This window comes from Colossoma macropomum, unplaced genomic scaffold (genome assembly GCF_904425465.1).
Source record: "Colossoma macropomum unplaced genomic scaffold, Colossoma_macropomum, whole genome shotgun sequence".
NCBI lineage: Eukaryota > Metazoa > Chordata > Actinopteri > Characiformes > Serrasalmidae > Colossoma > Colossoma macropomum.
Genome location: NW_023494790.1, coordinates 26,556,878 through 26,845,235, shown reverse-complemented (window position 1 = coordinate 26,845,235; position 288,358 = coordinate 26,556,878). Strand labels below are relative to the sequence as shown.

The following is a 288,358-nucleotide window of genomic DNA, read 5'->3' as shown; positions in this document are numbered from 1 at the left end:
ACAGGTGCATTTTGTAGTTCTACAATTACATACTATAATTTTATTTTTCTATGACTATTTTGTTAACCCTCATTCATCCCATTCTTCAGTGGTCAGGAGCCCCACAGGACCACCACAGAGTAGTCATGCGAGGGCCCACAGGATGCTGTTTACTGAATATTTTTGGTTGGTGAACTATTCTCAGTCCAGCAGTGAGGTGTTTAAAAACTCCAGCAGCACTGCTGTTTCCACTCAGACCTGTGCAACACACACTAACACACCACCACCAGCTCAGTGTCACTGCAGTGCTGAGAATAATCCACCACCCAAATAATACCTTTTCTATGGTGGTCCCGTGGGGTGGTCCTGGTCATTGCAGAACAGGGTAAATGGGCTAACAAAGTATGCAGAGAAACAGATGGACTACAGTCTGTAAATGTACAACTACAATGTGCACCTATATGGTAAGTGGAGCTGATAAAATGGACAATGAGTGTAGAAACAAGGTGGTGTACTTAATGTAGTGGCTGGTACAAATGTATTAATGTAAATATACTCTTAAAGGTACAACATGGTCCTTAAGGTTTTATAGGTACAATTCATTCACTTTTAAGACAAAAGGTTTGTTCTTTTGTTTGTACCTTTTCATAACTCAACTTTTTAAAAGTAGAAAAGTAAAATAAAAAGTCAGTACACACTGAAGTCATACACTGATAGTGTGTATGAAGTCAACGCAACTTAAAAAATCTAACTACCATGAAATATGTCCTTAATAAGTTCCCAAACACCCCAGTGACAACATTTGTACCCTGACAGATATGGTTATTTCTGAGAATGTGTCTTACTGAGAGTTAATGATGGAATAGATCAGCTTTGCTCTGCCTCATCCCTGCCATATGAGAGGGGAAAGGGTGGCTATAAATGACTCATGACTGAAAAATGCCTGTCTCTCTCAGTGTCACTCATTCCTTCCTATCAGCAGTGGTGTCATGTCCAGATGGTAGCTTGCAGAGGACTGTTTTTACTTATCGAGTTATGGTCAAAATCTCCTCAGCTGTACCTCACAATCAGGCTGTGGTCAGCGAATGAGCTCTAGTTTTCATATCAGAAAAGCGGACAAATCATAGTTTAATGCCTGCCTAATTTAAAACACGCCAAGCACATTAGTCCTTATGAGACGTCTTGAAACAGGAGTTCTCAGTTTTGACATGGCATGCTGGGGCGTTTCAAAACCAAACAAAAAAGTATCATAGCAACAGCACTTTCTCTTCAAAACATGCTTATTACGTTTTAATATGACATAATTGGCAGTAAACAGGGCAAAGTTATTTTGATTTGCCCATGTAGCTGCTGTTGACAGAGGTCTGAAGCCAGAGATGGGTATACAGTATGACAGAAAAGCTCACCCACTCCCACCTTTCATCACCCAGATGGGCACCACAGCTGATTTTGATCATGACACAGTGTTCTGGATTATACACACATATGACGACACACTTCTCTGTCCTGAACTTTAATAAGTCTCTCAAGCATTACCTCACTGCTCAGCCCATAGGCGGACTGCTCTAATGCTGCTTTTCCTGTGTCTCAAAGTACCAATCTGCTGGCCACAGCACTAGTTAGCGCAAATCACATTAATATTAACTGACCACCTCTGGCCAATTATGTGTTTGTAAACAGACTACTGGAGTTCATTTGGTCACATTGTCTTCTCATGCACAAGCCAATATTTCTGAAGCGCTCATAATACAGAAGTTTGTAATTGTGTGATACGATGATTTTTAATGGACAAGTGAATTTCAGTTTACATTAACCCCTTAAATGGCCAGGGCCCACCAGCAGGCCCAGAGTTTTAATTACACACTTCTATAAACTCAGCCAGTTTGCACTGAAGTCCCTGTACTTGCTGAGCAATAAGCCTTAGTATGTAATAAGCCTGGGATTTTAGGAGGTTAATGTTCATTGTGAGTGAAAATCTGTCCTCAAGAACGTCGAACAATTATGAATTTTTAGGAAACAATTCAATGCATTATGAAATCTCAAATTTCACCAAGGTTCAACTCAGTTTAATTATTTTAGTGTTGTTCAGGATTTCATGTTTGAAAATAAACTGAATACACAAATGTGACTGGAGGAATTATGTACACATTAGTGGAATATATCAATAAGCCAAAATATGATCTCCTGGCTAATATGCTGTTAGTTCTCCATGTACCGCCAAAACAGCTCTGACCCACTGAGGCATGGACTTTACAAGACCTCTGAAAGTGCCCTGTGGTATCTGGCACCAAGATATTAGCAGCAGATCCTTAAGTCCTGTAAGTTGCGAGGTGGAGCAGACGCTGATCGGACTTGTCGTTCCAGCACATCCCACAGATACCCAGTAAGACTGAGATCTTGGAGGCCAGAGCAACACTTTGAACTCTTTGTCATGTTCCTCAAACCATTCCATGTGTTCAGAGTGGCAGGGTGAATTAACCTGCTGAAAGAGGAGAAAAGAACGCCATTGCCATTTTGAGGTGTACCTGGTCTGCAATGGTGTTTAAATAGGTGGCACATGCCAAACCGACTTTGGCCAAACCGACTCCCTCCATCTGCTTCTCTTCTTTCCACAGTGTATCCTGGTGCCATAAAACTGGTCTTCCACCTTCTTCCATTGGTCCAAGGTTCAGTTCTGATACTCAAATGCCCATTGTACGTGCTTTCAGTAGTTGATTGGGCCATATGCAGCAGTGTGCAATACATTATGTGCTGTGACACATTCCTCCTGTAAGCATGTTGTAACCCCGTCTTCCAGCCATAATAATTTGGCCCTTGTCCAAGTTGCTCAGATCTTCTCTTCTGTCCATTTCTCCTGCGTCCAACACGTCATCTATGAGAACTGACTGTTTGCTAAACGTCTAATATCCCAGACCTTGACATGTGGCATTGATATGAGATAATCACTGTTATTCACGTCATCTGTGAGAGGTCATAGTGTTTACACTAAGCATTGTTTTAACCTTTGAAATTTGGCAAATTGCCAGACAATGAGTGCACATTTTATTTTATTTTAATTCTGTTCATAATCAATTCTAACCTTCCAAATTTGATGCAGTTGACTTGACCATTTGAAAAATAACAACTGACATCCCGCTCAGCCAATCATGACTGTCTCTACTTGCTTGGGAAAAACTCTTGACAAAACTCTTCAGTGGAAATTTGAAGTATGAATGACGATGGAAGCAAATGAGAATTATTATACTAATAGATGTTAAAAAAGTATTACCAAGGAAAAACTGAATTCAAACACATGTTATCCTGATTATTTGGAGGGTGGTGCTGTTATTATTTCGTTCCTGAAACTGAACATTAATCTATGTGGTGGACCACACTCAGGCAGACTTATGTTGCCTAAACTAAGCTAAACATGATCTAGGTTACTAGATTTGCCAAAAATCATTTAATATAATGTCTAACATTATATAATGTTACAGAATAATGTTAAGCTTAAAGTTAGCAAATCTTACTTGTCTGACTGCTTGATAAATCAGTTAAATTAAACAGGACTCTACAGTGTTCACATTTACGGTTAAAACATTCTGTGTATAGATAAATATTGATGCACACCATCATTTCTATCGTTCTATAAAGGTTTGCTAAAAAAACTAATATAAAAAATGATAAGTCATCCTCAGCATTTAACATTGACCAGCTTCAGCGTTAACTGTTGCATTAGCTCATCTGAGGGGGCAGCTTTCTTGTCTTAAATCTCCTCCTGATTAGAAACAAAAACCTGCTGCTTCAGTGTCCAATCACTAAAATATTTCCATGTTTGATTAATGTAAATATGGTTTTCTGAATCCTTTTTTGACTTACATTTTCAATTCCCAAACATATGTCTCCAAACATATGCTCCTCCATGGTTTTAAGTGTTCCTCTGTGTACTTTCACATTTTCTTTTGTGCTGCTGAGCTTCTTAGTCTGTTTGCACAAGAATTTATGGATGCAACCACATAGCCTGAGATGAAAGTTGGACAAAAAAAGCAAGGCAGAATTTTAGAAATCTGCCAACTGTCACCTTTAAATAAATACATCACAACGTTTCAGTTCATTTTTCCACCTTATTTCCTACATTGCTGTGTGGGTGAAATGAGTAGATGGTAGTTCTGTTTCTATAAAGAAAGATCAGCCTACCTATAAGTGCTCCACACAACAGCTCCACTGACAAAGCATTTCATTGCCTATCTCCATATATCTTTGCCGTAGGACTGTTTCTGAATGCCCTCATCCCAAGCTTTCACTTTCTCTAAACCTGAATATCATTGAGTCACACGGTGCCCAGTTCAATTATGCGCCAGATGGAAGCTGTTTTGATTTGAAGTATGTTGGTTACTGTGATTAATCAGACAGTCTATTGTGACCCTCTTTAAACAACAAAAAGCAATCAGTAAAAATGCGGGGGAAATTGTTTCCTAGCCGTGTGGCTTGGTGCACGGCCCAAGAAGGGGTTAGCAGATATCTCTGAAATCTCTACAACTCAGAAGAGTTTTGACCTCACGATCAGTTTGGCTTTCTAGGCTTATCAGATAAAACGCACCCTCTGGGACATTGCGTGTATGGTAACTAGTGTGCTTATAATATTTAAAAGAAAACCACTAGGGACACACTGCAAGGAAAAAAAAACTCTCAAAAGTGTACATTATGTTATGTAGCACAATACATAGACAAAACAGGTCATGTCTAGCAAGCACACAAATAAATGTTAAGTAATTATCATGTAATTACTTTGCCAATGTTATAGAAATGCAAAAATAGTTTGGCAATAATTATACCTGGAATTTACAGGTATAACATAATTAAAATAATTAAAATAAAACCACACAGGACCTATGTAATTAAAAGTAAATACTTTGCCCTTGGAACCTGTAATTAGTGCTATGGGCAGAGAGTGTAATAATAATGTGTAATTGCTTTTTACTGCATCAAACATACTTGAACACTAAAGGGCATAATGAGGGCATGTAATGAGTGCTTGCTGTTACAGTGTGCTGACCATATCAGTGACCAACAATAGCGTAATTTGTTTTATCTTGTTTATTTTTGTAATTGATTTCATTCTTCCACATGAATTCCATGTAATTACCCTGCTTATTATATATTTTTTTTTTTCGTATATCATGAGTGCACAGTATTTATTTTTAGTAAGGTTTAAATTGAAGACTACTTACACGGGACTTCATAACACGTGTAAACATTGAAAGTGTATTTGAAAAGCAACACTTGATTAGTAATGAACAGCTTATGTCAGTATTTGATGTTTTATAGCCTCTGCCTTTTAATTTCCATTATTTGGGAATGATGATTCATAAGAGTGTTATAAATAAACCTTGTCTATCACTTCAGTTTAAGGGCCCTTTTGGCAACACAATGTAATTTACTAAGGAAAACATTTGTTTCTTTGTGAATACTGAGCTGTTCATGAATACTCCAATGCTTGTGTATGTGTCATGACCCTATGCGGGTAGTTAGCTTGATACATAAATATTTGGTCTTTTATTGACAGTGATGTGGTGAAGATGGTTCAGATGTTGGGAAGTTGCTTGTTGACACTCATCAAGCAATAACTTGACATTTCACACTTATGGTATGAAACTGACTACAAAGCACTGTTAAATACAGGTAGGGTACAACCTGTATATGAATCTAGTCTCAATACAAATGCAAACTCTACCATCACATGTGATAATCATTTTTAATCCAATAGTGTGCAACTAAGAAAGACTTTCAGTAGTAAATGTTAGCATAATGCACACACTGTACAGCTGAGTGTATATGTTTGTTGGATGGTGGCCAAAGGGTAGCAGTGTTTTTACTCTCAGGCCTTTTACTTTTTTATTCCATTCTTATGAATAGTCAGAGATGTAAAAGAGCTCTGTGTCTGACATGCCTTCCTCCACAGGCTCTAGCTGTTCTCTTTATTTAATAGGCACTAGAGAGCTTGAGTGGCCTTTGTGTTCATTTCACATTTTCCCTCCGTTGTATTGAAGAAGTCCGCCAAGTTCACGTTTTTGAGCGGGGAGGAAGGAAAGGAGGGCAAACAGCCCATTTTACACCCCCGTGGAGAAGCACCACAGCAGGCTAATTCTAGCAACAGATGGCCCAGAGCCCATCTATCAGATAGAGAATATTCTGCACTCCTGTGGAGAACAGAGGAGAAAAGAGTAATAGGATACTGTTCCTATTCCCCAAATTACAGTCAGCTCCAAAAACAATGGATGTACTTGATGTTAACTCCATTCTCATATGATATACTTGTAATTAAGTGTCATTTGTAATTCGAGCCAGTTGATTATGAAAAGTGCATCCTGTTTACATTTTTAGGAAGGTGTTTTATGGGGCTCCTCTGAGCACAGAGAGAGGCCAAATATTCCTCAGAGGGAAATTAATTGAGCATTAGGACAAAAGGAAAAAGATCTGAAACACACTTTACATGCAACTTTGCTGGGTCAACAAAAGCTCTTCCAGCATACACAAAAGAAAGTGAACATGTGTGAAGCTGCTTTCATATCTGGAGGAGAAATCTGGAATTTGTGGCTAATCAATAAAAGGCAGTCTGATGATAGCCAAGAATAATTCTCTTACAATTCCCTTCAATGGTGAATATTTACTGCTAATATTATTACAGTTAATTTATATTGTATGTATTTAGTTATATTGCTATAGTATATTACTACACAATTATTGTTTTAATACTTGCAGGTATGTGCAAAAATCTGGGCACCACAGGCCAAATGATCGTTGATTTTTGAAGTGAAAAGAAGTAAACACACCTCCTCTATTTTTGACTTTTTTTCTACAAATGTAAATGCACAGTTCCCTTATATTTGTTTAATTCTGAACATAGAAAAAAATAAAAATAAAATAAAATCGTAATTGGCCCTCACAGTCCCCTTTCTGGAACATGGAAAATCTGTGGTAGATCTTTAACATACTGTGCACACAAGACAGCTCAAGAATATCACAGAACTAGAAGCATTCTGAAAGGAAGGGTGGGTGAAAATTTATATGCTATTAATATCATTTGATGGCTGTTTATTATACTATCAAGTGTGAAGGCCAACCCCAGTGTAACTACCTGAAGTGAGGATACTGGTGCTGAGAACAGTGGCAGCATTTTCTCACTGTCTGTGTTACAGTCATGTCTCACCAGTGGAGGCACAGCCCTAAAATCAGCCTCATAGTCAGGACCCATAGAAGAATATGCAGAGACAGTTATTAGCCCATCAGTTCATTCAAATCTCCAGATGATGCAGATGATTGAAAGCACAGACTTGAAGAAATCTATTTGTCTGCTTACTCTGTTCTGGCCACCACTCCTGACTGAACACACTTTAATGGCCGTCATTCTGAACCATCCAATATGTTTTGGTGGCATTTACTGTATTTCAGATAGTAGGGTCAGCAGGACTGTTCCATTCATTAGAAAGACATTTTTTTTAGAAGGAAAAGGAAATAGATGGAGAGAGTTTTCCTGCTGGCATTCCCAGTAGAAACTTCCCTCCATCACTGAACACCTTGGAGAGATTTGCTTTAATTCTAGCAGATGCATGAGATGACTTGATTTAGCTCCTCTGATTCAAGCCATCAGGTTTTTAAATTAAACAGTGCAATTTTAGATTCTCTATATTTACAGTAAGACATACAGATATGAAAATATCATCATTTTGCCTTAGCATTAACCCTTAAACTGTAAGTGATATGTGTGTGGATCACATCACTACACAAACTGTATAAACATTATATACATATTAGTTTTGTTTATAAATTATACTACTGGAATTATATGTCTTCAAAAAATGGAACCCTTAAATTCCCAGGATCTGCCAGATCTGCACTTCTACTTCTCATTCCTCCCTAATTTAAGCATAACCTAAAAAGAACAATAGCTTAAGAATAAGTCAGTTTGCATTGCTTTCCACATGATTACTGAATAATAAGCATAGTTAGGAAATGTAAGGAGTTAATAACAGAATAATAAGCTTACTTTAAGGGTGAGGTTCTGCTTTGTTAAAAGACTATTAAAGATCTGGTAACAATTCATTATATTACACTGCTCTTGTAACATTTGTGCCCTTGTAATGGCTTTGTAATAAGCAAAGTGTTTTCTTTGCCATCCAAGGATCTCACAAAAGTCTTTGCCAGCAAAGTACAAAGGCATCTATATTTTTCCTGTCTTGCTTATTTATTGTCCAGCTTTCATGTCTATAAAACCACAGAAAGAACCATAGCCTGGACGATTCTGATCTTTGTTTGTATGGACAAATCATTGCATTTGAAGATCTTTTTAAGCTCCTTCATCCTTGTTCTGACAAGTGCTGATCTGAGTCATATTTCTCGAGTGCTGGATCCTCTGTTGTTATTAATTGATCCAAATGGAAAAAGCTGTCCACCATTTCTACATCTTCACCATCAACAGTAAAGTTAGCAGTCTTTCATGTGGTCATAACCTTAGTCTTCTTCGCATTGAGCTGAAGCCCCATCTTTTCACTCTGTTCTTTAACCTTCCTTAGTAGAGCCTTCATGTATTCCAGATTTCCTGCTATGAACGTTGCATCATCTGCATATCAAAGGTTATTGATGTTTTTCCATCAATCTTGAATACACAAATAAAAGTGTTTTGAAAAAACGCTTAGTTTACCCTAATTATTGCTTAATAAAGTTATATGTGTACCCAGTTAATTACAAGCTATTAGCTTAATAAGATGCATTACAATGGCATTGTAATGTCCGCCTACACTGAAGTGTTACTAAAGGTCCTTGCTGTGGTTCATACAGGGCAATATGCCTGAGCTTCATTTCTTTTTTTATTTAAATGAACAAGCACCCCAACTTGAAAATATCTGTTAAATATTTTAAGAAGAATTTGTCCATATATCCATTTGAAATTAATGTTTATGTTACTTTCGGATCTGTCAAAAATATACTAAAGCTAATTTGGTGCAGTTATCCCTCATATATACACATATACACATGGGCTGATGAATATTAAATATGTAGGAGTGAGTGAGTGAGTGAGTGCTAGAGCTGGAATCATCAGGGGAGGTATCAGAGCTCTACCTCACGTCCCCCACGGCCGTCTTGCTCAACTAGCCGCTTGGCTTTTCCGGGTGAGTGCAAGTGCTGAAATCTGTGAAGCATACAGCAGGTTCCCTTTGGCGTGAACGCCTGCATCTGGACTATAAACTCCTCAGCACCCCGCCCAGCAAGCCCACCAAATAACAAACAAAAGGAGCAATATCTAAATGAAAGCTTTCTGTGATCATACTCACTTATCACTTCACTAAAATCTGCTCTTAAACATGACGCCACATATCCTCACATCGCCTTGATTGGATTTTTCTTACCCATAAATGGACATGGAGAGTTGTGCCCCTAACATCTCCTCTGGTTGAAACCCCACCATCTAGATCCATGATTAGAGCTGTTTGATCCTGACTGATTAATTAAAAAAGAATGCTGTGAACTCAGGGTTGCTATGGTGATAAAGCAGTAACGGTGCAGCAGGTGTTGGCCTCTTTAGCAATACAGTGCATGGAGCCTGTACGTAGCTGTAGAGGTGGCTGCTCTCAACACACCCTCCAAACCTCAGCTCACATACCACACATTCTTTCTGACCACACAACTGGAAGGGCACAAATGTCTGGCAGGGGGAGCGCTTGACTATATCCTATTCTTAACAAAACAGCATCAAGCAAATTCTAAGAAAACTACATGCTATATGCCTCAGATCTTTTACCCACTCATCTTTGCCACTTGCTGGGCAGCATGCTGAACTAATCATCCTTAAGCAAACTAGGTTGTAAAACACTGGAGGTAAATACCTGCTCTTACTGGTTCATAACGGCTTGAAGCCACACAAGGTTAACCCCTTAAACTCCATGGTGATAAATGCAACACTAAAAAGGTGAACTGAATTTACATGATTGAAATGTTTGTTTTTCTCATTAAAAAGTATATTTCATCAAGACAATGTTGTCTTTTTAATCATATTTGCAAATCATTATGTTGATGTAATATATTTTGGTAACATTCTGCTGTAGGGTAGTGTTCATAAGGCTACATTACACCTACATAAGCCCTTCATGGCCACCGACATAAACCTACGTAAATATTTATTCCAAAAGGCCTCATTTGTTGAAAAGGTTGCATTTGCTAACTTTGTCCCAGCAACAGTTTCCAATATGATAATGAATTTGGAGCAAAGGAATGAATTAACACTTACAAAGGACAAAATAACTTAGAGCTCCAAGAGAGATTCTCTCTGCTTTAAACTAGTGAACCTGGTCATGCTTTACAAGACAAGTACAGCAAGAACGTCCCACTGATGCAAAGTGAAGTCCGCACAAATCATGTGTGTGAACCTGGTCTGGCTCAGGGAGGCAGTCGCCAGAGAGCCGGACAGCTTCATTGAGCCTCTCGTCCTGGGATTCATCAGGTCGTGTGACGGCTCGGCTGCGGGCCTGCTGCTCTGACAGCCTCTATAAGTCTATAAGTCTGCAGCACTGCAGCCCCCACTGCTGCAGCTTCATTACCCCGTGCAGGTGCCTCCAGCTCCAGCCACCGACTCCATCAGCCGCTCCTGATCTGACCAGACTATTACTGTAATATTCCCCAGAGTAGCTGCGCTCCAAACCCACTGATGTCATCCAGTGTGTCAGAATGCATTGTGTGATTAACTGAGAAAGGTGTTCAAGTGTGTTGACCTTAACAACAAATGGAAACAAAGGCCAAAAACAGAGATAAGACAAAGGTTCTTCTACACTGAACATTTGAGGCATAAGTGTTTGATAAAACTCGGCATGTTTATTATACATCTTCTGCTCCTATCCAAAAAATGAATTTGTACAATATTCACTGCAGGTGAATTCCCAGTGACAGGCTGGAGGCAGCACATAATCAACTCTTTTCACTTGCAACAAAAAGAATTGTGAAAAAAGAACGTCCAATACAAATATTTCACCTTCAATAACTGTGATTTTATAAAGCACCAACTGGCAAGAAACCAACTTTCAAGTTCGCACATGCTGAATAACATCAAAATATTTGTGGTCCATTTATTTCATGCCTGGCCCACACAGGTGTAGGAAAAGCAAAAGCGTAAGCTAACTTAAGGCAGATTAACTGAAGCCCCAGACCAGCACTCTTATTTCACCACTCAGACTCGTTGCTCGCACATTTCTTTCATAATGTGCTGGTTGGACACAGGTTGCTGGCAGCCCTGAGCATGTATGTCTGAAGTTTTGTCAGAGGAAGAACAGCCTCCAGTCAAAACAGACACATGATGTCTATGAGTTACAGCTATTCAGCTATTGAAAAGCAATGTTTTCACACAGAGATCCACCCAGGGGAACCAAATTGGTCTGTTCTGTTAAAAATCAATTGCTTTTCAAGCTTCTGGCAAATAAAATATGATCAGAACTTTTATGCATAGTACACAAAAGGCTCAGAGAAAATTGTAGACTGAAGCAATTGAAGGCTACTAACTATATAATGCAGGGAACTGATCTATTCATGCTCTGACTGCTAATGTGCTCTTTGGTAGCAACTGTTGATAGTTTAGACAAACTTTAGAACAGAGGTGAGAGACAGAGGGCCAAAGTCCAACACAGTTTGGTGATTTCCCTGCTCCAGCACATCAGCTAAACCTGATAATTAACCGATTAGTAAAATCAGGTGTGCCTGAGCAGGAAAATCACCCATCACTAAGCAAGAAAGGCCCTCCGGGACAGGAGTTCCCCACCCTTGTTTTAGAGAATGTCCCATTCACACAAAGAAACTGTAGTATATAAAGTACATGTACATATGAAGTATATGTACAATGTCTCCTAAAAAATGTCCATCTCCAAAGTCCTTAGAATTCCTGTTTCAACAGTACGCAAGCTAATTAAGAAGTTTACTGCTCATGAAACTGAAAACTTAAAAACTTACAGTGAACAATAACTTTTCACATATTGAAAAAATCAGCATCATTTAACCTTTAATTTAGCTATTTTTACAAAAACTGAATTATGTGCTACAGTTTCTGTTTATGCTACATGGGATTTTGACCAATGTTCTGTAAAGCTTCTTAATGCTGCGTTCACATGTTTGTATTGAAAAAAAGTCATTGCACACATCAGAGCGCTACATGAAGCCACGCAAACATTGGCATGGTGACTGTGGTGTTGGCAAAAATGGCTGATTATCAGAAAAGAGCTTTAGCAGTGTTATATTGTTTATTTAAGGTGGAAAAAGTCAAGAGGATGCTCTGTGTTTTTATTTTTGTTATACTTTTGGGTTCATCTGGAATTCAACAACGAGCCATTGGCGTCCATGTCTCCAATCAACATCCAGTTTATTTGATCGCTGTGGTCGATGGAAAAAGTTGGGAAAATTGAACTCCTGAAGGAAAATTAGACTTACCGCTGCGGTCTGCAGAATGTTTCCACTTGCGGTGGCAGAATTTTACGTCGCAGCTCCATTGAAAACAATGGAACATCCGGTTTGCCATCGTCCATCTACCACAAACATGTGAAAGCAACATTTGCCTTGCAACTGTAGCCCCAGTGAAAGATGATAAAACCTCAAGCAGGGGCCAATTTAAAGGTTGCATAATGCTTTTCTGACAATGCAAATAAAGTCGTGCAGTAACTGAAAACTTTCCCAACAATGTAGAAAAATTATTTGTCCACTCAACCTAAAAAAATATTTATTTGGAAGTTGAATTGGTTATTATTAAAGGCAAATGCAGTGGCTGTGAGCTTTGATGAGAGATCTCGAATCAAACTTTGATAAATTATTGCAAATAATGTGCTTAGGGGCCTAAGACTTCTGCACAGTCTAGCAAACAGGTAAATGCTTTTATTGAACAGACAGCAGGATGTAGAGCTGCCCGAACCATGGGGCCGAGCAGACATTTGATCCACCACATTTCAACATACTGGGCCTGCTGGACTATTGTGCTTAACTCTGCTGCCAGTACACTTATTCGCTCTCCCTTTTGCCTCCGTCTCTCTGGAACATCTTCCTAACTGACAGCATTGCTGTCACCTGCCCGGACCACCACGGGAGTGCCACTGTAAACACCGCTAAGTCACTGTGCTGCTCTGTCAGCAGGTCCATAAGCGCCTGGAGCACTTTTCCCTCCAGGGCCAGGCACAGCTGAATTGTGTGGAGTACAGCTTCCAGGTGCTTGTTGTAGTGCAGTAGGTGGATGTGTGCCGTCTGCCAGGTTCCAGCTGGGCTCCGCCGCCATGCTGTCTCTTTCGCTGTCGGCCATTGCCATGCTGTATCTTTCGCTGCCAAACCTCACCATGCTGCTTCCTTTGCCATCTTCTGCTGGTCTCTGTCTTGTTCGTTGTCCACCTTTGAGTTTGTTGAAGCACCACTGGGTGATGTTATTTACAGGCAAATGCTCTTTTATTGAACAGACAGCAAGGGAAAACTGCCAACCCAGTGCTACTCAATAACAGTGGGATAGCAGGTCACTTCTTGTCATAGGATTCCTCTTTGCGGTAGACACATAAACCCCCACTGTATCACCCACAGCTCAACAAAAACAACACATTTCAACTAGAACAATAACAACAACAATAATAACAGCGGCAACAGCACCTTATTCATGCCAGGAGTGTGTGCATCCTAAGAGCCTCTTTGCATGGCCATGGCTCCCGAGCTCCCAACAGCAGTGCAGTCCCTGGTGGACACCACAATACATATATTTAAAGGCTTCTTCTGACATTATAAGCAATGATATACTCTACAACTGTTTTGAAATCTAGACTAATCTGTGCCAACAGAGAGTACAGTGTTTATTTTGTTGCTTAGAGTGCATTAACACATGCTTTATTGAATAACCTCAAAGGACTATTGATAGGCTGAAAATGAGCTATCAAGAGAGAGCGTATTAAACTCACTTTAACTGCATTTCTCTGGCTACCTGTTTAATTTACGATGATATGTTTTTAAAGCTCTCTGTGGTCTGGCACCTATATACATTTCAGAGCACATGAAATATATTTAAAATCATGTGGTGAAATTTTTTCTAGGGCAAGACATAAACTTATACAGAATCTGTCTTTAATTTCATTCAAAATTTGTAATTCATTAACTTTTTCAGTCTTTTCACTTTCTTTCATGGCATACTGTCATTATATTTTACTGTCATGCTTAGACTCATAGTCACAGTTACTCATGTTTTCTTGTTACTTTTTAATCATGGTTTCCTTTTACTGATTAAATGAGTACATGTTTTCATTTTCTTTGTCTTGTTATGTTTTTCTTATTATTATGTTTATATGCTGTTTTTATGTTTTCTCTTTCTATGCTTTGTTAAATGTTTTTCTTTCTTGATCATGTTTGTACAGCACTTAGAAACGCGTGAAAATAAATAAAACAACATGTAAAGTCATTATTATTGGGTCATCCAATTTAATAGAAAATCACCATCCGGAATAAAGCTGTGGCAATTATCCCCTCCATAAAAGAGAAAAAATGAGAAACAGCAGAAGAGTCACCAACGCGTTGCTCTATGCAATACTCCTATGCTATGTGCTTAGACTGTTCTCTGTGTACAGCATTTCTTGCTTAAACCTTCCTTGTATTTCCAGTTTTGAGCCAAAGGAAAGAAAAGGTCGGTTTGATTTAAAAATGGGCCATGGTCCGAACATAGCATTCAAACCCATGAATAGTTTGAGGTTAAACTCTGATAAGAACAGTGTTCTAGTACCTTTGGATTTGGGCTGTTTTTAATAATGTTTTCCATGATGCACTGCTAAGGGACAAAGAACGCCTTGATGTCTACACGGATCAAGCATAACATTATGACCACCTCCTTGTTTCTACGCTCATTGTCCATTTTATCAGCTCCACTTACTATATAGGTGCACTTTGTAGTTCTACAATCACAGACTGTAGTCCATCTGTTTCTCTGCATACTTTGTTAGCCCCCTTTTACCCTGTTCTTCAGTGGTCAGGGCCCCCATGGACCCTTACAGAGCAGGTACTATTTGGGTGGTGGATCATTCTCAGCACAGCAGTAACACTGGCGTGGTGGTGGTGTGTTAGTGTGTGTTGTGCTGGTCTGAGTGGATCCGACACAGCAGTGCTGCTGGAGTTTTTAAACACATGTCCACTCACTGTCCGCTCTATTAGATACTCATACCTTGTTAGTCCACCATCTAGATGTAAAGTCAGAAACGATAGCTCATCTGCTGCTGCACAGTTTGTGTTGGTCATTCTCTAGTCCTTCATCAGTGCTCACAGGACGCTGTTCACAGGACGCTGCTCACAGGACGCTGTTGGCTGGATAATTTTGGTTGGTGGACTATTCTCAGTCCAGCCGTGACACTGAGATGTTTAAAAACTCCAGCAGCACTGCTGTGTCTGATCCACTTGTACCAGCGCAACACACACTAACACACCACCACCACACCAGTGTCACTGCAGTGCTGAGAATGATCCACCACCCAAATAGTACCTGCTCTGTGAGGGTCCATGGGGGTCCTGACCACCGAAGAACAGGGTAAAGGGGGCTAACAAAGTATGCAGAGAAACAGATGGACTACAGTCTGTGATTGTAGAACTACAAAGTGCACCTATATAGTAAGTGGAGCTGATAAAATGGACAATGAGCGTAGAAACAAGGAGGTGGTCATAATGTTATGCCTGATCGGTGTAATTATGCAATACTACCATAATATGTGCTTAAATTGAAGAGCTTAATTCCAAAATGCTGAATATGCACTTGTAAAGTGTATTTTTATTTCGTTTATGAAGGTGATTATAAGTCATAAAAAACCATTGATATTTCATGTACACTATATAGACAAAATTATCAGGACACACCTCCTAATTTTTGAGTTCAGATGTTTTAGCCACACCCACTGCTAACAGGTGTATAAAATTAAGCACATAGTCTTGCAGTCTCCATAGACAAAGACTGGCAGTAGAATGGGTCACACTGATGAGTTCAGTGACTTCAAAAGTGGAACTGTCATTGGATGCCACCTCTGCCACAACATAGTTTGTCCTGCTAGATCTGAATCTAATAATTTAATATGTAACACCGTTACACCTTCTAGCTAGGTGTAAATGTGCTAGCTGCAGCTTCTACCTAACTAGGAAGCTGTAAATAACAAGTAAGAGATTTTAGATGTATCCAGTATTATGAGTTCAATGACTGAGAAGACTGTATCACATTGAGAATTACATTATAATAAAATTAATATCCAGAAGTCACCACATTTATCAACAAAAAAGCAAAATAATTTAACCTGGCTTCCTTAGAATTCATACTTTATTAAACTCCAAGTAAAAAGTCGACAGAATATAACAGCATGATTATTTTTCTGCTAGGAATTCAATGAGGTCAATATGCCAAGGCAGCCATGTTACTTACTTCTTAAAAATAAAACCATAAATCTTTTTTTATGGCATCTGCACTGCATGTTTTTTTCTTTTTAATACTTTCTTGTCAAAAAGTTCTGAACCCAACTGCATACTGCAAGACACATTCTGATAAGCACACAGGTTTGTTTATAGAGAGGAATGTTCCTCCCCAGTCTGAACTGAGCCAGTTTGCTTTAACTCTGAACATTCCACAGCCCTTCATTTGTAAAAATGCACCTTTACATAGCGTTCCACAGTTTTCACAGAAAATGCTTCATATGTCTTATTAGACAATTTTGCTAAAGATGGCCCTGAATGATTTAACTGGACAAATGAGGTCACAGGATGACTCTCCACTGTGAAGATAAAGTGCATTAACAGAAAGTCATCTCAATACGTAGCGTGCTGCAATCTGCTCTCCACATCAGGAGACCTCACTCACACTCATAAATAATGCACTGGTTATAACGTCGCACCTACAAAGTGCATTTTCAGCTTATCACGAAGGCCAATTTTTTATCTGTGCTTCATTTGATGTAATTGCAAAGTGCTGTGATATCCATTAAGATTGGAGGTGCTTTGTGAGAAATACGGCTTCGTGTCTCAGAGGTGCTGATTGAGCAGACAGATGGTGCATAAATTAGGATGAAAAAAACATCAGCAGGTTGACCCTCGCAGACGAACGCTTAATCTGTAGCCAAGAGAGATTTTTATTTTCCTTGAAAGATCAGGAGAAAAAAAAGAAGGGAGAAAAAAGTCGAAAAAAAAAAAAAAACATCAAGTGAATCATTCTATTAAACCTGTGGTTGGCAGTCCTACATTTTGGAGTGCTTCTGCATCTGTTGCTAGATTTTCCAAAAGACTGCTCTGTTTTTCCTAGATGCTCACACGAAACATATTAAATCATTTAACCTCTGCTGTTTGGTTGAAGAAGATCATGTACTCCATGTACTGCTGGGTTATACTCCCTTAAAAACAACATAAAAATTTACATACTCTATCTTCATAATATCCGGTGGCCAAGGGAAGCAACATGATCAGAGATTTGAAGTGTTGTCCAAGCTGGCCTTTTCTTTTTCTCTTCCTCAATGACAAATACAGAGACCGTCCAGCCTGGATCACCTCCCAGAGCCTGTTCACACACTCTTTTCCTGAGCTGCCCGGGGGTAGCTAACACTTTGTGTGCAAGCTAGCATGTGTGTGTGCGCAACCTCTCTTCCTGAACACGCACCTGCACCTGTGCTTTTAGCGTGGTCACTGTTAACCCTATCCAGCGCTCTCTCCACTCTGCTTCTCTCTGTGGACTCTGAGCTTTTAACTGTTTTGCTCCATCTCTGGAGGGTCGATTATTTCAGGCTGCTCTCTCAGCTGTGTTTGTCGCTTGTCAGAACAGACCCGTTTTTATAGGCTCATTATGAGGGGGGTGACATATGGGGAGTGTGTTTTACTGCCACTGGCTGTCCTTTAAGTCCAGGGATCACCGCTTCCCACTGCGGAGGAAAAAAGTTAAGTGTCTGCCTTCTCTCACTCCAAATACTTACATGCTTGTAGCACAGATGGGACATGTGAATCTGCATGGAGAAATTGACATGTCCCAATTGTGCTTACCACCAAGACCATACCAAAATTATACCTAAGTCATACCAAAGTGATACCAAGGTCATACCAAGGCCTTACCAAAGTCTTACCAAAGTCATACCAAGACCTTACCAAGGTCATACCCAGGCCTTACTAAAGTTATACCAAAATCATATCAAAGCCATACCAAAGTAATTCCAAAGTCATATCAAGGCCATATAGAGCCCAAAGTTACCTTTTTTCCAAATTTCTCCCCAATTTAGTCATATCCAATTCTACCCACTAGTTAGGACTCCTCCAATCACACCACACCACCAGCGCCACAAGGACGAAGGCAAACACAAGCTTCATGTGAAATCAGCCACTACATCTTTTTTAACTGCCACTAACACAACGTCAATGGACAGCTGAACGCGCTTTGAGGAGAGCGCTTACCACCAGTTCTGTTATGTCATGCTGTCTAGCATCACGCTGAGTGATGGAGGGGATGGAGGGCCATCCTACCCGCCAAGCGAGAGTGAGGCCAATTATGCTCTCTTGGACTTCTTGCCAAAGATGGCTGTAGCATTACCAGGGATTAAATCTCCTGCTGATAGGGCCAACGCTTTGACAGTTGTGCCACTCAGGAGCCCCAACATTAAGGTTATTAAGTCCATACCAAATTGTTTTAGAACAAAATATTAAAATATTGGTCGATGTTTTAATAGATAGATAAGGCTTTGGCTATTGTTGAGGATGCAGAGCAGCAGCTATGTGTGTAGCTAAGAATGAGAACAGATTTCTCTGTAAAGAAGAGACACCCAGAACAGAAATCTGAGACTTGAGTCCATTGTATCTACATCAGTAACCCTGGGACCAATAGTTCTTGTGAAATTGGATCAACTACTGCTAAATGCTTTTGCATTTGAAAGATGATGATTCAAGGGCCAACAAATATGCACAATATGTTTTTCGGACTCTATTCTATGAAAGTATACATGTACTTGATTTCCTCAAGGACTTTTGGATCCACTACAGTTTCTGTGTGGAATTGAACAGAGTGAATCTGATTGGTAGATGCTCAAAAAGGCTTGACTGACAACAGTATGACTTTTCCTGTCACGTCTCTGTTCTTCTCTGATTTGCTATTCCAATTCAGAGATTCAACATAACACATGCACTGATGGAGCTGCTTTTACATTTATGTCCAGAGCATCCATTTTTGAGCACTGTGAGCTATTAGTAAGTACAATATATGTAGCCAGGAGACTGAAAGACTTTTGAGAGATTGCTCAGACTTCTGTACCCAAACCAAGAGAAGTCGTCTAATCCTGGCCTGCATCAGTCTCCTGCACGCCAATGAGTGACTGCATGTGAGTGCATGAGTTTGCCTTTTATTGGGGATTTGGTAGGAGGTAACCCTAACCTCTCAGCTTTGTGCTTTTGGGAATGATGGAAGTAAAGAAAGGAGAAGATGGGTAATGGAAGATTAGGACTGCAAAAAGAATAGGACTGCAAGTGCCCCATAAGGACACGCTCTTGGCTGTCTGATGTATGGTGATGTATGGTGCCAGATTGCTTCATTTAATGTCCTAATGGACCATGTACACAAGTCGTGTCTACTATGGTATAACTGCCACCCAGTCCACTCTGTAAAAGGCTCTATTTAAGAAACTCCTATGTTTACATGTAGGCCACATTGTAGGTATGGAAGCTTCTTGAGGCTTTTACCAGGCCTTTTATATGAACTTGAGAGTGAAGCAGGCAATGCTTTCAAGTAGTCAGAGCCCAAACAATAGGCCTTGTTTATGGATAAGGCTACATGTAACATTCAAATAAAGTGCAGAAAAGCCACTACCATAATATTAAGACACTAAAGACATTATAAGACAGTGATTGTATTTGGTAAGAGTTAAAGGGACAATCTGGATAAAACAAAAAATTTAACCATAGGTACATCTGTCATCAATATGCCTACCCAACTAGACCATGCAACTAGTTGTGGTTGCATGGTCAATACAGCAAAATTTTCTGGTTTGAACAATAGTGTTGGGGGTGATGTGACACAGGTAATCTTTTTTTCACAAAGCAGTGTTACACATTACAATTTAAATTCTTGTAATCACATTACACTTCCTGACTTCATAAGAATTTCAGTACTTGTTTCATTCATATGTCTCAAAAAAAACAATATTAATCATGCATGATTCATGCAATACATAATTTTCCTCTATATAGATTATTAAAGCCAGTCTTTGTATGTAAGTTGCTTGTGCGTGTGCTACCTGCAACAGCTGACTGTACGACATCGGTAGTTAACTCAGCAAACAATCTGTCAAAGCGTCTTCTCGGGCTATTATAAAACTGATACATAAAGATCCCTGTGCTGAAGAAAAGTAAGTCCCAGCCTCACCTAAGCAGGCCTGACTCGATTTTCATTAAGATGCAGCTGTTGAGACAGCTGTATGTGAACTGTTACTAGCTAGTTTCTAGGTCTGTGTCCGAAACTGTGCCTTATACACTATGTAGTGCACAATTTTGGGGTTCTGCTATTTTGTAGTGGTGTACGAAAACATTATGCAGAAGATGCAGTGCACTCAAACAATACCACAATGCACCGTGATAAGTAATGTACAAGCGATGTACCCTAGGGGATCGGGGATACCCATAATGCACTAGTTTGTTTGGTTTGAACGAGCTCAACTACAATGGCAGTGTCTCCACAGACCTCTCTTCAGACCTGTTACAAAAGTATGTAAGCTCTTCTCATGTGTGCAGTCAAACTCAGCAGTTATAGTGGACTGATAGCATGATCTTTATAGTGTTTATGTGACAGAATCTGATGTTGCACAGTAATGAGCAAACCTGTACGACGTTGTGTCTGAAATCGTTTACAACCATCATGAATTCTGTTCCCTTTAAAAGTGTTCTTTATGGTGATCCAGATTTTTGTAGGGCACAGTGATTAGGGGACCATTTTGGACATAGGTTTTCAAATAGCATCAGATGTTTATAATTAAAATCAAACATAACTAGCTGTCTTGTTCAAAGGCAGGGACAGTGACATGCCTTTTAAGGTGATGTTTACTGTGACTGCCAACATTTTTCTAAATAAATAGCTGAAAAGCACTACCGTGTTGTCATTTGGACAGCTGGCACACATTTGTACTGGTTTTAGAGAATAATGCAGAAGAAATAAACAATGAGATTACTTTTTCCAAGAAATAATCAGTAAAGTAATCCCATTACAGTTTAGAGAAGTAATTGGTAATTTGTAATAGATTATTTTATTTGAATAACTTCCCCCACGCTGTTGAATACTGGGAAAGCCCCTCTTGATGATGTATCTTTGAGGTGGAAGGAATTGTGAAAGACTACCAGCACTTTGAGACAGATACTTAGGGGTGGGCTGTTCGAATTAGTTTTTTCACTAGCTGACGTACAAGCTAATACAATTGAGGTAATGCAAGAAGACACTAGATGCCTAACATTACTGCTTGGAAACCAAATATTCACATAACTTATTCATGTCACTTTCTTAACTGTTTTCAAATCATCGCTACAATATAGAGCAGAGACCGAAATGACTCATCAGGTGAGAAAGATGACAAACTAAAAGGTAAACATCAGGTTTGCTCCTTCAGCTTGGAGTGCTGGCACCCTCCCCCACCACAGTTCCCTCACATGCATCGCGTCACATTTTCTAAACAAAAATACCTGCATTCTGATAGTACATATGAAGGGCTGAATTAGGCATCACAGAAAACTGACAAATTCTTATCATTCACATTTTATGTTTTATTTTTTCCCAATGTGTGATGTATTAACTTATTTTCACTCAAAAAATGAGCAAAACATGCCATTTGACCAGGAGTGCCTAAACTTTTCCATATGAATGTATAGATTTAACTTTAAATTTAAGCTGTTTTATACTAAAGGCCTTACCAGGATATTTTGTACTCCTCAAAATCACCATTTTATGCAGTATGTAGCATATTTCATATACATAAGTGTAAAAACAATTGAAATCCAGATAAAGAAAAGAACAAAAATTATACAGTTATATAATGATGTAAAGTTTTTTTTCTTCTTCTCATCGCATAGATTTGAAACACTATACATCATGAATAAACCATGGTATCACATTTTAGCCCCTAGCTCAAAAAGGAAAATATGATGTGGTATAAAATTCAGGGTGGTTTTATGTCAAGAAGATGACAACACAAATTTACTGCAGGCATCAAAGGCCTCTTCTAAGTTTCATGTCCAATGGAGCATTTTAATGTTTGGTTAAGAGAGCATGAGAATATGTGAAAGAGCGTGTATTTAACAATTCTCCTCTTGCCCTTTCCTGTTTTTTTTGGCCTGGTTTTAGATTTATTTTTCTTGATCTTTGCATAGGAAAGCTGCATATAATTAATCTGTTTGGGTCATTAATTGATTAAAATGAGACCTGGCATTGTTTTCCATTGCAGATGATGAATAACAAGCCACATATGATCAGATGAATGCTCTGTGCGCTGATGCCTTGAAACATGATACAAATAATAGAAAGGAGCTCGTGACAGAGGGCGAATTACAGAGGATGAGACACAGTGGAGAGGAAAGTGACAGAGCAGCTCAAAAATAAAAAAGAGGAGGCTCACAGACACGGAGAGATGAGTTACGAGCTTCTTAGGCCTATTGCGGCTTCGAGGCTGATGCTTACTGGCTGCTGGCTGCTTCCTTTAGCTTGGCAGAATGAATTTAACTTCTTTCCACCCTCTGCCTTTTATGTCTTTCCAAAGTCAAGTTTAACTAATTCATTAAAGCTCACTGGCTCCTCTGGGAGACAGCAAGGGTGAGCAAGTCTTTTAGAGGAACAGCTGATAAAAAGAACAGAGAAACTGCCTAGAAAAGCCAAAGCCAGGCTTGATAACTCATCAGACATAACAACATAATTGTTTTCATGCAAAATAGGTTACACTCCTAAATATAATATGCTAAAAGGATTCTTGGAGTGACGCCACAGAAGAACCATTTTTCATCCTCTAAAGAAGCTTTCAGTAAATGGTTCTTTAAAAAGCCACTGTTAGCCATTGAAGTAAGTATGTCCAAGCCGAGAATCATTTAGGGACCTTTTTAACAGTGTACAGGCTGGGTGGAGTGCAGCCTTACCTCTGGAAAATGTATTCTGGGACTGTCTAGAGGTGGATATTCAGTCTAAAAAGTATAGAACACCAATATCAAAGGGCTATAGCATGACTGGTTTGGAAGAATATTGTTAATAATATAAGCTGTGTCCATCCTGCTATAGCACAAAAATTAACCCAATTGTTGTCAAAAAATAGGAGGGATATGTCCTCACCATCCCTGAATTTGCACCAATGAGACAACCTGATAATGGACAACACTGTAAAAAAGCCCAGTTCACTTGAAATTTTAAGTCAACTTTCTGCAAAAGTTTAGTACTGCATCTTAAGTTAGGTTAAAAAAAAAAAAAAGGTGGGTTTTCTCTTTGCTCTTTCTCTGAGCATGGAGGGCTGTGGTGTCACCAGGACCCAGACTCATGATCTCCTGATAATTAAGCAGTTAGCCAGTGGTACTGCTCAGGAGGCACAATGCTGCATCCAAGAGAGGCCATAAAAAGCGAATTAACTCAGAACAGTGTGATCTGTGCTTAAATAGTTCCTCATGCTCAGACAGAGAGCATTGTCTGAGCTAAGTTAAAGAACAGTTAGCTGTGCAAATAAACATATTAACTAGAGCAAAGTTTTACATTTTAACTGTGTTATTAAGGATTTTGATATCTTGTCATTGTTTTTTCTGCCATTTCACAGCTTCAGAATGATGTTACCATCTTTCTGCTTGATCATCAGCTCAAATCTCAGCAATGCCTCAGCCCTCTGCAATCAGAGGTCTGAGATTAAGCCCTCATCCCCAACTCTCCAGCCCTCACTGTGTGATAGGTTTGTGATTGGTCATACATCTGACTTCAGAGTTTTTAAATTTTATTTTAACCAAACACGCAACAAAAAGAGAAGAAAAGCTCCCAGCAAACTTAATTTCTTATGCTGATAGTTGCTGGATGTATTATGAATTCTTCCATAACTTAAAAAAAAATATATATATAACAACAACAACAACAACAACAATAATAATAACAACAATAATAATAACAACAACAATAATAATAATAATAATAATGATGATGACAATGATGATGATAATAATAATAATAATAATACTTTATATTTATATACTTTATATTTATACACTTCATGCCAGCTCAAAGTGCTTTAATAAAGCTTAACAGTACTACAAGAAATTGCAAGTATTAATTTAGAATCATTAGAAAATGGCACAGATATTTTAATTAAAAGATATAATTTAAAAGATAAATACAATGAGACATAGGGTTTTAATTAAATGCTAAGTTGAAGAGAGATGTTTTTAGATGCTTCTTAAAAGTGAGCACTGAGCTTGACTGTCTAATAAAAGGTGGATTTGAGTTCCACAGTTTAGAAGCATAACAAATAAACAAGGCCTCTGTTTTCTGTATTTTTACAGAAAGTTTTTTGCAGAAGGTCAGTATCTGCAGATCTAAGATCACGTGCTGGAACATAAACAGACGGACAGTCTGTGATGTAAGCGGGTTCTAGGTCATTTACAGCCTTAAACACTAGCAGCAGAACTTTAAAATCTATCCTGAACGATACAGGCAGCCAGTGCAGCTCTTTTAAAATGGGAGTGATTTGATCTCTCTGTTTTGTTCTTGTTAGGATCTGCACTGCCGCATTTTGTATGAGTTGTAAAGGATGTATTGCTTTCTTAGGAAGTCCAGTAAGAAGAGCATTATAGTGATCAACTCTGCTTGTAACAAATGCATGGACAAGTTTCTCTGCATCGCTGTGAGATAGAAAAGGCTGAACTGTAGCAATATTTCTCAAATGATAGAAAGCTACTTTTGTGACTGCGTTTACATGCAGGATAAAACGTAGCTGAGAGTCTGAGATCACACCCAGGCTTTGTATTTCAGGTTCAGTCTTCCCACCTCTGGTTGTGGATCATATAATTTAAATCCAAAAACATGATGTCAGGGTAATTTAAAATTTGACAGCATAAAATATTATCATATGTGAAACAAGATATTTTCACTGCAGGAAAGACAAAAGACATGTCTCTGGCGCAACAGTAACTGCAGGCTATAACAACAGTGCCAAGTCACATATTTATGTATAGAAAACACTATAGATCCTATCAGGTTGGATAAATGTATGCATACATATATTTTATATTCAGATTCTTCACTCAAAAGGGGCCTGAAGAAAAGCACAATATGGAAATTCAGGTGGTGGTGGCTTGCATTCTTGTGACCATAATTCTAAAATGGTCAGCGTGACCAAAGACAGATGCATGATTTATTATAAACTACTGCTTCTACTTATGGCTCAAGCCCATGTAAAACATAAACAGCACATGGGTGTTAAATAAGGTTTTTACAGGCCTATAAAAGCATGGAGGGCTATTGTGGTCTACAGGATGATGAACACACATTTTCTAATGATAAATCTCTTTCGGCCTCAGTGTGGTCTAGAGAAAACCACAGCACATAATACTTTCTCTACCAAAATGACACAGCGGATTTATGAGGATGATTCTGAAGATAAACTTGGTGGAATTTGATATCTGTAGGGCATTCTTAATTTACCTAGAGGTGCATTTATTAAAATCAGCAACAGCAGATAGGGCTAGCAAAACAAAGCCAGACAAAACAACAAAATTGTACAAGACGTTCCGATTGTGAATTTAAATGTGAAAACATGGGTCAGTAATTATCACCAAATTTATACCATCCATAAACTGGTGATGCTAAGAACATCACAAGCGGCACCAGCTGGTTTATGAGAGATATCGAGGCATCTGAAGGCGGAGTGAGTGTGTGATGTTTTGTGTATGAGTGACATGCTCTGATTGTGAGTGACGCATCCGGCGGGGCGGCCTTCGTCAGATCTGAGATCAGCACGGCTTGACTGCCTTTGTTCCAGCCGAGCTCTGATTGGAACCATGGAGTGCCTTAATTGTGCACTTTTTAACTGCTTTCATGTGTTGCATGCAGCGAGAGCAGGTACAGAGCTAATCTAATAAAGGCAGAATAGAGCAGAGGAAGAGCCAGGCCAGGCTCGGGATGAGCAGGGCTGGGTCCATATGTGCGGATGAATCCACTTACAGACAGCTGCGTTTGCTGCTTCCTCTGGATCGCTCTGTGTCTGCACTCTGCCTTTCACAGTATCACTGCCTGCCAGAGCCTGTCAGCAGCGCACTCTTATATAGGGAAACACATGTACATTCTAAAATGACAATTCAGTACAACCATAAAATAGCAGAGGCTCCATTCAAATGTAGAATTTCTACTGGAACCAAAAGTTATTAACTTACTACATGTTTGTCCACAGAGCAGTGCGGTATGGCACGGTTACAAATCTGTGATCATCATTTCCACTGATAAGTGAACTGTACCATACGTGTGTAACTGCAATAAATTTGGTTACCTTTCCATTGTTTTACCATTCCAAGTGTGTTGAACTAGAAAATGTGGGTGAAGCTAGAAATAGTGCATTGTTTGGCCAAACACAGTCATCACAGAATCGTCACGTGTAGACACTCAAGTCAGATTACTGCCGTTTCTTACAGTAACCAGAATTACTCCAATAAAACTAAATACAGAATAAAAGGTAAATCAGGACTAGAAACTCCACTGTTGCTACTGTTGTGTGAGTAGGCTGTCACGATTACGCAACGAAAATCAATTCATTGATAAACAGGGAATCCGTATGTATAAATCCATGTTCAGCAGTCTGAACATTCTCCACAAGGGGGAGCTATTAGCACTAAAGTTACTTGTGTGAGCATTGCTGAAAGAGAGGAAACTCACACCAGCAGGATCTCACAAATGCAAATATGTTTGCAGTCACCATTTTCATCTATATGAACTTAAATTTTTTAATTCTTTCAAAATAATCACTAGGAGGACTAGAGTGGTACACAGCATTACCTTAGTGCAAAATAACCTTCTCGTAAATTCCACATTTTCATCTTCTTTATTTCTTACTGGCAAAAAAGCTGTTATTTTTAATGTGACAAATTCATGACAATCAAAATGCTACAAACTAATGCCAGCAAAGTAAGTTAAGTCAGCATTTCTCACTTACTCGAATATGTCCTCATCCACTGTAGGTAGCTTTTTCATTCTTGTCTTTTCGGTGCCACTTTCACTGCTGTCCATCATCGTATTATTAACAAAATAATGGAGACATCTGTAATGCAAAAAATGAACTCTGTAGGGTACAACCTTCAGTGTCAGCCAGTACAAGATTCACACCATCTCGCTTAATTTGATACATTAATCTCTCAAGGCTGATGTTCTTATTCGAATTTCCACTACACCTTAAATAGTGCAGCAGTTGCACACCAGCACCCATACAGGCATCTGATTGAAACTGCTACATCATTTAAGGTGGATAGAGAAATGATAATAACAAGCTAACTTCAGCTTCATTTAATCTCTATTCACTGTACAAGACTCTGTACTACTTGATGTGAGGGCCACTGATTTAACCCCTAAATAACTACAAATACATACAATTGAATGTAACATTTACAGTTTGACTGAGTGTTCATGTGCTTATCTGTGAATTCATACATAGCTCACAGTAACTGGCCAAAAATGCTTGCCACTGGGAATTTTTCTGACTCCTTCAATTACCAACTCTGGCATAGATTACTTGATTACAAATATAATAAATAGTCACAGCCCAGTTTTTGTTGTTTGTTAACACAAGATTCACATGGGAATTCATGTGAACATCACTCAACCTCCAGAAAACCCCACCTACTTTCACAGTTCTGCAATATTAAACAGGCACAGATACTTCACTGGCATATGGATAGTTCTGGGTTCAGATTACTAACCATACTGTGCTGTACCACACTGTCCAGAGGAAAAAAGCCTTAATAGATCTGTGTGTGAGCCCCCCTCACACACACATTTTTCAGTCTCATTACTTCATCTTATTTTCATAATACTTCATAATTAAGTAGCAGTCATTTCATGAATTTAACATCTAGAAAATATGCCTGAGATTTAAGGGGTAATATAAGGGGCACAAACAATAACAAACACATGCTGTCATTCTATACAAAAGCAAATATTCAGTGAGAAGTGTGAATTCTAAATGATTGATATTTGATCTATACAAATAGAAGAGGAGATATTTTATTATGATTTACTTATTACTGAAGTTGTTGTATTTTAAAGGAAATCCATGAAATTTCATGAAACTCTTTACATTTTTACCACATTTTTGTTTCTTGATGTCGTGCAGAGTTGAACCTGTCAATACAGAATGAAAATTAGGTATAAATTTAATTTCAATTTCAAATTTTAATTGTATTGTGTAACTCACTTTGTAATTGAATACATAATTATATAATTACATTTGAATAATGCAGCAAAGCAAAAGTAATAACTCATGACTTGTAAGGGTTAAGAGGTTAATAATTCCTATGAAAGTAAAGCCAATGGAAGGTTACACAGATGAATATCAGATGAGAATGAGGGATAGAATTTTTGGTCCATTGTCATCAATGACATGCCTGTAATTACTTTTAAGTAGAAGTGGTCCCAAAATCAGAGAAGACTCTTTAAAGAGGCCCAGAACTCCACTCTAAAGGCATGCGGAGTGATCACATGGATTTAAGAGAACATGATTGAGTCATTTCACTCTAAGCCCCTGTCTCAGTAGACGGGGTTTTTATTGAGACAGCGGGGCCTCCCCACAGCCCCTGAGCCAGCGGGACCAGTGGGGCAATGATTGAGTCCATCTCTGGGGTAGTGCAGGAATGCAGTGCTGGGCGATTAGCATGACCTGGGGCAAGGGGTGAGTGCCGGGTGAGTGCCAAGAGCACCCCATGAATCCAAAATTCCAGTGTGTGTGTATATGTGTATATGTGTGATGTATGTTGGCCCAGCAGGATCATAAAACCCCTTATCATAGCTTGATCTCAGAGTTCAGCATCACATGACCCCATCAAGAGGGTCACATGACCCTAGAGGTCAAGGCCAAATCAATAAACGCTGCCCGTCTGTCATCTCCCCTCATCCACCCTCTCTCTTTTCCACTCACTCACTCTTGCCTGTCTAAATAAGGGCATGTTGAGTCTATGCTTATTCAAGAATATTTACGACTGTGAATAAAGACCACTGAGGAAAGTATTCTTGGCAGCAGCCTTTATCTGATAAAAAGGGAGTGTAACCAGAATTCCTCAATAAGTTGTTTTCAACAGCGAAGGCGTAGGTTTATGCAGTGCCAGCGCCAGAGCAAGGCCACAGGAAGCCCCTTCAGTCAGTGCCTACTTAAGCATGCCACGCTATGTCTCACTTCACCTCTTCCTGGATTTGTCAGACCTTTTGTTTCGAAATCTGCTCCTCCTCACTTTCACGGGCCTTTCTCTTGGGTGCTGTGGTGTAGAGATGTGGTCAATGAATAAAATAGTGCAGCAGGCCAAAGGCCTTTAATGTGTGTGAGTATCAACGCAGCTCATCAATCTCCCAGCATTCCTGCCTGAGTGCCGTCGCTCAAGCAGCTCTTTGATGAGTGATGGATGAGTGGAGGTTGAGCAGCAGCCACTGGGTTCGCATTCCTCCAGCACTGCTTCCAACTGGCATGGCAACATCAGAGATTTCTCACCCAGCTAAGGCCTATCTATCTATCTCTATCTATCGCTCATCAGCTATCTACTTCTTTTATCCATTGCCACCTTTTTTAAATGCATTAATGAAAATGCACTAAAATGTACACACACAGTTGCAGAACATTACTACTACACAACCCAGCTATCTTGATCAGTCATGACATTTTGAGGTCATTTAGCATGTATTTTTGAAATGTACATACATTTTACAACCTAGATCAAACGACAGAAACTGTTAATTTAGATCGTATTACCTAGAATGTTTAACCTCCATTAATCTGAGCACTAATCAAATCCAGACATGAAACTTCCTTAGCACAAAACAAGTTTCTGTTACATAAATAACTGCGTAAGGAACCCTTCATTTATTTAATTTCCAGTCAAAGTTCAGCATGAGGAAAAACAACACTAATAAAAAATAAAGAAATAACTACTTCCAAAATGTTAACTTTGCAGGAAAAGGCAAAAGTTCCTTTAACTACAAGTCAATGTACAGTACAGTACAGTACAGTAACACAATAATTATGGACCATTTCTACTGGTCCATTCATCATGAAATTTTCACAGTGTTATGTGTTACAGTTACTGTGCTTAAATGAATAAATAAAAATGGAAAAATGTTTATAAACATCCACAACATGTTTAACAGAAAATTACACAACAAATAAATATAATGATATAATGAATTTTCAGTATTTAATGTATCTACACTCCTATCAATGCCTTTATTACAGCTTATGTTCAGTTTTTCAAAGAAATCTGCAGGGATATTTTTCCAGATTTAATTTTTCCGATCGAGAACACCAAGAGCTTCTTTGTTTGATTTGCAAGTTCTCTACTTTTTGGTCAGTTTTTTATCTTCTTCTGAGTAACATCTTCTTGTCAGTTACACCTACTTTCAGACTCATCGTGTTGAGTTGCCTTCTCAGAGTGGAAGGATGGACTGTTGTTTCAGATCTTGAGCTTGATTTTCTCCTCTCTCTCAAACATGAGAGCTTTAAATACTGTTCTGGAAACTCCATTTTTTCCCCACTTATTTTCCTTTGGGTTTTTCCCTCCTTATGCAAATATCCTTTTCCTTCCTTATGCAGACTATCCTGTATTTTATCTCCTCAGAAATATCTCCTAAAAATGATTAACTGTCGCTTTGACTAAAAATGAAAGAAATGAAGGGTGGTCTCTGACTTTTGCACAGTACTGTACTTTTTACATGGGCAGGAACAGTAGGCAAAGCTATACATTGGAATAAATAAATATATTTGTAAAGATCAGCTGTAAAGTTTTAGAATTGATATTTCCCATCATCAACTTTGAAAACATGGCTCAGCACAGCCCAGATGTCTCACAGGCACCAGTCTGTCTCAGTGTAATTTCCACTGATGCTAAAAGAACAGCTTGATTTTTCCCTTTTGTATGTAAGGGGGTAAAATAGCATAGTTTGAGAGTAGCATTACTGAGCCTGACATCAGTTGTCTGTAAACGATGAGCTTCTATGCCACCGCTTACGTAAATTAATCTCAAGCAGGAAGAATCCAGAGGCAGTGCCAAAGAACAACAACGGTTAGCGGGAAGCCATTTGGAGGCCTACTATGAAAACTCTTGTCCTGGCATTAACAGACCTGTCAGCTTCTACAAATCATAATGACAGAGAACCTCAATACAGTGCACTTTGCATTGCAAAATGTATTCACAGGATGAAATATGGCATAGTTCACTGCTTCCATGGACATTTAAACCTATGAAACCTCCAGAATGTGTTTCTCTCTCTTTGTCCACTGGGCACCAGGCTTAAATAAATTAAGCCCCAGCAGCTGCCAAAAGTGTAATTAATGTAGTGACCAGTGAAGTCTCTCTGAATGCTAACGCTCAGGAAATTGTGATGGTTCAACAACATTTCTAGGAAAGTCTCTCTGCAGCTCACTCCGGCCTTCATAAAATCTCTGTGAGAGGCAAAACTGCCCCAGAACACATAATCACCTCTGACAATAGGTACTGTTTTTAATTTGGACAAAACATTTTAAACATTTTTCTCATTACGTTTGGAAACAACTGAGAATAGAAATTAACCCACTTCCAGAACAGAGTCATAGGGTAATTATTCAATCATAACGAGGTCAGCACCGTGGGCTTACTCAGTAGACCGCAGTCCGCAAAGAGGTTACAGGATATATTGGCTCTTAAGGCTAGCATTAAGCACAGTTTGAACTGATTAACCTAGTGAACCTAGTTAAAAACATCTGACATGGGGCTGTTCTTATGCTATCTAAAGTAACAATGAGATACAAAAGGCCACAGCCCATTGATTTAATTAGTTCTGCAATTATACATGTACATTTTAATGCATGTGAGACATCTGGGACAGGGCTATTCTTGTATCAGAAGTAAAGGTGAGACACAAAATATTATATCTTAGTAATGTTCTTCATTTCTACATGTACATTTGAATGCATTTGCACTCAAAACTAGTTTAAAACATCTGAGACTGCTTTATTTTTTATTTTTTACAAAAACAATGAGATACAAAATCTCACAGACTAGTTGTGCTCTGCAGTTCCACATGTACATTTTACATCTATATCTATATCTTTATCTATATCATTATCTATATCTTGTGTAAAAGGTGATATTGTTCTATTGCTATCTATGTCTAATGCTATTTAGAGTAGTGATGACAAAATGCCCACCACTCTCCTAAGCTGACAGGAGACGTTGGAAGACTTGTGTGTTACACTGGCATGCACTACTGTCCAAACGCCAGAGACCACCCTTCATTTATTTATTTTTCAGTCAAAACATCCATTATGTACAAGTTATTTATCTTTCAGTAGATATTTTTGAGATGTTTAGATAAAAGATAATCCAGTTTCATAACAAAGGAAAAGGCAAAGGAAATTAATGAAAAAAATGGTTTGAGAGAGGAGAAAATCAAGCCTCACTCTTGCTTCAGACCTGAAAAAATCCACAGGTGTTTCTGTCCATCCTTCCACTGTGAGAAGGCAACTCAACACTATGAGTGTGAAAGGATGTGTAGCTGTCAAGAAACCCTTACTGAGAAAAAGAAACAGACAAAAAAATGAAAATCTCCAAATCAAACAAAGAAGCTGCTGGTGTTCTGAGAGCAATGGACTGACCACCCCGCAGTCCAGACCTCAACATCATTGAATGTGTTTGGGATTACTTGGATCATGAGAAGCAGAAAACACAACCAACTTCTAAAATTCCAAGACTTAACTGTGGAGGTGTGGCAAAAATATCCCTGCAGATTTCTTTGAAAAGCTGAAAGCAAGTCTCTCGAAACAGAAGTTATTTTTTGATATTATATTACTACATAGTTGTTGAAACTTCTGTGTAATTTTCTGCTATTTATCAAATAACTGAAAGGTGGTCTCTGATTTTGCACAGTACTATGCATGCTCCCCAGCTCCTGACAAGGGCAACCCCTGGTCAGAGTCAGGAATGTCACCATGGAGACCCATGTCATACGCAAAATAAAGTACAGAACGCAAATCATATCAACACATATTCAGTAATGCATTCAGGTTCTCCCTCCACCTGTGTGATTGATCCTATTGAGGAGCTCTAGTGTGCAGTAAGGTGCAGGGCCCTGGATGGAGGCTTGAGCTGCTCCCCTGGGAAGGTGCTGATTGGAGTGGCAACGCATGAATGGAGTGCAGTGGTGGGAACAGGACAGAGTGGAAGAGAGAGGAGCAAAGCATGTTACAGATGGTGCTTTCAGAGACAACTAGCCATGAATGGCAGCCAAAACAAGCCCATATGTTGCAGAGCACTCTCACTGGAAGCCTATTTAGTCAAGCAACTGTGATCATTTTTTCAACCATCCAGTGTTTTCGTTGGGGTACCTCCAGCTTCCTCTAATTGAGGACTTTTAGATTCTCCACAGCTATTAGCTGTATTGTCTGCAAATGGATCGCTATTGGTGGTCCCGCTACTCAAATGTATCCATGGCAAGCAACAATCCTGCTCTCTCAATTTCCTGTTGTGAAATGATTGCACTTCCAATGTGTTTCCTCATATTACTTAAAACAAAAAGACTTTCTGGCATTGTTTAGGCTTTCTAATTTGTCTCATGTTCTGTCTTAGCACGCTAAATGAGCTCAAATAAAATCCACAACTGCTTAGACAACATCTGCATGACATAAAGGAATGGCTAAAAAATTATAAGAACACAATGTATTTTGAAAAAATTCCTTTGTTCAAGAGTTGCAGTTTTAGTGCCAAAGTATTCAGAAGAAGAAGTGTTTTAAAATGGAAACCAAGTAAGGTCAAGTTTTTGTGCCACTGTTAAAACAAGATTAAGGACCAACTCCGCTTATTGTGTTCTTTAAATAAACAAAACTCGTTGACTAAGACAAATGTCTTTTTCTCTTCCAGTTTTTCCAATTAATGCAGGACGTTAAGCAAATCGGTTGAGACACAAAGCCACAACACTGAAGCAAAACTGCAATTTTAAGTCCACTTTTATCAGGTTTCAAAGCAAAACATTTATTATTGATGTGGAGAGATAGAGTCTCTTGAGCAACCATCACACTTGCATCAAAGTGGTGGGAACAAAATGTCACGAGTGTTAAGTCTGTCAGGGTTGCATGTGTAAGTGTGAGTGTTCGATATTTGCCCCCCTTATGCGGAATGTGAGATGCTTAATGAGGTGCCTGTTGAGTGGGCTTGTTGGAATGAGGTTTTAATTTCTTGAGCTCTTGCTCTCTCTCAGCGCAGACGGAGCTCAGGTCAAACCTGGAGGAGGCTGGCGGAGGCAGAGCGGTGCACCCTGGCAGGGGTTGCTGGGTGAGGGGCATTTTCTGAGCTCTATGGAATGCTGGGAAGAGCCCCCCCTTTCCTCTTGTGCGGTTCAACCTCAGCATCAGAAAGCTGCAATGCCCATCAGCACTTTATGCCAAATTATTAAGCGTGGGGCCCTGATTATCAATATACTCTTTTTAGTAATTAAATAAAGCATTACATTTTTATATTTGTATTGTCCCTGACATAAGAAAACTCCTCAGACCTTTTTTCTTGCTTTTAAGAAAGGCATTTGAAAATCATACCCATACATTAACGTATTAGAAATATTTTGTTTTCATAGGGGTAGCTGTCTTTTACATTGTGAACATTTCATGATGAATTGTCCAGATTACTAAGTATCAGATAACATTAACATATATAAAAATGAAGATTTTTCTATCTATCTATCTATCTATCTATCTATCTATCTATCTATCTATCTATCTATCTATCTTCATTTATCTATCTATCTATCTATCTATCTTCATTTATATATATATATATATATATATATATATATATATATATGTTGCTGTTGTCTGAAGAAAACCTTGTATCTCCATTTTTTTTTGTTTTTTTGTTTTTGACATAATTTGAAAATCTTTCTGTAAATTTCATAAACAATGGACCAAAAGAAATGGCCCAAAATTACTTATTACGTTATTTTTATATATATATATATGGCACAATTTTTATTTTATGCTTTATTTGTTCTACAAATGTTCAACTGGGCAAATAAACATAAAAATAATATAGATAATAACAAATAATCCGAAGAAAACCAGACTGTGTGACTATGTAACTAAACAGACAAGGAGAATATCAGATAAGCACAGGTGGAGTAAAAACTAAAAAGATTACTCTATTACCAAGTGTAGATAGTGCAGATCTGCCAAATGTGGACCCCCTCATGCACAACAAGACAGCTTTTCAGAAAACGTGTCTCAACGTCTTACGCTCTTAACTCTTTCTTTTCTAATGGAACAGGTACTTGTAAAACAGAAGCAGGGGTAGCGTTGGGTGAGTCATGACTCACAGCCTTGCCTATACAAAACAAAGGGACTTGATTTGTCAGTGAAAGAAATGCAAGAATTGCTTGCAGTGTTCATCAACCTTTATGGGAAAAATACATGGGCATGTACGTATTTTATTTATATGTGAGATAGACTTCAAATACACTGTTGGATTCCAAAATGTATTCCAAACACTAAAGCACGAAAAGAGACATTTTTTGCCCATTGTGATACATTTTCAAATGTTTTTGATAAATATACTTTACATACATTTATTTTCTGTATGAGAAGTAATACCTGGGAGAGGCTTGAATATCAGTTTTATTCCAGCATATGTGAAAGTAGGAGCATACTTTTCACTGAGAGCTGAACTTTATCTTCTAGTAATCCAAATATCTAACAGTGGTTTTAATGACAGATAAATCTTACAGGCTGCACTAAAACCCTTCTGTGATTTATTTCTTTGCCTCTGTAATAGCAAAGGCTGTTTGGCTATAGTCCACAGTGTAGTCACTATACAGTATGTACAGTGTAGTCACTGTTGTAAGAAAACTTAAGGGTGAATTCGACCAATTTTTCAAAATTTCTAAATAATTCAGTCTTTGAGATGTAAACAAAGTCATTCAGAGTGGTTTGATATGAAGTGGTTCACTGCAGAGAAACTTACAGACCATGATTTCTTTGCAGTGGTGCTAATAGAAATCAGAGGTCACAATGTCTACGACACAAATATAGCCATTTTATTTACTTTTTACTATATTTTATTTACAATGTAAAAGGCAGCTGGTGTTTCTAAATTGTGTAAAAAAACAGATTTATGCCGTTTAGACATGATAATATCTCTTAATAACATGATAATATGCACTTGGTACTCATGGTTAGATTTTGACTTTCACTGCTCTGGTAATAAAGCAAAAATATTTTCAGTTCATACTTGTGTGTCTCCCAGGAGACACTGGAGGTCAACTTGTTTGTGGCTTGTTCTGGGCACATGGAAAAACAAGAAGGTCTGATCCTGCACCCTTCCTGATTGATGGCATCAGACAAAGGTGTTTCCTCCCTAGGGGCAGACATGAGACACTGCAGAGAGAGAGAAAAAGAGAGAGAGCTCTGAAAAGAATGGCTGCCGCCACGTCTCCGTAACTGCACACGCACGGAGGACTGTCTGTTCCAAAAGGCAATGACCTTCTACAATACAGAATCGCTACAAAATGAGACATCAATAGGCTGAAAAGCGATACACGGCGAGAGGAAACGGCTGTGTGGCGTGGACGAGGCCTGTATAGTTCTGCTGAAGAGAATCGGCAAATAGAGTGAAGGAAGTTGTTGTTCACTGTCATTGTGAGGCCAACAATAGGAGACAGTAAACTCTGGGTGATGGAACAGAAAAGACACACCGAGCTGAGGATATAATTTTCTGTGTGCAAGTTCATTGTTCCTTAGAACCACCACGTTCTGGAGGCGGGCCCGGGCTGTGTCAAGTAACAGGTTGTTTGTAGGGGAGATCCTTGGTGATGCACACACAGAGTGGAGTGAGATAGAGCGAGAGATAGGGCCATTGGTGAAGGCCTTTCTTGTTTTTGTTTGATTTCGATTGCTTGCCTGGGTGGAGCAGGCTTAATCTATTCCGTTCTTTGACAATAGGCCTGTCAGGCAGCTATGATGCCTCAATAGACACAACTGCAAGAGAGCATTCACTGCACTGGAAACTATCCTACAACACCCAGAAACCAAAAGAGCATGGGCTTAAGCTCTCTCTCTCTCTCTCTCTTTCCCTCTCTCTCTCTCTCTCTCTCTCTCTCTCTTTCTCTTTGTCTCCCTCTCTCTTTTTCTTTCCCTCTGCTGCTCTCTCTCTCTCTCTCTCTCTCTCTCTCTCTCTCTTACTCTCTCTCTCTCTCTCTTTCTATCTTTCACTCTTTCATTCTCCATTTCTCTCTATATCTCTTTTCCTTCTCTGTCTCTCACTCGTTCTCTATTTCTCTCTCTTTTTTCTTTCTCTCTGACTCTCTCTCTTTCTTTTTCTATTTCTTTCTCGTTTTCTCTTCTCTCTCCTTCTCTTTGTCTCTCACTCTCTCTCTCTTCATTCTCTATTTTTTCTTTCTCTACCTTCTCTTTCACTCTCTCTTACATCTCTCTTTCAAATCAAATCAAATCAAATCAAATATGCTTTATTGGCATGACAGGATATAAGACCTATGTTGCCATAGCTGTAAATACATCTTAAATTGAATTATTATGGAAATATAAATTACTATGAAAAAAAAATGAATAGAAAATAAATAGGGAAAATAATAATAATAATAATAAATAAATATGGTAATACATATAAGTTTTACATATCTTTCTTCCCCCTTTCTATCTCTCTCTCTCTCTCTCTCTCTCTCTCTCTCTCTTATTCCTGCTCACCTCTATTTTCTTTTTTCTTGTCTCTTCTTTTTTCACCCTCTTTCTCATGTCTCTTACTTTCTTTCTTATTTTATTTCTCACCTTTTCTCTTTCTTTCTTGCCTTCTTGTTTTTTCTGTCTCTCCCTCTCTCTTAATCTTTCTCTTTCTTTCTCACTCTTGCTCTCTCTCTGTTACCCTGTCTGTCTCTCAATCTTTCTTTCTCTTCTCTTTCTTTCTGTGTCTCCCTTTTTTTTCACTTATCATTCCTTCTTTCTTTCCTCTGTTTTTCTTTCTTTTCTCTGTTTTTCTCTCTATCCCTCTCTCTTCGTGTCTCCCCTTTCTCTTTGTTTCTCTTTGTTTCTTTCTCCCTTCTTCTCTTGCTGTACCTCATTCTCTCATTCATTTTTCTCTCTTTTTAATCTCTCACTCTTGTTTTTCTCCTCATTCTTTCTTTTTCTCCCATTCTTCACTTCTTCTCTCTCTTTCTTTATATCTTTCTATCTTTTTTACTCTCTTGCTCCTCTTTATCATCTCTCTTTCTTTTCCTGCCTCTCCCCTCTCTCTCCTTTCCAAAACCAGAGAGGTGAATGTGAATCCATCACGTGTTCACGTGGCTCTGCGTATAGTAATGTGTACAGCACATGCATGCAGGTTCGTTCCATGGCACCTTATAAGTCAGGCTTGTGCGCTGGGGACTGTGGTCAACTGTAGCCAGAAAGGAAATAGGTTTAAGGTGGGGTCCTTCAACTAACCTTCTTCAAAATCTCCCATGACAGAAAAACTCCAGATCAGTGGGTTTGCTGTATGAATGCAAAGCTGAGTTTGACAGGCAGATAGATACACTCATGACTCATCTCTAAAGTCCATCTGCAAATGCCGACAAGTGATGAATCCTTATCACAGGGAGCAAAGATCTCACGACTGCGGAGCTGCTGCACAGCTGCTTTGTGGCCTACAGAAGGGTGAATATTCTCTCTCACTCTCTCTCTCCCCAACTCACTCACACCCACTCTCTCTCTCTCTCTCTCAGATTCTTGACATTGCTGAGCTTTTGGCCTCAGAAGCTCTTAAGGGAGCAGATTGCGAGGGAACACCATGAAGCTTTGCCTTGTTAGGTATTCTAGCGTGCAAAAACATTTTTTTTATTTATTTTCATTGCTATTACATATTCTCACTTCTAAAGCATCTTGTACAGTTTATGTAACAGTTCTATTTTATGACTTCCAAGATAAGCAAAACATAGCAGAGTGGGTACACAAATATTATTTATTAGCTATGCCTCATAAATACTTTTGCAGTTCCTCATGGACCAATATTGGCCAGTGTTAATAACTTTACTGAACCCAATGGAGACAAAATATAAAAGTCAGCGTTAAGCATTTAATCCAACACACTTGGATCATCCTGCATCTTTTGTTACCTGGGTAAGCAGCAACAACAAAGACTTCTGCTTGAGGTTCTTATTGCCTCTAGCAAAGGATTCACTTCAGAATAAGAGTATTCAGTTTTAGCGAAACAGAAGAAGTAACTAGTTAAATTTGATATACTGCATGTATTTGGGCCAGGATCAGATGCTATTTCCCTCTGGGGAACACAAACAGCAGAAAACAACACCTCTGGAGAAGGCAGTCTAAGTATATGGACTGAATCCAAATCAGCCCTGATTTATACAAGCAAGCCAATCTTATATTACACATGCACTGTACAAATTCAGTAGCTCCAAGGAGACCTGCAGCATGGCCAATACATGTCGATGTGAATTTAGATAAATTAAACTATGCACAAGGGTCATGTAATCATTTTCATACATCTGCTTGCATCATTAATTTGAAAGAAATGATGTATACAGTATACTGGTAGTTGACTTAATATAAACTACATTCATAAAGTAAAGGTTCTTCAGTGGTTCTTGGCTTGAACACATGGTTCTAGAAGAAAAACCCTTTCATTGATATAGAACTTCTTCATTATGCAGAGGTTCTTTAAACCCTAAATCATTCTGCAATTTTGCATATTGCATTTAAAGGTATGATTCAGTAAAAAACTAATTTACACAATTTTCCATTTACCTTAGATGTAGTTGACATGCTTGGTGTTGAAATGCCACTTTTTTTTGTTTAGCGCTAGAGCTATGAGGCTAATGTTGCTAACAAACCCTTAAAGTAAATAGACACCTAAATCTATTCTGTAAATACATCCCCAGAACTTCTCTCCACCCTCTCAAACTGAATCTAGATCTTCATTAAGGTCACACAATGTGGTTTAGGAAACAGTACGACTTACTGTGAGCAATAGTCATCAACAGCCATTTTAGACAACAAGAGTATTCTGCCAAATTCCGACTTCTTCACAGAATCCAACTACACATGCACATTCCCTATTTTTTAAACACATCTTCAATTTGAACATGAAAGATTATTATTTATAAAAAGAAACAACAAAAATTGCAAACATAACCTGTGACATCCATATTCCTGAATGATGTGCACATAAAACGGAGCAGAATGTATTATTTATGGATTCATTTGGGGTGTCTGTTGACCTCTAGTGTTCGTTAGCAATGTTAGCCTCGTAGCTCAAGCACTAAACTAAAGAAATGAAATATCGACAGCAAGCATGTCTTGGAGGATTAAGTGCATCTGGGGTAAGTAGAAAATTACATTTTTCACCAAACCATTCCTTTAATTATTTTCTGCAGGCCCCCTAGTGGCCATTTCACTAGCAGAATGAAAACTGACTCAGATATTTTGAAGTAATATTACTAAATAACATATTTGACTAGGAGACCTTTGGCTCTCTGTGTGTGAAATGCTGAGAATCTGTGTTGAGCTGTTAGTGAGCAAGGATAGCTGAAATTGGAGGGGTGAAAACAATTCACATCGCTCCATGAAAATGACTGCCCTAAGACAAAACAAACAGCACAACTGCAGCTTTTCTCATATAAAAATTGTGTACAACTGCCACAATTAAAAAGCATTTCAACACATTAAAAATGTTTTTCTAAATGTTAACATACTTGCTGACCTATGAAGATGGAAATCTTTATTGCTTCTGGTTTTCTAAATCATACACATTTCCATTTACTTACATTTCACCAATATTATTGAAGGAAAATGTGCATAAAAATTGAGGGACCTCCAAAACGGGGCAGGAAATGCATTTTATGGCTACTGTGAAAAGGGGTTAAAGAACCATACATTTAAATGTTCTTAAGAGAAGCAAAGATGATTCTTCTATGGCATCACTCCAAAAGAACCCTTTTTGGCAGCTTTATTTTAGACAGTGAAGGGTCAGATACCCACATTTGTATTGTTGCAACAGTTCGGGGAAAACACAGGCTAAGTCACTACAAACTGACCTCCTTCTATATTGAATTTCCCTTAGCAGCACTGAGTCTGTCTGGAGGAAGTGCATGAAAGAGTATACCACTGCTCCTTTATAGCCATCAACACAAAGCAAAGCCTATACTTTCAAAATATGTCATGAAACGGAAAGACACACCCAGGGTTCACCTGCACTCCATTCACACTGGAAAACAGAGAGAGTGGAAAGGATATCATTATGGATAGAAAAAGAAAGGGTTGGACAAATCCCTTTAACCTGCTATTAGAATATTATGTTGGTGGTCGTAGGGTTAAACCTTTAAAACACAACTCCTTGCATTTTGAAGGTTCTTCCGGCTGCATTTGCTACCCATAAACATTAAAGGATTTAAGCATTTTAAGTAATATCCAGGCCTTTTGAAACAGGCTCGGAAAATAAGAGCCAGAGAAATGAAAGCGAACAGCACGCCCTCTCCTCACCCTTAAATTAGCATGCTGTAAGTCAGAACAGAGAGGCCTGTGCTGAGTTAATTGTCTATGACTTGCTGTGCTTCCCCTCCAGAAAGCCTGTCTGATTGCAGTCGATATGCGCGGGTGTTGAGGAAAATCTGGCTAGCATTGTGACTAGTAGAGGCCCCAGGTAGCATTATTCATAAGCCTGGCCTACTAAAGCATGTCCTCACCCCGGCCCTCTAATACAGCGCTCAGCCTCGGGGAGAACACAGGCACAAATTACAAGGCCTTTATCACTTCAAACTCGGACCTGAGGGAACCAGTTGGCTAAAAAAAAAGAAACTTTAAGTAATATGGTGTGAGCCAAGTGAGAAAGACAGCCAAAGATCCATGGAAATAAAAGGATCAAAACTTGACAACACTGCGAGGAACAAAATCATTTCTTTTTTTTTTTTTGTCTTTAACAGTCATAGGAGAAACCTGTGACTGATTATGTTTGCCAGTTCAGACATATAGTTCTATACGATACTCTATGCTTGTTTATTTATTCCCCTTTCAAGGCCATAGCTGTGATTCTGACAGATGGCGATGTGCTAGCATGCAGTGCTAAGCATGCTCCAGGGTTATTAGAGTGAATGAAGTAAGAAGATGGCTAGCTGCCTTTCTAGCACACAAACACACTGTACAAAAGAAATGCGATACATAATCGTTATTAACTTTTGAACACATTTTCTTAATGTGACTAATCTGTAATAATCAGGGCTGAAACCAGGCTGTATGTCACTATGATTGTAGTCCTCTCATTCAAATACAGCATTTACTTGGCTTTCAAAGCAATACATTTGGCACCTACATCAGACTAGACTGTGCTTGCAGGAGAATGACCAGCAAATTAACAAAAGCAAAAGTAAAACAGAAAGCTCCAGTTCCCCTCAAGAGCTTCTACTATAACAATAATCCATGAGCTGTATGAACGAGTGGGAGAACCAGAGTGAAAGTGCTACAATCAAGGAGGAGTCAGAACTATAGACTGTATATCTTCTAAAAAGGGCTTTTTATTGTTGTTTATGTTGCTGTTGCTATAGCTTATATAAGTTATGTATATGTGTTTTGATGTGAGGGTGCAGGTATAGATGTGTGTTTGGTGTTAGGAGTTGGTTTACTGTGAGGGTGAGCCTATGGTTAGTGGTGACCGCTCCCATGCTTCTGTATGTTCCTTTCTGCCTGGTGTCCAATAAAGAGCACTTCTCAAAATCATGGCCTCCTCTGTGTCTCACTCCAATGCTACAGTAGTGTCAGAAGTGGGATAGCACACTCTGGTCTGGAAAAGAACTGTGAACCTAGCGAAAGACCATGACAATGGTGACAACAGTGCGAGGCTCCATGAGTAAGATGGCATGGCGAGGCTTGACGGCAGAGCGAGTGAGAAGTGAGAAGGGAGAAGGCCTGACAATGGGGACAGTGTGGGAAGGCTTGATGCCAAAGGCAGTAAGGCAAAGCATGACAGCTGATGAGAGGGAAGCGTGGAAGCACTGTGGTGAGCAGTGGAGTGGTTGGTGAGCTGGCATTGCGGAGAGAGAGGACACCACACTGGACTATGGCACAAGCCTGGGCTGGCAGCTAAATGGAAGCTGACCAGGAGGTTCAGCGGTGACCGTGGACTGTGGGTCGAATGCAGTGTGGACAACAGATAGCTCACTGTGCTTGCCATCATGGACTCGCAGATATCTCCACTGCGACCAGGCACGCTCATACACACCAAGACAGGCACATTAAATGGCTTGAAGGCAACCTACATCCAGCTCAGGTATGTCACCAGCGTCAACGGCACAGTGGGTGGTGGAGAAAGCAGATGGCGGGTGAAGTGCTGTTGTTGCTGCCCTGGTGTTTATTAAAGAGCACTTCTCGTTGTGGAATCATGGCCTCCTCTGTGTCTTACTCTACACTGATGTTACAACATATTTTGATAAAGCTGAGCGGTTCCAGCTTACCTTGCATGCCATTTCGCATCTGGTGTGAAATTAGCTTTAGTTTCAAGGAGGAAATAAGTAAATAAGACAAACATAATTAGCTGTCATTAACTGAACAAAGTAATGAGCTCAGTTGCCAATAACTATTTTAATTGTTTAGCGGCCCTAGTGTTAATGCTAAGCCACAGTTATTGCCGGTGACTACAAAAGCATGGTGTTATTAATTATTAATTATTTCTCATTCACTTTCAATCAATACCATGATTCACAGGTTTTTTGTTTTTTTTTGTAATTTGAATTTGATGAAAAGATATTGCTGTGCATACAGTCCTGTTGTGTGGAAACAAATACTTTATATTTTTCAATTTTTGTTAGTGTTTGCCGCTGAAGAAAGCAGATAAAAGTCAGCGGGCTCAAACTTCTTGATAGAAAATATAAACTGAATGTAAATATAACTATGTATTTAAAAATGCAATTACTAAAATTACTGCAAACACTGAAATAAAAACTTCTAAGGGGTTAAACACCTGCAGCGTTGAACTAGTCTCCTACTTAGTTACTTGCTGGCCTCCTACATTCACTCCAGGCATTTGTTTAAGACTGATAATTACACTGTGTATAGTTTAGTAAATATGCCCTCTCACACAGAGAGCAGAGAATTTGGGAAAGTAGAGTTCAGCCAGGAAAGATTAAATATGTCTCAAAGCATTTATTTACACAGTGCAAATAAACAAACAATATGGATTCAGAAATGTAAATACGGCCGCAGGCCAATCAGGGAATATTTCAGTGTCAGGTGGAGCAGCCTGGAGATGGAGGGATTGCAGAATGTGTGGAAGCAGGCAGAGGGCGATGGTGATGGAGCACAGCCTACTGCCTCAGCCTCTGCCTTGTGGTGATGGAGCAGCTTTGCCAATGCACTAAAGAGAACTGAGAAAAAGTGAAGGAATTTGAAAGAACAAACAAGTGTTAACTGGACCAAGCCATGAAATATTAAAGACATTATATCTGTTCTTTTTGGAGTGAGGTTGAGGCCTATGATAATTAAGTATGTATGAGTCTTATGCAAAGGTTTGATCACCTTCAGTCAAGTTATATGTTTTGAACATTTCACCAAATTAAATAAGTTAACACAACACTTACAGAAAACTAATTTAATTATAACATTTTCCTGCATATTTTCCCCCTGGACAATGCCACTGGGGTCGAAATGGGTGGTCAAGCAGCAAAGTCCTTATGGGTAAGTATGTTCACTTGGCAACCATCTTTGCAATGCCACTAGGCAGTTATTTCTGTCTTTCTGAATGAGAAGAGACCTAAAAACCTAGGAACTGAAGGTCAAATTACTGTTTCAAAAACACATTTGAAATCTCTGGTAACATTTGACCAGTAAGCTGACTGGCTCTTTTTCTTGAAGGGCAGGTCTTACAATGCTGAGTATTACGAGGTTTTCCATTCATATTTCAACCAATGACCTGTCTCCTACTTTATAACACCTCTGCAGCTACACTGTTAAATGCTAGCACTGGAAACTAAGCTACTTTTCATTTATATCCTTGTTGGCATTGGAGGCTAACATTAGCTTTACCAGAACAGCAATTCCAGCTCACTGATGCTGTGTTGAGAAAATGCAGCAAGGAGGCGTTTACAATTTGCATCCTTGTGCAAATTCATGAGCCTCTGTGTTCTTAATGAGAGTTTCCTTTGCATTTTAGCAGCATTATGACACCTTTCATTTGATATAGATGACTTTTTGGTGCTTTGTATTTTAAAGTTAGCTCAATCTACATATTAAGCTTTACGTTCATCTGGCCTACTTCTGGTTGTCTTTTGGGTGATTTATGGCACTGTTGGCTGTCTTCTGGGAAAGACATGGGAAATTATGGTGCCTTTGCAAGTTTCGGTTCAATTATGGCCTATAGATGGCCACCTTCTGGCTCACATTCAGCTGCAGGCATCTGGGCCATTTCAGGCAATTTGATTCTGGGCCAGATCCAGCAGCCAGATCTGGGCTGGAAAAACTGCCGGAATCACACTGGATCTGGACCAGAACTTATTTGCTAGGTGGGTTATCAATTTAGAGGAACATTTAAATATAGGAAATAATAAAACTTCAAACATAAAAAGTGTCATAACTATTGCACACATTGTATGTTTTTTCCCCCAATGTATTAATTCAGCAAAAACACAGTAGTTGTGCATTAAAATGTGCAGAAGTGTTCTCTGTAGAGGATGTGTACTTATTTCCACTTAGAAAATCAGCAAAAAAATCTGTAAACAAAATAAATTAGGAAATCACAACATCATCTTACACTGAAGTAGATGTTAATGATGTTAATGAACCAATCCTTAAAGAATATAACCTGAGACAGATTGTTTTGATTGTACTGCTTTCTTCGCTAATGTTTTAAGTCTCTCCATAAAATGGTTCCTGCAACTCACATGAACCCAGCTACTGCATCTTTTCAAATTTACACTAAAAACATCATTGGACAGCTCAACATGCTGGGAGAGGAACAACAACTGCCGAATCTATCTCTGCTAACAGACGCCTGAGTGATGAGTCATGGAAGGGCCAGCCTACCCACCCAGAAAGAGGGAAGCCAGTAGGTGTCTTTCACATTTCCAGGTTGCCACATGCAGTCAAACTTTAAGGTATTGAGTAATGCTACACCTAAAATAAAATACATACGTGAGTCTTCATCAGTTCCTGACTGAGCACACATTACACCCACAACAGTTCAGGCAATTTGGAAAGTAGTAGGTAATTAAAATAAATTGCGGTTCATCTCTGCAGCATGACTTGAAATAAAACATTATATAAATATGAAGTCTCTTCATAGTAATATGAATGAACAGATTGAATTTGTTTAATTCACTTGGACAAGGTCAAGATGCACAGTCATGGTCAGATATGAACAATGACTACACTATAAAAGCTTCAACAAGTGACCAATTGCAGATGTGAATACTGTGATTTACTTTAAAAAAGGGCCCATTATGCTCTCTTGGACTCCCAGCCACGGATGGCTGAGGCATCATCAGGGATCAATTCATAATCTCCCGATAATAATACATCCATATGGAGGATTCTTGGCCCACTCTTCTTTGCAGAAATGTTTTATTTTAACTACATTGGAGGGTTTTAAAGCATTAACTGCCGTCTTGCCACAGCATTTAAATGGGATTCAAGTCATGACTTTAACTTGAAAACCTTAATTTTATTTTTTTTGAGCAATTCAGAGGTGGACTTGCTTGTTTGCTGCATAACCCAACTGCGCTTGAGCTTTAGGTCACAAACTGATGGGCAGACATTCTTCTTCAGGATTTTCTGATAGGGAGCAGAATTCCTGGTTCCATCAATTAGGACAAGGTCTCCAGGTCCTGCAGAAGCAAAACAGCCCCAGACCATCACACTACCACCACCATGTTTGACTGCTGGTATGATGTTCTTATGGTAGAATGTGGTGTTAGTTTTATGCCAGATGTAATGGGACCCATGTCTTCCAAAAAGTTCAACCTCATCAGTCTACAGAATAGTACCCCAAAAGTCTTGAGGGTCATCTAGATGTTGCTTGGCAATTGCAAGACGAGCATTTGTGTTCTTTTTGGTCAGCAGTGGTTTGCACTTTTGTACTCCATTCCATTGATGCCAATTTTGCCCAGTTTCTTTCTTTTTGTGGAGTCTTGTACATTGACCATAACTGATGCAAGTGAGGCCTGCAATTCTTTAGATCATCTGGGTTCTTTTGTGACCTCCTGGATGAGTCATTAAAGCACTCTTGGTGAAATTTTGGCTGGCTGGCCACTCCTGGGAAGGTTCACCACACTTCCATGTTCTCTCTATTTGTGGAAAATGGCTCTTACTGTGGTACACTGGAGTCCCAGAGCCTTAGCCATGGCTTTGTAACCCTTGCCAGATTAGTAGATTTTAATGACTTTGTTTTGCATCTGCATTTGAATCTCTTTAGAACGTGGCATCATGTGCTGTTTTTTGAGAGCTTCTAGCCTGCTTCACATTGCCAGACAGGTTCTATTTTAGTTATGTTTAGACTCAACAGTCCTGGCAGTAATTATACCTGGGTGTGGCTCATGAAATTGAACCCAATAGTCAGTTAAATTTGGTTAGCTAGTTGATTTAGTAGCAAAGGGGGCAATTACTTGTTCACACAGGGCTAGGTAGGGCTGAAGTCACTAATTTTAAGGAGCGTTTTGTGTTTACTGGGATTATTTGTGTCCAATATTAAACATAGTCTGATGATCTGAAACAATTAAGTGTGACAAATATGCAAAAATAGAAGAAATTGGGAAGGGGCCCTTTTTTACAGCACTATACCATCAAAGAAAATTCACTCAAACCAAATTTTAGCTGCAGTGATTTCATTGGTTCTTAAACATGAAATGAAATATAACGCGTTTTACATTAGAACTTTATCTGTGTCTGCATCTCAGTTGGCAAGAAATCACTTCAAACGTTGGAAAACTGTTACATAAGGCAGAGATATCAAATGAAAGCATTTCAAATGATTAGATTTTCTCGCTGGGTGTCTATGCCCAGTATGAACATGTTTATAAGTGTGTTTTTCTTTATAAGAGTGTTTGAGGGTATTGGTCATGGACTTGGAGCAGTTCAAGACACTTTTGCTTTGTTCAAGCCGCTCTACCATATGACTACAGCCACCCCTGCTCAGCTGTCACATCAGACAAGCAGCCTGCCAGCCAAACCTCAAAAATTCAAATTAAAGAACCCTGTTCTCCCTCTTTCTCTCCTATACACACATGGTGACACTTGCAGAGGCCCATGTTCTGCGTTTCAGACAAGTTCTGTACCAGCATCTCCAGCCAGGGCACGAGGAAAAACAGAAGAAACAAAGCAATAAACAGGAAGTCCAGAACGTTGTGACCTTGATCTGGACACGCCAAGCACACTTTCATCTGTCAATCGCACAGAGTGAGTGAGCAGTTTACAGCAGGGCAGGGCTCCACATGCGTGTGATGTTTACAGAGTGTTCTATACACAAGTGTGAAATCTCACAGGAATTCAACTGCCTCATTTGTCAGGAAAGGCCAAAGAGCAAATATACATAAAGTCAGAGGCAGTCAGTAGAATTCAGAGGAAATTTCTGTTCTTTGTGAAAACACAAGAGAAACTAATGACTCTTAAAAATAAAGGTCTCAATCAAGGTTTTTTGGAGCAGTGTTGTAGCTAGTGGGGGGTCAAAAGTCTGACTGCTCATGAGAAAAAAGGTCCTCCGATGCCAACGAAAATGTTGCAAAATGTGATTTGTCTTGCATCCTTGTGCCTTTTTTCTTAAACAAATAAAAATGACTGCTAAAGCTTTCCTTACACTCTTAATGGCTTAACGGTTCTTTAATAAAGAAAATGGTTCTAAATAGAACCATGAACACTCAAAGAACCTATTGCATGATAAAAGTGTTCTTTGCATCATAAAAGGGTTCTTTAGATTGATGGAAAATTTGGATGAATGTGCTATACATAGTTCTATATAGAACCTTTTTGAAAAGGGTTCTATTTCACACCCAAAGGCGTTCTTCTATTGCTGCAAACTTGACATTGACAACCTTTCATGATGCAAAGAACCGTTTTATCATGCAAAGGGTTCTTTAAGTGTTCATGGTTCTACATAGAACCATTTTCTTTACTAAAGAACCCTTACTAGGAATTATAGGTCAGAAGGAAAAAAACACACTAAAATATGGCATGTGTGTGCACTGCTGTGAGTGACTCTGTCAAGCCTGAAATAATACTTAATAATAAAACATCTTTATGTATTATCATCACACACGCAGGTTAAAAAAGAAAGTCTGACTTGATATTTAGCTCTCAATAGCAAATTATACTGATGAAGGAATGATAAAAATACTAGATAGTTCACTTACATCCTCTGAACATGTCCTTCACCAAGTTTTGACTGAGTTCTCTTTGAATGCTCTTTCAACATGCTCACAATTGTCAGATTCATCCACTCGGGGAAGGGGCCTGAAGCACAACCGATGTTCCTCTGCACATTGCATGCCATTATACGTTTTCACCAAAGCAGTCTCCAAATCCACACTTCCATAGTTGAGTGTTTCTGCAGATTGTACTAGCTCCTAGTGTTGGCTACTGCTTGTACTTTAAGTAGTAAAACTGACTATGGTAAAGAAAATAAAGTGGAAAAATCAATGAGAGTATCGCTGTCTTCAGCCATCCACCCCAGGTGCTTTTACTGTAAAATCTGGTTAATTAGACTTGATCCACTGCTGTAATAATCTCAGTTAGGCAGTTAAATATGATTATCAGATCAGTAATCATGTGCTATATTAAAAAGTTTTCATTTTTTCTCTCTCTGGTTATGGAAGTTAAGCTAGCTGGTGGTTGTCAACCTTTCAACTATAGCAGTGTTTCAGGGACACTGGTGATTGGTTGATTCTTCAAAGAACCATTTTTGTAAATGAGATGTGAATGGGAACAACCTTTTTAAAATTTAAAGAACCTCCACATAATGAAATCTCCTATGTCAATTATATGTGGGTATATATATATATATATATATATATATATATATATATGGGTGTCATATACTACCACAGTGTGTCCTTACCATGTTTCTCTCTCAGTTTTAGCACAGGATTTTTAACTGTATGGTCCTTTTTAGTCTTATGAGTGAATGTTGATGTTTTGAGCACATGCTGAGGTGGTTTGCATCTTGCATCAACATGTGTGAAAAGCAAAATGGAAACAATGTATGTGTTGATGTATTTTTTTAACACAGGAAAGTAAACCTGGATCTCATCTGGTCGCCATGGGGACAACTTTTAATAGATGGTAAATGCAAAGTGTAAATTCCAAACAACTTGATAGCAAATTGAAGATAATCTAACTGCACCATATAAGTACATGACAGGACTTTTGGACTTTCCATTGATGATGCTAGAAGATTTATAGGACACACATAGGAGATGTTTATTTGTTTGTCCTCTACTCCAGAATCCAGCAGTCACAGAACTGTTCAGGGTGTTACTGGCAGAACAGGTTTTTTTATTCTGCTTCACTCATGTCTTTGGCTCTTCTGAACTGCATTGCTCACTTGGCATTTGAAGCCCAAATCTGGAAAGTGTGAAGCTGGCTGTGGTTGGAAGGTGCCGAGCCTGCCGGAGCCACATTCAGTACACAAACTTCGGGGAATGTTTGCAAATAAAGGGGTGTGCAGTCTGATCCTTATCAGCCTCAAGAAAATGAAGTAATTCAACAGATTGTTTGCTTTTTTTTCATTTTCATCTGATTAGTCTTTTTTTTCTAAGAGGAAATGGATTATTATTATTTTGGGCCAAATATTTAATGTTCCCATTATTTGAGCGCGGGTATAAACAAATGCGTCATGAGCAATTCATTGCATATACAATAACACACAGACATTTTCCCACAATGTGGCCAGGGCTGGCAGCAGGGCCTAAATCCTTCATGCTGCTCAGAGCTGTGTTCTGATCAGACTGGTGCAGACCTGAAGCCTGTGGCCCAAGATCGTGACTGTTAGAGCTAGGGCATCATTTCAAGCCTTAAATGGAAAAAAACTTGGTCAAAAACAAAGAAACAAACAAACAAGCAAAGCGTTATTATGGGTATATTAGTCCTAAGCTATCAGTGATTCACATCAATGTATTTCAGTACGTCTAGATTAGACACGGACATTTGAAGCTGCTAAAAGATATTCCATATGTTGTATTTGAAGATTATAAAACATTTAACATTTATTTTACCTTATGAATAGCATTTTTACAGTTACTCTTTCAGTAGAGATAGCATAGAGCTGCTGTTATTCTTTTCCATTCCTAACAACTGTCTGAAACCTAGTTAGACTATTGTTTGTGTTTATGGTCAGCGATGTATCTAAGACTTTTAGAAAGACCCTTCTTCTTATGAAATTTATCCACCCATTTAAATTCAAAACATGATTCATTGATTCCACTGTCATGTCCTAATTACTTTCATAGTTAACCTATTATGTAATCCTTGAGTTTAGCTCCTGACCAATGGGAAAGCCAGCTTAACTGTAATTATCTAGATACCACAGAAAAAAAAAAATCTAATTGGATAATTTACCATTTCAAGGTTTCTATCCAAAAATGAACAACAAAATAATGGTATTACTGCAGTATTGCAAAGTTTAAATACAACAATCATAATGATTACAGAGCCCTCCACAAATATTGACACCCCTGACTAATATGAGCAAAACAGGCTGCAAAAAAGCTCTTTGTTGCTTATCCTTTTAATCTTTCTTTCAAAATATTAACACAATTTTTTATGTTTATACCGATTTCCACTATCAGGGCAATTATTAAGAAACTAAAAGCCATTGGAGATAGGAATGTGCCAGAAAGAGGATGTAGGCCTATTGACCCATCTGAGGATCACAGAAAATTGCATAGATTAGTTAAGTTTTGGGGAGAATGTCTCCCAAACTAAAATCAGATGCCACCTATATAACCACAATTTGCTTATGAGGGTTGCCAGAAGAAAGCCTCTGCTGTCACAGATCAACAAAAAGCACTTTACTGAAGTGGAGTTTTCTATGATCAGATGATTCCAAAATAGAGCTTTCTGGCAAAATGTCATAGCCATGCAGAAAAGTGCATCATCCACACTGTGAAATATGATGGTGGATACGTAATGTTGTGAGGATGTTTTTCTTCCAAAGGCCCTGGACAACTTGTGTGGATTCATGGTATCATGGACTCAGAAATCAAAACTTGACTGCATTAGTCAGGAAGCTTAAACTGGGACATGGTTGGATCTTCCAGCAGGACAGTGATCCAAAGCACACCTCAAAATCAAAACAAAAATTATTCACCGACCACAAAATCAAGGTTGCCATGGCCATCCCAGTCCCTTGACCTAAACCTCATAGAAAACGTGGGTGATGAGCTGCAGAGGAGAGTCCACAAAAGATTCTATGGAGGAATGGTCTCTGGAGGCTACACAAAGTATTAAAAGAAGGAGTGCCAACGATTGTGGATTTGAGAAAAAAATATTTAGTTCATGAAAAGAATTGTCCATTTTATCATATAAGTGCACTGTGTAGTTCTACAATTATAGACCATACAGACTGTTTCTCTGCATACTTTGTTAGGCCCCATTTACCTTGTTCTTCAATGGTCAGGACCCCCACAGGACTACCACAGAGCAGGTGGTGGATCATTTTTAGCACTGCAGTTACACTGATGTGGTGGTGGTGTGTTAGTGTGTGTTGCACTGGTATGAGTGGATCAGACATAGCAGTGCTGCTAGAGTTTTTAAACACCTCAGTATCGCTGCTGGAGAATAGCCCAGCAACCAAAAATATCCAGCCAACAGCGTCCTGTGGGTAGTAACTACACTTTTTTGTTGATTTTATCAGCTCCACTTGCCATACAGGTGCACTTTGTAGTTCTACAACTACACACTGTAGTCCATATGTTTCTCTGCATATTTTGTTAGCCCCCCTTTATGATTTTTACCCTGTTCTTCAATGGTCAAAAACACCAGAGGATCACTACAGAGCAGGTATTATTTGGGTGGGGGATTGTTCTCAGGTTGGTACATTTTGAAAATTTAACAGTATTTACATACTACATCAAGCTCTTTTATGGCAAAAAAGTCCAGAAATCCAATTTTACATAAAATGGGCCCTTAAAGATATTTTGAACCAACATTTTAAAATAGTTTTTTGTGTATTGTCAGAGTGCAGGGGTAGGGGGACCTCCAAAGACATTTGTACCCAGGGGTCTCGTTAGACCATGATCCGTCTCTGGTACCCCTCTGTCTGAGGCAAATTTCTACATAAGTCTGTCTGTACCAGCAAGGCACAGACCAGCATAGCTCATTTAGCCTTAGTTGTGTAAAAAGTGTTATGAATGCAGGTCAGCCAAATCCAAAACTCAGCTGAGTTTAATATATCCTCCATCTCCATTCGAACAAAAGGGCATTATGTTTTACAGCATAACAGGGTAAGTTTAACTTGCACATTTCATTGCTAGTTGATTTTGATTAAATGCACTTTCCAATGTAAAATAGATGCTTTGCAAATAGGATTATCCTTAAAGGAATAAGTGAAGACGGATTTACACGGAAGGGACATATGATAGCACTTTGATTGCAACCTAATTCCAGTGCAGTTACTTCCACATACACAGGGGACATATGACATAAGCAGAAAACAGGAGATGAATGTTAATGCTTAGGGTTGATAGAAAAGTTGCCTCACATGGTGCAATTCATCATCACGCAACAAGCCCATATCACGACCGGTCAGAAAATGGCTCTTATTAACAGGTAATGAAAGTTCTTCGGCTTCTTGTGATTCATCATATCTAAGGTTCTTAAATCTGCGAACGGAAAAGGCAATGCATCACAGAGGAGCTGATCTGGGCTGTTTTAGGAAACCATTAGTGAAGGGGGCGATGGTGCTGATTGTGGCAGGCTCGTTTCCTCACTCTGACTCAGTAGGTTACTATTTACAGAACGCTGATAATCGTTCAGAGGCCCAAACGCCAGCCTGCAGATACATATCGTGAAATGACCCTGCTGGGCTGGCGTCCAGGCCCTTTTTTTGCCTTTAAAACTGCAGCAGGGAGCACAACACGCTCATGTACCCACAGAGGAAGAAAAGGTACACACACGCAAGGACAGACAAACGTGCACCAGTGCACGCACACACGCAGGAATGGACAGACACGGAGAGACACACCGGAGCTCATCAATCACACTTTCTCGAGGGGGTCTGTATGGCCGAGCTTAATGTCCATTGTGAAATCGTCTTACGTAGAGCTGCAATATTGGTTTACAGTCCCAAGGCCTCAGCTTGGCTTGGGGCTATGTTTAAATACTCCTCAGCAAATCAAAGCCATTTATAATGAAGTTGTGACATTTTCAGAGACAAGTCGGAAAAATGGAGAGAGAGAGAGAGGGGGGGGGGTGGAAGAAAGAAAGAGGCAAGAAGGGGAAAGAAGAAGAGGTGAAGAAAGAAAGAAAAGAGAACAAGAGGAAGAAATAGAACAAGAAAGACAGGTAGAGAGAGGATAAGTAAGAGAGAGAGGAAGAAAAGAGAGTGAGAGTAACATCAAGAGTGAGTGAGAGAGACTGGGAAGGAAAGAAAGAAAGAAAGAAAGAAAGAAAGAAAGAAAGAAAGAAAGAAAGAAAGAAAGAAAGAAAGAGCAAGTCAAAAAGAGAGCAAAAAGAAGAGAGAGAGAGAGAAAGAGAGACAGAGAGAGAGGAAGAAAGAGAGAATGAAAGAGAGAGAGAGAGTAGGAGATGCCAAATCTGAGAGAGGGAGAAAAAGGATAAGAAAGTGAAACAAAGAAGGATAGAAAGAGTAGATGAAAGAGAGTAAAAAAGAGAGAGATACAGTGATAAAAAGTGCAAGACAGAGGAAAGGAAGAAGAAAGACAAAAAGATAGGAAGACAGAGAGAAAAAGAGAGACAGAGAGAGAGGGAGAAAGGTTGTGCAGATGTGATTACTCTTTGCTTTTCACATTAGCATGGCCTCCCTGTGGCTGTCCATAGCCCTCCATCCATCAGCCGCCCGCTGCACTCACACAGGCCACTCAGGAGGGGCCCAGCTGACAGCCCGGCACCACGCAATTTCATCAGGGTCCAACTTTATCAGTAGTCCATGTTAGCATGCGGAAAAAAGGCTTTGGAACGCGATACGCAGACAATTCCCACGTTACACTGTCTATATGACGGAGATGGAGAAAATTGGTTATTGTTGCTTCCTCATGGTAGAACTTAAGATGATTTGTTGATTCACCAAGACAACGGTTAAAGCACCTGATTCCAATGAGCCGAGCGAATCCAAAGAGCATTACTGCATGAGTGTCCCTGAGATGTTCATCCAATCCTGAAATAAGCACCCTAACCCCAGTCCCCTCTAGCCTCCCCTCCTCAGAGCACCCCTATAAAGCTTACAGCGTAACTCCAACAGATGAAACACTCCACTTTAAGAGCACAGGGAGTGACTTGGACTCAGTGCTACATCTGCAATTGTCACATCTGCAAACCATAATAGAAAAGCAGTTTGACTTTTTTTCCCCCACAAATTCTGTATCTAATGAGGGTCGATCCATGTCTATTTGAATCCAGGAGGCCAGTGTAGGAGGCTGGACGAGGTTTGGAAACGAATGTTTCTATTCAAGAGCTGCTTTCCTGAATTGGTTCTCCCTAGTCGGCTTTTTTTTAAAGGAACATGAGAACATCACACTCCAAAACGTTTATGCCACATGAAACTGCATCACAGCCAAAGCCCACAAAATAACAGGCAATTTTAGCATAAATGTTAACAAGTCGTTTAGAAATACAAAGTGGCAAGTAACTCTCTTATCCACTTGTCAAACTCAATCACATCACGGCCCCCGCACCAAGAGAGGCCATTCTGCTCCAGACGCACAGCGAAAACATCAGCGCCTCCTCATCCGGCTGATAGACATGGGAGAGAACATGGCTTATTTACCTAAGCTTATTACTGCGTGTTCGGCCCATCACAGAAATCAGTGAGCGGGTTTGGACGCAATTAGTCAATCTGAAGTCTTTGTCTCGGATGGTAACTGCTGTGAGGCATTAGTTGAATTGAGACTGGCTCCTTCAAGGCTGAAATTCTTCTGTATGCGCCTCCACAGCCTGAGGGTCTGTCTCCTGCCCCGCTACTCCCATGTACCCCCACACATTCACTCACACTGACTCCAGTTTAAATGGCATGCTACAGGACAGCGAACACTGTCTGTCATGTTTTTGGGGGAAAGGGAGAAAGTGATGCATTAAATTTACTTGACTCAAATGTGTACATTTCAAATAAAATCCAGTACTGTTTGTTTTCGTTCATTTAAAACAGCCATTAAGGAGAAGTTATTCATTCAGGAAACATATGTATTTAAAACAGATGCCTCCAACACTACGTATAATATCAAATCTGTCTCCATTTAACTTGTCCATTTTTGCTTTTGTGCACTCTGCTGCAACTTTACCTCTTCCATCCTTCCAATCCTAAAACCAACTAGTTACTGCTGTGTCCTCCCAAAAGTGGTTCCCAAAGCTCTCACTGACATTATTAACCTTCACAGAGACACTTCAAAAATTCTACTACCCAAACACACCTCAGCTGCCTTGCAGATGTCTTTTGCATCTAAAATGGTTAAAGGAGACATTTCTGCAGAAATTAGATTTAAGATAGTCCACTTGCAAAAGGAAGAGTAAAGTCAAAGGAACATACGTTTAAAAAATCCTAGTTTCCAAAAATGCAAATGAAAAATGATTAAAAGATGTAGAGAAATTGCAAGACCTGGTTGACCACCAAACTACCACCATCTAATAAACAGTACTTGAATTTCAAGTACTGTTAATCAAGCTCCACTTATGTGTAGCTGTCAAGAAGCTGTTACTGAGAAAATGACAAAAAAGAAGAACATTTTCACTAGAACAAAAAAAAGTTTTATGGACTGGAGAGTTTGTAATGACTGAGAATGTGTAATTGGGATAACTTGTATTGTAGACAGCAGAAATGCAACCAAAGTCTAAGACTGAACTTTGGATATGTGAAAAAATATCCATGCAGATTTCTTTAAAAAGAATGAAAATGAATGGAAGCTGCAATAAAGGCAAAGCATGGGCAGACTACATACTGACAAAAATTAATATTATATTTTGATGCTTCTATGTAATTTGCTGTTTAATTGTCAGATGAGGGCAGAAATGTTCTTAACTTTTAATGAAGGTTAATGTAAAGAGGCTTTATTCCAAGTAATTATGGAGCATTTTTATTGGTCCATTTCTCAAACATTTTCACACATTATAAAGCACAGCTGCCATGTTGAAATGATGTAGAAAACTAAAAATGAATAAAAATTGAGATTTTTTTGTAAATAGCAATGAAATGATTTCTGCTTTTTATGACATAGAAAATGGACATCAATTTTTAGTTTAAAAATTATATAGTTTATATAGTTTAATTCTTAGTCTAAAATGAAATAAATGAAAGGTCTCTGGCTTTTGCACTGCCTTTTTGCACAGTAATGTATATTACGCATTACACAGTTATGTTTGGCAATAATCATACTGGTGCACTGTACATTATTCATGTGAAAATGAATCAAGCAAATACAATGAATCACTTTTATTAGCTTGAGCTATTATGACTCTTTGAGAAAATATTCACTGAGGTCATGAAGAACATTTCTCCTAACACAGCACAATGCTATGCTACAATTTCATCTTAGCTCAACAATGTTTTTTGGCATTGGCATACATATAAGTGAAAATGTCCCTTCTAATTGCCTCGTTTTGCATTTCTGCTGCTTGTTATTTCTTAATCAAAACTGCATGGCTCATTTGATTAACTAATTTGTCAATGACACAGAGAATATGAGCGTCCCACCAATAACCCAGAAACTGAGTGTTTGAAGGACATAGGCCAAACTCGGCTGGATCTGTGTCAGACCCCAGGGCATCAAGGCTTGGAACCTGATCATAGCTTCTACTGTAGTGACTGACCTGCAGTGTTCTTCAGGCACAGGCCTGCACAGTTAAACTTGCACCACTCCTCTGCATGCACTGTTGCCATTGGCGTTATCAGTGTGCAAGAATGTGCGACATTAGTCAGCTTCCCCTTCTCCATTCAGGCAAGCAGGGAACCCTCCATGGATTCATAGGCACTGAACCCTAATTGGAATAATGGCGGTGGTATATCTAAATGAGTGGAGCATAGCCATGAGGGCCGCTGTTTATGTCTGCGGCCCAGGGTAAATAGGCCTCCATTTATCACGGCTCGTGTTTGTTATAGAACGCAGCTCAGCAGCTGATCTTATCTGCTCATACTGGACCATTCAGCGTAACCCTGAGTGCTGGTACTCGCCGCAAAACAGCTAGTACAACATCCTCCATATATGTCATTCTTGTCACTGGCTGACCAGACAGAGTCTGTAGACTCCCTTTGGCTTACAAGTTCCCATGGGATTCACTCCGGGCTGCTAGAGGGGAGGGGTGGAAGTATTTCTAGCGTGAGTGATAAGTTCCTTTGAAATTTTACTGATGCTCATATACTGAGGTTTTAAATACATTTTGCACAATTATAACAGCGATTACAGACATTGGCCTGGGAGCCTCCATAGACTGCTATCAGCAGGAAATTTATGCACTACACGCCATGGAGTGTGCTACAACAGCTGAGGAACGGAGATCATACGCTGCATTTCTGGGCAAAGTTTACAAGTTCTTCGGCTTTTTGCTTTGGCTTGGAGAACAGTTTCCTTGCATCAGTTCCAAACAACTTGTATCAGACCTGCCTCTTTTTTTTGGAGAATGGAAATGAAATATAAGTGCACCAAGAAAACATCCTGGCTTATGAGCTGTATTTTTTGAGGCAGTTCTGGGAGCTGTCAGTGTGAAGCCCCGGCCATGCTGAAAGGCCTCTTCACTAAACCCCTATAAGCATGGTCTGTTTTACTGAGGGACCACATCCTCCAGCAGTTGAAGCCACTGACCTGGAGAGACCTTCAAGAGCGCCCTTACCACCCGCTGGTGGCATATCTCCAGAGCCACAGCCTAATACACAGCAGAGCATTCTGTAAAAGTGTGGGAACATAGAGACCCTCTTTGTTGGGGTCCCCATATCGCAGCATAGTGGCACACTGCCATTCAAAATGAAGTTTAGAAATTTTGTTGTTTTGTATACAATGATTATACAAATACCATGTAGGTTTAAAAGTTCAAAGTCATTTTTAGATGTTTTACTTAATATTTCAAGTTGGAAACAATAAGTAGTTATTACATTTTTAGCATTATTGACTTTGAGATTTAATAACTACTTAAAATAGATTGCTTTCTGTGTATTAATTCAGTAGTAATAATTAATAAATAAACATACAATTGCTCTGTGCGTCATCACATCACAGTGTAAAGTTCAGCTGGCTTCTCAAATACCAAGAAATAATTAAAAACTGACATAAATGAAGATAGAACACAGAAAAGATATTTTAACAGAAAATCAAATAAGCCTCAACAACTAAATATAATATTAAAAGTTAGTGTGTCCATTCTTTGCTTTTATTATAGCCTCCATTTTTTTAAGTTTTCAAACAAGTCTGAAGGGATATTTTTCCACACCTCCAGAGTTTATTCTTAGAAATGGGATGCATTTTCTGCTTCTCATAATCTAAGTAATCCCAAACACATTCAATGATGTTGAGCTACACATCCTTTCAGATTGATAGTGTTGAGTGGAAGGTTGGACAGAAACTCCTGTGTATCTGAAGCAAGAGCAGAGCTTGATTTTCTCCTTTTTCTGAAATATGGATTAAGAATCTGATGGTGACAGTTTTGGAGGTCTAACCAGTCTTGCATGGTTGTTAGGACTCCCATTTCCTCTACATGATTGAAGCATTTTTTAAAACCTTCAAATTTTTCCTTATTTTCTTCTAACTTTATTCTCAGAAACATCTATATGAGATAATATAATAAATATAATAATAACTTAATAATAAGGCCATATTGACTGGAAATTAAATGAAAGGTGGTCCCTGAGTTTACTGTCCTATCAAATCCACATATCTCCAATTTTTTCCACATCTTCTGAACACAGCAGTTTCTCCTTTTGTACATTTTGACATTATGTAATCATTTCAACCCAAATAAAAAAAAAAAATGGTCTAATATGACCTGTAAAATTGTCATTTTGGAGATTTTTCTGGAGAAATTTCTTACACCGTACTAATTATTTGAACATTATATGAAATTACACAGGAATAGCACATTCAAATTCTTTTCTACATATACCTGCTATGAAATATGTTTTATATTAATGGAAATATTGCTGTAAAATGTAAATTATTATAAACTTGTCACTAAATTTTTAGATGTTTTGTTTAAATTTACAATTATTTGTGGGGGCAATAAAAAGCTATTAAATGATACCTGGCATACTTATTTATTTGCAGCTTCAAGATTCAGTCACCACTCTGGACATTCATTTTCTTTTAACTTTGTTCTTGATGCTCTGCTGCTTTCTTGTTCATTTTACAATCACCTACAGCTAAAATGTCATGATTTTAAATATCATATTTTATTTTCATTAATATTATTTTTACAGCTTCTACGAGCTTCCCAGTAATTTAAAACTGTTACTACTAATTCCTACTGTTTGAAACTTGAGGAGTTATGTAAGATTAACATAGCAGAATGGTTTTATATTATTGGAAGTCTAGATTCCCAAGTATGGGATAGTGATTTTGGGAAAGTTTGGACAGTGATTCCAAACTTTTGATCAGCCTTTTCTGCCTGGGCGCTGAATATTTCATCAGAAGTACATTGACAACACATTGCATCATCACCATGGGAGGAAAACGACAGGAGTGGATGTCATGGGAAAACTGTGGAGGATCTCAAAGCGTTCTCAGCCTCCCTGATGACTGTTTGCAAGAGCAGGAGAGGAGAGAAAAAAAGCAGGGAGAGCAGTTTCTTTCTGATTCAACATGTGTCATCTCTCAAGAGTTAATGAAAACAAAGTTGAACGGTGTGATGGGGCGTGTTGACGGAGCCGGGGGCAGTTGTGTGTTAGACCTCATTAGCAAAGCTTCTCTCAGAGCTCTCAGAGCGATTCTCCCTCCTCCCTCCTTCCTCCTGCCTCCACACTCCCGCACTTCCTCCTGCCTGTTCTCTCCTCTCTATTGCCCTATTTGTTCACTATCCCCCCTACATACACATTGCTAAATCACTTCTCTGGAGCTTTCTCCAGGTGTTGCTCTCTGTGGCCTGGGCTGGTCCCCCTGCAGCCAGTGCAGGTCTCTCTCTCTCCCTCTCTCCCTCTCTCTCTCTCTCTCTCTCTCTCTCCTTCTCTCTCTCTCTCTCTCTCTCTCTCTCTCTGCACCCCAGCGGCCCTCTGCTCAGCCCTGAAGGTCTCTGGGACAGGCAGATTCGATTGAAACCATGTGAGATGAAGCAAGCTTTTGAAACGAGACCCACAATGACAAATCTGGGGGAAATGTATGCTCTGTGGTCACCACCCCAACATAAATAAAAAAATATGAATATATGAATACATAGAAGACCACATTTACATTCACTCAGATACTACACAAACATTTTCTTTTGCTCGTCACCTTTATGAGTGACCACACACATACAACATAATATATCATCCCTGTCATAATAAAACCTCATGTTTCTGAAATGGTAACTTTACAAGTGAAGGAAAAAGTATGTATTATTGTAACAACGTTTTATTCCAAGTGATTTTGGACTAGTTTTGGTTTGCACTGTGTTTGGTTGGACTGTTTCCTGTGAAACGATGACATTATGTGAAAGGTTGCTGGTGTTTTTTAATCTGTTTTTGAAATGTCAAGATTTTGATTTCTAAATAGTTGCTATGGAATTCCAGGTGCTTGCTAGGGTGTTCCCAGGTGGTTGGTGTGGTTGCTACAGTATCTCTAGGAGTTACTAGGTTGTTGCAGTGTGGTTGCTATGGTATGACAAGCGATTTCTAGGATGTTGCTATGATTTTGGAGATGATTGTTAGGGTATTGCACAGTGGTTACTTTGGTATAATTTATGACTGCTATTGGTTTGCTAAAGTGGTTGCTTTGGGATTCCAGGTAGTTGCTTTGTGGTTACCATTGTAATGGAGGTGATTGCTAGGGTATTGCAAAGTGGTTACTATGGCATTACTTATGTTTGCTATTGTGTTCCAAGTGGGTCCCAGGGCGTTGTTAGGTGGTTGCTATGGTATCTCAGGTGCTTGCTAGTGTACTTGAATCATGGTGACATAAGAGACTTTTTACACATACATTTTTTGAGCATTCTGCCAGTCATTCCTATGGAAAACAAATCCACTTGCTTTTTGGACAGCATATGTCCAATCAAAAGCTACACAATCTCACAATCAGACCAAATATTCTGGTGTTTGTTCAGTCTTGTTACACTGCAGTAGAGGTCAGCAGACAAATATTTGGCAAAAAATAAGAAGCAGAAACAAATTACCCATAGTGCAATAAATAATTACATGGAAAACAATGCAAACTTCAACAATGAGTTATTCTTATTTTATAGGAGTGAGGAAAGAGCGGGTCTGGACGTTTAGGAGGTTAATGCACTAGCTGAGGAACATAAAATTTTAAGTACTTTCAGACACTAAAAGTTTTCAAATCTGTCCTCAAGTGACCACTGCTTGGGGTGTAGGAGAGAGAAATTATTCACCATCTCAGCTCATGTCTGTGTGTATGTGACAGTTGCCCTGGTGCTAAGACTCTTATGAAACATGATGTAAAGTGATAGGTATTTGGTGAGCAGGTTCCACTAGAGTCGTCTGTGTATTTGTAATCACTGAAGACACAAAGACACAGAGTATTGCTCTTCCTCTCTCTCTCTCTCTCTCTCTCTCTCTCTCTCTCTCTCTCTCGGTTTCAGTGGGGGAAATCCATCAAAGCTCAGGATGACACAATAAGCCGTGAGATTCTTTGGTGGCTCTTTGAGCTGAACACACTCCTACGCATTCTCCCACAGTCACAAACACATGCTGTCATAGACACAGACACAAGTGCACCCCCCCCCCACACACACATACACACATGCACACATATACACAGAACTGTACAAAAGTCAAAGACCATCCTTCATTTATTCAATTTTTAATCAAAACATCTACTTACGGCAGTTTATTTCTTTTTTCAGGAGATATGTCAGAGCATGCTATATAAAACATCATCCACTTGCATAAAGGAAGGAAAGGGTCAAAGGAAAAATAAGTGGAAGACAGAACTTTTCAAAATGGAGTTCAATAAATGTATAACAGATATAGGCTGTGTCCCAAAACATGCACTTCTATACTTTACATACTACACTAATGAATGCATGGCTAATGATGGTGCACTATTTTACACACTATTTAGTGCTGCAGTATGTGGTTTGGGGCACAGCCATAGAGAAAATGGGAGTCCTAACAACCATGCAAGACTTGATAGACCACCAAAACAGTACTGTGATCCACAGGTCAGTTTCTGTCCATCCTTCCAGAAGGATGTGTAGCTGTCAAGAAGCTCTTACTGAGAAAACGAAACAGACAAAAAGAACAAAGTAAATCAAACAAAGAAGCTGCTGGAGTTCTCAGAACAATGGACGGATCACCCCAGAGTCAATAACTCAACATTATTGAATGCATTTAGGATTACTGGATCAAGAGAAGCAGACAAGGCAACCAACTTCTAGGACTGAACTTCAGTGGTGGAACAACATCCTTGCAGGTTACTTTGAACAACTGAAAGCAAGTCTTCTGCTGGACACACTAAATACTGAATCATTTGCTATTATATTTAGTTCTTGAGTCTTTTGCGTGATTTTCTGTTGTACTTAATTAATGAAGGGTCATCTCCGACTTTTCCACAGTACTGTACACATATGTACTCATGCATGTACAGGCCTCATACCCACAAGTGCTATATACACACACACACACATACACACACACACTCACCACCCAGGCTCTTTGTTTATTTGTTTTGGGTGTAACTCTGAAACCATGGTGCTGGGTCACACATCACTTCATCTTTAATTTCGAATGGCAGACAGACAGACGGATCCCACATCACGTTATTCTTCTCTCTCACTCTCTCTCTCTCTCTCTCTCTGATTATGCCGAGACAGATTCAGTTTGACTAATCACACTCTCCAGAAGCAGTGAGCTCAGCTGTTCCACTGCCGAGGCCAATTCTGCATCTCCAGTGCTCGGCCACCTCTCTCCTCCTCTTCCTCTGGATGAAGCACAGCTCAGCCCAGTTCTGTGTAAGCCAGCACTCCAGCTGGGACTGATCACACTTCTGTTTAACGCTGTCTGAACACCTCCTTATATTAAAATATCAGACAATTCAGGCTCAGTTTCATTAACTTCACTATATGCATACTGAGAAAACTGCAAGATGCGCTCATTATGTTGACATAATTCATTAAGCATATTCTCTTTGCAGTGCTTGTTCATGTCGACTCCTACTGGTTAACAGTAAACAGAAAAACATTTGACTTACCCTTGTGGGTTTAATTTGATCACAGAATTAAAAGAAGCATCCAAGAGAAAATTCACAGACTCTGCTATTAGGGATGAGCAATCTGGCAAAAATATAACCTCAGGGTCTTTCCACATTGTCACGATGTTCAATATGAGATCTGATATTTAGTTTTTTCTCCGGTTTGATAAGTTGGAACAGACAAAAACTAACCAGTAGTGTCAGAGTTAAAAACATAATATCAAAAAACTATGAATACAGTGATGTTTATGCAACATTTCACATTCTGCTCTGAACTGAAGTCGATTAAACAGGGCAAATTTTGCTCTCTTAGTAATGAAACATGCAGTTGGTCAGTGTTCTTTAAGTACTGACAATATCTATGATATGCTCAGAAAACCATATAGTAATGTGTTGTGACATAATTTATGAGCATGACAATAAATGGGCTCTCAAGTGGCGCAACTGTAAGGGTTGGCCCCATCATCAGGAGAGTGCAAGTTCGATCCCCAGTGATGTTACAGCCATCCATGTCCGGGAGTTCGAGAGAGCATAATTGGCCTCGTTTTCTTTAACCCTCACTCTATCCCCATCACGCTGACATAACAGAAGTAGCTGATGTAACAGAACTGGTATTTAGCGTGTTTCTCCAGGTTTTTTTGAGTGGAGATAACTGAGTATTTGTATTAATAATCAGTTGAATTACTTTAATTGCTGAAAAAAGATGGTTCTTTAAGGGTTCTTTAGTAAAGAAAATGGTTCTATATAGAACCATGAACACTCAAAGAACCCTATGCATGATTAAAGGGTTCTTGGCATGGTGAAAGCATTCTTCAAATTGATGGAGAATATTCTGAATGCTGCCATTTTGAAAAGGGATCTATATAGCACCATAAAGTGTTCTGCTATTGTTACAAGCTTAACAACATAACAATAGAAGAACTCTATTTGATGATATATAGAACTCTTTTCAAAATGGTACCAGGTGACCATCGTGTATGGACAAAGACTGCGATTTTTTTGCTCACAATATAGGAAAACATTACCACATTAATGAACAAACGACTCAAGCTGACAGTGACAGTCAGATAGCATGTCAATCAGATGAACTGACATGCTATTTGAAACGCAGCAACATGAAACCTGCAGACAGCTCTGTCTACAGACAATTATCAATAAGCTGTTACACTGAGCAAACACACTGAGAAACTTGTTACAACAGCTCTGCTAATGTGTGCCACACTATGCACTAAAACTAAAACCAGGCAGTGATGTACAAGTGTAGTAGACGTACAAGTGTGTAGATGGTCTCTCTACAGCCTATTTTACTAAGACAATGTAAAAAATTAACGTATTAACATTTATACCTCGCAATTTTATTCAGTCAAAGAGAGTAAAGTCAACATACAAACTTTAGTACTGCAAATTTAAACTTTTTTGCCTTTTTTGATAGCCTATGTATATCCACCCTCCTTCACTCTCAGCTTGACTTGTTTGTTCATTAGTGTTTCAGTGTACACTAGGCTTATGTCACATGGAATTAGGCAGTATCAGATGCTGATATTGGTGCATTTTTAGTAAATGAACAGGGTATCAGGCTGACACACAACATGAGTATCTGTATTGGTTCATCTGTAAGATTTGCTCTTGTGGCACTCCTGTGTGGCTTTGTTGTTTTTTTGTGTCATGTTTTATTCTTGCCGTATTGTTGTGAGTTGCTGTGTGGGTGGTGTTTGGTTGTTTGAGTGAAATAAAGGCTGTTGGTTTATTGTATTCTCTGCATCAGTGTCCATAATGAACTCACAGCCTGCCATAATATATTCACCAGTTGTTTTCCTTTGTATCCAAACAAGGTGTATAGATATGCTTCCATTTAACAGGTAAATACTATAACGAGTATTTGATTGTCTGTCTGTCATATTTAAAGGCTTCATGTAGGCCATGGAGTCATAGTCATGTGAGAATGCCAGTGAAGGGGCCAGCTCTAGTCTTTTTGGGGGCTGAAGCAGGATTTTTTGAACCCATCTAGCTAGCTGATGTGCTGTACAATTAAAGGCTAAGACGTAATAATGACTACCATAAGTAAATTACCACTACTGGCTAATTGACAATTATGTATTGCTGATAACCGGATGCTTCTTTTGGGGTTCTACAATTTAAATTGTGTACAATTTAAATTAGTGATAACCTTTGCATTCTGCATCTGGGGCTCTGTCTTCTGATACAGTATTTGTTGCTTACTCAGCTAACTTAAAGTTTAGTTGGATCTAACCAGAGGTGGGTAGAGTAGCCTAACTCCATACTTAAGGAAAAGTACTGATACTTGGGCAAAATAATAAACACTACCTGTTTCAGTAGAAGTATAAAGTTATGAGTTCAAACTACTTAAGTACTGGGTAACACTTTATAATAAGGGTACATGAAGTGGCAGTAATTAAGGCATTTACTAATGAATAACTAATCAGAAAGTAATCAGGAACAAATGAATGTCATATATTAACAACCACAAGACTAAATTACTAACACATGTACCAATGAATGAAGATGAAGGTAATAAAGGCTTTACTCAGTGCCTGAATTTATTAGGAATTCATGTGTTAATTAATGTTGTCACAAAACCCCCTGAGACACAGTGCTCTGGAATATTATGCCTATCAAAGTCATCTGTTTTTTTTATAGCTCCATCCACTCATCATCTTGTCCTTCTTCTTCATCGTGTTGTGTAAGCAGCCCTTGTATTTGCTTGATTCTATCTGTCAGGTCTTGAGTTTATTGTTTTTGATTTCTTATGTTACCTCGTCTGTTTCTACCCACCTAGTGACTGTTCAGTAAAATTAAAAGCTTACACTGATATTGTTTTGCAACTAGTCCTCATTTGTGACAGCTGCCATAGTTTTAATTCATCTTTCATGTCATTAATATGACATGTTTTAACTCCTGTATTGATACACAGTGCCTCATGAGGGAATAGTTTAGCCCACAGTTACCACTAAACTCAGAAATGAGTTAATTATTGGAGTGTCTTTCTCCTGGGGTCATAAGAATCCATAATTGTATGCACATTTTTGTGCTTTCCTGGATCTAGCACACCTGATTGAACTCAACTGCTAATTTACAAGCTCCTGTTGTGCTGGTTGAGGTGTGTCAGAGTGAGAAAAATACAACACTATGCAGAGTCAATTCTCAATTCACTATAAAGAAAGCAGTGATTACTAATAATCCATGATGAATTCATCATGTTTGTGCCCCCTAAAGTAAAGTGATGAACCAGTCACACTTTGTTACTCATTAAATACTGATTCTTCATGATGAATTCATGTTTGTGCCCCTGAAAGTGATGAGCGAATCACAATTTATTACTGATTATATACTAATTCTTCGTGATGAGGTCATGAGCTAATAAAATAGCAGAGGTTAATCATTTTATTTACCAAACTGACAGTCATTCTTACAATACAATATGGTTCATATGAAAACATGACATTGACGAAATTCACAGGAATAAAAAAAGCATATTTTATTATCATCTTATGGCTTCTATACTTCAATACACAGAGCTAGAGCACGTGAATATGTCACTGAAACATAGAAAATGAAGAGAAACCAATACATACTGGTTCTGTAGTTCCACAAACATCTGTAAAACAGACAGAACTGCTGGCTAATTAAAGTCACAAAGATATTCCTACTGCAGCGGTGTTTCCAAATAACTCACACAAGTTGAAGATCGAGTCTGTGACTCAGCTTTACTGAAAAACTCAGAACGGAGTACAAAAGAAAGGGGAGAATATGGCGCCAGGTTAGCGCTCGGCTAAGGGCAGTTAGCGCCCTCTCGCTGTCTCGGCTCAGTCTGTTTACTACTAGGCCCTGTGAAGCACTGCCGCCGCACACATAGCCCTTCACAATAAGAGTCCCTGTCAAAGGAGGAATAACAAATGAACCAAGCAGCATAAAATTAACATGTGATTTTAACCAGACAGAACAGACGCGCCTGACGCCACATATTACTACTACAATCACACGACGCTCGTGAGAAAGACAAACACCTTACTATTAAAACCAAAAAGGTTTATTGCAAATAACTAAGCACCAAACCAAATATTCAAGCTACTTTATAACGAATTTAGAAATAATAGTTCCTGCAAATCTGTTCTGTTTCACCACAGATAACAGCTGCATGTTTTACACCTTAGTCTAAAAAGAGGTGAGGCACGAACACACATACTAGCACTCACAACACTCAGACAACAATACCACATGTAAATATTATATCTGCGATGTAAATTACGTATATAATACAGTATGCATATGCATAACTCACCTTTAAAAGTAAGAAAAATGCGAAATATTGCAAAAAGGCGAAAAGAGAAATGTTTATTTTTTTATTATTTTAATTATTTTCATTCGCTTCTCTTAAACGTTGTACTAGAGATATTCACTCAAGACTCTATGACCGCTTGACATATAGCATTTAACGCAATTACTGCCATTTACTGGCGAAGTAAAATAGCAGTAATTTCCAGCTGCGGAAACAGTTGAAGTGTTACATTGCAAAATGCTGTGTTTCCATTAATAAAACCTTTAGATATAGCACATTTTAAAAAATAATAATATATGTATAATGGGAAACACATTTTCATTTTCTGAAGGTGGTATTTCTCAGAATAACTGTGGCCTATATTAAGATAATTCACAGTTTTAATTAAATCAAAAGCCTATTTTCAGTAAATAAACTAGTTTACAGTTTATTAAAAATACAACAGTTTATGTTTCTGTTGTAACAGTATGACATTGCAGTATGACATAGGTAATCATAAATTGCATGAATAGAATGAAACTAACAGAGCTTCTGGCAGTTCGCCAATGTGTACTAACATTCTTTTTGTATGCTTAATTAACACATGAATTCCTAATAAATTCAGGCACTGAATAAAGCCTTTATTACCTTCATCTTCATTCATTAGTACATGTGTTAGTAATTTAGTCTTGTGGTTGTTAATATATGACTTATTCATTTGTTCCTGATTAATGACTCATTACTTTCTGATTAGTTATTCATTAGTAAATGCCTTAATTACTGCCAGTTCATGTACCCTTATTATAAAGTGTTACCCAGTACTGAGTATTTAGGGAACATTGACACTCATCATATCTGATTTGCATCAAATCAAATTTCTAGTAAAACTGTTACTGCCCAGATAAACAGCCCTAAATAGGATTTTGGCGTAAGATCTTTCCACAGTATTGTATAGTTATGACTGGGGCTGGGGTAGATGTTTTGCTTTTTGGTGGCTCTCAGAGGCCAACTCAGAAATCTCAGGAGACCTGCTGTCAGGGACAGGTTGGAGATCATATCTGCTGCAGCATAATCAATTCATAGATCCACCGTTCAAGTGGTCCACACGAACAGCTGAACATGAGCTGCATTCTCGAGGCCTCTTTGAAGTGGTGAAGTATTGGTTAACCATGCTGTATAATGCGGCTGAGTTGTTATTCTTTTTAAACGCAGACCGCCGAGGGCTGCAGTGTTGGATCAACAGATTTCTTTATTGTTCCGAGTGGAGGAAAGTAAACAGTGGTTTGGACAGGAATTGGGAAGAATTGACATCTCCACTGATCTTTCATTCTCCATAGACTTTCAAGGGCATCCAGAGCAAGGCTGGGTATCAATATACACAATGGAAATGAACACAATGCTGCATTTTCCATGGAGTAATCCCCCAAAGTCCTTCTCAACTCTAGTTCTGAGAAAGATTCCAGGGCTATGCGTGTTTATCGTGGAAATAAACATTTAAACCCATAAATAGCATGTTGAGACATCACATGAAGAATGTTTGTTTTCAGGGTGTCTGACACTGTGTCTCCAAGAAAATAGCAAGTTGCCATTAAAGGCATCTCTAAGAGTGTCTCTTAGGCCATAAAGGCCTGATATTAGATGTATTCCCTTGTTCGTGTTAATCAGTGAAGTGATGAGGAGGGAGTATGGGGTGAAGAGGATTAAAAAGTACTTTTTCCATGTAAACAGCATGAACTGGAAGTCCGCAATTATGCCAGTGAAGATAGGGAGCTGAAAGAGATAGGAGCGGCACGATTTAGGCTGAGTTAGCCAATTCCCTGCAGAACGCTTTGAATGCACCTCCACACGCAGAGCACACGCACATCCGGAAAAGGAGCGAAACAGACCAAAATACAAACAGTGCCAAGTTAGCACTCTGCAAAAGTCATAGTTCATCTGAAAAAAAAATATATTTTCAAGCTACAGTGCTGTGAAAGTATTTGCCCTTTCCCAGTTTCTTCTATCTTTGCATATTTGTCACACTTGATGATGTTTCAGATCATCAGACTACTTTTAAAATTAGACAAAGATAACCCAAGTAAACACAAAATGCTGCTTTCAAATGATGATTTTATTTACTGAAGGAAAAATGCTGTTTAGCCCTACTTGGAAAAGGCTCTATTTGAAAACGTAATTGCCCTCTTTGCTACTAAATTAACCAGTTAACCAAATTCAGTTGACAATTGGGTTCAGTTTCACTAGCTACACCCAGACATCTCCATCTCTTAAATAGAATCTGTCGCAGAGCCATTATTCACCCATAGAGAGAATTAGGAACAGTGGTGAACCTTTCCAGTAGTGGCCAGCCTACCAAAATTTCACCAAAAGTGCATTAACGACTCATCTAGGAGGTCACAAAAAAACCCAGACGATCTAAGGAACCGCAGGCCTCACTTGGCTGAGTCAAGATGAATGTACATGATTCCACAATAAGAAAGACACTGAGCAAAAATGGCATCAATGGGAAAGTTCAAAAGTGCAAATCACTGCTGACCAAACAGAACACAAAGGCTCATCTGGCATTTGCCAAGAAACATCTAGATGATCCTCAAGACTTTTAAGATAATGTTCTATGGACTGATGAGTCAAAGGTTGAACTTTTTGGAAGACATGGGTGCCATGGCATCTGGCTCAAAGCAAAAACCACATTCTGCCATTAAGAACATCATACCAAGAGTCAAACATGGTGGTAGTAGTGCATAACAGGTTGAACCATGAATTCTGCTCTCTATCCAAAATCCTGATGTAGAATGTCCACCTGACAGTTCATGACCTAAAGCACAAGGGCAGCTGGGTTATGCAACAGGACAATGATCCAAAGCACATAAGCAAGTCCAGCTCTGAGTGGCCCAAAAGAAACAAAATTAAGGTTGTGAAGTGGTCAAGTCCTGACTTGAGTTCCTTTGAGATGCTGTAGCAAGACCTTTAATGGGCAGTTCAATGCTCGAAAAACTCTCCAATGTGTACATGATTTCCACATGAAAATACATTACATCAACACAGTTATTGCCACATATAAGCAAACTAAAACATAAAATTATGTTTATGTAATATACACAGACTGGTATATATGTATATTCATAAAGTACACCTTCTTGTATCTACACTCATTGTACATTTTATCAGCTTCACTTACAATATAAGCACACTTTTTTTGCTCTACAATTACAGACTGTAGTCCATCTGTTTTTCTGTGTACTTTATTAGCCCCCTTTTTCCTGTTCTTCAATGGTGAAGACCCCCACAGGACCACCGTAAAGTATTATTTACATGGGTCATCATTTTCAGCACTGCTATGACACTGATGTGGTGGTGGTGTGTTAGTGTGTGCTGCGCTGGTATGAGTGGATCAGATACAGCAGTGCTGGTTGAGGTTGATTTTACATCCACAGAGTGGACCCACAAGGTGGACCAATAAGGTAGCTGTGTCCACTACCCAAATAATACCTGCTCTGTGGAGGTCCTGTAGGGGCCCTGAACAGGGCAAAAGGGGTCTAAGACAGATTACAGTCTGTAATTCTAGAACTACAGAGTGCACAGTATAGTAAGTGGACTGATAAATTGGAAAAACATACAGGGTAGTTGTACTCAGTGAAGTGGTCAGTCAGTGCATTTAATTCATGGTCTACACATTTGAATGAAACAAATTCAATTTTTACTATCATTAATAAATACAAATAAACATTAATACAAAAATTTGTGAGTTTGTGTCAGTGTGTTAGTGTAACCATATTCAAACCTCTCCTCAAGGCAGCCTAGTACTTACAGCAGGGGTACCCGAATATTTTGTCTCATTTTGAAATGTTTTTGGTGGGCCGAGGGCCTAAATAAACAAATAAATAAATGAATGAGGTGGTAAGTTTTAAGTTGAGTTTTTAAAAAAGTGGTTATTACATTGCCCAACTCAAATCCAACTAAGGAAACTAAAGGGCAAAAATCTCTCAATAGATATGACCTTTTTTTTTTTTGAATGAAGGAGCTTATAGCTAAAAGCGCAAACAAATTAACAAAATTAGTCCAAACAAATTAACAAAATAAACTGATATCCCTTTTGAACTGAACTAGATAGAACCAAACCACAACATATCATTCACTTTACTGAAAACTTTGAATTCCTTTTCATTTTTGTTGTATTAACTTATGTTTATCATAATGTGCGACCTCAGCACTGAAGAAAGAGCAGTCCAAAAGAAAGTTAGCACCAGTGACAAATCCACTGTTCAGAAAGCTGTAGACAATAAGTACTGTCTGCCCTGAAGAAAAACTGTGAGGATTTTGTAGGCAATTTATTCCACGTGTATCTGAATGTTGAAGGAAGTGCCGAATGGTGCAAAGCATTGTATAATTGTTAGAGTGATTGCAGAACGAAGGCTTTATTTCATTAGCTAAAGGCTCAGACTGTTGCCAGCAGTGTTGTTGGTCTGGAATGGTCATTAGAGTCGCGCTGCAGAGCAGAAGGGTGCCATGCTGTTTTTTAAATATTTAGGCTTGCCTCTGAGGCGAATAATGCACTGTTTATTTAATAAATCATTTCTCCCAACAAACCCCAGAACAAACAGTCCAGTACAGACACAAATAGTGTGTGCGTGTGCGTGTGTTTGTGTGTGTAACTACTTAAACTTTAAGGGTCCATATGTGGGTCCACACTTCATTGCCTCACTCTCATAGCCTCAGAACACACATATTAATTTCTTAGTAGTTACTAAAATAAAAAATAAGTAGTTACTAATGTAATAAATGCAGATAGTTTAAAAAATCCTGCATGACTTAAATGTTGAAATAAATGAGTTCAGAGAGGTATAAAGTAATAAATAAAGTCATTCAGAGAGGTTTGATGTGAAAGAGTTCACTGTAGAGAAACTTATAGACTCATATTTCTTCACAGTGGTGGTGATAGGAACCAGGAGTCACAACGTCTACAAGGTGAACATAGTCCTTTATTTACTACACAAGACGACCAGTGAACCTACAGGTTTCTCCAGAGTTTTATATGTAATGTGGATAATAGTAAAATGATGGTAAATCTAAAAAAATAAATTGTCAATGGGGGCTATTTTGCCTTACAACACGCTACATGTACCTCTCCACCATAAATGTATTAAAAAAATATGTTTTAAACCAAAACCTTCTCAAAACTATCATACACAATATCTCATCAGGCAGCATATTCATTACCATTTCATGTAATAACTTTCTGTGAGGGATCTTTAGAAGCATTAAATCTCTTTAAGAGCATTTTCTTAAAATGCATAACATGATACATGATATCAAAATGCTCACCATTTCACGTGTCTCTGATGTCAACTGTATTAAAAATAAAGATTTTTGTGACGTGATGGGTCCTTAGTGCTTTCCTGAGTGCCCACTGGTCAGTCTCAACCAAAATGTAGATGGATACACAAATCTGCTAATTACACATGGTGAGAGGCAGATGGTATCTATACCCCTCTTCACAGCCTCATAACTCCAGATGTGAATCACATACAATCTCACAATAAGATGGAATAGAAAAGAACAGACTCTACATTCAGGAAATGTGAGAATCATATTTCTGCACTGTATTATCATATGAGAAGGGAAACATACACAGAAACATCAAATTTGACACAGGGGTGAGTTCATGGACCCCAGAGGGTTAAACTCTTCACTTACAATAGTTTGGTTTCTATCACCATCACTGTAAACAATTCTGACTCAATAAGTCTCTCTAGAACAGAGCACTTCACAACAAACCACTCTCGATAACTTGAGAGACAGAGTGAGAGTTGATGAGCTGAAAGAGAAAGATAGAGAGAGAGAAAAAGATGAACTAGAAAAGACTGAGTGAAACCAATAAAGAGAAAGACATGAGCTGAGAGGGAGAAAGAAATAAACATGTGAGAGAGAGTAAGGGAGGGAGAGAGAGAGAGAGAGAGAGAGAGAGAGAGAGAGAGAGAGAGAGAGAAAGTGAAAGGTGACCTGAAAGAAAGAGAAAGAGTGATAATGAACTGAAAGAGAGAAGAAATGAAAGACAGACAGAAAGAGGGAAACAGAGAAAGAGAACAAGAGACATAAACTGAGAGAAAGAGATCAGTTGAAAGAGTGAGAGCTGATGAGGTGAAAGAGAGGGAGAGAAAGAGAGGTCACCTGAAAGAGAGATACTGAGAGAGATGAACTGAGAGAGATTGGGTTGGGGGGGTAACAGAGAAAGAGAGATAAACAGAGAGAAAGAGATAAACTGAAAGGGACGATGAGAGCTGATGAACTGAGATAATGAACTAAAATAGGGAGAGAATGATAAACTCAGAGAGAGAAAGAGATAAACAAAGAGAAAGTGAGAGCTAATGAAGTAAGGGAGAGAGAGAGAAAGAGAGTGAGAGAGACAGAAAGAGAGCGAGAGAGTTTCTGTTGGCACTTTGCCTCTTTGCTGAATGGTGCCAGAGCGTCTTAATCTCTCTTCCTCCTGCACTCGCTCTCTTCTCTCGTCCCCTCCCTCGCTCAGGCCTGACCCAGTTCATCAAAGACAAAAGGAACACTCAAGCTGGGTGTGAAAGAAGACGCCGCTCTGCAATACACAGATTTGCAGGTGCTGAAAGCAGAAGAGTCCACAGCGTTAGCTGACAGTGCATGGCAGTGAGGAGCGCTATGAAAGTGGGCCATCTGCTGAATTCAGCACTTTGCTCTGCTGTTACTGCAACACAATAGACTTTCATGCTAAACGCCTCACACTCACTGGCTTGTTCTTAGTGACACTGACAGATTTAACTGCCCGTGCCGTGCCTGTGCATTTCATCAGCGGATAAATTACATCGCAACATAAACAGTGCTGGGGATGGAGGAACCACCTGTGGTTCAGTAATGGTGGAGTAAAAACGGGTCTGCATGGTAATGTAATCGAGGTGAAAACGCAGAGAGAGTGCGGTCATTCGCCCTGGACCAGCGCACTGAACCCTATTCAGGAAACAGACAAACACCTGTTTTAAAGTTTCACAGGCCAGAGGTTTCATTGCACATAAATAGCAATAATAGTTTATGGGATTCATCGTGGGTCGGGAAAAATATTCAAAAACGCAACAACCGCGTGGGAGGCTGATCTCTGAGGAAACAGCTTATGAAGAGTTAGTAATACACACTCAAAAAAGTAAAGATGCAGTGGACCTGACAAAGGACAAAAGAAAAAACACAGAGTGACCAGAAAGAGCCAGAAACATGTTTCTCCCTCTCTGAAATCATTTACTGGAAGTGATGGAGGACTTAGCTGGAGACTTTTAGGAAAATGTGTCTCGACTTAATGTATGACCCCTATGGAATGAATTCAGGGTAAAAGTACAAGGCAAGTGGTGAAGGTCTCAGAGAGGAACTGATAATCGCTCCCCTGCTCTTTCTCTTACTCGTAGGGCCAGTTTCCTGGACATGGATTAAGCCTAGTCTCAGGCTACTGCAATGCCAATAGTTTTTCACCATTAAAAATCCTATTTAGTCTAAGCTTAAAGCCCCTGTCTACTCATTATCATGGTTTTATTCCAACTATTATCTGTTTAATTTTTGTGATGTTTTTACTATGAATTGACAGAGAAACACTGATGATAGTCTTTTTTATTGAGAAATTTTTGAAATTACATTTTCTGTCATTTTCTTCAGTTCAGTTGAGTTGGGTGGGACTAAATTTGGCACAAGTGAGGTAAAATCTGCCAAAGTACCAGAGTTAGCAATATGTATATGTCAGCTCCTTGCGTTCCTCTCCCTTACATAAAGTGTCTGCTCTCCTGCTGCTCAGAATCCTGGAGAAAACTCACAGCAAGTAGGTTATTCAAGCATTTTTAAATTTGTTAATAGTGCTTGTAATGAGGGTTTATTCCTTCTACTTGCATTAGCCACCTGTTGCAGGATTCTACTATAAGCATTTATGTGAGTGTGATGGCCAGTGGTCCACCTTAGCCCTTACTGGTCAACAATGTCATACATAAAAGAATAAATATCTTGGGAATGTTGCAGGCAAGAGACTTATTTTTATTTTGCCTGGATGGGAAGCAATGTGCCATCGACAAGTCGGGAACACAGCCCCTGATTGGTCAACAGACTCAACCCAAAGCATCAGTGGGTGGCTAACAGCCATGCTAACAGCAATAACTTTTTTTCTAACACAGAGAAATGGATAAAGAATCACCAAAGACATTCAGGGTTGGATTTGTTATTATACATCTATTTTACAAAGCCTCCAAAAAGACAGTGCTGTTCCAGTCTGGATTACAAAGCTTCTGAAAGGGATGCAATCTCACCGGTGCCCTCATTGGAACGGCACAACGCTGCCCTTCTGGGAAAAAAGTAAGTCTCTATCATGAAGCATTCTCAAGATTCCTTCTTTTCTGTACGACGTCCTTATATGTCATATACGACGTCGTTGACCTGTATGGGGTAACTGTAGAAATAACAGTACAGGTTAGCTTAGTGTTACATTGTCTACCACCTAAAATCAAGGCTCACAGTGTTTACCTGCAACTGTTCTTTAGAGGCGTGGTGTACAATAAGGTACACAAGAAATTTCTCCTTGATGTCCTCAAATATGACATAATGGGAGCTAGTGTGACCTCCGTTTTAAAAGAACAGTCCAGCAGTTAACTAGCTTGCTATAGGTTAAGGATATAACATTAGTGCTGCTGAGAGTTCAAATATCACACAAGATATGTTTATAATCTACTCATCATAAGATGAAAGGCTGAGTTCCCAAATATTAGCTGCAAAATGTAATTAGATTTCAAATGTTGTTCTCAGCTTGTTCTCCATTTTGCACTTTTTACTTCCAGTTCAGAGGTGGTCAAAAAAAGCAAAGTGGTCTGTTTTCCTTGTAGGCAGGCTCTTGTTTTGTAAAAACAAACATGCATGGCTGAATCATATCAGTCCTTCATCAGTGGTCACAGGATGCTGCCCACAGGACACTGCTGGTTGGACATTTTTAGTTGGTGGACTATTCTCAGTGCAGCAGTGACACTGAGGTGTCAACTCCAGCAACACTGCTGTGTCTGATCCAGTCATACCAGCACAACATACACAAACACAGAGAATGATCCACCACCTAAATCACACCTGCTCTCTGGTGGTCCTGTGGTGGTCCTGACCACTGAAGAACAGGAGGGACTACAGTCTCCATTGTAGAACTACAAGGGGAAAGAGCCCTACAAGGGGAAAGAGCCCTGAACGTCTCTCAAGATGGTGGCTCAGCGACCTCTTATACCTTTGTGCGCCCCCCATCTGACCAAATGGACAGTGTGTGTAGAAACAAAGAGGTGTACCTAATGAAGCAGCCTGTCGGTGTATATGGAGTTGCTTGTAGAAAAATATTATAATGTTTTTTCACAATAAATGTGTACCGATCGTCACATGAATGTATTTAATATGTGAATGAGGGGACGGAGCCACTGAAATAAGTGCTGGTTTCTATCTTGGACTCGGATCCAGCTCGCTCAGGCACGAATTAACACTACCTGTATGTGGGACCTTACACTTACAACTAAAGAACTAATTCAATAGTTGCATAGTGATCACCAAAACTACAGCAGTTCCTGAATAATTCTTAAGATTAGTACCTGTAAAATTGCAGCATGCTTTTGTTATTGCCAATGATGACTGCAACTTCTAAGGGTTAAACTGGAAACGCACCCTTTCTCTCTTATTGTTTTACTGTTTCTGTGACACTGTTTCTCTGACACTGACAATCTCTCTCTTTCTCTCTCTCTCTCTCTCTCTCTCTCTCCCTCCTCTAACCCCATGACCAGGCCTCTAGAGAGTTATCCTCTTGCCCACATCTTGCTTGCCCCCAGCTCACAGCCAGAGCGGAACTGTGGGGCATCCGTCTGCCAGCTAATCGCCCCTAATTGTGCCCTAATAGAGAAAGCAATGGAAGGGCAGGAGAGAGAGAGAGAGAGAGAGAGAGAGAGAGAGAGAGAGTGGGGGAAGAAAACAAACAACAGCAATAGGAAGGGGAAAAGGGCAATTTCAGTTGAAAAATATTAATGTAATCAAGGCAAATTAGTGGCTTTGGGATAACATTCCTATGGCGCAGACTGTTTACTTTTAAGGAGCGCAGCAGAGAGTGCACAGGGCCGAGACACAGGGGAGTCTCGTCCATCACAGTGTTAGGAAGGCCTGAAACACACACACACACACAGGCTTGCACACACCCACACTAACACACCCTAAACAAACCGCTGACCGTCATCCTCCACATTAGAATCAGTACATTTAAAAATACACAACTTCACAGCGATAACGTAATCGATGAGTCTGGAAAAAGCTGGCAAAATGACAGAAGCAGACCGTTACACAACCAAGCCCTTTTCACAGTAAATACAACACTGAATGAGGGATGAGGAATGAGGGCTAAATGGATGAGAGAAAATGCAGGGGAGGCTGGAGAACTGAAGTATTTGGAAAGAAAAGGGAGATGAGATGGGTGTGATAGGATGTTAAAGATATATATATAGAGAGAGAGAGAGAGAGAGAGAGAGTGAGAGAGAGAGAGGCAATGAGAGAGAGAGAAAGGGCAGTTTAAGGTAAAATGTGAAGAAGAAGACTGGAGCTTTGGGTGCTTCATATGCGGGAGCTGTCAGTCAAGTGATAAACTATTGGGGACGTCCTGTTTTCTTTTGGCGGCAGAAGCTCAACCCTCCTTGTTGGACATGCTTGAGTGAGAGGAGGCTGACCTGAGGCAGTGCACTCACAGCAGCACACACACAGACAGACAGAGAGAGAGAGAGAGAGAGAGAGAGAGAGAGAGAGAGACAGAGAAAGAGAGAAAGACCTCTATCTAGGTATTTTTCCACTTTTTTCAATTACCTACAAATATATCAAGTACCAACTTCATATTATAATTATGTGTTTCTGCCAATAAAAAATACAGTATTAGAATACAAACAAATAATCATAAATACAGTAAACAGTAACAAGTAATTTAAACAGCAGTCAATATTTTATAATGTTTATTAGCCAGAAGAACACAGATTTCCAGATTTCTCCTCAATGCCCCCGTCACTGCATGGATCTGATAAATTCCACCATTAGCACACCTGATTTAATGCAATGAGGTACTGATGGAGCCAAACTAGGTATTGCAAATATTATTGGGTCGCCACAAAGAGAGGTTAAAAAAGAACACAAGAACACATTGACATGCATAAACTAACTACTTGATAAACCCTAAAGCCTATATTTCATTGAAAATGCTACAAAGACAACAAATCAAATGTTGAAACTGAGAAACTTTGTTTTTTTGAAAAGTTTATGTCCATTTTGAATTTGATGACAACAACACATTCCAAAAAAGTTGGGACGGGGGCATGTTTACCACTGTGTTTCATCACCTCTTCTTTTAACAACACTCTATAAGCGTTTGGGAACTGAGGAGACCAACTGCTGTAGTTTTTATTTTATAATGTGCCAAATGTTTTCAGTGGTGATGGGTCTGGACTGCAGCGAGGCCATTTTAGTACCTGGACTAGAGCAATGCTGTTGTAATACATACAGAATGTGGTTTGACCTTGTCTTACTCAAATAATCAAGGCCTTCCCTAAAAAAGATGTTGTCTGGATGGCAGCATATGTTGCCAAAATATGTATATATTGTTAAGCATTAATGGTGCCTTCACAGATGTGCCAGTCACCCATGCCATGTGCACTAATGCTCCCCTGTACCATCATGAATACTGGCTTTTGAACTGTGCACTGATAAGAAGCTGAGTGATTTGTCGGACCACAGGACACACTTCCCTTCAGCCCATTTTAAATGAGCTCAGGTCCAGAGAAGGTGGCAGCATTCCTGGATCCTGTTTATATATGCTTTCTTCTTTGTGTTTTAGAGTTTTAACTAGCATTTGTGGATGCAGCACCAAACTGTTTTCACAGACAAAGTTTTTCAGAAGTGTTTCTGAGCCCATGCAGTGATTTCCGCTACAGAATCATATCTGTTTTTAATTCAGTGCCATCTGAGGGCTCTTTTTATAACCAATCATGTTATTGACCTGTTGCCAATTAACAACCAGGTGTTTTTTCTAGCATTACACAACTTTACCAGCCTTTTGTTGCCTCTGTCCCAACTTTTTTGGAACGTGTTGCTGGCATCAAATTCAAAATGGGCATATATTTTATAATAATAATAAAATTTCTAAGTTTCAACATTTGATATGTTGTCTCTGAAGCATTTTCAATTAAATATAGGGTTTGTACATCATTGCATCATTGCATTTTGTTTTTATTTAGATTTTTCACAGCATCCCAAAATTTTGGAAATGGGGTTATATATATATATATATATATATATATATATATGTATGTATGTATGATTATTTGTTTGTATTCTAATGTTATATTGTTTTTTAATGGCAGAAACACATAATTATAATATGAATGTAGTACTTCATATATCCATAGGTAGTTAAAAAAGGGGAAAAAATACCTTTAAATAACTTGAACTTGACAAGAAATAATTGTATATATTTTTACATAATAAAAATATTTTGAAAACCTAGATGCCCCCAAACTCTAGATGGGCAGGTACATATATGTATTAATCATATCCACATACATATATGTACCTGCCCATCTAGAATTTGGGGGTATCTAGGTTTTCAAAATACTTTTACTATGTGACAAATATAGAAAGCTTTGTAAAGATGTTGTTATTTTCCTTTGTGAAAGCTGTAAAACTGCAGGAACTGACAAAATCCCTATCTTGAGAATAATTTGGAATTTTACTCATTTTATCCCCTTTGTTTTGATGTCAGCATTCCAACCTTTCAGTTGTTTTAACCACCCTTCTGACAAAATGCTTTTATCACTAGTTAAAAATATATTTATCAGTTTATTATTTGGGTAAAATCTGCACTTCACAGCAAGAAAGACTTTCAATAAACACAAAACTGAGTGCCAAATAGATCCAAAGTGTTAGTAAATAGTTGTTTTAGATCAGTCAAAACTTTGACAGGTATTTTCTCTTATTTAATTAAAAACAAACAGGGTGAAAACCAGGTGCTACATTTCAAAAGAAGTCTCATTGACAGGCACACTTCCGTCAGGCCGAAATATATAGTGTAGAACTGTATTAATATAATCACAGCATCTTCATGGCGTTATCATGTACGTATGTGGGCTGAGATACGCTATCATTTTGTCCCAATTGCTACAACATGCATTCTGACATGCACACACATCAATTCTCATTACACACACACTTACACTTTTACGTGCTCTCTTTGGGGCCTGTGTAACTAGTCTTCTATGCATTAGTCACGGCTGCGAGCTGATTTACGGATGTGTGTTTACTGAGGCTAACGTTTGAAACTGTACTCCTGTGTGAAGGAAAGAGTCTCGGAGGCACTGGAACAATGTGAGCGCTCTGGAAAAGATGGCCAAACATGTATGAAATGATGCTCAGGAGACAGCGGTGCATGAATGCAAGCAGGCCATGGCCTAACTGCACAGACTCCTTCCCACTGCACATAGACTGAACCCTACACAGCTCACACAGCTGATTCTCAATCTATTAGTAGATTAACATAGACTTTCAAATTATTACATTAAAGCGCAAAGTTCTCTCCCAATTTCTGTCAGCAGGATATTGTCACTGCCGGGACAAAACCTTTTGTACGTATTGCCATTTTGCCATTTTGTTATTTTTCCTTTTTTTATTTATTACTTTTCTTACTTTTTGTTTACATAAGTTGAAAATGCCAGCTGCTTTTTACATGTGTGACGATTTCATGACAAATGGTCCAAAATGACTGAAAATGAATATAATCTAAAGTCATGTTCAATTCCCACCTGCTGGCCAGGTCACCCCTTATCACTACCTAACTGGAAGAGAGAAGTCTAGCATGAGGTTTCTCAAAGACACATGCAAAAAGTAACTGTCAATTCTGTCACTTCAGCTAACACACATGTTGGCTAGCATTGTACTAATTGATGGGGGGAGAGGGAGGGCTGTCCTACCTACCCAAAGCGAATGAGGCCAGTTATGACTTTTGGCCTGACACGGATAGCTGTGGCATCACCAGGGATCAAAAGTGGTTACAAATAATGTCTCAAGAACATGTAACAGCTAACAAACCACTAAAAACATCTATCTATCTATCTATCTATCTATCTATATATATATATATATATATATATATATATATATATATATATATATATATATACATACATATATGCAGCTGGAACAAAACCTCACATTTTCAAATTATGCCACAAACTGAAAAATGACAAAAAATGGTTTTCATTTTTTATTCCCAGTATGTTAAAATACAGAAAATAAACAGTTATTGTGCATTAACATGTATCCTCAGTTGAGGATGTGTTAACTTATTTTCAGCAAATCAGCAAGATGCACAAACCTTTGCATGTGACTGTATATATTCAAATCTGCACGTGTAAAAGTGTTTTTTTAATGTACAATATGTGGATATAAATTGTGCTGAATTGTATTAAAAGTTTGTGACCAAACACTAAAACTAATCACTAATATGTGTTAATATACATGACCAATAAACTTCATCCTGATTCTGATTCTAAAATGAGGTTTTGCTAGAATGAAAATGTGAAGTGAAGTCATAGAGCATCCACCAGTGGCAAGCTGCAGTACTGCACCTGTGCTTTTATTACAGTGTGACAAACGAGTGACCAGGGACAAATTTGAACATGATTTCTGCTCTGGCCAACAGGTGCCAAAATCCCTGCCTTATATGAGGGGAACTGTCGGCTCCAGCATGAGCCCTGTGAATGCTGTGGAATGAGCACTCCTCTCAATATGGTGTGCTTCAGTGCAGTATAAATAAATATGATGTAATGTTATGGAGTCAAATAAAAAAGTGAGGGTCATTCATTGTCTATGAATAATGACAGAAATGACTTTGGCCAGTTTGGCTTCAATTGAAGACAGATGTTCTTGTGAAAACAGTTCTTGGGTGGTGTAATTTAGGTCGCCCTCAGACATGGGGGAGTATAAAAACAAGGTTTCAACACAGACACTACGACTGGGAGCATAACTGCGCTCTGTGTTACTGTGTTTTAAGCTTTTTAATCCATAAAGCTGACAATACAGTGAATAAATTGAATCCCAGATGGGCCTTGACTGTATTTCAGGAATATGAACCGTAATAGAATGGTCTAACAGATTACCAAAAAAAAAATAAAAAATCTCACAGACACATGACGAGTTCTAAAGTAGTTCTAAGGCTCAACACACATGGTTCAAGGTCACATTCAGTGCATGATAACATGACCAAATCATTGCTAATGACAACAACATGTCATCTGGCTAATGTGTGTCATTATTTAGTGATCTAAGGACGTCTTCTTATGGTGGCCTTCTCTGAAAGTACTCACACGCTTTGATAAAGACCAGATAGTGGCTAAAATGTTAACTTAGACATTTAATTTTGGAGAAAATTGTCCTTTTGACCCATATAGTTGATCAGCCAAAACATGTTTGGCGTTCAAAAGTTGTTTTGTAAAGGGGAATTCCACTGACATTTCAGAATTTCTGCATAATTCAATGGTTAAGAAGCAGTCAAAGTCATTTTCAGTGTTAGAATTAGAGTTGAGTTTAATGTTTAATTTCCAGAAAGTTTTCGCAATGATGGTAAAATTACAGTCATTTATTTTGTATGTGGTATTTTATTGTAATAATTCCAATAAAAAACCACATGCCACAGTAAAAACCACTGAAATAAACACACGTCTGTGAAATAAAGGTGATTATTTTGTTTTTGTACAATAATAGCAGTGTAAAATTCAGTATATGTGTGGTTGATATACATGCATTTAACTTTAAAAAAACCCCAAAAAAAACAGGTATTGACCATAAGATTTTACAGTACTTTGACAGTATAAATCCTTATTGTACAGTATAATTTTGGAATGAGACTTTGCTCTGAGACATATTTTTAGAACCCATTTAGGGTAAAGAGGTACATGCATTGTGCTGTAAGGCAAAGCATTGTGCTGTAAGGCAAATAGTCTCCAAAGAAGACTTATTTCTTTTCATATTTACCACTACTTTATCATCATCAGGAAACTTATAACTGGTCGTTTTAGATAAATAAAATGGATATATTTGCATTTTAGACAGTGTGACCCCTGGATGCTATCACAACTATGGTGAAGAAAATCCAGTGAGTTTCTCTACAATGAACCATTTTACATCAGGCCACTCTGAATGACTTTAACCATTGAATTATACAGAAATTTTTGAAATATTGAGGAAATTCAAGATTAATATTTGCAAACAAGTAATGAAAGCTCATGTACATAAATTATCATTGTGCAAACGGCATTTCTAAGTCATCACAGAGTTATCTCAAGTCTTTTAAGTCTAAAATAGACTTGCTTATGTGATTTCTGACATTATAAGACATACTGTTATCTGTAAAAATGGACCAAAGTATGAACAAAATTCAGGCTTTAAGTTGCCTGTTACTACTCCTTAGCCATGCATTCTACATTTGTATAGATAAAAGCATGTTAGAAACTGAAAAACAATGTTTGTATGCTTTTACTTAGTGGGGTATGAAACTCCCCTTTCTTGTTAGCTATGTTAGCCACATAGCTCCAATGCTAAACTAAAGAAACAAACCTCAGACACCAAACAAGTGGGACATTTTTTTTTGCTGAACTACTCCTTTACAGTCCTACATGTGCTTTCTTTAGTTAAACAGCTGTGTGGTAGGTGTCACATCATCCATCACATATTCCACACATTTATGATTTTGTTTGATTCCACCCTTCCTGAGGCGGTGCAGTGTATAGGAAATTGTGTCCGTATAGTAATAAATCATGCAGCATATGCATTCTTGATGCCTGAAGGGTGAACTCTGACGCCAAATCAAAACGTAGTGAAAACACTGCATTGCAAAAATGTAGACATATTATATGGAAAGCCACAAAGTGCTTATGTTTCAAGTGTTGATGCATCTGCACAATGTCTTCCAGTTTGTGTATAAGAGTGAAAAAAATGTGCAGAAAAAGGTTTGACCACCTGCTGCCAGTAGGTAATATTAGTTAATACAACACGTTAACATGTTGCACACACGAGGCACATTAAAGGTCAAATGTCTTTAAAACCTCAGGTGAAACGTTCAGGTGAAAAGGGCTGCTTAACTGTTAATTTTAGAATGAAGTCCTAAAACTAATGTGGCATAAACACATGAGGAACATTAAAGTACGCAATGGAAGTTCATGGAAGGGGAGGAATTTTAGGAGGAAAATGCTGTGCTTTCATTAATATCCAGCAGAGGGAGTCATTTCCATATTGATATCAGGGATGATTTCTGACTGGAGTTTAGGAGTCCAGCTGAGATGGTCAATAAAAAACACAATGCAGCAGGTAATATGAAATAATTGAAAATAATGATAATTCTGCACAGCAATCACACTGCTTGACTGATTTTCCTCTGCAAAGGCCAACAGTCCTAAAATTTTGGCACAAAACAATTGCTGGCCGATTGAAAGTTTACAGGAATCACATCAGGGTCCATTAATTCTCTGAAACTGTTTGGCATTGTAAATGAGTTCTTCTGTCCAAGTCAGTGGCACACATTCAAAAGGCTCTCAGACAGTGAAACATGAGCACCTGAGTGAGAGCTTGTGATCGTCTGGATATAGTGTATTATGTTTGACTAAGAAGTGATGGATATCTAGTTGAATACATGGTGGGACAGAGTACAGCCTTATACTGTTCTATGCTGGCTGCACATAGATGACCCCCCAACCCCCCCACACCCCACCACTCACATTCACACAGTGTTTGGCTTGGCTGTAGTGCTTGGGTAGGAGTATCTGTATTGTTTCATGTTTTCAGTGCTCTCCCATTATTCTGCCAGATAGTGTCCTTTTGCAAAGAGAGCGGTCAGGGAGCACTGAAGAGTTCAGCAGTATCACACTCACACTCACACTCACACTCACACACACACACTTGTTTTTAGATCTAACGCTATGAGGAGTGAGAGTGAGAGGCTGCAATTGGTAAGGAGTTATATGATCTATGATCTACATGATCTATATGATATATAAACCCTCACTGGACGTCAGAGATGAAAACTGGAAACTGCATTCTCCGTATGGAAATCATGAACCCTCTATTTACATAACAAAAATAATGTTATCAAATAATTAAAAGTGTTATTTTGTTCACTCAAATGTCTATAACAAAATTCACTGCTGTAAAGTAAAATCTTGAGGGTCAAATTTAGACAAAGAAGACAAATGCAAATTGATTGTGATTACATAAATAAATGCAATTAATCAATAGCAGCGGGGGACGTCTCTATGTTAGGAGCCGGTGGGGCCTGGTTCCACCAGATGTCACTGTGGAGCAGTGCATGACATGATCAATAATTCAGTATAACAGCTAATATATACATTTTTCTTCGTAAGTAACATTGTTGCACGTTTATTACATATGACAATGGTAGGGCTGTCTGATATATTCCGCATCTTCCTGTACCTGTTCTGCAAATGCCAGTAGCCTTCCTACTTCTCCTTGCAGTCTTGGTTTGGTGAACATGGGGCCGGCCAATCAGCGCTTGTCTAACCAAGTGAGCAATTAAAAAACACACATGTTCAACATACTTTCAATAATCAGCTGTGGGGCCCAATCACGTTGGCCCCATGCTGAGAGCAGCCAATAAAGTGAGCATTTAGTAAGCATCATTTACAGTATGGGCGTTGCTATGCAGCTAGCCACTGTTCCTCATCAGTTGCGGTAGCCACTCCTAATAGCAAGGCAATATAATGAGTCGAAAATATAATAAAAGTTAAATTTGGTACCCTGCCATCAGAGCAGAAATTAGACATTAAATGTTTGAGAGCACACCGGCCAGAGTATTTCAACATCATTCAGTCTGGAAAGGACAAAAACTGCTCAATCCAGAGTAATTCAAGAGAAAAACATGGCTAACTCTTCTGCTTTCCTTGCCTGCACTTGCTATGCTATCACTTGAATTCATTCATGGATTGGGGGACTTTGAGAGAAAGGTTTTGACAAGTTTGCCCAGGTGAAAGATCGTCGTGCATCTTTTCTTTTAGGGCAGTGAACATCACTGGTGCGTCATTCTGCATTATTACAGGCATGTTGCTCCTAATGCCCAGAAAGCGATGTGTTTCCCTGCTCTGATATGTTGTTTTGGATATGTAGTTGCGGACCATAATGATCATACTCTACTAGATAACTTTGGATTTGTAATGCAATGCTGTATAACAAGGTTTTGTCAGATCTAATGTTGTTATCATATCACTCATGTTCTCCACTTTTACTAACTCCTGCACCACGTTATGTTAATTTGTAAATTTGTGGTTTCATTTATGGAGTGCGTTTGTGTTTGGATCAGGTTTGTGCGTAGTTTCATTGTTATGCCCCACCAGGCTTTCTGTGGCAGAGATGCCACTTTTCAAAATTATTTGGAATGAAGTCTTGCCATATAAGCATACATTAGTAGTTAAAATGTATTCTATTTCCTTTAAGTTATTGCTTCTATATTGCGTTACAATGACGATATGTAACTACTTAGATGTACTAAGAATATTCTTAGCCTAACCCAGGCTACCTTAATCTGCTTAACCAAAAAAAAAATAAAACAAACAAACAAACAAACAAAAAAAACAGTTTTGCCCTTTCAGTTTTAAAAATGCAAAGTTAAGACCATTTTTTTGCTCCTTATTCTGTAGGTTCGCCTTGTCTTTGTCTGGTTTTCCTACATATTCAGGACATTTTTGACCTGAAAATGTATGAAAACATGCACGCACACACACACTGACGCACCCATACACACACTTTGAGCATCTGCTTGGAGGGTTTATATTCCCTCTGAAGTGTGCACTGAGCTGCATGTTCTAGTTTGGGTGTTTTGACTCCAGCAGCCTTACAGATCCTTCACTTCCAGGGTTCAGAAGTTTGACTGACCCACACTGCAGCAAAACTGAAGATCTGATTCTCCATTTCTCCTCATTCAGCATATAAAACACATGAAAGTCCTGTACACTCTGCGCCGAATCAAAGCCAAAGCTCAGGCAGTTACATTTGCGCTGACCTTCTATAAGACCTTTGCTGCAAGACCTCTCTCATAAAAACCTGCTTTTTTCCTGAAACATTACACATGAAACTCAACACGGTGCATGCCTGCCTTCTGTGGCCCTCTGTGAGTGATCCAGAGGGGTCTGGCTGGATCGTGCAGTTTCTCTCCCTCTCTCTCTCTCTTTATCTCTCTTCCTCTCTCTCTCTCTCTTAAAGCGAGCCAATCTCTTCTGCTGAATGTTTTCCCCAAACCGGTTCTGGTTCACCTCAGTCCAGTGTAACTCACATCTATAACCCATTTCATCAGCTCTGGGGTCAGCCAGGGAAAAACACTGGGCTCCATTCAGAAGGCTAGGACCCTTCAGAGTCATCCATAGTGTATGCCCCACAACTTCAGCAAGCATAAACAGAGAAAAGCCCACATCTAATCACAGGATTATTCCCACACTTTTACTTGTGGAATTCCCAAACACCACCCTAATGGTAGGTCCAATTGACAGCCTTGTGCAGAGCTTTTGGAAGAGCCTGGCACATTGTGGTGTGGAGAGGCAGCTGCACAGGCTGATTGAAAGGCTTCCGAGAATTCTCTGACCGTGCGAGTCTCCGTACAGGAGACGGCTAATGGCTTTAGCAGGACAGGTACACAAAGCTCCTGTGGCCAGACACCGGAGCTGCGCCGAGTTTACTGTTGACATCTGGAATGTCTTTCCTCCTTCGCTTTTTCCTTTTGATTGAGGAGTGAGTCACATCAGCGCCCGCTGCCGCCTCTTCCTCCTCAGCCTTCATCAACAGTGAAATCCTCCACAGCTCTCAGCCTCTTTATCCTTCTTCACAGCTTGCCTTGGTCTTTTAATTACACTGTTTTGTTTCGGTTTATTAATGTTCATATTCTGACACTGGCAAAAGCCATCAGAACATGACACTGGGGTGACTATAGGTTTACACATTATATGTATAGGGTCAGTGGTGAATAAGGCTTTCAAAATGATCAAATTTCAAAAAAATTCAGTGACTATTTATTTTGAGTGGTCCTTTTAGATGAAACAAAAACTCAACAGACTCTCTGTAACATGTCAAAAACATATGAGGGTTAGGATTAGGTTTTGGATTGAGGTTAAGGTTAGGGTTAGGATTAGGGCCAGGGGAGAGGGTTGGGTTTTGGGTAAGGTTGGGTAAGGTTGGGGTTGCGTAATGGATGTAACATACTAACAATACATCTACTTAATGACTTATTGACTTCAATGTATTCAGATGCTTCACAACTGCTACTTCACATGTTGTTGATGTGTTACTGATACTCTGTTAGGAGTTTATTAATCAACTACAAAGGACCACTCAAAATGAAGTGTTACTGAAATTCTTATTAAAAAAACATGACATTTTTGTAAGATCATCAATTTTACCATCCAGAAAATGTCAGGAGGCACAACCGCATATCAATAAAACCTTCTTTGTACTTGAACACCTTCATAAACCTTTGTCGTTGGAAAACTTCGTACAGTTTTCAATAAAAAAAAAAAAAATTATCACTATAGTGTCACATTTTCATTGTTTTTCTGAGGTCACACCACCTGACTTACTAAACTGAACCAGCCTATCCATGACTCAAAAATCAAAAATTTGTCAATATTTCTAAAAGAGTTACCCACCTTGGCAATGCACCATGAATTTTACTCGGGGTCTTCTTTATGATGCAGCATCTGCCCATTTTTACTTTTAGTTACTTTTAAAGCTTCTTCTTTATTTTGCAACTAATTACTTTATTTAGAAGTGCATTACCCTTATTAATAGTTTAATTAATCTGTGTATATGGTTGGATGGCCTCACCATTTGACATTTTTAGACTGTTTGAGGCACAAATATCTAAAATTTTCTTTTAAAGTGTTGATGTGCACATTACCTTTCATTTCTTGTTTGCGATATTATCCTTAGTTGCACCAATATTTCAAAAACTTTGTTCACTTAAAGGAGGCGTTGAAGGATAATGTGATATATTGCTGTTGTCGTAAGCAATTTTTGTCCATTTCTTTTGGTTCATTTATCATGATGACAGCAGCAATATGTTTTTATTAAATTAATTGATAGAAAAATATTGTACTTGGACACAGAACATGCAAGTCATGTCACAGGCTCATTTGCTAAATTCTAAAAGATATTTTAGGATGGTTTACTAAATGTTGTTAAAAATGATAAATGATTTAATTTCATTACCTGTAATAATATACTTTAGAATCATTTACATTTATCCTTCCAGACACATCTAAAAATCTTTTTAGATCTTTTTTTTACAGCTTCCTAGCTATGGTACTTATTAATTTACTACCTGTAAGGTTGTGCAGGATGAACATATTAGAATGATTTTAAATACATATCTGAAAAGAAGTTGTTTTCATATTATTGTTATTCCAATATATTATTATTCCAAACTTTTGAATGGGGATTCCAAATATTTGAGGCTTGGTGTAAAGCAGAATTTCTCTGTGGATTAACTGGAACTGCATGGAGTGAAAAAACGACCGGATTCTGTTGTCAGACTTTTTGATTTTTGCTGTTCGGCAATTAGTCCATTGTACTGTAACACCAGAGCAGGCCAGCTCCAGGCAGATGTGGCAGATGACTACAGGAACTTATTCATCTATGCAGAAAAACAAATTTGCAATGAACAGCAGATCACTTCTCTCATCTTCCAAACCAAACAGGAAGAGTAAAAGCCCCCGGAGCTCACTAAAACAATAGAGCAGGGCAATGAGCCCCCTCTGACCACAGTAATGACCGGATATTATTAATTATCACCCTGGAAACATGTGCAACTCTGAATTTTCAAGAAATTCAAGTTTGCATCGGGGGTGTCTTAATGACCATAATAGTGTAATAGCAGTACATGTGGTTTCAAAATGAGATGACAAGAAAAAGTGTAATTTGCTTCCTTCCAAAACTGACTAAGCCTTTGGCAGTATCCCGCGCCAATCTTTTAAAGCTCGCAGGCGGCTGAAGATGAAAAAGAAACTAAGAAATGATGGAATGGAAAATAAGCGGTCTTCCACAAAGACCCAAACATACCTGAGACAAAGTGATGGGTCATGAGGCTCCCAATGAACCTGATGGTGGAACAGTGCCAGCAGGCCTCTGGAGACACCTTCGTCCTCTGCAGATGTTCTTCTAAAAGAACAGGAAAACAGTGCAACCATGAATGATGCGCTTTAGAACGCAACAACAATTTACGATCCTTGTAAGACACACTGAACCAAGTCTACTGATTCAACAAACAGAGGGCTTACAGGCCTTAAACTGCATCCGTGCTGGGAAATGATATGTGGGGGAAACCATAGTGCAAATTTAGGAAGGAACAGGGAGGACATGTTCTCTCTCACTTCTTGAAATTATGCAGGATTTATTTTATCCCTGGATGATTGTCAAAAAAAGTACATAGCTAATATTACAAATAACATAATAACATTTTTCAGAATGAGTTTTCCATAATATTTCTAACACCAGTGATATTGCGCTGTCATTGCAAGCTACAAAAGCTACATGAATGAAGACTTGTACAATTAATTTTGGCTAAAAAAAGTCTCTGGCAGTGTGCAGCAGCAGTTAGCCAATCACCTAGCCTAACAGCTAACTTCAGTAGCTTTAATTGGTGTCCACATTAAGTGATTATTGTCTATCTATGTTATAAAGTGTTCACATTTGGAACCATTGCTTCTTAGTTCCGTTCAGTTACTTCAAGTAGATGCATCACTCTGTTTGGAATGACCAAGATACTAAACAGCTGTCAGATGTTTGCCATAATGACTCTTGTATTCAATCAGTTTTGTTAGTTAGTAATGCCATATGTTGTGACCCACGGTCATAAAGTTTCAGTCCTGCTTGAAGATCAGAAATTAAGCTGTTTTTCATCACTACTATAGCTTTACTATACAACTAAAACAGTAGCACTACTCTGTAAAGCCTGAAATAATAATTTAAAGGTCGAGTTGGATTTGGTGGGAGTTTTTGGACCACATCATACATCTTTACATTAACGTCACACACACAGGCTCAAAAAGAAGGTTCGGCTCAATGTTTAGGTCTCAAATACAAAATCAACATTATACTGATGAAGATATGATGACAATAGTAGATAATTCACTCATGGAACACACATCCTTCACCAACTTTTAACTGAGTTCTCTTTGAATCTTCTTTCGACACACTTGCAAACACTGGATTCGTCCGCTGAGGGAAGGGGTCAGTAGCACAACCCGCATTGCAGAATGTTACGCATTTCTACCAGATAGTTCTCCAAAACCCCCAAACTTGCATAGCAAAGCTTTAATTTAGTACCTCAAACTGTAGATGTGCTTTGTTACCTAGTTTTATGTTTTCATTGTTGTCTATGGACTATACCCTCATGAGGTTTGACCCCTCCTACTCCACATGTGACCAAACTTGCATCCCCAGAAGAAAATACATGTATAAGTATATGGACCACATATCTATATATGTGTCTGTGTGCATGTGCGTGTGAACGTAGTTGCGTGGGAGTTTCAGCAGATCCTGTATACTTGTATACTTGGAAGAAAGAGATAAGAAAACTAATACTATGTGTGCATGTGCGTGTGTGGCTGCGTGAGCCTGTCGTGTAAACTGAAGTGCTTACACAGTGTCAGAGGAAATGTTTGTAGAGGCTGTTCCCAATCGGGTTGTTTAGCGGACTTAAGTCTGATCCTGAGAGGCCTCGAGAGAGCAGCTGAGACGGTGCGGTTCAAAGAGATGATCGCGCAGCAGGAAGTCCAGCCCTGGGCTGTTTGGGACAAGACAGGAAGGTATTCCACGAACATTGGAGTCTCAGCCCATCTCAACACAGTGAGAGACATGCCCCCTGACGCAGGAAAAAAAAGAGGTCCAAGGGACTAGCCTTAACTGTACTGCTCAAAATAACCCTAAATCCCTGCACAGATATGAGGATTTATGGGTGTAAAAATACATTGAAGCATTATGAGCAAATGCACTGATTTTACTTTCGGGTCAGTTATAATCAATTTTAATAACATTGAATAAATTATGTTTTCAAAATCACTGGCTGAAATAGAATTCTATTTTTTTCTGTTTTCAAAGATAAAACATTTAATACATAAAAAATACTTGTATTGTTTTTTCTGCCAGTATTCCACTACTGTGCAAATAGATCCCCCAATCACATGTACAGTACTATGCAAAAGTCAGAGACTGCCCTTCGTTTACTTAATTTTCAGCCAAAACTGTAATTAAAAAAAGCTTCAATTAAAACAACTAAAACTTTCAGTTTTTCAGAGAAATCTGCAGGGATATTTTTTTTAGATCTTAGAATTTGCATTTTACACATCTCATAATTCAAGTAATCCCATTGACAAATTAGACTCATCAGTCCATAAACCTCACACTACATCTCGGACACCCAGTTTCAGTGTTCAAGTGCAAATTTTCTTGTTTTCTGTTTTCCAGTTTTGGTGGTCATTTCCAGATTTTCTTCATATTCTACATGTCCTTTCAGACGCATAGTGTTGAGCTGTCTTCTCACAGTGGAAAGATGAACAGAAAACCTGTGGATTTTTCAGATCTGAAGTAAGAGTAGAGCTTGATTTTCTCTCTCTCAAAGATGAAAGCTTTAAGTTGTTTCTCTGATGGTGATAGTTTTGGTGGTCTACCAAGCTTGCATGATTGTTAAGGGTCCAGTTTTCTCTACAGCTTTTAATCATTTTTGAACTCCAGTTTTGTAGTTTAAATTTATTTCCATAAGTGGATTTTATTGTATCTAATCTCAGAAATATCTCCCAAAAAATAAAGAACTTGTACTTGATAGTTGTCTTAATTGGAAATTAATTAAATAAATTAAAGGCAGTCTCTGACTTTTGCAGAGTATAGTATGTGTTCAGTGTATTTTAAAAATGATTCTGAATTGTTCAAATAATAAAAAATTCAAATACAGTGAAGATTTAATAAAAATAATCTAATCTAATCATTATCAGAGGTTTACAGCTTTCATAATGTATATACTTTGGTCAAAAGCACATCATTCCTTCTCGTTTTCTACCTGGCTGTTGTCAGTGTTCTTCACTGCGGTCATGATCCATTTGTTCAACTCTGTAATGTGATTTTATGATGTACAAAACTGTGTCAAAAATGAAACTGAATTATTATGAGGTCAGAGGTTAAAACTAGTAAAATACTGTAATCCACAATTTTCTTTTGTCTTGCAGTAAGGCTGATGTTTCATAATGTTGTGATCTGATCAGAGTATTGCATCAAACCCAGAACTGTCAGAATTCCACCACAAGAGGGCAGCATGCACCTGTCATTCACTCTATCCAGTGACTCTTAATGGTGGAGTAGGTTGCATAATTTAATGCAGATTTGGAAATTCTGTTCTAAGCCATATTAATCCTCAGACTGGTTTTTTGGATGCACAGAAATGGATAAGAGGTAAAAAGTCAAATATGGTTAAAAATAAGGAACAATCTGTGTACTTTGTTTTTTTTTAATAACCCTATATACAGTTGTAGTAAAGTTTTGGTACAGAAAAGGTTCTTTTTCAGCATCTCCAATTATATAAGTATTTCTACATATATTTCATATACATATGTTTATGTTCATATGTTTATGTTCATGAACACCCCTGGTGAAATTTAAGTAATAATAATAATAATAATAATAATAATACATCCTCTGCAAAAAACACACTAAAATATGGCATTTCCCATTAATTTAGAGCACAGTATCTATTTATTTGCTGAGTTTAATGTACTGGTAAAAAATAAACATAAAATATGCCATAACTTTTGCACAGGCTACAATTTATGTTTCATTATTTTGTAATTCAGCAAATTTAAATTCAGCCAATAAATAGTTACATTAAAAAAGTGGTCACTGTAGAGGGTGCATTAACTTATTTTGACTTAAAATTCACCAAAACATGTAATTTGTCCTGGGGTGCCCAAACTTTTCATACAACTATATTTATAAAATAGATAAATGTATAACATTTCTTATTACATATTTATATATAATCCTTATTGCTAAATAAAACTGCTAATATAATTATGCTGTTCTGACAAACAAAACATAGAAAATTATTTCATTTTCAATATATTTTATACTGCTTAGAACCACAGAAAATAATTGTGGGCACAAGTAATCATGAGATAATTTGTAGCATTGCAAACTGAATTACATTATTAAATGCTTTTAAAATTTGTCTTTTGCAAATGTATATATTTTGATACAATAAATAAACAAACAATATTGCCTGAGCTGTATAAATCAATACATTAAATTGATCTAAATACCCTTTAGTAATTCTGACTTTGCTTCTTAAATAACAGTAATAATAATAATAATAATAATAATAATAATAATAATGATAATAATTTTCAAAAAACAGCTTGAGTAGATGTATAAAACTACTCAGTAAAAAATGACTGCCAGATCATGAAGGAGTGCTGCTGCTATCACCGTCAAGTGGCAAAATGTAATTAAACACAAAAATTTAAACGGTCATTAAATGTAAATGACTGAAATGTAAAAAGGTGGATTATTTCCCTCACAAATATACGTGAGTATAAGTACGAAAACACTGAAGAAACTATAAACCCATCAAAATCTTACTTACAGTACATGTAACTAGAGCAAATGTTCTACTTCATTTTATGTTTCATGAGCTCATATTAAAGCCCTTGTGCCTCAGTAACCCTAAGAAACTAAGTTGCAATAAAGGGATGATCTTTTGTTGGCAGCAGCGTGATTGTGAGGTATAAGGTTTTAAAAAAAAAAAAAGTTGTGTTACTAGCAAAATGAGTTCAGCACTCTTTCTAATTATTAGAATCAGACTACTGTTACGTCAAACATGCTTTTGATTTTATTGAATATAATGACAAAGACAAAATTAATAAACATTTTATTCTTTAGACATATGTCTACAACAATTTAGACACATAAATACTGCACAGTCTACACTATCCAAACCACAGACGAATGAAAAGGAAGTGTCCTCCATATAACATGTAACCATGTTCAGCAGTAGGCTATTATTGGCAGGATATTTCTTTCAGAAAAGCATGTCCAACTTTATTTCGGTCTTGTTAAACTCCAATTCTTTGCCAAGATATTGTAATCAATGTCCCAATGTGTGTGTGCTCTGTGGTCTATGAGTGTGGCGTGTTGCTGTTAGGCTGGTGTGGTGAGTGAATTGGACAGCAGCAGGGGTTCAGCAGGGCTATGGGTTCCTCTGGGCTCCCACAGCTCTATGACCCCGGGCTGGACCAACCCCAAACTGCCCATTCGCCTGTCTCCCGTCCACTTCATCTTCTCTGCTGACATGAAGATGGATCAAACGAAAACAGAAAAACACTCTCACCATTCCACAACTTGCCTGCTAGAGTGACGGCAACAGGTTTCAGAGTGGAGCGGTGGCTAACTCATGACTTACACCTACTTTCCCTCCAAAAATGTTTGGAAACATACACAAACACTAAGGCTGCAGGATATGCACAAAATACCATTTTGTGACTGCGTTATGACTAAATTGCTACAACTTGTGATTGAAATATAGAGCAGCTTTAATGTAACCTTGGCCAGCATTGCTAAAATGATTTATATTCTATGGATTATGTGAATGCTTTAGGCCTCATCCACACATATCCTGATACTTTTGATACTTTTCATCCACATGAACATTTTTTTAAATGCTCTCCAGTGTAAACTCCATTTCCGCATTTTCGTGTGGGTGAGCAAAGCATGGGTTTTTGGAAATGCTGACATGGTTGTTGATATATTTATTGAGCATGCAGAGCTCTGTCTGAATTTTGGTTGACAAATGGGTTGTTTCTGTGTTTTCGGGAATTTGGGTGTTGATGATGTTTATAACTGAATTTACTTTTTCAGGACAGAATCAGGATCATCATAATCTGCTGCGAGGGGTATCAACTCAATAGCAAGCATTAAAAATGTTCCAGTGATTCCAAAGATATTTGATATTTGTTATTTGATGACTAATGACTAAAGCTAGATCTGAAACCATAATTCAACCTAAACCATAATTCAAATGGAGTAAGAAATAAAAAAAACTCCTTGACAGAAAGGGGTAGGGTTTTTTCTTTTTTAGGCCTTGTTAAGCTTTTATTTTCTGGCAGAAGTTAGGCTTTGAGTAATATATCACAAAATATTAAATTATGGAGGTCGGTGCTTGTTCTCTGTCTTCAGCTTTGCACTCTATATTTTGCATAATACACATGGAATTTGGTATGGAGCAAAGTTTTTTGAAAAGTAAAAAAAAAATCAGGCCTTAATTCGTCCAAACAACCTCAGAAATTCATGTGGAGCATCTAAGTCAAAAATTAGTGAATTTATGTATTGCAGCCTTTTGGCAATATCAGAACTGCAAAGGCTAACACTCTGATAACTTATAAATGATTCATTGTGCAGCCCTAATACAAACACTGACAGTCTCTCTCTTTCTCTCTCTCTCTCTCTCTCTCTCTCTCTCTCTCTCTCTCTCGACACACACACATATGCACTCAAATATACAGCTCTCACACAGATGGCCTGCACTAACCACAAATGCTGTGTAACCCCAGCCCCCTGTGGTCATGGCAGGGTCCAGATTGCCAGTAAAGAGGGGGATGCTTCATGGCTCAGCTATTCGCTGGTTAAAGGGAAAGGATTTCAGGCTGACCTCAGCCCCTTCACGCTCGGCCTGCCAGAGGAGAGGAGAAGGCCGCTCTGCGCCGAGAGGCCAGGAAGCAATGTGAGGACCAAGCAGGAACACCAACCACAGTTATTTACAAATACTAATACAAACATATGCTTTACATCACTCTCAGCACAGCCTGAGGACCTGAGATGGATTCAAACCTCAAATGTGTTCAAATAACAGTGGAGACCCACAACAGCACAATAGCAAGTGGCCAGCATAAACATTCACTAATAACTTGGACTGTTGGATGCAATAAGAGACCAGAAGTCGAAGAATTTGAGTGAGTGGTCCAGACTATGTGCAGAAATAACAGTCTGACCACGTTCACAAGAGGCATTCACTTATTGTGTGCACACTCTGTGATTATCAGGAACTAAGGACGATGTCCAACAATGCTCCATGAGATATTATGTATGCACATAAACTCAGAGCTTGACAAAAAGTGACAAATTCCTATACAAACACATCAGATACTGCCAAATTAGAGGGTCTGTAAAATAAACAGATTTAAATTCAGGTTCATTTTCACATGCTAACTTTGTGAAAAACACCTATAAGCAATATAGAAACAATTTAAGCTCTTGAAATCGCAGACGTATTGCATACTAAGTCTTATTATTCAGAAACTACAGGGACTTCTGTCCAAACTGGTGGAGCTATTCTTAGGTTATAAAATTGTGCAAAACATTTTTGATCTGCAGGTGGGCCCTGGCCAGGGGTTCAGTTATGTTGTTAATTAACTCACTAAATTGATTTCAGAGATTACTAACTGTTCACTGTAAAATTCCAGTTCAAATTTGTTGACCTATTTAGCATTTGTTGTGTAATCTGAACAAAGTAAACATATTGGTTTAAAAGGTTAGTTTTACTTTGTCCAACACAATCCGCCTTAGAACACATGAATATCAACATTTTGCAATTTAACTTAAATTTATTTAAGTTGACAAAACAAAAATCCCTGTCTTACTTTCTGCTATGTAAACTTGTTTTCTGATGTTCAATTAACTTTCTTTTTAAAATTAAAACAACAAATCATTTTTCATATATTTTTGGATACAGAAATGTGAATAATTTGAGGACTCCATCAAGTGTCTTGAACATCTTTGCACTTCCCCATTATCAGGAGATTGGGGGTTAAAACCCATGATGCCAGAGCTTTCCTGGACTGGGAGCCCAAGATACCTGGTGGCACTGTTTCATGAAAGGACTCCACATTTACAGCATTTAGCAGACAATCTTATCCAGAGTGATTTACTATTTGGTCATTTTTACACAGGTAGGTGAACATAGCATTAGGAGTCTTGCCCAAGGACGCTTATCGGTATAGCGCAGGGTGCTTGCTCAGGTGGGGGAATCAACCCCCAGTCTACAGCGTGGCATATACATAGTTTACCTACCCGAGATGCAGCACTAAAAAAATGTGAGTAAGGAGAACCTTTAACTGAATTAAGAAGTTTGAGCTGAGTGAACTCTAGTGCCCTCAGGTTAAGTTAAAAGACACAGTGTAATAAGTTGACATATAATTTTTAAGTTGAGCTGACTTTTCATTTTTGACAATGTGGTGATTATACACCACACTTTAAAAAACATGCTGCTTTTAAACTTGAAGTTTTTAAAAAGTTTTGTAGTTTACTAATGTAAAACACAAATTATTCTTCTGTTAAGTTAATATAACAAGTTTAATGCAAACAACATTTCAAGTGAACCTGGTTACTTACTTTCTTAAGCTTAAAAGCTGCATAACCTTTTAGAGTTCACTAGGGTAAGAGATAAGTTTCGGAGTAGGTATAGGTTTAGGGTTGAAGTTAACCCTTCAAAGGGGCCAAAGTTTTATTACACACTTCTATTACCTAAGAATAGTTCAACCAGTTTGCACTGAAGTCCCTGTACTAACAGAGTTTAATTGGGTAAATTAAGGGTTAGGTTTAGGGTTAGATTAATAGAATCTATCACACTTAACTTTGTGTTCAGTTGCATTTAATAGACATTTGAATGTTAGTTAAAGACAAACTGAGCATCCTCAAAGCACATACAGAGCACATGTTACCCAAAAGTCTAACATAAATATACATTTTAATCATTTTTCAAATGTTTGCAAGAATTTGGTGCTAACATTAGTGCCTTTCTGTTTATATTTGCTTTGCTTAAGCTTCTGTATACAAAAGGTGTGGGAGACATCACCATAGCCAAAAAGTGATTTTACACAACAGCATGGGGCACTTGGTCCATCCTTCAACTCACAATATGAGACAACATGAGAAATGGTATGTCAGGTTAAAGTGGGGTCCAGAGTGAGAAAACTCAGACCTGTGGTGTGTGTCTAGCTAAATTGCATGAACATGAAAGAATCAAAGTGGAGTTTTGGGGGAGAACAAAAGGGAAAAACTGACCCTCTTCCCCATGTGGGTGTTCATTTTATATTTAACTGACAATGTTCCTTTAAAAAACCCATGCCTGGAAATCCCATTAGATGTGCATATAAAATTTCCCCCGTGATTAATAGTAGATGAGGCAGGGCTGGGTTGGAGGGTACCAACATGTGGCCTACTGGACTCCTCCTCCGCAGGCTCGCGTTACACTCCATAAACTTGCCACTCTTTCCCACCTAAGCGTTTAAAAGGGAGGAGGGATCACTTGACAGGAATTGCCTCAGAAACTGTGAAAGCAGCCTGTAGAGCTGGGAGTGGATATAGTGAGCTAAACCTTATATGCTGAATGAGAGGGTGTGAGAGTGTGGACCACAGCTACATCACACTCCCACACTTTCAGAGAGACAGAAAGAGAGAGAGAGGGCTGTAGTGTAACACCACTGCTGGAGGGTGCGTGACCTCACACTTCTGCTTATTAAGCGAAACAGCCAGTCTCTAAAGCTTAGGAAGAGAAGCCTGGAGAGTTAGTGTGCGATTTGTCGAGGTGGATGATGAAGATGTGTGTGTGTAGAACCACATGCTGAAGTGGACACTTCCGACCCAAACTTGTGCCAGCTGCATCTCTGAGGGACTTCAGACTCTGTGTCCAAGTGTGAGTGTGGTTGCGCAGGAGCAACTTTGAGTCTTCACTTTGTTTCAGAATGGATCAGCCGGCCAGCAGCTGCATGCGGAGCTCCCACCCCGCCAGCTCTCTATGGGGGTGTGTGAGAGGCCCTCACCCAGTCACGACCGCTGGAGCTGGGCCCTACCAGCAGACCCCCTTCTCCCTGCACCAGAAGCCCGACTTCCTGGCCTACACGGACTTCTCAGGCTCGTGTTTGGTGCCGGCGCCGCACGCATACCCGCGCGAAGACAGGCTGTACCCAGAGCCCCACAGTGCTGCCTACCAGCGGACAGAGTGGCAGTTTGGCTCATGCGAGCTGAGGGCCAGAGGTCAGGAGCCATGCCAAGCGGCAGTGGGTGGAGGAGCAGACATGGACAGTGCGGGAGTGGACAGACTGCCCGGGACAGTGACAGCCGCACTGGATGGGGAATACTCCCCTCAGAGTATAGCCACAGCTGAGACGGAGAAAAAGAGCTGCAAGAGGAAAAGAGAACTCACAGGTGAGTCCTATGATATGGTGTGGGAGGGCCGGGTGGGGTTGTGTAGCAGTTCTCGAGATTTCAAATACTCTGCACAAATATGAAAGCCCTGAATACAATTGCATTTACCCCTTAAACTAAATATTCAACAAATTAGTTTCATAGTAGTTACAAAATAATTTATAGTAGTTACTGAGTAACTACTATATCACTACTAAGTATCTAACTAAGAATTAAGCTTAATGACTGAATAATAATTGTCCCATAATAATTATACCAATAATTGTACCATTCTACTATGAAACTCATATGTAAGGTATGCAGTTATGTGAAATTGATGCTTGGGGCCACACAAGGGTCCTCATAGGACTAAACTAAGAAGACAATGTATATGTTAAACTCCTGGCAGTTAAGTTAGCTAAATTTTCCATCTGTGAATTTTTATGTCTATAAAAGCCTTATTCAGGTAAAATATAAGTGTAACTGATACATTTGCCTTTTAATAATCGCTAAGAGACTCTGATCAATACTTCGCTTAACTGTACCCTGCATAGTCATAGTCCATAAGCAATTAAGTATTTTCACAATATGCAATAACAAACAACAACTCAACTGGATTTAGCACTGAGCACACTTTTCTTTACCAGATGTAAACACTGACGACAGTAATAGAATCAGATATTTTCACTTTAAGCTTTGTGCTCTGAAATTCCAGGAAAACAATTTCAGTGTAAATACTATAGTGGTGTTTCACAATAGCAGGCGTGCACATGGCAGATGACACATAACTCATTAATCTTACACATATTATTATTCTGCAGTTGTTTCCTTCTATTGTTAAAAGCCCTCAGGCACTTACATGATGCTCAGACACCAAGGGCATTCAATTGTTTTCATATAGATCCATTTAATGTTTGTGTCATGCAAAAATATACATATCAGCATAGTGCTTACTTGTGAACTTTTGTACCAGTTACTGCACTAAGCGAAAAATAACACATACTCAGCCATGATTAAACAGCCAGTCATGACAAAACAGGCAGCACATGGATTAGATGATTGTAATAATCTAATAGAACTAAGACAGTCAGTCATTTTGCCTTTGACAAAGACCAGTCATGAAACTGACACTAATCCTCCAATGTGGATATTGTTAAAATAGTATTACTAAACTAGTATTAACCTTAAGCTGCAAGCTAATTACGCCTTTACTCGAAAGTTCCATACTGCAGTTCCTCAGTCTTATAACAAAATAACTTGCAAATAAGTTTCATAGTAATTACTGAGTAACTACCATATAATTACTAAGTAATTAAATGCATCTTAAGCTTAATATTTATTAAGCTTAAGATGCGATAAAATATATTAAAATCACATGTCTTTTTCAGCATTTACACAAGATCAGTTAAGAGAAAATGTTTCCTGAAGTAATGAATCCAGTACAGAGGGTTGGCGCTAATCTATCATCATGTGGAAACAGCATAACGTCCTAGAGACCAATACTCACACAGTATTTTGTTCTATAGGAGTCTGAATTTCAGTGAGCCTCATGGCTACACTTAATGAACTCCGGAAATGATTAAATCTATATAATAGATTTAGAAACGATGGGTTTTTTTTTTTTCATTCTTCCAATTCCGTGCTATTCCAAGCAAAGGGAAAGAGAACCTCAATGTTTGTGGCACATCTGGAGCAGGCATTAATTTCAGCTTTCAGCTTTCGGTGGAAACTGAGACTGGCCAGCCTTTGTGGAATAAAGGAAACTTTCTCAAAGATAAATATATTTCCCAAATAGCGTTTGAGTGGTTTTGTAATTCATTGGCCAAAAAGGCAAGATAATATTCTCTCTCTCTCTCCCTCTCTCTCTCTTTCTCTCTAGACAATTGTGATCAGGCTTGAAGAAGCGATTAGATGAACTCTGAGGGCCTCGTCATGAGGCCCTCTCACTCACCAGTAAGCTCAGGCCTCATGACTCAATATGAAGTAGAAATATATACTTTCTCTCTCTGAGTTACCTTAATGTAACCCTCAGTCACTTGCGGTAGAAACATGCCAGACCATGTCTGTGATATAACTTCCCTGCGATTCCACTCCTGCATTCTTACCCACTGACATTTTCCTGTCGTTAAGAGGTAACAGAATCCTCAGTGAACACACTCTCAAAATGACTGGAGGAAAGTATGCTGCTCTAGAATTTATTCACAGTGAAAAGTGAAATATGCTGCATACATAATGCATATGACCGTATTGTGTATTTGGTGAAATATCGAGGAAAAAAGTTAGCGTGAGACTGTGTAAAGTGGTAGGTGCTGACAAGATAATCATTCCCAGCTCTGTTTATACTTTCACTGGGGTTTCACCTTATGTGACAACAAGACACTTGCTGATTGTACATAATTGTTAACAGATATGATATTTGCTGCCAAAAACTAATTCTCTGTCAAAAGCAGTGAGCTCATCCTCATCTAACTTGTCTTAAAGCAGTTCAGAATTCAGGTGATTGCAGGCCTTCCACGGAAAAAGAAAGAAATGTAAACCAGTAAACAAAAAAGCAGTATTTCAAATCACTCCATATCACTTACATTGCTTCAGGTTTTAGGCGGGTATTCCAATAAAACTGCATGTTTTAGTTCTGTCAGACAAACTACTGTTAAAATCGTTCTGTGAAACAAATTGAGCCATGTTATTTTGTTTTGTAACCCTCAAATGACAATAAACGAGACCTAAATGACTTATTTTGACTTCATTTAGCACCCCCACATAACATGCCAAATGCTGTTTGTCCTTAAGGCACCCTGCTGAGGTTAAGAGCTGCTCCCTAAAAGTTTATAGGCTTTTGCTGGGGAACTTTATTGGAGACTGTTTGGTAGACACACCACACTGTGCCAGGTGTTTCTCCCCAACCTGCTGCCATACCATTCACTGTAGTGCGCCTTAAACAGAGGGGATTTTAACAATGATAATAAGGCAGCACATGCCACAGGTTGCTGTGTGCAAGAAAGCATTTTCTTCTGCTGCTAGTGAACTGCCTGGCTCTCCCCACTCACATCTGGCCATACGACTGCAGTCCATTTCACAGTCTGGCCTTGTGGATCTGGCAAGTGCCATAGACAAATTCTCACTTTGACAAATTATAGACATTTTGTAGGTATTACGTCACTTCTTGGTGGTGCTACCGATGCTGATATATGATTCAGAAGTTAATTGAGTTCATAAGGTTTTGGATGGCGAAAACAATCTCAGCCAGTCTCCTCATTAGTAATGGAAAAAGTTCAACCTGCCATGTCTTTACACATTGTATTAAGTATTTTACAGACAGCTTGACAAAAGACAGAGCTTTGACTTCTCCCCTGCACAACAAACTAGATTTTCTGTTTCTGCTCCAGTGTGGGTTGTCAAGTTGCTAAATTACATTGGCAAAAGAGGCAAAGGGCATGAAGACTTCCCACATACATGTACACTCACTTCAGCTGTACCCATCCGAGTCTTTGTTCTTTTGATAGCAGATTTAACAGTGTTCCGGTGCATTCCTTCCTAACACGACTCCTCTGTGGCCTGTTTGGAGTGCCCCCCTGATACCCTGACACACTATAACTCCGACCCAAGCACTCTCTGATCTTCCTGAGTGCTCGTGGAAGTGTGTGGCCTGTGCGGGTCACAACTGCCAGCAACCGCGTCGTAAAGAGGGGGCGTTTTTAACACAACATGCATGAAACACAGACCATAGCCTTGAAGATCTGATTTAATGTTGCACACCCTTTCATGGGGAGTAAAACAATGCATGGTTTGTTGTTTGGGGATTTAATAGTGAGAATGTTCATTTAATTGAGAATTTATCACCAGATATAAAACCTCACGTCTACAAAAAAGTAACTTTAAAGGAGAATGCAAAATGTTCTGAAGTTTCAATGTAAGTTAATGTAACGAGAAATTATTATAAGCCATTTTGAACCAATTCTGCTAAACATCATGAAATTTTACAATGTGTAAATGTCAGCTGGCATTTTCAGATTAAAATGGAGACGATTTACTTCCCACAGCAAAAAAAAAAAACATCTAAATTATATGACTTAAATGCCATTGACTGAATCAATAACCCTTTAACCTCTTTAGGTTTTAACCATAAGATTTATTTTTCAGTCATTACAATAAATTATTTTTATAACTACTAAAAAATGTATATATACTTCATATATTACTAAGAATGAAGAACTGAAATGTGGTTTTAGGAAACTCGCTGCAGGCTTATTATTCAGTTAATAATCTTAAGGCATATAATTCAGTACTACAATCTGAATTACTTGAATTTTGTATATATTATTATATGATTATGTAAAAATGAGGAAATAACATATTACATATCAACGCTTGCAATTTAAAAGGTTAACCTCTTTTATCCTTGTCTATGTCTTTCAGATATCCAGGAATCTGGCTTTAAGGCTGATTCAAACTGCAAGGCCAGGAAGGAGCGGACAGCCTTCACTAAGGAGCAGCTGAGGGAGCTGGAGGCAGAGTTTACACATCACAACTACCTGACCCGTCTGCGTCGCTATGAGATTGCTGTAAACCTGGACCTCACTGAGAGACAGGTACAACACAACAGCACCTTCACCTTCTTTATACCAGGCTGTAGGAAGCCTTCTCTGGCTTTCTCTTTACTTCCACATAATCAATTGTAGCGGCCTGAAGAAGTTGGTGTACTGCAGCTAGCTGAGGAGGAGGGGAGAGATATTTACAGTCATAGGCAAAAGTTTGTCTGTCCTGGCCAAATGGCATGTTTTGTTGATTTTCTAAGTGGAAATAAGTACACATCTTCTACAGAGGATGCACAATGTAAAGCATAGTTGGGGAATGGTTATGGCACATTTTATATTTTATGTTTTTTTTTGTTTTTTTTTAATATGTTAAGCTTAGCAAGTACATGTGCACTAAAATGAGCAGAAAATGCCATACTTTTTTTCAAAGTCAGATTGATTGTCATTTCTTCTTATCACAGATGTGTTGAGAGAGGAACAAAATGTAGTTTCTTGAGGACATGGTGCTACATTTAACATACAATAGCAGCAGAAAACAGTTCAGACAGACAATAAATACAACAATACAATAGAATACATTCTGTACAACACAAAACTATACAACTTTACAATTATTAAGCACATGACTAGAGTAGAGACTAGTCATTAATCAAAAAGGTGAGGGGAATGCACCGGCTGATGGACAGTCTTTAGTAGTAGAAACACAAAGATTAATAATAACTGCAGACAATTTACAGTTTAAAGTAACTGTGCATATAAAGTGAGTGAAGTATGATGTTTCACACAAAAATAAAGTGGCTGGGTGCAGAAGGGAAAGTGTGATGAAAGTGAATTTTAGTTTGTTCTCTGCAGAGGACGTGTTACTTTTAACTTTACTTTACTTTTACTTTAACTTACTGCTAACTTTTTTCACTTTGAACAATGACTTGAAAACTTGAAAATGGGTGTTCGAATGTTTGTATATAGCTGTACAGCATTGTTCAGAATTGTCAATAATGGCCAAATGCATGAATCCTTAACAAATCATCAATTTTACATGAGAATTGATAATTGATAATTGAGAATTGACTCCACCTCTACATGGTGGTGTTTTGCGCTTAGGTCAGTCTGCATGACTCAGGGTGAAATGTGTGTGAAAAAAGGCTGCTAAAGCCTTCTCATCACTTTTTAATCTCATCTTCAGTTTTGAATACTTTTTTTACATGGACTACACTTAGTCTTGTCCTAGATGGCTTTCCCAGGCCCACACACACACATCCACACCAGCCATTCTAGATCCTGAAACTGCTCTGGGTTCCTCCTAAATCCCTCTGCAACTCTGTCTCCACTTTTTCCGATACATCCTACATTTCTTGGCCGAACGCCGCTCCTCGCTCTCAACTGAGTGGCAGACAGATTGAATAAAAAGGCAAACTCTTAAAAATAGTGTGGGAACAGATGGTCTATGCTCATGTGTTTCCATAGGGAATGCTGAGAGGGATGCACAAGGGTCACAGACTTGCACTCCTCTGAGTTTAGCCATCAAAACAATTATATCACAAGTTTCTTGATTGCTGAGTGCAAAATCCCCTTATGTGTATCAGAATAGATGAGATGTACATAATTCTATATATTGCATAGTAAATGCCATAAACTAAGGCCCACACTTCCCATAATTCCTTACACTCATAACTAGATCAGCTCCATATTAGTTTCATTAAATGGATAATTTATAGTAAATGAAGAATGATACGTTTTGAAATTAATATCTGAATGATAAGCACACAGTTTCAAGCAGGGCTGGCCAAAGTGTGGCCTGTGGGGGCATTTGGTTTTGGCCCACCAGAATGTTACCTTAACTCCACCCCCTCATCCAATTAGAGAACAAACATATTTTTATGTTATATGGACAATTCTACTGAATTAGTTCAAATTGCAGTCCCTCAGTAACTAACATAAAAATATAATCAGATCTTAAATATTAATAAGGATCATGTTATGATCTATAAAACCAATGGTGATACTTTATTTTATATGGTCCTTTTTAGATGAAATAAACACTCAACAGGCTCTCAGTAACATCAACAACATATCATTGATGTAGCAGCAGTGAACACATTCAGTAGATTATCAAGAAACTTTTAATAAACAGTGTAAAGATAATTTGGTTATAATCAGCTGAATTCAGCTGTTTTTCACTTTATTTTAAGTGTTGAAGCTCATATCTGTAGAAAGAGAGTCACTGAACATGTAACAGGTCTAATACAGGCTATTACAAGCTGTTACAGACATGCTGCTGACACCATTCTATAACTGGAGCTTTACTGGATTAGGTTTTGGTTAAGAATAGGGTTAGGATTAGGGCCACGGGAGAGGGTTGGGTTTTGGATAAGGTTGGGTAAGGTTAGGTTTTGCTTAATGGAAGTAACATATTAACAATACATCTACTTAATGTAAGTATCATTAGCATGTCTTCAGGATATTTACCTTAATGTTTTCAGATGCTGCACTACTGCTACTTCACTGTCACTTCACTGATGTGTTACTGATATTGTTAAGAGTTTATAAATCATCTACAAAGGACCACTCAAAAAATTGTTACCAACTCAAGACATTATCTAAGATAGTAAAAGGCTAAATATATACAAAGTCATCATTATAGTTACCATTGGAAGGTGTCTGTCCTAAACCCTAACCCCTACATTCCAACTTGTGAAATGAATATTTACAGTTTTTAAATATTTTTTTTTAATTGATTTCCTAGTAAAGTTGAAAGATTAAGATTTATCATGAGATGCCTTTATATGAAAAATGCTGTCCCATGTTTTGATGTCACTACCGACACACAAAAGGTTTTAGTCCGTAGACAGAGCCTTATTTTAGCCACACCCCTGCATTTTAGAGCAGGATGATTATATAGAATGAGCTATATAACTTATTCAAAAGAAAAAATATTTTTGAAGCAGTTTAGTAATGAAATATAGTGTAATATATTAAACTATTTTAAAATACATTTTTAAAAACTTCCATGATTAATGGACCAACAGAAAGTTTTCAAAATTACTTAAATAAAACTCTGTTATATCTAGTGGCCATGAAAATTATGTGTTTTTCCTTCTCCTGTACAGTTACTGTTTTTGGAGAGACAAGGTTTTCATCCAAAGGCAGCGTTCTGTGCATACTCAAAGTTCCATGCTGGGAGTGGTAAAAACTACAATATCCATCTACAAGCTATGTGCAAAATAAATCCCAGAGCAAAGAAAATCCCAGGCACACCGTCTTAAGAAAAATATAAAAAGCCTTTATTAAAACATGTCAATATATATATAATTGTGCCGACATGTTGCAGCAGTTCTGTGCTTACTGTTTTGTCTTTTCGGCCCTCTGCCCACCATAAACATTGCACTTTGGCTCCCCATGAAAAAAGTCTGGATGTCCCTGATTTAAGAGGTTGATAGTTCCAAAAAACCAGAACTGGATCCGTTTGGTTACGACCGCTGTACTGATTGTGGCTATTTTTTTCACAGGTGAAGGTGTGGTTTCAAAACAGACGCATGAAATGGAAGAGGGTGAAAGGTGGTCAGCCTGCTTCCCCCCATGACCTAGAAGCAGATGAGTTGGATTCTGCAGCCTCGCCCAGTTCTGAGTAAATGACCCTGACCTCCACCTCCATGTACAGAGACATTGACACGCACACCACTGTGCATCCTGGGATATCTGCTACCGTGAAGCCACAAATACAGCATACAATTAACATAATGCCAAGCTTATAACACATTCAAACAACTTTTGTTTTATGGACATTTTTGGGATGGCCAGCTCCTCTGGGGTCACTAGTTTGGACACTTTCTTAAACCAAAATTGGCTTATTACCAAGCAAATGATATCAAAGTCTGCATTGTTTTAATTCATTTTATCCTTAAATTTTTGGTCAATAGTTTTGACCTTCAGTGACGACACTATGATGTAGGTCTGTTGATGGACTGACTTCACACTGCAGTGTTGGGTTCAGAAGCTTGATCAGAACCATCTGTTGTAGCTCCACAAAATAAGACCTACTCAGGATCTCTCATCTGGTGCCAGAGCACCAGAGACTCAATGTCACATGTCTTTGGTTTTAGTCTAGGTTGTGCTGTCAAGTTGTTCTTAGAATATATATTTTTTTTCTACCAAACAATTGTTTTCAATTTTTATACCTCTTTTTTAACATTGATTGAAAATGATGAGACACAGATGTTGCATACTGAAACCATATAAAAAATGAATAAATCGCTGAAAAAATGGGAAGAGCATCACATTATTATTTTTTTAAACCTCAGTCAATGAATTATGACCTGAAAAACATTCTGAAAGAGCTTATTGGACACGGTCTATGATTTGGCATTTTTGCGTAGGATTGTGTTTGCTTAGTATAACAATGCTGTCTACAATTTTCTATAAAACTTTCTATTGTTTCAGATGCTTGAAGCAATAGAAATTTGAAATTATTTAAAGCTCTCATGAGACTCTATGACATTTATCGTCATAATTCTTGTGACAAAGATGACATTTGAAATAATATATTAATAGCATGTTTCAGCCAAGGCTAGAGTTGGAGGAGTAACTTGTATTTCTAAGTCTTCCATCATTTATGACAGGCAGTGGACAGCCAGTAGAAAGCCTAACATAAACACTCATCAGGGAGGATCATTTGCAAGTGTAAAATATAGGATTTGAAGGGCAACTATGGGAAGCAACATGTACCACATTGTGGTAATATGTTACAGCTCTGATTCGGCTAAAAAACTAATGCATTTACAATGAATACAGGATTCCTGTTAAGACTGCACTGTAGAGCAGTGTTTATAAGACCTCATGACACCTACATCAGCTCATCATGACAACTCACATAAACGTTCATCAGCATTTATAAAGGCTTATATGAGCAGCTGTCTGTCAGAAAGGTTTCTTTAGTCAAGTTGGCTCAAAATCTATGTTGGTTGACACTGACTGGGTTGTGCCAGGACATTAAAATCTTATAATAGTGGTGTCAAACTCAACCACTAAAAGGGCCATATTAAAAAATTTCAGCAAATCCGTGGGCCAGCTGTTTTTATTTCATTTTTACCTAACATTTTGCCATGACCCAAACTGGCCATTGTTTATTCAAAATATGTCAAAACTGCAACAGCAAAATAGGTATTAAATATTTTTAATAATTCTAAGTAAAAGTAAATTGTTTAAGGTATTTTTTTTTCAACTACCTATTAGCTTAAATTTGATACCAGGCATCTTTTCTTTTTAAGTAACCGCTGGGCCATAGATTATTGTTGGGGGAAGGGGGTCGGAACCCACACCATGTTGCAATGCATGCTGGGGACTGTAGTGCATCTCAGGGTGAAACAGACTAATAAAAATTGAGAATTAAAATAATTTTGTGGGCCAAACAAGACTGTCACGGGCCTGACTTGGCCCACAGATCTTGTGGTTGACACATGGGCCTTATAACAACTGACTTTATAGTTCATGGTATATCACAGTGACATAATGCTGATGTAACATAGCTTAAATCTTAAATAGTATATATTCATATAAAATTCAACATACAGAATGAAATATAAAGCATAAAACATGGCCTCTGCAAAAGTTACAGCACATGTGGCACATGAAACAAATGTCATATTTCAGTGAGCAAATAAAGAGAAATTGCTCACTAATTTATTTTCACTCAGAAAATTAACAAAACATGTCAATTAACCAGGCATGTTCAAACCTTTGCATACATCTGTAGGTCTGTCAGTTGTCATGCTGTTCTTGTGTAGGTGTCATGTAGCCTTATGAACACTACCTTACAGTTAACTTAAAGTGTTACCGAATTCCTCATCATGGGTTGATACCTGCCAGGCTGTGTCTGTGCATAATGGCTACCTGCCTGAGGGCTCTCACTCTACCTTGTTTATAACAGCAATATCAGTTTGAAACTTTGGCATCAAATCCAGACTTGGCTTTGAATCTCGTTTTTTGACGGAAGCATCTGCACGCACACATAAATTGATCCTGGCCCTGAGTGGAATTCAGAGGAGCCCACGTGGGGGCCTGGCGCACCAGAAGTCTGGAGGCTGACCACTGGCGTAGAGAGGGAAATAATAGGTGGGTATGGGTGAAAAGACGGCTTCTCAAGTGCAGGATGTTGTTGTAGCAGGTAGCCAGTCATCCAATTTCCTGCTTCCCAAAGAAAACAGTGGTAAAGCATCCAGGGTCCAGGGGCTTACAATGGTGGGCCTATACTGTGGCCGGCCAGCCAAACAAAGACTGGAGAGGTGAGTGGCCTCTGTGCTGGACCGGTGCAGGAATGGTTCCATACACACCCACGGCAGGGGCTAAGTCTTCCAGTGCTGTTGACCCCAGCCAACCACAGCTGCTCTCAGCCCATCCTTCATTACTTCCTGCACATTCCACTCTTATGAGGACTATTATTGTATTAGTGCTAATGGCTGTCAAAACAAACCCCACATATAAACCATAATTATTATATTAGAGCTCCTAATGAAAATGCACTGTAGTGGATAGAGGTTCGTTTACACCTGTGACATTTTCTAAAATAAACACTTTTGGAGGAAAATATATATATTAGCTCTCCTTTTGGCAGGAACACATAATTTCATATGTTTCAACAAGAGATAACATATTTTTTTTATTATTTCTAAGGAAATTGGTAGACGTTTAGGAATTAAAAGACATGGCCAAATCATGCATATAAATTACCATTTCAAAGATCAGATTGCGTAGGCTTGTGCTGAATTAGCCAAGTCTTCCTGAAAAAAAGAACTATAAAATAGTCATGTATGAGGCAGTTCTGCTCTTTGTGCTTCCTGACAGAACTGAGATGGAAAACAGAACATTCTCCAGCCAGCTTGTGATGATGAAAGCAGATTTCACTTGGGGGCATTCTTTAAATAGCTTATGACTACACATTTTATGAATATGACCTTTCTGTGGGCAATTAACCAAACATGCTCACAAAAACACTTTTGTCCGTTAGATGGGCAGAAAGTGACAGTTAAATGGATAGAAAGTGACTTAACTTTTTCTTTAAGAACAATTAGAAAAAAAACACTATCTGCTTTTGGCTTTTTTTCACTCTGGACAGAGGAAATGTAATGGTCTTCCTCCAAAACAAACATTTGTATAATCATAAGGAAAATCATATTACATGCAAAATTTTTGCTTCATTTTCTTTTTTCCAGTTTTATTTTTTTTTCAATGCTTCGAGATTTTGTTTTGACAGCCTAATAAATTCTGGGATTAATTGCAACAAAAATACAGGCTTTATTATGAAATGTCTTGCTTTGTCATACTCACTCACATACTCACTAAGGTCATGAGCGTGGGGTTTTTTGACAGATAGTCGGAGGTGTGTAGGTCAGGAGCATCTCACGAAATTAGAGCATGTCCTGCAAGTCCAACCTCAGTGCTGTCGTCCATCAGTAGGCTGCTATTGTTTACAGAGGCAACAATTCACCAGACTTCAAAGATCTCTGACACCTTTCACTGTCCAGCCGTGTCAGCGCAGGCCATGCTAAAGGTCTTCTAAAAGAATATCAACAATATGGCACAAATTGATTGCTGTGTATCAGAAAGCATAGCCAAAAGCAGTATATTGTTATTAGGCAGGAACACACTAATATGATGGTAAATGACTTGGAAGACCACAGATGACCACAATAGCGGATAAGCAAAAAGTACTTTCAATCATGAAGAAAAACTGTTGAAAACCAGCATGTCCACAAAGGATTTCTCACAAGATACAAACCACTTAACCTCAAGATCAAGGTTTGCATTGTTTTCAGTGTAATTATTGAAAAATAGGCTTTAGGATGTAATAAGCTTCTGATTTATGTAGTTATTAAATAACTAAAGTTCCTTCTTCCAAAATAACATCTTATACATTTCAGTAACACTTCATGAAGGGTATCTACATACATTCATAATGTCTTACATAAACACTTCAAAACATATTCATTAATGTTTCAATCAATATTCATGAAGTGGTCATACTGTACATGACATTCAAACAACTTCGTAGACAGCGAAGAAGGCACAGGTTTGGCAAGGCTCCACAGCAGAGACGGCACAACAAGGCTTAGTGCAGTGCAGTGAGGCTCAGTGACAGAGAAGCATCGCAGTGAGCACCACAGCATTATATGCATACATATACTCCTCTGCCTTGTGGCCCCTGAGCAAGTGGCTGGCAGCATCCAGCATATACTTATGCAGAACTGTCTTCAATAAAGCCAAATAAGAGCTTATAGAGCTGATTTATTCCCCATGTAATAAAGCCAAATACACCCACAGCCTGCCTCCTCTCACTCATCTTGCTAATGTCAGAGTTGCCAGGTTGGGCAGTTTCTCACCAAATTGGGTGGATTTGGGTTGGACTGAGTGAGGATAAAGGTGGACAAAATTTAGGCTGGTTTGTCAAAACGTGGGCTGATTTTACAAAAATACCTAAAATTTACTTATGTAGAATTGCCTAAAATACTTAATATAATACCGCTGAAATTTGAAATTGCAGTTTATTATTAATGTGAAATTTTATTTTTCTTATAATGTTTTCTTATATAGTATTATGATTGAAATACTGACCTTCAGCTGTTTCTGTAGCTGATGCATTTTGGTGGTCTTTTCATTTTTTTTCTTTTTTGGCTGGAACGCTAGCAGCAATCTGGCAATCCTGCCTGCAATTCAGGAAGTTATTGTGTATTCAGAGCAAGGTATTAAATTCAAATCTTTACTAATGGACAGCAACTGCAACATAAACTAAAAAGCTCAATGTCGCAAGGTTTGAATGTCCATTTTTAAGCTAAAGCACCATCGTTAGCTTGACACTAACAAGAATTAGCATTGTGTTAGCAGTGGTAATCTGATAAATAATGACATACATGACAAACATGGCTAGCACAAGCTCATAACTTTAATACAGCTCTCATTGTACACAAAATCAAAACATCAGCCGATGCTGTGCCTTACGCTTAAAGCCTAAACTAACATGAACTTTAATCTGGTTACTTTTTACTCTGGCCTGACTTCTATTTTGTGTTATAAGCATTACGTATATAAACTCAGTAGACATGTGCAGAAGACATGTGCAGACATGTCACTGGTCATTTTGGATAGCAGGTAAAACGGCTATATCTGCAATGTAGACACTGTGACCCCTGGCTCCTATTACCGCCACTGCAAAGATGTCTAAGTTGGTAAGTTTCACTTCAAAACACTGAGAATAACATTGTTTTCACTTCAATGACTAAATTATGTCAACATTTAAAAATATCCTTGGAATGCCTCTTTAAAGTGGGGGCTTATGTATGAAATGAACTGATTTCTACACTATATGGCCAAAAGTATGTGTACAGTATACACAGTATACATCACACCTGTATGAGCTTGTTGGTCTTCCCATTCTGAAACCATTGGGATTAATTCCGAGTTGCCTCACCCCTGCCCCCACCTTTGTGGCTATAACTATTCTGGGAAGGCTTTCTGCTACATTTTAGAGTGTGCCTGAGGGAATTTGTGCCCATTAAGTCAAAAGAGGTCAGGTACTGATGTTAGACGAGAAGACCTGGCTCACAATCGATGTTCCAATTCATCCCAAAGGTTCAGTAGGGTTGAGGTCAGGGATCTGTGCAGGCCACCAGGGTTCCTCCACACCAAACTTGTCTTTGTGCACAGGGACCCCATCATGCTGGAACAGAAAAGAGTCTGCCCCACACTGTTACCAAGAAAGTGGAAGCATATAATTGTCTAAAATGTCTTTGTATGCTGTAGCATTATCCTTCATTGGAACTAAGAGGCCTGACCCAGACCCGGAAATACAGCCCCAGAGCATTATTCCTCTCCCACCAAATTTCACTGTTTGCACTATGCACTCTCAACAGAGGATAGGCGCTGTGAGCTTCAGCACTCAGTGGCCCTGCTCTGTGAGTTTGTGTGGCTGAGCTGTTGCTGCTCCTAGACACTTCCATTTCACAATAATAGGACTTACAGTTGACTGGGGCAGATCTAGCAGGACAGCAATTTCACAAACTAACTTGTGGTCAGAGGTGGCATTCTATAACAGTGCCATGTTAAAGGCCACTGAGCTCTGCAGTACAACCCATTCTATTACCAGTGTTTGTCTAACAAGATTGCAAGGCTTAAATGAATGTTGCCAATGGGTGTGGCTGAAATACCTGCACTCAATCATTAGCAGGGGCCATATTTTAGCAATATAGCATATATTGTTCAGGCTATATACATAAATGTAAATACCCCCAAAGTAATGCTGATATTCTAGACTTTAACTCTGTAGTCATTCTTTAATTTTAAATCCATTGTGCTGCAATACAGAGCCAAAACAATAAAAACTGTCACGTCAAGATTGCACTGTATATACATGAGTGGTATTTTCCATCATCCAAAAATGTGTTGCCCTCTACAATTTTCAGTCCGACAGTCTGTGAGAGAGCCGTTTTGGCTCCATCTCTCCCCATCATTCCTTGTCACCCAGCAGCACAGAGGCCCAGGAAGACTGGCCTTCATCAGGCAAACAGGCCCCACCGCTGGCCTAGGCTTCTCAATTCCTCCTTCATCCCAGACACATCTCTGCTTTCTTCTCATCCGCACTGATATTTTGAAGCCACCTGCAAATCTATTCCCCTATTCTCCACACTGATGTCTGAGTTTTGCTCTTGCACACGGGGGAGAAACTGCTGGACAGGAGCAGAGGAGAGGAGCTCAGAGGAAATGTGCGATAGCTTCCGCATGGCCTCCCAAGACAGCAGTTGCACTAAAAAGAGGATGCAGTGAAAAAGTGTGCGTATGAGGGCATGCCGGTTTGTGTAGCTCTGTAGGTGAATGCATGTTGCATGTTCAAGCGCATGTGTGTGCACGTGTGTCTGTTGAAACAGCTTGTATGTAGGATGTGGTCAGTGAACGTCTGAGGCCCTCCTCCCCCCAAAAACCGCTCTGATGATTAGTGACCCCCCAAGGACAAGTAAATCTTGCAGTTCCATTGCACAATCAGTCAAGACGGGCCAGGGTTGCACAGCACAGCTTTAAATTATGCGAGACTTCCTGCAATGCTCCTCTGATGGTTCCTATAGCTGAGAGGAGGAGGAGAGCAGGAGTCTGAATAGACAAATTGAATCTCTCTTACTGCTGCTGACCTGCCTTTACCTTATTCTAGCTTTGAGAGAAGAAACAACCCATACACCTCTATGGGAACTGCAGGTCATTTAAAGTGATAGGATGTAAAAATTATTGCTGTTTTCTTTCTATAAAGAGATATGAAATTCAAATCAGCACTGATGACCATGTAAACAATCGTTGTTATCACAGTCAGCTAGTGGGTGGAGTAGCTAAAAACAGTACTAGTACAAGTATTTCTACTTTAAAATCTAAATAATTACTTGAGTAAGAAAGTATGTAGTTATTAAGTAGTTCTCAGGACAAACATGAGCACATGAGCCCATGCCAGTTCCAAAATAATATTAAATTGCAGCAACTGTATCTTGAATCTTAACAGTACGACTGACCACTGAGCAATAAAAAACAGTATATTGTGTCAACTAACACTGCCTTACAAATTAATGCTGCATAAAAATGTAAATTCTTGGCCAAAAACTGAAATCCGTAAACCAGTAAAAGCTGTCGATAGCTGAAAATAGTTTACATAAAATTATAAAACTATAACAGTACATAGGCTACAATATGCACCACAGAATCAAATGGCCTCAACAAGAGAGAATGACTAGACGCACAAGACAATGGATTCCAAAATAATAATAATAATAATAATAATAATAATAATAATAATAATTTGGTTCCTGAACTTTCAGTGCATCCCTAATACAAACACCATCATGACAAGAGCTAATGTTTTCCTGCCTATGCTCATAAAATAGACTACTGGACAAAAACAAGTGAGCTATTGCAAGAACACGCACCTTTATTTTTTAGTCACTAAGCAATGCTCGTGCGTGCTCTGGGTGTGAAATATATTGCTATAGATGAGACAATGGTTAATTTACAGTATCTGTGACATCCCCAATCTATGGATATTATTATTTTCAATATTGTTTCCCTCTTTCGGGGAGCTAAGCTCATCCTTGCTCCCTTTAATTCAAACAGAATCTCCAGAATTTCCCTCCACAGACTTGCTCATCATTTGGCACTATTATTCTTTAACTCTTGTAGGTCCTCTATGCCATATAGAAACAGCACTTCATGCATGTTGTATAAAAAAATGAGTTTTTGGGTGGACAGTTTTAATTTTGGGACAGTTAACAATATTCTTCAGGATTTAGCCCTGGGCCTAGCTCTAAAGATTAGCCAAGGTTCACTATTTCTTTGATAGTCATCTAGCATACAGAGCTGTAAGGAGCCCTCATCTTTGGAGCAGGATCTAAGGTATTATTGCACAGAGTCCTCTAGTCATTGTCTGTCTTTCTCCACAGTCTGTCTCTCTGTGTATCACTCTCAGAGGTGTCCCAGCAGCCAGACAGTCTCTACCTAACAAAAGCAGTCTTGTCTGATCGGTTCATCTGATCCAGTGTCTCTCTGAGCAACTTAATGCCCAAAGAATTGGTTGTGACAGGTAAAGGTGCTGCTTTATGAGCAACCCAGTAGAGTAAAACGATCTGTTATGGATCACTATTGCTTCTTTCTCTACAGTAGAATTCATGGGTTATCAATAAAGCTAATGTGTTTTAAACTACTTTTATTGCCCCAGTAAATACCAGACTTGGATTTTGCAGGAGACTTTGAGAGCCACTTAGACCAAAGAGTATATGTGTGTGTGTGTGTGTGTGTTAAGATTCTCCACATTCTTTTTCAAAGTAACTGCAATTTCATGTCACAGCTGACATTTTTGCAGGCGCATTTGAGATCTGATCTTGGATCATATAATTGTGGAGTAAATGTATTGTCTATTTGTTCAAATTTGTGGAAAAGTGGAATTTTCCAAGGAATGAAAAGATTCTAGTGCTTTCTATATTCAAAACATAGTTTTAAATGCTTAACTCCTCTTGGGTGGCTTATTTTAATTATATAGATCGGTTTTACCACTTTACCAAATGTGTTACCACAGCACAAATTTTAGGTTTTTCCCCTTTTTTCCACTTTTCCACTTAAATCAAAATCAGAGTTTGGCCGGGAGAGTGGGCTGGGGTAAAGGGACCCCCCATAAAAGGGACAAAATTGGTCTTGGGAGGTCCTGTATTATTTAAATAAAGGTCGAAATGAATGCCCACACACAAGGTGAACGTCTTCCATTTACATTCTCATTATGATCAACATTGGATTCCTCCCACTGTATAAACTGTAAACTTGCCCAGCTTGAATTCCTAATGTAACTATATAATCTTGTGCATCAAGCCACATCACTCTGGTTTAAAACTGAAGTAGTTTAAAACTTAGCTGCTTCTCAAACTGCTGAGAAACATTAGAAACCTTTTAGCCATTTGTCCAGCAAACTGAATTGTAATTTGGTTTTGCTTCTTATGTGGGCTACCAAACCTGATTGCTGGCAACTAAATCATGTTTCTACCTGAGTAAGATACAGAATACAGTGCATAGAATACTGTTAATTTATACATGCTTTTCATATAAATGTAAAGAAATAAAACTTTTAACATAACCTATACAATTATCATGGTATTAGCTAAATACCTCCACAAACTGGCTGTTTGTGGGCTGATATATACAATGTGAAAAAGATGGCTGTAACGTTAGCTGAGGTTTCAGCCAATTAGCATTTGTCTAAAAGACTTTTCTGTTTACCTCTGTGTAAATTTGAAGTCACTTGATCTACTATGACTTTTTGCAGTCTCATTCTGCGTTTTATTTAAAGCAGTGATGGCAAAATAACAAATGGTACTCTGTGGCGTGTGGAGAAATTGGACAGTGCTGGGAGTCGCCAAGTGTTGATGCCAAATGTCAGCACTAGTGTGCACATTTTCATTAAAACAGAAAAAAGAGTTTCCTGAACCACAGTACAAGTTCGATTTAGATAAACTAATGCTCCATTGACACAAACTTAGAGCTCCGATAGCCAGATCTAAGGGAGTAAACGTATCCTGTGGGGTGTGGAGCTGTTCCTTTAGCCAGAAACTCTTGCACCACTGTACTGTTTTGTTTAGCCATGGGTGCTAGCGCAGTTTAGCTAGCAAGTGAACAACATCACCATCCCACTGACCCAAAAGACACAAGAGAATAAAGCAGGGCCACAAATACACAGAAGCTAGGCCAGCCCTTATTTCCAGCTGCTCAAAAAATATCCCAAAGTTACAAAATGTTAAAAAATGTAATTGGTCTTGCGCTCTTATAATACAAGATGAACTTAGGTGCTGAGTTCCTGCAACCTTGTGCCTTTTTTTCCGACCTTAAACAATTAAAAGTCATTAAGATACACCAATTAGCACAATAAGGCACAGAGCAATGTTTTTGTTTTTTATGTCAACATGTAAACACAGCATTAACGTGCTCAGCTGTGTCAGCAGATTGTAGGAATTAGCTAAACTATACTAGTTCTGAACCAGTCAGATCATAGAAACCATTCATGTTGTTGTTTTTTTTTGTTCCTGGTGGTGTCCAGGAGTCAGTAATGGTATTTTGTGTCTGATGAATTGATATCACAGTGTAAAAAGATTCTAATGGTTTAACAGGTGTTCGGGGACTGATTCCAGATGTATTTGATGGTTTCCAAATGGGATCTAAAAGGGTCCTACAGGGAGCTAGTGGTGTCCAGTGGTAACCATTAAGCCAATTCCCATTAGAAAGAAAAAACATTTGGTTTTAATCCCAAAGGTTTTAATCATCATTTTTTCAACAGAGTAGAAGAAAGAAACATCAGTACTGTCAAAAATATGACAAAATCAGATCCTGGTTCAACTACTCACTCTAGACATCTACTATTAGTGCTGTAAACGGTACGACTCTGGTTATTTAACCAGTAACCATTGTGCTATGCCAGTTATAGTAAATGCTTGCGGTGTGTTTAAAATTTACATTTGTGATCTCTGGTTATGGAAGTTAGTTGACCGTTGCCAACCTACTATAGTGATGTTTCTGTGACATAGAGCTTCCTAGCTTTACCCCACCCCACCCCCCACAAGTTGTAACCAGCCCCTTAAAATAAAAATTTTGCTTTGACACTAAAGACTCAAATCTAACTGAGCACAGTCGAGTGACTGAAGTTAGAGTGACAGAAAGACAAAATTTAACTTCCATGATGTGTTGAGCTATCAGCTTGTAAGCTAAGTCAAGGGCTTAACTTTGAATTGAGCATTAGAGGAACTGAACAGGACCTTCTATGTGGGGACCTTTGCACATTGTCAGCGATCACTGAAGGACTGTGGAAGGCTAATGTGGAGAATTATTATCTTGCTAAATCAAAGTGAGTGAGTGTGTTATAGGCTTCATATACAAAATATGAAGTTTAGTGTTATTGCTGAAGCAGCTATAGATTCATCTATAGATGGCTGTTGCAGTCTATGATGTGCAATATTTTCATAATTGTATAACTCATGCAAACTAGTAGTCTAACAACTTATTAATGCCCTGTAACAATCAATGATTTTGAAGTATCTTTGGTCAGCACACCAGCAAACAATTTATTGCATGGAAATATTATTTAGCAACAACAAAATTAGACCTGTGTCATTGTTTATCAATTCTCTTTTACAGTACAGCTGATTATTGCTTAACAAGCATAGCATGGGGTTACTTGTGAATCATCACTGTTTTCCAATCATATCGTCGCTTCATCCAACCACTCTGGTCACTTATTTATTTGTTATAGTGTAGCTGATCAAAGGTAAAAGCACAGCATTCAGGCTAGTGGGATACCAGACCCCAGTTATAAAAAGCAGGAGACTACAGGGAGAATATGCACAAATGTGCATATTCATAAATCTTTGCATTCTCGATATATGTGAAGGTTTAGAGACACGAGTATGCCATCTTCATAGTTTCTTGGGCACAACAACAATGAATAAAAAATATTTAACAGTTTACTTGTTATGGTTTACAACTTTAGAGGTACTTTCAGGTGAACACACTTGAGCTGCCTGTTTGTCAGTGGTCTGGTGTGAGCATGTGTATTAATGTGAATGGCCACCCTTCAGTCATGGGTCAGTTCATGAACCATCACTCAGCTCAGTAAAGCAGTAAAGCCATGGGAACACTTCAGCTGGGGGAAGTGAGTGTCATGCAAGAGCTGCGCCTAAAAATAAAGCAACGTGTCCATTGTGCACTCGTACAATTCATACAATGTTTTTCGAAGGTCATGTGAGCGATCAGATATTGTGGCGTAGAAGTGATGTCTGACTTTGAAAATCACTTAAAGTCACATTTTTTACCTCTACTATAAAATGGCAAAAAGGAGTACTTCATCACCACCTTCATTACTGTATTAATATTCCTCTGTCTATTGATTTTATTTTGGTTATTTATTGTCGTATTCTGTATTCAGTATAGCTGCATTGTGATACTTTAAAAGTAGAAAAGGCAAATATAAAGTTGAGCTGATTTAAAAAATAAAGTTGAGCTGATTTAAGAAATGGTTTTGAAAATGTCAGCATGACTAGTTATTTGAACTGATTCAAATTAGGCAGTTGTCTTCTCTGTTTGTGGTGGGCTGATGGACAAAAAGACAAAACCTTATACAAACAAAAAGGCAATAGGTTATAGATCTAGTTTTTAAAAATGTACTTTAAAACATTACTTTTTTCATTATTTTTTATGAAATACATAAAAATATAATTTTAAATGGAAATTTAGAATTTAGGGTAACATTTTACTGCAGGGCAGTGTTCATAAGGCTACACAAGCTATGGCAACTGGCATATACCTAAATAAAAATGTTTATCATCCAGCTGTGTCATATTATCAGCATTATGTCACTGTGACATACACTGAGCTACAAAGTCTGTCATTCCCCCTACACGTGTCATGATGACCTAGTGTCAAAAAAAAAACAATGTCACCTCTTACACATCATGTCAATATCACATGTTGGTAGATGCAACAAATGACACCTATTGGAGTAAGTGTTTATGGACCATTCTATTAAAATATATTAAATTAGTTCAAACTGTGGTCCCACAGAAAAAATAAATAAAATAAATAAATAAATAATATTAACAATATAGCATTCAGACTTTAGACATTACATTATGATCTAAACCCAAGGCAGGATTTGAAATAACAATAAGCTAAATATGTACTAAATCATCATTTATAGAGCACTTTCGATTGGGAAATGTCTGTCCCATACTCCAACCCCTAAATTTCAACTTGTGGAAATGAAACTTTTTTTGTATTTTTTTGTTAAAAGTTGTATTTTTAAAGATCTTTTTGATATATTTTAAAGTGAAGTTGAAATATATACAAGTCCCTCATGGCCACATGGTACAGTGATGGTGAGTTAGATCCCACTGTTATGAAGTAAATGTGTCCGAAAGTCTGAAAATCAGTGTGTAACATTAAGAACCGTCACTACAAAAACACAATTTTTCTGCAATTAATAACTTTTTTGTGTTTTTATGAAAAATATTATGATTTTATATGTGTACAACTGTTCGAAGCTGTTTTTGCTAGTCATGTACTGGCATGCATTTGTGAGTTATGCTCAAAATTAGCTAGAATTGTCACTAACGAAAAATTTGGCAAAGTTTTGGGGATTTTTTCGGTAGTTCAATCATTTATTTTAATAAAATAAACATAATGAAGGTATAGGCTCACTCAAAACAGAATGATTTTAGTCTAAAGTCCAGTTAAAAGCTCAAAATGTTTTCAACTTTGAATTTGAACCAATTTGGTAGAATAATTCTTATCATTGTTTATGAAGGTTCGTGTTGGTTGTCATTAAGGGCCTATGTAGGTGACATGTAGCATTATGAACACTGCTCTACAATAAGGTGTTACCAAATTTAATGAGTTATTTTTCAGAACAAGTAGACAGGTAAACAAAACAGATGCATCTTTAAAGGGTTTCCCATGATTCCCATGAGACACTATGATACCGCAGTGCTATAGATACAGTAATACTGCTATCCTGTTCTTCTTCTATCCTCATATTGGTGAGTGCAATCTTACAGCTAAGTTCATCCACCAGATCATACCGCATGCACAGTCTTAACCTCCCTCCCCTTATTACCCCTTCTTCCATTCCTCTCTTTCGTTCTCTCCTTTCTCTTTCCGCCCCCACAGTCAGACTCCAACTCCCATAAGGCCGTGGGGAGGGGGTGGCTGAGCCGTGGCGTGACAGGCTGGGATTTCTGGAGCCTTGGCTTTAATATTCCTCTTCCCGCACTGTCTTTCATCAACGGCATGCTCTTGGGCCTGGGCTTGGATTTCAGCCGTCCGCGCCACGTGGGAGGATGATTTCTAACACATGGACGCCGATGCCGTCAGACAATGGAGGTCCTGTCAGTGTCTGCTCTCACTCTGACTGAATCCCAGATGGATTCCTGTTGGACCTGTAGTGCACTGTTTGGGTGCAGAAGCCCTCATTTCACGACCTGTGTAGTGCAGTATATAGGAAGTAGAGAGCCATTTGAGACTCAGCCTTTCTCAGGGACTGGGGAGTGCTGATGTCACTGCAAGCCAGCTCATTTGTTTCTTAAGGCCCTGATACACCAGGCCGGCTGTCAGCTGTCAGCTGCCATGGGCCATGTTGAACCTCTGTGGCTGACTGTTGCCATGACCCTGACTGTTACCAATATTCAGAACTTGTCAGTGCCCATTCAGTCGATTGAGCATGCTTACTCAGGGTTGAAGGTTGGCATTGAGATAGAGTTCTGCTCAGCCTAACAAACCAGTGCATGAAGAAAGAAAAAGTGAGTGAGTAAAGCAAATCACAGAAGTACTGTAGAGTGATTTTAATCCTGTCTGGATCCAACATATCAGTCATTTCTATGGATTGTTTGCTTCTGCGTCAGTGAAGATTTGAGCCCTTTTACCTGCTGCATGAGCTGTAGAAATAACAACAGGTTATATTAAACTCATGCAGACTGCATGTCAGTAAAAAAATACTCTGTGGAAAGTCAGTTTTCATAAGTATGGAGGCACCCTTATTGTTTTCTGTGGCTCAGACCAATCAGAGATATGTACTGTCCTTCATCAAGTGTACAAACACTATACACACATAAAGTAACAGAAACAAGTTTGATTTTGTGCTGTGATATTGACTGTTGGCTGTAAATTGCCAAGCCAATGACAATGCTAATAACACACTGCATTCACTAAAAAGGGAATTCCAACGATTTTTTAAACAAAACTGTTCAGAGTTGTTTAATGTGAAATTCTCTGTTGTAGAGGAATTTTGCTCTCTGTGGTGTTGATAGGAACCAGACGTCAGAAACATTTAACCCTTGTGTGGTGTTGGGGTCTGTTTTTCAGTGTTGGGGACCCATTTTCAGTGTTTACCAAAAGAAAAATGATGTGATTTATTATTATTTCAACCTCAGATTCCTTGGCCATTTTCTGTGAAGAACATATAAAATAACACATTTTCAATTACATCACACTGTTCACTCCCTACACATTTATATTACACATGTGGTGTTGGGGTGAAGCCGCTGGGAATAAAGGTGTGGAGGTGCTGTGTCCCTTCACTCTGTTCTCCGCCTACATGGCCTTTTGTTAGTGTGGGTGTGTGTGTGTCTGAACGTGATTGTATATGTGCGTGTGTGTGAGGGTGGACAACATGGACAGGTTGCTAACTGGCTACAGCTGCTAAAGGAGAACCCTACACTGGCCACTTGTGATATTGTAAACATCTGGTATTTTTACATAAATTGTTATGACTGTATTGATTTAAAAAACAATAATGTGGTGGGTCCAACAGACCACTGAATAACAAAAACATGAAAACCACACAAGGGTTAATACCTCTAAAAGCAACATCACAGAACATGATCCTTACAAATCCATTGCTGGATGTTTGAGACATTGTTTCATGATAGTCTTGGGAAATTTTAAGTCAATTTTATATGCAAGGTGTTATAAGGAAAAGTATTTGTTTTTTTTTTTACTGTTTTACTATCATCAACACTACACATATAAACTCAGAAGATATGTGTAGATTTACTGGTCATTTTGGATAGTAACTAAAATGGCTATTTTTATGTTGTAGACATTGTGACCTTTGGTTCCTATCAATCACCAAAATCACTTAGTAAACAAATAAGAGTTGGTCAGTTTACTGCATGAACTGTTTTACATCAAACCACTCTGAATGACTTAATAAATGTTTTTTTGTCAGTGATAGAATTATGCAGAAATATTAGAAAATCTCCTTTTAAGACAACTAAGTAGATGGGGATGTTAAATAAATGCTAAATTAAATGGTTTGGCATGTTTTTGAATTATGCAGAAATATTGAAAAATCTCCTTTTAAGACAGCTAAGTAGATAGCGATATTAAATAAATGCTAAATTAAATGGTTTGGCATCTATTTTATTTATTTACTTATTTATTTATTTATTTTTTTGTTTATTTTAATTGAGTGGCTACTCGATTTACCAGCACCGCATTTTTGTCTTTTTGTTTTTCTTTACTGAGTCTTCTAGTTTTCTTGTTTTAAATGTGATGTATTCTTTGTGGTATGTACAACTTAAACTTGCAGCGATGGTAAGGTGATGGACGGTGATCATCAGTCAACCTTGGTTGGCACTACCTCTTCGGTGTCTGCTTGCTGCTTCATGTGTCAAGGTCTTTCCACACAAATGCTCAAACAAACTCTCCACCCACAACCACCAGTATCACCAGCGCCACCCCCACACTAAACTGTCTCTAATTAACACCTGCTTTCACGAGCGCGTTCCCTGGCCTGGGTAAGCTGTTTGGTCTGGGTGGGATTAGTGTAGGAGCAGCAGTAATGCACAGCCTGTGTGTCTCGCTCACGTCTGCAGGACACTGAACCACACTACACACATACACAGACAGCTCTGCTCTCAGTCCTGCCTGGCTGGCACTGCAGACATGTGGGCAGCCAGTCTGGCACACTGCCCAGCAATCTGTCCCTGCAATAAAAGCTAAAGTACAAACTTTCTGTCACGCGAACAGTACACGCACAATCACAACATTGCCAAATTTGCATCACATTGTCCATTACTGCAGTATGTGCACTGCCTCAACTGTTTTTTAATGTCCTGCTCTTTGGTATTTGTCTGCGCTGTTCTGTCCTTTTGTATTGTTGTATGCACTAGAGATGGGGACTCAAGTCTCACACTGACTGACTCACAGCTTTACATTTGACTCCCCCTATAATGACTCATAGCTCGACTTGTGAAATTTCAGCCTGAGGAAAAAACAAAATTAGGAGCACCAACCTTAGTGTGGTAAATGAATAAAACTTTTCATTTCCAGTGTTACATGTGTGAGTTTGGCTGTTAGTTTTGCTATGGTCATGTGTCGTTATTACTGCAATGCTGTTCTTCCTCAGCTCTCAGCGGCATCAGATTCAAAACTGATCGAATAACAAGCCATTCACTGTAAAACAACCTTCAGTCTGATGGAAAGAACAAAGTGCCAAATGTACAACTTGAAATTATGGGCTAGCACATGGTTTAGAAAGCAAGCATGGTAGCTAGTATACTATTATGGAAGTTATCAGCTGATATGGGTGGATTTATTTTATTTTACTTTTAGAACATATTCCTTTAAAACTGTGCTGGCCAGCAATGTTGCATGCTATGTAAATTGTTTTACCTTTGTCCTTTAAACACTGTCCCATAGCATGCGAATGTAGGCCACTACTGGCAAACAAATGGCACTGCTGGCTCTCTGTCTGCACTGGCAAACTGCATGTAAGCCAAAAGTGGCCCACATTAAAGCATGCTTTATTGATCTACATGTCCTAAAACACAATCTGCCTCAATACTAGGAACACTAGTAAATAGCCTAGTTTGCACTTCAGTTCAGCATCAGTTCTACCCTTATTTCTACAACAAGAGGTGCATTATTTGAATCCGTGTTGAACCTGACAGGTTGTAGTACGAGTTAACTTTGTATAATTCAATGCCTGCATCTGAAAACCTAACTAAACTAAAATTATTTACCAAAGACCCCAGAATTGACTCAGACTCGGACCCTAGAGACTCAAAACTCGACTCAGACTCGAACTGCAGCAGTTCAAAACTCGACTCAGACTCGACGCCATATGCAATGTTTCATTCATCAGGAAATTATGCACATATTTGAATCAAGTAAAAAGAGTGCATCATTTTTAATTGTACACTTCAAACAGTGACCATGAGGACACACACAAGCACCCAATCAGTGATGTCTACAAACCAAAAAATAGTCTATGCTTGATGGAAACAAACATCAGTTATTACATAAGCATGGTGTACTAAGAAAAACACACTCCAAGTACAAAAATAGAGTATTCGTAATGCCCTGAGATTTTTCCCCATTGACACAACACTCTGAATTTCCACAGAACCAATCTAATTTTTTCCTCTGTCCCTATCTCCTCAACATGCGTCTGTGTCTGCATATCCCTTTAGCATCAATTAGAGAAGCATTTGCTCTGTGGCCAGCGCCTCCTCTGGTTTGAAATGAGATATGTGAGAACAGTTAGCTGTGCACACAGTGTCGAGCCAGACTAGGAACAACAGTGAAAACAGCAGATCCAGGTCGGGGGTGGGAGTCAAAAGACTTTTTAATGAGACATATTGCAGCTTGTCTGCAAAAGCAGGGCAGGCCCTCTGGGAACCAGGGGGTTTCTGTAGTTAAACGTAGATATACAGGCATATGTACAAACACACACACACACACACACACACACACACACACACACAGACACACACACATACTCTCTTACGCACACTACAGGATTAGGTGAGAAATTTATCAACAGGATGTAGTGAGAGCCAGTCTTACAATCTACTGTATGTTGACATTTAATATTTAATGGGTATTGTGTACACTGAGAGACTCCCCACCCAGTGACCTGAATATTATTTATTCAGTGAGTGTAATGGAAGGCTCTCTACCAGGGCTCTGAACCGGTTCAAGGCATGAAAATGAAAACCAGAAACAAATGATATTCTGCTAGAAACAAAAACTTTCAGAACAGAAAATTAATTTTAAATCAATTAGTTAATAACGTTTTTTGTTTAATTTTTTTGGTCCATATAGCTCACTAACTTATTATCTGTCTTAACTCCCAAATGTTTTTAGAATGATGTCATGTCATGCACAGTCAGAAAAAAAGGGTCTGTGCAGGTACATTTTTCATTCATCAAGGTACAAACAAGACAAATGTACCTTCAAAGGTATAACAGCGGTATGAGGTCCAACTGTGCACTTTAAATGTTTTTTTTTTCCCCCAAGGAAAACACATATTTGTGCTTTTTTATGACCTAATGTTTTATAAAATTAAGCTACTGGAGACAAGAAAGTGTGTGTGGAGTCAATACAACTTAAAAAATATAAATTCAGTGGATTATGCTACAATTATTTTCCCTAACTAAATGTACTAATGATGTACCATTGAAGATACCACCACGGTAACAGTTCAGTGCCTTTTTTCCTGAGAGTTTATGATTTCATTCAATTGTACAAAATTTTTATGGCACCATTTTGTTTATTTAATTTCCAGTCAAAACAGACAGGAAGTGCTAGTTATTTCTTTTTCAGCATCAGGAAAAAACAGAAAACATGGGTTTGCTATGGGTCCAAAAGGATGTGTAGCTTCAAGAAACTTTTACTGAGACAAAGAAAACTGACACTACAATATTGAAACTGGACTTCTGAGATGTGGAGTAAGGTTTCATGGACTGATGGGTCTAAATTTGTAATTGGGATTACTTTGATCCTAAGAAGAAGAAAATGTAACCAAATTCTAAGACTGAACTTTGGAGGTGTGGAAAAATATCCCTGAAGATTTCATTGAAAAACTGAAAGCAAACTGAGGTCTGAAGCAAAGAATGGAAGCTGTAATGAAGCCAAATGGTTGACATACTAAATCTATACTAAAAAAATCACATTATGTTTAGTTTAGTCTTCTGTGTAAGTTTCTGTTAAATACATGTTTTCAGATTTTTTTTTTCAGATGCTAAAAAAAAAGAATTTTCTGAATTTTTTGGAAGTGTGAAAGGGTGATTTTGACTTTGTTCAGTACTGTAGATGGTATTTTTAAGCTATATTCATTTAGTAGTCACAACCTATAGAGCAGGGTCCTAGTGACATTTTTGTGGTTTGTTTGTTTTTTTTTTTTCACTTTATACACCTGACTCAGGCTATGAGGTGCCTGTTAATTATTTAACGATTGGAATCAGGTGATTCCACTCGATGAAACAAAGCACAAAAATGTTCATGGGTTGCCAGGACTGGGGTTGGGAAAAGACAAAGACAATAGCTGTGAATGCCCTCAGGAGATTTGCTGACTCTAATGGCAATGTGGAGTATTGCATTTGGACTTACAACTCACAGTAACCTCTGGTAAATTATTATAGGCTACTTTACAAACAGTAACATTCTGTGTGTGTGTAGACATCAGTACATACATAACTGCTAAGTTTAATATTTTTTTAAAATTCATTATTTTATTATACTATGCCTACATACAGCATATTGTCGCTGTCCAAAAAAAAACAAAACAAATATCTCCAAAATGGCAGGTTTACAGTAGAGGGCAAAAACATCCTTTACTTTTAATGTAAGTTAAGGGAATAAGATTTTATTTCAAGCTACTTTGGAGCATGTAAATGGCAGCTGATTTCCTCACATTATGTCAAAAAATGAAAAACAACAAAAATGAAACCTTTTTTTGTCTTTCAGTTTACCTACTTCTCGCAGTAAATGTGTGGCTGTAATATATTTTATCCATGAGGAAACTGTGTACCCATTTGAATCAAGCAAATTCAATGAATTCCCTCTTTGTCAGTGTACAGTATATAAAACTATGAGGGCTGGTTTCCTAGTACCTGATTAAACTAAAACCAAAGGTAATAAGTTGTTTTCAATGGTGAAACACCATGTGGAGTCTAATTTAGTCCAAGACTAGGCTTAGTCCATTACCAGGAAAGCAGCCCTTAGTCTTTTCAAGCAAGCAGATGTTGTAGCACAAACTGTTCAGTGATCATATACTCCATGTGAAGATGTATGGGATTCAAATAAACTCCGTCCAGACACTACTAATTCTCTGTCTCCCCTTAACCTTAAGCCCATGTAAACCATAAATCCAGGAGACAGAACTAATGCTTGTGCACAATGTATGTAAAAGTCACCAGCTGTTTAGTGAACATGCTGGTTTGTGCACTCACATCAGCAGACATCAATGGCCAGACAGACTGATTATGGTATCGGAACTTTTAACAGCTGTGGGAAGTTCTGATGGGCTTACACTCTTAATCCCACAAAACACTTGCCTTTGATATAAACTAGCCTTTGATTCGCAATTCCAAAGCTAACCAAAAACAATAGCGAGGAACCTTAGGACCACAGTTGTCTGCATTAGCCTGTATTCACCAGGCCATCAGCGCTGCTCTCACCTGCCACAGGCTTTCATTTTATAAGTCAGGAATGCACAATGTGGACAAAACATCATATAGAGATTATTTTGCTGCATATTGCAATTGCAACATGCTTTATGATACAATAAAAACTGCACTATATAGACAAAAGTATTGGGACACCTACATATTACACCTACAGGAGCTTTTATGACGTCCCATTCTAAATCCATAGGTCTTAATATGGAGTTGGCCCCCTCTTTGCAGCTATAACAGCTTCCACTCTTCTGGGAAGCTTTCTACAAGATTTTGGAGTGTCTGTGGGAATTTTTGCTCATTCATCCAGAAGAGCATTTGGGAGGTCAGAAACTGATGTTGGATGAGAGGGTCTGGCTTGCAATCTCTGTTCTAGTTCATTCCAAAGGTCTTCAATGGGGTTGAGGTCAGAGCTCTGTGCAGGCCAATCAAGTTCTTCTACCCAATCATGTCTTTAGGGACCTTGCTTTGTGCACAGGGGCTCAGTCATGCTGGAAAAGGGTTTTCCCTAAACTGCTCCTACAAAGTTAGAAGCATACAATTGTCCAAAACTTCTTGATATGCTAAAGCATCAAGATTTTCCTTCACTAGAACTAAGGGGCCTAGGCCAACCCCTAAAAAAAACCCATAGCATTATCCCTGTACCACCAAACTTTACAGGTGGCACAACGCAGTCAGGCGAATAATGTTCTCCTGGTATTCGTCAAAGCCAGCCTCATCCATTAGACTGCCATATAGAGAAGAGTGATGCATTACTGTACAAAATATGTTCCCACTGCTCCAGAGTCCAGTGGCAGTGTGCTTTACACAACTCCACCCAACGCTTGCCATTGTGCTTAGTGATGTAAGACTTGCATGCAGCTGCTTGGCCATCGAAACCCATGCCATGAAGTTCCCGGTACACAGTTTATGTGCCGATGTTAATGCCAGTGGAGGTTTTAAAACTCTGCAGTTATTGAGTCAGCAGAGAATTGGTGACTTTTATGCACTATGCGCCTCAGCACTTGGTGACCCCATTCTGTAAATGTACATAGTCTGACTTCATGGTTGAGTTGCTGTGGATCCTAAACGCTTCCATTTTTTAATAATACTACTCACAGTTGATCATGGAATATCTATGAGGGAAGAAATGTTGCAAAGTTATGCGTCAAATCCATAGGTCCAGTAAAATCACATACTTCTTTTTCCTTGGAATTCTAAACTATATTTTTCAAATAATAATTCACAAAAAATTGTGTGATAACCTTTGTGGCCTAGCAGTTGCAGAGCAGCTCCTGTGTTGGACTAACGGTATGTAGAAGCGACTCTTCTCTCATACCAACAGCAATACTCATACTCTCTCATACTCATACCAACTGTTGTGCTGTTTGTGCTGCCAAGTTTTATGTCTGCTGTAAAACTGTTTAACTAGTAAAAGAAAGGCAGACAAAAAGAGCTGATACTGCTGCTTGAAGCAGTAACATGACAGAGGTGATGGGAGATTGGGGGCATAGGTATGGATTGTAGGCATAGCTGCATGTGCTTCTCTTACAATGTTTGCATGGTGCTGATGTGTCACGTTTGGTGTGAATTCGGGTTAAGGCACGTAGCCTTCCAAGCAGTACTCAGATACGGATCACTATACTAACATGCTTTAAATGACTCATCAAAATTGTTTTGCTTCAATGGTATACCAACATCTTATCACAAAATCTGTACTGAGCATTTTTCTTATCTTCTGAGTTGAGGTGATTTGGATGTCTGGTATTAATTTATGAACTATTAAATAAAATTGACTCTAATTTATAAGTTTATTTTTAAACGTAAACACAATAACTGGTCTAAAGTCATGTGCTGATTACATTTATTGTAGTTTAGGCTGCGATATTTGTGGATTACTTAAAAAAGAATAAATAGAGAAACAAACACCAATTTAACAAACAATTACTTTTGAAATGAGTGTTCAGATTATTCTGACCATCCCTAATTTTTACCAAAATTATATAAATGCCTTGATTTAACAAAACACCCACGAAGCACTCATCAATAAACATCTGTGATTGCTCACAGCACACTGTAAACAATTTGGTAACTGGTTGAGGCTCATTTGTATGTAGCAGGCCTCTCCAATATCAGTATTGCAAAGTCCAATATTGCAATAATGTTTAACAAAGGGTATATTGTGCAGTGCTATTCTCTGTCCACGTCAGTGAAAGAGAGGAAATCTACTCTTACAGCCATTCTGATGAAATTTGCCAGCGTCTGAGGATAAAGTCTCAGCAGCATCCAGGAGTGCTGCTCTCAGGGCATCTGGCTGTAAACCAACGCCTGCCAGGCTATCAGCTTTCTCTGAGCTGGGCCTTGAGTTATTGCAGCATGGCCCATCAGATTCCAGCAGCACCACACTTTTCTCTGTAGAACGCCAGAGCCTGCTGATCCAGGACTGATGCATGCTGGGCTTCCGCCACAGGTGTCAGAACCGATTTCTCTCTCCCTCTCTTTCTCTTGCTCCTTTTTCACAAGGCGAGTTGTTGTCTCTCCTTTGTCTCACTCTCATTCTGTGTTTCAGTTTGAGTCACAGCTCACAGGCAGTACCAGATTGTTCTCATTTAGCAATAGAGGTCTGACCCCAAACTCACGCAGTCCACTCTCCCCTCTCCATCACTCTCTCCCAGCTTTTTTACAGCTCACAGCAGCTGGCCTGGCCACCAAGTCCCATGGGCTTCTTGGCGAGTTAAAACGATGAGGCAAGGTACAAGACAGAGACTGAAATGATAGCCGTCAAACTGCACAAAAGGCAGATGGGAAATTTTAAACTGAAACACATAGCTGATATTCAGAGTCATAATTTTAAGAATATTATTACAATGATTCTATCTGCTATTGTAACTAATGCCTAAAATACATAAACATGGTGATTGACTCAGGCCCAGTGGAAGTTACTACTCTCTTTGCCATTCACTTTGATAAGTTATTTATTTATTTAATGGGTTTATTTAGTTAACAGGTATTTTGTGTGTCACAAGACCAACTCATTTGTAAATATCAGTCTCTTCAGGTTTAGACCTGCCCATTCATGATGAAGTTATAAGGAGTGTTTCAGCCTAAACTGCTTTCTAAATGAGGCACAATACAGAGCAGCCCATCATTTTCATCAAATCTCATTTTATACCTGTCTTTAAAGCACAGCCTGTGTATATTCTAAGGGATAAAGAAGGGTTGGAAAATGTAATGTAAAAACGAATTCATGTTTTGGTACTATAGACCACATTTAACATCAAATGAAAAATAATAATCCAAGAAAAATGTTGGACATATATATATAAAACAATAGCATCACATTTGCAAATCTATTGTCCCCAATTAAACAGACGCCTACCAACATTTTTCCATCTGCATGTCTTTTTGCACCCTATGTGCTCCGTTTTTGTTTCTAAAATGCTATTTGTTTAATGCAACACCAAGACAAATTCCCCTACAAGCCCATGAATCACACAACATACTGCCGAATAATGCGTTTTCTGATTCTGATGGTGTCCATAAATGAACCGAGTGGCTGTTTAAATGGCAGCTGCTGAGCTGAAGGGCTTCTGTTAGAACAGTGCTGAAATCATAATGCTGAGTATTTACTTGGCACTAATCTGGCCATGTTTTATATCATCTCTGTTCTCTTAGGGCATGCAGTCAGACATGTCTGAGACTAAACACATGGAAAGGGGAGCCCCCCATTCACCCACACCTCATCGTGACCCTTTGTGAAAACCAGTAGACACTTTGGAGGAAACCTGATCTGCAGCAAAAACAACTATGAAGTCAGTGCTTTATTTAAGGAGTCAGGCGGTAGATCTCTGATAGCCCAAGTGCTGGTGTGCTGCGGGGGTAGGGGGAGGGGTTGGGGAGGGCATTAGGGGGAAGGGGGAAGGGGGAAGGGGGGGTTCTGGGTGAGGTTTTTTGCCGCTGTTTTCTGAACAGCTGCCAGGAAAGTTTAATAGCTATGGAATTTGGACAGGAAAAAAGCGGGCTGGAAGTTTCAGAGGAAGCGGGGATTTGCGGCTCACGCAGCACCTCTGTTTGTGTTCTCCTGGACTGGCTCCTCTGCTCCGCTTTGCTCACTGTGAGGAAGAGCGTCAAGCACTTTTCCACAGATCAGCCCACTGCCTCGGGAGAATACACACCGGCGACACGCAGGCCACGGCCCGTCCACCTCCACCCCTCTACACACATGCCTCATGTACACATACATGTACATCAATGCAAATAAACACATTTGCCCACAGATGAACAGTGTTAGACAATAAGAATGTGGTGCCAGCACACCTAAACATATATATATATATATATATATATATACACATGGTCTTGCATGGTTGTTAGGAGTCCCATTTGCTCTGTATCTTTTTTTAAATATTTTTTCATCTCCAGCTTTGGAAACTTTTTTTCCCATTATCTTCCTGTTTCTTTGTGCAGATGCATTGTCGTATACATAATCTCCTTAAAAATATCTTCTGAAAAATGAAGAACTTGCAATCAATGGCCATTTTAACTGGAAATTAAATAAAAGGTGGTCAGAAGGATGGTCTATGACTTTTGCACAGTACTGAACTTTACAGGCCTGAAAACAATTCCAGACCCAAAAAAAAAAAACAACACCGATCCAAATCTCAAAGCAATTCCACAGTAATTAAATTAATGCTTTCCAAAAGGTTATTGAACACAGAAGTGCACAATTTAATAATCAATCAACAGAACTATTCTCTGCTTCCCAAGACCCATCATTACATTCTAGTTGGCTTCTTTGACCAACCTCAAGCATGGGTACAATGCATAACTTCAGTTTGAGACTAAATCAGTCATTTTGTTTTGTTTTAGCTGTACTGCAGTCTTGGAACTTTCCCCTGCCTTTTTGTGTCTCTTTCTTATATTGTAGAATTCAAGTTTTCCTATATCTATTCCAATTTTCATTTGTCAGAATTAGAGGTTGTCATAACAATAGCCAGCAGAAGCCTATGATTAATGTTAGAGCTTCTATGAAGTTTGGAGACAACTAGCTTTAAAAAAAAAAAAAAAAATCAATTTTTATGGATTTGCAACAACAACATATTAGAGACTAACTATCACATTGAGTAAAAACCACTGCAAAATATGGAAAATGTGACAATAACTACGTTTACGTGCACACAATAACCTGACTAAGTTCTCAGTTGGTCTAAGAAACTGGACTGCACCAAAACATCTACAATGGCTCTATAAAAGTGTAGATAATGCTATGCTATGTAAGATTTAGGGACTTGGAAATGTGCAATTCCATGCAACAGCAACATCGGTCGTGCTTTGTTCCCTTCCCTGAGGGGATATATCTGATGACTGTGAGTGTGTTTAAAGAGAATTCAAAGAGAACTCAGTCAAAACTTGGTGAACAACATTTATTCATGTAAATGAATGATCTACTATTGTCATCTTCATTTTTATATTGTTGATTTTGTGTTTGAGACCAAAACATAGAGTCAGATCTTCTTTTCAAGCCTGTGCATGCGGTGTTATCAAATAAAGATGGATGATATGGTCTGAAATACTCCCACAAAATCTGACCTGACTTCTCTAATGTATTAACTTTAACTGATTATTTCAGGCTTTACAAAAGTCTGAACCCTTTCACCTTTTGTCACTCATATTTGTTTTGGTGTGTTTGTCATAGTCCAACAAATATTGGCCTGGCTAGTATGTATTAATTGGACTGTTTAGATTCAATCATGCTGTTTACATGAGCATAGCTTAGTGAGTCTTGCAGTCTTAATCAGATTAGTATACAATCATTAGTGTACATACAATTGTAGTTAATAAGGTCATGTTCACACGTGACATTAACTTCTTATTGCTGTGATCCAACTGGGGTAATTGTACTAATCAAGAAATAGCATCTTTACACATGCTTAAAATTGATGTAAAGTGCCATATTGAAGTGTTTCTTGTAGAGTATGGGTACTTATTTTTTACTTCGAAAATTAAGAAAACAAGCATTTTGGCCAGGGGCTTTCAAACCTTTGTATACAACTGAACATATACTCTATATAAAAGTTATAAATGGGTTAAAAACCATAGGCAGATGTGGGGAGAGAACTATGTGCTGTCCCTCAAAGGGGGCAAATGGTTTTCAACTTTCATGATTGTAAGCCTGGCTTTCAATACACATACAAATGCCAAAAACAACTTTTTAAACTAGAGATATGAGAATGATATGGAAAGTCGTGTGTGGAGCTCATATGAAATTAAACCTTCATTGTAGACAAGCTGGCTGCAGTGTGTTTAAATTACACACTGATGCAATCACAGTGCGTGCTCAACTACCTCAGGATCAGGACAGATCTGAAGACATTTCAATCAAAAATGCAGCTATGCTTCTCATTTAAATGTGTTTATTGAGAACATTCAAATACAGGACATGCTTTTATGTGAATAAGGCCTTTCTCCAAACAGTAAGTTTTTCTAGCCATTCCTAAATGTTTGTTTAACGAAAGTGTGTACAGCAGTCATAGGTGCCAAAAGAGGTTTTTTTTGATGAAAGCAGATTCTAATTTTTACTTTTTTTTTGCAAATACAGTCAAAAAAGTTTGAGAATACTAGATGCTTTTCAAAGTACTTCAGTTTTGCATCCTTTTCTAATTTACTACATTTTTTCATTACAAATTTTATCAGCATAATTTATGTGAAGAGTAGAATCTTTGAAGTATTTACATGAATTTCAGAATTTCTCTGTATTTGGGGCATCTCCCTTTTACTTTAATGACAGTGCACACTCAAGCCAGCATGGACTCCACAAGTTTGTGCAAAAGCCTCTGATGTGTCGAACCATACCACGTGATCATCTGGTCATAACTGTCGTCTGACCACATGCTTCAGTGGAAGAGATAATATTTTAAAAATCTGACACAAAGGCCTTAACATGAGTAATGTCACAAATATGCTTAATTTTGAAGTGGCCTAGAATCAGTGCAAAATCTTGAATATCTCGACTTTACTCGTCATAACGTTTTTTTCTGTTTTTCATTGAAAAAATGCCAGATTTTCAGTGTGGTCTCAGACTTTTGGACTCTGCTGTATTTACTGTGATATTTATGGTATTGTTTTCCATAAACAAAAATAATAAATAAATAAAAATCTTTTTTATTAGGAACATTGTATAAAGCAAAGTGTCCCCAGATCTTTGGCAGGCTTACCTTACCTCTTTAATCCCAGGATCACTACATTCCAAGGCTAATTATTCAGTAACAACAGGGAAATCGATGCAAACTGGCTGAGCTATTCTGAAGTCATAGACATGTGTAATAAAACTTTGGGCCTGCCGGTGGGCCTTTAGGCATTTAAGGGGTTAAAAGTGGCTGGTAAGAAGCATGGCATGGATCACCAGGCTACACATGTTTCTTATACAGCTTCTAGTCCCACTGTTTCCAATCTGGATGCAGTAGTGGTTATAGGGAGAAAGAAGGAAGGTGTATCTCAGTTGTGTCTCCTGACATCTGCAGTCCCTGTCACCAGTAATTATCCTGCTTTTCAGCCCACTCCCTATCCTTCAGCACACACGTCCACCTAGAGGCCTTTGTCCAGCCACACAGAACTAGCAGAGCGCTCTGTTCCCAGCCTGACTCACAGTCCTCCTCAGCCCTAGCCAACACCACCAGCGTGGATCAAGAGGAGGATGACCTGAGCGAGTTGCACACTCACAAACGTCTGTGAGAGATGGAAGAGGGTAGAGAAGTGGCTTGCATTTATCTTTTTTTAGTCAGCACCATTTTCTTAAACCCCTTAAACTGCAAGGGTTCATATGTGGACCTACACTAATTCCTCCCTCTCATAAACATGCAACTAACATAATAATCACTGAACAATGAATAGCAGTTTATGAATAATTAATAAGATATAATAATAGAAGTTTCTGAATAATTAAGATTAATGACTGAATAATAAGTGATTTGTTACTGCTTTTCTGAGTATATTATGGGTCTTATCAGCAGTTCTACAGCATTAAACAACTTCATGAATCATAAAGACAGATGCAGATGAAATATACATAGTCAAAAAACTACACCCAGTGGGCAGTACTGTTCAAAATCCTTCAATTATTTCATTTCTTTTCAAAATGGTTAATAAGGCTTGTACATAATTATTAGAAAAAGCTGTTTTTTCAATAGAAAATTCCACAAGCTTCAACATCTGAACATAATATCAATTTATCAGTTATTAATGTGTTCATTCTTTGCCTCTATTACAGCTTCCATTCTTTTTGGGAGGCTTGCTTAGAGTTTTTCAAAGATATCTGTAATATTTTTCCACCTCTCTAAAGATCAGTCTTAGTTGGTTGCATTTTAATCTCAAACACATTCAATGATGTTGAGGTCCGGACTCTGAGGTGGTCAGTCCATTGTTCTGAAAACACCAGCAGCTTCTTTGTTTGATTTGTCGATTTTCTTCTTTTTTGTCTGTTTCTTTTTCTCAGTAACAGCTTCTTGACAGCTACACATCCTTTCAGACTCATTGTGTTGAGTTTTCCTGTTATAGTGGAAGGATGGACAGAAACACCTGCTGATTTTTTCAGCTCTGAAGCAAAAGTGGAGCTTGATTTTCTCCTCAGTTTATTTCTCATTTGTTTTTTCTTTTCAGTTTGCAAGTGGATTTTTATGTATCTAATCTCCTTAGAAATATCCCCTGAAAAATGAATCATGTGAATTCATACTGACTGGAGGATGGTCTGTGACTGCACAGTACAGTATAACAGCTACATAAACTAGCTGTTAAAAACTTAGCTGATTGGCTGTCTGCCTGTAATGCCATTATCTTTCATTCATTTTTTTTTACAAACAGTTTGTTGATTTGTCCTAAGTTATTTACAAGATTGGCTTAAAGTCAATCCGAAATCAGTATTAAGCTTTGGATCATGTTAGTTCATGCCCTTGGTCATATTAAGCATGACTCAGTACTGTGTACTGTATCGTGATGTTGTATTTTTGCTATGTCACCCACTCTTGCCTTAACTACTGCAAGTAAATTAGTGCAATTGACAATGATTGCTTTGTGAGCTGTTTCCCATTTGGGTCTAAGTCAAACTTGGTGATCAGCTTCAGTTTGAGAAGTGTGAGGGCAGACACCAAAAGCAGAAAAACAAACAGATGAAGGAGGAAATGTCTCCGGACAAATGGCCCAAATGAGAGGGAACTGGCGGAACATAAAACCTTGCCACGTTACCTGAGGACAGGAGAGAGGGAATGGTCATCGTAAGACTAATTGTGACTGTGGAAAGCCCCCTGCTAAGTGAAGAGTACAACTTTTGACACCAGAGCTTTGTACGAGAAACAAACTTCTGACACCATCATCCTCCCTAAACAAACAGTCTACACATTCTGGGACACCAAACAACTATTCTTCATTTGCACGCAATTATGGAGAAACAGACCCAGGCCTATCAGTCCTCCTGGTGTGTCTCACATAAATTTTATTCAATCTAATAACCACAGAGACGTGATGAGGAAGGAATTGTGGGATTCTTTGTTCACCATTAGACCATGCAACTGTCTGGCTTTCTTCAATTCCACAGTAAAACTGTATTGAAAGCAGGCATCAGTGAAGGGTTGGTCTTGTCTGGAATGTAAAACAACAAATGATCCCATTGGTCTTAAATATGTGCATGAAAGCAAATTATGAAAATACAACTTTTTCCCTTTCAAACAAAGTCCACACTAGTGAAAAATAGAAAGAGAAACACCAACATTCCTCATTTACAGCTTGAAAAAAACACATCTGCCAAGAAGGTTGGACTTCCAGAACAATCTAAAATTAGTGTCAATAATACTGAAAACTGGCATTCCTCATTTGACATAGATAAACACAAACACTACTATGATCCAGTTCAAAATCACTGGCAGGTATTACAATGTGTTGAGGTGAAATTCTCTCTCTCCTCGACCCCCCTGTCGCCCTCTGCCGTTGCCCTGTGCGTGAGAGGGCTTTCCCAGGAGAGAGAGCAGGGAGGTTTTGGGGGGAGGTTTACGGGGCACGCTGGGGCTTTTTTGGCTACCTGTAGCTGAGCTCCCAAAGCGGGCTGGGCTGGAATAACGCAGGCTGTTTACTCAGCTGGTTCGGGGGAAAGAGGATGTGTTCAGGGCCTCATTAATCACGGCCGCTTCGGAAGAGATAAACAGGCCAGGGCCTGGCGGGGTGCTGACGCTCTGGTCCGGCCTGGGGAGGGGGGGCACAGGGGGAGCAGAATCTGTCCTCGCTATAAGGAGTACAGCCAAATACTCTGGACAATGCCAGCTTTTTAGTTGCATCAGCAAAATTAAAATCATATGCTGAGAATCCTTGATCATGAAATAGTGTGGGATTTGATCACTCCATGATTTTATTTTCTTACTCAATATTCAAAACTATGGCATTTTTCCACAGTCAAACCAGAAATGGACCCAAAGGAGAAACAACAGGAACTTCTAGTTCTAGTTCATTTTACACCTGCTTGAGAGACAGCTGGAACTGTAATAACCACTCTAAAGTGTCTAATTTGGCTGTCTAGCTACCTCGCTTGCTAGTTAGCTTAATTTTTGGCTGATGAGAAATACTGCATGGTTCTGCAGGCACACTCTAACAAAAATGTCTATATTAATACAGATTCAAGAGTAAAGTCAACAAGTCCTTTTGTTTTCTTGTGAGAGTGTGAATTTTCACATTACCTATCTTGCCTTTAGCTTAACACTAACAGTAAGTTGTGCTGACAAAGAAATGACGAAGTGTACATTTCTGTGCTCACAAACTCACGGAAGTATCGAAGTCAAGAAATACTAATACCATTCATGTTAGCTTCTTAGTGTATGTCTCTTAGTATATGTTTTTCAATTTTGTTTTTAACTCAAGATACTGTAGCACATTGAAGAAATGTTTTGGCATGTGCTCTCCAGCATTTATTGTGCCTGGTTCAATTCGCAATGGACTCGGATTGGAGAGGGGGTCTAGGACACCTCGGGGGTGTTACTATACGTGTGTGGGGAGAGAAATGTGAGCTGGGTGATAGAATGAGTTGTTAGAGACTGAAAAGCTTCGCTTGCATACAGCATGACTGTGGCCGACAACAGCTGGAAAATAAAGCACAATGTGATTGATTATTATTTAATAGTGCTTGATTACTTTTTCCTCACCTGGGAATGTAAAGAATTTGCTAAATTGCTGATGGCTTTAGCCACAAGTAAACACCAGAAACCCCAAAAGTGTTTTGGTGTAAATTTATGAAATATGCATAGATGAACTATCCTTATCGAACCTCAATTATTCTCTTAAGATCACATAAAATCCTCTAATATTAGACTTGCTTCTTAAATCTTAAATTACTACTTCATAGAACAGCACAGAAACACGGTAATGCAGCATCTCCAGTCAGACAGGGGGAGGAACTGCAGTCTTAAACAAAACACAAACACACTGGCTTTATGGGAAAGCTGCACCTGTGACGACAAACAAACTAGAAAAACACAGCTACCGACAGAAATTGATGCACCTCCCTTGGAGAAAGTCAATCAAAATGGCAGTGTAATTCATCAGCGAGCTGACATTTATCAAGGCCGATTCCACTCCATGGAGAAATAGTACATTGTGCTGATTTTAGCCCCAGCCCAACTGGGGCTTTGTTCTGACGGCCCAGTGAGCTGCTCCCTACAATGGCTTTCGCAGGACAAACTCTTTTTGAAATCGTATTTAGAATAGAGGAATGTTCCACACAGCAGCAAACAGGCAGGAAGAAATACAGAATCTGTCATCTGCTGCAGACACATGGCCAAGCGGGTGTTATTCTACACTTTCCAACCCTCCGCCGACTGTTCAGCAGCAGAAAATAAAATGCTGCTGAAATCCGGGGTCCGCTCCAAGAAGGCTCCTGTTATTACCTGCTGGCCTTCCACACTCTGCACTTAGCCCATGTGTTTCTCTCCAGCCAAGCTTTCACTCATCTTCCTGGCCCATATTTCACCAGGGACATGAGGTAGAGGAGGGAGGGAGAGAGAGGAGAACAAGAAGGAAGAAAAAAAGACAGACAGCTGAGAGGGAAGAGAAAACCAGAGAGATGAAGAGGGAGAGAAAAAAACACTGAGTGGGGAAGAGGAGGTGATGAATAGGATTGCGTGTGTATTTGCTGGTGGAACAGAGGATAAAGACATTTTATACTTGGGTGAAAGAGGGATTTATCCAGAGACTAGTAAAAAATGTTTACTTAACGGCTCAGAAAATATACGGAAGATCTCACGTTGCTCTGTTTATGTAAGATTCTTTGAGATGTTCATATGGGATTATTAAGCAAGTGAGTTAGAGAGTGCGCATGGTTCTGTGTGTACATTCACAGCATACTGAGGTCTAATTGGTTCTGATGGGTTTGGAAAGGAAAGAGGATTTCCAGTCTTTCTGAATTTTACTGGTCAGTTATAAATCTGTCTGAATCCTAGTTAAGCTGCATGACGTAGAAGTCTGTCCATGTCTCATTACACAAAGTCCTTCTCTCTCCATACTTGAATTTAGGCTCTTTTTCAGGATGTAAAGAAGACCTCAGCACATTATTATTGACAAATATGCTGAAACTGACCACAGAATAGATAACAGCCAACTGCAATAACAGCAACATGAAGAAGAAGAAGAAGAAGAAGAAGTAGAAGAAGAAGAAGAAGAAGAAAGAGGAGGAGGAGGAGGAGGAGCAGGAGAAGAAGAAGAAGAAGAAGAAGAAGAAGAAGTGGAACAACAACAGTGCACAACTTACTTCAGTGATGGACATGCCTTCTGTGCAAAAGGAGTGCTGTTGAAAGCCCAGCTGACCACAGGTGAATTATAGCACAATGAAATCTCTCCTGCCATCTAGTGGAGGCTCTACTACGCTGAAAATTCACCCTGGCTGCACTCAAACACTGACAATAATTAGCATAAAAACTGCTAAGAGAATGATAATGAAATTCCTGCCACAAAGATCACTTTTCTACTTTATCACCAGGTCTCACAATGAATATTCAATGGACTGAATATCTGTTTCAGTACACTGCACAGACAAATGTAGCTACAAACAGCCAGAGCTATTCTCACATATTAGTGAGAATATCTCCAAGTACAAGCTTAATTTAAACATAAATTAAGTTTCTTCAATAAGATGTAGGCCCGGAAATGTATTTATTTATTTGTTTAATACTTTTTTTGAATGTGAAATTCTTTGGTTAGATCCCAGTACTGACCACAAGATGGTATCTGGTACCATCGAAGAGACCATCACTATGATCTGACAGTAAAGCGCATGAAATTCAGTCCCTCAGCCCTTTCGAAGTATTTATAAAAAAAGTTAGAGAACTTTGTGTAAGTGAGCAAGAAAGTTTCCCATCACTGTTATGTTTACTAGTTCATTTCAAACAGAGTTTCCCAGCAGAGAGCATGATTCACATATTGGTTTTTCTGCATTGCTGGTGCTAAAAGGTTACTCCAGTGTAGCCCAAGTACTAAAGACACTGTTGGGTAGGTAGTAGTTAATTGGAATATTTCTGATGTAGATGCTTTGTTTAGTTTCATAGTTTATAAATGACTCCATAAAGTTATGTCATAAAAATCATAATGTCAATTTATGATGTCATCATAAATCATAGTGTCAAGATACAGCCTTGAAGTCAATATGAAATCTAAAAAATGTACCTTTCACAACATCTTCATGTCTCTGGTCATATTAAAGGGGAAAATCAGAATTTCCCTTCATTTTTCAAATGTTCTGCTTAATTAAATCATAAGTATTAAGAAGTCATTCAGAGTGAGTGTGAATTGCACCATTCTAGAGAAATATACCAAGTCAGACTTGTTCACAGTGGTGCTTATGGGAACCAGTAGTCCAAAGCATTTAGCTTCTAAAAGCTCCCACTCAGAAAGTTATTATATGAAATGATACACATATGGTGCCTGATGATGGAGACATTGTTTTACAACAGTCTTGCAATAAGCTTCTGGCTTAAATATATTAAATATTATATATTTTTAAAAGTCATTCATGGTGGAGAGATGCATGCAGGGTGTTGTAAGGCAAAATAGCCCCCAAAGAAAATGTATTTGTTCAGATTTGCGACTATTTTACCATCATCAACATTACACCCAACAACTCAGAAGACAAGTGTAGGTTCAGTGGTGGTTTAGCATAGTTAATAAAATAGCTGCATTTGTGCTGTAGATATTGTGACCCCTGGTTCCTATCATCACCACTGTAAAGACTCTCTAGACTGCAGCATTTCACATCAACCGTCCCTGAATGACTTTGTCTATATTTCAGCTGAATTACACAGAAACTTATAAGTATAGGTGGAACTTCTCTTTAAGCATGATTTATCATATCATTTCAGAGCTAAAATTCTTGCATTCCTATAATCCTCCTTCAAAAAGTAATCTCTTTATGTCCCACCTCTGAAACGTCTGATTTCGTGGACTGTATTTTTATTTCACACTCACTCAGCATTTTTACAAACTTGAAGTGTGTGAGCAAAGTCCAACTATAGATTTCAGAAAGTAGGAGTGAAAAAGAATAAATACCAAAAACCTCACCCTTACAGAGAAGACACATTTATTTCATGTGTGAATTGTGCAAAGACCATGTGTTCACACTTTATCATGTTTTTTCACGTTTCACATGTTAACACGATTTCAAATGATCTCATTTTTTAACGTGATCCCATGATAACATAGTTGTAACGTGATCACACATTTTTATATGTATAACACAGTTTTAATATGTAAAGTGTGTAAAAACTATATGTGTTTCATTCACATGTGAATTTCATGTGACATTTCTGGAAGGGCATCTAAATGATTTCAAAAATGCCAAACACTAATCCACATTTAAAATGCCCGTTAGGGGTAGGATGGGTGACTTTTGTTGTCTATCTATTCTCAATTTTGTTCTGCAATCAACTGTTATAATATGATTATACAGTAGTTGGTCTCTGAAAAGAGAATTAAGAAGACGAGCAATCTCCCTCCACTGTGTAATTCTATTCAAAATTTCTTCATAAGTAAATGGTAAAGATGTAAACAGTTGGCATGTACATTTCTGGACAATGATTTCACAGAACTTCAGATTTCCATGCCATGCTGGGCAGGCATACTCAACGTTGGGCAAATGTAACCAGTGTATATTGAAGTAGCCTCAGTCTTATTTAGAGCTGGCTTTCTTGACAATAGCAGTTGTATGATAGTCCCACCGTAAATTCTGACCCTGTTCCTGATACCATTTACGTCACAGCACAGAAGGAAAATGCTATGACAGATATTAAAATGCTTTTAAAATGCTTTTTCTGATTTGTTAACTTCAGCATCCCCTCCTTCTTCTTTCTTTCTGCCAAAACTATACATAAATATTATCAGTCATAGTGACACTGATATTATAAAAACCAAGCAGGTGAGCGGAAATGCATTTCTCTCTCTCTCTCTCTCTCTCTCTCTCTCTGATATGATATTACATTCAGTAAACTAAGAATTAATAGGTTGATGTATTAATGTCGTCCAATCAAAAATGTAATCTTTGAAGCAGTTATCCATGAAAAAGTAACTGCAGTCTGATTTAAGCTGTTTTACTTTATGACTTGATTTTTGTTATCAAGTTACGTAATCTAGTTTACATTATCAAAGACACTTCTGCTGGTAGCTGCTGATCAGCAGCTGCTTTAATGCATTACAGTCAACCTGAAATAAAGACTGGGCTTTTTTTTACCTCTTTAGTCTGTGTATCTGGTCATGTTAAGCATGATTCATCACATCATATCATCTGAAAGACAAAACACTTGTTTTCCTGCTATCATTTGTCTCCTATCAAACACCCTTGCCTGTCTCTAAGACGTCTTTATAACCACCCCTCACAGAAGACTTGTGAGTTAGCAAAGCTAAAATACAGTTCAAAGCAACAATGAGCTGAGTTGAACAAACATACTATGGGTTTTGATACTTTTATGACTAGCTAAACTGGAGCAGCTTGCTTTCTAACCAATAAACCCAGCTGCACTTTGTGCCATTAAAAACACATACAGTACAGATCTGCCTGGTTCTCCAGAAAGAGCAGAAGTCAGATGCTTTTTTGAAAGCCTGCTGAGCTGGGAGAAATATTTACCTCTAACAAACAGGCTGCTGAATTTATTTCATTGGGCTCTGTTGCTGAGAGATAGTGCCATAAACCTTATCAAGCATTTTCTCTGAATGATCCATCTGCTTCAGCAGACACCCAACAGCATGCATGAACGCTACTGAACCTCCACAGAAGCTGTCAGGTGGCTGATTGGCAGAATGATGGTGATGACAGTGCAAGTTTATAACTGTTTGCTCACACTACTGTTTACTTGATGACACTGTCGTCTTTTGCCACCTTGTGCATTAAAATAGGGGCAGTATTGACTTTCACCATGGCACTGGCATCATTCTCTCTTATGGGTAACTGGAGATCTTCCCACCTCACAGTCTGCCCAGAGCTGAATGAGATGTGATAGTCCCATCTAAAGCTGATACTCACTATTCTGATTGAGGCAGGCAGGACACTAAGGCTGAGATTCACCTTGGCAATGTGTCCTAGATAAGAATATAATACTGCAAAACTAAAGAATGTGCTACCCGACACTCTTAGGTTTTTGTGCGCATTTGCACAGAGAAAGCAATCCTCTGAACTCTACAGTGTGAACATTCCAACTTGTTTTTTTTCTCACCTCAATATTTCTGAACATACCGTCTTACCAATGTGATATATGAGACTGGTTCATAATAGGGCCTCCACTTAACCATGCTTCAATGTGAAATGGATCCTGCCTCAGGTATTCTCCCACATATTGTGATGCACCGCAAAAAAACATTTGACAAAGAGCTTAAGTAACAAGTGGCTAAATGCCCTCTTTTGAACCTCATATGATTGTGTAATGGCAACAGTAACTGGATAGCATGGGGAAAAAGTGCTTTCAAGACACTCAGCTCCACCCAGACGGATCCTTTTAGCCCCCCGCACGATCACAAGTACTCCTCAAAAGTATTGAGAGGTCTCTCTAAAACAGTAATACCTGGTACAAAATAATAGCTTGTAAAAACTGAATCACATTTAAAGTGTTAAGAGATCAGACAAGGCGGCATGGTGGCGCAGTGGGTAGCGCTGTCGCCTCACAGCAAGAAGGGCCTGGGTTCGATTCCCGGCCGGGTGACCAGGGTCGTTTCTGTGTGGAGTTTGCATGTTCTCCCCATGTCTGTGTGGGTTTCCTCCGGGTACTCCGGTTTCCTCCCACAGTCCAAAAACATGCAGTCAGGCCAATTGGACATGCTAAATTGCCCCTAGGTGTGGATGTATATGTCTGTTTGTCTGCCCTGCGATGGGCTGGCGACCTGTCCAGGGTGTATCCTGCCTTCCGCCCGATGACAGCTGGGATAGGCTCCAGCACCCCACCGTGACCCGGAAGGATAAGCGGTTTAGATGATGGATGGAGATCAGACAAGATCCGATATTACTTATATTACTTATGTCAGAGACCACCTCTCATTTATTTCATTTCCAGTTTCTAAATATATCACCAGTTCTTTCCAGTCTTTGCTTTCATTACAGCTTCCATTCTTATCAGGAGGCTTGCTTTCCACACCTTCAGTTCAGTCTTAGATGTCGGTTGCATTTACTGCTTCTCACAATCCAAGTAATCCCAAACACACTGAATGATGCTGAGGTCTGGACTCAAGGGGTGGTCAGTCCATTGTTCTGAGAACACCAGCAGCCTCTTCATTTAATTTGCAGATTTTCTTCTTTTTTTGTCTATTCACTTTTCTCAGCAAGGGCTTCTTGACAGTTACACATCCTTTCAGACTCACAGTGGAAGGATGGACAGAAACATCTGTGGATCTTTTCAGCTCTGAGGCAAGAGTGGAGTTTGATTTTCTCCTCTCTCTCAAACATAAATGGTTAAAGAACTGATGGGGTCTTGCACAGTTGTTGGGGGTCCCGTTTTCTCTACATCATTTAGTGATTTTTTGAAGTCTAGTTTTGGAAACCCCTGTTTTGCTGTTTTTTTTTCTTCCTTTGTCTTTTCCCAACCTTATGTATGTGAATTGTTTTTATCTAATCTTTCCATAAATATCTCCTGAAAAAATAACTAACTTATACTTTTTGACCAGAGATCAAATAAACAAAGCTGTTCTGACTGGAAATAAATAAATGAATGGTGCTCTCTGACTATCACACAGCACTGTAGATGAGTGAAAGCAAAGGAACACAACAGGTGTTGTCTCTTTATAAATGATGTGCTATGGCTAAATGTGGAACTCTGTATGTACTACTATAATTCAAGCTCATCACCACCTCTCAGAGATCAAAGAGAAATAGCATATGCTTTGTTCTTCATTGACTCAAGGATGAATTCACATCTAATCTTCTCCTTGGCCACAAATAAGTGACAAATATAAGCAGAAACAGCATCTGTTTTGTATGTTTCTTCTTTTTTTTAGCTTCACCATTTGTGCATGGACAGAACTAACATAAAGTGAAAGAGGTCCATTTGTGGCCCAAAAGCTCTCACATTTTCAATTGCACATAATTAAATTAATAAAGAATTTTGTTTACCCTCTAATTTGTTGGCGTACGTAGCAGCCTGTGCTTTTCCCCCCGTGGCGCATTCTTTCTAAACTGTTCACAGACACTTGATTACTGGACATCATTTCCTCCTTGGTGGAGAACCCATTTTCTGGGTCACTGAACCCTACTAAGGGAGTTATTTAGCAATTCAAGAAGGTCCCCTAAAGCTTGAGCACACTGCTAACTCCAACCATCACAACGCAGCTCCACGACATTTAGGAAATGTTAAAAAAAAAAATAAAAATCACATGTGCCACCAAATAGTGTGAGAGGTTGACCAGGTCATTCATCTAAGTAATGGAACTCTAGAGTTACTTCTTGTCCAGGGTAAGAAATTGAGAGACAGAGGAAGACTAAAGGACACGAAGAGAGAGAGAGAGAGAGAGAGAGAGAGAGAGAGAGAGAGAGAGAGAGAGAGAGAGAGAGAGAGAGAGAGAGAGAGAGAGAGAGAGAGAGAGAGAGAGAGAGAGAGAGAGAGAGAGAGAAATGCATTTCCGCTCACCTGCTTGGTTTTTGGCTCTGCTCATCTCAATTAGGGCAAAGAGGAAGGGAGGGATCCATTGCTCCATGTAACGAGATTCCCAGCTAATCAGTGACTTTCCTGCGTTATCTCAGCCATCAGGACACTGGGGAGGATGTGTAACTGAGACAAAGGCTGATGTCATGTTGTGATGGATAAAGTAAGGGTATAGTGGGGTGGAAGAACAACAAGTTTTTGATCATCTATATTGCTCCATGATATTGCCCCCAAATAAGGTACAGGAGTCAATAGTCACTTCATAATGAAGGCAATATATTTCATAATGTGGACATGGTAAAAAAAGGGCAAAAGAGGAGAAAGTTAGATCTGTACATGAAGCTGTGCGTGTTGGAAGCTACCTTTGAAAATGAGGTTTAAAGGTGAGAAAACATGATGGAGTGCACTCATCAAATGAGCTGAACCTGATGAGGCTCTCTCACTTACCCTGAGCTGAAGGTGTCCCTTACACTGGCCCACTGTGCAGTGTGAATGGAAAAATGATCTCATGCTTTCAAATACCACTGACTTCATCCACTGACATTAGGCAGCGGTCTGACATCAAAGTGTACCTTCACTCTCGAAATGGAGGACAGCATTTTTTTACTTAGTGCATCACATACACAATATTGCATATAAAAAGAAGGAAGGTTTGGCATAGAAAGAAATAATATATATAGTTGTGTGGAAAAGTTCAAACAGCCCTGGTCAAATTACATATTTTGTTGATTTTCTTAGTGAAATTAAATATGGCAATTTTATGTAAACATTAGTGCACAGTTTCTATTTCTTTGCTGAGCGTAACATATTGGGAAAAAAAACTAAAATATACTTTGTGTCATAACTTTTACACAACAGCAAATAAACGGTAACTGTGTATTTCTGCTTAGAAATTCAACAAAAACGTCATTTGACCAGGGGCTCCCAAACCTTTGCATTCGATTGTATATTTAAAAGCCTTTGTAAGCCTAAAGCCTAATTGTATGATAGTAGCTACAGGGGCATCACTCACTGACCCACTGATTAAACCTGAATAAAAAGAGGGAAAAAATCTGCATAATTACATTGTTAAGATGTAAAGGAGTTCATTCATAGCAGCCTCATCTAAAATGCACCATTCTAGACAAAGCTCACTAGCTCAGCATTGTTCACAGTGGTGGTAATAGGAACCAGACATCTGAAACGTTTAATGCCTCTAAAAGCTCCCTCACAGAAAGATATTATATGAAATTATAATAAAATTATATTTCCATTGTAGACATTGTGACCCCTTGGCTCCAATCAGCACCACTGTAAAGAAATCTGGGTCAGTTTCTCTGCAGTGAACCTTTTCACATCAAACCATTTTAAATGACTTTGTTTACACCTCAGAGATTTTATTTCTTTGAGGGACCGTATAAAAAGGCACTTTGCTTTAAATCAACTGCATGAGTAGTTCAAACAGCCTGTTTTGATTTTAGTGTTTTTGTGATGACACAAAAAATTGTATTTTCACATATCTGCCCATTCAGTAAATTAGCTCCGCCCATTCACTCTGAAGTTATAAGGAATGCTTTAGCCAAGATTTAAGATCTGTGACAATGACAAAATACTACAAAGCCTCACCTTAAAGGGCCTATATCATGCACAACTGATTTTTTCTCCCCTTTCTTTTTAAATCAAAGAGTTTGGTGTAGTACATAAACATCGTTAAGGGCTATCGGTCAATAATGTCACATGGAAAAAAAATATATGGACACATATTTTTGTATATTTGAAATACATGTGAAATACATTGCTGTCCATGCCAGAATACATTCCAAACACTAAAATGTATTTCAGAATATATTGCCGGATTAACCCGATATATGTTAAAATGTATGTATTGTAAATGTATGGGGAAATATTATGCATAGAAGTGTACCATACAAAAATAAATATATGTACATTTGTTTATCAAACACATGCGAAAATTTGTGAAAATAGTCAAAACACTTTTTAAAAGTGTTGTAGGTATTGATGAACTGTGAAAATGCAGTTTGATGATCTGATATTTGTTATTTGAAACAAATATCACAATGTTAATGCAAAGTACAATGCAAAACACAGTACCATTTAATTACATCTGTAACCTTTGTACTACATACATTAAAAAAAAAAACAAATACAAATACATGTATTTTAAAAATAAATGTAACAAATACATTTTTGTCCATTGTCATACATAGCAAAAAATATTATTTTTTTAAATACATTTTGAATGTAATTTTTTAATTGTATTTAACAAAAACATTTTTGGCTATTTACATCCATTGCAAAAATATAACTGATAAATAAATTGGGAATATATTTTTTTTTGCCTTATAGGATATTATCACAGCAGTGGAATAAAGATGATGCTTGCCTGTTTGGTCTTGGTCAAGTACATTAGCTGGGTTTATTTGGCTGATTTGACTGGCACACAATGCAGCAAGCCTTAGAGCTGTCCAGCACACGTAAGGAATGACCAATTGAATGAGACACTTTTCCCCGCTTGATCCTTTTAGTCAGACCTTTTTCCACCGATTACAGTTTTAAAAAGATATCAGGAAGTATTGGAAACATTTTAAAAAACTGGCAGGGACAAAACTGGAAATTTCAAAAATGGTGTGGACATGTCCTCAGAGTAGTGGTAACAAATCTTAAACTAATGCAACAATTACAATGCTTGACAAATAATAAATAGCAGAACCTGCCATCCTGCTGTCGTAATCCTGAGATTCCAGTGGTCTCTCTCAAAGGACACATTTCATTACTGTGGATTGATTTGAGTGTAGAAGCATGTCAAGCCCTGGATGCATCTCATACATGTATGGCACTAAACCATCCTCTGAGGAGCCACAGAGCACAGGTCCCACATGCCTCTGTGATCACAAAGATCAGGCGTGTACATTCCAGCTGCCTCTCATCTCCACCCTCAGCCTTTGTAACATGATGAAGGATTCACACCACTGTTCACACACGTTCCCTTCGCTGTGATTTACAGAGTTCAGAGAAAGTTGATGCCTGACCTTTACAAACACTACAATAATGCATCAGAAACAATTTAAACGACTTTAGTGGTGTATTTCTCAAACTGATTCCAGAGAGTTCAAAACACACTTCAGACTTTTAACAGACTTGGTTGCTTTGTGTGACCCTCTATCTTAATTATTAATTCATTAAAATACAAAATGACTGACCATTCAGTTTTGTCACTACCTAAATCAGAACACTACTGAAACTTTGCCAAATGTTTTGGTAGTGACAACTGTTTCAGTAAAGACAATTTCAATTAATTTTGAGCATAATTTGAGAATGCTAGCCAGAACATGACTAGCAAACAGAGCTTTGAACAGTTGTACACACATAAATTCATAATATTTCTATTAAAACACAACAAAAGTTTGCTTAATTGCAGAAAACATGTTTCAGTAGTAACAGTTCTTAACATTACACACTGATTTTCAGACTTTGGAACACTTTTACTTAAAAACAATGGGATCTGACTGCTCACCATGTGGCCATGAGAGACCACGATGCAGGCCCACTTCCTGATCTAAAATGCAGGGGTGTGGCTAAAATAAGCCTCCGCCTATGGACTAAACGTCTGTGTTTTGGTAATGAGATGAAAATGTGGGACAGCACTGATTTAAAAAATTAAACTCATGATAAGCTTCATTCAGCTTCACTTTTTAGCCACTCTGCTGAATAATTTCTGACACTGGCAGTTAATATTGTGTCATCAGTTGTAAGTGTAAAACATTTTAGCATCAAGAGTTAATATAAATGTAAAACACAGGAAATAAGGATCATAAATGAAAATCGGAAAATCAGCTGCACACAGTTAATTCACGCTCTCTGTAAAGAGGGTGTACATCTGTAGCCAAGCTGAATGTTATCAGGTAACACATATCCGGATGAATCCAAGCTAAACACAGAGGCCTATTTGTTTGGACTCTCAGTCGTTCCCCCCACGCAGCTTCGGAGGAAAGTCTGTACTTTGTTTATAAAGCTAAGTTTATAGTGCTGCAAACTAATCACAACCTGGAATCAGACGTGTTCAGGTCTAATGCATTCAGAAATCATAAAATGGAAGAAATAAGGAGAAAAAGGAATCTCAAAGATATCTTATTAAGGCATTTATGGCTGGACAAAAATGACATATTTTGCATGGAAATGTTGGGTTAGCATGCCTTTGCAACTACATACTAATGAACGCAGAGCTTTATTTATAACCACAACATATGTTCTGCAAAAAAATGTACACTTACAGCCAACATCATAATAATTGAACACAATAAATATTCTGTTTTTTTTTATTGTTGATTGTTGTTCTTGGACACCCAACACAGTTCAATACTCTCTCACCTCCAAAAGTATTGCCCTATGAGACAGCTTCAGTGAAACGTTGAAAATATATCCTTAAATCCAACTTTGTTAAAACTACATACATTTGAAAAAATATAATAACAAATACAAATAAATGCATTTCAAAGATGTATTTAACAAATACAAATTTTTGCACAGATCTCAATATTGTTGAACGTATTTGAAATTTCTTGGATCATGAGAAGCAGAAAATGCAACCAACTTTTAAGACTAAACTTTGGAAGTGTAGAAAAATATCCCTGCAGATTTCTTTGTTTATTGAAATGGAGACACAAATGGCCTTTTAGTCTAAATCAAAAATGGCCAAACATATGGCTGCTGAACAAACATGATCTAAATTATAACCCAAATATGCTGCTCTTTTGACTTTAGTATTCAGTAACTTGTTTCTGTTTGCAGATCTGAGACCTTTTCATTGATTGTACTGTTGGTATATCTATTAATAGGCTGGCGTTAACACAAATTGTGCTACTATTACTCTCATTTAATGTAAAATCCAGTTTGGCAGCCCATCTAGAATTTGGCCATATCACTAGTTTTCCCCATGTTTTTGCCATGGCCAAATAAATACAAGTGGATTACTATTACTGACTTACATGTGATTTTGCTTTGTCCTTGAATTAGCATGGAAACGAACTGGAAAAAGGGCTATAAATGTAAATGTCAGTGAGTCGGCGGAACAAACAATTGAGCGTTTAAACAAAACCGCCACTGTCAGGGACACTAACAACACTCCTCTGTGTGCCCCCCAGTGCTGCAATCCCCCTCGATTTAGAACAAAAAAAAAAGTTCAGCTCCTTCCATGATGTGTTGTTGGCAGCCAAGAAAAAAACTGGAATGGGGATTTCAGAAGGAAAGGACATTGTTTTCTGATGTATAGATTCAGCTGGGGCTAGTGCAGCTGTGTGGGCATTAGAGGGATCTCGCTGAAGGGCAGGACCGTAAAGTAGGAGCCCATTGTGCCAGTCTGATTGATCTCCCATGCCACTGAGCTTACGGAGAGACCCTGACTTTAACAGGGAGAAGGCCTGCTGACAAACAAGCAAGCCTCTGTCTGGGGCAGGAGACTTGGGGCTGCAGGTGCTTGGGGCACGCTTGGACAGAGCCGTGGATGGCTTCTCAGATGCCAGCCCAGACATTTCCTGCCCAGTGCTACACAGACGGGCGTCCAGGCAACGGCCAAACACCCAGCAGGAATGAGTAACGGGCAAACAGCGATATCAAAGTGCATATAAACACCCGTCAGACAAACAAAAACCTACGTATGCATTTAAAAACACATGCAGACACAGAGCACACAGGAAAAGGCATAGAAACACTTCTACAATAGACAAAAAGCTACACACTCAGGCAGACCCATACATACAGTACTGTGCAAAAGTCAGAGACCACAGTTCATTCACTTCATTTCTAGTTAAAACAGCCATTAAGTACAAGCTATTCTTTTATTGTAAAGAGATATTTCTGATGCAACTAGATATAAGATAATCTACATGCAGAAGGAAGGAGAAAGAGAAAGGAAAATAAGTGAAAAAATGGAGTTTCCAAAACTGGAGTTCAAAAATTATGAATCAACCATCCAAAGTTTACTAACCAAAACCAGTTTCAACTCTACTCTTGCTTCAGATCTGAAAAAATCTGCCGGTGTTTCTGCCTATCCTTCCACTGTGAGAAAACAACTCAACACTATGAGCCTGAAGGGATGTGTAGCTGGAATGAAGCTGTTGGTGGTATCAGAACAAAGTCCAGACCTCAACATTTTTAAATGTGTTTGGGATTTTTTTTCGAATCATAAGAAGCAGAAAAAGACTGAATTTTGGAGGTGTGGAAATATATCCCTGCAGATTTCTTTGAAAATCTGAAAGCAAGTCTCTCCCATAAAAATGAGTGAACACTCTAAATATTGAAGTTTTGTTTTTTTTCGCTTGTTGACACTTCTGTGTAATTCTTTTAAAGTTTCACTATGTAAGATTTTGTGTTAAAACCTGAAAGAAGTAGCATTATTGAGTGAGAAGAAAAAAAGCACTAAAATTGGTATGTATGCACTGCTGCAAGTCACCCTGTAAAGCCTGAAATAATTAATCGAAAGTCAGAGGCATCGGGCCGGATTTTGAGTTTTTTTAAACACCTCATACATCACACACACAGGCTCAAAAAGAAGGCTCAATGTTGAGGTCTCAAAGGCAAAATCAGTATTATACTGATGAAAGTATGATGACAATAGATCATTTATTCACATCCTCGAAAGACACGTCCTTCACCAAGTTTTAACTGAGTTCTCTTTAAATACTCTTTCAACTCACTGACAATCCTCATATTCATCCATTTTGAGAAGGGGACCGAAGCACAACCTACATTACAAAGTGTTCTTCCATGTTTCATGCAATTACACATTTCCACCAGAGAGGGCTCCAAATCCGCAAATCTTACATAGTGTTGCTTTAAACCTATTGTGGCATCCACGTGGAATAGGACACATAAAAGGCCATGATTCTGCTGTGAGAAGTGCTTTTTTATTAAACGCCATGCAAAAAGTCACATAACAGCCAAACTGGGGCGGGAAGTCACCTATAGCCATAGGCTTCCACCTCACGGTGACCCCCCTTCACACACAAACAACCCGCACCCCAGACAGAAAATAACACAAATAACACAACTTTTAACTACTGAATAATAACTGAAATGTCAATAAGTCCCTTTTCAGGAGGTCACTTGCCTCCCATGAGCCTCCTCACATGGCCCTTGCATGACCATGTATCTTTAGCTTCTCAGAGGCAGCACAGCCAGTAGCAGGATGCTACAATATGTTTCTGCTTTTTCCTGATGCTGAAAAAAGATTAACTTGTACTTGTTGTTTTGATTGGAAATTTTATAAACGAAGGGTGGTCTCTGACTTTTGCACAGGACTGTATATTCACATAATGACAACCATAGACAACCAGGCACAGTCGCAGTTGTTAAACAGAAGTCTGCATCCCATCTGGTCGTGTGTTCCCCAGTGCCGGGCATTCCATGGGGGCTTGTGAGAAATCATTTCATGTGGGCTGGTGTAGCGCACCAGGCAACTACAACGTGACGCACGGGCCACGTGCCAGAGGGTGTAAATCTGATGGTGTCTGCCGCAGCACCACACAGTGACTTACCAGCCGCAGACAGCCACAGCACTCCACTAACTGTGCACTTCACTGTTGGCACTATTTATCACCGCTATTTTTATAGCAACATGGAGGCTTGTAAAAAGATGAAAAGAATAGTTGTAATAAAACGATTGGGTCACCATTTATGGAAAGATAAGCTGTTCATCAGAAAGTGCCAGAATGAATGCCAGGTGTTTGAGATATTTTTGAATGACAAGCCAGAATGAAAGGCAATGTAGAATTATCATAAATCAAGGATCTATACATTTTCTGATAATATAAGAGATATGTTTTCACTAATATAATAAGAAACACATGCACACCTGTAGGGGAGATCTGGGTGGGTTGGCACAGTTTTCAGTCTCTGCTGTATAGACATGCCATACATTAAGATATCCCAATAAAGAAAAGCTGAACATCTCAGATAAAAAACAGAATTTTTTAGTGAAATATTTCATGGAATTACTTCATTTATGACTAAATTCATGTGCAAACAAACAGCTCCAACATGGGGTTGGTTGGCACATGTCTTCAAAGAATGAAGCATAGATGAAAAATAATTAGTCCAAGCTTTTTTTAAAGCAAGTCACAAATATAACCATTAAATGGCAACCAAAAAACATTTTAAACACTTCTTGTGTTTGTACATAAAGTGGGGCTCTTACCTCCTGGGTGAAATGAGTGAGAGCAAATTGCAGAATCCACAACCGAACAGAGGTGAACTCTACAACTAAATAGAGGTGCAAATGAGTAGACATTAACTTCGCTACAGAGCGAAGTTATTTGTTTCTCTCATTCAGAATCAAAACTTAATGACTCCTTGAATCCTGAGAGGAGAAGTGGCCACTGAGACTTGTGATTTCTCCATGAGGCTGAAATGAGCTTTCTTTTTGCCAGTTCTTCAAATTCAAATGTTCCATTCTACCTCAAATGCAGCAGAGATAATATGTAACTGCTGCTCAATTAAAGGTGGAATGGAAATAAAATATAACTGTATTCGATTCACAGTGTGTATCATCTCATGACCTCCATATATAAAACATTACATTAAGGTACACATCCTCCATACACTCCTAATCTTTCTTTAAACATTTCCATAGTATATTTACTCTTGGAACCATTTTTCATTCATACCTTAACAGTTTGTAAAGTTCAGAGTTCTGGTTGTTACATTTTTATGAGAGCTCTCCTTATTAACACTGTGTAACCTGCTCCCATTCTCCCCTACGTTCTGAAAGCCAGGCTCTGAAAACTTTACACTGTAACTTCCTCTTTCACTGAACATTTACTTTCAAATCCTTGTGCGTTTCATAGAAAAGTCTAAACGCTCATTTCTAGCCTTCACTGAAACACAACAGGCTTTGTAGGAGCCTCTGCTCAGGTGAAACTCATTCCAGGGCTGTGACAACTGAAGGAAATCAGAGTAGACATGGGCAGGCGCCTGGACCGGCGCAGTGCAGGATACGAAGCAGTCAAGGCCAAATTTGGCAACCTGGCATAAAAAGGATGTCAGATAAGTCTGCAGCCAAACGTTCTGCAAGACTTATTTTTAGTCTCTGTATTTAGCCGAGGTCCGAAAGGAAAGGTTTGTCCTCCACCCTAGTGGATACGGCCGGCTCCTAGATTCTCACGATGCCTGTTTGCACTGGGAATCTCCTTTCAGGACAACATGGCCAAGCAGGACCAGCCGCCCTGTGCACTGTAAACATCCCAGATTGCTACACACTACACTTCCTGTTCGCCTGAAGTGCCACTATCCCCATAAACTATCAACACAGACTTCTTGTATCCTACTTTGATTTAAAGGGCCATATCCTACATTTTTCTTGTATTTTTTCTTGCTCTTCCACTTATAACCTTTGTGTGGTTTTATGTACCAAAAATAAAAAAAAACATAATTGAAATGACAATGACAATTTTCCAACATTTTTTATCTCTCAAAATTAAACAGGCTGTTTTTGTTACTGTGGCTTGATACATGTAAATGATCTCTGTTGTTATTGGCTGCTCAGTGTTGATGTGAATGTAAATAAAATCGTGTTGATAAAGTCCAGGCTAAAACACTCCTGATTACTTCAGGGTGAATGGGTGGAGCTTAATTGCTGTGGGCTAAATAATCATATATATATATATATATATATATATATATATATATATATATATATATGTATGTGTGTGTGTTTGTTTTTGTGACATCACAAAAAATTCAAAAGGGGCTGTTTTTTCATCTTACTAGACTGAGGAGTGAACGGTACGTTTTGAAACTTTAACAGTGTTAGCGTACTCTTTAATTTAGAAAAATACAGTTTTCCATGATATGGGCCTCTCAGCCGTGCAGTGTGTGATGCAGTTGAAGTTACAGACAGATTAAAACAAAATTAGTTTACAGTGGTCAAAACATGCAGTTGGGGACAACACATAAACTAATGTTGGGTAAAATGTAACTTGGAAATTTTATGTAGTTAAACAGGTTCAAGTAAAATGCACTTTTAGTCATTCTCCCATAGCAACATCATCTGCAAATTTTAACAGCAATCAGACATTTATTTCTTGAGATTCTTCCCTATGACTCTTTTTGTACAACAAAAGTATTTTTTTCAAATACTGAATTGTGTGTATAAGTCACTAATTTACACCAGTGTTATTTTACTTAGCCTCTTAGTGGCTGTAATATAGCACTATTTTAAAGCATGTAAATAACTCTAAGTGAGACCTGGCCAGGTTTAAATGCAGCCTCCACACAGTTAGGTTAGTTTAAACAATTAAGTTTCCTAAAGTAAACATTGAAAGTTCATATATCCCTCATATAGATTTGATAACGTCAATTTTTTGACATTTCTATGCACAGATACATTAAAGACATACCACAGATGTCAAGTAAGCATAATATATTTTAATTTCTGTTCTACTTTGTGATCAAAAATACATTTGCCACACTTGACACAGTCTCTTTTCACTAATCACAGTTTTTTCTGATGAATATATTTTCACATGTATTTAAGCCAGAAAGCTTGCCTGGTTCAAATAATGTAGAATTGTATTGAATTAATTCTGTTTGAATTAATTTACTAGACTTTATAACTAGCCCTGTTACAATTAACCCAGCTTACAGGGTTAGTTGTAATGTTTGTACTCACTGCACTTTGGGCTGCAGTGTTTGTAGATTGTAGGTGCCGTAAACCAAACTTTATCTTTTCGCTGGTAGCAGAGATGTGTAGACTGCTTGTATAAAAATAAAGTATCAATCTTGCTCAAACACTTAAAATTATTCAGTTAAAACCAAAATGTTCTTCTTTGCATAAAAACACAGTAGCCAGTAAATAACAGAAAGCCGCTAAAGAACAAAATGAGTTTATATTACACTAAACAATCCATCAACAATGAAAAATGTATCATCATGCAAGGATGTTAACATTAGAGCTATGGCTAAATCATTCACCTTTATATCATTTTCATCACTTCGATGATAAAAATGATATAAAATTTCTATTAAGCAGGATGTAATACACTTAGACAAAGTGATTATCTGGCAGCAAAAGCAGTGAACATACGTTTCATGCCTTGCACAAATGGCTGAACCATGGGAGATAATGGGAATCTCAATGGGGGGTCAAAGTGCAGTGTGCTTCCCCACTGCTGGGCCGTGACTTACTGCTTTAACCATTAAACCTTTAAAATCTCATGGCATGAGTTTCAACATCCCTTTCTTTGTCAGCAAGTTTGAACTGAAATCTACAACAGTGTTGAAAAGATTATACGGTGGGCCTACTGTTTGAGGTCATCACAGTGCTCTTCACAAACAAACAAATAATGTAGGCAGTGGCTGTAGGCATTTTTACATGAGTTTTACGACTGAAATGCACATCGTTGTTTGTTTTTACATGCAGTAGGGGGGTAGGTCATTTAGACATATGTTATAAATCAGTTTAATCAACTGCTTAAACTGAACTCTACATCAGCTTATCAGTTACTATCAGCCTCATCAGGAAGTGAAAGAAAGGCTAGGTTTAATTGACTTGATTAACGTGTGTGTTGGTAAAGGTGTTAGCTAGAGATAGAGCAGACCACCAGTATTGATGAGGTAGCTCTCTCACTTCTCCTGTAAATAAAAATAGTAAGTAAAAAAATATAGTATAGTAAATACAAAGAAACAGCTAGACAGGGTATAAAATATACATTATCCACAGTATGCATCTAAACTAATGTAATGAAGTATAGTGTATATGCAACACTAATGAAAAAGAACAGAAAAGTTTCCTTTGCTTCCTCAACGGGTCATTCTGATATAAATCTGGAATTATTATTTGTCATGTTATGCAGTATTTTTGCACAACATTATATCCCTCAGTCTCATCAGTTTGACAGAACTGACAACACTCAGCATGCATTACGCATATACATTATACAACCATTAGGAATCCCTGTGGTGTCATCCAATCCTGACTGCTAGCTTAGCCACTGTTTTAAAGGCTAATGCAGGGGTGCCCAATCTTGGTCCTGGAGGTTTACCACCCTGCAATGTTTAGCTCCAAATCTAATCAAAAACACCTGATCCAGACAATGAAGGCCTTCAGAGGCATCTGAATATTAGAGCCAGGTATGTTGGATCTGGACACTCCAGGGTGGTAGATCTCCAGGACCAAGACTGGGCACCCCAGGGCTGCTGAATACAAACAACCTAGAATTAGGATACCAACAAAATTGTACAGAAAACAGTGATTCTGTTTTTATTCACCACAAAATGGATGCCAGAGACAAGTTTTCCCACAGCTATACAGCTGCAAGATATTCAGCTTCCTAGTGGTAACATTAGCAATTTGCCTTCCTTCTGTATTTACTTGCAAACGAAAACAAAAGAAATCAAAAGCCCAAACCCCCCCCAAAAAAAAACCCAAATCAGCTATAGTTTTCAAAACTTCCTACCCTCAAGACACATTATCAGAAGGGGTGGTTCTCCTCCACACTTAAAAATGTAGGGTTCTTCAAGGGTTCTTTAGTAAAAGCAGTGGTTCTATTTAGAAATATTTCATGCTTACATGGTTCTTTGCATGTTGATTTTTTTTTAGATAGATGAAGAATGTGTTGTATATGGTTCTATATAGAACTTTTTTGGAAATGGTTCTTTATAGCACCAGGATGGACTTTGCTATTGTTATGATGTCAAGCTTGTAATAATAGTAGAACCTATCAACAGCAGCATCTTAAAAAAAAGTTCTATATAGAAACATATACAACCCCCTTTCCAAAAAGTTACAAAATATAAATAAACAAAATGTAATGATGTGCAAATCATTTAAACCTAATATTTAATTGAAAATATTACAAAGACAACATATCAAATGTTGAAACTTATATTGTTTTTTTGAAAAATATATGCCTATTTTGAATTTGATGCCAGCAACATGTTTCAAAAAAGTTGGGACAGGGTCATGCTTACCACTGTGTTACATCACCTCTTCTTTTAACACTACGTGTTTGGGAACTGAGGAGGCCAACAGCTGGGGTTTTGTAAGTGAAATACTTTATCCTGATATAGGATTTCAGCTGCTCAGCAGTTTGGGGTCTTCTTTGCTGTATTTTTCATTTCATAATGCACCAAATGTTTTCAATGGGTGACCAGTCTGGACTGCAGGGAGGCACCCACACTCTTTTACTACAGAGTCATGCTATTGTTATATGTGCAGAATGTGGTTTGACATTGTCTAGCTGAAATAAGCAAGACCTCTGCAGAAAAAGATGTCATCTGGATGGCAGCATATGTTGTATATATATATACACACACATCAATCAGGCATAACATTATGTTTCTATGCTCATTGTCCATTTTATCCACTCCACTTACTATACAGGTGCACTTTGTAGTTCTACAATTACAGACTGTAGTCCATCTGTTTCTCTGCATACCTTTTACCCTGTTTTTCAGTGGTCATGACCCACATGGACCCTCACAGAGCAGGTACTATCTGGGTGGTGGATCATTCTCAGCACTGCAGTAACACTGACGTGGTGGTGGTGTGTTAGTGTGTGTTGCGCTAGTCTGAGTGGATCAGACACAGCAGTGCTGCTGGAGTTTTTAAACACCTCAGTGTCACTGCTGGACTGGGAATAGTCCATTAACCAAAAATATCCAGCCATCAGCGTCCTGTGACCACTGATGAAAGACTAGAGGATGACCAACACAAACTGTGCAGCAGCAGATGAGCTATCGTCTTTGACTTTACATCTACAAGGTGGACTGACAAGGTAGGAGCATCTAATAGAGTGGACAGTGAGTGGACACAGTGTTTAAAAACTCCAGCAGCACTGCTGTGTCTGATCCACTCATACCAGCACAACACACACTATTTTTTTTAATGATAGGATGTACCGTTGATGATGAAATCCCTTCTTTGCTATTTTACTTTAAGAAATGTTATTCTTGAATTTTGCACTATTTGCCCGTGCAGTCTTTCACAGAGTGGTGAACCCCTCCTCATCTTTACTTCTGAAAGACTCAGCCTCTCTGGGAGGCTCTTTTTATACCCAGTCATGTTACTGACCTGTTACCAATTAACCTAATTAGTTGTGAGATCTTCCACCAGATGTCTTTATATTATTACACAACTTTACCAGCCTTTTGTTGCCCCTGTCCCAACTTTTTTGAAACATGTTGCTGGCATCAAATTCAAAATTGGCATATATTTTTCAAAAAACATTTCTCAGTTTCAATGTTTGGTATGCTGTCTTTGTACTATTTTCAATTAAATACAGGGGGAAATGATTTGCACATCATCACATTGTTTTATTTACATTTTGCACAGCGTCCAACTTTTTTTTTGTTTTTTTTTTGGAAACAGGCTTGTACAACACATTCTCAATCAATCTGAAGAACCATTTCACCATGCAAAAAAACATTTAAGCATATATAGAACTCATGGTTCTAAACAGAACCATTGCCTTTATTAAAGAACCCTGGAAGAACCATCTTTTTTAAGTGTGTCGTTTTTGAAACAGAAAATCTCACTCTGGAGAACACCATGGCGCTGCTGTAGGTTTGCAACAGATGTAGCCACGGTTAAATATTTAATTTTGACCTGACTGCTGACCACCTTTTCCCCTTTGAGCTGTAAGCTAACTAGCCTACTTGCAGTGTCGCCACAGGCTGACAGGCTGAGTTCGACAAAATGTCCGAGCAGAAAGCGCAGATTTAAAATGGCAATCCCAGGAAAAACAACACATCAATCAACAACGGTTTGGACTTTCATTTTTCTCTCGCTCTCTGTCTCTATAGGCCACTAGAAAACGTTCACGCTGGCCGTGTATCTAAATCCAGCGCGAAAATATATCAGGCCGTATTGTTGCCTTAAGCTATTTGACAGCAAATGAAACCCGTTTAAATTCCCTAATGCAGTGCAGCTTTGCTTCGCTGGGGAGGGACCTCGTGATGTTTTTTCTTCAAGCTGTGTCTGTTGTTAATAGAGCGTGTGCCGAAAACAACTCGGTACATTCATGCCAGGGCAAGTTTTTTATGAATGGAGTTTTTCTCTCTCTCTCTCTCTCTCTCTCTCTCTCTCCTCCCTCAACTTTCTCTTTCCTTTTTGTGAATGAAAAACAACTGGAAAACCGAGGCGGGAAACTCTCGGGGGCCGCGGCGGGGATTGGTCGGTCCGGCGCATGCTCCGCCCCTGGTTGCTATGGCTTGGTACAGTCTGGATTCTGATTGGTGCAAAGGTGGAGCTGAGATTTCATTCATAAGTAAGACCATTCATCTGGACAAAGAGAGAGAAATCTGAGCTCCTGAAAGAGGAAATCCACCAATCACGAACCTCCTGTGACTGGAGCGAACAGACGACAGCGAGAGAAACAACTCTTACCGAAATCAACAGTAAAGTTTGGTGGGGGTAAAAAGAATTTTTTTTTGTACCCCTAATTTGTTTACTTCAGCCGTCTGGGCTCATGAACAAAGTCACGTTAAAGCAAGTTGGGTTTTGACCACATCTAGGCACGTTTAGGGGCTTTTACATTTGCAAATGAAATATAAACACGTTGGGGAACGTGGTATTGTCGCCTTGTAGTTGCACTTTACTTCCTTTTAGCGTGTCTCGGCGGAAAAAAAGCAGAGAACATAGTTACTTTTGCATCCAGTGTTGCTCTGATTACTGTTTTCTAAAAGCCACAGACAATAGCGTGTGACCACGTATAGAAAAAGAGTGTTCGTGTCCTGTGTGAGCTTTGATTTGGGGTTTGGGGAAGGGTGTGTGTGTGTGTGTGCAGTAGGCCAGTGTGCGTTTTAGTGAATGGAGCTCATTACGTATGCAGCTTTCTCGCCGCTCCATTCACAACTCCTGCTGCCTCTGCTCCTCTTCCTTCTCCCTGCAGACTGCGTGGATCTCACTCAGCACAGCCCAAATGACCACAAACGGTTAACGCATGGATTATAAGATGGATGGATATCTGGACCAGCAAGTGCCTTATACTTTAGCTACTGTAAGTATTCCGTTTGCTCCGTTGGTGGATCTCGATAGCTTTTGTTTGAGGGCTGTTTTTTTTTGCTGTTTTGCTCTCGATCGTCGCTGCCTGTGATTTGTTTCGAGCGCAGCTGCGATGAAAACCAAGCTTGAGTTTGAACCAAAATAAGTGATGGAGTCAGTTATTTAGCACTTATTCATGATATTATGGTCAAATGTATCTTTTATCCCATGTGGTGAGTTGTGTACTTATAGCCTAGCAGTTACACAGTAGTTATATTATACGGAGAAAGTTCATGTTTATGCTGCAACATTTCAAACGGTGAGCGCAGCGAAGAGCCTGGAAAACTATGATCGACTGTTTTCAATGTGATTCAAGGAGTTAAGCAATTTAGGGATGTCAAATAAAAAAGAACGGGTTAGTCATTTCTCTCTGTTTTTTAGTGAAGCTTAACAACCAGCACTTCATAATCATTCAGTATTAGAAAAAATACAGCATGGTTGACCATCATAATAACCAGTAAAGTATTAATACTGCCTAGATTTTTGAGTATGTAATATTTATCATGATTCAACAGTGATATTTCAAAGAAATCTGCTGTTTACACATATGTCCTTCACTGCAATGTTGATTGTAAATTGTAATTCATCACTAGGTGCCCAGATTACATTCACCCAATTATTATTATTATTTTTTCTTTGTGTAGAGCCTTTATTTCCACTTACATAATATACTTGCTGTTTTGCAGAGGTCGCAAGGAAATGGGCCCCTAAATAGACTGTTGATGGCAGCAAAAAGGAAATACATGGACACCGAATTACCCCCTCAGGAATCTGAAGGTAAAGTAGCAAGCACGTTTAGGAAACTTACCGTGGCCTTTATGCAGGCAGCAGACCTCGGCAATAGTTGGGAAATTGTACACATGCAGCTATGAAGGGATTGAACTTTACACAGAATGTGCCTTTGAGTTGTGTATTTCAAAGAGCTGACATTTGCCATAATATCCTTTTCTTCTTCTTTTTTCCCCAGATCTATTTCAGGATTTAAGTCAGCTCCAGGAGACATGGCTGACAGAAGGTGAGACTGGAACTCTGGCTCTCTCTTTGCGTCTGGTGCATGTCTGGATCTCAGTGGTTCTGCCCCTCTAGTGGCAGTAGAGAAAGGCGGCTAAGGTACAGCAGTGCCTGTTTGCTGGTGGCAAAGAAGAGATAATTAGATACTAAAAAGGGATGGCCCGTTTGATTAGGTGCATGGCTGGATGGTTCAGGACGAATTGAAATGTGATCTTGTTGACTCCTGGCCAGAGTCCGGTGTTGATTTTATTACACTGATCTCAGGAAAAATGGGATTTTAACCAGTATGAATTTGATAGCCTGTTACCATATTAGATCAGATCCAGCTAAGAATGTTTATGGCGCCTTTGCTAAGCTTAAGCACACTCTTAAAAATAGGCCACACTGGTTCTTTGAGAAATGCCACAGCAGAACCTCTTTAGGTTCCCTAACAAACAATGCATGAAAATGAGATGTATAGATGTTCTTAGAACATTTATATTATGTGGAGTTTCAGACTTTAAAAACTTCTTCACACTCACTCATCTCATTTACCAAAGTGGTTCTCCAAAGAACTGTCAATTGAAATGTCAAAGAACCCTCTTTAAAGTTTCAGAACTTCCACGTAATGTATATTTTCCTCAAACTGCTATAGACATTTACACATCACTTTTTCAAACATTGTTCCTTAGGGAACCTAAAGTGGTTCTTAGATTTGCTTTATGTGGAGGTTCTTAAACTTTAAAAAAAGGTTCTTCACACTCACACATCTCATTTATCAAAAAGGTTCTCTAAGGAACCATCCAGTAAAAGGCATTTTATGGCAATGAATTTTTTTATATTATATTATGCAGTATTATTTTTTTTAGATATTATTGCCAGTTTTATATAATTTTTTAAAGATGTTGCTGCCCTCATCATATTGTGAGTCACTGTGCTCTACTGAGAGCTACATTCAATCTGGAAACTAGTCCAGTTTTGTGCGTAGTGGCATGCGAACAGCTAATGCAAATAAACAGCATCAAAGCCGGATGGTCAGGAAGCACATAGTTGAAATGAATCCTGGCAGAAACGATTTACAGTGTCCAGACCTGAGAGTGGTGGATATAAAGGGCATGCTGAAACCCACAAGTCTGGATCTTTGCTGTTTTAGACCTTTTACAGATCAACAGATCTATAAACTAAATGGATATATTTACTCTAATACTCTGAAAGTATGTTTACATTAGTCATGATTTGTTTGTGAGACATTTTTGCTTCTAACTGTTAAATTCCTTCATAAAAAAACTGAAACTGGGTTTAGTTTTTCAGAACTGCTCCTTCAGATGGAGGAAAGCACTTGAGAACACAGGCACTGTAGTATTGTAGTTCAAGGTCGGTGCTCACATGTCAAAGCGGAGCTTTAATTAATGCTTGGAGTGATTAATGCTTAGCACTTTGAAAATAGGAAGATCCGGTCTCTTTCACAACTGGGAGTTCCTGTCTGCTGCCTTTTTGATATTCACTACACCACTGATACTACAGCATATTTAGAGTTTTTTTTTTTTCATTTTATTGTTTAAAAAATGGGTGAATATGGGCAGCTTTCCTTTGTTGGTCATGTCCATAGTACATTTAACAAAAAAAAAATTGTAGGTAAATCAGCATGTAGACTGCAACAGAGCGAGCACACCCTATCATCAGAATGAGGATTCATTCAAATAAATAGATATTGCCTATCCTCAGCACAGAGCGTAATTATCATGCAATGCCTATTATCATGCAGCGTCAAACTGTGAAGTTCACGCATCATTCAGGAGCCAAACAGAGACAATGAGCATAAAACACACACCAATGAGAACTATGCCTAGTGCCTCACTGTATGCATGTTTGGGTAGAAGACACTGCTATGAAACTAAATAAAACTGAAACTAGGTAAAATGAGTATAAAGGGGAATTCCACTAATGTTTCTACATTCCTGTGTGATTAAAAAGTTATTATGTTAGCAAAGTCATTCAGAGTGGTTTGACGTGAAACGTGCCATTCTAGAGAAACTTCTAGAGTCAGAATTGTTCACAGTGGTGGTGATAGGAACCAGACGTCTGAAGCATTTAATGCCTCTGAAGGCTCCCTCACAGAAAGTTATTATACTGAATAGTTATGAAAATGCTGCCTGATATCTGAGACATTGTTTTCATGATAGTTTTGAGATAAGGTTTTGGCCTAAAATGTAAAAGAACACATGAAAACATGTAAAAGAAAACATGATTTTTCAGATTTACTAAGGCTGCATGATTTGGGGAAAATATCTCATTGCAATATTTTGCACTAATATTCTACAAATTAAGCTCCAGGCCTTTTTCTTTTTTCCCAGATGACCAAGCTTGAGCACCGAATGTAGTATGCCAGACTGCCCATTTAAGAGCTCTGTGTTATTAGATTAACCCCTTAAATGGCCAGGGCCCACAGGCAGGCCCAAAGTTTTATTACACCCTTCTATGATCTAAGAACAGCTCAGTTAGTTTGCACTGAAGTCCCTGTAGTTACTGAATAACAAACCTTAGTATGTAATGAGCCTGGGATTTTAAGGGATTAAAACTAACATTTGAATGTCATTGAAGCGAGATATAATTAAAACTGCAGCTCTTGCAATCTGAAAACTGCCTTCAAATTGTGGTTTCAAAGTAAAAATGTTAACCATTCAGCCACACGATTTACCACTATTTTATTATTATTAACATAATATATGAAAGATATGTGTAGGTTTACTAATTGTTTTGAATAGTAAATAAAATGGCTATATTTGCATTGTAGACATTGTGCCCCCTGGTTCCTATCACCACCACTGTAAAGATATTAGAGTCAGTAAGTTTCTCTACAAAGAACCATTTCACATCAAACCACTCTTAATGACTTTGTTTGCATCTCAACAACTGAATTATACAGAACATTTGAAAAATCAGTGGGATTTCCCTTTAACTGATAGTTATTAGAATGAGTGGAGTGATGTAGCTGAAGGGGTAGACTATCACTCCACAGTATTACCACAATATTCCCACTTATGAAGAAGAGCGCTGTCTGTTACTGTTCTCAGAGCACAGGTTTTTCCTTTTTCGACTGGATAGGCCAAACGGCTTATTATCAGGTGATTGTGGTTGTGGGTGATTCACCATATTGTAAAAACAGCGGCTTGAGGGCTTTCACACTTTAAAGGGGAGAGAGGAAGAGAGAGAGAGAGGGCAAGAAAGTTCTGAATGGATAAGCTTGTCGAGTCTTGTCATTAGCCTTTACTTTTTTAAGACAGACCTCCTGGCTCCTCCCAGGATCTGCCTGACTAAAAAAAAGGGAAAAAAAGTCATTCAGGGTCCCTGAGAGAAAAAGGAAACATGTCTCCATGCTTGCACAGACGCACTTCCAGTCTTGTGCTGACTTGCATTTCAAAGCCCTTGACAAGACGTTCCTGGAAGCTCTCTTGCCTCTGCCACACATACACACACACACACACACACACACACACACACACACACACACACATGTACAGATACATACAGAGAGAGAGAGAGACAGAGAGATTGGGTTGGGTTCCAGTTAGCTCTAAGGCACTGATGTTCAGACAATCCTTAAAGTGTTTTTTTTTTCTTTTTCTTTTACACATATCGCATGTGTTCCTTTTCAGACATGTTGAAACAAGCGCAAATGATTTATTGTTTGATCTGGAAGACCAAATATTGGCCTCTGCTCTGACTCATAAAAAAACAGCCTCATGCTCCTCCTCGAGGGCAGAAAAGAAGAAAACTTGAGTGGCTCTAATAGAATTACACTATAGCAACAGGATAGAGGAATATGTAGGAAATGAATGTAATTTATCTGAGCGTGCTCAAAAGGGGCTTCAGCACAGTTTCCGTCACACAGGAAGTGGCAGAGTAATCTTTAGCCCCGGATTTACTCTATTTTTATAAGAGTAATAATCATAAACCTTATTTACATAGCACCTTTCATACAATAAATGCAGCTAAAAGCTGCACTTTACAACAAGGAAGGCAAATAGAAGCCAGCATAGGAGAAGAAACAGGAAAAAAGGGGGAAAAAATCTAATAAAAAATCTTAAACATAAATAAAACTAACAATAATGAAATATAAAAGATGACATTGTATAAAATAAGACAAGCAAAGAAATTGTAGCTTGGAAAAACAAATAAAAATCTAAAAATAAAATAAGCACAGTGATTCATGGCTGAGAGTCCAAAAGAGCAAAATTGGACTCACTTTCCCCTCCCCTCATCACTAAGCTAGTCAACACTAACTGACAGTTAGTGTTCTCCTCCAAGCGTGTTGAGCTCTCCTAGCTGGGTAGCACTGTGTGATGCTTGTGGAGATGTAGATGGGAATTGGACATGACTAAATGGGGTAGTTGGGATTGGATAAAAATAAATAAGTAAATAAACAAAATAGTCAAAGTCTCTCTTTTTAATTTTTTTTCTTCATCATTTGAGCGTAGCAGCCACCCTTTACATTGTGTGAGCATTTCATGATAAATGGACCAATAGAAATGCTCCAAAATAGCATGGAATAAAATCTTGAAAATTAAGTTTTACATTAACTTAAAGAACATTTTTGCCTTCTCGTGTGAAGTAGCCATTTTGAAAACTTTTTTTCTTTTCTTTTTCTTTTTTTTTTGAACAGTAATAGAATAATTGCTCATAAAAAATTACATTGATACAATAAATAAAACTAGGGAAAAAACTAACTACTATACTAGGATATGTTTTGAGTTGTTTTTTTAAACTGAAAATGTCTTTGGAGAAAGTTCCACAGTTTGTGAGTGCATACCTCAAAAGCAGCTTCACCACTTCTTTAGAGAAAGTATTCCTGTATTTGATGATCTGAGACATCATTGTGAAGCATTCATTAGTTGCAGAGTTCATGGTCTATTGTCTGAGTATGAGAGGCTTGGTAAAACAGCAAGCCAGAGTTCGTGTTCCTAACAGTGTGGGGTGATGATCTCAGTCAGTGCGGCACTTACAGTATGTGTTGGGTCTGTTGATTAATGATTCCTTCAATTAGAAATGGTCAATGGCAGCAGCCCAGGAAAAGTACCTTTTTTTGGTGTGTAGACTGTAGCGTGAGCCATGAATCAAAAGTTATGCATATTTGACTCAAATGAGGCTAGATTGTTGCTGTTATTACACTTATTTAAAGGGCCTTAAAGAATATTATGAAAAAAATCTTTTGGAAGTGAATTTGATGCAGTATGTAAATGTTGTTAAAATTTCAAAACATACATTTTACTCACCAATCCATATAGTCTGTGTGTAGAAACTAATTGATTGCTTTTATGAGAACCATCATGTTAACATTGTGATAAACCCATCTATTCAGTCTACAGCAGTTTAGCCCCACCCATTCATGCTGAAGTTATGAAGAACAGAGGTCATTAACAAATATCAGTCTTAAAGGCACATTAACAGCTAAAGAGATTTGGAAAATGGTCACTGTATTCAGTACATAAAACCACACCAAAGTTATAACTAGCATGGAAAAAATAGAATGCTAAACAACAATACAGTAATATAGGACAGAATATTGTAATATAGGATATTGATTTTTTACTATTATTCTCTGCCCTAAGTTATATTTGCAAACAATGAAACTAGCTAACATAAGACCTTTATGTTTTAGGTTTAGATTAAGTTTTTATACTATGTCTGCACAGTTTATCACCTTTTCTCTTTGTATGCTTTGGATAAGAGAGTTTGCTAATTGATTAAATATAAATGTTAGACCGTGTTGCACTTTATCACTCTTTATACTTTATACAATGGACTCCATTGCATTTCATTGTCTTTTGTGTATCACTAGTGGTTCAATAGTTACCATAGCAAAATTTTAATTCCTTACTTTTCTGCATGACCTTTGGCTGGATGGTCTAGTCCTACCTGGCCTGTATCCCAACAGACGGCCACCGACTGGAGCCTGGCATGCCATGAGCCCGGTGGGTCATTGTCCACTTCCACCACCCTCATTCAGACGCACTGGAGAGTAAATGAGTTGCTTGTGTCCATTGAACTGCTAGTAGACTATGATAAAGTCAATGGCGCACCTGCAACTGCAAAAAGCTTGTTTTGCATAACAACTATATGTGTGTAGCTCACATGTGCTCTCATTCATAATTGCAGCTACTATAAAAGTAAATTTATAAGGGCACTAGTAGAGGGAGGACAAAATCGTGATTCATGAAAGTCATCCAAGTCATGGAAAGACTCCAGTCACTGGCATGGAGCTGGTTGAAAAGGTTGGGACGATATTGCTGGACATGTTCCTCAAGGTCAATTTAGGAAGTGGAGCCAGTATTATTTGTGTTGGCATTGACTATTTAGGCCACTCTTATTTTAGCCGTTTCCCTGCTCCGATTTACCAGCACTGTGTACGAAACAGGACAGTACAAACCCTCTTTGCTTGACCTGAAAAGTCACTCATATGCTTTGAATGACTCAGTCTTTTCAGCAAAGTTGTACTAAGTGGATATCCTTGAAATTAGAGTCCATTATCGACCCAGTATTTTCCTTTGCAAATACATACATTGCAAACTCAGCATAACCACATTGCCACTGATACGTTTTATGGAACCATATTGAGTTTTACTACATGTCATTTTGAAATTTAAGACTTACCATCTGTGAATATATAGGAGTGTGTGTTGACTTCACCCAACATGACCCTGAAAAGGCACAAACGGTCCTTATTTGAGGTTAACCAATGTCTGCATTTAGGTCTAACTCTTTTTGTCTTTGCTAAGCACCAAGCTAATGTTATATGCTGACTGTTCTACATTAAGAAAAACAAGAATAGTGTCTTTGACTGGTCTGCCCTGTGATGGACTGGTGACCTGTTCAGGGTGTTTCCTGCCTTTCGCCCAGTGAGCACTGGGATAGGCTCCAGCACCCCCCGCGACCCAGAGAATAAGCAGCTTAGAAAATGTGTGTGTGTGTGTGTCTTTGACTGATACTTCCATATTGAAAGAATAGAGTTGAGGCAACATTTAAAACATTGGCATTGGAAAACTATATGTTTTCCTATGGTTTGTTATTGCGATCATGAAAATGGAGGCAGTGAGCACTCTTGCTCTTCCTCCTCTCACTTCAGCCACTTCTTACTTGACCTTAAGAGTCAGTCTTCAAAGGGATTAAAGCAGGTGATGAATTCCAGAGCCCTTCACTGCACAGAGCGCATCAACATTGTCAGAGAAATGTCCTTCAGCTGGCTGGACGTGGGCAGAGACATTAGGCATGAACACTAGGCCCAGCAAAGCTTCCCTCCACTCTGTTCCCTTCTCACTCTGCCTGAACATGTGGATGAAATTTGCACTAGGGCTAATCATTATCGTGATAGCAGCCTTCACAATACTGACACTGCAGAAGCTAGCAATATGCAAATGATCCTCTAACCAATCACTGAACTTTTTATTGTGTGTGCATCCTGTGTTTTGGATGAATCAGGACTCATCAAACCATAATTCAACAACCATAAAATGTTCTAGTAACAATAATGCAGGCCAATCTTTAACCATGTCTTGTTAGTCTTCACATGTAGTCATGTGTAGCAACAGAATCACAATATGGCATTTTCTCCACATTGCGCAGCCCTAGTTTGCATGTCCATTAGCCGCATCAGTTAGGTCTGAAAGTCCATCAGTAGGATAAGAGTTGATAGAGTGAGGCTGAGAAAGAGACAGATGGTGTTAGTGCTGCTTGGGGGAGGCCATCAGTTCCTGCGCTTCTGTATTGATCACCCACAGCTCCTGAATGCCTTCAGATCAGAGAAGAACATGCAGAGAGCCAGTAGGGCTGTCATGGTTAATCAATAAAATCAACAGAACTAACTCAGATTTATCACCTGAATGAACTGGAAGTGATTAGTTGGCTGTGTGCATCATGATAATGCATATTTTAAATTATGTTGGTCTATCTTGTATCAAGAAAGTCATATCTATTTATATCCCATTTTCTATGTTTCAAGTTTATGGTTTATTATTGTACAAATAACTTAAATATCTTTTTATTGTTTGCCCTTTAAAAAACCATGATCATTGATGCTTGATATGATGCTTGATTAATTGCCAACATAATTGGTAGATTCCTGAATTCCTTGCTAATATAATTGATAGTGACATTCCTAACTAGTACTCAAATTTAATTATGCATGTTAACCCCTTCAAGAATAATTCCATTTTTTACAGAATTTCTATTATAATTAAAATTAATGAGACATTCAGAGTGATTTGATGTGAAATGCTAAATTGTAGAGAAACTTACCAAGTCAGAATTGTTCACAGTGGTGGTGATAGGAACCAAATATCTGAAGAGTTTAATACCTCTAGAAGCTCCCTCACAGAAAGCTATTACATGGAATGGTTAGGAACACACTGCCTGATGCCTGAGGCCTTGTTTTTTGATTTAAGAATTTGGCCTAAAACTTTTTTTTAATCCCTTTTTGGTGGAAAAAAAATCACTTTTTCCCCCCCGTTTTACCACTGTTCTACAAATATAAACATTACAAAAACACAGAGAAGACACAGATAGGTTCACTGGTGGTCTTGGGGAGTAAATAAAATATCTATTTTTGCATTTGTATACATTGCAACCCCAGGTTCCTATCACCACCAGTATGAAGAAATATGAGTCAGTATTTTTCTCTACAATGAAACATTCCATAGCAAACCTCGCTGAATGACTTTTCTTTTCATTTTCACAACTAAATTATGTAGAAACTTTGAACAGTTGCTGGAATTACCCTTCAAACTTTACTACTATAAAGTCAATATGTAAGGTTTGGAGAAATTGATTGACTGTGGGCCCACTGGTTGTTTAAGGGATTAAAATTTGACTAAAAAACATGAGAATCTGTTATCTGCCAAGGCTTTACCGGTGACCAACTGACCACTCAGTTCCATGCACCGTATGTCGGCGTTAGTTGCTTTAGCACTCGTAACAAAAAGTTGCACATTTCGAAAGAAGAGGAACTGTGTACTGTGCGTCTGATGGAATCCAGTTGTAATCAAGGCATCCACTCACACGCATACATATACAGTGATGAGCGGGGGGGTATTGATCTGCTGCTCATGGAAAAGTGCTGGCACAGGCAAAAGTGGAGGTGAAGGTCGCATGGCTGTCCACAGGCAGTAACTCAGGTTTCAAACAGATGAAGATGAAGGGAGGATCAGGCTAGCCTAATGGACAGGCTCAGTCTATTCCCCAATGAATTAAGACAAATGGCTCTGTTTAAGACAAAGTATGACTGATCCTTAAGCCTCATATTGTCATGAGGACAATATTTCAGGAAAATGTATTTAGAGATAATGTGTAGAGCTTTCAGGAGTTTCCGACTTCCGGTGTATGATATCAGGCTCAGTTCATACATTTTCACATTTATCTTTCTGTGATGTGCACCGTTCTCGACTGTATGCCTATAAATCTCGAATCAAGGTTCTAAGCACATCTTCTCTTTTTTTTAATGACAGCTCAAGTTCCTGACAGTGATGAGCAGTTCGTTCCTGACTTCCACTCAGAAAACTGTAAGTAAAACTTACTTTCATACTTAGCTTTTGGTAGCCTCACTTTTAAAAATGGAGTTGCCTAAAAGGGCTCTTTGGAGCCAGGGAAGAACAACTTTTGGGTCCCTAAAGAAACCTTCAGTGGAACTGGTTTGGAAGTGTGAGTGAAGAACCTTTTTGATGTTTAAAGAACCTCCAAATAAAGGTTTGATTGAAGGTTTTTCCTAGAACCACACATCTAAACCAAGAACCCTTAAGGAAGCTTTCTTTTTAAGAGAGGTTAGTAGTTTGTATGGGGCCAAATAGGGGAAGAACCACTTTTGGTTCCGTAAAGAAACTTTCAGTGGAACTGTCAGTGTGAGTATAAAGAGGCTTTTTTCAAGAGCCAGTTGAGGAACCTTTATTTTTAAAGGTTGGTAGATGTGGCCTGAAATGGTAAGTTTGTATTAGAGTGGCTTGGTATAAGAGAGAGGGAGAGAGAGAGAAGGTTAGTGCTCACTTTGCCTGAGAGATTGAGACTGATTGGTTGAGGGACTGCTTGAGGCTTAGGTGTGGTTGTTGCACTTGTTAGAGATATAATAGTGCTGTCCTGAAGAACCTGAGCAGGAAACACTTAAACACTTGCTACATGACCTGCTGCTCTTACCGACACATTTGGATACTCGTATTAAAGAGCACCTTCCATTTGCATGTGCTTCAAAGGCTCAATTGAGCAGCTCAGGAAACCGGTAAAAGATCATTCAGGAGTCACATACAAAGATTGGCTTTTGTGTCTGTCAGAGGTGTAAATGGGAAAGCAAATTCCTGCACCACACAACGCCGAGGCTGCCTTTTCAACTGCTTTCCTTTTTTGTGTTGTGTCTCCACACAATGGCGTGCCAGGCTTTGTGGAGGGGCGTGCGCTCTGTAAACAGTTCTCCTGGACCTTTTGTCAAAGCCATTCACAGACCTACGGGTTGGGCCTTTACCACGTTGGCAAGTCCGCAGGCCATGTTGTGGAAACACTGCTGGCATTTTTCATGGGTTATAGAGTTCAAGGCATGAGTCACACAAACAAGATCTTTTTTTTCTGTAACAGAAATTGTAACTTGAACTGGGCAGTGGCTCGGTAAAGGAGAGCGGACAGAATCTCTGCTTCTTGTAAGCCCAAATGCAGATGTCAAATCTGCCTCAGTCTCTTTCTCGTTTTCCACAATAAGAGCTGACTAGCCACCTCTATCTGGGGCAGCTGTGGCCAAATCATCGCTGTTGTATTAAAAAAACAAAACAAATGTAATTGCATTTTCATGCATTTGAAGCATTTGTGTGTGTGTGGTTAAGAGTTAGAATTTTCCTCTTATATAAATGATCATTTCAGAAATAGGCCTGTCACATAATTGCATGATGCTGCTTGTTTAAGATGAACACAGTCATTTTCCACAGTTAGGATTCACTAATCCATGTCCCAACAAACAGAATGTGTATTTTTCCAATTTTAAAGCACAATTTCTGTTTATTTGCTGAATGTAACATATTGGGAAAAAAATAAAACATAAAATATAATATGTGCCATAACATCTTCATAGGCCACATTTTATGTTTTATTTTTTTCAATGATAAATGTTAAATTCAGCTCAGAAAGATTGTGTATTAAAGTATGCAGAAGTGGGTTCTCTATAGAGGATGTGTTCACTCATTTACGCTTAGAAAATCAATAACTCATGTAATTTTACCAGTGGTTCCATATACGACTCCAAATTTAAAGAAAGCAGAAACTCATTTTTGAAACACATAATCGGTAGAGATGCACCAATATGGGAATTCTGATGCTGAAATTTTTCATGTGCAAAGTTAACCAATTGCCAATGATGATACATAAACATTTATAAAATGTAGAAATTGAGTCTAGATCCACCTGGATTACAAAGAAATATCACATTTATTTCCATTAAATTTGCCTTTATTTGCATTAAAATGAATAAAATATGGACATTTTAGCATTGTAGCCTGGTGTCACCTAAAATATCTGCTCTTAAATGGAAATGTCTTTAAGTTTCAGTTTGAAATATTAAGGCAAATATCTGATGATACCAATATGATTTTGAAATCATTGTGCATCCTTAATCATGTGTCTTACAAAAACAATGGTTCTAACTTCAAACTTGGTGCTGTGACATGTTTAGAAGGCAGTGGTGAGTACTCTGTACAAAGATAATACAGCAATAATACAGCAATAGTTGCACATAATGAACAAAAAAGATGTAGAAATAGTTAATAACAATTATTTATATAGCAATTTAATTAAAGTCAATAAAATTTCATGATATGGACCTCCATATTCAGAAATCTAGGGTTTTATTATGAGTAGTCTTCCCTTTAGAAGACAGACTTGGAGTTTCTGAATCAAATCTGCACTAGTTCACTCTCGTTTGTCTGAAAGCCGGAATCCCTGCCTGTGAGCTTAAATCTCAAAATCTCCTGTATGCAAACATTGCCATTTAATCCCATCATGAGCTTGACCTGTGGTGACAGATGCTCACTATAACATATTGTTCTTATCTGTTGTCCAACAATGGCAAAGAGGAAGTGGAGATGAACTCCAGGGCATTGAGGGGTCATGTCCACTTAACCCCATCAGGGCAGAACCAATTGCCTCACTGTGGTCAGCCAGTGACAGCCCCTCACAGAGCCGATGCAAGCTTCAGCCTGACAGGCCTGTCACATTAGTTAAGTGGCGTAAAGCCTTGACTGACAGCTCTGCACACCCTTTCTTTTAAGACATGATGCGACAATAATTTATGTACTCTTGGCAGTTTCTAAGAGAGGCTGCAGCTGACAGGCAGCCATAAACATAAACTCATTCTCCCTCATGTTTGCGGTCACTGTGGTTGAGGGTACATTGAAGCTACCCGTTTAGGAGAGAAGGAAACATTGCTTTGTGCCACTGTAGTGGCATGTGTGGCCTTGTCCAAAGCAGCTCGGTAGTTATACATTTCAGGTGAGTCAGATGTTTTGGTGAGCCGTGCCAGCATGCTGCGTTTCATAACAGTCTCCTTGTCTCTCGTCTGTAAACACATCAGAGGCAAAAAACACACTGTGATCAAATCAAAAGTTTAGCCGTCCATTCAGCCAAACTGTTGCCCGCCCGGGTGTGACGGAGAACACAGAGTAAGCACTGGAGCAGGCTGGAATGTCTGTTCTTTTCCCCTTTTTCTCTTTCTTCTTCTTCTTCTTCTTTTGATTCTTGTAAGTGGGGCACGCTGTTGTGCAACACCTGCACAGCTGACAAATGTATCAGCATCTCTTCCTTATTTTCCACAACAACAGCTAACTAGCTAACTCCGTGTGAAGGAGCCGTGGCCTGTTTTTGTGCAGTGAAACTATTATCATTTATTACTTTATTAAAGGTTCTAGGAAGAACTCTTGCATTTATATTATGTGTATGTTTTACAGTTTTAAACCTTTAAAAAGTTGTTCACACTGAGAACGTCCCATTGTTTTTTAGGGCATCAAAAGTGGTTCTTCTATAGCACTGCTAAAATAACAATTTAAAAAAAAATATTGGCATAATTAAACGATTAAGATGTAAACAAAGTCATTCAGAGTGATTTGATGTGAAATGCTTAATTCTGGAGAAACTTCACAGTGGTGGTGATAGGAACCAGACCTCTGAAGAGTTTAACGCCTTTAACAGAAGGTTATTACATAAATGGTTATGAATACTTTGCCTTAGATCATTTTATCATTATCAGAATTATATATAAAACTCAAAAGTCACATTGGGTTCACTCATTGTTTTGGATAGTAAATAAAATGCACATATTTGCACTGTAGACATCACCCCTGCCTCATATTGCCACCGTTAACAAAATCCAAGTCATTAAGTTTCTCTAGAATGGAGCATTTCACACAAGTCTATCCTAAACCACTTTCTTTAAATCACAGTGATTGAATAAAGCAGAAATTTAAAAATGGGTGGAATTCCCCTTTAAGGGTATACTTCTAATCTCTGTTTATTGATTTTAAGATATGAAACATTTGCCAACAGCAGCCGTTTCACAACATATTCCATTTACTGATGGAATGTGGGGTGATATTTGAGAGCTGAAGAGGCTTATCGCAGTAAGAGCGGAACACAGTGGTCCTTCAGGGTCTTTCAGCAAAGAAAATAAGACGCTCACTGTGACTTTTAAAGTAATGGGTGCAGTTTTTTGTTTTTTTTCTATAAGTTATCGGTGCACATGTGCCCAAATGAGTGATACAGATGATGTTTTTAAGCTGTGTGAGGTTTTAACCTTTACTCCCACTGTGTAATTTAATCGGGGAAACTAGCACAAACCTTGATGAACATATCATTTGTTTGTGGCTGCACTCGAGACAGGATTCCGTCTCTGCTCCATTCATGAAAATGTCCTACAGCAGGCTCCGCCCTCACGGTTCCTTTTTCTGAATGGAGGCTTTAACTCCGCCCTTTTCCTGTTTCTCTACAAACTGAGCTGAAATGTGAAAATCTGGACAGCTCGCCTGAACCCCCCCCCCTCCCCCCACCCCTCTCTCTCTCTGTGCACTGAGTGTTCCAAGATGTGAGTTAATCCAGCAATTGCAGTGTTGTGTGGGCCGATTGTTTGATTTTGTGCCTTGTAGTAATTATATAGGAAGTTGTGGCCATAAATCCAAGTTTCAGCTTTTTCGGAGGGTTAAAGCGTGTGATGAAGATGGGAAGAGAGAGAGACGGAGGGTTTAGTGAACCCAGCACACAAAGGCTCTCCGAATTTACAGTCTGGAGCTTGTTTGTATTGCACTGACCTTCCGCTCGCTCTCTCTCTCTCTCGCTCATAGTGTCTGGCATCTCACCCAATCACTGTGCCTTACACCCCTCCCCCCAGCTCTCTCCTAACAAAATACACTGCTCCAAAAGCTCTCAACTTTCCAAAATACAGCTGCTATGCAACAAAGTCTGCAAAAACATCCTTCAGACTGCCAGAAATGCAGAGAGACCACTCGTCCTATCCCATCCAGGGGGCTGGCCCTCTCTCTCTCCCTCCCTCCCTCCCTCCCTAACTTTGAACAGAGAAACAACCCGTCTACAGGAACACACACACATACACATGTGCGCGCACACACACTCTTAAGCTCCACAGTTGCATGAATGGGCTGGTTGTGAGGGACTGGCTGAGGCAGCACTGAGTGAAAACGCAATCTCCATTCATAAAGCCTGCTGCCTGAGCGCTGCGCTCGCAACAACACGCTCATTGTAGTTTCTTTCTATCTGTCTGTATTTCTTTCTTTCTTTAACTAAACAAGACAGAAGGTTGTAACAGTCACTAACACATTCCTCTTTACTATTTTCTGTATTACTTTACTATTTTCTTTCTTTCTTTCTTTTTTTGAGACACAATTGTTTGTAATATAGTCATAAAAATGCCTAGTCACTATTTTGTAGTATAGTTTTTCTTTCTTTTTATCATTTTTTCTTTCTTTTTTCTTTCTTTCTTCCTTGCTTGCTTTGCTCCTTTCTTTCTTTAACTAAACAAAGCAAAATCATGGCTACAGTCACTTAAGATCCTAGCTATTTTCTACTCTTTCTTTCTTTCTTTCTTTCTTTCTTTTTTTCTTTCTTTCTTTCTTTCTTTCTTCCTTTCTTTCTTCCTTTCTTTCTTTCTTTCTTTCTTTCTTTCTTTCTTTCTTTCTTTCTTTCTTCCTTTGTTTCTGTCGTGTTTATGTTTGTAATAAAGTTAATAAAAAGTTCCTAGTTACTTTTTTCCATATTACCATGCTACCATATTCTATCTTTGTTTTCAGACAAAAGTATGCTAACTACATTCACCATAAAATTCCTAACAATTCTTTCATTTTTTCTTACTCTATTATTTTTTCTGTCTCTTTCTTTTTTTCCGAAATTCTGCCTACATTTTCACTACAGTCCCAAAAAAGTTATTAGTTACTATTTTATCCAAAAATGTTGATGCTGTATGAGTCTCACCAGTCAAAATGTTATAACCGCCACCTCAAAAATAAATGAAATAAAATTAAAAATAAATCCCCTTATTGTGTTTACATGCTGATCTATAAGGTGCTGTAAACTGTTTTTCCTCTGTTAGGGTAAAAGCAGTTCCTCCAACTGTTGTGGATGAAACCCCGGCTGGTAGGCAGTAGTATATGTCCTGAGGTATGGCCAGTGGAGCTCAGCTTAGCACACACACAGTGTGTGTGTGTGTGTGTGTGTGTGTGTATGTGTTTTACTGCATCACTGGGCCAGGAGATGAGGGGAGGGGGAGTGGAGAAAACGCAAAACACAAACCAGCCCAGGACGTCGTCTGCTCTCCCTGCTCTCAGAGGGGGGCTCTTTCCCCTCCTTTTTCTTTCTGCTGCTGAAAGGAAAAGGAACGGTGGGGGAGGACTAATGATAACAAGGCAGCCCTATATGTAGCAACACATGGGAGAAGAGCAGGCAGTTCACCAGTGAATTGTATTTATGTCATGTCAAACCCCGTAACTCCTTTTTTTTTAAACAGTTTCAATGTATTTACACCAAAACACTAGCTGCCCTTTAAAATGTATAAACATTTCATGACAAATGGACCAACAGAAATGGTCCAAAATAACCTGGAATAAAATCTTGCTCCATTAATGTACATTAAAGTTAGAACATTTTATTGCAGTACATAAGGCCACACCACCACACCAAAGCCTTTCCTTAGCTGATATCAAAGTATATTCTACTACTAATTCTACTGAATTATTTCAAACTGCGGTCCCACAGTTAAATAAATAAATAAAATAAATAATAATAATAAAAATACAATTGGGTATTCAGATCTTTTTTTTACATGTGTTTTTTTTTACATATTTACAATTATTATGTTATGATCTATTTAAACTCAATACATTAATTGAAATATTAATGAGCTACATATATAAAATTATCATTTATATGGCATTTTCTATTGGAAGGTGTCTGTCTCAAACCCTAGCCCCAAAATTTCAACTTGTGAAAATTAATATTTTCTTTTTTTTTTTTGCTTTTTTTTGTAATTTTGAAAAATATAATTTTTATTTCTTTTATAGTGAAGTAAAGATTTTGATTTATTATGAGTTTAATTTTTAATTTAAAAAACTTTATTCTGTCCCATGTTTTCATGTCTTTACCGAAACGCAAAAGAGTTTTAGTCCACACCCCTGCATTTTAGAGCAGGAAGTAAGACTGCATCCCTGTCCCTCATGGCCACATGGTGAGCAAATGTGTCCCCAAGTCTGAAAATCAGTGTGTAACATTAAGAACTGTCACTACCAAAACACATATTTTCTGCAATTAAGCAAAACTTTTGTGGTTTTAATAACCAGTATTATGGTTTTATGTGTGTACAACTGTTCCTAACTTTGTTTGCTAGTCATGTACTGGCTAACGTAATGCTAAAAATGAGCTAAAATTGTCACTACTGAAACAGTCACTACTGAAACATTTGGTAACATATTCATAGTATTATGATTGTTTTGGTAGTGGCAAAATGGATGGGAAATTCCATCATTTGTTTTGATAAAGTAAACATAATCAAGCTATAGGGTCACTCAAAGCAGAAGAATTTTAGTCTAAAGTCCAAGTGAGTAAAATATTTGACATGTATTTTCAACCCTGACTTTGAATCAATAAGGCAAGATGATCCATATAAGCATCTAGAAAGGCTCACTTGCTGAGAGAAATGACTTCAGAGTTTACAAAAGCAGCGTTCATGACTATAAATTGACTATGTAAGTGATGCTTATTGGAATAAGCCTTTTTAAATGTTTATATAGGTTTATGTCATTTGTCATGTAGGTGTCATGTAGCCTTACAAACTCTGCCCTTTCGGTAAAATTTTATGCATATTTTTTTTCTTTGCCTAATATGCTACCATTTTAAATATATGAGGTTTTGTTACGACATCGACGATTGGGAAGCTTTGACAGGTCATACTGATGCAGTAGGTGGCCGTGCTTTCCGTACTTGGCGGTAAATTGCATATGTAATGGGTCATCGTTAAGTGTGACTCAATTCACCCTTCCCTTTTGTTAGGCCTGATCTTTCAGAGATTTTCTGCTGACACAGACCAGGTCGTATATCGAGAAAGCCATGATGGATCAGTCGATCGCAAGTGTAGATGAAAGACAGCTAGAAGCAGGAGGAGTGTCTCTATTGAACACTATCATAATAATTAAGGCCTGAACCCAGAGAGAGTGAGCACGGCCTCTGTAGAAATGTATTTCTCTCGGGCCTGACAGGAATTCGATGGGCACATGTTATCTCTCTCAGGAGATAAGGAGGCACTCTTTTTTTCCCTCTCTCCAACACATCACTGAATGGATGTCTCTACAGTCAGGTTCATTATATAATTTCTGCAATGGGAGGGAAATCAATACGTGCATTAAACATTTAAAGAGGACAGCTATATTGAGAGCTGAGGGAAGGGAGGTGGAGAGATTAATTACTGCTACATACACCCCCCAACACACACACACACACAGAGTTTCTCTTCACACAGTCTCTCTCTCCCTCTCTCACTTACACACATGCATTCATCACAACACTATCATGTTGCATGAAATTGCATCATCCTACTGTGACCTCCTTTTTTGGTTAATTTTCGTCTTGCTTTAAAACTTTTCCCATGTTTATTTTGACTCATGTCGCAATACTGGGGTCCATATGATGTGAGATAATGGCGGAAAATCTCTGTAGCCGGTTAACCAAGTCCATGTGGTTCATTCGTGCTTTAGAAAGGGAAGTGAAACTGTGAATTTAGCGAAATGTGTCACAGTGGACTTTCGTCACATGAACACGGTGACTCTCACGCCTGTATCTAGACAGATGCTGACAAGGCACAAATTGGCTTGCACACAGTTATGATTGTGATTTTACCTACATGCACTGCTACAAACAAAGACAAGGCAGTGCCTGCTATCCTCTACTCAACATTTGACAATCTATTAGTATTATCACTGTCGTATGAAAATGTCTAATGTTTCTTATTTTAGTTTGTTTGTTTTTTTACACCATTTGAAAATAACGGCTGTCCTTTACACTGTGTGAGTATTCCATAATGAATGGGCCAATAGAAATGGTCCTAAAGCACTTGTAATAAAATCTCTTCCCATTGACAAACATTGTGGTTGAAGGGGAATTCCACAGGTTTTTCTAATCTTCTGCATAATTAAGTAGTTAAGATGTAAACAAAATCATTCAGAGTGGTTTGATGTGAAATGCTGCATTCTAGAGAAACTTACAGAGTCAGAATTGTTCACAGTGGTGGTGTTAGGAACCAGACGTCTGAAGAATGTAATGCCTCTAAAAGCTCCCTCACAATAAGTTATTACACCAAATGGTTGCAAACACACTACCTAACGTCCGAGACATTGTTTTATGATAGTTTTGAGAAGCTTTTGGCCAAAAACTATTTTAATCCATTCCTGGTGGAGAGGTACATGCAGGGCATTATAGGGCAAAATAGTTCCCAAAGAAAACTTTTTTTTATTTTCAGATTTACCACTATTTTACCTTTAGCAACGTCACATATTCTCTCTACATGAACTATTTCACATCAAACCACTGTGAACGTGTTCATACACTCTTAAAAAAGATGGTTCTTCAAGGTTTCTTTAGTAAAGGCAATAGCTCTATTTAGAACCATGAGTTCTATATAGAATCATTTCATGCTTAAATGGTTCTTTGCATGGTGAAATCGTTCTTCAGATTGATCGAGAATGTGTTATATATGGTTCTATGTCAAGCTTGTAACAATAGCAGAACGCTTCTTGGTGCTATATAGAACCATTTTCAAAAAGCTTCTGTATAGAATCATATACAACACATTCTCCATCAATCTGAAGAACTATTTCACCATGCAAAGAGCCATTTAAGCATAGAGATGGTTCTTTCTGTGTTCATAGTTCTATACAGAACCACTGTCTTTACTAAAGAATCCTAGAAGAACTGTCCTTTTTAAGAATGTATTGGAACACTCTGAATATACAGAACACTTGAAAAATGATTAGAATTCTTCATTAAGGTCACCATTTTAGAGGTACGTTGACAACAAGTGATAAATTCTGTGGACAATTCATGATAAATAGTCTAATAGCAACAATTTAAAATTACTTGGAGTAAAACTTCATTCCATTATTGAGAAGTTAAGATTGTCTTTTCCTTCTCCTATAAGTTACCATTTTTTAAAGATACAAGTTTTCTTGTGGTGGCACCAAAATGGCATGGCTCTGATGGCATACAATGGCATTTTATTATTATTCCCTTTATTTAACCTCATAAAAAATAAACCATAAAACCTATTGGAAAGTTATAAAACTCTGCAAAAAAGTCAGTGCAAACCTTAAAAAGTGAGAGGAATCCTGGAAAAAAGTGCTCTGAGAGATGAGCTCTCTCTCTTCTTTCATATTGCTTGCATGTTGACCTGAACCCCACATGTCCAGCACATGTTTCTATGCTCTGCTGAAATGACAGACTTGTTTCTGTGAAAGATCTGCAGCCTAGTCATTTCCCTCATGCTCTCCCTTCACTTGACTTTTCCACTGATTGTTTTATTGAAGGTAGAGTTACGTACAAAAACCGGCCCAGTAAACACAAAAACCTCAGCACGATCTAACAAGGTTTCCAGACCCCAGCAGCACTGTCAAAAATAAGCTTGCGACAGAATTTTCCAGCCAGTGGTTGACTAATGGTTGAAGTATTTATCAAATCCCAGTCTACAGAACAACATGAATGAATATCACACTTTAAAGCTGCTCTTCTGTTCTTCTATTCATAACTGAGGCGTCGTCTTGGCATATTGCGATTCTTCCATTGAAAAAGTGTCCTGACTAGACATGTTGCGACTTGTTGTGGTGACTACCACCCGTGACACCCTTGTGCCACTATTATACTCCCAGCCTGATGTATAGCCTTTGTCAACCACCGTTTGCAAAAGAACGGGTCAGCTTTGAAAGCAGCGTTAAGTGGAATACCCAAAATCAATACCTCCATTTTAACATTTAAAGCCATTCTAGTGTAATTGGCATTCTTGTTGTTCTCATTGATTTGTCACTCTTGACTGCAGCTGGCCAATAGGATGCAGGGTGGATCTCTCTTATCCTGCCAGTCTGTCACTGCGGCCTAACGTACGGCTGTATCATTGCAATAGCTGTATCAAATCGCAAACAGGTTGAAATGTGGAAAAGGATATTTGCTCACAGTGTTCTGGTTCAAACACAAAGCTCCAGTCCATTATAAGTGCTGCTCTGAATTCTATCTTATCGACTGTGTTTACTTAATCGTTCACTCTTTTTGCACTCTTGCGCCGTAACAAACTACAGCCCACAGCCATCATATGGCCTTGGCTTGCACTCTGGTACAGCACTGCATGTTTATGGGCCTGTAATATTGTCCCAAAGTCAGTGAATCATTGTACCTGTTGAGATATTGAAGAGTTGGCCTCGTTCGCAGCTGTCACGAGCTGAAAACCTCCAGGAAGTAATTCTGACATGAATATACAATACCTTAAAACTGTCCAGATCACAGTGGTGTTGAGGTTTAGCTCAAAAGCAGAGTGCAAAAGGGGAATTTATGACCGGCTTAAAACGCAGCACATGCAGTTATGTTTTAGTGGACGCACACAATCACGATTCCTGAGTGCATCTATGAGATCGGTGTGAATGTTTTAAAATGAATGCATGCATGCTGTTTATGTCCTGTTTTGAGAGCAGTACTGTACTGTACTGAATTTAACTAGCAAAACTATTGTGTCTTCTTTCTATAATGTGTCAATTCACTCTGAATTAAACTTGTCTATGTGGTTTCTGATACTGTATGTATGTATAAATTCTGTTATTTGTAAAAATGGGCAAAAGTATACATCAAATTCTGGCTTCATTGTTGCTGCTGCTACTATTTTAGCTAAGCGAGGTATGTCTGTCCATTTTTCTAGATGCTACAGAATAACCTGCATTGTCAGAAACACATTAGCGAGTCTGTTTGAGATTACAACTCAACACAGTTTGAGGCGAGTGTGTAATGATTTAGGCATGCAGTTTGCGCAATGCTAATTGTTGACTTCATTACTTGTTAGCTGCACTAACCTTGTGACTCCAGTGCGAAACTAAACAAGCTTTTTTTAGGACACCAAACACTTATTGGCTGGATGACCACATTTGGAATAACTGGGAAAGTCGTGCAAATCTGATTTTATTGTCTGGGCGATCCCTAAGTGGGCTCCCTGTTGAGACCTTCACTAGTGCTGCTCCTCCTGTCAGACCAGCAGAGGCTTTTGAGGAGCCCTTGGTACCTCCATCTGTCACAGCTGGTGGCTGTCTTTTTTGTCTGGGCCAGCAGTGGGGGTATCGAGGTCCTGAGATTTGTTTGTGGTGGGAGTTGACTGAATGGCCCTCCATAATGATCCTCCACTTCCTAAAGCACTCAACCATGACCATCCCCCTTCACCTCCCTGTCCTCTCCTCTGAAGCATGCTATTTACATATGTAAAGTCCAGCTCCTCTGTCCTGGCCCGTCATGCCCCTTTCGGGTCATTCTGAATGGAGACGCTCTCGTCGTTTGCGCACAATGCTACTGGTTTTTCACACGTACGTGTGTCTCTTGAGGAGAGGTGCGAATGCTAAGCGATAGCAATGTTCATGTGTTCACTGTTAGGTTTATAGCCTCAGGATGAAGGCGTAGATGTGGTTTCAACACAGAGTAGGAGAATAATATGATGTATATTAGCACAGTGGTGAGAAAACTTGACAGCAGAATGTTCTCAAATATAATGTCTGATAATGTAATGAGAGTCATTTTGGACCATTTCTATTGATTCATTCATCATGAGCTGTTCACAAAAGATAAAAAAGCAGCTGGTGTATTTAAATAATGCAAGTTCCAAGGTTTTCTTATGACAGCAGTGATATGTATGAAGGATGTTCCTACATTTGATAGCTTGCAGCTGCATTTTCCTGTAAATCCCATTTTTCATATTTTTCCTTGTAATTTGTGACTGTCATAAATTCTCAGAATCTCCCACTCGCTCTTGTAGCACTGGTTCTATGTACATACTGTGTACAGTGTACGATGAGGAACATCTAAACACTTCACCCAGATGTCACACTCCACGTTCAAGTTCATGACCCCCTCCTTCCTCTCATACGAGAAACAAAACCTGTGAAATATGAGTGGACTTGAGGAGAAGTGACGTAACTTCTAAATGAATCGCATAGAGAGAAGCCAGAAACTGAGAAGTTTGGTCAGATTACCTCAAATAAAGAGTGGGAAAGACGAACACAAAGTACCTTTAGTGTCACATCTCTGTTTACTCTTCTGCCACTGGTCTATAAACCGAGTGTAGGTTTAACGGCAGGAGGAAACGTCTTGATAATGTTACATTTTCCCAAGGATTTACTCCAGCCGCGGCACATGTTCAGTTTTATGACCCACAGTTCGGCTGTTTAAAGGTACAGAATTTAGTAGCATTCTGTGCTCAGTATAATGAGTTTATTATACACTGTGATTTGAGGCATGTGATTGGTGTGGAATAGCTCAGTGCCGCTGCCCAGATAAATGAATTAGATTCATTACAAATGATTTGTTAACAGGAGAACAGGGAGGTCAGCCAAGCCTTGTTAATTAGAAACAAGTGCCAGTCATGGCACACAAAAGCCCATCTGAAATATCCTCACAAACCTCCAGTGTAGGCGTGACCAATATGGCAGTTATCTACAGTTGTGTGCAAAAGTTTGGGCATCTCTGGTCAAATTACAAATTTTTTGTTGATTAAAGTGAAATTAAGTTAACACATCCACTACAGAGAACACACTTCTGCTCATTTTATACACAATTACTGTTTATTTGCTGAATTTGAAATATTGGGAAAAAATTATAATAAATAAAATATGTTCTGTGCAAAAGTAATGACACATTTTATGTTTTTTGCTTTATTTTTTCTCAATATGTTACGCTCAAACCCAGCAAATAAACTGAAATAGTTACCAACAAATGTCATATTTAAGTTTGTTCCAGGTAAAGGTGTTATTTTCACTTAGAAAATCAATGTAAAATATGTCAAATTGACCAGGAGTGTTCAAACTTTTGTATATGACAGTAGCATCACAACTCTTTTCACTACAAATGTTACATGATATTTTGTATTTCTTAGGTTTGATCAGTTGCACTGGTAGTGCCACATTTACAAAAATACTATCAAAAGTATTTATATAAGTACAGGATTTTCTCTTTATTATTCAACACTTATTCAACACATATGCAGTGCTACATCTTAATACATGGAACCGATTATACTCTGGACAATTATTCTGGTATTACCATAAGGACTCAAACTCACAATTTCCAAACATTATGGGAGACCTTAGACAGCTAAACACTCGGGAGCCTCAAGCTCTTTTTAAGGAAACATCATTTTTCAGCATTATGGAATTACTGATTGTACTCACCATAATATGCAACATACACAACTATATTGTAACATTATAGTAATGATATCATCACCTGTAGTCCAGTGCAAAGCATTTTTTATTAATGCATGCTGCACAAATTTAGCAAATTTTCCATGTTGTGTGTAGTAGAAAGAATAAACATTCCCAAGACCAGTGCAAAAATGATTACACCTTCAGCCTTGAAAAATAATTACCTTTGGTTTTAATGGGCGACTACTGTGAAAGGTTAGATTGATACAGTATAAGCATTCAGATCTGTCAACTCTAAAGCACATTTGCTTGTGCAGACTTATTCCAAAAGAGTGTTTGACTTTCTATATCACCCATGCTAAAGTCTTAGACTTCATGGCATGTTTTCATGGGCTGACTGGATTAAAACGCTTAACGTCTATTGTCTCCTTCTCTGAGAAGTCTGCTTAAATACCAGCTAATCCATTCTGAGCTTTGTGCTAAGCCAACACTTCCTCATCACTTTGCCCAGCATGGGAAAAAAAGGGATAAATGAGTGCCATCTCCTTCTCACCCAGCTCCTCTCTCTCTGTCTCTCTCTCTCTTTCTCTCTCTCTCTCTCTCTCGCTCTCTGATGCCTGTGGTAGGGCTGTTGCTTGTGCTGCTGCTGTATTACAGTAAGAAGAGGCCTTTTCTCTCTTCCTCTTTCTTCTCTGAGAGCGAATATGTAATTACCTGGGCTTGAGTTTCAGCCTGTGCCTGTTCCGTCAGGTCTGCGCCCACGACAATCAACACATAAACAGCCATAAACACAGGGCTGGAGCTCAGCTGGAGGAGCACAGCTGCTGCTGTTTACCCTGAGCGGCCCAGAAAAACATCCTGTACCATACAGTCTGTGCGCCGGGCTGCTCCCCTCCAATAATAAACAGCAGTACAGCGCTGTAGCGCAGACCCAGGCCCAAGCGCGCTGGGTGGCTCATCAGCTACTCCACTGAAACCTCGCAATCTCTGAACACAAGCTGGATGAACTCTTAAAGCAATGGTTCAGCCAAAAATCAACTTTACACTATTTCCCTCTTTCGCCACATGTGGTTGATCAGCTATGATGTGTTTGGTGTTTGAAGTTTGCTTCTTTAGTTTTTGCTGGAGCTGTGAGGGTAATTGGTTTTAACAGTGGTGATCAGGTAATGTTGTTTGTAAGGGATTCATCTAGCTGATTTTTGTGTAGGAAAAATGATCTGGCTAATTTTTCCCAAATTATCTCAGATAGCCCAGACGTTCACTTCAGCATTAAGATTAAAATTAAAAATGTCCAAACAAACAAACACCAAAAACAAACTTAATATCAGATAGTTAATACCAGATAAAATAGCATTAGGCTACACTGTAAAAATGGTAAAAAGTCAGTAGCAGGGGTTCCAGACATAATCTGTTAATTAAAGTATGTTTTCTCAGTGATGGAAAAGACTGTAAAATTACAGTTATTTAATTTCTTAGAAATACTGCATTTTACTGTAACAACAGTTCAACAGTTTCACTAGTTTGATTACTTATACTGACTATTTTACTATATTAATAACAAAAACAAAAAACTGTCATCATTTGTTTTAGTGAATTTAAATTCTATTTCTGTAAATTAACAACAGTAGTGTTAAAATATAGTATATTTACTGTTTATTTACATACATTTAACCTTTTAAGAAACAGGTATTTACCTTTAAATGTTGCAGTACAGACAATGAAGAAGCTCTTTTTTTCACAGCGTTGTAAATTGGACTCATTCAAGTTAACAAACAGGATAGAATTCGCACTGCCCTGTAACAGATACCTTCAGATATTTAATTTTGTTCTCTTTCCTGTTAGCCCATTTACCAAAAATGTTGTAGTGGTCCTGTGCTGAACTTCAGTATAAAAGAACTGCGTCAAGAGCTCTGTTTTAGTAGTCATGTTTGTCTCCCAGTCACTAGAAAAAGCCAGAGGTGCCAATGTCTGTTTCCAGGATTTGTTATTACATTACCATAAATTCAATTCAAACAGGACTGAGATTACTAAAGGAGCTCAGAGTTATAGAAGGTAATTCCCTTGGGAATTATTGCTTAGCAGACTTGTAAAAACTATAGACATTCATGCGTGTTAGATTCATACTAGATTTAAATCCCGAATCACTTCAGTAATCACTCAAATTACAGCACCTCCCCAGGTAAAACTAATCCAGCTCAAGTAAGGCTTTAGATTATGGTTACTGACACTGTATAACAGACTTGCATTTATAAGAATAAACAAAAGTACATACAAAATTTCATTCGACTGCTAATACTGTTTTTAGCTATGCAGCATCCATTTTTTTAAGAACAGTATGCCATGCAAGCAGACTTTGGAGATCAACTATGTCCTGGCTAATCAAACACGTTTAGTGTAAGAGGAAATTGTCTAAACCTGATTTTTGGCTGAACCGTCGCTTTAAGGAAAACACTACTTTTAATGGCCAGCTGTTGGGCTGTGCATGAAAGGTGTACTTACTTCAGCACAGCCAATTATTGCTATTCTTATTATGATCATTTCTTGTCAGTGGCATGCTTTAAAGTGCTCTAAAAGGAAACACCACTAAATGTCTCGGTGATGTTTTCCCTCTGCACCAGGCTTTTCTTTCGCTTACAGTGAGTGAATCATACAATAAGTGAGTGCAGCTTTGGCCATTAAATTGAAAAAGCACCTGAATGGAAGTACACTCTCAATGGAATACCTTGGCAGCAGAACCATGACGGTTAACAAAAGTGTGATACCAGCATTGTGTATTCCTGTGACGACAGTGGATGTTTACGTCTGCTGAACCTGTTGAGAGCATGGGACGTTAATAGTTTTGTTGTGTCTGAGGTTGGAGAGTCAAAATGAAGCTGTCAATCACAGTGAGGTGTGCCACTGCTGTTTTCAATGTCTGTGTGTGTGTGTGTGTGTGTGTGTGTGTGCGTGCTGTATGAGTGATGACACGGGCAACTCTTCAAGAGTAGTTGGAACGTTTGTGCGTGAGTGTCTTCTCTCCCTAGGCTTGTTTTGCTTGGGGAGTCATTGAACTGCTCTGGCATTTCCAGCACAGACAAAAGTATTTGCCCCTGTGCTGTTCCTTGAGGCCTGAGCGGAGTCAGCTGGAATGTGGCTATATTAATGAACCTGTTTGTCTCTATCGCAGCAGTGGCATTCCACAGCCCGCCGGTGAAGATTAAGAAAGAGCCTCAGAGCCCGGGCTCAGACCCCAGCCAGTCATGCAGCCACAAGCAGAGCTTCAGCTACCCCAGTGGAGAGCAGTGCCTTTATGCCAGGTCAGCACACACAATCAGCAACTGTGCTCAGCCATCAGGCGTTCAGTGCTTGAACTGGGCTTACAGTCACACTTTTCTCAAATAAAACTCACGTCAAAGGGATTAGGTTTAGGGCCAGACCAGTGTATCGTTTGGCCAATAAAAATGTTGCATGGATTTATTGGCTTTGACCAGTTAAACACAGATAATGTCTCTCAAATGTTATATGGACCACTCTACTGAAATAGTTCAAACTGTAGTCCCACATAATTAAAAAAAAGATCAGACCATTTACATTTACAAGGGTTATGTTATGATCTATTAATGTAGATAATAAGCAGTAAAAAGCCAAATATGTACAAAATCATCATTTATAGAGAACTGGGAGGTGGCTGTCCCAAACCCTAACCCCAGAATTGTGACTTGTGAAAATAATAATTAAAACATTTTTTTATGATCTTTTTTATTTCTTTTAAAGAGAGGCTGGAAGATTTAGATTTATCAGGAGTTAATTTTTAAATAATAAAAAAAAAAATTCAAAAAATGTAGTCTCAGTTTTTCATGTCACCACAAAAAGTTTTAGTCAATGGGCAAAGCCTTATTTTAGTCACATTCCTGTATTTTAGAGCAGGAAGTGAGACTGCGTCCCTGTCCCTCATTGTGAGCAGTTAGATCACATTGTTTTGAGATAAATGTGTCCCAAAGTCTGAAAATCTGTGTGTAACTTTAAGAGTTGTCACTACTGAATTTTCTTTGTGTTTTAATGAAAAATATTATGATTTTTTTGTGTGCACAACTGTTCAAAGCTGTGTTTGGTAGTCAATGACTTGGCTAGCATTTTTGAGTTCTGCTCAAAAATAGCTAGAATTGTCACCAGTGATATATGTTGATAGTGACAAAATGAAACTTTCATTTATTTTAATAACATAAACATGATTAAGGTTTAGAGTCACTCAAAGCAAAAGTATTTTATTCTTAATTCCAAGTCAGTTGGACATAAAATATGTTTTCCCCTCTGACTTTGAACAAAATTGGTAGAATTTGGTAGAATCTTTAGTACTTAAGATTTGTTTTTTTGTTTTTTTGTTTTTTTGAGTTTTAGAAATTTGACTTTTTAAGGACCATTCTTAAACCTGGTTTTCCATCAGTGTTCAGTCAGCTTATTTACATTCAGAACCACAACTCTCAGCTTCTAGAATACCTACATTCATCTATTTTTACATGCTCATTCCTAAACATATTCTGAAAAATATTACAGAAGGATTTCTTAATATACTGCTTATAGCTGGATTTGTGCTAGATTTTGTGTTATACAAAGACCTGAAAAACATGTTATAAAAACAGTGCATAATGTTTGTCTTGATTAAAGAGTAAAATAATGAGATTCCAATAATCTGTACTGTAAAATCCTCTGGAGTTTGTCTTTACAAAGAAATAAACATTTTAATTCTAAATATAAACTAAAGACTAGTTTTAATAAACATTTTATGCAAATGTATTCACAATTAATTAGATAATGTCTCATTTAAGTTACTAAATGAATTTTTGTTTGCAAAATGTACAATACTAAAAAACAAAAATACTTGAATAGTTGAACTTGAACTTTCAAAGGTTTATTGTGATACGGTTGTATGCAAAAGTCTGAACACCCCTAGTCAAATGACGTTTTTATTGATTTTTTTCAATAAAATATGTCAATACATCCTCTACAGAGAACGCACTACTGCACAGTTAATGTGCCAGTACTGTTCATTTGCTGAATTTAACATAAAAAATAAAACACAAAATGTGGCCTGTGTCAAAATTATGGCACATTTTACATTTTATAGTTTATTTTTTTCCAGATAAATAGAAATTGTAGACTCGAATTAGCAGAGAAATGTCATATTTAAGTGTGTTTTCCACAGAAGTGTTTATTTTCACTTAGAAAATTTGCATGTCCTTTGACTGAGGATGTTCAAACTTTTGCATATGACTGTACAGTATATTCTGCTTAAAAATTACCCTGTTTATATGTATATGTTTATGTGTGTCCTCCAGTGCCTATGAACAGAAGAGAGCAGCAGCAGCAGCAACAGCAGCAACAGCAGCAGCAGCGACAGCAGCAGCAGCAGCAGCAGCAGGCCCTAAGAGTTCCTGCCCTGGGACCCCCATGTCTCCCATGCAGCATTACTCCCCCAAACCACCGGTGGGCACTCGGCCTGAAACGGCGTACATGAACCCTCCCTCTGCCAGCCAATCGCACCCCAGCCATGCCCACAGTTACCCCATGAACCACAGGTAACTCACTAACACTCCATTCTAAATGTTGAGCACCACAACAGCATACAAATATTTGAACACTGCTGGTCAAATCACATGATTTGTCCATTTTTCTATGTTAAAAAAAACACCTTTACATGGAAAAAAAAATAAATATGGAGTTTTCCATTTATGTTGAGTTTAACATATTGGAAAAAAATAAAACATAAAATGTGCCATAACTTTTGAACAGGTCATATTTTATGGTTTTTTTTTCCCACTATGTAAAATTCAGCAAATAAGCAGTAATTCTGTGTAGATCTTCATTTAATCAGGGGCGCCCAAACCTTTGCATCTGACTGCATATTCACATTACATGCCTTATTGCTCAATTCAGACTTTTTTCTCAGATCTGGACTCGCATGCACACATTTTCGAAATCAGTAACGTCATTTGCGTGACTCACATGTCCTCATATGTCACTGACTGATGATGACAGGGATGTGCACATGCAAGTGAGAAGAAAACAAAGTGAAAAATGAATTGTGGTCTGCCTGTTCACATTACGGTTGCACTGCCATGTACTAGTGGATATTTATTTGGTCAAGGACATACTATTTTGGCACAGTCATTATTTGAATGCAGCCCCTGAGTCACTTTTTCTAGTTAGCATCACCCCTTTGTGCCTCAGAGGGTCTGAGAGAGAGCCAAAGAACACCACTGAAACACTGAACAATAGTGATTTCTCATTTTTCATTTCTTTTCAATTCTAGCTCCAGGTTCCCCTCGGGTTCGGCAGAGATGGGTCCCCCCTTTGGACCTCCAGGTCAGACCCTGCAGCGCATGCACCCTGCCCCAGCTGGAGGAGGGGGCAGCGCTGGGGGAGGCGGCAGTTACCATCGGCAGCACTCAGACCCCTGCATGCCCTACCTGCAGCAGAGCTTCAAGCAGGAGTTTCTGGACCCCCTGTATGAGCGGGCGGCCCACATGGCTGGACCCCACCCTCAGAGGTTCCCCCCAGCCCACATGATGGTCAAACAGGAGCCCACTGACTACACCTATGAGCCTGGTGAGTGGTATTTAGAGTAATGGAATGATATAAAATGAATTTTGTTACAGGTGCACATATAAAACAACTGTAATGTGATAGTAAATTCAATGCAGTTTCATTCAAATCATTTGCAGGAAGCTGTAAAGAATGATGAACAGAGCTGTAGATGATTCCATAATAGAGCATTAAGATTTATAATAAAATATCCAGAGCAGTATTTGAAAAGTGGTGATTAAATCTTGAAGCAAATTATGTGAAAATATATATCTATAACTATATTAAATACTGAATAAAGCATCCAAAAATACCTTTTAAGTTTATAGTTTATCAATCTACACCAGGTATGTGCCTATTGGATGAAATAATTGACAATAACGAGATAAAAGATTTTAGACTCTGTAAGTTAGTATCTTACACAGGCCTTTACTGGAAGAAAAGTGCCAGGATCGGGAACGGCTAACAGAGTATTACTCATACAGTAATCTGACCGCTCTGAGGTCCATTAAAATGATCTTGCCTCTCTTCTCTGTTTCTCCAAGATCAAAAGCCGAGTGTGAGAGCACTAGTGTAAACAGACAATTGAAGGCCACAACAGTGTCCGAAAGGAGTTTTTTCATTTTTAGTTTTCTCTTCCTCTCTGTCTCTCTCTATTTCTCTCTCTCACTTTGTGGAGTTGTTGTTTCTCCCTTCTACACTTCTGACACTTTGTAAAGTTCTCAACTGTATTTCTGTTTCTTCCTCTCATCCTCTCTCTCTCTCTCTCTCTCTCTCTCTCTCTCTCTCTCTCTGTCTCTCTCTCTCTCTCTCTCTCTCTCTCTCTCTCTCTCCCTCTCTCTCTGTCTCTCTCTCTCTCTCTCTCTCTCTCTCCCTCGTCCACCCCTCCCCTCCCCTCTGTTTGAAAGGCAGGGAGGCAGAGGAATTTCATTGAGAAAATGGAGGGCACTGGAAAGACTAGAATCCCCAGCGGAGTGCTGGCGGGTGTTGGGTTGCAGCAGCGGCTTCCTTTTTCTGCAAGGCAGATGAACTCATAATGGAAAAATGAGCGTAGCGGTGGTAACCTGAGAGGAGGAGGGGAGTGGTGGTGGGGGGGCTGAGTTTCTGAGTTTGAGGGGAGGTGGAAAGGGGGGCAGGGCAGGGCGGGGCAGGGTAGCTGGGCTATATGCACTCAGCTTGAGCGTTCAGAGTACAGCTGGGGCTCTTACTTTGCTGTGGACTGACTGACAGGAGATGGAAACATGAGCCGGAGTGAATCAGGCTCATCTGCACGCTGTGGAAGATTTCAAACAGCAGTGGTTTAGCTCCTTTGGTTCTTCAGCACAGCCCTGCTTTCACATAGATGAGGCCACTGAGCCACTGTCAGTCATGAAACCTAGCATAACTCAACAGAGGAAAAGAAGGGGAAGTCTGACGTTTCTGCTTTGGTGTCTCTGTGTTTCTTGTGGGTTTTTTTCTGGTATTACTAGCTTTGATGAGTCGTGATTGCGGTGATAAAGTGCGGTACGTGCTGAAATAAAGGATGTTTTCTGTTTAGATACAGTGCACTATCTGAGGTGGAGCTCCATTTGGTGTGACTGTTTATCAGTAGATGTTTAACCCCTGCCCTGGCCAGCTGTTGCCCCTGCTCTGTGCTACAATGAGTGCAAGAATGTTCAAGAATATCTGAAAAGGTCCCTGCATAACGCAAGTGGCATTTCTGGTGCATTTTGTTTTTTTTTTGACCAAAATAGTGTAACCAGAGTTTGAAAAGGTATTAATGGTTGATTACTGATACACTGTTCTAAATGTATTCAGTAACAAATCCCAAGACTGTACATAAAAAGTAACATATTTAGAAAACATTTAGAATACCTCTTGATGGGGCACATGGGAAAACACTCACATTTAAAGGGAAATTCCACAGAGTTTTCAAAATTTCTGCGTAACTGAATTTAAGTCATTCCGAATGATTTGATTTGAAATGTTCTGCTGTAGAGAAACTTACTGAGTTCATACTGCTGGTGATATGCCTGAAGCATTTAAAGCTACCTTACTGAAAGCTGTTACGTGAAGTGTTTATGAAAGTGCTGCTTGATGCCTGACACATTGTTTTGCAATAAGATTTTGGCATAAAATAATTTTTTAAAAATGTAATACCTCTAGACCACTCTCAATTACTTTGTTTACATCTCAACCACTGAATTATGCAGAATTTTGGAAAACCCTTTTAATTGTTCCTTTTTTCTCTTATCTCTTCCTTCAGTTTTTATCACTGGAGAACATGTCCACAACTGAGAAGACTATTTAGATTGATTGTCCTTCAAAAGTGCTGGCTCATTACATTGACTTATCAGTCTACTCAGGCTTTAGCAGAGCTCAGTAACACTGAAATTAATAACTGATCATCACATTGATTTATCAGCCTACTCAGGCTTTAGCAGAGCTCAGTTACACTGAGATTAATAACTGATCATCACATTGATTTCTTTGTTCTCTGTAGAGGATATGTTAACTTATTTTCACTTAGAAAGTCAACAAAACATGTAACTTGACCAAGTACACATTTACAAACAACTGTATCATGAATGTGTCTTCAAGTATCGTGATGTTATGTTTTTCATGATTGTTATATTTTTGTTATATAAGTGTCAAAACAACAGGATTTCTTCCTTTAGCCTGGGACAAATAAGGAAGCCGTTCTTAATGCGTTAAGTGCTCTGTCTGCTTAAGATAGCATCCATTCAAATTGAAAGTGCAACAGATTTCATGCACAATGTCACAGGCCTGACCCTCTGTTGTGGTCACATTCAGATGTCACAGTGAGCTGTAGCATTGCACCCGACTGCGTGAGAGACGTGGCTCACTGCCTCCAAACTGAAAACTCTCCTTTCCCCTGTGGCATCTTATCTTAGTCTGTGCCACTGCATTCCCCAGGCATGAGTCACTGCACAGAGGCAAGAATGAGTCCTCCATCTTACAACCTCACCAGTAATTATTTGCTCAGATAGAAAGAGAGAAGTGAGAGTTGGATTGTTTGGTGATTTCATAGGTTGGTTTAAAGCTTGGAACCAAACCACTCATCATCATAATGTGTCATTGTGTTGGTCATGGCTCAAAATATCACTGTATAACAAAAGCAGCTTTTGTCCACATAAAATGTGGCCTGTGCAAAAAGTTATGGCACATTTTATATTGTAAGTTGTGCAGTAAAATTAGCAGGAAAATGTCATTTTTAAGTTGAGGTTTTGCATATGATTGTAGAAGTTCTTTGTAGAAATGCTGTAGAGGAACTTTTGGTTCCCTATAGAACCTTCCATTTTTGTAAAATGAGATGTGAATGTGAACAACTATTTTAAAGTTTAAAGAACTTCCATGTAATGATTCTTTAAACTTTAAACTAAAAACACACGTTCAAACCAAGAACTTTTATTTATAGAAGTGACATTAACAGCACAAGGCCTAAGGTTATTATTTACGGGCATGTTCTTATGTTTTTCCTATTTAGATGTGCCTGGTTGCACCTCCATGTACCACCACAATGAGAGCTACCCAAATCCCCAGCACAACAACGAAGGTAACAGTGCTACCATATTTTAATTTCTTCTTTTTTCCACACTGTTTGAAAATGCCAGATGCCTTGTCCATTGTGGAAACATTTTATCACAAATAATCCAACAGAAATTACTCAGAATTACTCAAAATGAAGGCTTGTTTCATTAATCCACATTAAAGTTAAAAATTTTGAAGACATGCTAGACTACGAATGCGACATTTTGATCCTACATGAACAACAGTGTGCACTGTAAGCTCAGATAAAATGATGAGTTTGGGAGGTGTACATCTCACACCCATCAGTCATGGCCCACTCGGATTGGCCAGTGCTGTGCGGTCATTGGCTAACCAAGCCAGCAGGCCTGTGTTTCCACTGGCACCAGGTATCGTCTCTCTGCTGCCTGAAGAATTCCAGGGTAAATATTACTACTGGAAAAGGCCAGTATTTTTCCTGGAGTGAAGAAAAATAACCCACCTCTTCGCTCACTCTGTTTGTCGCACCATTTTGGGTCATTTTAGTTGCAGGCTGGACGCAACACCGTAATGAGGGATTAATTACAGAAACTTCGAGTCACATCCTTTACTGAGAGTCTAGTGTCCTACATGCTAATGATAATTGTTGTAATTGCTCCATGTTTTCTCATTTCCCAAAAAATCACCAGTAGTAGAAGAGAGGTTATGAAATTGTACAATTACGCAATTATCTTGCAGACAGTAATGGTATGTTTCTAAAAATGACTATCATTAATACATCACCATGCTGTTTGGTTTGTCTTTCTGCCTGAACCGATACAAAAACATTACTTAAGACTAGTCAGAGAACTAATACTGACCTTGTTCTGTTTCTAGGCTACGTGTTTGAAAACGATTCCCGTGTTGTTCCAGAGAAATTCGAAGGTGAGTATTCATTCAAAAGTTCTGCCAACTGGGTCACTGAGATCTGTGTTATCATGAATGACAGCATAAGCTATGCAGCAAAACTCTATGGGAAGGGAAACTTAACCTCTTCCAGCTCATAGTTTGAGATCAAATCTGTGTCACAGACAAGCACAGTATGACATGCACCATATTACAAAATCCTGTCTCAGTAACATCATCCAGTGTCAAAAAGCATCCGATCCTGTGCTAAACAATGAGCAGTTTGGATGTTTTTACGTAAGCTGTGTCGGATTGAGGCTATGGTTTCTCATGCATGACGACGGTCCAGGCTCTTGTGACGTTGTGAAGGAAGCAGAGCTGCTAGTTCCCATGGCTCGGGTGATTGATGGGTTAGCTGGAATAGCTGCAGATCATATCAACTGGCTGAACTGGTGGAAGCACTCTTTTGAGGTGTCAGTTATCCTGCAAAGTTCCCACGGTCTCAACTGGTAAAGCACAGTGTTAATACCAAGCTGATGCAAAAACGTCATGGGAAAAGTCGAAGACATAGACATCAGACATAGAACTAAGCTGGTGGCTAAATGATGATTGCAAGTGTAGAGATTTTGAGGCTTACAAAGTGTGCCCACCTCAACCACCAACTGGAAGATTTGGAGGAAGCTGTACTGATTTTTTTCTTTTTTAATATTTGTAAGAGTCAAGGCAACATGTTTGTATTTTAAGTGAGAGAGCATATCATTTGGACACTGTTGACCTCTAAAGTCATGTTGTAGTTAGTGTCATGCCTATATAAGGAATGCCTTTTTTCACCTATGGGAAAAATGAATGGCATTCTTGAAAATGTTTTGTGTCCTGAGGTAAACAAAAATGTTTCAAAGCATAAAATTCTATGTGCAGTTTTCTGTCTAATATCACTTTCATTTTAAAATTATTAACTCTGAATTAGCAGTAGTTGAAATATGGGTATTGCTACATGCAAGCTAACAGCAAGCTAACACTGTTGCACATTGAACTGACAGTATAAGAATAGCAACCTCACCAAAATACCCCATCCAAACCAGCGAACTTTGTCGAAGATGGAGGTTAGGTTGCTTTGCCAGTAGTAGCCTACACATTGAGTTGCTAGTGTTGTTATAGCATAGAATTAAAGTTATTAGGCTTACTTTCATGCTATGTCATTATAGTGATCAGGAGTGTTAGCTTGCTGGCAGTATTAATGTAGCAGGAATCTGTTGTATGGCCTTGAAATTCACAAGGCACTCATAGGGAAAAGTGTGGACAGGACAAAATGCATTGGCTTGTTCGACAGGACGCAATAGTGGCCAATTAACGGCATTCATTTTCCTTAAAGAAAGACTGCTTAGACCCACAGTTCCTTATATGGGCATGCTGCTGACTACAGGGCTTCAGAGTTCTATTGCCCCCAACATTACACCTTACCAAGGAGCTAATCAGGCACCTCTCTCTCTTCTTCTGCTTAGGCGAGGTGAAGCAGGAGGGGGGTAATGTGTTCCGTGAGGGCGCCCCTTATCAGCGGCGTGGCTCACTGCAGCTCTGGCAGTTTCTGGTGGCTCTCCTGGATGACCCTGGCAATGCACACTTCATTGCGTGGACTGGCCGTGGCATGGAGTTCAAACTCATCGAGCCGGAAGAGGTGAGGGTCTAAAAGAGGCCTTTTAATTTGATGCCAATGCTTCAAATATGAAAAAAAAAATTTGGAAGTCCCTCAACCAGAACAGTTGAATATTTTATAAGGGCTCACTGTATTATAAGGTCTTTGATATGATGCAAATACTTCAAGTTTAACAGTTGCAAAAATGTTCGCGAGTAGCTTTAGTTGAGCTCGGTAATCTGAAAAAAAGCCAATTTATTTAGCACAAGAACATATCAGTTGAAGAGAGCTTTCTGTGATCAGCACCCTGCTCCTCATTTCCCACCCACCCACGCAAAGCCAGCCTCCATTAGCAGCTATGCATTATTTACCCCACTTAACAGCAGAGTGAAACAAAATGGAGTACGGCTCCATTACCAAATATTACAACTCTCCGCTCCAAGTCAAAGCAAGCTGCTGTGGTCGAGGAATGAATGTTAACCTCCCATTGTCTGTGGTCAGTAGACGGATAAATAGCATGAGTCAGCAGCCCGTCATGCAGAGATGCCTCCATCAAGCCTGCTCTACAGTACTGCATTAATCATTCATTACTGCTAGAGTTTTACTATTGCAATTAGACCTGAGAGCTCTCTGACAGATCAAACAAAACCAGCACCTCTGGGACAGCTGTAGACGGCCCTGTACGTCTGCCTGAAGTGTAGTCGTCGTTGACAGACTGGCAAAACTTCAGAGTGAAATTTTAATAAGTGCTTCTATGACTGTATTGCAACTTCTGCATTACTGATGGAGCAGATTTTCGTACTCTGGACACGACACCCAGATCTTTATTACCTTGTGTCTCACAGATAAACAGTGTGGTATTTCTGGTTAGGTTAAAAAGGCATTTTGGCTTCATAAAGTGGAACTGTGTTAGCATTGTGGGATCCTCTTTTCATCAGACTGTCATTTAAAAGTACTTTGGCACAGTGGCGCCCTCTAATGATGGGCTAATATTACAGCGTATATGAGTGCAGATTGTATACTTTCAGCAGATAAAAATGTTCAGACATTCCAGGATATACTAATGATGTACAATACCATTTTCAGTAGGTGATTTCAAATATTCACCATTAATAGAAGTTTAAGAGTGAAAAAAGTTAACATTTATTTTTATTGTGTGCATAGCAGTGGCCTGGAACTGAACATGCACATAAAGGGCATAATAGCAGCCCTTTCCTTTCTTCTCATCTGTCCCTGATTCTCTTCTTTTAGGTGGCTAGGCTGTGGGGGATGCAGAAGAACCGTCCAGCCATGAATTACGACAAACTGAGCCGCTCCCTGCGCTACTACTACGAGAAGGGAATTATGCAAAAGGTACCAGCAGGCCCCACATAACTGAAACATAGCCTACTGCAGTTTTATAAAGTGACCTAAAAGGAGTGCTTACACTCACACTCAGATATCATCATCTTAAAATGTGTTCTCCATTTTTAACAAAAAGGATGGGTAAATGAAAAAGCCTGTTATCTTTTTGTTAAAGAGGAATTCCAACAAACTGTGTAATTTATTGGTTTGTCATTCAGAGTGGTTTGATTTGAAAAGCAACATTCTAGAGAAACTAGGTGTGTCAGAATTGCTCACAGTGATGATGATAGGAACCAGACAGCTGAAGAGTTTAATGCCTCTAAAAGCTCCCTCACATAAAGTATGTAAATAGGTTTTCTGATGCCTGAGAAATTCTTATATGGTAGTACTGAAATGAGGAATCAGCTTAAAGCATATTTCTATGTTAAATAATGCAAAATAGTATCCAACAAAACTTTTTTCTTTAGTTACCATTGCACATAAAAAATTTAATACATGTAGGTTCTCTGGTCATTGTGGATAGTAAATAAAATGGCTATGTTTGTGTTGTATACATTGTGACGCCTGGTTCCTATCACCACCGCTGTAAAGAAATCTGACTCATTTCTTTACAGTGAACCATTTATGACTTTGCATCTATTTCAATGTCTGAATTATGCAGCAATCACTGGAACTCCCTTTAAATATGGGCAATACATCCTGAAGATTGTGATCCATGCTGATTTTCTTTTTGATTACTGGTAATTCTGGACCATCTCTACTGGTCCATTCGTCATATAATTTCGATTTCGGTCTCGATGTAAAGGGCAGCTCAACGTATAAAAATATAAACAGAATTTTTTGGACAGTGTTCTTCGTTTACACATCAGATTTCTTTGTGACTAATTGCACTAATCTCTGTGTGTTTAGGTGGCAGGTGAACGCTACGTTTACAAATTTGTGTGTGAGCCTGAGGCACTGATCTCACTGGCTTTCCCCGACAATCAGCGGCCCAGCCTGAAGGCCGAGTTCGAACGCTACGTGAATGAAGAGGACACGGTGCCGCTGTCTCACCTGGATGAGGGCGTGTCTTACCCCTCCGAATCAGCTGCCACCAACCTGGGCCCGCAGCCCTACTCCAAAGGCTACATGTACTAATGCCACCAACAGCCCCATTACCCCCACCCCTTTCCTCTCCATGCACCTATTGCACATGCCCAACCCCATCCACTTGTATATAAGGCTATGGTGTTTTTTCGGTTTGTTTAAATTAATATCATTAGGGACTCTCTCAATTCTGAGGCCTATCCAATACAAACACGTGACTGTGGCTCAATGAGTGGCTTAATAAAGACCCAATGTTATTACTACAATACCTTGAGACCAGACTGTTTTCCCACTCTGGTAGCTTATTGAATGTTAACTTAAAGATACTTGTGTCCCGGATACAAAGGTGAGGGCTGTATCTATGATTTAGTTATGCAACTTGCTGGATCGATGGGTGACAAAGGGCTCTTTTTTCGAACAAACTTCTTTAGCATACACGGATGTAAACAAGCCAAAAGTCCTCAAATACATCAGTTCACAGCAATCTGTTTCCACTCAACATGTGGCAAGTCACTCAGTGTCATTTCCACATGGATATTTCCCAGTGTTCCTGAAGTCTCGCTTGATACAGACACCTCAACACAGATTTGCCTTCCATGATGTAAATATCACTGTCACATGACTACTCTTTCAGCAACCAGTCAGGTGACCTTGACCTTAAACTTGCAGCTTGTATGATGTGCTGGACCTGTAGTCCAAGGGAGGCACTTCTCAAAGAAGCAGTAACACTATAATCCAAATAACTTGAATAATACTATAAATAAATAGTACAATGTTTATCAGTAATATTCCAGTGTTTGTTTTTTTTTTAACCATATCACATATTCCTGATAGTAAATTTGCTGTTTATGCTGTTTAAATAAACTCTCTTTGGCTTTACAGAGATTTCAGGTTAATCTTTGATTTTAGCTAAAACAGCTGCCTTGTTTAATGGTTTTTACTCCATGGTCTTCAAGTCATGAGTCTTATGACAACTCGATTAACAAATGATAAATATAAAAAAAACAGATACAGTTGTAACAGAAGCAACTTTGAGTAAAAAAAGTTTATTAAACGCAGCACGGAAAAGATCCCAGATGATAAAATACAACTGAGGGGTTAACAATATAAAAAGCTTCTGCACATTTCAATTCCCAATAATTTCCTGCTGTGAAACACAATTAGAATAAAATGTTCCTCAGGCTGAGGACACTGATCCTGTGTTGAGTCATGGTCCATAAATGACTGTAAATCCTAAGCAAGGATGGCGCAAGATAGAAACACAAGGAACTAACAGAACTAACTGAATCAATCACAACCTCCTTCCCTGTCTGCACTTCAGTCACTGAGGGTCTGCTTGCCTAAGATCCGTTTATTTTCCATTGCTGCAGGGACAGATATACTCTCTGTACATAATTTTACAAAAAATGGGTCGTATTAGAATCACTGAATGAAAAGAAGTTACATTTGAAACATGCTTCACAATAAATTACAACACATGTTGTAAATTTGTTTATTCAAAACCTAAATGTTTTCTTCAAAATGAGAAAAGGTCCTATTTACTGATAAACAGTCAAAAGGTTTAGGGAGAAAGATTTCAGATCTTTAACATTTGTGTGGGTACATACAAACGAGTTCAAGTGAAAGGTAGAGATGAAAAACAACTCCCCCACTATCTGTCCATGACGTCCATCCTGTTTCCAATGTGTGCTTGTGGATCCACCTCTCAGCAGCAGCACAAGAGGACAATGGCAGTCCACACATATCTTCTAAGGACATTCTAGCGCCTGCGGAAAGCTCTGGAGATTCTCCAGGCATTAGGCTCCTCGTAGCGGTTGTAGAGAGGCTCCAGACGCTGCTGTTTCTTCTGCTTGCTGAGGCGAGTCGGATCTGACACTTTGAAGAAGGCTGGAGCGAATTCCACCAGCCAGCGCGGGTCAATGGTGGTCACTTCCCTCATGTACTCCTTGGTGGTCAAAACCAATTCATGGTACACCACCCTGAAGAAAGACAAAAAAAAACAAAACAAAAAAAAAACACACACAACATGTTACGTTAGAGACAGAGGAAGAACAAAGAATTTGTAATTATAGGGCTGTACTTGAACTGTTATCTTTTCACTCTTATGCCAACATACCATTCAGGTTGTCGGTTAAACAGGGCACTGGAGGGGTGAATGTAAACGACTTGCTGGTCTATAAGGGTCCTGTAGCCTTCCTGAGGGTCTTTTTTAGCTGCATTGCGGAAGAAACCACTGCAGATTGCTTTCTGCACACGCACTGTGGCCTTGCCACACGATACCACGTCCAATTTGTGTCTAGAAGAATGAGAGAAGAATTAGTTACAGTTATTCGAAGAAGTTGCATTACCAGTTCAGAGCCTAATTATCTAAACACAATATGAAGTGTCTACAAAGTAAGCTAAACGCTAACTAAGCATGCGCCAAAAGTGTATTCGGAATAAGGTGCGAAGTAAATGTCCTAAAATTTGTCACCGGTCCATGATGCCCAGCATCTGTTTACGGATATCCTGTGCACGCCGCAAGGAGCGCGCCTGAATGAAGTTTTCATAGCACCAGGGATTAGAGAACTTGTTGTTCTTCCAAGAGTTGTACACAGCCAGTAGGGTCAGATGGTCTCCCTCAGGCTGGTGGAACTTGGCCTTCTTCTGGTCAGCCAGAGCCTGTTTGTCCTGTAATATAATACACACAGATGATGATGTAGATTCACCTTATTTCCATGGATTTAGGGATAAATAACAGAAACACAAAAGCATCCACGAAAATCTTTCTTGACGTTTCTTTGTTAATAGTATCTGCTTCCTCAGGGTGCTTTAATATGTGACTACAATGTTGACCATGTCTAGTAATAGTAACCACACAATCATTATGCATCTAGACATTTCATCTTATCTAGCAGCCACTGCCCGTTAGCCATGAACAAGGGTGACAGTTAGGTGTGGGTGTGATCACTCTGCATGAGCGGGCTGCTTGTGGCATTACCTTGGGCCTGTAGAACACATTCTGCACAGACAGCATGGACACAATGGTCAGCATCTCTTCACTGCAGCCCAAGTGGACGGACATGATAAGCATCTTACACAACATGGGCTCCAGAGGAAACTCTGCCATCTGAGAAACAGGAAGAGGAAGATGAACATTTTGTTGATTTGTTGGTTGACTAATAATTGGTTAATGATTTACACCTCTAGTACACACACGTACACACACACACACACAGTTTTCAGTAACTCATACCCTGCGTCCAAGACGAGTGAGCAGTCCCTCATCATCCAAAGCACCTAGCGTGTACAGCTGTTCCATGGCTGTAATCAGAGTCTCCATAGGAGGAGCGTCCATGAAGTCAAATGAAAGCAGGTCATTAATGCCCATAGCCTGAAAACGAGAAAAAGTTGATTAAACAGAGTTTGGAAAAATAGCACATAAATCAAATTTCAAGTGGTATAACATTTATACAATAAAATTATTACAAAATAACTTTTAATTACTTGTTAAGACAAGTGCAAAAGACACAAGACCTAGGGAAGCATTTAAAGGCACACCTTGAGAGATAGCACAGTGCTGGCCAGGTTAGTTCTCTGGATCTCAGGTACGTTGGTGGTGAGCATCTCATCTCTGTATGCACGTTCCGTGTACAGTCTGTAGCACTTCCCAGGTCCAGTCCTGCCTGCTCTGCCTGCCCGCTGCTTAGCCTGTGCCTGAAACACCACAAAAGATAGTTTTAATGCTTCGAAATGCTAAGTGTATAAAAATCAAGTGGCTGATTAATTATAGACGTAACTTACCTGAGAGATTGGGGTCACCACCAGCTGGTCAATGCCTGTTTTGGAGTTGTACACCTTCTGCTTGACAAATCCTGGATCCACCACATAGTAGATCCCATCGATTGTCAGAGAGGTCTCAGCAATGTTTGTAGCAATGACCACCTAAATAAAAATATAAAGTAGAAAGTAGAAAGTAAAACGTTAAAACGTGACATGATTGGACTGTAGTAGCTTCCACAGAGGAAAGAAACATGCTCCTACCTTTCTGCTGCCGGGTGGAGCAGGGTCAAAGATCCTGGTCTGCATCTCGCTGGGCAAGGCAGAGTATACAGGTAGGATGATCAATTCCGGAACATCAGGGCCAAGGGATTTCATTCGCTCGTACAGGATCTCACAAGCTGTGTCAATCTCTTCCTGACCCGTCAAGAACACCAGAATGTCACCTACAAATAAAAATAGAAGTGGTCCATCATCAATTAAGATGCACAGAAAAGAGGTCTTTTATCTAGATCAGCATGGAGAAGATGGTTTGTGTAATTATAGTGCAATGTTTCCATGTGTCCACATAAAATACTGGGTGGTTACCTGGTGGCTCAGTGAGGTGGATCTGCATGACTGTGATCAGACTGGCATCCAGGTAGTCTGTCTCAGGCTCTTTAGTGTACAGTACCTCTACTGGGTAAGTACGGCCAGGAATAGTGAAAATGGGTGCTTCGTAGAAATACTGTGAGAATTTCACAGCATCCAGCGTAGCAGACGTCACAATGAGCTTCATGTCTGTGCGCTTCTGTACAGTCTGAATTAGAAAAGAATATTATGGCAATGAAGTTAGAAGTTGCTCAAGAAAAATCCACAAAAGAATTTAGCTACCAACAAAATGCGAGTGAACTGTGATTCCACGAAAATCACAATAATTTGTTCAGTACATATAATGCAACCCTAACAAAAACCTATAGATTAGTACAGTGCTGTACAATGCTTCTATATTAATCTGTAATATTGTCACCTCTAAATAATACTTCTGTTGTACTGTCTTGGAACAAACTAAAATACTTGCAGCAGCATTTTGTAGTAAGCAATATTCAGTAGGATTCTTACATAAATCCCACAGACATTCTGGTAAAAATACTACGGCTGCTTTTCACAACGGAATACATATTCAATAGTAACACTTTCTATGAGTCACCTTTGTAAGCATCTATAAACACATTCATAACATGTTATAATGCATTCATAAGGCATTATAAACATAAGCTATAAATATTTATAAAAATGCATTACACGTTATAGCCATGCTTATTATGCATTATGAATTGTTAACATAATACATTATAAGTACTGTTCATAACAATTATAAGAGCTCATAAGTTGTATTTCTCTGCTCTAAGTAAAGTGAAGCGTACTGTACTAAAGCCTCCTCCAGTGTTAAGAGTGAGGCTTCAAGTTGAAGTATTTAATGAAGGATTTACTGAAACACTAAAACATACACAATAAAGCACATTACAGGCTTCAAATGTCAGAGTTTAAACTAGTGCTGCCATCAGCGCTTTACCCAATGTGGGAAAGTCAATGTACACCACCATTTACATGGTATGTGTCTTTACTTTGCAGTCTCCAAGCTGGGACTTCTTTGGCACTGACAGTATAACATGTTATCAACACTACTTATAATGCATTATATTAACAATTCATAATGTATAATAAACATGGCTATAAAGTATAATCTAATAATTCATTTTTATAAATGATAATTCATTTTTATTTTTAATTCATTTTTATAAATGTTTATAATCATGTTTATAATGTCATATGAAGGCATTATAACATGTTATAAATGTGTTTATAGATGCTTACAAATGTGACATTCATAGAAAGTATTACCTATTCAATCAATCAAAACATTAACTTGTTGTACTGACGCCATACCTTCTTGAGCAGCCCAAAGAGCACATCAGTGTGGATGGTTCTTTCGTGAGCCTCGTCCAGCATAATGATGGCATACTGGCCCAAATCAGGGTCAATCAGACACTCTCTCAGCAGCATACCATCCGTCATGTACTTGATGACTGTCTCTGGACTTGTGCAGTCCTCAAAACGGATGGTGTAGCCCACCTGCATTCACAGAAAGAAAGATGCTATTATGATCCCCTCTCTAGAAGTGCAAGTGTTGTGACAACTGACTACAGGAAAACAAAATAGCGTTCACAGACATGGATGCTGAATATCTAAAATCTACAGCAATATACATTAGCCAGTATTTACCTCTTGTCCCAAACAACATCCGTACTCTTCAGACACTCTTTTTGCCACAGACATGGCAGCCACTCTTCTGGGTTGTGTGCATCCAATCTTCCCACGTGTAGTGTATCCAGCCTCAGCAAGGTACTGAGTGATCTGAGTGGTCTTCCCTGAGCCTGTCTCCCCAATCACAATCAGGATCTGGTTATCATGAACAGCCTGCAAAGACATGGCAATAACAGAGCATGGTTATTCATTTCTTCATGTGACATGTTGACAGTTTTTCTAGATATTAGTTTAGATGGCTATGGAACAAGGTTGAAGGCTTGAAAACGACATAAAAGAGAGCAGCACCAAAGAAATTACTATCATGTGCTCTTTTGAGCATTTTGGAGTGTAGACATGATTGTCTTTTTACCAGTTGATCTCCAAAAACAGTTAGTGTTACATTTAAAGTTTTAGACCCCACATCTACTATAAAACGGAGGTCACTTTGCCCATCATTTGTGTTCTACTGGCTCCAAAATGCCACGCTGTATTTTGATCCCGATGATCACTATTTACTACTTGAAGACAGCTGCTAAGCACTCATAGCAGTTACGACAATCCACAGAAACCAAAGAAATCTATTTCGGACAAAGTTGAAGCGGTAGCGTCTGTCTTGATTGCAAACAATGATAATTTACACATTAACACTTTTTTGCCCTTTTTATGTGACTCTCTTTTCACTTTTTGGTAGTGTTATCTTAGTTCTGATTGACCAATAAAAAAAACTATATACCGTATCTGTGGATTGGCCAAACAATGACTAAACTGCTGCTGTAATATGTTTGAGGTATTCTCTCAGGATTTAGTGCCAGCAGTAATGTAGTAATTTGGTGCCTTTCCAAAATTAAAAATCTTATAAAATCTACATGATTCACACTCAAACTATATTTGGCTTTCAAGATGATTAATTACATCCAAAGGGGACAAGTTTGGACGTGTGATATTCATCAGGTAACATTATCTTATTTGCTAATGCTGGTTAAGCACCAATTTTATATTTCTAACTAACTTTAGCTAGTTAGCTAGTTAAGCTGGCTCCCTAGCTATTATTCCTACCATGCTATTAGGAACTTCCAACCATACTATTGGTGCTAGCCTTAGTAACGTTTGGTTGTTCAGACCATGTCTTTCCATGGTTCCACCTACCCATGATCACATCACAATGACCAACAACCATTAACCTAGAATCTTGAAAGACAGGTCGAAATCAAACATGTCAAAAGGTATATGATTTTGCTTTTTAATAGAACTGTAATGAAGCTGTGATTAAAGCACAGACCTGAATGAGTTGCTCTTTAAGCTTGTAGATGGGCAGACTCTCTCTCTGCTCAATGATGGACAGCTGTGTCTTCTTCCCGTATGAGGCCTTGTTGCCGCCAAAAGCGTGTTTCTTCCACTCGGGGATGTCGTTGGGCATCATGCCGATGCCCCTCATGTTGGCGGCAATCTGCCTTCCATCAGCTGTGTGTGTCACAGAGGTGTGGGGGTTGCGTGTGTGGAGAGAAAGGAAAGTGCATTTATTGTGAGATTAACATGATGGACTCTTGCCAGGCCAGAGGGCATACAGGGAGCAGAGATAACTGCAGCCAAGCCTGCATCCGCCCTTTTAAGAGGGTGCAGGAAACCAGATGGCCATCAGATGCACTGCTAAGCCACAGAAACGCCTCTCAGGCTGGGGAGGGCTTGTGTACAATATTATGTAACAATCGGCTATTTTTTTGTGATAGTAGGATTGATTCCACAATTTATTCCCCAATAAATGAATAAAAAATACCATAAGAACATACCATCAGGCAGGGGGTCCACCCAGTGCTTGTTAAGACCCATGGGGATGGAGTCCATCTCAGCCTCCCGCTGAGCCTGCTTCACTTCTCGTCGCTCTTTAGCCAGAGCACTCTGCATCATGGCTGCTTGAGACAGAGAGCCATCAGGGTTCTGAAAAAGACAGAAAAAAAGACAAGTAAGTGACAATGAACTATAAATTTTAACCTGTGATATTCAACGCATTCTGATCAGTGTTTAATTATAACGACCTTCACTATTTTCACAGGGCTCATATCCATGCTCTGCTTGGTGTGTCCTCTGAGGAAAGGTGGTTCTTCTTCCACCAGTTCAATCTCTAGGTCCTCATCTGAGGGAGGCAGACAAATAAACAAAGTAATATGACTGATCGCTTCTAATTCTTAAAAGAGAACAACAGACAACAGATAAATAAAGTAATACAAATCCAACTCAAATCACCAGCACATGGGCTATTATGTTATGAATAAAAGCAGAAACTACTCTTGCATACCTTCTTCATCATCGACTTTAGGCAGGATCCCTGTTTCCTCATCAAAGTCTGGGAACTCCTCTTTGGAAAGGACATTGGCAGCAATCATCTATGGACAGAAAATAATTAATAAATAACACACAATTATTAATAAAACTCAGCAAATCTGTATCACAGCAACACAGATCTGACTAGGGAAGACAATGCTGCCATCTAGTGGTAATGAGTTAACTCATGAATCTGCATTTATAGTTGACACAAATAGCCAATTCCAGGCAGGATAGATTTAACTCTTATCTGGGGCTGATCTCACAAGACACGCTCAACTTGGACGAGATTCAGACATTTTATAACTGCAGTTAACAACTTTCTCTGTTATTCTCAAACTATGATTAATCCCCCAACTGTGTGCATATGATAGCATGACGTTTATGCTAACTCGCTGATCGCATGACCAGCAGTTGATTGGCTTTTTTTTTTAAAGAAGGAAAAAGACACCATACTGTGTAATTGTGTAGAAAGCAATGCAGTCATCACTGCCACCATGTTAAAGCTTAGTGGAGTGTTAACTGCTTTATTTCTTGATATCAATCGCTACATTCACACTGCATGTTTTCTGATTTGTGCCACTTTCATATGTGGTACTGAAATCTGATATATATTCTATATACAGCAATGTGACCTGAACAGTCAGATCATAATTCATGTAACGTTAACATTACTCCAACTCAATCTTCATCATAATTTCACACGTATAGGAACAGACCCTTTATGGCAACTCCTGTTAATATAATTAAGTTTCAGGTCTTTCGCTTTGGAGGATGAGAACGACATGGCACTTTCTAAAAAGAGAAATCAAACTAACAGTTGTAACAGATAAGCTTCCCTTATCGGCTTGATTAGCTTCAACAATTTAAGTTAAAAATTCATCATTTTTGCTGTTTTCTGTAAACATTGTCCAGCATGGCCATTGTAATGTCTGCTGTTTGTCCTTCAAGCAGCAGTTAAAGCAGCAGTGCATGTTCAATGAAAGGAGTCTATTAACCCTAAGGAGATACTGAAGACAGCCATGTGTGTCAGTTCAGGAGTGTGATCTGTTCAGACTAATGTCAGATATAGGCCACATAGTAAACATAATGACCCTTATTCATCAAAAGTGCATAAAAAAGGGGGTGGATTTGACCACTTTTAATGATGGTCCATGTCTGATTCATGAAATTTTCCTGCAATGTGGAAAAAGAGATTTGAGTGCAAATGATGAATAAGCTTCAGCATGCAAAAACTGGATTCCCATTTGCACAAATTTGTTATTTTGAACTTATTATTATTGCTATTATAGATAATCTTGATAGTTCGGTTAGTTACGAGCAAACTAACTAAACTTAAAAATTTGTGGGCTAAGCAGGAAGTACTGCTTCATGAGACTCTCGATGAAAAGAACCAGATAGAAAAAAGTAGGGGTGTCACAATCTGAATGTTAGTATTCACTGTTTTTGATACAGGGGTCATACTTCAAGTATGTTAACTCATTTGTAAAGACATCACCCAAATGTGTCAGTTATGAGAGCGAAGAGAATATGTAAAGCTAAAGTTAACCAGCTTTTTATTGGAATTTACACTTTATTTGTATTTGAAAGGAAAATTTTAATAAGAAGCTGGTGAACAGGAAGCCATTGTCAGCCTCGCAGAAAAAACAAGTCTCCGCAGTTATATCCCCCCTCAGGATTCAAGCAGCTGTTTAGTCATTTCAGCCAGGAGGTAAAAGTCACACTTTATACAGAACCACAAAATCAGATTGTAAATGAACTTGTTATGCTCAGGTCAGTTAATATTAAGATGTAACCTTATACTAATACTTTTATTGCACTACTGTTTATCTTCTTTTTAGTTGTTTTATGTCTTCTAAAAATGACTTGTGTCAGTTGTCCTTCAACAAGCACTGCTGCTTTTTAAAAAAAAAAGGCCCACACATCTTTCAGGAGTTACCAAAAATAAATAAATAGAAAAGTAAACACTGAAGCACTTAGCATTTGTTTTATAATTCTGTATTGAAAATATAACGCATCATATTGCGAAAACGTCAATATATATTGTGAAATCTGCATATCGTTGTATCCCTAGAAAACAGTAAGACCTTTGTCCACTGAAACTTCACATACCTGTTTGATCTCCCACTTCTCAGGATCAGAGATCTTCGTGAGTCTCTTGCGTTCTAGCGTGTCGTCCTCCACCTCAGGAGCATGACCTAGATTGAGGTTGGTGGGTCTGTCTGGGTTCCTCATTGCTGATTCTTCTTGACCCTCTCCCCCAACATTCCTCCTCCTGTTGGGGTTCAAGTCTTCACCTGTGTCCTGGTCAACATCCTGATAAAGACATGGACAGCCAGACATAAGCACATGTTAACATAGGCTCAAATAGCTGTAGATGCACAACTGCTTTGCGTTCGTTAGTATTCCACTTACCTTCATGCTAAGGCTGGTCTTAGAGCCTGTGAAGGATAACACTTTAACCTTCACCCTCTGACCTTTGCTGACCACATCTGCCACATTTGCCACTCTGCCCTCTCGCCTAAGCTCAGAGATGTGAACCAACCCTTCCCAACGTTTCCTTTATACAACGGAGGACATAGAAAAAGAAATCAGGATCTCAATTGCTAGAAACATTTAAAGGTAAATATTATGAGTGATCATGATAACAGCTACTTTGCTCTAATTCATTTGAAAAACTTAAGGAATATAAACAAGAGCACTAAGAGAATCACAAGCATACAGGAAGGTAATCTCTGACATGGCACATCACACCACAGTGACTAACCTCAGCCCCTCTAGCTGAACAAAGCAGCCAAACTGCATGATGCTGGTAACTTTGCCATTGTAGATGTCTCCTACTGACGGCTCCTCTGGGGGTGGGCGGTCCACATGTTTGTCCTTCCAGCGGTCAGAGCCTTTCTCTCTGTCTCCTCGGGCAGGGCTCCTGGACCTGCTGCGGGAATGCCAACGGCTCCTGCGCCTCCTTTCTCTATCCGGAGAGCGAGATCTAGAGCGGGAACGAGAGCGGTGGCGCCTCCTCCTGTCCCTGTCCCTGTCTCGATCTCTGTCTCTGTCTCTATCTCTCTCTCTCTCTCTGCTCCGACTGCGACTCCTGCTCCTCCGACTTTTCTTGCTGCTGCTGCCAGCGGCTTCAGATCTGAAGAGCATGTCAATTTCATTACACACTTGAAGTGATTTATCCCAAAATTAACCATATTTGCTCTTAATTCGTGGTGCAATTGTCTCCACTATAGTAGTTACACAGTGGCGCAATATAAATACTAAATACAATACCTCAAGCTTTTTTAAATGATTCTTATACTTGGAAAACGTCTACTAACAAGTGCATGCCTTATTGAGTGCTAAAATAATTGATTATAATCAATTCTAACTTGAGATAACATGACAGAGACATTATAAAGGAGAGAACAGTTCACTGGTTGTAATATGAACGGGATAGCTCGTAACGCTATAACATGGTGTCTTTATAGCATGAAAAATGTGTTTCTGTGCATTATTTGAGCCAAATGCTACAAACTATTTATGCGAATTAGAATTAGTTATATTTAATTCAAGCACATCACTTAAGATGATAGCGTACTTTCAGATTGTCATGCTCAAACTACCTAAACACTCGACTACCCCAGAGGACGAAATCTGCAAACAACATCACATCACCAATCATCAACGTGAGTGTTCAGGCTAGATTTGTTACAGAACAGGATCTGATTAATAATGTACTATTTGGGCATAAATTAATATTTTGAGAAACTACTTTGACACAAAACATCAATACATCAATGAAAAAATTAAATTAATTTCTGCAGAAGGGATCAGCTGAACTTTAGCTCAATGCCAAATGCATTTGGAAACCATGTGATCCTGTGCAATCCCTGGTTAAATTCACTGCCCATATCTTGGATATCTGGGAACTGTATGATTTTCCACTCATGGTGAATGTAAACTCTTAGCCACATGCAGTGCATCAAAAGCTGTGACATTTGTGAAACAGAAGCCACACCACGCACTCAGTAACAAAGTAACGAAGTAACGAGTATCTTTAGTAATTCAGAGGTAGAAAAGATTTTCTATATGTACTTTTGACAATCATCTGTGGGGACAAAAGTCAAATTATTATTGAGCCAAACCTATACTTTGTTGTAAAACATGCACTCATATTATTAGGAAATAACAGCTTATTAGAACATTGTTTTACTGAACCAGTTTGTATTGCAATGAGGTCCAAGTGTAAAAGAGCACTGATTGCCCCTTTGATCCTATGGGAGCTAAAGGGCCATTGCGACTATTTATTAAAACAAGACAGGTCACTTTTTTAAGCCAAATTAGGCTTTGTAAAAACACAGTAAATCAGCCCCAAGTGCTTAAAAATGAATGGTGATATAAACATAATCCTTTGTTACCATCTGGCTTATTTAACAAGTAAGTTTGTTCAAGAACCAAAAAGACATCTCCACATTACGTTTTCTTCCTGGTGAGCACAAATAATCTCACCTTTTTTTGCTGCTTTTTGAGTCTGTCGCACAGGCACTGGGCATGAACATCTCCAACTCTTTCATAGCATCAGCTGCAACTTTCACATCATCTTCATCTAGCATAGTCTGGCCAACAAACAAACACAGATTACCATCAAAGCTCTCAGATCTGATTTCAAACATACAGTGAGTCCAAACAGGCGAGAAACACTTACTCTAGTGCTGGGATTATCTGGTCTGCAAAGGGCAGGAAACATCTCCTTCAACCTGTCTTTCTCACTCTTCGGCTTGACAATAGGCTCACACCCTACATGATGTATAATAGATTAAAATGCAAAATGATCTTTCTTCACAATGATACAGTCTCCATAATAATGTCAAACAGAACTCATTTTATTTTACCAAATTTTGAGACTGACCTTTACTCGTGGATGCTTTAGTTGGTGGTCGCATAGTTTGGATGAGACGGAGTAAATTGCTGATGAGAGAGTCCTGTACAGATTAAAGGACAGAAAGCAAAATTAACCAACAACTCACTGCAAACTAAGTACAAAAACAAGAACAAATCAACCATGCCAATGAAGGGCTGCACACAAGAGAAATGATGAAATTACAAAATGATTTTTTTGCCTTTTTTAATGTATTTTTCTATGTCGGGTCCACAATACATTCAGATCAACCAGTAGAGCAGGCGAGAAAAACTGCAAGTCTCACAATCAACATAAAACATGATGCAAAACACTTACTGTAAACTCAGCCCCATTTTTAAGCAGTACAGACTTAAATCCATCAAATGTTGGGTTTTTCTCTGCAAGACTGATGACAAATTCAGCTGTAAACAACACAAAAATAAGGGTTAGTATTGATGAAGCAATCATTTTTCATAGACATGTAGGGTGCCAAACTGATTTAGTGAAAACATTCTCTCTCGCTCTCTTGAACACAGGAACAAAAACACATGTCAGTGTTCCCCACATACAGGCTGATTTAACTATTTCTAATTGCCATTTTGTCCCTCTTTAGCAAATTTCAAATATTTATAATCTTAGCTATCAGCTGCTTGTGTTTGAACATTTACGTGGTTCAGTGCTGCATGCTCAGTGAAAAATGTAAACTACAAAACTACAAGATTAAACACAACATATTTCTTTTCTTATTCCAAATCATACATGTCATACTACATTATACAGGTGAGCAAAAAGAACAATGAGATGAGTTTGATACCCTTAAAAATTAGAACAGCAGACCACTTCTCCTGAGATTTCTTGGTTTAAACAATAGAAAAACCCACTTTTTATGATGTTTCTTGAAACTAGAAGACAATTTTGAAAGACAAGCACATTTTTTGGTTTTATTCATTTATTATGAAAGCTGGCTAATTCTTAAATTGGATTATTATTAGCCTGTAGATCAGCAGCTAGCAGTCAGAATTTGTTGAGCGCTGTAGTTTGTACAATATGTTTGCCTAATGCATGCTGGGTATTGTAGTGAGAGAACACTGATCATTTAAAGGGGAGCAACCAAGTTTTCAACATTTTTGCTTAACTAAATGGTTAACATGCCCAACAAAATCATTCAGAGTGGTTTGGTGTGAAATGCTCCATTCTCAAGATACTTCTCGAGTCAGAATTGTTCACAATGGTGGCGACACGAACCAGACATCTGAAGTGTTTTATGTCTCTAAAATCTCCCTCACAAAGTTATTACATAAGATGGTTATGAATACATTGCTTTACAATAGTTTTGTGACAAAGTTTTGGCCTAAAGTGTACTGAAAGGTGTTCTAAGGCAAAACAGTCCCCCCACAAAAAAATCTATTTTTTCAGATTAACTATTATTTTAGCATCATCACCATCACCTATAAAAAAAACTCAAAATACCAATCTATGGTTTTGGACAGTAAATAAAATGGCTATATTTGCACTGTAATCGTCAATTAATTTCTTATTCCTATCACTAGCACCGTAACGAAATCTGCGTAGTCAAGTGTCTCTACAAATCAACCATTTTACATCAAACCGCTTTATAAGACTATTTTACATGTTTAATCTTAACCACTGGATTATGGGGACATTTCGAGAAATCAGTGTTATTCCCCTTTAAGTCTAACATTCTGCAGAAGCGGTATTAAAACGGACCTCGTGTTCAGGATCACAGGCGGCCACATTTTGTAACTGCTGCGCATTTCAACCACAAATCTCGCAAAAATAGTGAACGTCATGATGAGTTGTGAGACGGACTAACATTAAAACAGCGTGAACAGTCACAGAAGACAGGACCACACCGCCAGCACAGCTAACACTGCTAACGAGGGTTAGCACAACAGAGTGACAAACAGCTCGGTAGACGGTTCATTTACAGCAGCTGGTCAACACATAACATATTCTCAAATTATGAGTAATTTTAGTCTTGACTGATACCAAATCCAAACAACACCAGCTCAAAGTTAAAGTTTCTGCTTCTAGAGGCCACAGCAGCCACAGCTCGACACCGCTCACGGATAAAGCCAGCCTTACTGTTATGAAGATAAATCCTTTAGCTTACCGAGGTCCTTGTCGCTGATTCCCAAGTGGTTATCAAGCTCAGTACAAACTTTAGACACTAAAGACAAGTATTCGAGCTTCTTAAGCTCGTCTTCTCCGACGTCCACCATCTTTAGTCCAGCAGCTCTGCTGTTGTTGTTAGTGAGACAGGACGTAAAAGCAGCACGACCATCCCCTGGACGTTCACTTCCGGGGGACTTGTAAAAGTCCGCCCTCTTGTGGACAAAACCTGCTTAGAAACTCAGAGAGAATAAAAAACCCTTAAGCACACATTGAAATGTCATTAAATATCTATTCACTCTTCAGTCGCTTTCTTATTACGCGTACTGCATGAATTTATTATTATTTCATTATTATTGTATTATTATTATTTATTATTGTGGAAAAACACTTGACATGTAAACATTGTTAAAGTTTTAAAATGTACCATTCTTTCCAGGTATATATAGTCTGTATATTCAAACTAAGCTGCAAAAACAAGGTTTGAACTCATTGTTTTTGTGAGGTCAAGACAACCAACACATTTAGCTACATATGTCCAGCCTATTCAGCCTGTGGCAGTTTAGACCTGTCTATTCACGCTTAAGTTAGAAAGTTATGAGTGTTTCTTGAATGAAGCTCAACACAGAGCGGCCAGTCAGAATAGAGGTCATTTACATATGTGTGTCTTAAAGTCACTGTAACAAAACATCCTATTTGATTCTAAGGGATAAAAAAAACATTGGAAAATGGTCTTATAAAAATGAACTATAATTTTTTCATACAGAAATCTACATCGTTAGTGGACCCCAAAGAAAGAAAAAGTAATGCAAAACAATTGAGAAGAAAAAGGACATGCGCCCTTTAAGCGGCGAGCTGGTGCATTACTGTGCAACGAGCTCTAGTGCCCCCCTGTGGCAGATGTGTGAACTTCAAGAAGCGTCACTGACAGACAGTCCAGTGCCAGGGGTTGCCACTCCAGGCGGGACTGTTCTTGGATTTAGGATGCTCAGACTGGTCTGGACACGGTCACCCTCATCTACTAGAGGCTTCGGACCCTCTAGGCTGCTTAGTGGAGCTTTCTTGAAAAAAGACAGAGCTCGTAGTCATACTTTGTTTAACAGACGGGTCTCTGAACCCACGCCCACCCACGACTTTGACAGCTACCCTAAACTTCTGAATTTCAGGTCTTCCCAGGGTAGCTTCAGGTAAAAATAAAAACACGTCCACAGACCCTTTTGACTCGTATGGTAACAGAGCTATGTGGCTAACTGAACGCTGTCTATGCAGTGTTTTTGAGGTTCTGTGTGAGGGCTAGCTAGCTAAATGTCACTTTATCCCAGTCCGCTAACTGATGTAAACAAGCGTAACTTCCCAGCCAGCTTGCCTGCCCGGCGCATCCAGCAAACAAGCTGTTTAGTAAAAAAGCTAAGCACCACGACAAAACGGCGACTTGCTTGGTTGAAAAACCTGTTTTAAACGCAGGCTGACAGCAAGAGATACAGCAGTACAAGCTAGTGGAGGAGATTAGCTAAACTAGCCAGGAAGCTTGGCAGCTCAGCGTGTCTCACATAACTGTAATAGGTACACAGCTAGCTTGCTAACAGACCTGTTGGGAAGCTGTTTGTAAGACAGAATTTATACGATTTTCATTCATTTCATTTGACACTGTAGGCTTTTGATAGATTCCAGCTTTCAGCAACGAATGACAACCTGCTTTTCTAGCTCATTCAGACGTGGTGAATCTCAAACAGGTCTGAACTCTGATGCCATATTAAAGGGAGATTTCACCGATTTATCAAAAATATCTGTATAATGCAGTGGTTGAGATGTAAACAAAGTCAGTCAGAGTGGTTTGATGTAAAATGGTTCATTTACAGAGAAGCTTACAGACTGATTTCTTTAGAGTGGTGGTTAGAGGAGCCAAAGGTCCTGATGTCTACAACTCAAGTATAACCATTTTATTTACTATCCAAACCTACCAGTCAACCTACACGTGTCTTCTTGTTTTTTATGTAACGTCGATGATGGTAAAATAATTGTCAGTGTAAAAAAAAAAAAATAAAGTTTTCTTTTGGGACTGTTTTGCCTAACAACACCCTTCACTTATCCCCATTCCATGAATGGATTAAAAATAAATTGCTTAAAATAAGTTTTAGACCAAAACTTTATCACAAACCTACTATAAAACAATGTCTCAGACCTCAGTGTATTCATAACCATAATTCATAATTTCATGTGATAACTTTCTGTGAGGGAGCTTTTAGAGATGGACGTCTGGTTCCTATCACCGCCACTGTGAATGATTCTGACAGTAAGTTTCTGTAGAACGGAGCATTTCTCATTAAACCTCTTTAAATGTTTTTCTTTACATATTAACCATTTAATTATGCAGAAAATGTGAAAAATCGGTGGAGGTCCCCTTTCAGTTAATTGTGCTTCTACAGTAATGCACAAGTTACCTAAGATGCAAACTATGATGACCTACTTCTGTTTGAACAGAGCACCTGGAGCAGCCTGTTTCAGTATGGCATCAGGGGGTGATCGGCAAGAGACTTCACATCCACCAAAACACACGAATCGACTGAGCAAAGAGAGATCCCCCTACTTACTGCAGCATGCACACAACCCTGTTGACTGGTGAGCAACTCTTTAGAAGAACTTGTCTTGCTGTATTTAAGGAATCATATCTTCCATCACTTTCCATAGATGGATCGTATAGCCTATAGAATGAATGGTATGCTTTGAAACTTTAACAGTGTTCAAATGCTATTTCAATTTTTTGATCTAGAAAAATGTTTATTCTTCATGATATAGGACCTTTAATGAGAAGATGCATTTGTAAAAAAAAAAAAACAACGGTTCAAGAAGAAGAATTTAATACCAGAGCTTTTTCACATTTTAGTGTGTGCAGCATTAAGGGGTCCATTTCATAAAAAATGTGTTTTTCTTCTTTTCTGAAATAAAAGTTTGATGTTTTAAATAAACATTGCTAAAATTTCACAACATACAGTTCACTCCCCAGTCTTCCAGTGTATGGAAACTAAGCTGCAAAACCAGTCTGTTCTGAATGATCTGTATCTGTGATGTCACAAAAACCAACGCATTTACTCATATCATATTTAGTCCTCAACAGTTTAGTTCCACCTATGCATGCCGAAGTTTTAGGGAGCAGCCCAGACTGCTTTTGGAATGAGATGCAATACAGGCCAACCAATCAGAACAGAGGTCATTTAAATATTTATTGTATGTGTTAAAGGTGCAATAACAGAAACAGCCTGTTTAATTCTAAAGAATAAAGAGAAGTTGGAAGACGGTCATGTAAACATGAAATATAACTGTTTTTGGTACATAAAACAATAGTAACACTATAAGCAGACCTCGGAATTAAAAACAAAATCCAAGAAAAAATGTAGGATGTGAGCTGTTTAATGTATTTATAACGTGTGGTTATTCATTTAATGCACCTCTGCTTGTTTCTTTTTTTTTGTTTCAGGTTTCCATGGGGCAAAGAGGCCTTTGATAAGGCAAAAAGTGAAGACAAACCCATTTTCTTGTCAGGTAGTATAAGTCACTTCTGAAAACTTGAAACCCTTTCTGTCATTTTGTCCACTTTGCCCTTTACATGGTACATTGTACTCTGTCACAGTGGGTTACTCTACTTGTCACTGGTGTCATGTGATGGAGAGAGAATCATTTGAGGACGAGGACATTGGGAAGATCCTGAGCGACAACTTTGTTTGTATAAAGGTTGACAGGGAGGAGAGACCTGACGTTGACAAAGTCTACATGACATTTGTACAGGTTTGGTCCGAGTCAGACTTGTCTAATTTGCCATTATGTACTATTTTCAGCAAATGAGATTCCTCTTAGAGGCAATGCCATATATCAATTTTTTCTTCTTTTCTGTCTTACTTATTAGGCAACCAGTGGAGGTGGTGGCTGGCCGATGAGCGTGTGGCTTACTCCAGATCTCAGGCCGTTCATTGGAGGAACTTACTTCCCTCCAAGAGACAGTGGGAGAAGACCTGGATTTAAAACTATACTTATGCGGATTATGGAGCAGGTACAGTGTAAATTGTCTGCAAACTTGTGCATTACACAAGTGAAGGTTTAGTATGCTCAGTTTGTACCATGGCTGCCTCTGTTGTAGATAATGGTCTCTTATGGGCTGTTTAATTCAGCTCCCTCTTGCTAGAGTTTCACTGAAGGAGCAGATAAATGTTGAAGGTTTCTGGATAGCATTTTAAAGACCAGTCGTACTTGTCTCAGTGGCAGAATAACAGAGATGCACTGGAATCCAGTGGAGAACGGGTGGTGGACGCTCTGCGGAAGGGCACATCCATCTCAGCTAGCCCAGGAGAAATGCTGCCGTCAGGCCCAGATGTTGCCAACAGATGTTTCCAGCAGCTGGCTCACTCATATGAAGAGGAGTATGGAGGATTTCGAGATGCACCCAAATTCCCTACACCAGGTAAACAGATGCTAAAATAATCAGCAAACAGTACATATCTGAATCAATAGAAGCTGCAGTAGAATTCAAGGATTATTGATCAGACCATTTCTGGTATGTGGTTTAAGGGAGCTTCCTAAAACTCTGTGGGCTGAAGAAGTGTGTGACTATTCAGTTTTACTGGTTGACTAGTAATTCAAAAAAAGTAGTCGACTAGTCTTGAATGTTGTAGACGTCTGTGAGAAGTGTTGTAATAGTAGCTGGGGAGGCAGACGCTGTGGTTAAAGGTACACTATATTGCCAAAAGTATTCGCTCATCTGCCTTCACACGCATATGAACTTGAGTGACATCCCATTCTTAATCCATAGGGTTTAATATGATGTCAGCCCACCCTTTGCAGCTATAACAGCTTCAGCTCTTCTGGGAAGGCTTTCCAGAAGGTTTAGGAGTGTGTTTATGGGAATTTTTGACCGTACTTCCAGAAGCGCATTTGTGAGGTCAGACACTGATGTTGGACAAGAAGGCCTGGCTCGCAGTCTCCGCTCTAATTCATCCCAAAGGTTTTCTATCGGTTTGAGGTCAGGACTCTGTGCAGGCAAATCAAGTTCTTCCACACCAAACTCGCTCATCCATGTCTTTATGGACCTTGCTTTGTGCACTGGTGCGCAGTCATGTTGGAACAGGAAGGGGCCATCCCCAAACTGTTCCCACAAAGTTGGAAGCATGAAATTGTCCAAAATCTCTTGGTCTGCTGAAGCATTAAGAGTTCCTTTCACTGGAACTAAGGTTCCGAGCCCAACTCCTGAAAAACAACCCCAAACCAAAACCCCCCTCCACCAAACTTTACACTTGGTACAATGCAGTCAGACAAGCACCGTTATCCTGGCAACCGCCAAACCCAGACTCGTCCATTGGATTTCCAGACTGAGAAGCGTGATTCGTCACTCCAGAGAACACGTCTCCACTGCTCTAGAGTCTAGTGGTGGCGTGCTTTACGCCACTGCATTCAACGCTTGCACTGCTCTTGGTGATGTAAGGCTTGGATGCAGCTGCCCGGCCATGGAAACCCATTCCATGAAGCTCTCTACGCACTGTTCTTGAGCTAATCTGAAGGCCACATGAAGTTTGAAGGTCTGTAGCGATTGACTCTGCAGAAAGTTGGCAACTTGTTGCACAGGTGGCATCCTATCACGGTACCACGCTGGAATTCACTGAGCTCCTTTCCTGCCTGTTCACTGCAGTTTTTTAACCACCACTGTATTCCAGGCACTGTCCTCGACTGCTGCCCATAGCGCTAGCTGATGGATTCATAGTCAACTACTCTGTGCAACCCCTAGTAAGCTGTGCTTCTTCTCAAGGTAATTTCATTCGGAGTGACCCTCTGTTTTTCTGCATTACAGTGAACCTGATGTTCCTGATGTCATTTTGGGCAGTAAATCGTGCTTCCACTGAGGGAGCAGAGGCATTGCAGATGACTCTCCACACCCTCAGAATGATGGCTTTAGGGGGAATTCATGATCATGTGGCTCAGGTAATCCACAGGAAAATAAAATTATATTGAGCTCCATAGTTTGCCCAATTTCTTTCTTTCTTTTTTTCTATTTTTGTCTTTCTTTCTTTCTTTCTTTCTTTCTTCCTTTCTTCTGTCTCAGGGTTTTCACAGATACTCCACAGACTCCTCTTGGCATGTGCCCCACTTTGAGAAGATGCTGTATGATCAGGCCCAGCTGGCAGTTGCCTACATTACTGCCTACCAGGTGTGTGAGTTTGTGTGTATGCCTGACGTATTGTTTCTCTTCTTCTTTAAATGCTGACTTTTTTCCCCAACACCACATATATTCGGTTTTACTGACTTGCATGAATGTCAGGGCTGTTGAAAGATTACTTTCCAAATAATCACATTATTTTGTGTAGGTAATTAATCACATTTGTCTTATTTGGTTAAATGTGACCTTAAAAAAATATTTTTCACTTCAAAAAGCAGTGCATTTTGTTATAGTTATATAAATTGGCAAAGGGATGTATTTATTAATTTCTGTAATTCAGTAACTTATTCACATGAATTGAACATGAAAATGTTTTCCATAGAGTGAACACAGTCTCCATGTTTCATCATCGATTTCCAGTGAAAGCAACAATGGCTGCATGTTCCAACCTGTGAGTGTATATGTTATGTATACAGTAATATGCAGAAGTTTGGGCGTCCCTGTTTAAATTACATGTTTAGTAAACACATCGTCTACAGAGAACAGACTTCTGCACATTTAATGAACAATAACTGTTTTATTTAACATATTGGGAAAAAATATACCATATTTTTTTGGTACAATACAATTTATAGAAAAGTTACATTTTAAAGTTTGTTCTCTGTAGAGGTTTTTTTTTGTTTTTTTTATAGAGGAAAACCAACAAAACATGTAAATTGCATTTTTTTGGGTATTCGAACTTTTGCATATGATTGTATCATATATACAGTCATTAGTTCCAACACCTCTGCAATTGCAGCCCTCTTGCACTCACACTGGTTTTTGTTACAGTGGAGGAGTAATTAGCTTTCCTGTAGGTCTGCTGTAACCACTGCCAAATTACTGATATTGCTGATATTGCAGGCATCAGTGATATGTTTTGTTTCAGTGATAAAAAAAAATCAACAAGTCTTCACATTTGTGTAGGTAAGTGACTCGAATCGGTCATTAATGTGAATGAACCTGTGTCCTGAAACGACCCATATGCACATCCTAATCAAAAATGTCATGTGAAAGGACCATGTGCGTCATGCACAACTAACAAACAAATTAGCTCTCAGCTGTTTATTATTAGAGCAAGACAAAGGCGATAAAAGGTCAGAAGGTAACTTCAGGTTAGGCGCTGCTTCCGCATTAACACTGAAACAGTGGAAAAAAAACTCATGAATTCCAGTATGACCCTTCTCATTACGGGGTTGCATGGGCCAGATCACATTTGCGTGTTCACACAGTTCTGAGTTATTCTATTAAGTTGTGCTACTTCAGCCTGGTAATGTTACTCTAACCATAGCAACATATAGCAAGTAAGCAGCTGGGTTTTAGCCTGCATTACTATGGATGGTTTATGGGTTCCAAGTAGAAAAATGTATTGACGGCATTAGAAACATTAAGAGCATTTATAATTTAATGTCTTATCAACATGTTAACCTTGACGACACCGATGCACATACTTTTATTCTCACTATTATAACAGATGGGGGGGTAGGCTCACATACAAAGAAATCATGTATAATCATATTGTAGAAAGTAGCATGTAAGTACTGATTGTTTATCAGTTCTCTTCTGTTTTTCAGAATCTTTAAACATCCTTAAAGGTTTAATAAATTGAACTTTAGAATTAGATTAGACTTGCATTTATATATATATATATATATATATATATATATATATATGTATATATATATATAGAGAGAGAGAGAGAGAGAGATTAGTTTTCCTAAATCTGTTACTCCGTGAGAAGTATGACATCTCAGTAGTTTGCTTTATACTTGTTGTAACAGTGCTGTGGTATGGTTGCTGTTTCTCATTGTAGGTGTCTGGAGAGCGCCTTTTCGCAGATGTTGCCCTCGATGTGTTGCATTATGTCTCCAGAGACCTTAGCCACAAGGTGTGCCATCTTCCTGCTCATTAGTAATTGCTTTCCATAGCCTTGCTGAGTCGGCAACGTAGAAAAATCCACCAGGTCTGTGGCCATTTTGAGGTCAGCCCACCTCCATGCAGTTGCATAGCACGGTGGCCATTTCATGATGATAAATGGTCCACTTCCAGTGAATGAAAAGCACCATTAAAATCCCTTGAATGATTAGGATTATATTTCTCATGATTTATGAACTAATTAGGTGTTAAGAGAATTCATCATTGTGCTAATGCACTGTACGCTATAGATTCTGTAGGTTCTTGTATGGCCTTTGGCCTTTTAGTGGAGGTCAGCTTCCATGACTGCTGAAAGCACTATTATAAAAGAGCAAGACCAGAGGTCACTTACTCTAGAAAATACAGCGTTAAATGCTTCTATGTTTAAAATGCTTTTAACAAGTGTTTGGTTTGAGGTTGTTTTAACACTTTGCTGCCCCCTACAGTCTGGAGGCTTCTACAGTGCTGAGGATGCAGACTCGCTTCCCACACCTGAGTCCGGTGAGAAGAGAGAAGGCGCATTCTGTGTGTGGACTGCTGGAGAGGTCAGGGAGCTGCTCTCGGATACGGTGGAGGGGGCCACTGAGGGTGCGACACAGGCTGACATCTTCATGCATCATTATGGTGTGAAAGACCAAGGCAATGTGGAGCTAGAACAGGTGCGCTTAATGTCTGGGTGTTAACCAAGCAAAAAAGTGTTTGGTTTTCATTCTACTTTTTAATAAACATATACAGTAGTGTTCTAAAGTCAGGGACCATCCTTCGTTATTTAATTTATACTTTATTAAGTTATTCATTTTCAGTGTTGGGGAAAAAATCAGGAAAATAATCATATAATAAATTACACAGTATTACATTTAAATACAATTTAATTTTTAAGTATTTAGTGTGTCCATCCTTTGCCTTTAAAACAGCTACCATTCTTATCAAGAGACTTGCCTTCAGTTTTTCAAAGAAATCTGCAGGGATATTTTTCCACATATCCAAAGTTCAGTCATAGAAGTTGGTTGCATTTTCTGCTTCTCACAATCCAATCCCAAACACATTCAATGACATTGAGAGCTGATCTCTGGGGTGGTCAGTCCATCATTTTGAGAACACCAGCAGCTTCTGTGTTTGATTTGCAATTTTTCTTCTTTTCTGTCTATTTTCTTCTCTCAGTAACGACTTCTTGACAGCTACACATCCTTTCAGACTCATAGTGCTGAATTGTCTTCTCACAGTGGGAGGATGGACAGAAAGCCCTGTGGATTTTTTCAGATCTGAAGCAAGATTGAGGCTTGATTTTCTCCTCTCTCTCAAAAATGGTGATAGTTTTGGTGGTCTAAAAGATCTTGCCCAGTTGTTAGGAACCCCATTTTCTCTGTATCTTTTTTTTTTCAAAGATTTTTTTTGAACTCTAGTTCCTTTGACTTTTTTTCTTTCCTTATATAAGTGGAATATCTTATATCTAATCTCCACAGAAGTACCTCCTGAAAAATTAATAACATGTACTTAAAGGCCTGAAAGTAAATAAATAACGGGTGGTCTTTGGACACTGCTGTATGAATAGTCAAACTGTCATTTTTCTTCTTACTTTGTCTGTAATAAGTATGTGTCCTCCTTCTGCAGCTTTTGTTCATCTTTTGTTTTTCGGGTGTCTGCAGGACCCACATGGCGAGCTGCAGGGCCAGAATGTGCTGATAGTGCGGTATTCAGTGGAGCTCACTGCTGCTCGCTTTGGCCTCAGTGTGGAAAGACTGACTGAAGTGCTTGCCAGTGCCAGGACAAAACTGGCCGAAGTGCGCAGAGCACGCCCTCAACCTCATCTGGACACTAAGATGCTGGCCTCCTGGAATGGTAGTACCCTACAACCTATTTAATTGTGCTCTCTTTTCATTCTTATCATTGAGGCAAGCAGTATAGTCATCACTGAAGTGTGTTGGTAAACTGGGCACTTTGCTAATTAGTGTTCTTAATTACTTTCCATAGAATGCTTTCTAATGGAAACACCCATTAATTAATAAGTAAAATGCTGAAGCATGAATAAAATAAGCCATAGATATAGCCCTTGAGGACTCAGCTTGCCCACTCAAACCCACTCGATTATTGATCGTGGTAGGCCAACAATGCCGTTGTAAATGCAATGCTGTGATATTGTTTTCACTAATAGCACCACTGCTGTGAGCATTCTCTGGAGATTGGCTTGCTGAGAAATGTAAGGCCAAGTTTTTGAAAGCTCTTTGAGAAGCTTTCTGTACTGTGTGCCCTCCTAATGAAAAGCTATCAAAACCTTCACAGGGTTCCCTGGCCCTTTCAGAGCCCCCTACATGTCTAACACTGCTCATAGTGACTAATGAAGTGATATTTTAATTGAAGAAAGATGGAGACATTGTTTAATCACAGCAGTCCTTAGTGTGCTGCACTCCATTACTTTGCTAATTCACTAAGACTGCATATCTCTACCTGCAAAGTAACTCACATTAATCAAAGATGATGGGGCCCCTCTCACATTTCTATGGGCTAATGGAACGCTCTGACAGGCGTATTGTTAGTGATCTGAGCTCACACTGCCTGTGTTTCTTGAGATCAAATATCCCTCAGCAAAACTCCTCTTTTCTGAACAGCAGCATGGCAATTCTTTAAGTATTGTGTTTACTGTAGATATGAATGGAGTAGCACCATTAAAGAGACAGCATGCTGACATAGAGGCAGTTTGTAGGCTTATCTCTTTCCTCTTTAGCCGAAGAGGCAGGACGCATGTACTTTTAGGGATATTTATCGTTTATTGAAAGGTGTGTGCGAAGACCTGTCTTATATATGCTATTGTAAATGAAATCAGCTGCTATTAAGTTTCCACAGATTTATAGGTAAAATATCCTGCTGATAAAGCATCAATGTAGCCTGCTTATAGGACATTTATTTTGTTTTATTATAGCAAAACATATGACTCTAATGTGATAAGAATTGCCTATTTTTTTTAGCATGGACTGGACTGGTAAACCATAGCACATAACACCATCATTGGTTAAAATAACAAAAGCATGTGAATGCATCCAAACCTGACCTAGAATAAAGTTATAACACAATATGACTTTGATATAACACTCAGTATAGTACTCACCTGATTCTAACACAGTTTCTGCTATTTATTTTAGTTATTTATTTGATAACTGAAAATTGGCAATGATCCTTAACCATTACAGTGGCAAATGACCATCATATCAGTTAAACCACAGCGTAATTAAAACTATTGGAGTATGCTTCATTTTTGGCCATATAAATTAGTGCACAGATCATGAAATTGGCCAGTTTTTTACATGAACATGTGAAACAACCTAGTATCTCTGCAGTATTTTCTATTAGCAAAATTGTTCAGTACATAACTACGCTACAACATTTTGATACAGCAGCAACATTCAGATACAGCACGAATGCACGTATCTGCCTCATGTTATTTATGTTATAAAATTGCAAAACAGATTAACCAAAATATATATAATAAATTGGTTGATTGTCCATTGTGTATTTGGAACAAAGATCTGCTGATTCTGAATTTGGTCCATTCCGATTGTGTATCCCTATAAAAATGAATCGTCAATGCTTTAGCTCCTTAAGTACTGGACAAAGTAACTATTAATGGCAAATTGTTCATGTTGGTCTAGCCCAAATATGTATGAATAATCTCACCATAATATCACGATACAAAGTTTTTGCGATATGATATGTCAATATATTAATTTTTTTTGACATTTGATAAATTATCCAAGACAAAAATAGTGCTGCATTTTAAAAATACTAACAAAAATTATTTGTTCTCAACATTTCACATACTGCACTGCACTAAATCTAATCAAACAGGACTAATTGTGCTCTCTTTGTAATCAGACATGTAGTTGGAAAGTGTTTTTAAGTACTGATAAAATCCACGATATGCTACGAAAAGAATATTGTGACATAATTTATCCCAATAACGATAAACATTGCCATATTGCCCAGCCCTATGTAGCTTCACAAAAAATGTATTGATTGAGTTTTTTGTGCTCCCTCTGACTTAGGGCTGATGCTGTCAGGGTTTGCACGGGTTGGAGCCATGTTGGGGGACAAGGCCCTGCTCCAGAGAGCAGAGCAGGCTGCACAGTTTCTCCGAGAGCATCTGTGGGATAAAGAGGGACAGCGGATGCTGCACTCCTGCTACTGTGGGGACAACATGGAAGTTGAGCAAATGTAAGAAACATCCCTTGGCCTCTCCCTGTTTAAATAAGGTTACACAACTGCAGCAATAGATTAGAAGGAAACAGTATTGTGTTGTTGTGTTCTCTTACACGAGGGAATGGGTTGACCCATCTTTTCAGTTCTTTTTTGCCTGTGGATTTGGCAGGACGCATTTATTTTCACATGGAGGAAAGTGCTGCTTCCTTAATTCATTCTGTGAAAGTGTGGGCACCTCACAGCTGGCATTTCTCCATTTGTTTGATGCTCAACCCACTCCAGTTTGAAAAAAAGCACAGACAGACTGTAGTGTATTTTGTAGGACTTAACAAATGCTTTATTTCATTTTTACCTTAGTATATCTTATATTTATCTGTAGTGCCATTATGTGATGCTAATATGTGTCACGAGGCAGGCTGTAGCACACCATGTGTGTTCTGGCAAGATGGCCATTGTTGAATTTTCAGTTACACAAGAAAACTAGCACACTTCCTCCATCCTTTTTCCCAGTATAATACACTGCTCATAATTGCCTTGGCACACATTTTGCCATTGTAGAAATGACCCGGAGTCAGCAGAAAACAAAACACTCCTTGCACTAACACACATAGTCATTGGCCTTATTTTGGAGGTGCCCTCTCACTTTTATCCCTCAGTTACCTATACTGTCAGCTCAGCAATCTCTATGATGGTGAACAATCTCTCTCTCTTGCCATTTTTTGCTGTTGGCTCAGCAGTGCCATTCCAAGACTGACAGCGTTATCCTATTCATCCTGAATTGTTTTTGTTGTCAAATCTCAGATGTGGAAAAGCAAATAAACTGCCTTAGACTAATTCCTTTCCATTGATCTGCACACGTACTAAAAGTACATATGTACACACTTAAAAAAGATAGTTCTTCAAGAGTTCTTTAGTAACCTATTATTTATTATTGTTATTCTTTACATGATTAAAGGGTTCTTTGCGTTGTGAAAAGGTTGTTCAGATTGATGGAGAATGTGCTGTGGATGGTTCTATATAGCACCAAAAATGGTTCTTCTATTGTAACAAGTAGAGGTGGGTAATCCAGGTCCAAAAAGTAAAAACCCTCCCCAGGATTTTGTTCCCACTGCTTGACTTGTCTAATTTGCTCAAACCAGCAACAAAGGTGTTCAGGCAGTTGGAACAAAATCCTGGGGAAGGTTTTTCTTTTTGGACCTGGATTACCCACCTCCAGCAACAAGCCTAACATCATAACAATCGAAGAACCCTTTTTGGTGCTATATAGAAAACACTATAGCAAAAATGCATTCTCTGCAGCTGTATTTCTTTTTAAACAAAATACAACATTTTTGTCCACATAAATGATTCATTTAATTCAGAAGTGACATACAGTACTGTGCAAAAGACCACTCTTCTATTTATGTAATTTCCAAATGGCCATTAACTACAAGTTATTCATTTTTCAGTGAAAAGAATAAAAAATTACACAAAAGCCTCCAACACTAAGAATAATTTTAAATCAAATTCAGATCTATAATATCAATTTTAATCAGTGTTTAATTGGTCCACTCTTTATTTTTTGTGCAGCCTACTTCCATTTTAATTCTCCAGTCCTTTCAAGTCCTAACTTGACAGCTGTGTCCTCCCAACAAAAGCTGTTTCTAAAGGTGTCACTGACATTCACACAGGCAACTACCTAAACACACCTTACAAATTTCTTTCTAATGTGCATTTAAAATGGCTAAATGAGATATTTCTGAGAAGAATACAAATAATCCACTTGCATAAAAATGGGAAAGTCAAAGGAAAAATAAGTGGGAATGTGGAGTATGTGGAGGCCTCCCAAAAAAGAATGGAAGCTGTAACAAAGATAAAAGGTGGACACAGTAAATACTGAAAATTTTGATATATAATTTTCTACTTTTTTCCCTGACACCAAAAATGAATAACTTGCATGTAATTTCTGTTTTGAACGAAAATTAAATAAATGAAGGGCAGTCTCTGACATTTGCACAGTACTGTTTATGTTGAGAAGAATAAACATAACCTATACATCCTGTAAAATCCATGTATATAGTTATTGGAATAGACTGTTGTAAAAGGGTTCCTTAGTTATAATCTCACATTGACAGTACAGGCCAACTCTGTTGAACTAGTATGAATGAAGTGTCGTAGTGCAAAAATTAGGAAGACAGAAGGTTTCATTTAGTAATACATGTAGCAGGTGATAGAACAAGACAGTTAATATTACTCATTAGCATTTAGCTATTTAACATCATGCTGTGCACTGCTATATAGAAAGCTGTCCTTAGTGCATGTTTAGGAAAGCAAAGATCGGTTTATTAACTGTGCGCAAACAAAGTAGATGCATATTACAAATAAGTGAGTAATGCAATGTTTAATGTGTATTGGCATTGACCGTCCAGGCTGTACTGCCTCCTAATCTGTGCCACTCTATTACTGTTTAATATCATATTGCATATTTTGACAGAAATGAATGTATCACAGGAATCAAAATGGAAAGTATTTAGAAATATTTAGTGTAGAAAAATATTTGTAAATACTAAATAGTGTGATGACAGTATGGAGAGCTGGTTGCTGTTGTGCTCTCAGGAGTGTGTGCAGTGTTGTTTATTTAGAGAAGCAGGATGCTGAAATACTGAATGTTGGGCTGCTTTTAATTTGCCCCGCTCTGTTGCTGGAGGATTTCCCTTCTCTGAGAGTAATAACTGAGACTCTCAAAGCACAGGCGGACTCGAGATGATTAAATTACAGGAGAGGAAAGACTGTAGCACGTCTGCTGATTGTGTATCTGCTCCGCTTAATTTCGTCCTCACAAGGAAACATTCTCTTTCCTCGGTTCCTCCTTGTGATTTTTTACACGGCAAATTAAAGTCTTCTCAAGAGCCAAATCAAACATTCAGAGGCTGGGGTGTAAGGAATTAATATCTGATAAGAAGGAGGCGGCTTTTCCTGCAATAGTTGTCAAATGGAGAATCTTTTATAGATGGAATTAAATTAGTCTGATTTATGACTGAAATATTACGCTGTGATATCTGGATCAGGTTTAGTGGTTGTAATGTGTAGCATCTGGTCATTCTACTACTACCGTAATTGGAAAGGAATTTTCGCACCTGCTCTGCGTCATTCATTTGTGTTTACATACCTCTCCACTCAGACCTTATGTGTAGGTCTGTGTATATTGATTTTGAACGATTGCATGGTTGTTTACCGTTTCCTCAGGAGAGATAAAGGTACGTTTTCAAGCTTAGGAAATCGTGCTGTGGAATGGCTGTGTTTTGAGGAGGCTGCATCACCTGGGGAGTCGAGAGAGGGAAGAAATGGAAAATCGAGGCACAGAGCAGTTCATTAAAAATTGACTGGCCTAGTTTGATTTGTTTTTGCTGTCTCACAGGTCTTTTCACAAGTTCAGTAGCAGCTCTCCACCCTGAGTTCAGCCGCAGAAACAGAAGAATCATGTTTTTCCACTGAACCCAGCGCTCTTGTTGTGAACAGAATGTACCTGAGGCAAAACCTCCTTCACAGAGGAACGAAAGTAGCCCCGTTTTCTGAATCACTCTGGAACTTTGCGTAGATGACATTTTAATAGCCCTCCGAAACTCGCAACTAGCTGCAGCGACATGTCAGGGTCAGATGGAGGGTCAAAGCTTCCATAGCTGTTCTCTCATCTCTGGAAATCTCAGTTATGTAAACATGACTTGAACCTTCAAGAATGGAGGTTGTCTCAAGCGCTAGACCTTCTCCTCACATTCTCCTAACACAGTGTTATCTTCAGTGCTGTCACTCTCAGCTCTCTCACACTCAACCACCTAAAGTGGGACCTCACTGGACGTGCCTGGAACCAGAGGCTGAAAAGTCCCTGATATGTTCAGTTGAATCAACAAAGTCGTCTATTTTAAGCTTCAAAGAATTTCCTTGGCTATCTGGCTTTGTCTTTCAAGTGTGCCGTAATGAGAGCTCTTAATGTATATCTACTGCTCTCTCACCAACATTTCGCAGGCAAACGCCTCATAGATGTGTACTGTGCAAAGATCAGAGACTACCCTTTACTGATATAATTTCCATCAAAATTAAGTACAAGTTATTAATTTATTCACAAGATATTTCTGTGGCGATTACGTTTAACTTAATTATCCATTTGCATAAGGAAGGTGAAATTCAAAGGAATTCAACAGAAATTTTCTAGATGAGTTTAAAAAAGTATTTAAAGAGAAAATGGGACTCCTAACAACCATGCAAGACCTGGTTGACCACCAAAACTGTCTCCATCAGAAAAACAGCACTTAAAGCTTTCATCTTTGAGAGAGAGGAGAAAATCAAGCTCCACTCTTAGATCTGAAAAAATCTACAACAAACAGGTGTTTCTGTCCATCCTTCCACTGCGAGAAGACAACTCAACACTGTGAGTCTGAAAAATATGAAGCTGTCAAGAAGCCCTTACTGACAAAAAGGAAATAGATAAAAATAAAGAACATTTGCAAATCAAACAAAGAAGCTGTTGGTGTTCTCAGAACAAAATGAAAACAAAACCGACTTCTAAGACCTTTGGAGGTTTACAAGAAGCACATAAAATATCTCTGCAGACGTCCTGGAAAAACTGAAACTAAGTCTCCAGAAAAGAATGGAAGCTGTAATAGGCAAATGGTGGATGCAATAAACACTAAAAGAAATATTATCTGTAGTTACTGAGGCTTCTGTGTAATTTTCTTTTGAAAATATTTTTGTAAAAAGAACCTACACTGTAAAATGAATAACTTATAAGATGTAGGTTGGTCTCTGACTTTTGCACAGTACTTAGTGATTATTCAAACAAAATAGGAGGTAGAATCCATGTTCAAGTTGGCCAGGAGATGTGTTTCTTACATGTTTGGCAATGGGACAGGGAAGTAAATCATTTGTGGAAACGAGCCGCAAAACCAATAATAGTGTTCACTAACTGTAGAAAATAATTTGTAAATATTAATCTTGCACAAATTATTTAACTAAAAAAGCTAAAAAAAAGGGAAAAAAAAATCACACTTTTCCTCAAAATCAGTCTGACAGTGAGCAGACATATCCAACAACATCCTGGTTGTTCAAGAATCTGTTTACCCAGCAAAAGAAAACAGAGCCTACATTGAAAACAGCCATTAGATGTGACTGCACGTTCATGTTAGAAACATGTTAGATACATCACTTTGAGAGTTTTCCACTTTTACTGATGAAGAAAGTTGGCCCGTAGTGTGCTGTTCATTACTATACTGAATATTTCAGAGATTGCTTCGACACCTTAGAGCATTATTTCACACATTGCACTTTTAGCACATTAAGAGACTTTTCCATTGCTTGAAATCAAGAGAATCGCACAGATGGTCCATGAGACCAGCATGCACGAAAAAACAAAGAAGCTGTGAATGATCTTGTGCTTCAAAGCTCCACTTTTTACCAAAAGCTTGATGATTCAGATATTCCTCCTTTCTTCCAAGGGCACCCTTCCAAATCCTCATGTTGCACCAAACAAAGGAATAGGCAGAAAGAGATTACCAGTCAGAGTGGGGTGGCAGTTGTCATCATAGAAGACATGATGATTTGTACTTGAGCTCAGACAGAAAGAGAACATGATTATTGAAACCCCTTTGTAAATTTAGGTAATATGAGTCAGATTCACACAAAACAGCTTAGTTTAAGATTGAAATTACACAATACTTTGCACTACTTTGTAACTCATCATACAGAAGTCCTTTCAATCTGGTATGTGAAACTGTATTTATAAAAGAACACACTGGTCAAAACAAAACCTGTAGTCACTGTAAATTTGCGTTCTCATCTCCTATTGTGGTAATAGACAGTAGTCTGTAGAGCAAGATTTTCTGGTTTAAAAATTACAAACCCCCCCTTCTGTTGATGAATCTTGAAGGTGGGACTTGTGGCGCGTTGGGTGGATCCTTGAGATGCCTGTTTGTTAATAACTCTGAATGTGCTGGGAAGCTGTCCAGAGCAGCAGGAAAAGCTGCAAAGTCTGCACCTGACATTAAACTGACCCGAGTTTAGCACAAGCTCTGGTAGAAACACAATAGTCTAAAATGCATCAACAAATCCATAAATGCATGAACATAAAAATGCAATAAAACTCCCAAAACACAGTAAGAAGGTGCTAATCTAAGGTGAATATTCTATATGGGTTATGTTGTACCTACAATGCACACTTACTCAGCACTAACAATAGTTGTAAATAAAACAGTATAACTACAGTTCAAGTAAACATACCCTGTGTAGGTTAATAAATTAAATAAACTTAATACAAAACCAGAGGAAAAAATAATTACACCAGCAGGTTCTCTGTGCTTCACCAACCTCATGATCACATCTATGCATAAACAGGACAAAAATATGAGTGTTGATCACTGTGTTCTCTCAGTTATATAATCATATCCCATGCAATGTTCTTTAAACAGCATAAATTTGAACGGTACCTTTTTTGAACTGCCTCTCTGTAATTGTACTGAATGCAGTCCAACAGTGATGTTGACCACTGTGGTGCCATTGACGTGCCTGGCTAGACCAGCACGGCATCTATGCAAGGTGGGAGGTCTGGAACCGCCTAATTAAGTTCTTGGACCCCTGAATGTCTCAAAATCAAAATTCCAGAGGGTCCCTGAAAATAAACCTATTATGACATTACGCTGTCCATTAGAGTAAAATATATCATCAAATACAAATTCAGTGAGAGGTCACTGTTTAGCCTGCTTTACCCCGGTAACGGTAAAGTTTCTGTCTTTGGATTTCTTAGAGATGCAGTACTGGTCTGCTTCAAGGTGGCGCTGCAGCAGATTGTTTCACCCATGAATGCCCAGAATACCTCTGAAAATCCTTAGTGTGCCATAGCATATTTGTAAATCTGAAAACTTCCAATTTCCCAAGAGTTTGGTGAAAAGGGTGATTTTTACTCATTTCCCAAACCAAAGACAAAAGATGTGTAAGGTCTCGTTATACGGAAAAGCTCTTTACCAAACTAGAAAAGAGCAATTCTAGGAGAAGGGTTGTTAAACCAACCATTTCGTTGCCATTGAACCTGTCAGCGCCGTTATGGTGAGTGAGTTAGCAGCGGGACCCCTAATACCACAGGCTTTTGTGCACACTGCATTGATGTATGTATATCTATGGGTTTGAAGGTTTGGTATGAGTTTGCTCACGTGTGGACTGAAACACTGATTAAAACGGAAGCGCCTCTGTTCCTTCAAACAGACAACTAAAACTGCATCAAAAACGAGTCTAGTGTGAACTATTCTTAAAATGACAAAAGACATGTTAAATGCTAGTTTTAGGCCAGAATGCTCCTTTAAGAATATGCCTTAATATATAAGCCTGGCCCAGTAACAGAGTCCTCTTATTTGGGTAACCATAACCGCGGTAATAGTTAAACCGGACTGGAGGTTTTTTTTTCCTTTTACCTTTTCATCCTGTAATTTTGTGACGGCCCCTCAAACGGAAGCGAACGCGAGAACGAGCACGAGTTGAAGTTTAATCTTTAATAAAATGCGCATAACATAATAAAGACACGGTTCAGTAAAAGCTGTGGTTGTAGTTTACTGTCATATTTAATTTGGCCACTAACGTGTAATTAATTTAGTGGGAGAGAACGAAATTGCGGGTGTCACATTTACCGTTTGTAGCCGCTTAGCTTAGCCGTTAGCCTTCTACTTTGAAGCCGATTGAAGGGAGGCCGTTGAAGAGCCCGCTTCTCGACGTTCGAGCGCAAAAACATCATTTTACTCGTGTTTCCTGAGACATGAAAGCGTTTTTTTCTGTTGTGTGAAACCAGACAAGGTACAATAAATGTGCATCCTAGCTTGTTTAAAAGTTCGTGTATTCTCTTGTATGATAATAGTAGTGTCTTGTGGCTTTCATGAGTCAGTAACAAAGTTTTAATTCGTCTGTAACCTGGGGGCTGTTAAAGCGTTAACTTTGTTAACCGTCACCGGGCGCAGGACTAGTATCCACAGAGACTTGATGAACATAATGAAGAGGCCAGTGGTTCACATACTGACAAATTAACTGCACACAGAGTAATCACATGTTCCAGAACCAAGGACGATTGATTTATTAGTCTAATATTTGACTCACATATCTGAATTGAACATAGTGTTCATGACCGACTATATATTATATATATTAATTACTAAAAGGTATAAGAGGTAAAAAGAAAAGGCATGTTGTTGAAGTATTCCTTGTGGCCACTTGTATTAAAATAAATTTAAAAAGGCAAGTAAGTACATGCACAGTCAGGAATGAGTCTAAAAAATACATTAAACTGCCAACAATAATTACAAATAAGCAAGCAGAATTAATACATGTAGTTTTGGGATAACAGGAAATGCACGTTTGCTTGTAAACCGTTTCTATTTTGTTGTGTTTTGTTTGTGTTTATGTTTATGTTTCAAGTTCAGTGGTAACTCTCTTTCCCCATCCTGTCTCTAGATCCTCACCCATTGCAGGCTTCCTGGATGACTATGCATTTGTGGTGTGTGGTCTCTTGGACCTCTTTGAGGCCACACAGACTGTGCACTGGCTACAGTGGGCTGAGGAACTCCAGCGCAGGCAGGACCAGCTATTTTGGGATGCCCAGGGCAGTGGCTACTTCTCTAGTGACCCTTCAGACCCCTCCTTGCTGCTGTCCCTCAAACAGGGTGAGATGAAACACAGTCGTAGTTCAATACACCATGCACACTGGAATAAAAGTTAGGACTCACTTATCATATAAATCGTTTTGTGTTATTGTAAGTACAATAACAACCTTTACCAAAAAAAGAGATCAATATCGTACCTGAGCACCTGTTTTAAAATTGGTTACCCTTCTTTCTGTGGTGCAAAGCATGCCGAGCCAGGACATATGGGTGGATTTAGAATCGTGCAGACCGCTGATTGGTCAAAGGCAATTTTCACAGAGCCACACATCACTTGAGTGATACAACCATAGATGTACATACATAGATGCCACGTTGGGTTCATATATACCAAAATGATTTCCATTTTGGGGTGGTCAGGTTCACTGCCCAACTGCATTCAGTATCATTGCAGAGCGGCAGGTTAAGACAGGTACTGTCCAGATTTGTACTATCTCAAGAACATTGCAATCAGAAAATGCGATAGAATTATATAATGGGGAGAACCCAACAACCAGCACTCCTGTTTGTTTGATGTTTATGTGTAGATATGACTGTGTGGTTGATGAAGCACAGAGAACTCATTGATGTAATTGTCTTTCTTCTGATTTTATATTGAACTTATTTCATATAATAGTCTATTTATTTACAATGGTTGTTCATGCTGAATAAGCATTGTAGGTGGCATTTCTCAATCCTTATAGTTGTTCACAATAGATAAGTACCTTCCTACACAAAGCTGAAGTCAGCTTCTTATTCATCAGCTTCTTGTTTGGATTATCCTGTTGCACCTTAAATGGTGCAGCCTCAGGTGCCAAAATATTAATGTTGCACTCTTTAAAGTGGAAAAGAAAAATTTGAACAATAAGTTGCAGAATAGGCAGCCCACTTCAGCCTCGTCCTTCCTACTGTGTTTTGTGGGGTTTATTACATTTTTATGTGCATGAAGATTAGACGTGACTCACACTTCATGGATTTGCTAATGTGTGTGTGATTGTATTTCTACCAGAGCTCCCGCTAAGCTCTGTTTTTCACGGCTAGTGCAGACTGAATACTTTCTTCGTGCTGCTTTGGACAGCTAACCAACATGATCCCAGTTACGAAATAAAAATAAAAGCTACCCAGAGCAGTCCATGCAACTTAGATTAATCTATGTCTGAAGATTATAACAAAACAATTTTGTAAAAATTAGTTGAGTAAATAGGAATTTATGACCATTTTAATCATGAGAAGTCATAATATCTAACGTGTATACACGTGTATACGTGTATTTGTTTACAAGTGTATCTTGGCCAGGCAAACGTGGCGAACATGCAGACGTCGCCTCAAATAGAGCAGAAACGCGGCACCTGTGTATGTATATCCAAGCATACAACCACCATTTCAAGAAAACACTAACTAGTCAGAATCCCAATTAAATGGAAAGGCAGAACTCTTCCATTGTTGCTGCAGTTGTTTACTGTTGACACTAGTGAGAAATAATGTGACTGCACAACCTCTAGAGAACACCCCCTACTTACAGTTCTGTTGTATGATGGGAAACAGACACAGTGTATAGATAGTTCTGTATTTGGATTAGCAGCAGTACCATACTGTACCACACTGCATGGTTAAAAAAAAAAAAAACACCCTTCTACAGCTCTGTTGACCATTCTGGACATATTTAATATATTTTTAATTTTTTTATTGAACCTGTGAAGTTACACAGGAATAGCGTATTAGAATCATTTTATGCATTTGTTTACAATCAAATTGGTTTTGTGTATTGAAAGATTTGATTCCAAAATTTGTACAGTGACTCCAAACCTCTGATTTCCACTAAGTGATTTACGAGTATCATAAGGCTTTTGGTCATGAAATATGTCAAAAATATAGACCTGCCTACTCAAGATGTTTGCGTTTTTTTCGTTATTCTGTTTTGCTTATTTTAGAATAAAATTAAAGACCTCAAACTATGAAATGAAACGTATGGAATGAGTAGGAGTAATAATAATAATTATGCATTATGCAGTGACCATGAAGTCAAAGTTATCTCATATATCAGATTAAAAGTAGCCTGTTTTTCCTTGATGTTCACTTTACACACTCATGTTCTCTCAAGCAGCCTCATGAAGAGCCTGGAATGCTTTTCCGTCAGGCTTGAAGAAAATACACACATGCTGAGATCTTATTGGCATTCCAAAAAGAGTTAACATTTTCATTGTGGAAATAAATTCATAGGCTTGACCTGCAATAGGGGTACGCCTGGATATTCAAGTACTCAGTTAAACCAGAGAGTGTGTAGCTTCACCATGTCCCCAAGGTTTGTCAAGCACTAGATAGCACATTCGAGCGAGTCTAAAATGAATGGGTTTCTGTGGAACTTTTGTACAAAATAATAGTTTGTAAATACATAATTATTTTTAATATAGAAGAATGCAGTATTTTTACATTTTTGAGCACCTTTGAGTTTTAGGACTTTTTAACAGTGTCTCATGTACAATCATGACATCTTATGAGCATGAACCGCTTTTGTCAGCTGTCAAATCAGTCACCCCTTAGCAGCAGTAGTAGTAGCATCCTACTGCCCAAAACCTGTTTACTGTAGAAAAACAAAGGTACTGAGAAGGTTTTTTTTTGTCTAGTACAATGTTATACTTTCAATAATTACAGGGAAGGTCTCATACAAATCATTAGAAACATGTTTAATTTTTCGTTTTTTGCCATTTAGCTCCATTCGCCCTGATTCATTTAGTGATTCATCACTATTCCAAACTTGCGTTTGACAGTCATGTTTTTCATATAACTGGAGAAATAGGAAGTGGCCTGGCTCTGGTTAAATGTATGAGGTGCCAGTAGTTGACACAATTCAGTGTCAGCGTTTGCAGTCACATTTCAAATATTTTTAAGGGTTTATTGTGGGACAACAGAAAAAATATAAAGGATAACAATTTAGAGAAACACCAGTTTGATATTTTAACATGACTATGAAATGCCATGTAGTTTTGTGAGTAAGTATATTGTACTTTGCTAGTATGAAACGTGAGTCACTGAATCTGAGCGAGTTGCCAAGGACATGTTTTTAATTTGACTGAAAAGGCAGAGGCTAACTGGGAGGTCCTCACAAAGCAGGATTTTTCAGTTAACCAGATACGATGAGGACTGTCCAATAAGAATGTCCCTCAGCTCTTATCACATTGGACAGGCTTGACTTTGAGCTTAAGTTGTGTGGCTAAACTGAAAAATCCTGCTTTGTGAAATTCCCCCTGGGCTGACTACTCTAGCTGATGTTAGCTAGGCCAAGAAAAAGTGAAAATATATTTCTAGAAAAAAAAGTAACCTCTTGGTGTTTTGTCCACTGAGGAGAAAGACGAGTTCTCATCTGCATCCATTGCCAGGTAGTGTGGGCTCGTTAGCTCCTCTGAAGCGGCAGCTTCCATTACTAATCAGATGCAAAACCTACTCATTTCCCATGGCTGCTTTTAAATAACAAATCAGGTTTAACCTCCAGTTAAGCAAGGCCTACTGCTTTTGGCTGAAGTCCATCATTTTCTTTTTTTGTTGCTGCTTTTTCTTTCAGCGCGGTTTACCGGATCTCCATTAATGAACTGCTACGAATACTTGAATAATAAAATATATTAAAGTTTAACCTCCAGTTAAGGAAAGCCTACTACTTTAGGCTGAAATCCATTTTTTCCTTATTTTTGCTGCTTTTTCTTTCAGTGCAGTTTACCGTATATCCGTTCATGAACCTTACGAGTACTCAAATATCAAATTTGTTGGAAGGCACATACCTAACCTTTATATTGTTTAGAAAACAACTTTTCAAGCGTTTAAATATAAAGCTTTACATTCAAATATCTTTAAGATTTAAATATCAAGATTATGAAATACATTCAGTCAGGCATGTCTAAACTTTTGATTGGTAGTGTAGATGGAGTGGTGTGGATTGATTGAGTGTGCTGTATTTTCTCGACTGGGCTGATTGGTGTGGGAGTATGTGGGAGTATGAGGGAGTGAGTCATTTGGACAGGGTGAAGGAGATGTCCTGCTGTCACTCAGTGTTCAGCATCACTCCACTGCATAGCACTCCCATCACCCCATTGCTGATAGCACGCTAGCAAACGTAGTGAAATCCTTCAGCACTCTGTCACCGCTCTGTCTTATTGCCCCTGGTAACCTTTCTGTTTTGACTGGATGTTTCTCCCTTCTATTCAATTCCTTCTTTCTTTCATTTTTCCCATGGAATTCTGTCATCCTTTCCCTTTTCCTTTAGTTGTCCTTTTTTCTGGTCCATCTTCTATGTCTGTGTGTCCTACGAAAAGTTTTTCATGCTGTTTCAGCTCCTTTTTGGGGAAAACCATATCTGCCAGGTGCATTAGTGCCTGGCTCTGATGTCCTGAACAGCTTGGTTCCATATTTTGTCACCAAGAATTGGAGGGACATGCTGATACTAACACACAGCAGTGCCTCCGCCTATGACTGATGGCACTGTGAAAATGACACTGACACCAGTGAGATATGGTTGTAGAGGGGGAAAAAAGCAAACTGTTATGCTTTTGTTGTTGCTGCTGGTAAATTAAAAGGGACGTAAGACAGATTTTTCGTCTTTTCAGAGTGACTGCACCATTATATAGTGAGCCTAGCGTGTAGAGTTCCATTAGGAGCTGTGCGGAGCTGCACTGTGTCAGAGCGGAGTATCTCCAGCACACTGTCACTGGAAGACGGATTACCTCCCAGACCACATGCCACTCTCCATTTTACGCCCTGCCCAAAACCAGCCAACTCCAAACCTCCCTTCTCTGCTGCAGATATCTGATAGCCTGCCGCTATATCTGATTTTATTATTATTATTATTATTATTCGTTACTTGCATGAATTTTTATTCCTATTGCTAAGTGCTTTGAGTCAAGGGAGTCATATTGCTTCATCTGTATGAGCAGCATGTGACAGCATGTGTCATTTTCGAGGGTGCTTGCCATATTGAATGTGTGTGTGTGTGTGTTTGTGAGAGTTTCTGTGCTATTAGTCCACATACACTACCGTTCAAAAGTTTGGTCAAATGAAAAATAAAATTTCATATGAGGTTCATATTTTAAAAAAATGATTGATGCATGCCTAAATAAGTGAGTGTAGGGCTGCCACTAATGACTATTTTACCAATTAGTAGATTAATCTACACAAACCAATGTCTGTGTGAGCACTGTCAGTCAATGTAGAATGAGATTTTCTCAAACACTTATTCAGTGGAAATTCTCAGGTAACAGGCGGATGATTTTACAGCTTTAATAATGAGTGTATTTAGCAGCTACAAGGAAAGCAAATTTTAAAAACATTAATGGTAATTTAGTAAACATGAGTAGACAAACAGTTGCGTTAGTTTTTTTTTGTCTTTTTTGACAGCCCATCATCCAGAATAGTGCCTGTTTGTTTCCTCTTCAGGTGCTCGTGCGTCGTGCTAGTGCTGCTGTGGTATATGAGGCTGAAGTTTGCTTCTTATTCACCAGCTTATTGTTTGAATTTTCCCATTCTACCTTAAATGGTGCAGCAGTTATTATTATAACACCTAAGGTGTCAGAATGTCACTTCTGCACCTTTTAAGGTGGACTGGAAAAATTCAAACAAGAAGCCAGCGAACAAGAAGCTGACTTCAGCTTCATCTGTGGTATGTTGTTGAAACTTTGCATGGTGTACAAAAACCACCTTTTTGTTTGGTGCTAATTTGAAGTACTCGCATACTTTCGGTGCCTTGGGTCTTTGGAAACTTTTAAAAGCCTCTTTAGTAATCCGAATCAGATTTTGCTGCAGCTGATGCAATTTTTTCAGAAACTGTAGCATTAAATAGAGCAGACCAATGACTGGAGCCAAAAACTACTGACATAATACATGCAGCAGTCACATAGTGGTATTGAGGAAAAGCACATTTTGGAAAAAAATGTGCGTCAGTTTAATGATGTCAATACATTTACAGCATTGACCTCACCGATTATATCAACAAATTACGACAGGCCTAATAGAGTGTAGATTGAAATGTTATAAGATGGACTACAGACTGGAATGCTTTTAAACTATGGGGCAGATTTATGAACGTTTTATACCATCACAGACCCTGTTTTGGCATTTAAAAACCGACTCTCACATTCACGTTTAGCGCCTTTAGCACCCGTAACAAGATCAAAGGGATAGTCACTCGTCTTTTGTCTTATTGCATGTACATTGGTTTTCCCCTCTCACAGCGTGAAATACTGGGAGGAGAAGATCATTAATTGCCAAGATGGATAGTAAATATCGACTTGGCGCTGTTTATTGTCTGAGAAAAGCTTGTCTTATTTTTGCCGCTAAAATGGCTGCTTTTGTTTGTGCACAGAGACAGAGAAAATAAAAAATTTATTTACTTTCAATGGGGAAAAAAACATTTATGAATGCCTGTCATATTTTACTATTCTTAATTTGATGAAAGAAATAGAAAATCTAAAATCAAATTGCTAATAAAAATAAAAATAACAATGCTAAATACTTAATTTTGATACTACACAGCTTCCATTGCCATTTTAGAATGCAGTTCTGTTCATCAAAAATGTCTCAGTTCTTTCCAGCTTTCTACAGATTGTATGAAACTTGTGGAGATTTGGAGCATGATTTTCGAACCATATGTGTCTCTGCAGCCAAACTGGAAACAGTGATTCTAGACTTTTGATTGGTAATGTAATAGCATCTGTTTGGGACAGCGTTGTGCTCTATGTCAGTCACCACCTCTGTCTGTCTCTTAGCCACCAGACTGTCCACAACTCTGCATGAGGTCATAGAGCACAGAAAACTTCTCCCAGGATACATACACACAAACACAGAAAAGCAGATAAAACCAGTCAGCTCACAACTCTTAGCCACTTCACCTGCATTATCAGGCACTTTTAGCTCTATGTAGGTTGATAAATGGGTGAAGGTCATATTGATCATTTGAATCGTCAATGTACCGACACTTAACTTTCCCAGAGCAGTGGTATTTATATCAGAGTGAGGGCGAAAACAATCTGATTGTTATTTTATATGCATTGTGGTTATTCAGTTAAGGTTGCAGTCTTAAAAATGAAGGTGCCAAAAAGGGTTCTTGGGAGTTATGCTATAGAGGAACCCTAAAGGACTTTTCATTTAATGGTTCCTTAAATATATGTATATTTTGTAAGTGTGATCATTGAATGTAAACAGTATTTGTAAAGTTTAAAGAACCTCCACACAATGTAAGTATTCTATTCTAATTAAAGTTGCTTTTTTAAGTAGAGAATTAATTAGGAACTTTTGTTTTTAAGTGTATAAGAAAGTGTCTTTTTCTCTGCAGATCAGGATGGTGCAGAGCCCAGTGCAAACTCTGTGTCTGCACTGAACTTACTACTCCTGTCCCACCTGACAGGCAATGAAGAATGGAGGCAGCGCTCTCAGCAGCTGCTGACTGCTTTCACTGATAGGCTAGTTAAGGTGCCCATCGCCCTTCCTGACATGGTCCGTGGCCTCATGGCACATCACTACCCCTTTAAACAGGTAAACAATGCTGAAGCTGGTGTTTGCTGATCAACCGGTCATCACAGTGGATTTCTTGTATTTGTTTCATGTAAAGCAAAAATATTCACTGTGAAACATGGTTATACTTTGTGTGGTAACAAGCGGTTTAACTAGTTTTGTTCAACACTTGGTTCACACTTGCATATACAGTCAAATGCAAAAGTTTGGGCATCCCTGGTCAAATTACATGTTTTCTTGATTTTCGAAGTAAGAATAAGTTAACATGTCCACTACAGAGTACACACATTTCTGTGCACAATTACTGATTATTTGCTGAATTCAACAGATTGGAAAAGAAATAAAACGTGGTCTGTGTAAAAGTTATATTTTAGGGTTTATTTTATCTAATATGTTATACTCAGCAAATAAATAGAAATTGTGCACTAAAATTTGCAGAAAAATGTTAGATTTATTTTTTTCTTTGTAGAGGATGTATTAACTATTTTACTTTACAAAGTAAACAAACCATGTACTTTTATATGACTGGGGTGTTTTTTGCACATGACTGTAAACCAGGGATGAAAAAGACTCACTGGCAGGCTGTGCTGCTAATTCAAGTGAAGTCACTTTCTCCAAAGTTTCCTCCTCTACCAGTACATTTTAGAACTGTGAAAATGTGTCATGACCGTTAGAGCTCACCTGCACAGGAGAAGTCATCTGAAGAGGAGAAATAACAAACTGGAGGTCCAGGCAAGGGCAGCCTGATCCCCAGCACACCTGCCCACCTTATTACTGCAACAAGCACAACTGACCCCCTCTTTTTCTTTCTGTATTTCTTTCTTTATTTCTTTTTTCTTTCTGTATTTCTGTATTTTCTTATTCCTGTGTTTTTTCTTTCTATTTTTCTATATTTTCTTTTTCTGGATTTCTTCATTCTGTCTTTCATTCTTTCCTTCTTTCTTAGATAATTATCTGTGGCCAGCCTGATGCAGAGGACACAGCTGGCCTGATTGCCTGTGTCAACTCCCTGTTTCTTCCCTACAAAGTAAGTTTTGTTTGGTTTTCTGTTTGATTTTTTTTTCCATAAGGATTTTGTAATAATTATCAGCAGCAGTAGAAAGAAAGTGTGCAAGTCCTCTGAAACACAGATATAAAACAAGGGTATACAGTGATGCAATGTAACAGGAATAAAGTGAAATATTATTTAGAGAATGTTCACTATTCAATCTGTTGAAGTATTGAAGTGCGTGTACTAAAATACACAAAAGTGTCAACAGCAAACATCAACATTAAACAGATCTGTGATTTGAGGCTGCATTGGGGTACATTTGAGAGTCAATCAGTGCAAACTGTGTTCACAAGCAGCCTTGAATGCATCAAACCTTATCACAAATTCTTGAGCTTATATTCTTCAATATATACACCATGCAGGTCACATATGATGTTCTCTTGCTGAATCTATAGTATTGCATAAACACAGCAGTACTATAGCCCATTAGCAGCTTTTTTCTGGCAGGCATAGTAAGACTAGGAGCTTTCTTTAAAGAAACAAATAAAAATGAGTTATGAGAGCATTATTGTATGTTGATTGATGTCTTTGTAGCTTCCTCAAGAGACATGCTGGGCACAGCTTGCCAGGCACATCACAAAATCTAGCTTGAGATAAAAGCACACTGAAAGTACTATTTGATATGGAGTAGAATGATTCACAAATTGCTATCCAAAATTGAAACTTTTGTCACATCTTTCTCTTCTTTTTTTCTCTATCAGCTAGACCTGGACTGTGGCCAAAACCTTACAAAGCTGTGATTTGGTCTCTTTTGCACATTTTCTCTGTATCTAACCATATAATCCTCCTTTTTCTCTTTCTGAATAACACACTTGTTGGTCTGCCCAGAGTTGCCGTGTGCATTAGCGCATAGTCAGAGCCCTCATGCTAATGAGTGGGGCAAAGTAATCTTGCACAAAAGGTCAAGTTGTCAGATTTCTGCCCTGTGCATGCTGATGCACACACTGTGAGGCAGGAGCTGGGACAATGGCTGCACAGCACACCCCGTGCAGAATGATTTTGGAATAATTAGTAAATAATTTGGGTTTTCTGTAGGCGGTTGCCAGAGGCCTGGCTTTGTACTTTTTTTCTTTTAGTGTAAAGGTCATGGTAGCTCAGAGATAGCGTTTTCACTCTTCCTGCCCTTTTCCTTGCTCTGCGCTTATAGCTCCTCAGCTTATTCATCACAGAGAGCAAACACACAGGCACACACACCGATTACACCTGCCCTTTTAGGTTTTTACTGTGGAACGCAGCTACCTAATGCAACGCACGTGAAGTATCCACATTGGGGGCACCCCTTTTCCATTTATTTCTAATCTGTTTGCCGTCCTTGCGGGAATGAAGCTGGCATGCCGTGGGAATCTAATATTGTTACTCTCTGAGCAAAATCTCTAGGGAGAGCCTCTTCCCTATTAGTGAGCACGCAGCAGTGGAGTTTTAAAGAAAAAAGATGGAGTACGTTGGATTTGGAAAGTAGGCCAGAACCTTCGCAGTGATATTAACTGTTTGTAAATTACAACAAAATCTGATTTGTTGCAATTAGCTGTGTGTTTTACCGAACAGGCTCTGTTTATCGCATGGAAGAGTGAGAGGTATTTATTTTGTTATTAATGGTGGATATTTATGAATGGCTTAAAATTCAGCTGGTCTGGTAGTTTGTTAAAAAATGGAAGAAAATGTAACAAAATAAAACTCTGGGAAAGAAAATACAAAAAAAAGAAAGAAAAATGCAAGGCAAGTGGCAACCTGGGCCACAGGCTCTCCATTTTTAGAGGACAAAATTTGAAGGGGCACAGAGCAATAGGCAGTATTGACCCCTGGGTGTATCCTGGTCCTGTGCTAACTAAAGCTGTCACAAAATACTCAAATAAAAAAAAATGCTTTCTCACTAAATCGTTAGTGATTAGTGGTTGCTGACTGTTAGTGACTATTGGTGATTTAGTGTCATTGGCAGACCTTGGCTTTAGAACTTTATGCTGGTCATAGTCTGGATGGTCCTTTTTGTCTTTGGCCCAGAGAACGACATCCGTTATTTTCATGAACAGTTTAAAAGGCGGACTTGTCAGATGACAATCGTTCCACTGAACATCAGACCGTTTCAGAGCCCAGAGAAATCTGTGGAGTGTCTGGACGCTGTTGTCATATGGCTTCTGCTTTGTATAGTACATTGAGTATGAGGGATCGAAAGTCAGGGGCATTCATTTGTGGTTTTCAGCCCTGGCTTTTATGCACAGAGATTCCTCTGGATTCCTTGAGTCTTTATAGGGGGAAGTACCTAAAATCCTTTCAGTCAGTCATTGCTGAATGCTCTTTTTAAACCCATGAATGATTTCGTCCCTTGTTAAGATGTTTTTTGAACATTTGTCCCAATCCTTATCCCAGCTTTTTTGGAATATGTTGCAAACATCAGTTCAAGATTCAGATTTCCATATATCTGCCAAAAATAAAAATAAAAAAGGAATAAGTTGGTAAAATGAAACATTTAAATATGTTATTTTTGTACTGTTTTGGTTTAAATACAAGTTAAAATGGCTTTACAAATCATTGCTTTCTTTGTATTTCACATTGTCTCAACTTTTGAAGTGACTGTTTTGCATGCTTTAGCTCTGAATTACTGTACCTTCAGCATGCTGATGTCTTGTGGTAGTTAACATTGAACCCAGGAATTGACCCCCACTCATAAGTGTCATCGTTTACTATGTGGGACACAGAGTGTCAGCTCCTATAAGCTGGTAGTGGTGTAGTGACAGAAGCACAGAGCTGTCCCCTGATCCAGCATTCTGCTGCTGTCACTCTGATTAGCCTTGTCCATCTCTGCTAGTCCTGACACCATAAAGCACTCAAGCTACAGCAACAGCAAGAAGAAAACTGCAATGCTAATGTTCCAATTCCACTGTTATTCCACTGTTTTGCACATACTGTTTTGCACATAGTATAATTGGCTACACATTAACAAGCAAGAGAAACTGGCCAAATTAAGCCCCTTTTTGTTGGGCACTAACACCATGCACATGTTGTTGAGTGACTAGTGATTCAGTCATTTGTTTTGGAAGCAACTGAGGTCAACTAAATCCATCCAGTAATTTGCACTTAGCCAGAAACCAACCACTGAGGGCTTATGAGAACTAGAGTCTGGTCTATTTTCAGATGCGGGCTGCGAACGCAATCTCAGGAAATGCTAAGATTTGTGCTGGTTTTCGTTTTTTTTGCTGCCTAAATTCAATTGTATATCCTCATGTGTTCTGTCCACATGTCAACAGGTCTCTCACTTCCGCTGGGTTTGGTAGCAGAAGGGGAGAACTCAGCCTGTTGCCTAGACACAGCCAGGCAGGCATAAGGCTGATGAGGTTGGGAGTAATGAGTTAGTGTTAGTGAGGGCAGTTAAAAAAATAAAAAAAAAACAGAACAGAATTTCATCTGGCCAGGCACTGATAAAGAAGCAAGCATCCCACGTGTGGCCCCGTTCTGCAGCGGCTAAGCCGCAGATGGACACTGGCCCAAATTGTTTGTTTAATTGACTCAGACATGATCGAAAGAGCCAGTCGCATCACCCTGTTGATTGTGGAGTCGGAAGAGCCTGCTGAAAAATAGATGACTTTCTCTTATTGAGCTGAGCCTGCAGTCAAATCATCATCCCTACCTTAAATCCTCTGGGGAAAGAGCTATTCTTAGAGACCTGGAGAAAGTGCTGCTTTACAGCGTCATATTTTGGAGTCAGATTGTCCCTTGGAGTATCCTAGAGATATGATATACATACTTTAGATACTGTTATTAGTACAGCAAATCTTATTTTAACAGAAAAACCTATAGAAACTGCTGAACAAATTGAATGCATATCCTTAATTGTAGATGATGTTCTCTTTTTAAATCTATGCTAGAGTGGTATAACTTGGAGTATACTAGGGTTATGATATGCATTCCATTAGATAATGTTATTAGTAGAGCAAATCTTATTTTAAAAGAAAATCCTATAGAAACTGCTGAAAAGACTTAATGCATATCCTAAATGTAGATAATATTTTCTTTTTAAATCTATGCTGCAATGATATAACCAAGAAAACATAAGCTCTTTGAATGAGTAATAGACATGGTTTTCACATGCAGACTCAGCACTAGCATGAACTGTAGTGGGAATCATCATGCTTAATCACTGAAGCAGCTGGGTGGATTAGTGGCTCTAATTTCAGCAAAACCAGGGCTACTGTCTAAACAAAGGACCACAACACAGTCAATACAATGTGTATTACTGACTTATATTTTCTTCACAGAGGAAGTATAAATGTGTTAATATATCAATATCTCTGAAATCACAAAGCGCACACACACACACAGACTCACATATATAACCACATATTAAAGCCATGAAGATCTGCTTCCATGTGCAGAATAGGAAATTGAGTTTTACAGTCAGAAGCCCAGAGACTGTGGGCTTGATGAGATTTTCCCCTCGTAAGTTGACTTTAGAATGGCAGTGGCCTCTTCACTATACTTGCAACTAGGCAGCAGTGACCTGAGACCTTTTATATGACACTGATGCGCCCTGCTGCCAACCGTCATTTAGACTGTGCCCATCATAGACTAAATCTCAATCTACTGAGAATTATTAAACTACCATTCCTTGTCCTCGTCCACCATTCTTTTTGGATATACTGCTTTTTGTGAGCATAAAGTAGAATTCTCCATTTGCGCTTTCTGCACAGTATGGCCTTGCTGATTTGACAAAGAATAAAATGCACAGTTACTTCAGATGTAGTTGATCAGCCAAGATGTATTTAGACCTACAAGGCTGATGTTGCAAACAAACATTACAAGCCAAAAGACACTATAAACAACCCCAAAACGTCTCTCAACCAGCTCTTTATTAAGGTCACAACAACTTGATGTGCTTTAGACAGGGTTCGTACGGTCATGAAAAACCTGGAAAAGTCATGGAATCTGAAAATAGCAATTTCCAGGCCTGGATAAGTTTTGGAAAAATAAATAAACCCAGTAGGTTTTGGAAAAGTCATGGAAATTTGTTTCACAAATACCTGTATATGTAGTTCAGTTAATCAACTGGGAAAATGCATATTGGTTAACCAATACTTTAATGTTCAAATAGATCAGTCACGTCACTCGACATTGTTGTTCTCTGTGTGCGGCAACGTCAGACTCCAACCTGAGTTGCAGCTTGTACTTTGACGAGGTGTAAATTTGCGCAATGCCAGGAAAATGCCGATTTAATAATGGTTGGCTTCATTTGGACAAATATAAGGCATGGCTTGAGAAAGACCAGGACCCGGGACGTGCAAAATGTGCACTGTGTAGTAAAACGTTAGAACATGGGAGAAGCAGCACTAGCTAGCCATGCTAAAGGAGCTAAGCACCAGGCTGCTGCTTCTGCACGTGAATCAACTCCAACCTCATCACCGGCTTTTTCACCCCAGTGTCCAATGTGACACCCTCTGCCACCTGCAGTGCTAACCTCTCGTCCGCCATCAAACAAGGCCCCATTTCGAGTGTTGTGTCCGGAAATGAAGCCCTAACTGCAGAGGTACTGTGGGTGCTAAAGGTGGCTAATTCTCACTATTCCTACAGGTCATGTGAAGACACAAGGCAGCTTTTTCAGGCCATGTTCCCCGACAGCCAGATAGCTGCCAGATTTGCTTGCGGTGAACACAAGTGTTCATATATTTGTACCTTTGGTCTGCCTCCTTATTTTAAGACACTGACCTTGTCCAAAGTATCGAAGCAAAGATGGTATGTCATGTTATTTGATGAAAGCCTGAACCGCTATTTACAGGCTAAACAGTTAGACATAAATAAATGTTTACTTATGTATCAAACCACATAGCATGTGCATGTGATATACTGTGATAAATTTTGACAGATTTTTATTCTTATTCTTCATGTCTACACAGACGTTTCAGAGAATGTATGGTCATGAAAATTTGCCTTGATGGCATGGAAATGTCATGGAAATTTATTGGTAAAAATGTATATGAACCCTGTTTAGAGAACAATAAGACCTGCTATAAACTTCAAAAATAAACTAATCTTGCACAACCTGCAAAATGCAGCAGGCAGCCATTTTAGACCACAGAAATTACAAATGTAATTCTAAAGGAGCAGGCCACATTTGGCACAACACACATTATAAAAAAACGATGCAGCATTCAGCTACACGGTGAAGTTTTGTTCATTTTTGTAGCACATTAAGTCGTACTTTCCTCTAAACCATATCAATAAGCCTGTATGACAGTAATGAAAACCTGGATGTAGTTTGAGCTGATTGAGAGATTTGAGGTTTGAGGATGTATTTACAGAAAAACTTGGGTGCCTGTTGACTTTGGTGTTTATTAAAGCAGTAAGCCACGAGAGGCCATGGGTTACTGTGATTTTATCATGGGGAAGGGTGTTCTTTTCTAAAACTCCCTTCCCCATGATACAATGGCAGTAACGCACTGCCCCGAGTGGCTTATTACCTTTATAAAACGGCAGCCAACATACAATATATTAAAATACACAATGTTTTAGATAATTATTCAAGTTATTATTAATAATAGTCACCATAAATAAGTATTCCGCAAAGAAATGTAGTTCCTTTAGAGTACGGTATCGTTGCTAAGCAACCATTGACTGCTGAATGAGGAGAAAAACGTTCGGGAGCCGATCACTGTAAACTGCAGACATTTCATGATTTTTTAAAACTTTTTTTCGTGTAACAGTAAACATATGATAACACAGCACTGTTTAATACAAATACTTTCAGTTTATAAGTACTTTTTGGTCACCAAATTACCACCACGTGTCTTCTTCTGCCACTGACCCCTGCACCCCAACAATGCAAAATATCGCTAAAAAATGGTCATTTGGGATTCATCCACATTCATACTCGACAAGCAGTGCACTATTTGACAGCAGAAGCTAGAATTTCTAATATCTGTGATATTAATTTTGGAGTTGTTTAGCATTTCTGCTATCTTTTATCCTGTTAGTTAGCTGACCAGCCTAGTTTTAGTTAAGAAAATATGACCACCTCACAACAACTGAACTCTGTATTACTGCACCATGGCGCGAAAAACCCTTCTGCTGTTAATGGATTAATCTTTGACTCTAATGCTGATCGCACGGAGCACCGAGCGTACTGATGAAGTAAGAACCTGTTTTTGTTTAAACTGAGGGGCTGAAAACATATTTCTTTACTAGAACTAGGGAGCTGTTTGAGATTCAGCCCCAGTGTGAGAAAAAGTGGCGTCGTTAGATTGGCAGAAGAATACTCGCGGTGGTAATTGGGTGACCAAAAAGTACTTACTAACTGATAGTATTTGCATTAAACAGTGCTGTGTTACATATCACAAAAAAGTTGTAAAAAATCGTGAAATGTCTGCAGTTTACAGTGATTGGCGACCGAACGTTCTTCTCCTCATTCAGTGGTCAGTGGTTGCTTAGCAGCGATACCGTGTTCTAAAAGAACTACATTTCTTGGCGGAATACTTGTTCATGTTGATTATTATAAATAATAACTTGAATAATTATCTAAAACATAATGTATTTTAATATATTTTGTGTTGGCTGCCGTTTTATAAAGTAATAAGCCACTCGAGGCAGTGCGTTACTGCCATTTTATCACGGGGAAGGGTGTTCTTTAAAATCGCAGTAACCCACGGCCTCTTGTGGCTTATTGCTTTAATATTTTACTAGTCCTATGCCCGGTGAGGGTTAATTGAGTTACAGCTCCCAGTGATGGGATAAAAACTCATTTACTGCCAGTTAAAAAGTTAATTATATATTTACATATTGTGTATTTATTTATTTTAATTTGTGCAAACCATAATGAGGCAGCAGTGTGCCCACATGTAAACATTACTCAGTGTTTAAAAGTTTAGTTATGTGACATCCTGCATTAACACCCATTTACTTAACACACTCTGTGCTGCGTGCAGATATCATGTCTGTACAAAAAGCCAACTCTATGATGCGGCGTACAGTTTAAGACATCCTTACTCCACAGTGTCAGGTTCCAGACTGAAAAACGACTATGGTCTCACACGTCAGTAAAAGCATGTCTCGGCTATCATTTATCAGGCGAAACAAGTCATTTCAAATGGCGTCAGGTGAAATGGCTTCAGAGAAAAATCAGAATCAGAATCACTTTATTTCGCCAAGTATATTACACATACAAGGAATTTGTCTTGGTGAGTGCACACGTATGGCATGTGACGTACTAAATGGGCCAAACATGACTGTTAACAAGTGTTTGCCTAAGAAAATCAAAACAAAAATACAATAAATAGAATAAAGAATAATAACGAGCCACAGTGAGGAGCTAAAGAGATGTGTGAAATGTGCAGGTCTGAGTGGACATATGCTATAAAATTGTTATATACAGAACATTACAAAAGTATATGAATTTTTGCAGAAATTTAACATCTGTACAGTTGTGCAGATAAGCATCATGTTACAGAGGAGTTACAGTAATACACTAAGAAGGGTTGTTTGGTTTAGTTTGGTTAAAATGCAAGGTGTCCACAGTGGTTAATGAGGGCTACAGCTCTGGGGGAAAAGTTGTTAGCATATCTAGTTGTGCTGGTTTTGATGGCCCTGAATCTTCTATCAGAGGAAAGTGGCTGGAAGAGATGATGTCCCAGTATGAACGGGGTCAGCAGTTATTTTGCCGGCGCACTTTTATCACCCTGCTGTTGTGGATTTTCTTAAGCGTTGACGGCTTCCGTTCAATGATCTTCTCCACTGTCCTGGTTATGTGCTGGAGTTTGACTTGTTCTTGTGAGATGGAGAAACCAAACCAGATGCTTATAGATGGTGTGACGGTGTGTCGCTTTGTAGAACTGGGTCAGGCACTGCAGCAGGTTGAATTTCTTCAGCTGTCTCAGGAGGAACCTTTTTTTCCTGTACTCACTTGGCTGTGGAGACCATGTTCCACTCCCATTTCAGTTTCCTGGATATGGTGGTGCCCAGGAACTTGAGTAATTCCACAGTGGAAACCACAGAGTCGTTGATGTTGACAGGAGGTAGGGAGGGAGGGTTGCGCCTGAAATCCACCACCATCTCTACAGTCGTTTGCGTGTGGAGCAGCAGGTGGTTGCTGCTGCACCAGGAGACCAGCTGTTTGACTTGCTTTTTGTTAGCATACTCATCCCCGTTGGCTATGAGGCCCACCACAGTGGTGTCATGTGCTAACTTCAGGGTCTTCACAGCTGGTTCCTCAGAGAGACACCATCATTAGTATAGAGACTGAAGAGAAGGGGTGAGAGCACACAACCTTAGGGTTCACCAATACTGAGGGTTCACGGGTCTGACGTGTTTTCCTAACCCCGCCTCTGTCTACTCTTTGTCAGGAAGTCCATGATCCACTAGCAGATGGGACAGTTTGACTTGCAGCAGCTCTGGAACTATGGTATTGAAAGCCAAGCTGAGGTCCACAAACACAACTCTAGCGTAGGTTCCAGGACTGTCAAGATGCAAAGAAGGCAAAGGGCTAAGCATAGTGGCCACCAACAGTAAAGTCTGTGTGACATTCACAATACTGTTCTTTCTTGCTAGATAAATTATGGTTTTGTGGCCCAATTAAAGATGACAGTGTACTACAACCAAAACTTTTACTGAACTGTGCTTTTATGTTATGCATATTTTATTAAAGATTAAGCTTCAACTCTCATGCTGTCATTGTGCTTGGTCCTGTGTCTGCTTCACTGTTAGGGACGCAGGAGCAAAGCAAAGGGAAAAAAAATACTCCTCAACCTGATTACTAGGGCTGCATGATAAATCTTGTTTTTAATTGTTATTGTGATGTGAATTTTCATGATAAACACATCGTTAAGAGCTGTAATGACAAAATAGAACAGTGTGTGTGTCTCTCGTTTGGCTGGTTGAGCTGTAGTTGAATGTCCTCGAAAGCCAGACTTACATGATGTGATTTTAGAAATCTTGTTTTTTGGTGTGTTTGAATAGACCATCAAGTATAGACAAAGCCTGCGATGTATATATTCACACTGTATGAAAATACACAGTCCGATTGACATGCCACGTGAAACACAGCCTCTACAGAAAGCTCTTTCTATGAACCATTTCTAATAAAGCTGTTTCATTCAAAGTAGCACGCTGCACATCCAAGTACTGAGCAAACATGCTGAGAAACTGTGCTACAGCAGTGCTGCTAAACACACTGTGCACTGAATTATACACAGCAGTCTATTTTACAAATGCTGTTTAAAAAAAATCACTGTATTAAAATTTATACTTAATTCTGTTGTCAAACAGAGTAAAGTAGGCATATACAGACTTTTGTATGGCTGATGTTTACTTTTTTTTGTCTCTGTTTTGCTAGCCCATGTGTCTCCACCCATATTGGGGAGGTGGCTGTGATTGTGTTTGTGTGTGTTTAAAACATGCTAAAATCACACAGTGAGTTCTTGGTTGGAATATGCCAGGGCAGAATGCCCAGTGACTTTGTGTCCGACCGCTACAGAGTCAGAAACACTTCTCTGTCCAAGCAGACCCTCGTTCACTGCCAGCTGGAGTGGTTTGTTCATTAGTGCAGGAGCATACACTAGGCTTCCATCAAATGGTATCAGCTGGTATAGGATGTTAGCATCAATGCATTTTTATGAGGTCTAGTATGAGTAAATGAGCATGGTAGTGGGCCAATACTTGATGCCAGTAACCCTAGTCAGTACATGCCATACAGTAATTTTAGAGATGAAAAAATCCTACCATTTTTTTTCCACTGCTCACTTATGATAATATTAAAATTCCAATTAAGCATGAGAACTGTTACCCGTGTAGAACTTCCTTCATATGCTAATAGCATGTTCAATCTCATCAAACACTCAGAAAGTATTGAAGCATGATTGAAGCTTCATATGAATGTGAGCCTTTTGAGTATTGACTGAACATTTTGGTGAAAAGAGCTGAAAATGCATTTTCCTCAACACATTACCCACCCAGGCTACAAAATGTTGTTTAATTTAAATCCAATTATTGTATCATCTGTTCAATCATTTTAGGGCACAGGGGTTTAATTGCGGGGAATGAACTGTGTAAGAATCCTCAGCTTTTTCAATCTCATCTGCGCTTATTTATTTAATTCAGATTTGCAATAAGAGCCCAGACTCTTAATCAATTAATCTTACAGATCACAGTGGAGAATATAAAGATGTATTCAGATTGTTGGGAGGAATCTCTCTGTGCTGTAATCTGGTTTTGTACTGTTGTGATAAAGGTGGCGAGGCTTGGACATAGCCTCATGGGGCTGATTCTAGTAGACCATCCAGTGCTTTGGAACGACTACTCCATCTTTTTGATGGTGGCTGCCAGCTTCTCACTGAAGTAATAAGGCTTCTATCTCCTGAGACTGACATTGACATTATAGGAGCATGCATTAATGTTGAGCTTTGTGTTTTCAAGACAAATCTTATTCAGCCTGTCGGATACATTCAAAACTGGTTCAGTTTAGACATTTTTTGAAGAAACGTTAGAACGAGTTTTCAGCTAAACTAAGACCTTTTCAGCAAATGGTCTTAAGTTATTATTAATGGGTTCGTAGAGATAGGGCACTGTAGCTCTAATGCCCAGGGGCACCACAGGATCTTAATCTGTTTTTCATCTCATGCTCCTGTCAACTATGCAAGACCTGATAGGCAACCAAAACTGTCATCATCGGATAAATAGCACTTAAAGCTTGCATCTTTAAGAGAGAGGAGAAAATCAAGCTTCACTCTTGCTTCAGACCTGAAAAAATGCACTGATGTTTCTGTTCATCCTTCTACTGTGAGAAGACAAAGGATGTGTAGTTGTCAAGAGGCCGTTACTGAGAAAAAGAAATCAAAAAAAAAGAAACATTTACATTAGGATACTGAAACTGGACAGGTGATGTCTGACATCTGAGATGTAGAATGAGGTTTTATTGGCTGATGAGTCTAAATTTTTATCTGGGATTACCTGGACCTTGAGAAGCAGAAAATGTAAAGTTCTAAGAGTTAACTTTGGAGGCCTTTACAAGACACATTGGAAAATATTTGTCTGAAAAACTGAAAGCAAATCTCTTGAAAAGAGTGAAATGTGTAATGAAGAGTGGACACACTAAATATAAAATTTCATGCTATATTTCTTTATTAAGGCTTCTGTGTAATTTTCTGTTAATTGAGTGTTTTCAGCATTTTCAGAGACTGAAAAATGAATAGTTCTTAATTGCCATTTTGACTGGACGTTAAATAAGTAAATTAGTGATCATTTGCACAGTACACATTCCAGTTTGTGTTCTAAAATGGTACTTGTTCTAAAATGGTAGTTTGTGATGCAAAAAAAAAGAAAAAATGTGTTTTCAGCTTTGCTAGATCATGTTCTTTACATGCATTGAGAAATCAGCTTACTAAAGGAGAACTGTAGTTGAAAAGGCAGACATAGCTGTTTTTTAACCCTTGATTTTAAAGGGCTACTGTGCCATCTAAGCCAGCAAAGAAAATGTGCATATTTGTAAATATTCATTCATATTTTAAATCTCACCTTTTGCCTGCGAGGAGGTCATAGGGTTTCTGAACAGAGAGCTTTTTGCCTGTTGGTATTTTGTGGTTGGCTTGGGCATGTGTATGGGCAGTACAGTACACATGGTTTGGCCTTTGAGGCTGTGAAAAGTTTTCAGCTAAGTCTGATTACAGAGACGAATGGCCCTGATTCTCTAACAAGACCTTAGAGACACAACAGCAGCCAGAGAGGTTCAGGGTGGAAGCCTGAAGTGAGAGAAAGAGAGTGAGAGAGAGAGAAGCCAATCAAGCACAGCACGACAGAGGGCTTACAAACTCTGAAACATCACAACAAAGGATTACTAGATCAGCCCAGGAAGCACTGCTTGGGTTTTCTATTCTTTATCTGAATTTGATAAATGGTGGTGCTTGTGATTGTTACGCTATTAAAAATTCAGAGAACTTCCATCAAAAATCTCATAAGTGTTATTAGAAAACTGGTTTATTTGCCTTCACAGTTTCAGATGCAGATGTGGACAGGATGTGTGTGTTTTGCTTTTGCAATTTGATTTAATATCTGTTTGTCTCTTAATCTTATATTTCAAAATTCAGACCACAACTCAACACATCCAATAAATGTCTGACTTCATTCTCATGGGGCTGTAAGATCCCACATACGCTATAAAACGATCAGTCAGAGGTAGAGCAAGTTCTTAAACGAGAGATTTCCTAAGGGTGAGTATGTAATGTACTATATCATCACTCCCAGTGGAAATTTAGTTATTATCTAAGGCTGAATTAGCCCATAATAGCAAAAAGACTAAATAATAGAGTTTTCATGTTACCAGTTTAATTAAATCAAAAGTAGGCATCTGGCTGATTTTCAAAATAAAACATTTAAAACTGAAGTGAACGATGCAACTACAGTATTTGAAATGAAGAGAAAGCTAGAAAGACTCTACTGTTCTTCTTGATTAGGACTGTGTGGGCCTTTTAGACGATGACAAAGTTTCATGGCCACGGCAACGTGAATTTTTTTTTTCTTACTTTTTTAAGCTTTTATTTTATTACAGGAGTCAGAGTTTGAATCCAAACACTGTTAGCATTCGCTAAAGTGTAGTACAGTGGCTAGGTGGCTGTGACAGGTAATGGATCATTCAAACAATGTGCGTAAGTTAGACTAGCCAAAAACTGCAGAAAGAACTTGGTTAATTCACTTGCTCACTCTGCCTGGCAGCTTGTGCATCCAGTGACAGTAGAAGGAGAGAAAGAACAGCTCTGTCGACAAGCTGCTCTCTAAAGCCCAGTTTCACTAGGGTTCAACCTCCAGAGACAGTAAACCTTATATTCACAGCCTCCAAACTGTATAAATTCATTGAAACCTGCGTAGTACATTTCTACCATTAAAAATCATTAGCGCCCACAGCAATTGATCTGGCTTTTACTTTGGTAATCATATTAATTACTTCAGAATCAGGAGTTTATTTCCACTTTATTAGATAGTTAAACAGCTCTTTCACAGAGTTCAGTACACTTACAAACATCATCAAAGACAAAGAGAGAGAGCAGAGTCAGGTTCTGTAATGAACTGACAGAACAAAAAGTCTTTGATGTCGAATGATCTGGAAGGTTGAGATTGAGGGGCAAATTTGTCTTTGTTAATACATTTTTAAGTAAGTTCTCCAGACATGAAAACTTAGACGTTTTTTTCTTCAATCAGATTGAAAGAGTATCTGATTATTAAAGCACAACTCTTTCTAAATTCAGAGTGTTGCTCTGATGTTTTGGCCAATTTCTCACTTAAGACAATACCTGTTTTGTCCCTGCACAGCATATGTGCAACAAAAGATGTTTACAGTCGATATATCTTTGCTCATTCCCACCACCCACAGTCTGTCCAGATTACTTTTTAGGTCAGCAAGTATAAAAATAACAGAAAGTGAAAAACAAATCTTAGCATGAATTATTGTCCAGAGTTTATGAGAATACTGTATTGGACTGGATTTCCCATATTCCAGCTGTACACGACTGTGTACCTCCAAAATTGTGTGAAAATTGTAATTTATGTGGGTAAATCATAAGGGTTTCTTGTGTGAAATTGTGGAACTGATCTCTCATAAAAAAGAGACTGTTGACACTTTTTTTTATTATTAAAGCCGTGCACTACAGTAATTTTGCTACAGTTATAGTGAGACTTTGGTTTTTGTTGGGCGGGGCTGGGAAAGCAACCACTATTTAAAAAAATTGTCTAATTCTGATTGGCTCACTTGACGTCAGCGTCTATGGAAACATCAGCATCAAAATTAAAATAAAAATGTAATATGTAAAATGGTAGTGCATTTGTATGTTGCATTTACATTTCCCACTTATAATATGCAATGTTGAGGTCAAGATGAAATTTCAAATTTAATCCTGTGATTTTAATTTGCCGTTTGGTGCACTAGTATTGACATTGCATTTACACAAAAATGTTGATGCTTTATGAGTAGCTTTATTTAATTTAAAATATAATTCCAGAATTGCATATTTATGCCTAATGTGATGATGAAATAATTGTGTCAAAATGATAATTAAAATGTAGTAATATAATAAAAAATAAAATCGAATAATGCATTAAATTTGCAGAGGACACCAAGCTACAAAGATAAAGTGAAACAGCAGAATCTTATGATGATTACTTTGTTTTTATACATGACCCACAAAGAATCTTATATCAAACATATGGCAGATTTTTCTGTTTTAATCAGTTGGTCGAAATTGTCCATGTTAGCCAACTGTTGGCTACAGATGCAGCAGACAGAGATTAATCCAGCATTGCGGGCTATTTTGTTACTTACATAGTGAGCATCAGATATATTGCTGTTGCTTTATATGTTACCAAAAATGTACACATAAAATTATTCAGTTTTATTTATTCTAGTACACAGACATAAGTACATCACACAACTACCTTTTCATAGTGGCTGAGTTGGCAACAGCCACTGTGCCGTGTCATAACCGAAATCAGCTAGGGGGTCTCTAGTGTTGTGGTTTCCTTTTTAAGAATTAATGTTACAGAAATTACTGGTATATGTGTGTGACACAGTGAGCTGGATCATGTTAGCCAGCTGATAAAAACAGCAGATGTGGGCTTTGTTTGGGAGTGTAACATTAACAATTAACAATGACTCCTAGCTAGCTTGATTCTCCATCCTCCACAATTCACTTAGTGCATTAGCAGTTGAGCTGATGACAGAACAATGTATCTACCTCTAATGCTCACTTTGTAGAATATATCTCTACCTGGCACCAGCAGGGAATCTGTATGTCCAGACTCACTTTCAGCCACCACTCTCAGTGAAACAAGGCTGAAATTAGCTTCTTTTTGGAATTTTCCATTCCACCTGAAACGGTGCTGCTGTGACACTTAGGGATGTTGAGGCACCAGAGTGTAACTACTACACTGTTTAAATTAAAATTCAAAAAAGCAGCTGGTCGAGCAGGAAGCCAAGTTCAGCCTTGTTTTTATCAACCAGATTGATAAAGCAGAAAACTTGGCCACATGTTCAGTTAAACACTTTCTCGTGAGGTCATGTATAAAGACATAAAGCATCACAGACGGCTACAGTTCTTTTCTTTACCTCAACTGCTAATGAAAGAGTAGCTATAAACTCATCGGCCGCCGTGTTTTTAGATAAAGTCTTTTCCGCTGAGTGTGCAGGTTGACCCCGTCCTGACGGGATGATTGACAGCTTGAGAAGACCATGAGAATCTGGTCGCGGGTTTTTAAAGGCATTTTAACACAGAATGAGCGCAGTAGGCGAAAATATGTTTTGCAAAGAGAAGAGGCTCTGTTTCCCATTTACATTTGAATTTTGACATCAGTCCTGGCTTGGTGTTCACTTTGATGATGCAATTTTAAACACATTATTAGCGAGTGCAAATGCATATTAGTTAAATTACATTTTAATCATCATTCTGACACCATTATTGCATAATTACATTAGGCATGAATATGCAGTTCTGGAAATACATTTAACTTTAAATAAAGCTACTTATAAACCATCTAAATCTCTGTGTAAATGAAATGCCAATACTGGTGTGGCAAATGTAAATGGAATTATTGAATTTGAATTTTCATTCTAAGCCCAAACTTGCGTGTGTGAGTGGAAAGGATTACATTGTCATTTTGCGTATTACATTTTCATTTTAATTTTAATACTGATATACTTCCATAAACCTCTTCCTTTAGTTCTAAACAGGAAACACAAAAGAGCAGATGTTTCACAGTCAAAATGAACAGATAAACAAATTAACCAAATAAATGTACAGCTGCTTTAAATGTAATGAGTCATATGAAAACTTTTTGCATTATTTGTAAAAAATGTCTTTACATTGTGTGAATGTTTTTTTGATGAATGTACCAATAGTCATGGTCCAGAATTACTTAATTTCTTTTTACATGTATTACATTCACATATGTTATGGATATTAAATGTTTTCTTGCTACAAAGTTAGTTAAAGATGCAAGGTTTTATTAGAACAGTGATGATGTATCACATTTGATGGGCCCAATTTTTCTCACTTTTTAAAAAAAAGTTTTTTTTTCCCCCAATAAAAGATAAATGTAGTCTGTAAACACAGGTAAAGTTTCAAAATGTACCACTCCCAAGTCCACACAGTCCATATACGAAAACTAAGCTGCAAAAGCAGCCTGTTTTGAATTCATGATTATTATGATGTCATGAAAACAAAAATTTTATACATTCCAGACATCCTTACAGCAGTTTAGACCCCTCCGTTCATGCTGAAGTTATAAGCAGTATTTCAGCCTGGAATGCTTTTTGATTGAGGCCAGTCAGAGCTAAGGTCATTTACATATATTAGTCTTAAAGCAACAAAAACAGCCTGTTTTATTCTGTTAATCCTGTTTTAAGGCCTGGAAAATGATCTTGTAAAATTGAATTATGACTGGTCTTAGTATATAACCTACATAAATGTTATAAGTGGACCTCAGGGGAAAAATACAAGAAAAATGTATTGTGTGAGCTCTCTAAACATGCCTTCGTTTTGCTTTGGTCAGACTCCACAGCATGCAGTCATAGCCCTTGACTCTGACCCTGTTCGCAGGGGCATTTTGTCGAAGTGCCAAAGCAGTTCAGGGACTGACCGTGTCTGCACACATGCAGCTGTCATGTCTTACACACTCTCACACTCAACCTCACACATCCTGCTGAGCAGAGGCGCAGGTAGTGGAGAATCATAACCTCAGGTGCGTCAGACTATGATCTCGATTGCTGCTGAAGGGATAAGTGTCATCTCCCTGTCCTTCTCCTTTATGTCAGCCACTGTCAGAATAAACAGGGTCATTGTCTCTGTTAATTAATGTCATAAAGAGTGCGCTGCTGCCTCCACCCACCTATTTTTAGGACCTTTCATTTCCTCAAGTGCCATCTGCTTGCGGAATTTCTGAAAGACATAACAGGTGCTAGGGCTCCTGAAAAATGTGATTTTGAAGAAAATAGATATTTAAGATTTATATATTTTATCAGCTGAAGTATTGTATTGTTCTAGTAGGTGTAGATTTTCTTGACGCTACTTTCAGAATCCAACTTGGAGATGCATTGTCTTGACAACACAGCCATGGCAGCTTAGCAGGATCCCTGTCAAAAGTAATCTTTGTGTTAGTGATATATCAAGTTATACTTGTTATTATGCATGGCGTAAGTAACTTTCTCAAGCAATTTTTTTTTTGAAAAAGAAGAACCTCTTTACTTTTCACATTAGACTATGGCAGCATATTGTGGACTTTTTCAAATGCAGATTTGAAAATGCTAATTAAATCATGTATTACAATAGGATTTCCCATGTGAGTGCATTGTGAGACATAACTCAAATGCAAAGTGTTTATTTGCATTTGCATTTGTGTATATGGTAATATGGAAAAGCAAAGTGCTTTTGACATTTCATTTTCATTGTCTTAACGGAATAACAATCCCCCATTTACTATTACATTTCCTCATCATCGAGCTTCAGCTCTGCCAAAATGAACACGTATTTGTAACTCCGTATGCAGTTGCATTTTCACTGTCAGTGAGGCACTCTTGTGAGTCGAAGGAGCAAGTAGTGTTTTATGAAGTGACAAAGTCTAAACTTTGGCGGTGCTGCTGCATTAGCAACTGGCTGCTAGTGATATTTTAACACTTGCCAACCAGAATCATAATTCTCTCCAAAGTCATTTCCTATTGTTTCATATGGAAGTGATTATTGACCAACTAGGAGAGCTTATTGCTGCACGGTCACCAAAGTTAGTTACGTTGCTTTGGGCAGAGGCTCGCAGGACTGTTGGAGAAACACTGGTGCTTGATTAACATTCCCTTGCACGTTTCAGGCCTTTCCTGGCTTTAACACACACACCCATTACAAATAGTCGGGTTGTTAACAAGCTGCTGTTTTGTGTTGAAGTTATTCTTGACCGACTAAGAGAACTTGTTGAAGTGATTCTTGACCGACTAAGAGAACTACCTGTGTTAGTGACACTGTGACTGGGAGCTGGCAGGACTGTCGGTAGAGATGGGTCCGATCCGATCCTATATTGGTATCAGGTCCGATATTGACATCAGTTATTCATTGGATGTCAGGCGGACAGGGCCGATGCACTTACAGACCAGATCCAGTCTGCAACTTGCGCTGGACAATGAACCTGCCGTAACGTAACATTAGACACGTCACCGATCCAGATTTCCATCCTACATCTTCCAGTAAACCCATGGCAACTTCAGTCTGTAACTGAGTGAGCAAATAACATTCGCTGCTGGTTTGGCTAAAATGTCGTTTGTTTGGAGATATTTTAGTCTGGGAATGCGGAGAAATAAGACAGCTACTTGTAATGTGTGTAAAGCCAGCGTGCCGAGGAAAGTACGGTTACGTCGTGCAATACAACCAGTTTTATCAAGCACCTGCAGAGGTTTCATGCGAAAGAGAACCGGGACTTAATGCTGGCTAACAGACAGGAAGACACCACCAGGCAGCAGACTCTCACTGATGCTTTCCAGAAACGTGATGAACTACCGGCAGACAACCCAAAGGCTAAAGGGATTACAGAGAAGTTGATACATGTCATTATATTTGATGACCAACCACTATCTGTTGTGGAAGATGTTGGATTTCGCAGCCTGTTGGAGCACTTAGAGCCCAGGTGTAATCTGCCATCCAGCAAATACATGAAATACTTTAATACCAACCGTAATAATGTTAATATTAAAGTAAAACAAGCTTTTGTATCAGAATCTGTGTTGGTATTGGCAGCTGTGTATTGGGTTGGAACTAAAAAATGTGGATCTGTCCATCCCTAACTGTCAGAGAAACACTGTCCTGCACATTTTAGTGCTTTTCTTGCTTTAACACATTACAAATAACATGTTAAGTTGTTAATGAACTGGGAGGAACGATTTTACTGAATTATCTCATTGTTATGAACAACTTTCAATGATACCGATAGACAGAGTATTCACTGTGATGCTTGCGCTGCCATTTAAGAATAATCTTTGTGCTATTATGCTTTCACAGGGCTTCAGACAAAAAATTAAGGAGCTATTTTAGCTATTTTTTAAGTGCCCAAAAATAAAATGCAAAAAAATAAAGCTATTCAGGACACCTCAGGTCAGCTGTGTGATTTAAGTATCTCTGCCTTCCACCATGCCTGATTCTTGTCATACATATTATCATATATCTTCAACACATTCTGTCCATTTTTGTTAATAAACAAGATTTGCAAGGTGAATTTGGTAAAGGGTAGGTGTTAACGTGCTATCATGTAGGTTGAATTTAATTTTTACCTTATTGAATTCTCTCTCGGCTGGTTTTTCACATGCACAAGACAGTGTGCGGGCTAAGGGAGTTTCCTTAGGAGCACTCTTGGTGATAAAGAAATCATATGCATTTTTATGCCTTTGACTCTCGCCATGTATTTTTATTTTATTTTTTTGGAAATTACTCATTCCTCAGTATATCACACCTTACAAAGACAGTAGGGAGTTTACTCTACCACAGCCTTTTAAAGGCCCAATTTTAACTCACAGTTTTGACAGAAAAAGTGAATAAAGTGTTATGTATCCATATTGTTTAATATAATTTTTTACCTTTTTCTGATCCTGTTTCCTGGCCATAGACAGGGATCAGTGGAACTTTCTCTTCAGGTCTAAAGCCAGCTGCTATAAGGTAATATCCAGTAACTGTAGTTTGGTTGTTTTACTGCAGTAAGTCACATTGAAGCAAGCTGAAGTTCTGAAGCACGATGGCACTTAAGCTAAATGTAACTTAAAGTGAAATGGGTAGAAGGTGAAGAGCCATGGGGTAGATAGAGCTAGCATCACAGAGCGCTTCTCTCTCTCTCCCTCTCTCCCTCTCTCTCTCTCTCTCTCTCTCTCTCTCTCTCTCTCTGTCTCTGTCTGTCTCTGTCTGTCTGGGTCTCTTGCTCTCTTTCTCTCTCAAACAGGAAAAAAAACTATTGGGGTTCACACCTGCACACTTCTTAAATGTCAATCCAACATACTTACAAGCTGTTTAATGGTAAATTAGTCCTCTCTAATTCTCTCAGTTCTTTTCCCAAAACGGTGGTTATTACCTTTTAAACATTGCCATCCAGTTACTTGTCAATTATCAGCGATATCCAGTTGCTGTCGCACATTTGAACTTTAAAATCTGGATCACAGCTAGGGAGCACTGGTTTAAATGAATCAATAACCATGACAACAGAGTATTGTTTTTCCCATGGCTCCTGATTGGTGGGCGTTCCGGTGGCCGCTGGCTGTCTATAATGAAGGACACGAGGCAAAAAATTCAAGTTATGTCAAGTAACAATTTTCATGCCAGGCAATGAGATGTTATGTGGCACAAACAGTGTGAAAATCATCCAAATGAGAATGTCTGATTGTATAAGCCAAGTTCTCAGATAAGAACATGATTTGTAGTGTGAGTAGTAATGTTATTTGAATTATAGCATAAAGCTACTTAGCAGTAATTTAGCAGCAGCCTGATTGTTGTTTGTATGTGTGTGTTGGTAGCAGGGACTTTAGGTGAATCCAAAAGGGGTATCACAGTCTTTTTCATACATAGTCTTTCACATCACTTTACTCTTGTAGCTGTTGTTTCATTCTATATCAAATGTGGTGAAATAAAAAACAAAAAATGTCATTGACATTACAAGTTCATAACATTTGCCTAAAATGTACAGAAATTAAAAGACAAAAAGAGCATGTTCCATCCTAGGTCAATTTTGAGCTATATGTATTAAATGAATTCCAGATGAATTATAGGTTTACCAAAGGAGATCTTGAAAGTAAAATTTAGTCAAATTTATGCCAAATTATGACCGCCCAAATCTTCGTAAATTCCAGGGACGCTTTTAATCCTGTGCAATAAATAGGTTCATAGTGCTAAATTTAGAGGTCAGTGAAATTTGTTTGTTGTTTTTTTTCCTGTTAAAATCCACTACTCTCTGATTGTCCCGTCAGCAGAGGCAAGAAGTCTTGGTGTGGTTCTGGATGGCCAGTTATCGTTCTCGACTCACATTGCGAACCTAACTCGGTCATGCAGATTTCTCCTGTTCAACATCCGGAGGATCCGACCCTTTCTCTCTCGAGAGGCCACCCAGGTGCTAGTGCAGTCTCTTGTCATCTCAAGGCTTGACTACTGCAACTCGCTCTTGGCTGGTCTTCCAAAGCAGGCCATCAGGCCTCTGCAACTCATCCAGAATGCAGCAGCAAGACTCATCTTCAATCTCACAAAGTTCAGCCACGTCACCCCACTGCTGCGCTCCCTTCACTGGCTTCCTGTAGCTGCACGCATCAGATTTAAAACCCTTATGCTTGCCTACAAAGCCAAAAATGGACCAGCCCCTCCCTACTTGATGGCAACGGTCAAATCTCGAACTGTAGCACAAGCCCTTCGAGCTTCGAGTACAGCTTGGCTTGACCCGCCATCCTTCAAAGCACGCGGAAGGCAAGCATCTAGACTGTTCTCTGTGCTGGCACCCAAGTGGTGGAACGAACTCCCACTGGCTGTCCGTACAGCAGAGCCTCTCGCTGTCTTCAAACGCAGACTGAAGACACACCTGTTTATTCAGCACTTAAATGAGCATTAAATTAAGTATTGATTGTAATGTATTGTACAGCACTTATGTATTGTATTGTATTGCACTGTTCTGTGTTTAACTCTGTCCCTTTTCACTAGGTGTCAATTTTCACTAGGTGTCAATGACCTTCTGATTCTAGCAGTATCTGAGTTTAGGACTGTCTTTCTCTCTAACCTATTGGTAGCTGGCGAAGATTCTTTCTCTGGATAGACAAAGCACTTTTTGTAAGTCGCTCTGGATAAGAGCGTCTGCTAAATGATGTAAATGTAAATGTAAGTTTGCTTTTACACATTCCGTGAACATTGTGGCGCTTACATTGTTTATACCATTCTTCTTGGTACTGACAATGTAAGTACCTTACTGAAAACAGCTGGAGAGAAAATGACCTGTAAAAGCCTGTCAGTTGCTTCAGCTAAGTTGTGAACCTACCACTTTGATTGTGTAAGGTAACCTGAGGGAAAGGACCGTGGAGAGACCAGGGTTTAACCCCAGATTTGTGCCAAAGCTTTGATTATCTCCATCACAGCGTTCCCCCAGGTGCTCCTTCCCAGGGGAGAAGGCTGCTTTGCACTGCTGCAGTGAGAAACCCAGTCAGAAATTAATGAGGAGCCCAAGACACACCTTTAGACCTTCTCCTGTTTTAAACTTAGTTAGTTGAAAACTGGCCAGGTCATGGATTGTCCTTGTTATGTATATGATCTAATTGTATATGCCATGAGTTAGTGCAGGAGAGAGTTCCACCTTCATCCTGCAGGCTGATCCTGAGAGGATATACAGATACACCAATGCGCTGATTGTGTAGGGATTTACCAACCCACCTGCATGATTAAAATCCTCAGACTTGGGGCGAACCTTGTCCTTGTTGGCGAGATGTGTTTTGGAGTTGCTGCAGATCAGGCAAAAATTAAAACCCAGGAGAAGTAAAATATTCATTACTTTGACAGTTGGCCTACATTCTTGTCTGTCTTTTACCTGAAGAAATACTTTTTCACTTTTTCAAACTGTGATTGAACTTCTAAGACTCTAATGACTTATTTTAGTGCTGAAATGTTCTAAACAAGTCTTTATTTGCAAGATTATTTAAGTTTGTTTTATGTATGAAAGGGTCATACTGGCTTAAAATTAGACTTTAATGTTATTTGGTGTGTTATGCAGTCTTTGGTAACACAGTAGCCACATTTACATGCAGCCTAATAATCCGTTAATAATCCGACTAATAGCTCAATCAGAATAGAATACGTCCATGCAAGCACCTCAATTGGAATAGACTAGGTTGAGGCCATTCGGAATACAGTTTCTATCTGATTGAACGAGGTGGGTAATCCTGTAAATAATCTGTTAAATAGAAGAATAATAACCATGTAAACGGCTGTATCCGATTACATTTCCATTCGGAATGTGTAAGTCCGTTCTGCGCATGTGCGTCGCGTCAAGTCTAGTTTTAAGACAGAATGACCCTTCCATACATAAAAAAAAATCATATAATCTGGCAAATAAAGACTTGTTTAGAACATTTCAGCACTGAAATAAGTCATTAGAGTCTTAAAAATTCAGTCACAGTTTGAAAAAGTGAAAAAGTATTTCTTCAGGTAAAAGACAAACAAGAGTGTAGGCGGGAGCAGAAACTGGTCTGCAGAGGAGACGAAGTTTATACTTTGAGCTTTAAAAGACGGCAGTGGGACGAGCGTCCAGCTTATGTGTCTCATAACATGACGTCTTCCTCACGCCGCTTCCTTAATACATGTGAAGTACATTTTTAAGCAATAACACAAGCGCGCCAGCTGAAAACTCGTCTCACTCTGACTGGGACCTCACGTGATGCTTGCTGTTATGGTAACGATTACTCTAAGTGGTACTCTACGCATGCTCGTCATTTTGGACCTGATTACTTGTAGTGTGCATGTAAACGGAGATTTTCCATCAGATTGTTGAGTAGAGTGGGCATATAAACACCTCAGTCTAAATCTGTAATCGAAATGTATTCAATCAGATTGGCAAAAATCTTTGCATGTAAACACATTGTTTTTGAGTTTTCACTCAGTGTTCTCTTACTACAGTTCCCATTGTGCATAATACAAATACACCATGCAGCTATTGGGAATCCCTTTGGTGTCATCCAGTCCTGACTGCTAGCCTAGGCACTGACAAATAGGCTGATAAATACAACCAAGCTAGCATTAGTGTAGCTCTTACCTTGGTCATTAAACAGAAGAAAAGGAAAGTCGTAAATAAAACGGTCAAAAAGAACATTAGAGGCAAGTTCTTTTACCTTTTTCAGACAGAGAAGTTAAACTAAGGAAAGGTATCTAGATAGCCAGCTAACTTGTTAAGATTTTAGCTTGTTCTTATCGAGTGAGTCATTTCTGTCATTTGAGTAATCCATTCTCTCTATAATAATGATGATTTGAAGGTAGTTATACAGTTATGTGGCTGCTTCCCAGCAGTAACATTAGCTATCCAGCCTGCTTCTGTGTTCACCAACTGGTAGGGACAAAAACATTCAAACAGCCCACCCCCAAAGCAGTTGTAGTCTTCAAAAGTTCCTCCCACCTTCAAGAAACATCCTCAGAAAGGAGTTTTCCAGGTCTTTAATTTGGAAAATCTCCCTCTAGAGACTATTGCAGCACCCCTGTAGGATGCAAGAAGGCATCTTTACAACAGATGTGTGGCTAAATTTTTCATTTTGGCTGGACTGTCCCTTTAAGTCTGCAGACATTTTTGTACAGTTTCTTTTGGTTTTCCCCAAAATATTAATGATGTCCAAGTACAGTGTGATTATTTCAGCCATTAATACTTTTGTTGAGGAAACACCACATGATTGTACATTAGCATCCATCTCTGGAGAAGGAAACAGAGACTCAGGAATGAGGCCGACATGCTTCATAGATGTGTTGCACTCCGAAATAAACTCGCAGCAGATAATTGAATGAGTAATGGCTGCGTGCTCCACCTGCGTGTGCTGACAGCCTCAAGCTCTCTAGAGCAGCTCCATCCTGCTAGGAGACAAAGCTGATGAAATTCCCCAGACTAATCAACCGTGTGTGTGTGCGCGTGTGTGTGTATGTGCGTTTAGGTGTGCAAGAGAATGAGCTGACAGACTGGAAGATGGATATCAGTACATGTTTCTAGTGATGGAATCATGGGTTAGAAAGCTTGGGGGAATTGAGGAGTAGTACTATGTGTTCTGTGTGGAGATCTTAAAGATGGGAGTCAGTTTATGAGATTTTGAGGCATTGTTATGAGGTCAGATAGAGAGGAAGTGGAGGAATGGGGTGGATTCCCGTTCCTTGACATCGGTAATGGAAAACTGAGTGAGTCATAAGACAGGAAGGTTTATAGTTTATTGTGGCCTTTGGTTGTTGATCATCTTGTTGGTCAACAGAACAGCGGTTTAGGACAAATGACAAGTGGAATTAACTTTTTTCTTTTTTTTTATGTGAATTTGTTCATATTTGGTTGTGTATAGTAACTGTTTCTTAGGACTTTAGCCATTCAATTAGGATGTTTATGTGGATACAACATTTCAGTTGTCATGGGGCAAAAATGAACCTAAAAGCGTATAGTACATTAAGTGAAAAATCTAAAATACAAACATTAGTTGTATGCGTCATTTCTTCTGTAATACGTGGGGAAGAGTTCCCATTCCTTAATGACAGTGCCAATCCTGTCATATAAGGATTACACCAGTATTCTGATGTCCTGTCCATTTTATCCCACTATTAAACTAATTTGGTGTTTCATGTTCGTGTAGAACACATTCACATTCTTGCATCCTAGGATAAGAACTCTGGGCTGTCTGTATGTGACTGGATCAGCAGACATGATGGAACACTGGGACTGACCAGCAATATCACCAGATCTCAATTCCAGTTCTCAGTTTGGAACAGCACAAACTCTGGCTGAAATGTGCTCCCAGATTGTGGAAGAGTGGGCTAAAACGGACAGGAACAGTGATGCTGACGCTGATTTTAAGGCAAAAGAAATGATGCATGCAAGTAAATCTTTGTTCGGTAAATCATTTCACTGACTGATTTCACTGATTTAGAAATAATGATTAGTGATGGCCAGTAATATCAGCTGTAATCGATGACCCATGGTTTTGATGGGATTTAAACTTTTGATCTCCCAACAATGGGGCCAAACTTTACACAGCTGTGCTGCTGGGAATCTCTTGTTTAGCTATAAAACAGCAATACAAAGATGATAATAATATTGTAACAAACTTTTATTTTTAATGAAAAGAACAAGTAAAAATATGAGGTAATTCACAGGAAATGAATCTAAAAAAAAAATTGGTTAGCTGTACGCCCAGTGCTACAATAGAACAATATTTAAGACTGTGAGTTTTTACTGTTGAAGAGGTGTAACAATTTAGAGTTAGTAATCATGTCAGTCAGTAAAGCTGGTTAACAAAAAATTGGAATATAAAATTAAAATCTGCTTTATAACCATACAGTTGTATGTAAACGTTTGGGAACCACTGGGCAAATTACATGTTTTGTTAAATTGTTGATAAGTATTCGTCCTCTACAGAGAACAAACTTCAGTGCATTTTAATGCACAGTTATTACTTATTCACTAAATCTAACATTCGAGAGAAAAAAAAAAATTGTTTCCTTTTTAATCCAATATGTTAATCTCATGAAATAAATAGAGATTGTGCATTAAAAATGTGCAGAAAATGTCAGAACATTGTATAGGCCCAAAGTTTTCCTGTTAAAAAAGATGTATTCTAACAGTGCCAGCTCATTGTGAGTAAAACCCTGTAACTTGGTTCTCACTCATCGATAAATCCCCTAATTTTTCAATGATTAGAGTTTTTTTTCATTATTTTGTTGTTTTTATGAGTTGTATTCTATTAAGTATAATTTAAAGGCATTAATAAAAAGCATAATAACCTTAATTAATGTAACACGCCGTAGCCCTTGTTTTTGTTTTCATTTTTAGCTCAATGTGTCAGTTTTTTCATGTATTTTTCATGTCAGAGCTCCACCACTTCTGTACTGTAATTCAGAGAACCACTGACACAGTTTCAAACACTCACCATACATTTTAACATTAAGTGAGATAGAATGTTTAGGTGTTTCGTAGAGTAACCCAGAGCTCTCAGACAAGCTGTAAAGAAAAAGTCACCTTGCGTAACCCCAGAGTGTCTCTCCGTGGCGCGTGTTTGGTCTGCATGTTGTTATTGATGTGCTGCCTTGGTGGACTGTCATGGCCCTTTGAGTCTGGCTGGTGACAGGCCTTGTGATGTCCCCACACGTCTGACAGGAAGCTGCTCCAGGCTGCTAGCAGGAAGGTAATGATGCGGAATTCTCCATGGCCTGAGAGTTGCAATAAAGTGAGACTTCTCTGCAGCAGGCATGAGCTGTGCTGCTTAGGTGACTGGGAACAGGTTTTACAGGGTTGAGTTGTTACCACGACTGTCAAAAAAATCACACTATGGAACTTCTTCTTCATGGTCGGGAGAGGTTAACTTAAAGCAAATAGAATTGCTGGCTGTGGCAGACTAGATCCTTCAGCTCCCTGGGTCTTCTCTCTGCCTCTGGAACTGTGTCCTAAAATGTAACCTCTGTCATATTTTGCAATATGTTCTTCTTAACTGCGTCTACACTGCAGTGGCACTCTTGGACTAGACAGCAACATCTCAGTGAAAGAAAGTAGATTTGCTCTTTCATCCATTTCTCTCCTCTTCTCCTGGGTAGCTTGGACTTGGACTGTCTGCGCTAAGGCTACATGTGCCTTCATTCCCGCTGCTTTATTATTGGGTGAAAGGCAAATGCCAGTCAGGTCCATGCTCTTGTTATGGAAGTCAAAACCCAGCATGACCACCCCACTGTCCATCCCTGCTGCTGTGTTAACTGGACCTGCAGAAAACCATTGACTGTCAGCCGCCCCCTGACTGGCCTTGGCCTTGATTGAGTTATTTCAGGCTTCTCTCTCTCTAAGAGGTTCAGAAAACATGGAGGGATGTGATAACACGAGCTGGGCGAATCAATAGAGCTGAATTATTGAAGGTTGAGCTTTACATGTCATTGCTTAGATGGCTAATGCTACACAGGCTCTTATACAATGACTATGTATTGAGCAGTTATTAAGTCAAGAGTCAAGAACACCCTTGTCATCCCATCCATATCATGACTGTCCTGACAAGACCTCTTATCTCTGAAAGGTAGCTTTACAGGAGGAGGAGAAAATGTATGTTAATTTAATAAGATTTTATTTCATGTCATTTTGAACCATTTGTCCATTTCTTGTGAAGTGTTCACATTATGTAAAGGGCCACTGGAAAATAGTGTGAAAGACTAAAATCTGAGAAACATGCAGTTACAGGGTTTTGGAAAGTGCATCTGTCATCTGTTGGTTTGTGTGCAAAATATTTTGAATCACCATTCATTTCACTTAAAGCTGAAAGTTTTTGGAAACAGCCATTTTGCAGTCATATTTTTGACTTATTCTTTGACTACAAATTAATTCTTTGGAACATAGTGTTAAATATAACTAGATGGGATGACACAGCAAGCACAGCTACACTTCCTTGTGAACCTACTTTTTTAATGCAGTCAGCAGAGGTTGATCAGACAACTTTCCTTCCATATGATGGTGACAATAAATATACAGTGATATAAAATGTACAGTATTGTTTAAAACCACCCTTCTTTAATTTCAAGTCAATATTGCTATTAAGTGCAAGTTATTAAATTTTCAGGTAATATTTCTGAGGAGCTCAGATATAACATAATCCAATTGCATAAGGAAAAAGAAAGGTCAAAGTCAAATTTGTCCCTATCAAATAAACAATCCTTAAAGCTTCCCTGTTTGAGAGATAAGAGAAAGTGAAGCTCCACTCTCCTTCAGATTAGAAAAACACTTGCAAATATAGCAAAGAAGCTGCTGATGTTCTCAGAACAATGGACCTGCCAGCAAAGCTCAGGAGTCAACATCTCAACATCACTGAATGTTGTTGTTATTTATTTATGTATTTTTTTTGGTTCAGTATTTAGTGTGCCTTTATCACATTTTACAACTTAAATGGAAGAGAGAAATGGATTTTTTATTAAGACTTCCATTTAATTTCCTTTGAAATATGTTTTCTACTTTTTTCCTGATGTTGAAAAAAAATTCTTGAAAAATGGATAACATACTTATTGGCTATATTTACTGGAAATTAAATAAATGAAGGGGTTTCTGACTTTTGTGTTGTATATGTTGACAAAGTTCTTGAATCTTGATTCAATAACTGATCAAATTGAAATGTTTAAACTAGAAATATATTCCATGCATATCCCATATGTGTTTTTTTTTCTGCTGAACTACAGATATTTCAAAGCTTCACCTCAGAGACAGGTCAGGGTCATTCCTGCAGTAGCAGCTTCTTCATTGACTCTGCATGACCCCCATGGCAGGGTGGGCCATATATAAACACTGTCAACTGGAAATGAGCCACTGATAGGACTGCCACTGTAATCACCCCTCACTGTGCTCTATCATGGTTTATTACCAAAGAGACATATGGAGTTGTGCATTTTACACTGGGTTAAGACTGTGTGTCTTTCCAGCCTTCCTCTCCCACTTGCTGTCTGTATTCTTCTGCCTAATTGTCATCATTATGACAGTCATTGTTATTTCTCTCCTCCACACTCCTTATCTCTGTGTTCCTTTTTTTTCCATGTCCTCATGCCCTCTCCCCTACTCCTGCATTCTATCTTTAACCCCTCTCTCACTGGTATTTTTCTTCTTATTCTCTCAGGTTCTGATATTGGCAGATGGGAATACAGAAGGTTTCCTTTATCAGAAGCTGCCTGTTCTCTCCTCGCTCATTCAACAAGAGGGTAAAGCCACAGCGTACGTGTGTCAGGACTTCACCTGTGCCCTACCGGTCACCTGCCCTCAGGAACTCAGGAGACTACTGCTGGAGTGACATCTTAGGTCATCAGATAGGTCTTACATAGCTACATATAGACTGCATTGATATCTCATAGGACTGTATGGGTGAGATCAGTCACCAAACATTTTGATTTGTTACACCTACCTTGTAATTGCAAGTATTATCCATTTGATCAGTTATTAAATATGTGGACTTGGGAGATTTACAGTAACTGACTGTTGCTGCATGATTTGTCATCCACTCTCCACCCATCCAAGAATCCCAACACCTATTAAAATACCACTATTATATAAGTGTCACTGTTGTGCTGAGAATAGTCCACTTCTCAAATAATGTCCTCAACTCCAAGTTACACTACTTTGCTCTACGTTATGATATGCCACATAATAAAAAGAAGGCATAAAAATACATAAAACATAAGATACATTCACTTAAACTAGTAAGAAAATAAGGGGACGATAAAAGTATGGGACTGCTTTTATTTACTATGGTGCAACTGTCTTTGCATTGACCCTGTTAACAGGAGATCACGAGTTTGATGCCCAGGTGTCCATTCAAAAGTCTACAATCACCATTCAAGCATTGAGAATCACTGTTCTCAATAATATAAAACAACTTTTGTTGCATGTAGATGTATGCATAATCATATTTTGAAGCTAGCAATCCATAGCTATAAGTTTCAGTGAATTTGTAGGATGATTAAAGAGCTGTAAATGATTCAGAAATGACTGAGAAAGCTAAAAACATCCAAATTGCCTCATATTGATAAGAGATGATCAAATATTGATTCTAATGATTTATCAAGGAATTACTGTAGATAATTACAGTATATTGCTTATAATGTAAGAACTTCTTAAACTTGAAATATTAAATAAAACATCTTGAAACATCTTGAGATGCCTCAAAATATTTAAATCTACATTGTGTAAGTTACTATTGAATAAAATAATTATCAATATGACAGGTGGTTGCATACTTTTGAATGGTAGTGTGGTGCATCTAATAATCTGCAAACGTCCTGTGTTTTCTTCCTATCAGATACTGACTGATGTGTACTGAGTGTTTTCAGTGCATAGGCCATATGAGACAGTACTTGGTGAAATTATAATCATGTACAACATAATAGTAGAAATGAACTCTTACGAATGACCACTCTAGTGTTTTTCCACCCTCCAAAACTTACCTTACCCTTAGTTTTAGGCAGCTCAAGTTCTTTGAGACTCAAAGGAATAGTTTGGCGAAAAATCAAATTTACACAGTTTTCTGCTTACCCCAGAAGTAATCGATCAGCCAAGATATGTTTGCAGTCCAAGTTCTTCTCTAGTTTAGAACTGGAGCTTTGAGACAAACACTATACTATAAAAATGAACAATAGATTCTACAGGTTATGTTCATGATTTCTGTTGTTGAGCTAGATTCTGCATGAGAGTTAGAATCCTGATCGACTCTGAAGTCTAAAATGCTACGCAGTTAAGTTTTGTTCATTTGTATAATTCACAGTATGTCATACTGTGCCCTAAATCACATCAGCAGGTCTGCACAAACTTATTTAAGACATGGATGTGGTTTGAGCAATATAAATATATAGAAAAGATTTAGGTGACTATTGACTTCTAGTCTTTGTTAGTAACATTAGCCTCGTAGACCGAATCCCAAACTACAGAAGCAAAATTTGACACCAAACCTGTCTTGGCTGATATATAATCTGGGGTAGGCAGGAAAATGGTGTGTATTATTTTGCTAAACCATTCCTTTAATTACCAGTCCTTGAATAGGTAGAGGTTGAGTGCCATAGAAAATGAGTTAAATGTACCAGCATGTTTTTCTGAACCTGTCAATGCACTGTGAATGATCCAACTTTGGCTCAGACCAGCCTGCTGTTGCGCACACACCCGATCTCAATATATAGATCTTGTAATATTTAAAATGCTGAAACATACAATGTATGCATACGTTGAGCTCTAGCTTGACATAATATAGTTAATACTCATTAAGTAACGTTTTTTTTGAAGTGCAGTCTCTCCTTTGTGTACTTGCTGCTGATTATCTATTGATGAACACAATTTCACAAGCTCTGGTTGGGATGAGCGTGATTCGTAATTTAAATGGTGCCTCAGGAGTGTCTCTCACACTATACCGAGACAGCTTTTCTGTCTCCACATCCACCCACATACAAAGACAAAATTAAGCCATTTGTGTAATCTCATCTTTTCCGTATATTAAGGCCATTCTGAAATATTCATCGATTTTTTCAGCCTGGTTGTGAGCTTGGTGTGAGCTCAGGGCTTGAGTGCGCAGTGGATGAGAGAGGCAGAGGTACAGCTGTGAAGAAGCGAGTGCTGCTGTCTCTTTTGCTTTTTGAAACAAAAGCAAGGAAATAGAACACAATGAATAAAACTCTGCCATTGTGACTGTGCCTCAATCCTGTCTCCAGTGAGAGCAAGAGCAAAAAGAGAAAGAGAGAGAGGCAGGCAGAAAATCCGCCCTGCCCACGCATAATAGCACAGTGAGTTGAAGCAGACAAATTTGCCGTCGGTAGACGCTGATTCTGACTGCCAATTCCCTCCCTGCTAGATCCGCTGGGAGACACATTCCCCCAGTAAATGTGAGCTGGCAAACGAGACTTTTTGCAGAGGAAGCCAGTGAGGAGGGGGCTTTGCTCTAGTTCTGTCGTGTCCTCACTTCACTCAACGTTTGTCAAGAGTACAGCCGTGATGTAGTCACTTTTTCTTCTCATCAGTTCATTTCTAGTTCAGCTGCTTTGATAAAGTGAAGAGGTGCACTCTGAGTGCCACGTCTGTTCTTTTAGAAATGTGTAAAATAATGACAGTTTCACTCCCCACATGGAGAAAAAACACAATGCTTCGAAGCATATTAGGGTGTAACCAGGGTTGAGATGTAACAGAATACAAGTAGTGGGAATTGTGTTCAGAATACAGAAATTAAGTGTCTGTATTCACTCTGAGTTGCATTTTGCGAAGGCAGTATTCACAATACAACTACCTTTATTTTCTTATCCACTAAATTAAAAAAGATGCAAACGATCTTCAGAAGAAACACCTGCTTGTTAGATATACTCTAAAGAGGTCCTCAGTTAATACCTTTACAAAAATTGATGGCCGTGCTAAAGCCTGAGTAGACTGATGAATCAAATTGATGAGCCAGTTATTTATCTCAGCATTACTGAGCTCTGGATGATCAATCTAATAATCTCCTTAGCAGCGGACATGTACTGGACTCCCGCTCGGGGGATTGTGGGAGTAGCAGTGGACTGAAGCAGGCGATGAGAGAAAAAAAAGTTGAGAATTTTCCAAAGTTATTTAAATAAGCACATTTTTCACGAAAACAAAAACAGAAGCATTACATGAGAAAAACTGCAAACCAGTAGCCTCGAAAAACAGTGTTTATTAAGTTCCCATGTGTCTTGTCAAGATGTTTTCTAAATGTATTGTAAATGTGTTCTGGATAGTAATTATAATGAAATATGTTACTGAATACATTTAGCACAGTGTAATCAGTATTCAGCCATACTTCTCCAGTGTATTTTGCCCAACTCTGGGTGTAACTATATGCAAATTTCACAATGTTGTTTGTTTTTTGTTTTTTTGTTTTTTTGCATTCTGATACAAAACAAAAGAATTGGACAAGAAATGCTTTTGCATTTATTTATTTATTTATTTTTTTTTTAATTTAAAGGTAATTCTCACAAGTTATAATATATATAATGTAACCCTCCCCCTTAGAGTACTCCCTACTGTTGTCCCAAAAAGACAATTTTTTTCTTCAGAGATTTTTCTTCAAATACGTGAATATAAACAAATTGCAAGGTCTATCTTACATGATGTACATATGTGTTTGGCAAAGACGTGTGTTATTGTGGCTCATAATGATGAAAGTAAGCAGTTTTTGCACTATAAGGCTGCATCTCAAATTTAAATGAACCCAGCACTGTAAGTTCATTTACATGCAGTTCATGTAGAAAATCCTAATTTTATTGTGAATAGCAGTATGTAAATTATATATAATAAAACAAATTCTCTTTTGTACAGTTAGGTGTTCATCCAAGGTATAGCTATACAAACGTTCATCACATGAGACCAATCAGAAATAGGCCTGTCATAATTATTACATGGTTATCTGCTCACAATTAGTTCAGGTACACTTTATGGCCAAAAATATGTGGACACCTGACCATTACACCTAACTAAGCTTGTTGTATGTCCCATTCCAAAACCATAAATTGCCCCTCTACTCATCAGTGTCCACTCTTTTGAGAATGCTTTCCACAAGAGTTTGGAGTGTCTCTGGAAATTTGTGCCCTTTGTCAACAGAGGAGAACCTAGATTCATCCATCCAACTGCCAAATAATAAAGCATGATTCATCACTCCAGAGAACATTTCCACTGCTCCAGACTCCAGTGGCGGCATGTTGTACATCATTCCGGCCAACGCTTGGCATTGCACATAGTGATCTTAGGCTTGTGTCCAGCTGCTGTTTCATGATGCTGGCGACACACAGTTCTTGTGCTGATGTTGCTTGTAGAGGCAGTTTCAAAGTCCATAGTGAGTGATGCAGTGGCTGAGCTGTTGTTGGTCCTTGATGCTTCCATTTTACAATAACAATGTACAGTTCACAAGGGCAGATCTAACAGGGAAGAATTCTCCTGAACCAACTTGGCAGTTTGTGGTGGCATCCTATGGCAGTGCCATTTGTGAAGTCACTTAGCATTTCAGTACAACCCATTCAGCTTCCAACGTTTGTCTAGGGAGATTGCATTGCTGATAGATTTGATTTGATAGATGGCGACATCTTTATGATTATTGTTTTTTTCAAAAGGATGTGGTTTCAAATGGGGAAAACAGCCGCTGACTTTCAGAGCTATAAGATGGACATCAGAGGAAAGGGCTCTTCAGGACAGTCCATAATCCATCCTCTCGTCTCCCTCGCTGCCTGGGATGGAGCTAGGACGGAAGGAGGATGGTCCCCTTGGAGATCATTACTGTGGGAGGACCGCGAGTGTGCCTCAGATCAGAAGCCCCTTACCTTTCCCAGCTGCCTGTGTAATAAGGCCACATGAGGCCCCACTATACCCAGAGTCATTTCAGCATCCGACTGGGGAGATGAGGTGGCTCTAAGAGGCAGAGCATACAGGAATTAAAATGTCAGTAGATGAAGCCAGCTCTTGTGTAATAGTGTGAAAATGAGAAATTTTAAAAAGAAATTATGGGCAAGAAAGTGAGTGGGAAAACTGCAGGTTATATAATAGACAAAAACAGCTATTTCTAGTGTATCTTGAATTTTGCTGGTGAAAAAAGTAACGAATAACAAGTAATTTGTCAAATATGCAAAAACCACTGCCTTGATTTATCTTACATATAACCCTGATTTTTTACTAGCAAATTTGGTACACAAATCAGCTATTGTGAAAAAGAAAAAAAGAGCTATGCAAAATTATGCATTGAATAGGCATAAAGCAGCAATTTCTTAAATATTTCGAATATTTATTAGGGAAGAATGGGGAGGATTGCGATATGGGGCAAGTTTTAACACCCCCAGTTTTACCAGTCATCACAATAAGCTACAAGGATGAGCTTATAATCAAAGTTTGGGTGCCCTGGTCAAGCTATGTTTTTGTTAGGTGAAAAAAAGAACACATACTCTACAGAGAGCACACTT

At 38.7% G+C, this 288,358-nt stretch overlaps 4 protein-coding genes across 10 annotated transcripts; 3 read left to right on the top strand and 1 right to left on the bottom strand.

The window, feature by feature from the left end:
• The first annotated feature begins 101,331 nt into the window (after positions 1–101,331).
• On the top strand, positions 101,332–110,664 carry meox1 (mesenchyme homeobox 1). Its single transcript, XM_036572811.1, has 3 exons — positions 101,332–102,260; positions 106,656–106,828; positions 110,281–110,664. The coding sequence occupies exons 1-3, from the start codon at positions 101,798–101,800 to the stop codon at positions 110,401–110,403; spliced, it is 759 nt and encodes a 252-aa protein (XP_036428704.1). The 5' UTR covers positions 101,332–101,797; the 3' UTR covers positions 110,404–110,664.
• A 55,388-nt stretch (positions 110,665–166,052) lies between these two features.
• etv4 (ETS variant transcription factor 4) lies at positions 166,053–208,257 on the top strand. Of its 4 annotated transcripts, none has more exons than XM_036572810.1 (14): positions 166,056–166,150; positions 166,528–166,800; positions 167,279–167,386; positions 168,117–168,207; positions 168,398–168,445; positions 177,918–177,971; positions 195,532–195,658; positions 197,678–197,917; positions 198,652–198,947; positions 202,411–202,479; positions 203,307–203,354; positions 204,818–204,990; positions 206,200–206,301; positions 207,202–207,429. In XM_036572810.1, the coding sequence occupies exons 3-14, from the start codon at positions 167,330–167,332 to the stop codon at positions 207,427–207,429; spliced, it is 1,533 nt and encodes a 510-aa protein (XP_036428703.1). In that variant the 5' UTR covers positions 166,056–166,150; positions 166,528–166,800; positions 167,279–167,329. The 4 variants fall into 4 exon arrangements, with proteins under 4 accessions (XP_036428701.1, XP_036428703.1, XP_036428700.1 ...); XM_036572807.1 differs by having other exon boundaries at positions 166,063–166,150; positions 166,528–166,794; positions 195,529–195,658; XM_036572809.1 differs by having other exon boundaries at positions 166,064–166,150; positions 195,529–195,658; positions 207,202–208,257.
• Positions 208,258–208,404: 147 nt separating this feature from the next.
• dhx8 (DEAH (Asp-Glu-Ala-His) box polypeptide 8) lies at positions 208,405–222,923 on the bottom strand. The gene is made up of 23 exons (XM_036572806.1): positions 222,765–222,923; positions 220,967–221,052; positions 220,640–220,712; positions 220,436–220,527; positions 220,240–220,346; positions 218,513–218,884; positions 218,161–218,305; positions 217,858–218,061; positions 215,720–215,807; positions 215,460–215,557; positions 215,214–215,361; positions 214,706–214,887; positions 213,403–213,597; positions 213,067–213,252; positions 211,726–211,936; positions 211,402–211,583; positions 211,162–211,302; positions 210,919–211,074; positions 210,614–210,751; positions 210,359–210,487; positions 209,852–210,048; positions 209,495–209,674; positions 208,405–209,357 (listed from the first exon to the last, which is right to left on the bottom strand). Exons 1-23 carry the CDS (start codon positions 222,871–222,873, stop codon positions 209,138–209,140), a joined length of 3,639 nt encoding a protein of 1,212 aa, XP_036428699.1. The 5' UTR covers positions 222,874–222,923; the 3' UTR covers positions 208,405–209,137.
• A 659-nt stretch (positions 222,924–223,582) lies between these two features.
• spata20 (spermatogenesis associated 20) lies at positions 223,583–288,118 on the top strand. Of its 4 annotated transcripts, XM_036572802.1 has the most exons (18): positions 223,583–223,950; positions 225,245–225,382; positions 226,239–226,303; positions 226,392–226,546; positions 226,665–226,808; positions 227,015–227,216; positions 228,597–228,727; positions 228,849–228,953; positions 229,285–229,353; positions 230,755–230,829; positions 231,302–231,514; positions 232,502–232,694; positions 234,893–235,061; positions 243,507–243,715; positions 251,007–251,206; positions 252,132–252,212; positions 282,544–282,722; positions 287,519–288,118. In XM_036572802.1, exons 1-17 carry the CDS (start codon positions 223,598–223,600, stop codon positions 282,712–282,714), a joined length of 2,673 nt encoding a protein of 890 aa, XP_036428695.1. In that variant the 5' UTR covers positions 223,583–223,597; the 3' UTR covers positions 282,715–282,722; positions 287,519–288,118. The 4 variants fall into 4 exon arrangements, with proteins under 4 accessions (XP_036428695.1, XP_036428694.1, XP_036428697.1 ...); XM_036572801.1 differs by lacking the exon at positions 287,519–288,118 and having other exon boundaries at positions 282,544–282,892; XM_036572804.1 differs by lacking the exons at positions 282,544–282,722; positions 287,519–288,118 and adding an exon at positions 261,557–261,791.
• The last annotated feature ends 240 nt before the right edge of the window (positions 288,119–288,358 follow it).

Coding starts and splice junctions, on each gene's coding strand:
- etv4 (XM_036572809.1), top strand. CDS start 167,330: ATGGATTATAAGATGGATGGATATCTGGACCAGCAAGTGCCTTATACT. Junction 168,446..177,917: donor GGAGACATGGCTGACAGAAG/GTGAGACTGGAA, acceptor TTTTAATGACAG/CTCAAGTTCCTGACAGTGAT. Junction 203,355..204,817: donor TGTTCCAGAGAAATTCGAAG/GTGAGTATTCAT, acceptor TCTTCTGCTTAG/GCGAGGTGAAGCAGGAGGGG.
- spata20 (XM_036572802.1), top strand. CDS start 223,598: ATGCGCCCTTTAAGCGGCGAGCTGGTGCATTACTGTGCAACGAGCTCT. Junction 229,354..230,754: donor ATGGCTGCATGTTCCAACCT/GTGAGTGTATAT, acceptor TTCTCATTGTAG/GTGTCTGGAGAGCGCCTTTT. Junction 252,213..282,543: donor CCCTGTTTCTTCCCTACAAA/GTAAGTTTTGTT, acceptor TTATTCTCTCAG/GTTCTGATATTGGCAGATGG.
- meox1 (XM_036572811.1), top strand. CDS start 101,798: ATGGATCAGCCGGCCAGCAGCTGCATGCGGAGCTCCCACCCCGCCAGC. Junction 102,261..106,655: donor GAGGAAAAGAGAACTCACAG/GTGAGTCCTATG, acceptor TATGTCTTTCAG/ATATCCAGGAATCTGGCTTT. Junction 106,829..110,280: donor TGGACCTCACTGAGAGACAG/GTACAACACAAC, acceptor TTTTTTTCACAG/GTGAAGGTGTGGTTTCAAAA.
- dhx8 (XM_036572806.1), bottom strand. CDS start 222,873: ATGGTGGACGTCGGAGAAGACGAGCTTAAGAAGCTCGAATACTTGTCT. Junction 218,885..220,239: donor TCAAAAAGCAGCAAAAAAAG/GTGAGATTATTT, acceptor CATGCTCTTCAG/ATCTGAAGCCGCTGGCAGCA. Junction 211,075..211,161: donor TGGTGACCCCAATCTCTCAG/GTAAGTTACGTC, acceptor GTGGTGTTTCAG/GCACAGGCTAAGCAGCGGGC.